General features: G+C 42.4%; 1 protein-coding gene across 2 annotated transcripts; it reads left to right on the top strand.

Annotated features, from left to right (window-relative positions):
* Window positions 1-19829: 19829 nt before the first annotated feature.
* UNC13B (unc-13 homolog B) lies at window positions 19830-240006 on the top strand. 2 transcript variants are annotated; one of them, XM_074856070.1, is made up of 42 exons: window positions 19830-19956; window positions 48490-48519; window positions 50606-50705; window positions 55121-55238; window positions 56245-56368; window positions 64671-64741; window positions 68437-68494; window positions 85945-86167; window positions 100843-101169; window positions 103340-103430; window positions 146458-146504; window positions 152037-152115; window positions 153851-153925; window positions 154423-154642; window positions 165790-166017; window positions 166328-166469; window positions 176684-176853; window positions 177768-177883; window positions 179736-179899; window positions 182107-182257; window positions 183229-183297; window positions 186109-186198; window positions 187660-187794; window positions 188616-188749; window positions 189692-189777; window positions 191882-191917; window positions 194256-194297; window positions 196949-197075; window positions 202529-202625; window positions 203432-203575; window positions 203713-203790; window positions 204779-204856; window positions 205422-205457; window positions 212012-212100; window positions 215225-215377; window positions 217302-217425; window positions 225087-225143; window positions 229615-229695; window positions 230094-230241; window positions 235472-235564; window positions 236664-236823; window positions 238039-240006. In XM_074856070.1, exons 1-42 carry the CDS (start codon window positions 19935-19937, stop codon window positions 238322-238324), a joined length of 4899 nt encoding a protein of 1632 aa, XP_074712171.1. In that variant the 5' UTR covers window positions 19830-19934; the 3' UTR covers window positions 238325-240006. The 2 variants fall into 2 exon arrangements, with proteins under 2 accessions (XP_074712171.1, XP_074712172.1); XM_074856071.1 differs by lacking the exons at window positions 191882-191917; window positions 194256-194297; window positions 205422-205457.
* Window positions 240007-260573: the final 20567 nt, after the last annotated feature.

The following is a 260573-nucleotide window of genomic DNA, read 5'->3' as shown; positions in this document are numbered from 1 at the left end:
AGGAGCCGCCGCCTTGTACTGCGCGTGTGCAGGTGCCAGTTTCAGGGAGGAAGAGCCCAGGAGGCTCAGTTCCCCCGCAGCCATGCTCATCTCTCACAGTGTAGGTTTCCTACATGCTCCCAGGGCAATATTTAGCTTTTCTGCCCTTTGGCCCTGTGTGTCAGCTCTGCCTAGGTGGTGAGAAGCAATGGTGTCCAACACAGACAGGAGCAGAGGCCGTGGAAACCAAAGATGGGCTGGAAATGGCTCAGTCCCCATCACACGGCCACTTCCACAGGCTGTGTTTTCCAGCTTAAACCGGCTGAAGTGAGTTCAGGGTTAACAAATGGTTAATGAACGGGAACTGAACTGGAACAACTTCAGTCACAGCTGAACCCGCTGTGGAGCTGAATCCAAAAGATTTGCTGGTTCAGCTCCTCGGCTGCGGGGAAATATGGGCTCCTTTGTCCTTGACAAGAATAATACATTTCTGTTTATTGTGTGGGCAGCAAAGGATTAATAATATCCCAAGTTATTTACCTCTCGCTTTTGAGTGCTGAGGGTTTGCGAGCAATGTCCCTGCTGAGCACACTGTCCCTTAGCAACCTCCCCTGATTTTTAAAACACGGCCTTGTTCCAGAAACAGGATTAAAGAGCAGGACGTAAAAGCTCCTTTTAACAGGCTGGGTGGGGTGAGGGTGCTCCTGCTCCTCCCAGGCACGGGGCAGAACCTCAACCGTGGCCGTATGATGGGGAACAGTAACACAGGCTGAAGACGGTGGTGGCTCAGAGAGTGTCTGGAAAACCTCCAGAGGCTCAGAGAGGATGAAGATGAGGGGAAAAGTTACTGCATGAGCCGTACTGCTGCCTCGCAGAGGGACAGCCCACCCAGGACTTGCCAGGAGTGGGCTTCATCCACTCCCTGCAAACCCTGGGGACCTGCAAAGGACTTCACAAGGGTCAGTGAAGACCAACAGGGAGGTTTAAACACATTAGGTAGGGCTCTGCACCATGGCTGGCCACCTTCCAGAGGCTCGCCTGCCAGGAGAGCTGGAAGGAGGGTGTTTCCCCAGGAAGATGAGGTGTCCTGGGCAGCACAGGGTGGAACGTCGTCCTTCCGTGATGAGCTCTGCTGCCTGCGGGCCTTCCCTTTGAAGGGTGCGCTGGTGAGGTGACTGGGTGCCAGTGAGTTCATCGTTGGGTTAGCTCCCTCCCAGAGCTGCCAGCGGTGCCCTGACCAGCTGGCCGCAGGCTGGGGCCGCTCAGCCTGTTTGCCAGGCTGGCTGCTCCCACTGGAGAGGCTGTCAAGTGCTGAGCTCCAGCAGGCTGAGGAGCTGACACCAGCAAGGCTTCTGCTGCAGCTTTAATTTAATTTAATAGTTTTCATCATGGAAGGGTGACGTCCACATGCACATGCTTATTTTGTTGGTGTGGGCAGGTTTCACAATCGCAAAATCACCTTCGAAAAGTAAGCACATCATCTCCCAAAGCTGATGGGGCAAGATTTGCCTCTGTAGGGGTGATGCTACCCCTGCATTGCCCACATGCTGCCCACACCGGCAGGCTGGCCCACACTACGCATGCCTGCTCCAAGTCCATGTAGGTAAAGCAATAAAGGACCCAAGTGCAGAAACGAGCCCAGAAAGATCTGGAGCCCTGCCAAGGAGAGATTGTAGGGAATTTTAAAAGGCCCTTGGAGGAAGCTGGTGGGACTCAGCTGTCACGTTGCTCGGGGGCCCCTGGTGAGCTGGGCCAGGCTGACGGGGTGTGGAGCGGCATTGGGGCTGGACTGGGTGCCCCGTGGTGACTCATGGCCTCATCCCAGCTGGCAGAGGAGATGGAGAAAGCCCAAGGGGCAGGCGTGTGAGAGGAGCATTGGGTGTCACTTCCCCTCTTAACAGCGTGCCACGCAGGCATCTCTTTGTCAGGCTGCTGCAAAAGGGCTCTGGCTTTTCTCTCTCTTACAGTCTCGGCCCTCTGCATGCTGCAAAGACATCTTGGCTCCTGCAGTGTTTTCTTCTAGGGTTTTCATAGTTAACATCCTCCCCATGGTTGGCAATGGAGGAGAGCGAGGACAAACCCTGCCTCTCTTTCCCCACAGCTGTCTCAAGGAGGGGATGAACCCTGGTACCCCACAGTGCCATGCTGGTGCTAGGAAACATCCCTGGGGGAGCATGAGCTGGTGCTGCAGGACCTTTCCCCTGCTGGAACCTGTTCCCAGCAATGAGCTTGGTTTACCTGTTCTACCGAAACGGCTGTAAAAGTGGAGATATGAATCAGGCTCAGAGAGTTTCCTGCCAGAGGAGCCCTCTGTCTCTTGGGGGTAGGGGTAGTGTTCCCTCCAGGCACTGTGGGAATGGCATGGCTCAGATGGGGGCTCACAGTCACAATTCAGCTGAAGTCACTGCAGTGCCCTGACTGAGCCCTGGTGCCCACCAATGCCTCACCCTGGCCTGGGGCTGTCTGCGGGGATTCAGGTGTCTGATGGGAAAGGTGGGGGATGACAGCACTACTGAGAAAAGATGGATCTGATACTGCTTTAACAATCAACGGGGGTAGGGTCAGGCTGGGCTGCTGTCTTCCTCCCAAACCCCACACAATCCTCACAGCTCCATTGTTGCTTCTCTCCCATGAGCTGTCCCCCAGCACCTTTCAAAGGAGGGCAGCATTGTGACCCCCACCATGGGGGCACCTAGGCACTGAGGAGCAAAGGGACCTTCCAGGTTATGCAGCTGGGTGCAGGTCATCAACTGCGTGCTTTAGGCACCATACTTCACTGCTGCTTTGTGTCTGAGATGCACATGGGGCTTCCCAGAGAAAAACAGGGGTCCTGGCTGCGGGCAACACTCAAGAGGTCCATTCTGGAGCTGCTGGCAGATGGTATAAAAAGGGGTGAGGGCTGCAGGCTGCAGCTTGGCAGGCTGAGGATGTCTGGCAAGAAGAGTTTCTGCGAGGGAGATGTGCAGCCCCAGGGAGGTACCCAGACGAGGGATCTCCAGGCCTGGGCATTTGCAGTATAAAGCCACAGCAGATCTGATGTCGTGCTGGTTACATCCTGCTCTGAGCAGGAGCTCAGGCTAGGGATGTCATTGCTTGTCCCTGTTAACGGTACTCAGGGGGTGCCCAACTGCCACCCTATACCAGGTGCTGGAACACCTGGGGATGGTATGTGCCTGCTCAGCACCAGGGAAATAATCCCCACTCCCCCTTGCCATTGGGCACGCAAACTTCCTCCTGCTGCCACTTCACCCCTTGGGGTCACCCATCACCCTGGACAATTTGATGTCAGGTAATGGCCCTCTGCCCTGACCTGCAGCAAGGGAGTTGGGGGATGGGCTGCAGGTCTAGGATGCCAGCAGAGATGGGCTCCAAAGCGGGTGCTGGTGGTCGGGGCTGCCCCAGGGGAGAGATAAGCTGTGCCCCAGTGTTGGATGCAGGAAGGGATCTCTCCCTTGTTCTCCCATGCATAAACTTCTCCCGTTTCAGCTTCCCTGCAGAAATGTTTCCTTTCCTTTCCTGCCTTGAAAAAAAAAAAAAAAAGAAAAAAAGGGAGGAACTGATAAACTTCATTTACCGACCCAGATAGCGTTGGCCTGAAGCAGCTGGCCAGTGTGGGCTGTGCCGGGGCTGGTGCATGCCAGGGCCGCCCAGAGACGTGCAGTGACGTCTCGGCCTTGCTGCTGCCCCCCGGGCTGTGCCGGCAGCCTTTGCCGACGTCAAGTATGTGAGCCAGAGCTGACAGCAGAAGGCGAAGGTCACCTTGGCATCACCTTGGCAGGGTGGCTGAGGCTGGGGCCACCCAGAAATGCCTTCCACGGCTGCAGGCGGCCCCAGGGCCCAAGGCTGCCCGCTCACTGCGAGTAACTGCCTGCACCTAATTTTTGGCATTTGTCCCTGGCCATGCTTGGTGTTTGGGGCTGAGCCCTTCCTCACTGAGCTCTGCAACTCAGAGCACTCACAGGGATCCTGCACCCCATGCAGCACCAGCACCCTGGGGCGCTGAACCTGGCTGCACCCCCTCTTCCAGCATCCAGGCATTTCCCCAAGGACACGGCTGCTGAACAACAGGAGTGAGCTTGGCACAGATATGGGATTTTTGAACCCCGGGTTATGGGTGAAGATGGCTCCAGAGCTGTGCTGCATGGAGGGACAGCAAAGTCCCTTCCCTGCTTCCGGGTGGGTGCTGAGCTCTGTGGGGTTCACCTGGAAGCTGAGGTCCAGGGGCTATATCCCCATTTCAGTCACTGAAAATCTGGGCTGATGGAAGATCCCTTCCCATGCCTGGCTGGGTCAGTGGATGCTGCCTGTTGGCACAAGGTGGCAGCCCAGCCCAGCTTATTTTCAGCAGAGCCATGACCGGCACGTTTCAAAGTGGAGCTGGGCCCTGCCATGACCTGCCAGGGTGGCCCCGGTCCCCGCAGACTTGGGGTGCATGACCTCTGCAGTGTGCTGCCCTTGCCCTGCCCTGGGTCAGCCTTATGGGAGGGACAAGCCCTGCCGCAGGGGACAGCCCCATCGGGCACAGGGAGCAGCAGGGGTGGCACCACCTTGGATCAGCTGGCCAAACTGGCCATGGTGGCACAAATCAGAGCCTGTCCCCTGCCGGGAGGCACCGGGAAGCCTTGCACAGTATGAGCCCTGCAAGCATGCACTCAGGAGGTTGGTGCGGGACCCAGGCAAGTGCCTGTCTGTACCAGATCTGACATGTCCCCAGAGGAGGTTTGCAAGGGCAGCCAGGTTGCACCTGTATCACCCATCCTCTGGAGGGAAGAGGGCCCCTGGGCACTGAGCTCTTTCTGCTGAGATGTGTGGCAGTGAGGCACCCCCTAAGGCATGGGGCAGCCCTGCCTGTGGGCACCCATAAATTGCACCTTGGTTGTCCTGGTTCTGCTGCACCTTCCCTCTGCGAGGGGATCTGGGAAAAAGGGGCATGATGGTGGAGTCCGGTCCAGCAGCTCCTGCGCTAGAGAGGTCTCAGGGTGAGGTACATGGTTGCTATCATCACCTTCCTTCAGGGCCTTTCTGAGCAAGAAGGAGCAACATAGGAATGAGGGAAATGAGCCAGCATAGCAATGATGGGGTCTTCTCTTCCCTTACAGAGAGCAGGGACACCCTGGGGTCTGCAATAACCAGTCCAAGGTGGGGTTGTTAGGATGCATTAGAGGTGTTTACAGGCTTCTCACCCTGATGTGGCCATGCACCTCCAGCAAAGGGATGGAGAGCGCTGTTTTTACAAAGTTGTGATGCAGTGGGGACTCTGGTTCTTTGGCAACAGGTCTCAATTCTTGAGGTTCACTGTATTCCTGTGTCCTGTTGTTTCCTCTGGGTGTTGCAGGTTGGAGTCTGGTTTGTGCCTGGGATTCTCTGCAGATATGTTCAATGAGACAGCCAGGACGAGGTGTGGCAGGCTCCCATTTCTTCCCTCCATCCATCCATCCATGCTCTGAAGTGCATTGCTCTAACAAGAAGAGCTGCAAAACTCCTGCCATGGGATAAATTCAGTGAATCTTCCTGATGGTGCCTGGCTCAGGCTTGGGGTTTACCTGTGTCTCCTGAGCAGCCAAAGCTGCTGTGTGTGCCTGTGTTGCTGGACCAGCTCCGTCTTGATCTGCTTCCTTTCCCGTCTTCTGTTTGCTTATCTGTAACAGGGACACATGAGAACGCTGCTGATGCAATAGACCTTGTTAGAGGTCTGCACCAGCCAGCATTTCATTTGGTGTTCTAGCTGAATCTCATGTCAGAACTGTTTATCCCCTTGTTGTCATCATAACCTGAACCTTGACCACCTAAGTCTGGGAGTCGGGCACCTCCAACCTTTCCTGTGATTGCAGGACCCCACTTTCCAGGCACTGCACCTTTGACTTAAAACCATTTTTTTTTTTTGGCTGGGACTGCTACAAGCTTCTGCAGAAAAATAAGCACATCTGCATCTGTAGAAGAAACCAGGTCAGAAGGAGCCCATGGAGCAGGTGGGCAGATCTGAAGTGGGGACAGTGATAGCTTCCAGCATTATCAGGCAGGGCTGGGCAGCACGAGCAAGATGCTGCACTGCCACCATGTCTGCCAACATCCAGAAAGACCCTGTCTGAGCATCCACCTGCATACAACTGCTCTCCATGCTCAGATGTGCAAACACACCCAGGACCACAGCATGAGCATCTCTGCACTCGGGGGGCAGCAGGTAGCAGAGAGGACAAACTGAATCACAGCTGCTCACAGCCTGCCACCTCTGCTTGCACTGCACTGGGACCCTCCCTAAGGTGTCAGCATGCTGCTTGCAGGCAGGGTGGGAGCTGCCAGCTCTGGCTGCACCACTGGTTTGCTGGCCAGAGAAATGCCCACTCTGGCTGTTATTTCTGTCTTAGCTTCTCCCTTTCAAAGCGACGTTTGGGAACAAACCGCTCTTGCTGGACCCCTTCAGCTCCCGGTGTCCGGCTCTGCATCCCATGCCTGCCCTTCATTTCAGTGAATGCACTCAATCCCTCACCAGGCTCTTGGGAGGATTGAGAATTAAATGATGCAAAAATCCCTGCCAGCTGCCCGCGTGGGGCTCCCTGGATGAGTCTCGCCAGCTCAGCGCAGGCGGGTGTGCAAGCAAACGAGGTCACAGCCATGGGGGATGCAGAAGCCTTGGCCCCCAGCTCCGAGCACCGCAGCTGCCCTTATCCCAGGGAAGCATCTGCCGGGCTGCAGATCCCTGGAACCATGCTGGAGAGGCATGGGGGTGGCTGGGGGCTGAGCAAAGCCCTCTCGCCTGTGGGCTTTGCACTACACTGGTGGAGGATGCTGCAGCAACACTGGCAGTGAAAGCAATGGATGAGAAGTGTTTTCGGGCTCTCTGCAGCAATTTCCAGCCCAGAGGACCTGCCTCTGTGTCTTTCACACTTAGATCTGAAAAAAAAAAAAAAAAAGCCCCACTTGCAAAAAAGCCCCACTCGCAAAGCTGGTTTTAGTTTAGTTCAGAGAGGAAAAAAATACAACCCAAATGTGACCTAGTGCTGATAAATGTCACCTGCTGATGCACCTTATGCCATTAAGTGAGTCTGATGGCCACCATATTCATGCTGTGGAGGTGAAAGGGCACAAGCAGGAGAGCTTTCATCAGCGAAGCTCTCCCATGTGAAAGCCCAAGGGCCAGGGTCAGGCAGAGATCGCAGCTATTTCATTCCAGGTTCAGGTGGCCACACTGTGGTGGGACACACTTGGCCACTTTTGGGGTACCTGTCCCCAGGCTGTGCTGTATGAACATGGTCCACAGGGACAAGCTATTTCCAGAAGCTGGCTTCTGGCTCTGGCAGGGTTGGCTCTGGAATTTTGTCTCCACTGGCTGCAGCTGAAATAAATACACAGGGGAGCACAGGGCTGCATGTATGTCTCATAAAAGTGCTGCTCTGCAGGCACACACATACTTTGCTGCCAAATGGGTGAGGGAAGGAAAGAGGATAATATTCATGAATTAAAGTTGCAGCCCTTTCCTCCTCCATTACTAATCCCCATTTGGATTTAATCAGGTGAAGAGTGTATTTCAGTCCTTGAGGTCTGAGTTACTGCAGCAACAATCCACTCCAGAGGGGCTGTACTTCAGTGGCTGTGGTGCAAGCTCACAATAAACAGAAAAACCTGTCTCTGAGAGGTTGTGAACTGAAACACAGCAGCAGGTAGAGACAATACCAAGGGGCACCAGGGAAAACCAAAGTCAGCCAACACCGCACAGATCTGAGCACACAAGTTGAGCTAACCATTCAGTTCACCTTTTGGGACCGTTGCAAGATGAGTGTGGAGAGATGAGGACAAGCAGACAGTGGTGAACTGGGAGAGCTGGATGACAAGTGCAGGAGGTTTGTGTGATTTCTCTTTAGGACTGTGGACTGGGAAAAGATCCTTTGCCAGGCAGTTCAGAATAGCTCTGAAGGGAGCTTTGATAGGACTCCTTCCTGCGAGGGAGTGGGGAAAGATCAGAGGTATACGGCTGAAAGGCTCTGCAAGACCTTGGTGTGGAGAGGGACCTGGTTTGAAGATGACATATTGGTTATGGCCTGAAAAACTGGCAGGATAATTATTTTGTACCCCATGACGGAAGGACTTGATGAATGTGAAGAGCTTTATTCTGGCCAAGTTGAACTTGAGGCCATGGGATGCATCTGTGAGGAGAAAACAGTGGCAGATTGATGTTCATTTTGGACAGAGAAAGCTGGGTCTGGATCTGTGAGCCCCCAGCATGGAGCTGTATGAACTGGTGCCCACATTCAGAGCTAAAACATTAGATTAATCTCATCTGACGTTTTCCTTCCTCTGAGCTAAGGTCCCCAGGTTCCCTTTACAGTCAGTGGAGCAAAATAGGTACTTTCAAGGCATCTAACCTACTTTGGATATGTATTTGAGGGTCAAGGGAACTGTTCCTAAGAAGTGTTTCCATGAATTATAAAGAGGGCACAGTGGGAAGAACTGAGACAGACACCCACACTGCAGACAGCTGCATTTGCCCATCTAAGTCCTGACCCAGAGGGAATCTCATACAGAGGGATGCCTGCTCCAAAGGACATTCCAAGGGAATGACCAGTGAGGATACAGGACAGCGAATCTGAAGGAAAGTGGGATGTCTGGGAGAAAAACATGGTCAATGACCCAGTGGTGACAAATCAGGGAGAACAAAGCACCTGCTCACCCTCTCACCTGCATCAGGACAGCAGCAGGACTAAGAAGGGGCTAGAAAATGTCCTCATGAGCTTTGCAGGGGAGCAGAACAGTTGTACAGGCTTGCACAAACTCACTGTCAGGAGAAAGTGACCCCTCCTGCTTGAGCTTCATGGTCAAAGCACTTGGCACATCCCACCTCCATGAAACAGTTAAAGCTGCCTGGGTGGCTGTATGAACACACAAAAATGTGGAAATGATGAGTCTGAGAACATTCAGTACCAATGGCCTTGGAGGAAGGTGCAAGGATGAATTTTGAGAAACCCCTGCATGCAAAGGGAAAGTTTCTTTGTCTCAGCCTGCTTCTGCAAGAGAGCTGCCAGCTCCCAGCTGTGCTGTCTGCTTGGCTTTTGGCCGGAGACTGGGGTGCACCGCAACCTCCCTTTCCCGGTTGTTGGAAATGGCTCGTGGTTTGGCAGATGGTCCAACACACACCTAAATCAGTAGAAAAGCTCTGCTTTTCCTTCCTGAAAGCTGAGACAGAGTACAGATGCCAGGTCCTCCATCCCCACATGCAGATGTAATAAGTACTAAAACTTAGTACCTAAGGGACATTCATGTTGCCTTCAAAGCATCTTGCAGTTAGAGATTTGGGTCTGTAGAAACTCATTCTGTCAGCACTAAATTGGTGAGGACACAGAGAGAAACTTTTCCTAAGTAACACCAAAACTGTGCAGTTTTCTGGTAAATCCTCAGGTTACAAGCAACCCAGAAGAAACAGATTAGGTTCAACCTACAAGGCTCCTCTGTACTTCCACCCTCTGCACTAAAACCTCTAGATCCTGCAGGGAAACATGCACCTTACTGATGATGGATGCTATCTTAGCAGATCTTTGCACACAAAAGCAGGACTTGGTCTGCTTGATAGTCTCATAGGAGACCTCTAGAGAAACTTGACTGTCTTATGGGAAGGTGGATTCAGATAGGGATGCTTTTCTCCTACATCTGTGTTGTCTCTGTAGGGGGTCCTGGTGCCAGAATATCTGGCTTTTTGCAGTCAAGGTTGCCATGGATGCTGCAGGCTGTAATCAGCCTGAGGAACTGGGCTTTTCCCTGTGGATGCGTTAGCCAAGGCTTGGCTTTAAGGAGCTTCTGAATTGCAGAAGACAGCACTGGTGTCACCAGATGGGAACAGGAGGTGACAGTTGGCTGGATGAGAGCTGCAGACTAGAGGGGAATTGCTAGGTAGGGGAAGAAGCAGATGATGGATAAAAGATCCTGTGATAGAAGCAAAAATCTCTTTACCCAGTATCTTTATGAGCCATCAGCATTTTTGTATGTACACAAATATCCCACGAAAGATGAATGGCTAGCAATTATGGATCAAAAACAAGGGCAAAATTATGATATCTGCCTAAAATTTCCTGCATTTTGAATGATGACTTTTTCTAGATTTATGCAGTTGCCAGTATTCAACATTTTTCCAAGCAGAATTTTCTATGTTAATGTGTGTAGCTCTGAACATGAAAGCAAACAGCATCTGGAAGCAAACTACTTGTAAGGAGTGCCATTAAGAATTTCAATCTGCAAACCACAAAATGATCCCTAGCACATGTAAATGACTCTGCCAATCTGTTTCTTTCCTACCCACTAAGCATAACAATGACACTGGGTTCATTTTCCCAGTTGGGGGTCTTACTGCTCACACCTCAGCTCTATGAGCAGCATCATCAGCATCTCCCCAAATGACAGGAGGCAATATCCAAGTCACCAGGCAATATCCATCCTACAAGCAGGCTATGTACAGTGGAGCCATTCCCTAAGCTCTGCCAGCATTTAGTCTCCCACTAGCAAGGGGAACAGCCTTGCTAATGACTAGAAATCCTGAAAGCATCAAATAATTTAGAGCCAGACTCCCTAGGGAAGAGGAATGGCATATGCAAGCAGTTACCTAATCATGGTCTAATTACCCAACTGGAATTTGGCCAGGATGCTGGGACTGAGAGCAGTAACCTAAGGAAAGTCTTTCAGGGTCTCTGGTGAGTGCATGCACTTTGGATCTTGGCTTTATCCACTTAGCGGAAAGTGTAAAGGGGCAGAAAGCATGCCTGGTATTGCCCCAGAACGCTCTGGGTTAAGCAAATGACATTGCAGGTAGGTTGCTTCTTCATGGCTTCTTATTTCCAGACATTAGACAGCCACCTCTGCCTCCTGGTAGGGCAGATTCTGGTCCGGGTTGTAGGCCCCAACTTAAGCTTCTGCTGGGCATTCCTGTCGTGATCCTATCGGCTCGTATTGGTGGATGTCGTTACAAGCTGTGTGGTTTCAGTGCTCAGATGTGAAAAACTACACAAATGGGAACACGGAATAGCATCTAAGCAGAACAGGAAAGTTCATTTCCCATCGGTGATAGAAGGCTAGACCTGAGCTGCTCTCCAGACCCTCCTACACCACCCTGCTTTCCACTACCACACCTGACCTGATCTCAGTGGCATTACGCTGTTGCTGCCTTTTTCTCCAGGATTGTGTTGTTTTTGTGTCCTTTTTCTCAGTGAGAAATACTAGCTACTTGCTTAATACAAGACATGGCAAACTTGTGCCAGCATCAGTCACGAGTTAAAGGCATTGCCTGCAGCCATGCTCTGGATGTAGGCTCTGAGAGATGCTTCAGCTAAGCCCATCTCAGGCAGATGAGAAAGAAGAGAAGCAAGCGAGGAAAACAACAGCTTCGGGGTAATGCAGGCACTGCTCAGGCTGGAGATGGGGGCTGGAGGTGTTGGTGGCCGTTGCTCCTTGCCTTTGGGTGGGTTTGGACAAGTCTCCCAGGTGAGGTGAGGGATGGCTGTCATATCATGGTAAAGGTTATCATGCATTATGGCAAGGCTCAGAGCTGCCTGTCCCAGTGCCCCACAGAAGAAATCCCCATGGGGCTGGCAGCTATAATCTAGTAACCATGGACTTTTCACTCAGCTTTTGCAGCTTGCTGCCAAGGCAAACCTCGACCATGGCAGGATCCTTGCAGACCCCTTATCAGAGCCCCAGTGTTTAAACAACTGTATCTGTGCCAGGCTATTTCTCTCCAACCTTTGCTGATTTTCCTAAGCAATTTTATGTAACCAGCTGGGTTAGATTTACATTAGTATAGACCAAAGGCTTATCGTCTTTTTTGTTGTTTTATGATATAAAAGAAAGTTGGAAGAGCAGTATTTTCCTCCCCCCACCCCCTATTTTTTTTCATGGGGAAGATTTCAAGAGGATCCTCTATTTTTGTTACTCTTTCAAAACTCAGCGTCTCAGACCTACCACCGGGGATAGAAGGTGAAGTTCAGCAACACACACATATCGGTAATAAAGAGTTATGGTCCATAAAAACAACAGCTTTCAGGCTGTAATGCTACATCTTTTGTGACTTAACTTCACCTGCAGCTTGCTCTGTTCTTAAAGAAACCGTGCACCACAGCTGCCAGCCAGGCTGTATTGCAGACACAAGTAAGTAAAATATACAGAGTCCTTAATTTTTATTTTTGTTGTTTAAAAAAGGGGAATTTGAGGGAGAAATGAGAAAAATTACAGTCTGGACAGTGAGATGCTTCCTAATCATTAATTATTGCTTGTGTTAAACTGCAACAATTAGCAGGAGAGTGTTAGACATTGCATGGACATTTAATGACATGGATAAGCTTCTCTTATCTTTCCATTTTAAATTCTTTGGAAAAGGACTTTTCCAAAACCTTTGGAAAAAGGGACAAAAAGGGGAGTCAAAATATAAACTAGAGAGACTCCTAGGTGAACCAGGGAGGACAGAGTTGCAAAATGGTTGCTTTCTGCACACCTCTCTGAGGAGGCTGGTGGCAGAAAGTGTTCACAACAGGGCTTTTATTCTGCTATCGCAGCTCTGAATGCTTGATGTGTGTGCCCGGGGGAGGGTGAGCCTGCCTGCCTGCCTCTTTCCCCCTGTTCTTCACGTAGCAGGAAGGCACGGTACACACGCACGCCGCTTGGACTCCGGCACCTATGGAACAACTTAGCTGGAAGGTTAAACAGCCTGTTTGCATAGGAAATGTCAGTCACATTCTAGAGGCTTGGTGGCTCTGCTGAACTGTGGGAGGTTGGCCTTTCCCTGCAATGTACTTTATTCCTCTAGAAAGTAATTTTGCAAGAGCACTATAAAAATCGTCTGACAAAAAACATGCTGCTCATAAATAGAGTTAAATACCATCCCATATTCTTAATGGGTCTTACCAAGGCATTTTTTGTTTTCATGTAGAAGCCCCCCTTCTCTCCCTGCTGCTCTCAGATAACAGATGCACTATGCTAGGAAATCACACCAGAGGGGAGGAACCCTGGCCAGCTGCTCCACAGCAAAGCAAGAGGGATCCAGTATTCCCAAGGGGTAACATGGTTTCCCTTACGCCTGTGATGGTCTTTGCTAGAAGGTGACTGACTCTGACTTTTTACTGTGGTCTTGGGATGGTGAAGCAGGTCAAGCAGACAGAAGAGTCCTTTACGGATTCACAGTGCTTCTTCCTCAGAGCCCATCACTTCAGCTATATTCACCAACAACTTTAACTTTGACAAATAGCTCCTCTTTTATCTCTGACAAATGTTCCTCTTCAATGAATAAAAACTACAAAAGCAAGAGAAAAGCTACCCCCCTAGGCTTCTCTATTGAAGAATAACCTTCTGCACTCCTCAGATGTCTCTTAATGTGAATACAACAAAAACTGAAGACACAGTTGTAAGGCAGGAAACAAGCCTGGATGGGGTGAGGGGTTTTACACCTTGTCAAGTTAAAAGTAACTTTTTTGGAAAGGCAAAATACCTGGTTTCTTTAAAATAAAATAGTTATTCTCTCCCTTTGTAATAGAGAAGCCATGGCTCAATTTAAATATGAATCTGAGCAAAGTGGTATATGGAATAGCAGAATGGGTGTCACCTGACCATCTCACGGGACTGCATAGATCCGTGTAGTTAATCTGAGGCATCAATGTCAGGAAATAGTGGCCTGATCCTGATGTGACCTGCTGTGCACAATACGTGCCATCCATACTTGAGAAGTGTTAACTCAAACAGAAAGAGCTACAAAACATAAATCATACAGTCAGAGCTGGTGATCTCTGGACTACTTGGTAAAGATCCCTTTTTTAACCCTGGCAAAGCAAAATTAGAGAGGGGATGAGGTTACTGTCTTATGGCTAAGTATTAGGAAGACAGAAACATTTTAGCTGACGGGTGAAGCTAGCAGAAGGATGAAGAATAATGAATATGTTGGAGATAGTGGCTGCTGGGGGGTTCCTGGAAAGTACCAGAGCAAATCCCCAAGCTGTTTGTGAAAGAGACAGGGCTGGGGAAAAGGGGCAGTGTGACTGTAGGGACAGGGCTTCTGACCCCAGAGGTCTCCTCAGTCCCGTGTCCCCATGTCCGTAGCTCCTGACTGTCAGACAGCAGGTATATGTTGAGTAGGGGATAGTTAAGGATAAAACATAGCCAAGAATAAATATTGCCCAAAGGATAGTATGTCTCCTGATCAGAAAGATCACTTCAGCATAAGGCAGAGGCTTTCAGAGCACCTGAACATCCTTCACCTCACGGATCTGTTACAGCACCTGCTTTTGGGGGAGTAGCAACAGTGGGAGTGTCCATGCTGGCCAAGTGAGGGATCACTAGCAGACAGCATCAGTCTTAGCATGCATGATCATGATCCCAGGGGAATACCCCTGTGGGGGTCTATACTTCACACAGACCCTGTGTTACTGGCTTTGCTGCTCACTGCTTGGACAGAGAGAGACCCCACGCTGCATGTGTGTAGCCCTGGAAGTAGCCTGCAGTGCGATTCCACTGTGTTGCTCAAGGACAAAGCACTCCAATATGAACAAGAAATTCTGCATTTGGGATGCTTGGGATAACTGCATGAGAAATGGGTCCAGTTCTATGGACTCCAGCATGAGCGGTTGAAAGACTTTTCTGCAGAGCAGCTGTAATTGAAAGGTCAGTTCCCATGGAAGCTGCCCTCTTATGCAGAGGGTTTTTTCCCTGAGATGAAAGGGTGCTTCTCGCCTCTCCAGCCTTTTGAACATGGATTTGTAATCTAAAAGCTGGCAGATCTCTTTGTGCTATCTGTCTTAAATGGTTATGTGGTGACAGTGTCCAAGCATCTCATCATTGCTAATGTATTTATCTTTAATACCTCCTTCCTTAAAGAATTATCACAACCTCCATTTTGTGGGTGGAAAATTAAGGCACAAAGACTAAACCCTACCAAAATGCCCATGCTATGCAGGGAGGAAAGCTAAATGGCTGCAGAGAGTTCCTGAGCATGCCGAAAGGAAAGACTCAGTAAAGGGATTTCAGTGGCATGGTGGCAGGTTGAACAGGACAGTTGGAGAGTCTTTGATTCAAGAGGCAATTAAAATTAAGCCACTGGTTAATGCCTTAAATTGCCAGACCACTGTCATTTCCAGATGTCATAAATCTTTAGCAAAAGCCAAGATTGGGAAGACTGGAAAGAAGATGCAGCCTAAAGTCTGGCAGGTTGTTTGGTGGGGACTGCTGCCCCTTGGTGCCCTGTTTGCCTCGCTGCCCTGCAGGTGCAGAATTCCTATCCGTTCCCAGACCTTTAAAATTTCAAGGGTATCATCCTGTTTGAGAATTTTTGAGTGTTAAAACCAACATTCTGGTTTACGTATAACTGAGAGGATTGCAGGCTGCTTCCCTGCAAGTTTCAGCGCATGTATATGGTGTTCTTCAGCTACTGCACTGATTATTGGCTGCAATCTGCTTCAGAGAAGGCTGCATTTCAGGATGCTATTGAAATGGTTCCTGCACACAGGTAAGACACACACAGTGTTGTGAAAAAGGTCCTGTGATCCCCTAGCTGTTCTGCAAATGTTACATTTTATTAGTAAACAAATAGAGCAGAAATACCAGTGAAAGCCATTTCAGTAGCATGTTACCTTTACAGTCAAATCTGAGGGCTGCTCCCCAATACCAGAATATCAATCAACTACTTAATCTATATTCAGCCCTCAGTTCCTGCCAAATGTCATAGGATAAATTAAAAGCTTTTTTTCCTTATCTTTAGAGCTTAGCCCCAAAAACCAGGTCTGAGATGATTTCTTTCTGTCAGTTGCATAACAGAAAAATGGTTTAACAGATCTAAACTCTTTGATTTAAAATAAAGCCCATGTGGGTTTGCTACATGCCAAGTTTCAGCTTGAGCCATTCTCCAGCGGCAGAAATACAAAACTCAAAAAAGGCAGAGGAGCAAGAAGAGAGAAGAAAACACAGTTTACTTAGGCTATAAATATAGCTACAGTACTGCTCTCTGAACAGGCAAACTATAGCAAGCAGGCAGGTATAAAACAGCTGGCACGCTGCAGTGAGTGGAGGATCACCCATTTATTACTTTCCTATTCAACAGCAGGTGAGCTGAGACCAGTATCTGGGGTCTGAGTAGCCAGAGAAAATTAACTCTTGCTCTGCAGGGAGTGAAAACTGGGTATCACTTTGGAGTTGGCAGTAACGCCTCCTTTCTGGGTTTGCAGAGTACCTCATTCTTTGTTCAGAAAGGCGTATAGTTTCAGTGTGTACGAAGGTTACTGTAGTGTGCTCCCTGCACTGTATTCTTCCTCTTTACTTCCATAGAATTCTCCATTAAAAAAAATACACTGCTGATGGAGTGTGCTGCCTGTGCTACCAGAGCACGCTGTCAGCTGCAGAATTTAGACCCAGTCTGCTACAACAGGCTTTGGGGCTTTCCTTGTAGTTTGTGAACCTGGTATTCCCTTTGGTGGATTTATAGAAACAGACCTGAAAAGATCATTCATGTTTAAGAGGCTGAGGATGGCACAGGAAGTGGTGGGGCTTTTTTTCTCTTTCTATTGAAGTGTTTTTATCACTAAATTATTTTTGTGTTTATGACAACAATGTCCAGAGGGAGATGCATTTGCAGAGTGTCACTTCAGCTGGGAAAACATAAGGAAGTTGATTTCAAGGAGCAAGCATAATTTAGAAGAGGTAATTCTACCTCGCAGAAGTTTCGCAGTAGTGATGTGGTCCTTCTTCCAGCCTATCTGAGGTGGAAAGAAGTGGAGGGATGGACAGATGCACAAGTGACCACTATATTTGGGAATCGGGAGTTATATAAATGATATCTTCTGATTAGACAAAGGCTGGTAAAACACTTGCATCTAATTAGACCTCAGAACTGCAGGGAGTTCGTAATATCTATGATAATCCCAGCCTTCACAGTTACTGTTGGTAGTAAGATATCTCATCCTAGCTACAAGACGCTTACTTGATTGCCATGCCTGCTAATAACACATTGTTATGATTTTAAAATGTGTATGACATCATCTGCCCTCAGTGAGATAATTTCTGTATTATGGTAGCATTTACAAGCTGTGGGCAACATAGGAACTTGCTGTACCAGGTGCTGCATGACACAGTAGGTGACAATCATGGCCTCAAAGGCTTTAATTTTGAAATTAGAATAGGCAGAGCATCGTGGCCCAGAAAAGGGAGGAGAGCAGTCATGACAGGATTGTGTGGTTATGGCAGAGATTAGCTCATGCACAGTTTAAGAGTTTTCATTTGCAAGGGGTCTGCAAAGGGAGATGGGAAAGGAAAGGCATCAGAACAGCCCAGGGACCCCTGAGCAGATCTTTTGCTGATGAAAAGCTCTGAGGCTCTGAGGAATGCAGAAGAGCGGTGGAGATCTGCAAAGGCTGGGGATCTGGTGTCCTACCCTAAGACACACAGGAGAGAAATAATAAAGGACTTTTTAAAGCAAAACACTAACATCCCCTCAAGTTAACTGAAAAGCCAGTGTGCCCAGCTCACAGGTGGGGAAGGCTTTGATGATGTACAGCCAAAATGCAGAGGTTGCTGTGCTGGAGCCCTTACAGTCTACCACTGCTATACTTGAGCAACACATAAAGAAGTAAACCAGAGCTTTTGAAGAGTTTAGCAGCATTTCAGCAGCACTGAAGACAGTTCTGGCAGAAGAAGAGGAGATTCCTTCCCTGCCTGCCTCAGTGCTGGCACTTGCAGCTCCCCGCACTGACAGTTCCCATTCACACTGCTAAGTGGAAGTGTTCCCAGTCCCTTGAGACTGCCTCTGGTAACACCTTTAGCATACAGTCTGCTTGTTTGTTTGCAGGAACATCATGGTTTCTCCTTTCAAGTGGTTCCTCTTGGTTATCTCAGAGAAGCTTTAAGTATACTGTTGACACATTTCCTTGACTGATACACTTTTGCACGGCAAACGTAAAGGCAGTAAAACACACTGTGCTGGTCGGGGCAGAAATCAAATCTCTCCTGTCTAGGTCTGAATTTTGGGAAGGCTGGTTGTGTCTTTGAAACACCCAGCTAGGAGTCTTGTCCTCTACCGCCTGTGTAGACTTTTGAGTTATTCTAAACATTTAATGCAACAGCAATCACATTATATGATGCTTTGCTGTTGAGTTTCAATATCAGAAAGTATTTGTTTCACCTTGGATTCTCTGTTTGGAATTAGCAGCACATTCTGCAGTGTGATAGTTATTTATAGGTTGGGATGAACCAGCACTAAAAGCATTAGAGGCCATCAGAGAAAACTACTAGAAGAGGCTCAAGGGGGACCAAAGAGTGGTTCTAGAAGAGGCTCAAGGGGGACCAAAGAGTGGTTTTTCCTGCAACAGGCAGCAGACCTGTGAATCGTCTTATCAGAAGATGGAGTTGCAAGGACTTTGCAGGGGTCTGAGAAAGACTAGACAAACAGAGAGATGGATTGGGGGTTACTAACCACGTAAACACATCAGGGTCTGGAAACCCTCAGAGCTGGTTGCGTTTTGGAGCTGGAAGGGTACTGAGGGAGAATTTAAGACACAGTAATCCCACCCGCTCGTTCTGCTCCTGCTCTTCCCAAAGTGTTTGCTTATGGCTTTTGCTACATGGGGGAAGCTTCAACAAGGCCAAGTGCCAGGTCCTGCGCTTGGGCCACAACAACCCCCTGCATGGCTACAGGCTTGGGGAGGTGTGGCTGGAGCTGTCTGGAAGAGAAGGATTTGGGGGTTCTAATTGACAAGCAGCTGAACATGAGCCAGCAGTGTGCCCAGGTGGCCAAGAAAGCCAACGGCATCCTGGCTTATATTAGAAATAGTGTGACCAGCAGAAGTAGGGAGGTGATAGTCCCCTTGTGCTCTGCACTGGTGAGGCCACACCTGGAGTATTGTGTCCAGTTTTGGGCACCTCAATATGAGGAGAGATCTCGAGGTGCTGGAGCGAGTGCAGAGGAGGGCAACGAAGCTGGGGAAGGGCCTGGAGAAAAAAAATCCTGTGAGGAGCGATTGAAGGAGTTGGGACTGTTTAGTTTAAGGAGGAGAAGGCTGAGGGGAGACCTCATCACTCTCTACAGCTACCTGAAAGGACATTGTAGAGAGGTTGGTGCTGGTCTCTTCTCACAGGTAATTGGTGATAGAACAAGAGGGAATGGCTTTAAACTGCAACAGGAGAGGTTCAGACTGGACACTAGGAAAAAAATTTTCACAGAAAGAGTGGTCAGACAGTGGAATAGGCTGCCCAGGGAGGTGGTAGAGTCACCATCCCTGGATGTGTTTAAGGGTCGTTTGGATGAGATGTTGGGGGATATGGTGTAGGGGAGAACTTTGTAGAGTAGGGCTGATGGTTGGACTCGATGATCCCAAGGGTCTTTTCCAACCTGAATGATTCTGTGATTCTGTGAATATGAGTGTCAGTTGCTGTGCGTCAGTCGAGGTTCTTATGGTGATAAACCCAAGGCCATCCCAGCATGGGTGGTGTTTAAACGGTGGGAATAGCTCCTGCAAAGACACAGGCAGGACGTTACTTACCCAGTAAGTTCTCTTCCCTCGCAGGGGTGAAACGAAAGTGAGAAAAGCAGGAAAAAAAGAGCCAAAGTACCCCAAAAACCCCACCCAACCACGTGCAGCCCTCCCTTTCCTCAGGCGGACTCAGGAAGCGGGAAGGCACCGGCGGCGGGAGGCTCCTTCCCGCCGCGTTAATGGCGGGGGGCACTCCGCACCCCGCGCTGCCCGAGGCCCGAGCGGTTGCCGTGGCGATGGGGGGGGGGGCAGTGGCGCCCCCTATCGGCCGCCGCGGGGTAGCGGTGGCGGCGTGACGGGAGGGGTGCCCCGCCCCGCCCCGCCCCGGCCGGTGTCGCCCCGCCCCCCCCACCGGGACGGCTCCGCCCCCGCTCACGGCGCCGCCGCCTCGCCAGCCCGCCCGAGCCGTGGCAGCGGGGCGGCATGAGGAGCGCCGGGGGCGGCTGGCGGGGCCGCAGCTGAGGCGCGGCGGCCGCCGCCATGTCGCTGTTGTGTGTGCGAGGTGAGTGACGGCGGCGGCGGCCGGGCGGGGTCCAGCGGGAGCGGCGGGGGGCGACGGCCCGGCTGGAAAGGGCAGAGGGTGGCCGGTGCCGGCAGCGCCCCCAGCCGGACCGGGCGCTGGGGGGGGCCGCAGATGTCCCGCCCCGGGAGTCTGCTGCCTCTCGCGTGGGGCGAAGCCACCGCGCCCCCAGAGGGAAGGCCGAGCCCGCCCGCCCCGCGCACCTGCCGCCGAAGTTAGCTGTCACCCGGGCGCCCCGCTTCTGAGCGGGAGCACGGCTGGGAGGCTTCACGCGTGCGTGGGGCTTGGGCTTGCCGTGCTTTAAAGGAACGACCCGTGTCTCTCGGAAGCGGGGACGGGCATCCCGGTGGCCTCGCTCCCTCCCGGCGGAGCCCGGTGCTCCGTCGAGGGCGGGCAAGCCGTGCCGGCCTCGGGCGGGAGCGCCCACCTGCACCCCGAGTCCCGGGCGTGAGGCGTCCGCCCCGGGGCGAGGGCGGGCTTCGGAGCGGGGAGAGGCGAGGGAGCGGGTGCGATGTCGAGGGGCAGCAGTCCCGGCCGGTGCCAAAACCCCGGGAGCGAGGAGGAGCCCGTGTTTGACTTTCGTAGTTCGTTTGGAGTTGAAACGCTGCCGCTCAGGGAAACTGTCCTCGCAGGCAGCAGGTTGCCGTCGCTGGCTTTAACGTTGCGGTTGTTACTCTCCGCAGACCCGCCTGTGGCATGCATTATTATTTCAGATACGTTACTAATTATCTTCTCGTCCTGCTATCAAGCCTCGTTCCCTTGCTGAACAGGTTACTGAAAGGCGGCACTTTCTCATGCAGGCTGGGTTACAGTGCTGGCAGCTTGCTCTCTATCTCCAGTTTAAATTTCTTGCCCTCTTGTGCCAAAAAAACCCCCAAATCCCCGGAGAAAACCATCTGCCAGGACTCACACTACTGGGACGTGCCTCCCATCAGCGTTTTGCACCGAACGCTGTGGTCACAGGGGGTCCCGGGATGCCAGCCGTGCCCTGCAGCATGAAAGTGTAGTTTTAATGTTCTCAACTCCTTTGCCAGGTTTGATAGAAAAAATGGCACTGGTGTGCTGCTGACAGTTTAGCTCTTCTTCCACTCACATTGGTTGAATTGGTAACAGCTCTTCATCCAGCTGTCCATCACTTTTTTTTGAATCAAAATCCTTGTTTTGATGATGGTGTTAATAAAAAGATGCCAACAGAGTATCTTGAGTGTGCTTTATTTTGGGGATAGCGCTGTTCTTGTAGAAGAGTGTTTTTAAAATAAGTTTCAGCCCTTTTATTAAACATCTGTTGTGTTTAAAAAGTTAGGAGAGGTGTACAAGTGTGAAGTTCATCTTAAAAATGTTTTTGATGTAGTTCTTTGTGAACTGTGCAGCACACATAGCATCTCTGGTAGACTTGTCTAGTCCGTTTTGAAGGCTCTGCCAAAATGTCTTCATTGAAGCTGATTCTTATAAGCTCAGGGGTGTTTACACATCACAGGTCTTTCTTCATTCTTTTGGGTGCTTCATCCTCAAAATGTTCTCAGGCTGTCCTTTAAAGAAATGTGGTTTTGATGCCACCTGGAGCTGACTGTGTTAAAGATGTATTTATACCCTATCTACAAAGAGTAGTGAAAGAATATGAACGGGATGTTTGAGTTACTGACCATGTCTTGCCTTTTCAGGGTGTTAATTCTTGGTCTGTAGAGTCTTTGGAACAAAAGCATTTCAGCAGCCTGGACTCATGCGCTCTTGTGTTTGACTGCTTCTTTGGTTATGTGTAAAGAGCTAAAGAAGAAACTTGAGGTGGCTGGTGACTGTATGTGATGGAGAATTATTCTCAAAGTTGTATCTTTCCATCTGCTGTGCTAAGACAGTAGAAAATACCAGCAGTAATTTAGATAGATGATACTGAGCAACTTTATTATAAGAATGCAGAATGTAGTCAATTTACTTAACTTGAAGAAACGTGTTTTCTGAAATAGCTATGACTGAAAGAGTGAGCTGGTGAGATCTCACAAGTATGAACAATTAAACATAAAATGGAAGAAGTATGCTGAGGTAGAGCAGTCTGAAAAACAAAACAGATAGCCATGAGCTGATACAAAAGAGTAAGTTTTGGGGCAAGGAGAAGAAAACTCTATTAACTGTCACTTCTTGTTTTTTAAAAAAGGTGACAATTTTCTTGCATTTCCCTTTTCCACTGAAATGAACTAATCTTGCTGAGAAAACAGTGCAGCTGTTAATAAGAAAGTTGGAAAAGCTACTTTTTTTCCATTAAAAATGGTGCACATGTAAGACTGCATAGTAATGTGGGATTGGATGCTGTAGATCTGTGATTAAAAAAGAAAGACAATTTAAAAAAATGTGAAATAAATATAGGTGCGATTGGGACACTGTTAATAGCCCCTGAATTACAGTTTAACAGATAAAGGGAAATGTGGAAAAACCCCTAAGTGGCTGTGTAACAAGATGCCTGACAGCCAGGAAGGTAGTGTTGTAATTCATTGATTTATTTTTTTTCCCCCTTCAGTTACGCACATTAATAGTATTTTAATGAATGGCTAATCTAAAACAGTGCACACCAAACATGTCTGAGTGTTGCCTTTGTTCCTGAAAGAACAGCTAACATGTATGATCTCATGTTTAGTGGTACATTTCTTTTACGTTTTCTTCTTAGAGAACCAATCAGGTTGGGGTTTTTTTTGCCTTTTTTTTTGTTGTTGTTTGGTTGGTTGGTTTTGGGTTTTTTCAGAATTATTGAGCTGTTTCTGCCATAGGAGTACCTGACAGAAAATCTAAGCTCAGAGGAATTGTGAGTCTGGGCTCACCTGCAAGTGTTCGGAGGATGTGTGGAGTGAGCCAGTGGTAACAGGCTGTTGTAGGAGCAAATTAAGGGATTCCTTTGAAGCAGGAAAATAGGCAGAGGGTGTCAGTGAAGTGAAGGAGAAAACAGTTCCTGAATATTACATGATTGAGGCATTCAGAGGATACTTCTTCGTATTTTGATTCTACTGCTTAAGTGCAAAAGAGATTGCATACACTCCTGTTTGGAGCAGCTGTGTCTGGATTATGTCTGATAATCTTCTCTTGGCATAGTTTGCTTTATTAGTTTGCATTTAGTGTTGTATTTGTGAAAATAGCACATATTAAATAAAACTAATCCCAGTGAAGCAGTCTAGTTTTTCACATCTATCTTGCATCATTAACTTTCTTGGCCTTTTCTTGGAAGTCTGGATTTTACCTCAGATCTCAACTTAATTATACTTCTTGTTCTGATCTTTGCTGTCTTCTGATTTACCGATAGAAATAACTGCCATCTCAGCACAGCTTCCAAGCGTCATAGCAAAGGAGGACCCTGCTGAGGTTGGATCACCCGGTTACGGGTACTCTGTCATCAGTTCCTTTGCTCTGTTTGCATCGTTGTCCTGAAACACGTTTCAGACCCTTTCACTTGCCCACTTTTATTATGTCTTACTTCGTCACCAGCTCTTGCTGTCTCAAGACAGTGATGGTTCTCTTCTAGTTTTCCTTCTCTCTGCTTTATAACAGCTTATGCTGTGTTTTCAGTGCCATTGTATTCCTAACCTCTTGACCTACCTTACCCATCTGATAATTACAGTAAAAACTGTGTCTCTTTGTCTCATACCTGTCTGTCCTGTTCACTGTATCAATGTCTGAAATGCTTTGCTGTTGCAAGGATATTGGCAATGGGGATCTTCCCTCAGCCCTGTGCGTGGTACCTGGCTTAGTTCCATGAGGCCATAGTGCTGTTGTCTAATGTGCTTTTGTCTTGGGGCCTGATCCGCAGTATCTGTGTGGGATTTGGTGCCTGAGATACGTAGGAGATTGAGTGAGGTGATCTCTTCTGGTCTGGCACTCTAAAGTTTTGACAGGTGTGTGAAATGACTGTCTGGAGTTTAGGGATGTTAATTTTTTTGCCTACTGTTCATCTTGCTGCTGTTCTGAAGACTCAGAAAAGCTTGCTTATCTGGTGACGTTTTTGTTGGTATAGCTGGAGTGTTGGAATACTACTCAGTGAATTTAACTGTGCATCCCTGTATTGCCAGCAAAATTTGAGTTCTAGTCCCTGTCCACTGAATTGAACTCTGTTGACATCCATGTGAAAGAAGCAAACAGGGAAAACGGAAATGGATGTTAACGATAACAAAGGTGTTTTCATTTCTGTCTTGTGGAGTACTCAGAAATATTGATAACTAGAAGCCTGGTAATCAAATGTGAGGGCTTTTTTTTTTTTTGTGTTTAAAGGTTTTTTTCTCCCACTGATGCAATAGCCTCAACTTACCTCTGTGCTCTCTGTAGTGCTGAATGCAGTGCCTCCAGCTCTTTCTGTCTCAAGGGTGAAGATCTCTAGCTGGAGCTCCCTACGTTGCACACTTGTAAATGGTACTCTTAGTAATAGGGTAATTGGATTGCTGTGTTGTCACAGTATTCTGAAATGGTTGCAGAATTGAAAAAAACCCTGCCTGTCTGTGTAGATCAAAATGGAAAAGAACAGAATTGGACATTAAAAGTAGCAGCAGAAGTACAGGTTGTAAAGGTAGAGTATTAATAAAAATATAATGCTTCATGAAGAATTTGCTATGTAAGTATCATGAACTCCTTTTCTCTAGCTGTAATTAGTCAGGAAGCTACCAGTGTATGCAGTGTTGGAACAAAATTAAGTACATTAGAAATGTGGATAACACTAAGATAAAATAGTCTTTGCTACTAAAGGAGCTTCTTTGCATTGAGACTTAAGTTTGGGGTTTGTAAAGCTGTAATTGGTAGCTTAATTGGAAAGAAAACTTTTCAAGCTTCTGTTGTTAAATAATAGGAATGTTTAAAACCTAGAGACCACATTTGACTTGTGATGCACGGGCGGTCATTTATTTTCCTGTTTCAAACCCTCTCTCCTTCAGCTTTGGACGCTTACTGCAGAAGTTTCAACAAACAGTATAGAGTCTTTGTTTTAAGTATTTAGGAACGAAGAGCTCCTTGAAAACCCTGTGTAATTTTCAGTGGGATGAAGGAAGTGTATAGAGGTGCTTCCTGAATTTGAATAGTGTCTGTTTTCTTCTTGCTCACCTGGTGTCCTCTCAGCTGACTCCTTCAGTTTGGGATCTGCCAGGTCAAACTTATAAAGGTTGTTGTTAACATCCAGTTTTAATATACAACAAAGTGCTGTTTTTAATCCAAACGCTGAAAGATCCTAATTTTCAACTGTAACAGAACTAGCTCTGAGAGCTAGTTGCAATTTACACAATGGCATATAAAGTCCAAGCAAATGAAACTGCTTTTTTAAATCCAGGACCTTATTTCAAATATTTGACTTGGAGGCATGTGAAATGCATATGTCTGATGGCAAATGATCCTTTTATAAATTTCCTTTTGAATTTCCTCCTGCATTTTTTTTTTTTATGCCTTGTGATCAAATTTTACTTGATGTTTTGGAAAATACTTTAATCACTCAGTGAAAGCTGTTCTCAGTGCTGTTCCAAGAGAGCTTAAACCAGAGTGATGTGCCTAATAACTCTTGCTCTCTGGCTTTTTCATTCAGATAATTCATTGTGTCATCTTGCAAACAGGTTGGGAGCTGCTGTGAGGGTGTGCAGGGTCTTCCCCTACTCTGCCTCTTTGGTAGGTTAAAGCTGGCATTTTCTTCGTGGGGAGTGTGTGAAAGCAACTTGTTATTCTCGTCTCTTGTTAGATGGAAAGACATCTGGGGCCTGTAGTTTGAAAGGTTTCTCTTGAGCATTTGAATTTGCTCGTCTTCACAATCTTTATTTTCTGACCATACTTCTGAAGTTTCTATAGAATTGAAAATTGCATTTAATATTCCTGTGTTGATCTCATCATCATTAAATGGAGAACGGAAATCTGCTTTATTCATATTGCCAGCTTGTGTTTATCTGTGCATCCATTAGCCGTCTTTGCCAAGGAATTTGGTGAAATAATGTTTTGCTTGTCTACTGTGACCTGTAAAATTTGGCAGATGCTTTCTGTGATACGGATTCCTATTCTACAAGATATATCCTGGGTGTTTGGATCAGATCCCTCTTCATTTAGCAGGATTTTCTTTTCTCTTAGGCCTTCCCTATACCTGACTAGGCTGCTGTGCATAATGCTGGTTTCATTATTTGCCTGTTGTCTGGCTTCTGTGTCCTGCATGGTTTTGTATAAACTGCAAATGCCCAATCTAGGAACGAAAATGTTAAAACATGGCAGGCATTTGCTATGGGTAACCCCACTAATGACTGTTCTCTCCAGTTGCTAACTGTTACTCTGTTACACTGTCTTTCCACCATATTACATCATTTTAAACTTCAATGAGACTATCCTGCAGTAGTAAGTCATATGTCTCAAAAAGGTCTGCGTGTTAAATCTCTGTAGTTTAAATCAGTCTTTCCAAACTGGTGTTGAATAGTAGACGTAATCTTTTTGAAACTGTAACTCCTTAGACATTTCAGACATGTCTGGTGTGCTCAGTGACCTGTAGGTACCTGTCCTCCTACAAGTGTGCACTGAGTGTCGCCTCAAGCGTCATACTCTGCTCTCCTTGGAGCCTGTTATCTAATCTCTCAGGACGCATTTAAAGCAAATGTCACCAGAGTACAGACTTTCTCACTGACATCTGAGTGGTGGTTATCTAGACTTTCTGATTTTTATTATTTGCATCTTGGATGGTTAACATCATCTTCACTGGGTCTCACAGGTACTTGCCTCACCCCCATCACGGGGAAAATGTTTATTGGGTGCCTGTTACTTCTTCACCATTAGCAGGTAAGTCAATTAATGGGCTGGGCTTTCCCCTGCATCTAACTTCCTACACCTAGAGCTACCCAACCTGTATTGATACTGTTTATTCCTTGTATATTTACCATGGCTTATAGCTCTCTGGAATGGAGTGGACTTCAGCCGTCCTTCTTGCTTGAGGAGTAGTGACTTTTTGGCCCCATAGAAAACTCTTAATAAATGATTCCTGCATCTGATATCACAATTTTTGTTCAATTTTATTATTCTCAGTCAATTTTCTAATAATTATCCTCAGCTTTATGAAATTAACGCACTCTGAAATGTCCCTTGTGTATTGCTACAAATCAGTTGTATTTGATTTGATCATAACTACTTCAGGTAGCTCTTAAATAATTGTTTTGTAAGAGTAAATCATAGGGGGGATCCAAAATAGTTATTTTCCTGTTTAACAGTTTTTGAGTTGGAGCACTATTTACAAGTTTTAAAAGACCTGAAGTAGTACTGTAGGCATATGAACTCTTCAGCATTTCTCTGTTTAACTCCCTTTATATGACTAATACTGTCTTCTGTGATGAGTTCATAGATTTCAGTTAAATACATTATGAAATACACTATGACCATCTGTATTTCTAGTTCAGCTGGGAAGAAAGCTTCAAGTTTAATCCAGATTTAAAAAAAAAAAAAAAAGTTAAACCAAGAAACCTCTGGTTGATAGTTTAATGGAAAGATGCAAGTGAGGTTTACTTGGCGTATCGCAAAAAGCTGAGATGCCCACATCCTTCACCAGGCTTTCAGAATAGATTCCTTAATGTCCTTTTAGGTTATTTTCCCCATTATTAACTTTGAATACTTGAATAATTACACTTCTAACTAACAAATAACACCCTGAGTACCTGCAGGTATTAGTGACTTTTTCCTTCTTGTCCAGCATGGAATGCAAGAGACCAGCTGTGGCTATGGGATCAAGTTAGGGGATGAGAAGTCCTCAGCTGAGGAATTCTTTTGCCTGATGTTGGTTGAACTTCATAAGCACTGAGTTATGACATGCATTCATGTCCTGCTGTCATGGAAAATGGCAACGAATAGGAGCGTAGTACTGGCAGGTACGCTGTCTCTCTGACAGCTAGCTGAGGACATCTTAAAAATGAGAGGAAACGCTGCCAGCTAATGGTTGTGACTCAGTTTATGTTCCCTCTAGCTCACTGCTCTGGAGTGTCGATATGTTCATCTTTTTGTCAGGTGAGTTGGGGTGGGATTTGGAAAGAACTGTAAGGAAGTTGGGTACCTGCATTCAACATGGAAGCATATGTTCAGAGACCATCAGTTTATGGAAATACTATGCTGAGAGAAAATTAAATTGAGGTGTTTTCAGGTATATATAAACCTCACCTGCTTTGTTTGCACATTTTCCTTTTGCTGGCCAGGCTTGAATTTGTAAAGGTCTTAACATTGCTGGGCAGGATGCATAGGTTAGAAACTGTTTTAAAGGGATTAAAAAACTGATTTTGTTCCCTTTTTGCTTGCCTGTATATGGGGAGTTTGGGCATCTAGGAACATAAAGAAGGTATGGTCTTTCAACAACTTCATGCTGAACTCAGACTCCTGATGCTCTTCCTTGCATTGAACATCCCGTATGAATGGAAAGTGAATTGGGCTGGAATGGCATATCTGAGGAGGTGACTTGTTTGAGATGATCTCGAGCCTAAAACTGTTGGCGAGTTTTAAAAGAAGTTTGGCTTCCAGACTTGGCTGTGTCCCTTTAAGGAATACTGGTTTTAACCGTATTACTTAAAGCTCCTGTGACTTAACTCTCTTAATTCTTTACAGCTAAATGCTTGGCTAAACAGACTCCAGCACTTCCACCATGGAGACATAATTTTTAAGTATAAAATAACTGCAGAATTATGCTTTTGAATATTGGCATACTCAATGCTTATTTTCTCAGCTCAGGCCAATGTAGTAACACTCAGTTTAAGAAACATCATTAAAAAAAAAATAAATTACATGCTAAAAGACTTCTGGCATCACCCCTCTGTCCAGATGAAGTCTGCAACATATAACCAACCTGCTGTCATCTTTGGCCTCTCCTGAGGAATGGTGTTTGGGTCTGGAGCTAAATGTAGTGGCCCATTAAACCCTTGATTCTTTTAAGCTTTTACGGCAGCACAGTACTGCAGGCCCTGTAGCAGGGGTGCAGGCATGCTTGAATAAGGCAAAATGAGCTGATGCAGGTACTGCATCACCTGAAACCTTTTCTGAAGGATGATATAGGGCTGTTGTCCAAGGCCTGGGAGATCGTTGGGTATTTTGGGAACAAACAAGGATTGTAACAAATCTGTCGTGTGTTGTCCTGCTGTCTTGCATTTTTGTGTCTTTGTGCCACCAGTCGTTCTTTCTGCTCAGCTGTACCAGGGCTACATTTGAGCTGGCGAGAGGCCTGGGTAGTGGTGCTGTGCACAGAGAGCAAACCCCCAGGGTCGGGCACTGATTTGGAGCCTCATGTGTTGGTGAAGGTGCACCATGCTTCTGAACCTTCACGGGACTTTTCTGTTGCCACCTCTCTTGGCTTGCCATGTTTTTTGGAGTTGTCATAGATTTATCTTATTTTTTGTGCCACTGGATACCTGAATGAGGCCAGACAGCTTTATAAACTTCAAGCATGGGGAGCTGTGTGATTTATTCTGCTCTGTACTGATTGTTAGCATCCTGAGTATCACAAGATATTTACTGTAAGACATTTTTTTTCAGCAAATCCTTGACCAGATTATTCAAAAACTGCTGTGTAAACTGAGTTCTTTCGGAGTTTTGTGTTCTGGTTTTTTTTTTTTTTTTTTTAATTTTTCGATGTCTTAAGGATATTTCAAACCAGTTTCATATAGTCAGGTAGTGATGGAAAGACTAAGCATGAAGAAACTCTGGGTGAAATTTCACTTAACCTACGTTGTAAACTGAACATTTCTGCTTAGCAAGTATAGCAGTTTTCAAGGAATAAATATATATATGTGAATACGTAGATATTTAGATTTCTAGAGAGAAACCCTTTAGAGAGATTTTGCTTTCCTGAGGGCTTGTATAAACCTCAGAACATGTTTCCGGGAAATGTCAAGGGACTTCAGATTTTCAGTACCTGTGGTGATTCACATTTAGTTGTCACAGTCTTCTGTTGCAACAACCACAGTCCTTTGCAAATGAAGTCTCTGTGGAGTGTTATGTCTAAAATTATACTCTGAAGATGTAAAAACTGTTATTCTGGAAATCCTTAATAACTGTTTTTTCCTATAGGGCCAGGAGTACCAGACACTAATTGAAATGATGTCACGGTAGCTTTGGGTGAGGAAGGAATTTGACTGCCGCGTGATCTACTACACGTTTTTAGAAAATTGTTATTCTTGTTTTGTTCACCCTCCCAATTTCATGACTTATTCTTCATTCTGAGACTTCTTCAAAGGCAAGCGGGTGGTGTTCTTCAGAAGATCGTTTGTCCTCTGTGAAAAGCACATTTCATGTGGCTCTTCTTTGAGAGTCTGAGGTGCCATAAATTACTAGAAAGCTGGGATTGTCTTGATTCTTGGATTTGGGAGTTCTAACTCTACCAAAATCATAATGCCATTTCATAGATTAATAAAGTCTTGGTTTTTAACAAAATTAATTCTTGTTAAAATGTTCTTCTGGTTCAAACATCCCCCGACCTTGAACTCCCAGTCTGAATCTAAACTTGTAGTATGTGATTTGAATTTGGCATGCAACATGGATATGGATTGGTGGGAAGGGAAAAATAGATGTGAAACGGTAATTTTATTTCAGCCTTTCCTACCTGGTATAACTTGCTGCGTGTGCAAAATTTTATTAGATTTTGACATATCAAATTAAGTAAGTGGAGTCTGTGTATGCTCCATTTTAGTAGGAGATTTTTTTAGGAGATTAGCTGATTAGAAACTCTACAGTTACAAGGCCAGAATGAATTGTTGTAATCATCTAATATGACCCTCTGTAGGACATAGTATTTTTTAGTGTAACAATATAGAGTCTTCTAGAAAAAGATCAGATTCTGAATTAAAATTGATGAAGGAATTTCTGTAGTTCTCGGCAGCTTTATGTTGTTTATCATCTGTGTGACAAATTTATGCTTTTTAGAGTGAACTGTTTTTTTTAACTTGAGCATCACAACAACAGAGGTTGGTGTGCCTTTCCTTAGATTGGAGAAGCTATTATGAAGTATGTACTCCTCACTCTTTCGGTACTGAAGGATTGGGAAGAATGGAGTTTGGTAATGTCTGTTACTTGAGTAGAGGTACGTGGCTGTTGTATTGACTAATCTGACTACAATGAGAAGTGTTTACATATTTTTCCATGGTTAAAAAGAGATCATGACATGCCACGACCTATTGGATTGCAGTGTTAAATCACTATTTTGTTACACTTTGACTAGGTGGGAGGAGTGTGGTTTAACAGAGCTCTACCAACAAACCTTTTACTTTTATTGTAAACTTGAGTTTGAAGTTGCTGTTCTGTATGTGTCTGACACTTTAGTCAATATAGAAATGTGTTCAGGCTTTACTGGAGCAGAGCAGCAGAGGACAGAAGTCTGAATACGTATGAGTTAACCCTGTGCACGTTTGCTGAGGGCCTGCGTTGTGTTTTTTTTCTTACAGAACATCAGGAAAGAGCAGGTGTTGGAGATGAAATAGGGATTACATGATCCTGAAATGACAACTGATACAGTTATATAAAGTGAAAAACATTTTAATTAGTAGTTTTGAGTTTGTTTCCAAGGGGCTGCAAACACATTAGTGTTGTAAAGCAAAGTGGGGAGCTTGTGACTGAAGCGGTGGGAAGGAGGCTATTGGTGTAGGACTTGGAACTAGCCCTCATAAGATTAGCAGGAGCCACGAGGAGTGTGAGTTATGAGGGAAACAGAGATGTTGGAGGGGATGTGCTGCTCTGGAAAGAGAGGAATAAAGGTGACTGGGAAAATTCCACTGTGTGTTAGTGATGCAAAATTGTAAAGCGGCATTAGTGTGGATAAAGAGAAACCAGCTGGGCTGAAATTGCTTTGGGAAGAGCTGATAAGAGATTTTGTTGTGATAGCGCAAGAGAACTACTGCACGTAGTCCAGGATTTAAATGTGGGTAGAAATCTAGTAATATGGTTAGAGAGAAGTATTTCTGGGTATTGTCACTGTCAGAGACTAACTCCCCACACCAGAGAGTGAATGGCTGGGTACAGAGAGCTGTGTTATCTGGCCGTTTCATCATCAGATAGCAACTGAAGCCATAAAATTGATGGAGTTAACTGTAGGTGTGGCTTTAAGAAGCACAGAAGATGCTTCAGGGAAGCTGAATGTAGAAGTGAACTTGGTTTGGATGATCACAACTTAAACTAGGTTAAGTTAAACAGATAAACATGTAGATCAGTAACTGTTAAACCTCTAGAGAAACTGAAGAAGCTTTTTGGTGAAGCGTGGAGCTTGGATACAGAGGAGGGCATGAAATTCAGTGAAGCTCCGGGGGTAAATATTAGCATCTCAAATAACAGAAAAGGCTCCACCTAGGAAATGACCCCAGAGCTGATGATTCACCTGATCATTATTGCGTCAGGACTTTGTGAGCAAACACAGAACCTCTGAGAGGTGTGGGCAACAAAGCAGTTTGTAAAAGGAAGGTGTATCTTGAGGATCAGGAAGTCCAGGGCTAAGGCAGGGTCTTCCACCTCAGCAGACAAGGTGCTGTCTTGCAAAAGGTATTAAAATAGATAACAGAAGGTGCTTTGGTCACGTGAAAAGGAGAAACAGCCAGTCTCACAAAGGAAGGAGTCGAGCTGCTGTGCCTAGGGACAGGGAGTTGAACAAAGATGATCCGGGTATGACCTGAATTGTAGGAATTGTTTCTTATGAGAATGACACTGAAAATAATGCGCAGATATACGGGGTGGGAGCAAAACTGTTAAAACCTTGAATTTCTGTCTGCTAATCTGTAGCCCAGAGTGCTAAAACATGCAGTGCTTGAAATCGGAGCTATGTTAGCAGAAGTTTAACTACTGCTGTAGGTAAGCAGTGACATCACCTAACTGGAGAATGAGAAAGGTGGTTTCTGTGGCTTGACAGGAAGATAAGGAGATGGGTGATAAACATGTGTAAGTATGAGTCTTGACTTCAAAAGCAGGCAAGACTGTGATAATATGCAATGTTTAAAATAAATTTTAAAGAGAGAATGATAAAAACTTTATAGACGGGTGGAAGCAGTTTGGAAGGTCATCAGGTATAAAATGTGGTGTGGGTTTGCGAGAGGAATATTGTGCTGGGCTAACCTGTTGTTTCTAGATGAAAGCACGCATCTGTTTGGACTTTTATAATATCTCACAAATTAACATAGCAGACATTTCTTTTTTAAGAAAATTGGAATTGGCAGAAAACATGTAAAATATATAAGGAACTGGCTGTAGCAGAAGCTAGTAATGTTGCAAAGACTGGTGGGAGAAGCAGATAGATGTCTTCTGCTTGTGGTGTGGCAAGAAAAGTAGGAATGTGTGTGTCAAAGTTGTTTTTAAGACAAGTCCTAATGACATAATAAATTTGGAAGTAGATAAATATAATGTAATGACCCTGAGGACAGCAGTAATGAAAATGAGTTGATACTATGTAGAAGAGCTATGCACTTAAAGGCAAGTGACAACAATTTCTGAAAAATGCAAAGCTTGGTGAAAGGAAAAGCATTGGGGTGCCCTTGTGACTTAGCCCCATGGTGCTGATAAACAGAAACTGGTGGGATCTATGACTCCTGTCCATTAAAAACATCAGGAAATTAAACACAGGGTGAGGAAAAACATTAAGGTGGAGGATAGTGTTGACATAAGATGTAGAAGGTATGAGTGTGCCATTAATTAAAGTGTACACTGGATGTCAGGAATGATTTTTGAATGGCTTAAGTGGTACAGGTGATGGGAGAACCAACATTAGAGTTAGTGACCCCAAAGGGCTCTTCTAGTCTTACGAACCTCACAGCACTAACTTCATTATGGTGTGAATTACTGCTCTGACAACTACTTGCTATAGACAAACTATATTAAGATAATACTTTGTTGTAGCATCTTGCTTATTTATAAATTTTAATAATAGAAAAACAAACTACATGTGAGGGAACTTGCTCATACTTAATTGTTACCTAAGAATGTTTATTTTAGTTAATGATTTTGATTTTATTGTCATTTAGACTGATGGAATGTCACTTGGATTTTTATGGAGGCCTAAATGCAAGCAAACAGCATGGGTTTCAGGAGAACAGTCTTGGGCATAATCCTTGTCATTGGTAAGACCTGGTTGTGGTTCAGTTCTTTGTGTACATGCTGTGTCAAAACAAAAGTATTGGCAGGAGAATGCTAATTGTGTTTGGGAGATGCAGCTCCTTCAGATACTGTAAAAATGCCATGGGGAGCAGCCATTTGGCTGCTTCTCTCAGATGGAGTTAAAATCATGTGCTTGCCCGGGTATCAGTCTCTAGGCTGAATTTATAAAACACATTCTGTCTATACAAAATTCACTTGAAAAAACCCAAACACCCTCAAACCATCCTTTTCAGCTTCCTTCTGGGGAATATTGTAAGTGACCAATGTCCCAAGACCTTAAACAAAAAAAAAAAAAAGGGCAAAAATGTTAGTGCCAATCTGACTGCCCTGTTTCTGCAATTTGTGTGTGTCTTCCATGGACCAGAATTGTCTGAGCGGTTTGTGAATTCTAAGAGTAAAGTCAGGCTGCCAAAGAATTAGTCTGCAGTGTTGTGCTACATCTCCCATTCCTGCCTGGGAGTCTCATTAATTTACACCATAACTCATATCCTAAACAGTTCCTTTACCCTTTCTTAATGCTCACAGTCAGCTTATTTTTATCTTCTAGATATTAATCTTTTCTCTGGTTTGTGAACTCAAGCAAGTAAATATTTAAGTAACACAATATTAATATTTTCATTAAAAGTATTTTTCAAATTCCTTCTTCATTATTTGGTGCAGGAAAACACAGGTGCTGTTTTTCCTGGGAGTTTATAATTTGCTGTAGTATGGTGGGATGTTTTTGCTTTAAAAGGAAAAAAAAAAAGTTACTGAATCCACCACAACTTTCCTGTTGCTTTATTTTTGAGTTTTGGTGAATATGCTAGACTTCTGAAGCTGAACAATGATATTTGTTACTATCAGTTTTTAGCTCAGTGCTTTTCAGGGCAAGCTTGTGCTCAGTCCTGCTTGACAAGTAGCTGTGTTCCAGTTGGTTGATTGCTTGCAATCCTGTAAGTTAAATCGAAACTACCAGAAAATATACCAAGGCTGTGATTAGGTGGCGATCACTTCTGGTGTGGTTAGTCAGCAACTCTTGTTCCAGGGTGCATCTCGTTTAAACTAAATCTGAACAGGGAGTGTGGAAATCTGAGTCATTCGGGAGACTATACAGATGATTTCAGTGTTTTTGTTGACTGAGGAGAGAAGCTCACGCCAGCCAAACGAAAAGCACACAAGTTGTTTTATTCTATCTGTAATTACTGCTTTTTCTTTGTTTGGTATGAGAGTACTTGTGTCTTATAGCAGCTATTACCTTGCCATGACCAGGCTGTGTGATTTGAACTAATAACTCTGGCAAGAATGTAGCCATTTAAGTGGCTTTTACCTGTGGGTACAGAGTCTGAGCAGCAGCTGCATATGCTCTGTGTCTTGGAAGAAATTATTCTGTAGCGAGGTGTATACTATTCTCAAAACAAACCGATTTATCCATTCATTTGGTTTCTGAACTGGAATTTTTGTTTAAATTTTGTTTTTTTTTTTTTTTTAATTTTTAAATGGTGGTGTTGTTTTAAAATTTTATTTTATTTTTGCTCTTTGCCTTTTTTTTTTTTTTTTTTTTTTTTCTTCACTGAAGCTTTTCTTATAAACTAGTTGAACTATTGGTTTGTCAGCAAAGTCAGTTTACTGACTCAGACTGGCTCCTAGCAGACTTAATATGTTATCAGTCTGTCTTTCTTCCTGCCTTCTGGTGCAAGGATATGGCTTTCATTATGCACATTTCCTTAATCTTTGGCAGCTGGGGGCATATATGAGTTGAAGTCTGTTTTGTGTGAAATTAAATAGCATGGGTTTTGTTCCCTTATTCAATTAAGGCATTTTCACTAACTTAAAATAATATATTTCTGAACCTTGCAGAACTTGAGAGAAGGATAATTTATGCCACTGAAAATTTGAAGCCTCCTTTATTCTCTGCCCAATAGTCTTTATCTCCTGTATCTAAAAATTCTGGAAGACTTGATGGATTTTTTTTTTTTTTTTTTTCTTCCTAATCAGGCACAGATTCAGGAGTAGGGATGCTGTCTCTTCTGATCATAAAACAGTTAAAAGTTCAGGAGAAATCTCTTACATGCAGGGAACTCCTTAAAGCAAAGTGACTGGAAGCACAATCTAACAGAATACGCCTTCTGAGAGAGTCATGAACGCAGTAACTCACTCCAGTATGTTGCACCCAAGCTGCTTTTTATTAATGAAATAAAATAAAGGCTGCAATGGAATATTGAAGAGAAGAGGCAGCTTGGATTACTGCTTAGTTCACCTCTTGGCTGGGGAACCAGGTCGTCTGACAGAGTTGTCTGTGTTGCCAGCGTCACGAGGATTAACCTCTCATAATCTCTATGATTTGAATAAGATCCTGTCCTCACTGCTCAGTTCAAAACAGCTGCTGAGCAGAAACTTCAGTGAATCCGTGTCTGTGTTGGTCAGCCCAAAAAGTAAGAAATATATGTTAGAGGATTTCTCCTAGCTGTGCTTTTTAGCAACTGGTTTTAGTGTTTGGGTAGTAGGTATGTATAGGTGGAGCTGTTCTGTGGAATCAGGGAAGTTGGCTACATCCTCAAGTTTCCTTTTTGCTTAAAACTTGTTCTGTTACACAAATAGTATCAAATCCATTTCTCCATCACCACACTCTGCTTCCCCACCCCCCTTGGAAAGCAAACCTTGCGCAAAGGCATCATCTCTTGGTTTGTAAGTACAACATAACAAAACTTCAGTGTGTGTTTGTTTTCCCAGTTCTCAAGAAAAATGCAACTAATCCAGACCAATCAGTCAGGGGTGATGATTGCCTGTCTGTACTAGGTCAGGCCAAAGTTAGGAGGCATTACTCAGTCAGCTAACGTATGTGTATCTACCCTCGAGGAATAGTGGTGATAATAAGGGACTTAGCTCTTCTTATAGCACCACAAAATTTGAAGAAGGATTTTCTTTTGTGTATTGTGGTTGTGAGGAGGCTATTTAGTTTAGTTTAAAAAAAACCCAACAGACTGTATTTGCTGTGTCAAACAGGTAGCAATGTATCTGTGAGACAACTTGTAACTCCCCAAAACAGGGCCTGAGAGAAACAAGCCTGTGAGAAACAAAGACTGAGAAAAACAGCCTGAGAAGAGAGAAGGAATGTGGGGGGAAGTGGAGGCCCTTCGAGCCGAGGAATGTCTCAAACACTCACAAGTAACAAAACTAAAGTCACAGGGTAATTCATGTGGAGTTTGGAGCTGATAAGGCTGCCTGGACAGCACAGGATGGGCTGGAGGAGGGAGCCCTGAGGAGACAGGATGGTTCTGCTCTGGTGCATCTGGTGCAAGGGTTGTCTGTCCAGTGAATGACCTTTGCTTCATTATCCATGAAATACATATTAAAGTTGACAGCCCTGCATATGCTAATGAAGTTAACGAGATCATGCTAATTACATCATCCCATGAAGCACCTTACCCCTCCCCATACAGGTGATACAGATGGGTCGACCTGGGGGACAGACCCAATAAAAGTGTGTATAAATTGGGGGGGTGAGGAATGAAATATAGAAAGGAAAAAGAAGACATGAAGATGGATGCCTCCGTGATGAACTCAGACATGACCAACGCAGGAACCTGGACCAGTTTTCTCTATTCTCTCTCTCGGTCCTTTTTCACCTTTTCCCTTATTACTATTAAGTAACACAAGGCATACTGTATTGCTTGCCGTAACTCGTTATATACTTAGTCAATTATCCTGTATCCAATGAGTACATTGTGGGAAATTAATAAATATCTGTACATGGACTTTGAGACTTGTCTCACCGTTGTCCACTCTGTTGGGGTTTATGAATCTAAGTCACTTGTCTCCCTCATCTGAGTGGGATGTGGCATTAAAATTGCCTCTTGAGTGATAGTCCCTTTCTTCTCAGTGGAGAGTGATACGGGTTTGCTTGTGTTGTCTGCCTACTTTAAAACATCTGATACTGCTGTCAAGTGACAGCAAAGATGTATAGCAAAGAGGCTAAATTGTGAAGCAGGGTCTCTGAAGCATGTGTTCCCCTTGCTATTGAAGAAATATCGAGGTGAATTTCACCTGAAATTGCCTGTTGGCACCTTTAAGCCTTGGTTATATTGGGGATGGATTAGATTGGGTGGCAGAACCGACGGTATGAACCACTGGTTCCCAAAATGTCACCTCTGGGTCCTAAGCCTAGAAGTGGGGGGCATACTCATATATAGAATAGGTGCTGCTGTTTCATCATCTCTCCTAGGCATCATCTAGGTGTTTGAATGGACAAGATATGAAGCTAAAAGGGCTTGTTCTGCAGCCCTTCCTGTTGTAATATGAATTCTCTTAGCACAGACTCCTGCTGAAGGTGGCAAAGAGCCACTTGGTCTGCAGGGCAGAAGACAGCTGGTTTGGGACCCAAGTGCAAGGTGTCATTCATCTCAGAGTGGCTCTTGGGGAATTCCAGCGTCTAGTTTGAACAGTGGGACTGTTGGACTTACTCAAACAACTGACGTTTTGGGAACCGTAAATTACAAATCTGATTGGTGCTTTCATGGTGCTGGTGGGCAGAGGGGCAGTAACCACATGGCAAACATCTGTGATATGGCAGAAAGGTCTCTGTGAAGTATCGTTTGTGAATACTCTTGTGTGACTTGGTTGCAGTTCTCAGTGGAGAAATAGGGTGGGAGAACTGACGCTTCAGAAACTTTCCTTGGTGAAGAAAACCATCTGAAGATAGCTTGAGTGCTCCACTAACTGTGTCTTAGAGCCTGGACCTTTGGTTTTCAGTAGGAAACAGATGCTGAGGTGACAGCTAGGAGTGAAGTTAAATTTCAGGTAGATGCTAACATGTCTGTGGGAAGGTTATGAAGAAGCAAAACACAATTCTAAATAAGCATCTGAGTATGCTGGCTCTTGCCTCGCTAGAATTAACTTGTCAGTTTGCATTGACGTCGTGATTATTGTCAGATAAGTTGAAAAGGTGAGTAATGAGGTAAAGGGCTCTCTGGAGAGCAGCATGCAAGCTTGGCCTATCTTTGAGGCACCTTGTATTCCAGCACAGGCTGTGGGGCTCTTGAGAGTTGGAGCTAATACTTTCTGTGCAGTCTTTAAGGATGATAACAAGATGCATTGCTAGAAGGAATATTTGAGTCTCGGCACTGGGAGGCTTTCATTTCAGCAAGCCCCAAAGCGGGCAGAAGATGGCTTATGATTCTCAACTTTTTTTAGTTACCTGAAAGGTGACTTGAGCTCAATGAGTTGATCTGCTTTGTGTCGGCTGGGGAAGTCTCCTGAGACTGGCTGCCTGCCAACTGAACTGTGGGACCATGCAGGCAGGAGAAATGGGGGTAGATAGACCCATAGCCTGGAGGAGCGTCTGCAGTGATGGGAATTCCTGGAAGAGTGTCCCGGTGTTGGGAATTCCAGCATGACATGTTCCACTCCTCAAACTGCCACCTGCTTTTCTCTCCTGTGCAGTGTTTAGCCACACAAGCTGCCTGGAAGTATAAGTTTCTGCACTTCTTCTGTTTCCAAGTATATTTCATGTAAAAACTAGAAAATATTTTATGGTCTGTTGGCACTCTGGATTCACTGTTAGTGCTAATCTGTTCCAGAAGGTTGTAAAGTTCAAGTCTTGCATGTTCCTACTTTCGATACTGCTTCCCAGCATCTGTTTCCAGCTTTTTTGGCTGTATCGTTCATGAATATGCTTGCTTTTTTTTTTTTTTCCCCAGACAACAATATTGTCAAGCTTATTTCAGCTGCTGCTTATCTGAAATAAATTGAATGCTTCCTACTGCCTTTCAGGAAGTTTTTCTGGGATCAGCTGTAAGTAAACCTCTTGCAGTTTCCTTACTGCAAAGCAGAAGTTTCACTAAATGCGAATGCTTAACGTAGTAATGATTTGAGCTGTGGTTTACAAAATAACTTGTCAATGTTATAAGCACTTTATTGGTAAGATCTCCTGAGGCTTTTTGGATAAAATGATCTGCATGTTCTAAAGTGCTGGAATCCCTTTGCAGTACCTAGTGGTCATGGTATATTGATTATATCTTGCCAGTGTAGATCCTGTTCTGTGCTGGCTTTTTAATAAAATCACGGTATCCACTTACAAGCTCAGAGGTGAGGGGAGTTCTGGGTTTTGTGACCTGCTGTTTTCTGAGTCTCCTCCCTCCCTTTCTCTTTGTGAAACTATCCTGTCCTAGTTACTCTATTTCCAATTTTGTTTTCAAACCAACAAATAACAGCATGACCTTGCTGCCTGATACTGTTTTTCAGAGAAGTGTGGGTGTAAGGATCTTGGAAAAGCAATTCGATGTCTGCTCTAACTTCAAGGAAGGAACCAGTTGCAGAGCTCTCTAGTTTTCCTCTTGCATTTTGTGCCCTGTCACTGCTGCTTTCTGCAAGTTGCATACATAGTATCAGTTCCATTTTTCCTGATCTATATTCTCCTGGTAAGATGTTTTGTTTTCAGTTTGTGTTTCTTTGAGATACAGGTTGAATGTTTCTGTCCAAAACTGTGCTCACAACTGCAATTCCCATGGCATGTCTTCTGGAGCATTATTTAGAAATTTTTAAATTGTTGTAGCATTTTCTTCACCTATGAATTTCTGTTGCTGAAATAGTTCAGGGAGTATTTCACATAGGTGTGTTCTTGAGCTAAGAAACAAACAAGAAGGCATATGAAACTCTTCAGTCCAGGAGGCTAAAAAACTGTGTGATGTTAAGTCGGTGTCTCACATCAAATCTGGTAACAGATTAACCTGTAAACAAGACCCAGGTGTCTCTCTAACTATCTGAATCTATTTTGTCATTGGAAGTGTTTAGAAGCCTACTTATATTAACTGCCTACCACATTAAACCATCATAGAAAGTAAATTGAATTGTCACCCCTTCTGTTGCATGAAGTACCTTTTAGAGAAGTAGGGTCTTTTAAGAGAAGGCTTCTTTTGCTGATGAGGACTGAGTTGTATTTTAAAAAGCAATTAAACAACCCTTGCCAAAGAGTCTGCAAAGTTGGGCCTCTGCTCAGGTATACTGTGAGAATGTGGTTTTGATTGGAGTGTTTGCAAAAGCCAGAAAGGGTTTCCTACCAAGTTTTTTTAAGTTGTTCTGTTTAAGTTATCTAGTAACTTTGGTAAGGATGGAAGAAGCAGAACACTATGAAGGCCTGTTGCAAGCTGTGCTGTGTACACTTACCGAGTTTTATGCAAAAGCTGAGATGAAAAGTGGCAGTATCTGCAGGAGGTCTGAAATGCTTAGTTCACTAAGGTGGTCAGACTGGATGATTGAACAAAATAGTCAGATATATCTTGCATTTGATAACTGGTTTGGCAGAGTGTATTAACTGTGGATTTGCTCAGTTTTGTGTAGGTTGGCCAGCGTGTTGTCCTGCTGGCTCTCCCAGGTTCATGTGAATGAAACAGTAGGGAATACTCCAGATATCCTGCCACTGTTGTGGGCTGTGGCGGTAATAGAGATTTAGACAAGACATAGAGCTTTAGACAAGGCTGTTGAGGTGCTGTTGAGTACTGGTGGGTCCCTGGGGTCTCCTGTGCAATTATCCTTCCTCTGAGCTAGTTCAGGAAATCCTTTTCTTTCTGAACATGATATAGCTCTGAATATATGAGAATGCAGTGGAGCCTTTCTTTTTAGACCTTTCTCAGGCTTTTTCTGTGTAGATTTCAGTACTTTGCTCACTGAAGTTTAGCCCATACAGGTGGTGGGACACTGAGCCTGGGGCTCTGAAAATTCTGGCAAGAAACAAATGTTGGGGTGAAGCTTAGTAAGTAGAACCAGGCAGCAGCTGCAGTGTCCCATCAGGACTGGAAACGTCTGTCAGATGCAAGGTATGGGGTATCTGGGCTGTGGAGGGAAACTAGGGGGGTGCTGTCTACCTGCGGTTGTGACACTTGTGTGTGTGCAAGCCCTGGATCTTAACTGACCAGAGAATTTACAGATGAACAGGGGAGCATCTAGTGTGGTTTAGCAATGTGGAAGGTTACTGGGATGTGTACTTTATGTTGTGTTTTCCTGGATTTCCTGTATGAAGTGGTGCTGAAGTTAAATGGGGTTAGTATTGAGTGTGTCTGCTCTTGGCACAGGAATTTGGAAAATCATTCCAAGCAGTCGCACTTGTCCCAGCTGCTGTCAGTCACTCTCTGGTGGGCAAAAAGGGTGGAATGACTGGTAGAAAGCTGTTCACTGGAAATTGTGTTGTAAATCAAATAAACTTAGTAGCTTTGTGTGTCTCTGGACAGGATAATGAATTTGCAGATCATCTGAGCAGGAAGATGCTAATTCATGTGAATTAGGAGGGATTATAATTCATTCTCAAGACATCTGGCAGAATGGAAATCCCTTGGGTAGATCAATTTGCTACCACAGGCAACAGAATAGAACCTCTTCCTGCTCCCAACCCTCCTTCTTGAGAAGAATCCAAGAATGATAGCAGTTACTTTTTAAATGTGGTTGGTTGCTGAAGGGAGCATACCTTCCCCTTGTTGTCATTTGCAAGGCCTTGAGAAAGGTGAGTCAAGTTGTCCTGTGGGTGTTTAGAGTGGTCGAATTGAAGAGAGCTCTTTGCTACATGAACAGGAACTGCAATGTATAAGTGGGTTGTTTTTTTCATTTTGATGAACTATTAAAAATTAATGAACTCTTATTGTGTCCATTCCATTTATTCTGGACTACTTATTAAAGCAGATTGATCTCTTAGTTGAGTTGAGATAAGTTTAGTGGTACTGATGGCTTGCTGTTGAGGCTATCTGGATTCCTCAGTTGTCTCAGTCAAACAGGTGATGGATTTTTGAAGGACTATTTTGGGTACTAAGTCAGAAAATTTCTGCCCTTAGATGCAACCTTAGTTCCTCGGGTACTGATGGAAATCTGTGCTATGTTCCGGCTCTCTGCCAGTTACCAAGCAAAGTGATGTTTTGCAGTGGCTCGTCTTCCTTCTGGCAACAGAGCAGTTCTCTGGTCAGTGCAGCCCTCCATTCACATCAAGCAACAACAACATTATCCTCCGTTTACTGTGAATGCGGTGTCAGCTTTTATATCTGTTGGTACACAAAAGTACCCACTTTCTGTCACGTTATTCTCGAAGGGAATACACTGGGGCATAAAGTGCTCGCTTGCCTGCTTGAGTGGAACAGTGTTTATATGTAAACCAGCAGTTTGTTTTCCCTGGCAGAAAAACAAAGTATGAAGTAATAAATGTGACTTGTATCTCAATGGCCCCTGAGGCTGAAGGAATCTCTCAGCTGCAATAACCACGCCAGCTCAGCAGGGCTCTGCTGTGAGGAGATGGAGCCCACACGGACCCTGCCTTGGGCTCTCTGCAGTTACAGCAGAGGATGTTGAGGTGCTGCTGAGTGCTGGCAAGTCCCTGGGGCCTCCTCCTCTGAGCTAGTTCAGGAAAACCTCTTCCTTCTGAACATAATTTAGCTCTGAATATATGAGGATGCTGTGGAGCCTTTCTTTTTCATCCCATCTCAGGCTGGGAATACTAAGGTGGCTGTGACATGTCAAATCTTTGTAACAGGCTTGGAAAACCATTAAACTGCTGCTTTATCCAGCTCTTTCTTTCTTAGAGTTATGAAGGGATGAGAAGAGTTTCATGGCACAGTTCTGCTTAGGCACGTGCAATTGCATTTAATAGCATACCTCTGATGCTGCTGGGCTTTTATAAGGATCATGTGAAACAAAACAGTGACTGAGTTAAAATCAGGGGTGAGGTCACTGGGTTCCTCATCCTCAGGTGGGAGGTGAGGATGTACAGGAGCTGTGCATATAAAATGTTTTGATTTCCAGGGGAGGAAGAGGTCCCTTTGTGTCAGGGTGAGATCGCCAGGGAGAGAACAGTCCTTGTTAGATAAGCCAGTCTTGCACCACTTGCCAGCCTCTCATGGATTTTTATAAATCTCTTTCAAGGAGTGAGTGGGAGGTGTTGAGTTTCTGACTCTGCAACGAGGGCATGTGCTATACCTGTTGGTGCAGGGTTCAGACAACAAGATTATTACCAAAGGCTCAGTTATAGCAAGTGTAACAGACCCGAAGGGCTAGAGCACTGCTTAGCCAGCACTTCCCTCCCAGAAGGATTCCCTCCCTTCTTCGTCCATGCTGCATGGCGCACAGGCTGTGAATTTGGTGTGTTGACTTAGTCTTGGGTAGTACGCATGTTTTGCTGTGGTCTCGTTTCTGTTGCTTAAGCAACTTTTGCACCTAGCGCTGCATATCACTGTGCACTGAAGTCTGACCACCTGGAAAAGATGAGAAAAGCACAGAGTGAAATGGAAATACATATCAATTCTGCTGTTCAGCTGGAGACAGTTACTATAGCAGTTAGAGTGCTCTGGAAAACACTTTAACAATGCATTTGTGTTTCACAGGGAAGAGGAAGTTATTTGTCAAATTGCTGATCATGAAAATACATTTTTGAATGCTCAACTTTCAGTCTTGCATTTCTTTTTAAAAGCGTTAATTAAACTGCATCCATTCTTCTAATTTCTCCCACAGCCCCTGCATGGCACTTTGTTGGCCTCTGTGTAAGGCTGTAGATTTTGTTGTATTGTGGTGAGTGACCAGCTCATAAGTCATGTGCTGGATTTAGTTAAGGTGTAATCTTTTGGCCATCTGCTCAGGCACTCCCTGTGTCTGCATCCTTCTGATCTGCAAGCAAATGTTACAGGTGATTTTGAATCCGTAGATGTTCACAACACCTAGGTTCCCTTTAACTGAATATGAGCGTTTTCATGCTTAGGACGTTTGAGCAATGTGTTGTCTGAACCTTGCAGTAATTTGGCATGCTCTGTGTTAATTCTCTGGCTGGTGTATGGGGCACCTAGTCCAGAAAAAAATTTATCCTTCAGACTGAATGAAAACTGAGTGGATAGCAAGAATTTCTATGTAGAACTGAGTTTAAGAATACTCTGATATACATTCTGCTGTTGTTTTCCCACCCTCCCACAATGATTCTGGACCTTTTTTGCAATCTCTGTCTTGTATTTTCCTTTCCTAGTCTTTAGAAGTCTGTCTGACTCTCCAGACTTTTGTAACTGACAGCTGTAGAGCATCTGGAATCCTGTTCTGGCTTTTTTTTTTTTTTTAACTTGCAGGCGAGAGTTCAACATCATTTTTTTCTTGTTTCTTTATTTAGAGTAACACCAAAATGGTGAGAGATTCTTAGAGAAAAAAAAAATCTCTGGATGAATTGAATGTTTGCATCAATTTTCTTTGCTTTTGTATTTGTCTAATTTGCATCTGGTTGTTTTAGTTCAACCCATCTGCTTCCTAATAGCTCCTTGAACTGTGGTGCAGTAGCTGTGTCTCTGATACGCATACGTCCTATTTAGTGATTAAATGAATCTTTGCCTGCACAGTGAGAGCAGGTGCATCTCTGCATCTGTATCATGCAGTGCTCTCACATGGCAGTGCAAAGCACTGGGTCTTGCTTTCCTTTCTAATTTTCTATTGTTTTCATTCCCTCCCCGGTGTCCTTCCCATACAGTGTTGCAGTGGCATAGGAGGATTACGGTTCACCATAGTCCAATGCTTGCCTCTGAATGGCTGGACTTTCTGTGCTGACCAGTTTCCTGAGAGAAGCCATTTGAAACGGAATGGAATTTAACATTTCCAGATAGTTGAAAAACGTGACTTCCTCAGAGCCCAGAAGTGCCTGTGGGATAAACAGGAGTGAGTCAGAAAATCTCTGACCTAGACCTTTGGTTTACTTTGTCTTCAGGTTTTTACTTTGTGGCAATGCAGAAGCAACTGTATCTGTAAAACTTTATGTTGCTGAGTGCTCTAGAGAATGGGTTCCTTTTGTGATACAGATTTTATAAAACAAAATGTACTGTTTCACATGGCTTGATATCAGCCTGCTGTCATCCTGCCCCTGGAGTAGCAACGAATTTTCAGCCTTTGTTGCAACACTGTGAGTAATTAACTGTTAATGTGTCAGACTTCTTCACGACTTTGTTACTCCTTTGTGTCCTTTCTTGAGCACTTGGCACAGAGGAGCTCTAACCAGACAGAATGAGCAGGTGTGGGTATAAAAGTTTCCCTAGTGAAGCTAACTTTATTGTGCCTTTCCAAAGTGGTGGTCCTTCAGCAGTGGCTAGGCGCACACTGTTCTGCGCATTGGACCTGACCCTGACAAATAGGCTGGGCCTTGTCAGGGTCTAACAGCTCCTTTCAGCTGCTTCCTCCTCACCCTGTTGTATGGGTAACCCAGTGGTCTCATGGCCAGTCCTAATCCTGAGATGCTGCGGGAGCTGCACCTTTGCAATGATTTTTTACATGCCCCTAGGAAGTGCTTTCTAGTAGGCTAACAAAATAAAACCATGTTCAAGTCACTTTTCATTGGAACTTTTTGGACATAGTGTGTAAACTTGCAGATAGAGCAAGAGTTACTGGTGAGATGAGATTCCCAGGTTTGTGATCCAGCTCTTGTTTATAAGCCCTGCTGTAGCTACAGGTGTAATTTATTACATGCAGTTTGTCTAGAGGTAAGGGGTTCGTTCCTGGTAGTTACTAAAGGTACAAGACTCCATTTTTGTCATGTGTGTCTGTAGCAGGCTTATGACCTTTGTTTAGCCTTGCTGTTCCCCCGGTATGTCCCTGCTGCTGCGAGCCCTGAGACAGCTGTTGCTGAAGCCCCACACAGGCATCCTTTTCAGCATGCCAAGGCAGTGCAGGGTTTGCTGCCTTTCATCAAATGAACCTCTTAATATGTAGAGGTTGAGACCACAATGTACAGACAGCATCTGTCTCTTAGTTTGCATATCTCTTGCTGCAGAGACAGTGTCTTGTCTCTGTTTAGGAGCCAGTGGCTCACTCTGGTTTTTGGACAAATAATACCAAATTTCCACACTGGGGTTGCCTCCACTTCCCTGCTAACAGCAGTGGAGCTTGTTACCAACAGGGAGAGAGACCAGCTGAAGCTTACTGTGCATCCCCTGCCCTCTTCCTCCTTTTTCCTTCCCTCAAGCAGTTGCACTTATTACTTTGTCTCCTGGGTCTTGCAAAGGAGGGGAGAGGGGAGGATCAGAGATAAAACTGCTGCCTGCCCACTCCAGGGCAGTATTTCATGAAATGCCTGCTTTTGTGTGGTATCCAAAGGCACCCAGAAAGTGGGTAGGTTGACCTGCCTGTTTCTCAGTGGTTAAACAGACTGACTGATTTGGAGATTAAAGAGGAATCTGCGTCTTCAGTCAGCAGGAACACTGGCCCCCACCATTGTATGTTTTGCTTGCACCATTAGGTTTGTCATCAGCAATGCTTCAGGCCCTGAACCTGGGAGAAAATGAACCTGTTTATTATTTCAGACCTAAAGGCTCGTGGGCCTTGGCAGTTTAGGTAAAAGCTATAGATGTTTTAACTTCTGTTTGAGATGCCTCTGGCTCATACTGTATTTCTTTCATGCAAACATCTACCTGAACTGTAAATGCTTGCAAAGGAGAATTTCTCAAACAACAAGGGTGTTCTCCAGCATCATACTCCATTCCAGCTCTGAACATGTAACTGTGTAAGGGCCATCATTTTATTTTATTTTAGTTTTTAATGTTTCTTTCTAGCACATTTATCTTGGAAGTTAGACTCTGTGAGCCATTGGTGAGTGGTGGGTGCTCTGTTTTCTGGAGGAAACTTCACTACACCAGTTTTTAAATCTTTCTGCTCTCTGGTGTGTCTTGCTTCCTAACTTGTTAAATATGTTTTCTTCTTAGTGTTGGTTTTCCACTGGGAAAACTAGCTGGAGCTTAGAGATGTCTTCTAGTACTTACACTTTGCAATACCAGTGAGGAATATGAGCTTGCAAAAGAGAAATGTAAACAAAATCTCCCCTAGGTGTAGACATGGATCTTCTTCATCTGGTGAGATAACAGCCAGTGCTGTTTTATGTTTTAGCCATTGTTTTTGATAAATACTGTCCTGGAATTAAATTAACAGAGCTTGGAGAAATGACATTTGAGTTTAGACTGCAGCTTGTTTGGCATAGGGCATTAATTTGATTTACAGATATCATACTATAGAGCTATTCAGGCTTGATTATTTTCAAGTTGTGGTTAAAAGTCTTCTCTGCACTGTTAGGAGAGATTCTTTATTTATAAAGAAATGTTTATTTCTTCTGGAGTGTAACTTTGCAAGTGTGGTAGTATGAAATGACATCATGCCTTAGCATGCAGCAGTGACTTCTGGTTGCAAAGGACTGGTTTTGAAATTGCTTTGCATTAGCCATACCACATTGCTTTCCAAACATTAATCCTGTGATTATTTTTTAAATGCATTGATTTAGAGGGGTGACATGGGGTACGGAAGAGGTTTTGTCTCCAGATCTGTTAAATTGTTAAAATGAGTGCAGATTTCCAGCTCCCAGGTCTCTACTGGGGATGTTGTCTAATAAGTGTGATGCCCTGTACACTCTGGCTCAAATGAAACTGTAGCAGGACAAAATCACTAACAGCCTCTTATTTTTTTTTCTTTTCCTTTTTCTCTTTACAGTAAAAAAAGCTAAACTCCAAGGACCACCAGGTAAGCCATGCTCTACTGCTTGTTTGCAGCAATGGTGACACCTGTGTTCTCACTCCGTCTCATGCTGCTCCTTCCAGTTTTAATTTATCTCCTCAGCTCCTCCATGTTCTCCTTAGGCGTGACAAAAGCTACCCTGAGAATCCAAGTAGCCTGAGTTAGAAGAAAGCTTGAGGTTGTGACCCAGTGTCACAGTGCTAGGAAACCTCTATGTGCTCACCTGACCTTAACAGGTGATAGGTGAGGAAAGATGTTCCTTTATGGTCACCAGTTCCCACCCCACCCTGCCCTTTCCTCTCATCCTTCCTCTGTCCCTGTTAAAAACAGGATCTGAAAATATCCACCAAGCAGAACTGGTGTGAGCCTGTCTGGATTCAGTGTCTTCTTGATCCTGATTGGGATTGCTGGATGGTACCACAGAAGTGATTATTCTCTTATGTGGCAGTCCATAATGGCTGTGTTTGGGATTGAAATCCCATCCATCAGGTTTTGTGTCTGCATAATGAAATAAAAACAAACAGCTGGTGACACCCAGAATTTACAGTCTAGGCAACTATTTCACTGTGGTTCAGTAGCTAGCAAGGAATCCCTTAGCAAGCTACACTATAAATATGTTTATTGAATGAAATGTGATGTACAGTTTACAAAAGAATAGGCAGATTGCTTCTGGAATAACACCTATTCAGGTGTTTAGAGCTGAAGCAGTTGCACAGCTGTATTCATGATTTATTTGTTCAGCTTTATTCTCTTGATGTAGCCGTCCTCAGGTTATAGTGGAAAGCTTCCCAGGTCTCCTTGTCCATGCTCCATGTCAGGTCAAGATCTGTGTGTGCACCAACCTTGAATTTCCAGACAAGGAAAGCTGAATACCCAGACCGAAAGGGAGATAGTGTGTACCTTACCCTTTCTCTAATCAAGAAGCCTGCTCACAGCTGCAAAATATTTGTCCTGTAGTCTAGGTTTACCTCAACTGAAGTGTGTGGTTTCATGGACAAGCCCAGTGTCCCAGGAGGATGCAAGTGATGTAGCTACATGTGAGGGAATCTGCCTTTCAGTGATTCCCACTTCTTCCTGAGTTACCAGATCATGTAGTTTCCCTTTCCTCCCTTTCTGTTAGGATATTTGAATCTAGATGCTGGGACATGCTATAGCAGCCCACAGCAGTGGTGCATGAGAACTTTGACAGTATTAAAATGAACTGTGATCTAACTTATGCTGGGAATAGATGCAGCAGAACATTGAAGTATTAGAATATGTATACTGCTTTCCAGCTACTTAGCATACGTCTTGTTCCAGGCTTGATGAAACTGATAGATAGGTCTGAGGTGGTAACTCTCCTTAAAAGGGAGTTTGTTTGTTCTCAGATGCTGATATTCAAACTTTGCATGTGTCTGTGCTTGGCTGCTTTTGGTTATATTAGCACAGAGATAGCAGCAGCTAGGGAGAAAGTTGTTCCAGGCTTTTTCTTCAGGTTTTGCTTTTTATTTTAAATATCTAAAGCCTGTCTCAAAATGTGAGTGTAAGGTGCTTCTTCTAGGTCAGCTGGTTTAAGCAATACAGATCAGTTTTAGCACATTTAGCATAAATCACTGTATTTTCCTTCTGCCCCTGACTTGTCTGTAAAGTTCTTTGTGGATTCATGGGTGGAAAACCAGATTGGAACTCAGAGAGTAGTTGGGTCCGAAGGGAAGAGATGATATGATCAGCCCAGCAGCTTCTTGTTTGTATGTTTTGCAGGTTTGTTTTTTGCTCTGTCTTCTTTGTCTGCATTTCAGTAACAGCATCTTACACACAAAGTGTCTGTGTTCTTCAGGATTTTACACTCATTCTTTGCCCCTGACTTACTGCAAGTGATTAGTTGCCTGTTTTTGTTTGTTTGTGCATGAATTTCTAAAAAACTGTGATTGAAAGTTTGATGGCAGGTGAAAAGCATCTTGAACATTTGGCTCCTTAACTCAGTGACATCTTCCCATATTGGCTTTTTGTTTTGGCCTGGGATGCAATATATGGACTGAAAACCTTGAAATGTTGTGCTTACGTGATGAAAGGGTAAACTGAAGGAGATGACTTTTTGCCTCTCATTCCCCAGATAAATTCAATACGTATGTGACCCTGAAAGTGCAAAATGTGAAGAGCACAACGGTAGCCGTGAGAGGTGACCAACCCTGCTGGGAACAGGACTTCATGTTGTAAGTATGGTGTTGTGCAGCAATGAGGTGCTTGTGGTTGAGTCCTTCCACAGCACTGCTATTTGTATGGAACTGCTATTGTGCTGTAGAAATTACAGTACTTAAGTAGGAAAAATGCACAAGCCTGGTGAAAACCAAAGTCATTTGCTTTTCTGTTGTACACACTGACCTGTGTTGAAGATGTGTGTCTCTGCCGGTGCCACGGACGGGCTGAAGTAGCCTGTGTCCTTTAATAGTACCAGGTTACCTGGATTCCTGTTTTTAGACCTGTGTGTCAGCGTGCAGTGAGGGCTGGCAGCTCCTGCAGGGACAGGGAGCCAGAAGCAGAGTGTGACAGGATGGCTGGTAGGGCAGGGTCCTCACCAGCCAGGGCCCAGTCCCTCAGTACGTGAACAGCGCAGGCAGGGCAGACCTAAGGATCAGCCCAGTGTCTGCTGAGAGGTCAGGTCATCAGACAAGGTTGTAGTAATGAGGCAGGTCAAAGGTCAAGCTGAGAGTGCAAGTTAGCAAGTCCAGTTCAGGGTTGTGTCTGGTAACGATAATCAGGTCAGACATAGTCCAGCAATTGCCAGTCAGGTCCACAGAGAAAAAGGAAGTCTGAGACTGAGCTGGGAAGTCAGTCTGTGGGTTGGGTCTGGATTGACGTGGTCCATGGCCAGACGTGGGCACAGCTGCAGCTAAGCTGGAGACAAGACAACTACAACATAGCTTAGGCAAAGACTGAAGGCCCATAGCTAAACTTAAATGGAGCTACTGGGCCATAGGAAGAGGGTGTGGGTGGAGGCCTCTGGTGAGGTTGGTCAGGGCAATTAAGGGCTGTTGTTAGTGCACTCAGGGCCTTGAGGTGGTGGTCCTGGTTACCTCGGTGTGGGAGCTGCTCTTGTGTGTTAATGTTTTCTGCCATTGGCCTGGTACCCATTAATATGTTTTCCAGCTTCCCTGCTGCACCTTGAGGGGCTGCCAATCCCTGCCATGAGCAGCAGAAACAGTTCCAGCTCTCCCGGCATTTCTGGTGCTGTTGGCACTTCTGGTTTGCTCTGTCCTCATAGTCCTGACACTAACCAGGGATTTCCCAGTGTCTTTTAGAACGGCGTGGGTTTTTTGATGGTGGATGAATAACTCATTGATGTATTGCATCTGCTTCCGTTTTACAGCTTTCTAAGACAAAGTGAACTAAATTTACTAAATCCTGGACTCCACATGCTTTTCTCTGAACTTGGCATGAACACTGCTGTTGCAGGGGAACTGATATTTTCATCTTCTAGAGTTAAACCTAGTGCTGCTGGTTTTGGGTGGGTCTGAGGTACTTACATAGTATGCATAGCAAGAGACCCACATGGGATTCTGTAAGTATGGTTCCCAATCCCGCAAGCAGTTGGTTCTGTGCTGAAGGTGGGAAGCTTTTGCCTCTGGTTGAGGAGTTCACCTGGGTTAGTACAGTGTTGCCATAATAGGTGTGCTCTCATCTCCCTTGTTTGGTGGCACTCTGCGTTTGGAGCAGCCCATGAGGTGTGTGCTTCTGCACAGAGAGCCTGGAGCCTCTCCTTTGGCATCTGGTGAAACACGTGTGCTCCTGAACACCACCATCTTCTCGGCTCTGTAGTTTCCTGGTCAGACAGAGGCTGTGACTATCAGTGATGTAAACTGTGCAGGACCAGGGTAAGGTTGGGGCAGGGAATTGCTAAATCACATGCACATGCCCAAACTGCTAACTCATTTTTCCTGTGATTTGTGCTAGACAGGAACTACCTTTAAACATGGCTAGCTACAGAGAAGGCTGCTCATCCGTGATTTAAGAATAGCACTTGTTTGTGTTGGATGATGACTGTCACGGTTGCTGCTCTCCTTCCCCTCAAACAGATCCTGGAACTGCTCTCCGATATCAGCTGTGAGCTTAGTTAGCATGCTGTAAGGTCGCTGTGCTGCTCCATAATTAGTTGCTAGGGGATATAAAAGTAGAATATTAGCTGAACTACCTCGCCATTATTGTCCCTGCTTTAGCCAGGCAACAGCACATTTGTTCCGATGTTTCTTTATAACAAAAATATTACGCATGGCGGGAAGTGTTTTGCATGATCCTGTGTACATTAAGTTGTCCCAGGAGAAATACTACTGATATTCCAATACTACTATTCATTGGTTTGCTCTTTTTCTTTCTGGAATTGGAAAAGGCTTTTGAACACAGTGGTTTTTCCCTGGGGGAAGAATGCTTTTACTGTCTGTGTTTGTGTTTACCTTTTTTATGAGGCATAGTAGAAGAACAGAAACTAAGAAAATGCTTTCTATCTGTGTTTGTTGTTTTTACTTCCAAACTCCTTGTGGGATGTAACAGCTTAGAATTTGGGGCTCAGGAGTTGTTTGAGATTTGCTTATTTAGCAGACCAGTAAAGCACTTTAATGTATTCTTTGGGGACATTTTCTAATTTTGAAGCAGCTTTAAAAGGACTACATATTTGCAGCAATGACCTCTTTAATGAAAATGTGAACTGATGTTTCGAACATGATGATTAAATCGGTGTTGAAGTTGTTAGAAATGTCTTTCATTTAAATTCTATTAAATGCGTGTGGAAAGGGAGGGACACCAAATTCCAGTCTCAGCTCTTTTGTTCTTTGAAGCTATTCTTCATCTAACCAGAAGGTGGAGAAAGGGAGACACAAAGGCAATCAAAGCCACTGTGCTGAAAATCTTTTTATTTTTTTTATTCTTATCTGGTGACCTGTCCTGTGGAGTTCTGTACAGAAGCCCGTCAGGAGTCTTATGATCAATGTCTTTCTCTGTCAATGTATGTTGAAGCAAAGAATGTGGTTTTACAGTGTGCCTGAAAATACAGTATTTCTTCCTTCCCTTCCCTTTCTGGCCTCAGGCTAGTCCAGTCAGCAGAAAATCATTTGTTTCTGTTGTTATTGTAAGTTTGTACAATCAGATAAATATCATCTTCCAAGAGGCAAGCAGTGGGAGAGCAGAGCCGTGATGGTGCAGGTGGCTAGTTGTTAGTTTGGCCATATTGAGTAGCCATATCCAAACAGAGGGAGCTGGAGACTCAATTTCAAGATGCTGACAGTAAACTCGTGATAAGCCTGTGTAATAGCTTGAGTTTGAACTGTGTAGACTGAGTCACCGAAGTACGGGACACTCCTGACCTCAATTCCTGTGTCTTAAACAAGAACAGAAGCACTTGTGTTTAAAATAGGTGTTGATGTGCTTTGCTGTAGCTTAGGGTTTGTCTTGAACCTTGCAGATACAGTATTGTCTTCTAAAGTTGTAAGAAGTCTCTGGGGCAAAGCTCAAATAGATGCAGGGATTTACAGCAGTTCTTTGCTTTGGCCATGATGGCAGTCTATAGAAATTAGCGATTAATGTGCTTTTAAATACCCTTGGTAAACTTAATATGGATACATTTGGACAGAAGTACAGCAGGCAGCAGCACTGTGTGTCCAAGTTGCCTACTTTTTGGGATTACCTGTTGCACTAAAGGAAGTCCAGAGCACAAAGGAATAGGAACAATAGCCTTTCTTCATGATAAGTATGAGACAGTTGCGTATCAGCAACTGTCCAAAGACAGCTCAGGATTCTTCTCTGTTGTTTTTACCAGCATTCAGGCTGTGTGGGTGTTAATGCTGTTCTTAAGTAAGTCATGTTATAAACCAGCATGGAAGAGAGAGGCATAAATGCTGTGAAGCATTGGGAAGAAGCAAATTTGAGATACATCCTTCCTTACTGAGAGGTAAGCTGTTCAAGAAAACCTTCAGACAAGTATTTCCAATAACTTGGCACTCAGTGTTCAAGTGACTGTGTTGCTGCTTGTTGCCAGAGATTCTCATGGCTCAAAGCCTTGCAGTGTCACGCAGAGGAAGAAGCTAGTGCTAGAGCAGAAATGGTGCAATGCAGCCCTGAGCAATAGGTAGTGCTGCTGATGCATCTGTGCAGGGTTTGGGACTGTTACTTTTGGCATGTAGCAGCTCCATTCACACATAACTATTGTTCTGTTTGGACCTGCCACAGTACACTTGTGTTGCTGTGCTGCCAAGGGAAAGAAGACACCCACTTTCTTAGAAACGGGGTGCCTGATGACAAAGAACAGCTCACCTCTAGGTTTTGGCCCAAGATACACAATTCCTCCTCCTGTGTACATAGCAAGTTCCCAACTGGCAGTCCATGCATGATATAGATCAGGGGTTTAGTTTGCAGTCTTTGTGTAGTTAGTGTTAAACTGTGAGAAATCAGTCATTAGAAACTAGTGTTCCCTGTGACTCTGAGCTGCCTCAGCCACACGCTTCCAGAAGCTCTCTGTAGCTGGACACGGCTGTGTGGAAGGAGTTCACTGGTATAATCATGGTGGTAATACAGAACCTAAAGCAGAATTAGATTGTGTTCTGCTTTTTTCTCACCTGTGCTGCCTTTTCTTTTCTTGCAGTGAGATCAGTCGACTGGACCTTGGCCTAATTGTTGAATTATGGAACAAAGGACTAATCTGGGACACCCTGGTTGGGACCGTATGGATTGCTCTGAAGGCCATTCACCAATCTGATGAGGTTAAGCTGACACAGAAGCTTTTTTCTGACAGCTCCAATGTTGTTAGTTAACGTGTTACAAATCTGGCCTGGTGCAACCCAGGACTGTGCTCCTCAGCCAAACTTCCACTTGTGAAGTTAGGAAGGCTGGGTCAGGGGAGAGGGCTGGTGGCATCACATTGTTGTTTTTGTTTTCGAAGGAGGCTGCCAATAATGGGACCAAAACTGAGCTTAAGTAGAAGTCTTTCACATTTCAGTCATGTGAACTCAATAAACAGGGCTTAATCTGTTAAGGAACACATATAATTGGCAAGTATCTGAAGTCTTAAGGACTGATTGCTTAGTCTGATGCTCAAATTTCTATGAGTTCCTGATAAAGACAGAGGGTACCCTGAAAATAGACAAGCCAGCCTTTGAGGTAGGCCCAGAGCATGTCTATATCATCATCTTAAAGCTTTCGATTGAAGTGTTAGAGGGTGTCTAGTGGTGTTAATATGAATTGAAAGAAATAGGAAATTGAATGTGCCAATGTCTGTAACTGCCCTAACTACTGAATTTGGTGGTTCTTCCAGCTAACCAAGACATGTTTGGGTTTTTACCTCAAATTTCAGGACATTTATTTGAAAGATTACTGAATTTCAGCAGGGAGAGAGAGCTTATTTTTTCCATAAAAGGAAAAGAGTGGAGATGCCCAGCAGTGTGGTCGTAAGGTCTAGTTGGTGCGCAGTTCCTCCGGCTGCCCAGGCACTCCTTGGTGCCTGTGTTCGAGGACTCACCTTTGCAGTTCCACTGAGAAGGCAGCAGTTCTGCTAGAAGGTGTTGGCTGCTTGTCTTGGTAAAGGTCTTTGAGAGTTGGAGGAAAAGCTGCCAGCATGTGCTGAATGGATGTCATTTGATGTTAAAATTGCGTACCAGGCCTTGATAATACCGTAACGCTCTTTCTGGAGTCTTTTTTGTTAGCAAATGTGCGAGACTTGCTGCATAAGGACCTGCTGGACTTGAAACTTTTGTGGCTTGTGTTTCACAGGAAGGTCCTGGGGAGTGGTCTACGCTGGAGGCAGAAGTTGTAATGAAACATGATGAAATCTGTGGAACTAAAAACCCAACTCCTCATAAAATTTTGCTGGACACAAGATTTGAATTACCTTTTGGTGAGTGCATTTCAATAACTTAGCCAGAGTGCTGAAAGTGTTTGGGAGCAACTTGAGTTTTCAGTGCAGATCAAATTGCTGGTGTTCATTTCTTGTTTGGCTTCTTTCTGACAAGATCAGAATAAATAGGGAAGATTTGAAGGTCTCAATGCTGGAATGTTTAGACTAGCAGCATTTTAAGAAACTATTAATACTATTTCAGGATTGTGCAGTCAAACATTTTGTTCCTGAGCAGGGAACATTCAGTTCTTTGTTTCTAGACAAATTTGGCTCAACAGGAGATCAAGTATGTTGTTAGAGATGTTCTGTGGTAGGTGCACTTAAACCCTGTTAGAAGTGTGCAGTTCTGTTAGTGAAACATTAATGCTCAGTGCTCCTGAACATTATCATTAGCAGAGTGTATAAATAACTTGGTGTTATAAGAACTGCTTTTCTGGCAATTACTTGTGGTTGAAAAGTACGGAATGGGGAAAAGTAGATAATTGGAGCAAACCCATCTCAAGTAAAACTGTGTGTGTTTTTTTTTTTTTTTTAAATTTTATTTTACTTAAACCCCAAACAAAAAGCAACCCAAACCAAATAAAGAAACCCCAAAAGTAAGGCAGAATGCATCCAAGGCTTACACAGGTTCTCTTTCCAGCTCTTAGCTGACTCTTGGGACCAAGAACAGAGATGGTGTTTTTGGGACTTGTGGTAATTTTTTTCTACACTGGAGTGTCTGTCATTGTCAAGTTGTCTGTCATTGCAAGGCTCATCTCTCCCCCTCTGCCTGTTCTTGTTTTCTCCTGCCAAGCCCCTGGCAGTGCAAGCAATTTGTATCATGCTCTAAGCACTGGTGGAGCATTTGTGCACTCACTGGCATTTGGCCAGCAACTGTCAGGATTGGCCATCTGTTGTGGAAAAAAGTTAGGTCATCTATTAGTCTCATACCCCACTTCCGGGCACAAGGGAGGATGCAGGCTTTGGCCCTGCAGCACTACAATCAATACAAATTTTATCTTGTGCTCTGAGTGTGCTATTTTGAGTGCACAGTCCACTGGATGGTGCAATTCTGGGTGAGTGCAGTGTTTTATAGATGTAATAGGTATGGCTCTTTAACTACAGTCCAGTGTGTAAAGGGGAAGAGGTATCTGGCATCTCAGCTGTCTTGACAACTAAACTGTCTAAATGTTGGTATGGAGCCATCCCTCTTCCTCATGAAAATGTCCTGGTGATTCACTGCTGCTGTCACCCTGTCAGTGGGAAGTTTATTACTAAAATTGCTTGTTACGTAAGGAGAACAACTCACTTGATTTTCTTGTGAGGTGAAACAATGGTTCTTTGGGGCAAGTGTTTGGTCTTCTGGGAGGGAGAGCACATGTAGCTGAAGGTAAGGCTTGTAGCCGCTACCTTCTCTTCTAAATTCATTCTGACATAGTTGCTTGTAAACCATCTCTGCTTTAAGAGAAAATGAAGTTGTGATCTCCCCCAATGTATTCAGAGACTATCCAAAAGAGAATTTGCTTTCTTCGGTGATTCATGTTTTGGACTGCATTATGTGATTTATTTTTTTTTTTAATTTTTTTTTTTTAAGTATAGGAAAACACACCGCCTGTAAACCATTATGTGCTAGAGCATCTGGATTTAAAAAATAAAAAAATATTTCAGGTAATAGTGTGTTTTCTCCTTGCTGCTATACTTAAAACACAGGACTGTTTCTTTGTTTGTTTTGGGGTTTTTTAACTACTGCTTTAAAATGTATGATGTTCTATAGAACATAGAATTCTGAGAAGTAGAATTTCATGCAGAGAACTGAAAACATTGTGTAAATAACAAGCTTTTTGTGACTTTTCTGTTTTTAACACAATCGATCATTTAAAGTATATCTGTTACTTATTCCTTTGTTTACTATGCCACATACTGAAATAACAGGAACTCCACAGTGCTATATTGAAGGGTTTCTATTTTAGAGTGTGAAAAGTTGTCCGCCTGTCCAGTGTTTCATAATGTCCAGGAAAAAATGGGTGCATCACTTAGCTCTTTCAAGGCTTCTGCTGCTCTTTACTTGAAGAGTGCAGCAGTTTTTCTTGGATCTTCTCCATTTTCAGTCTGTCCTGCCATAGCAAGGTCAGAAGCAGATTGAAAAGCTGTAGGCACCAAGAGTGTGGGATATTCCTCTAGAAGATAGCATCTACTCATATTACCTTCTCCAGTGGTGCTTCCCTTTACACCATGACTTGAACATCTCCTGCCATCACCTCTAGGATAGAGAAGGACCCTGCAAGATGGATTAGGCTCTGCTGCCCTGCTCTTGCAGCACAGTGAGACTTGGATAGATGCATGGGTAGCTCAGCTCGCAGCACTGCCTCTGCATCATTCCCAATGAATTTGCAGGTCAGTTTCCCTTTAAGTGGAGGACAGCAGTATGGACTCTTAGTGTCCCACATGTTAAGACTGTGTTGTCATATAAGCTGTAAACTGCTGTGTTAAACCTACACAGAGAACTAAATGGATCACTGATCTGCTGTGGAAGTTCCTAAGTCAGCAGCTCCATTGCTGTAGAGGTAATGTTTTAATAACAGCATGTTTGGAGTGACACTTAGGAACATTGTGTATCATGTTTTGTTTCCCAGGTGAAGATTTCCTGGCTATTGTAGATGCACGAGAACCGGAGCAGTATGTGTGCACATGTACAGCTTGTGCTGCTTTCCAAGCCTGGTAAAATACAGCTGTCTGGGATAGCAGCTTTAAAAAAAAGAGTGTGTTCTGTTTGGTTTTGCTTCTGTGCTTTTTCTATCACTTCTGGCTGCTCTATTTCATTTAGGTTAGATGGAACACACGGATGCAGTACCCCAGGTTATTCAGTCTGTGTATTTATAATGTTTCACTGTATTTAGGTGGAGCTTGAGAAGTTTTCAAGGGATTGTAAAAGAGAATAAATGAATTTGAAAACCAGAAAAGCTGAAGTCCATGGTGCAAAACATGATTGTGTATGCAAAGAGGTTTAGAAACTGGTTTGTTGTTTGCACTATTATTTATCCCGGATTAGTTTGCTGCTTCTGCTTCCACCTGATGTGTTCATGGTGGTTCTTCCCTGGTATGTTCTTCTGGTACTCTGGAGACTGGCAACAGCTACAGCTGAAGTAAATGCAGAACATGCTGATGCTGCTAGTGGCAGTTACCTGATGAAGGCAATTTAGAGATTTTTTTTTTTTTTTTTTTTTTCATATGAAGTTGGTTTTAAGTGTTTACCAGGCTTGGAGTTGAGAAGCAAGCATTTCCTAACAGAGGCTGGTGAGAGTTGTAGTCTCTGCTCCTGGTGATATAAAATAACCTTTCATGAGGTCATCCAGGAGTTAAACTTTGTTTAATGGCCAGATTTCTAATGGGACAAAGAACATCTATGGTGGCCTTGATGTATCCTCCATCTGTCCCATTTTGTGTTCCAGATGCAGCTCTTGCATTGTGTTCAGTAGTGTTGTTAGTGTGACATTAGCTTGTGGTATATAGGAGAGAGAGCAGATCTGTGGGCCCTTCTGTGGTGAGCAGCTGTGTGTGATGGACTGCCGTGCTGGGGACCAGACTGTCCTCTAATGTTCTCTGCCAGCCCTATGTTCTTAAATGTTCAATCTCGCAGAAACGGAATGACTGAAAATCTTCTTCTATGAAAGTGCAGCAAAGCATGAGCATTTAAAATGTGAAGGTTAGTGAGAGTTGATATTAACCCCTAGGGTGCAAAGCATTTTTATGCTTGGTAGTCTTTTAAAAATGGCAATAAACTGCCTTCTTGATGGGAGGAAGTGATTGTTACCAAAGACAGGCTGGAGCAGATTTCTGTGCTGATCATATCTGTTTCTTCTGAGGAACAAGACAGACATATCAAGGAAGGGAGACAGCTTTTCTTCTTGGTTGGTTTACAACATTTGGTGGTAGGGAGAAGACAGTCTTGCTATTATTGTCTTGATGTAGTCAATGTGTGCTGGCACAGACCTTCCAAGATGCTGCTTTTCAAGTGTAAAGTTGTACTGTTTAAAAGCAATTTTACTCTGTCCCCCTTTTTTAGAAGTGCAGTGGCTATGTGCAAGTCCCTCACAGGATAGAGTACTCAAAAATGCTTTTGGCTCACAAACTATAGTGGTTTGGGTCTGTGCCAGACTGTTTCTAGTAGATAATTAGAGTGAAAATGCTTTTAGTGTTCTCATCACTCCCAGGCTGGGAGCATGCTGATCTACATCCAACCATCAGGTGGAGTGAATGTGCTTTGTTGTTTTATTGTCTTGGGAACTGTACAGAAAGAGAAATGCTCAGCTCTGCAAAGTTTTTTCAGTGAGAACTTGTGAAGATTCATGTACCTCTGGAAAGGGAAGAAATTGGGGCTGGGAAAAGAGGAAGCCAGGTGAAGGCTTGTAGGAAAGTGGGGAGAGAGGGGATATCACTTTTTACTTCCAACACTACTTCTCACTCATGCTGACCTGGGGTATGCCCCAGCCCAGGACTTGCTACCTGGGGAAAACTCAGGTGGCACAAGGTGATGTACAAGGAGAAGAGAAGAGCAAGGACCATGAAGCCTGAGGTGAAGAAAAGCTTTAGGGTTGAAACTCCTGGTTATTGTCAAACTAGAGATCTCTAAGTGGAAATACTGTCATGTTTAGGTACCTGAGGGGGTCTAGCTGAGTGACGTAGTCTGTACAGGTGCAGCAAATCTCTAATTCCTTCCTCAGTCTGGTAAGTGTCTGTAGTTCTGTGTCCCCATTTCTGTGGTGGTGCAGTGTATCCAGGTGTCAGGGCCCTGGGTGCACTGATAAGTCTTAATTGCTCTGAGCAGCCTTACCTGGCAGTCCCCTTACTCATAGGCCCAGGAGTCCCACTTCAGCTCAGCTCTGAACCTTCGCTCTTCAGTGATGCTGTGGAAGTTACTGATCCCCCACCTCAGCCATAGCCATGTCTGTGCCTGCTTGTGGACCTTGTAGATCCAGGCCCAGACATGAACTGACTTCCTGGCTTGACCTCAGACCAGCCTTGTCACTGTGGACCTGCCTGCCAATCTGGGCTCCTGGTTGAAGCTGGCCATGATCTCTGGGCTTGCCCTGTTCACCTTGCTCTGGTGCTGCAGGGTGAGGCACTGGCTGGCAAGTCGTCTGCCCTGCCAGGCATGGGATCTCCCTTGCTTCCCTTCCCTTAGGGAGCAATCGGACCCCACTGCTCCCTGACATCAGGAGCCCAGGGAAGATGGCATTAGGAGCAAGGACAGCAAAGCTTGCAACCTTTCTATGTTGGTATCCAATAAAAAAGCCCCAAAAGCTAGTGAACATATCTGCCCATCTCCTCTCTGTTCTTGTTCAGCAGCTTTGTTTCACTGTCACAGGGCCTTCCTCTTGTTTACCAGGCATGTGAGCAGAGTCCTGAGCTGGCATCAGATGGCCTCTGTTTGGAGTAGTTCAGCTTTTTTATCTTGTAAGCAAAAGTTAATATAGCAGAGGTGAGACACAAATGGATGGTGAAACTGAAAACCAGTTACAAACTGCTTCCTCAAAAACTTGAGAATTCTGTCTCATTGGACATGTATTCTTCTGAGCAGGTAACTTGACTGAAGTTCATAGGCCGTTGCTGCATGTTTAAGGTTTGCTGTGCATTAAGTCTACTGCCATTAGTGTTGACGACAAGAGTTTCTCTAAGATCAAGAAGATGTCCTTAAAGCAGCCAATATCTAGACAATAGCAGATTTTTATCTCTGACTTGTGTAAGAAGCTGTTTCAATAGAATGGCAGCAGTGCTGCACTTAAAATCTGATATATCCGTTTATGAAATGGGCACCTTGGATACAAGATAGGAACAAATCCAAGAGACACATGGTTCTCCTTGATGCCTGGGCATGCTGCTAAACCTTGGTCTATGGGAAAGCATTGAAGCCTACCTGAGACAACTGCAGTTTCTGCAGTGTTGATGGTAATTTATTGCTTCATCCTTCCTAGATCTCTTTGGTCTTGATTTTAGTCTCCAGAGTTGAGTTGTTTTGACTCTGACCTTTACTCCTCAGTTCATGAGGTTTTCTTCATCTTTTAGAGAAGTGACGGCTTTCAAAGACAAAATTCCATAGGCTTTGCTTTAATGTTTGGATTGCTTCAGGTCATTGTTGGTGTTTGTCATCCTAAATCTCATCAGGTCATATGCTGAGAGCCCTTCAGTTAATTGATGTCTTCTTTCTAGATAAATTCTGTTCAGATTTCCTTTGTGTGCCATCCCTAATTTGTGCACAGCTCATCTAATAAATCTGTGCAGCTGTGATCCACAGCCCTGATGATCAAAAGCACGTATGTTTTTTTTTCTACAAATCCTCTAATTGTCAAGACTCTCTCATGTTTCTCTTGCCTTGTTTTCTAATAGCATGTCTCAACAAAGCAGTGTACATCAGGAGCAACTAGCCATGTGTGTTATGATTAAAATAAATTACTTCTGTCTCCCTTCAAGCAAGGAGAAAAAGGTTGTCTTTTTGCTACTTAATGCTCATTTTCTGGAGCCAGTTACTAAGTTTCCAGTTCTGTAAAACTTTCTTAAGAGGGCCTGTTTTATCCCCCCTTTTCTGGATGTGACTGGTTGCATAAAATACAGTGGTGTTTCTGTTACAAAGGTGTAGATGTTAATTCGTAGTCCAAGAAAATACCTACTTCTGAAACTTCAAATTCCACTAAATCTGTCACGTTCCTTGTTCTTGTTGAAAGCGGCTTGTGTTCGAGTACACTGACTGCTATTATCTCCAGATGTTTTGGGGTCACTGGCTTCATAAGGTGATGGTTTGTGTGGCTGAGAGGACACATGTAGCACAGATACCCCTTTAAGTATAAGAAGCAAGCAATACTCGGTCCTTTCTAAAAGCATTGTAGGTCCCAATGGAATGCTCACCTGCCAATAAATCTTGTTCCTGTTTCTCTCAGGAGTAAGAGTGGGTGTAACTTTCAGAAATACCTTTACATCAGGAGACCATCCAAGCCTAATTCTCCCCTTCTTGCCAACACATATCTTAGCATATCATTGCAGTGGTGTTCACGGGGTACAGTTCATTGCAGGAAAACAAGCTTGTTAGATGTAAACTTCTTGGGTCCTATTGAGGCACCTGAGAGTGTAGAGAGTTAAAAGAGATGGGAAAGCTAGCAGAACTGGTATTATCCTCATTTGTTAGCTTGCAGGGTTGGTGGTGTCTAGCTGGAGCAGTCCCTCCACTTCCTTCCTGTGTGAGCTCTGAAGTTTGTGTTGATCCAGTTTTGGCCCATGAATAACCAAATTTCAGAAGTCATTGCAGTCAGGGGGATGTTGAGTGGTTAAAAAAAAAGCAAAACCCCAAACTTTTTTTCCGTCTTTCCAATGATTTTATACCTCCCCATCCCTAATTAATTTACCTAATTCTCCTGGATTGAGAGCCTGACTGATGCTTTTTCTGTCAGTGGGTTATTCCCCTGTGCACCTCTTGCTCTATTCCTTAAGTACAGTTTGTACCTAACTTGCCTTGTCTTAAGCTTTCCACAGCAGTTCATCCACACCTTCGAGAGTGCACTTTAGGAGAAGAAATTTTGAGTGGCAGAAGTCTGTGTTCCTTTCAAACCATTAGGACACTGTATTGCTTCAAAGTGTGAAATAGAAAATAGTTACCAAAATAAAGGTGATAATGCTTGCTACTTGCTGTCAGTCATCAACTTGATAAATCTTCTAGAAGGTAGAAGGATTGTTGTGATTCATTTCACAACGAAGTTGCAATGTGGTGTAAAAATAGGAATGTGCTTTCATGTGAATATGACTGCCTATAACACTGCTCATTACCTCAAAAGTTTTGGCTTATTGCCTGCAAAGGAAAACAAGAGACTATTTCTTTTTGGTATTTAATTTGTGTTATACCAGGTATGTAAGAGAGATGTGGGATTCGAAAGAAGCCCACGTTCTACAGAGGTTATAAATGCCTCCTGAAGAGGCTCTTGATCTTGCTATGTGTAACATGCATATAGCGAATGTATTAATATAATTGTGAAATGGCTGTTCATAAAACTAATACTTGAATTAAATCTGAACCAGTCTGGCTTACTCTTTCCTACCTGCAGCGTGCATTTGGTTAATCAGCTTTAAACAAGAAAGCAATGTAAGCCCTTGAACTGTGTTACTATTTACAATATTTATTTTCCATCTGAGTGCTAACATAAGACACTGCTATTACTTAAAAACTACGTGTGGTTTTTTTGTGGTGTGATCTTGAAATACCCTCTCTGTTTTAATGCTATTGGTGATAAATGCAAATTTGCCTCGTTAATGAGATATTGTGACTTTTTTTTTGGTGTAGATATCCCTGAAGAAGAGGCAAGATACTGGACCAGAAAATTAGAACAAATAAATTCACTGGGAGATGATGAGGTAAGTATCTAAATTGAAAGATGAATGTAGCCCTGAAAGTCTTATAACTTGCTTTTATTCTTTGTATTGGATCCCTGTGATTAAGGTAACTACTAAATGTTCATCGTTACAAGTCTTCCACGAACTGTTTACAGAACTGTGTCTTAATTGTGCTGTTAGTGTTTCCACACGCTGGAAGTGTTTGAATAGTAAGAACTGTTTTGTTGATGCGCATACACTCAAAGGAGAGGTAATACCATGCTTTACCTCAGAGAGTGAAACCACTTTTGACAAGCTGTGGTAGGTTCTCTTCATTTGTGAAATCAAGTCAAAAAGGACATTTTTGCAGCTGGCTGTTTGTGGGAAGAAGACAAAGCAAGATACTGAATCTTTCTTGGAACTGAGGACTGCTAGAGCTGTTAGCTTTGTCTTAATCCAGTTGTTAATGGCTCAGTTTATTTGAATTTTGTATTATAATACCTGCTAGCTATGGCTTTGGTTTCCTGTTTTTTCTGGTGTATACTTGGCTAAACAGCTATAAACTAAAAGTAACATTTTTTTTTGAGAGAGAGACTGTTACAGGATTAAAACTTTTCTTTATAGTTCATACTGTTTGCAATATAAGATTTGACATATTAATGCCTGTACCAGAAGTTTGGCATTTAAAAAAAAAAACCCAAAACACATTGATATCTCTAGGAAGTTTTCTACTCTGCTCATTCTGAACTTGTAAATAGAACAATGACAGGGTCAGTTACTGATTTAAGATTGTTGCAGTCAGAAGAAGGAACCAGGAGATAAGGGAGTGAGTTACTCCAACTTTGCATAAACGATCCAGGCCTTGCTAATAACTATACCTTTGAAGAGAAGCTAAAAGATCAGTAAGAGGAGAACGCCCTGCCCCAGAAGGCACCAAAGGTTGGATGATTGCCCAAGAAGCATGAAGTCAGCAAAAATTGGTGGTAACTAGGGGAAAGGTGAAGGTGGCAGGGGGAGATCATGACCATCTACTCAAGTCAAGACCATAAAGACTTGCACCCCTATGCCTGTAAGGAGCATGTGTGCTAATTTACATAGCAAGTGAGGTTAATTTAAATATAACTGACCAATGAGGGACAAAGTGTTAAGAAACTAACCAATGGGCACTACAGTAAATGTGCATTTGTGTAGTTTGAAGTGTATAAATACCTTGAAGTTCTTCTGTGTGGCATGCTAGCTTTGTGGAATTATCATCTAGCACCCATCTTTGCACAAATATGGAATAAACTGCTATCTCAGTTCTGTGTGTAAGCTTGGCTTTTGCACACCAAGTAATGGATCCGGTTTGAGGGACAACATGTTGATGCCAACGTCATTGAGTTGGAACATGGCGCTTGCTTAAACTCTTGATAAGTCTCTTTCAGTAGCAAGATAACTTGCAAAATGTTCTGCCAGTGACTTCAGGAGGTTTTTGTTCTGGGATCCTTCATCTGTTCTTTTCTGCTTCTTATGTGAGTCATTCAGTTTACTGTGCAGATGAAGAAAAATAAGGTGGGTTTTCTTTTTGACTGAGGACAGACCAATGTTTGGGTGGATAAAAACATAACTACTTGAGAGCAACCTCTCCTGCCTTCCTACAAGCTTGAGAACCTCTTGGAGTTGATGGAAAGCTCAGTCTGTGATTTGGCCTGTCAGTGATGCTGCTGTGGTGCCTCCCTGCTTCTGTGGACTGTAGCAGAAGTCTGTGCCAGGTACTGCAGTGAGGCATAGGTGCCCTCTAGTGCTTGCTGAAAGATATCCTGAGCTTTGTGAGACTCCCCCTGGAGTGCCACCCATCTGCATGCCGAGTGCATGCTTTCATCAAATACTAGTAACAAAATCATGCCTCTGTATTTGTGACCTAATGATCTCAAAGTTGTTATGATGTTCCCTGTCACCAGTGAGAAAATGAAAAAATGTAAGAACACCTGTGCAGGGCCTGACCTCAGGTTCATCGTGTCCCATGTCTGACAGTGACCAAGAGTGGGGATGATATCTTCCTTGCATACTCCCCTGATTTGCTTCAACTTGTAGCTCGGGAACTTCCAGAGCCAGTATTTTTGTGTTTAACAACAGTCGATGGATTTTTCTTCTGTGGATGTCTGTTGCCTTTTGAATGCACCCAGGTCAGTTATGTTGTGGCAAAGGAATTCAGCACCTTAATTGTGCATTGCCTGAAGAAATACCATATTTGCTCTGAGCAAACAAAACCTGTGTTGTGAAACCATCTGGAGGCAGGTTTATTTGGAGAAATTGAATGACTGGTCCTCATTCATCCACTCAATACGACTCAGCTTTACAGACCTCACCTTCATAGTTGTATTTAGCCAGGACAACTTTGTGCCTTTATCTTCTTTTCTGCATCAAGTTCAGCTATCTCCGTTTGACACAATGGATGAACAAACTAAAGTTGCACAGTGGTATTCAAGAAGCAGGTTCATTTGGAGTTTATATGGTGTCATAAGACACTAGTTTCTGTTCCTACAAACACTTCATATTCAGTTTTCTTTCTGGGACTGCTGATAGCTGTTGGGCTGATGCCTTAAAAAGAACAAACTATCACCATTTTTGGATCTCTGAGTGTAATTCAGAACCCATTGCTGTTCTGTGCTGCTGAAACTGCTCATCAACAGACTTTCTTTCACCACTTTGTCAACCAGTCAGTGCTGTGAGATCCAGCAGTTCTTGTTTGCACAATCCTGATTAACTCAGTGAGTTGGCAGTTTGCTGATGATAAGACTAACCACCTTTCAGGATCACTTGTGCATTTTAAATAGCACAGATTGGAAGATAGCCACAGGGGAAGTCTGCAGGTTGTCACCTTCCATGTAATGAACTGGTCATTAATCCTTACCAAATCCAAGGAGAGGCAGGCTGGTGGCCATGTTTTGCACAGATTGCAGCACCAGGTTGCTAAGGTTGCCATTTTCTTTGCCATTTGCTTTTTTTCCTAGCAAAGACTGTTCTCATTTTTTCACTCAATTGTCCTAATTTTCTCATATCTCTGTGTAATACAAGACAGAGAATAACAAAATAAAACCACTGGCATTCCCCTAGGGAATGCTTTGATGCTGTAACAAACAGCTTTGTAAAAAGTCAGAGCTGGCTAATTGAAATATCTCTATGTTCTCTGCTTTGGTATTAAATGAGATGAAAAATTCTTCACTTTGAATGCACAGTGGGTCACGGGAGAGTTTGTGAGTGTTGACTGGGCAAACATTGCGTTACTGCCCTGCCGGGCACGCTAATTATCTAACCGCTTCAATCTCTACTGCAGTGTTGCTGTGAGCCCACATAAGTTTTGAACTGTTGAAGCTGTGCTTGAGTGTCTAAATGTAAACGGGCTTATACTCAGTTCTGAGCTCCCTGTCACAATGACGTTCTGGTGTGGGGAGTGGGATCTTTTAGATGTCTAATTTGAGGTCTCACAATTGAGAATAGGGCCTGTGCTTGTAGTAAAGCAGACTTCACCTTAACCAGATGTGCACTTTTTAAGACCTAGTTTTGGCATGAAAAGAGGAGACTTCTGGGACTGTGTTTGAATATGGATATTAAGGAGAATATTTAATGCTTTGATACTACCAGGAATGTTTTATCTTATGTGTGGCATGTTGTACTCTGAAAGCTGTTTCATAAAGTTACCATTTGCTTTCTTATTGGTCTGTGTTGCTTTTTTTTTTCCTTTTTTCCTCCTTTAGTATTCCTTTCAGGAGGAAGTCCAGAAGAAACCATTGCCCAGTGCTGCCTCCCAGTGTTGTAAGTTAGACTTTATTTCTTCTCAGTATTTTTTCTTCTTTCAGTGTACTTTATTTCCTTCTCTGGTTAGTTATCAAATGATGGTACATCTGAGCAATATTTTCTTGTTAGAAGTACTTAAATCTCTGTGAAGCCGATAACTTTTACCAGTTATGAAAAACTTCACCCCTCAAAAGGTTGGTCTAAAAGTTTCTGATGCTAGAGAGTGAAATCAGGCATTGAATCTTTAACCTGTTTGTGTCCTCATGTGCGATAGGAACACAAAATGTGTTCAAAGTCACTTAGATTGTAAGACCCTTATAATATTGATGCAATATGTTCTCTTTAAACATCATGTGTTGCATATTTTTTTATGACTTTAAAGAGGAGAATAGATGGAGACAAGTACTGCTGGTAGCCTTTTAAAATGCACCAGAGGTTTGTGTACTTGATGCCTAATTTCTTTGATACTATTTTTCAGTGCTGTATTGATGGATGAAAAATATTTTTACTAATTTCTGCTTATCTCGTCTTGCATTTTTGTATGCTTCTGAAAACATGGATGGAAAAATAACCTAGGACATACTGTATCTGATGGTCTGCAAAATTAGATTTCTGAAACACTGCTTTTAATGTACAATAGATGAAAGATCAATGATGTCACTTATGAATGTCTTATCTGCTTTTGGCAACAACATTAATAAAATTGAAGTCTCATAATTTAAACAAATCTTCTATCCTCTATTTCAAATCCTATAAGATGTGCATATTACACTTGGCAGGCTGCTTATCCATTAGGCTGACTATAGGATCTGTACAAAACTGTTAACATTAGGAAATCTTAATTAGTGTTTACCTTTTTTGAGTAGAATTAAATTATCTGTATACTGTTACTATGTTTTCTTAAAACTGTCTTCAACAAAACATGGACATTAACCAATTTCCTAGGAAATCTGAATGTGTTGTGTAGCTGGAACATGTACAAATCTATATGAAAGTATTCCAGCAGTGGTACACTAGGTAACACTGAGTGGGTCCTCCCTTTTGAAAAAAAAAGAGTGTATGTAAAGAATAAAACCTCTTCTGTTTGTTTGTTTTTAAATAGTCAAAGGGGTACAATTGATTTGTAAAGCCTTCAAGTGAGAAATGTTGTTGGACAAACTAATATTCGACTAAATCATACTAGCATAGTATGCACAACCCTTAATGTCAGAAGATCAAAGAAAAACAGTTTGATACAAAGTGTCCAAGAAATGAATGTTCTGGCTTGGTGCCCTGGACTTCACCTTTGTTCAGTAGAGGCTGGTTTGATGGGACTCTTCTAAGTATTGGGACATAGGGGTAAATTAGGAGGAATGCTTCTGTGTAGGGAAAGTAGCTGCACCTGTTCCCACAGCATGGTGCTTTTACATTCTCAAGCGCTTGTAGCCCATTTCTTCCCTGGAGGACCAACTCAGCTCTTACAAGTAGACATAGTAAAGAGTAGAACTGTAGCTGCCGTTTTTTGTGTTGCCTGTTAACAGCCTGCATCTTGCTGGAAAGTGACCTTTATGGTAATTAATTGAAAGCCCCTGGTTTGAACAATTAATATCACATAAGAATTAATTTACTCATTCATGGGATTAAAACACTCGTTAGAATTGATGTTAAATATTTCATAGCAGTACGTGGTTAATGTATTTAAGAATTTTCTAGTAATTCAATAAAGTTTGTGGCACTGCATGTACTTTTGCTTGTCTGCTGCCTTCAAGTGTCCAACATCTATGAATATCTATAATTATTTACATGGACAAATATGAAACAGACATTTAATGTAGAAGTACTTTTGAAAAATGAGCTCTGCCTGCATCAGTCTGTGCATAAGAATTGTAAGCTTGCCTGAATGCAGCACAGTCCTTTGTAACTCAAGAATTCAACCCAGAAGATGCATTGATTCTGTCTCTATTGAAAGCTGACCTGACCTTTGCATATGACGCAGGAGCTCAATCCCCTTTTACATAGGAGCAGGATGGGTGTCCTTACCTAGCCTAAACCACATTGAGTACAGAGTGTTCTTACTTACCTTGTGGGTAAATAATTGATATATTTTTAGATATAATAAAAATATCCTCAAGAACATTTGTAAGACTCATCCAATTTTCCATTACAATGTGCTAGAAGAGATGTGATCACTGCTGGGAGCAGGACACAATCAGCTGGATAACAAACTAAGTATCTAGAAGGAGCAAAAAACCTCCTCAGTTTGAGTAGTTTTTGCCCCATGAGAATATCTTCCCAAATCCTCAAAAAGAGGTGGTTATCTTAACCATTGAGCAAAAGTGCAGCAAAAGACTTCATATAGCCTGCATTTCAAGAAATAACGGTATAACTGCACATGCCACTGGTGTCCTGCTTAGCCCTCTTGCAACTCTCAGAACACTCTTCTGGCTTCTTTGTTCTAGCTGGAGAAAATCCTGCTCCAGCAGGTAGGGTCAGGTTCATTAAATAGGGAAACACATGTCCTTATATGTTAAAATTCGATTACACTTCTGCCCTGTTCTGCTTCTGTATTTTCCGCATGTCTGTTCCCTTTCCCAGACCACATATTCTCATGCTCGTTTCCCCATCTCCTGCATGGATTCAACTTGTTCTGTTATCTCCCCTGAGCAGAGGAGGGGAGAAGGATGGAGCAGGATGCGAGAGAAGAGAGCTGGGCCGTGTTTGAAAGCCGACATCTGATCTGTGAGGGTGGGTTTTCATCTCTGGTCATGCGTGGGCTGCTACCTTGGCATGGTGACATGGGAAATCTCAGCCCAGACTAGGTGCTCTAAATTTTTCAGAGATTATGGAGCTTTCAGGCCCACTTTCACAGTCTCAAATGCTGCTTTGTTCTTGGAAGTGTCTGACCCATGATTTCTGAGGTAATGTGCAATTCGGGCTTCCTACCTATTCTTAAATGAAGCAGGTGGGTCTGTTCTTGTACATGCAGTCTCTTCTAAGCCCTGCTGATTTTGGCACTTCCTGCCTCTTCCTTCATCATACTTAGCCATTTCATTTTTACCTCCTAACTTCTGTGCTTCTCTATATATTTCTCCTGCCCCAGAAAGATCACATGCTTCCAGTTGATTTAACTTTCAGTGATCCCGGCAATAAGCAAAGCACTATAGTGCCCGTGGATCTGGTTTTGTTTGCATTTCTATTAAATGTAATTGTAATTCTTAATTTTCTGATACTTCGTTGTTGGATAACTGCAGCATCCTCATATTGGCTTTTACCCTCAAGCTGAAATGGAATGTAAATTAAAAAAGAAAGCAAGCTTCTACTTTCTGGAAATTCACTCTAAATGAAACATTGAAAAAATGTTATTTGATTACTTTGGCATTCATTGAGTCAATAAGCTCTAAGCTATTTATTGTGGTAGGTATAGGTTTATTTTCCTTGTATGCTCAAAATCATTTCTGGCAACATAAAAGTTCATTATAATCTGTAAGTGAGTCACTCTGTCAGTATTTTAAATGCAACTCTGACTTGGAGCAGACACCATGCAAACTGGGATGAGAAAGGTATTCTGCGTCTTTGCAGAAAAGATTTGGCAGTCTTAGTTAACATCAGCTACTGTAAATACTGTCCTATACCTTTTGCCAGAGAGTTTACAAATCTGGAAGAGAGCAGGTTTGTTCAGTATGATTCTCAGAAAAGATAACCTAAGTGCCACTGAATCAACCAGTTTTGTTTGTCCTCTTATCTTTGACTGATAATCTTTCTGAGAATGCTTTATCCTCCCTTCTCTGCATATATTTTTTTCCTTCCACTTCCTTGAGTCTGTGGTGTTGCTCTTTTCACAGTAAGGCCCTGATAGACAACAGCACACCATAGTTCTGTCTTGCATGTCTTTTGCTCTGTAAAATCCCTGTCTACCAGGATTGTGTTTTTGTTGTTGGTTTGTTTTTTTTTCTTTCTATTTCAGATTTTGTTGGGTTTCTCTTCTTTCAAAACAAGGTAAATTTGTTGCTTGGCTAGGCATAGTGAATTTGTGCAACAAGGAAAGAAATTACTTTCCTGATACACTGTTATACCAGCAAAAAGAACCAAATCTAGCCTCTGCTTGGTCTGCCAGCAGATCAGAGAGAGAGGAGCAAGACAACATCTCCTCCAGGAGAATAAGAAGGAACCCTAAATGCTACCTGGAATGTGTGTGTGTGCACATGCATGCAGGAAAAAAGTCCTACAGCTTTGTTGTACCTGTTTAAGTGGCCTTTTAACTACCTAAAAGATAGCAGAAAATTTTATACACATTATAGAAACAGGTGTCATTTGATGCCAGACTGGTTTGTTGTGTTCACCCTTCTTTCCCACTAATATTTGAAGAAATCTGTTTCTGCAAAATGTGTAAGGCAAAATTCTGTTAATGTCTACACATTCACTACTATTTCAAAAGTACCAGAGTCTGACTTTGAGAGGTTTCATTCCTGCTGCCCATTAGTTCTCTTTTTAGGAGCTCAAATTCCACTGATGCATCAGAAAGACTTATACGTTCCTCTTCATAGACTGACTCTAATGCTGAGATTACATGCTTTCCATGGCACTGATGAGGGGCTTTGTCTGCTAAAAAGCCAGATGACTGCCTTCCCTGCCCCTGACTCTCCAGCAAGCCCTGGTAACGTCTGCACTGATTTTCTGTTTAGAGTGCTGGACTGTGAATACTAGCGTCTTTATGCTGCCATTAATGTGCCGTTGGGTTGGGGCTATTAAACCCTGCTGCTAGGATTTCCACAGCACAGGTGGTACAGTTCCAGCAGAAGTGGTGGCACCAGCTGCACAGATCTGGTCAGGCTGTGGGTCCAAGGTGGCTGGGTAAAGCTCGTGCTTAAAGAACTTGGTTAGCAGGATATGGATTGCAGCCTATTTTCATGGAATGAAGTCATCGCCGTCCAAGGCTACATGTGCATTCATTTGAGCATGCCATCTTGTGTTGCTATTGAATCCTGTGGTTTATTCTAGTCAAGGAAAATGCTGGCTGCCATCCGCCAGTGTTCAACTGGGTGAACTGACCTTGTGGCTGCAAATGGGCTGAAATGACATCCTATTAAGAGATTTTTTTTCTTTTCCTCTTTCCTAACAATATATAAAAAAATGATCTGCTATACCAGGCTCCCAACACTAGGCAGCATCAAAATTCTTTTAAGCAGGCCACAACTTGACCATCTTAATTGTTCATAGAGATGTATGACCTGTAGTAGTGCAGTGGCAGGTAGCATTGTCAGCTGCGGTTGCAGGGGGGTGATGCTGCCCTCCTCATTGAGAACCTGTGCTATACCTCTAGGTTCTTGCTGGTTTTTTTCTGGGTAACAGCCTGCTTCTGCATTTAGAAACAACAGAGGTCAGCAGCTACCTATGGCATCTTTAGACCAGGCCAGTTTGGGAAGAGTAGGGAAGAGGGTCAGTGATTGTTTCCCTTCTCAAGGGTAGGTGGCACTAAAGATGCTGCTGCAGTCATTGAAAAGCTGTGCTCTAGTAAGAGTAAAACTCAAAAAATGTTCAGTGGAAGTGTAATTCAAAACAGGACACATGAATGACCTTTTTTTTTTTTTTTTTAATCAAGCTAGGCAGAGGAAAAACTACTCTTGTCAGTACAAGTGAAACCATTGTATGAGCTGTTTTGTTGTAGTTTGCTGACGAGCTGGGAAACTGAGTTCCTTGGCCTCTCTACTTCTGGGTGACTGGCAGCTCCTGTTCCTCTTTGTTTCAGATAAATCCCGTCTGGAAGACTTGGTTTTTTGTGGCTTTGCAGTACTCACTGCCTGGGCTGGCTGAAGGCATGATAGGTCTGCTCGAAGGAACACAGATTCAAGGTCTTACTCCAAAATGTCTTCCTGCATTTTTAGAATAAAGCTGCTACTTCAAGACTGCATATGTCTAAGGGAAAGGACTCAGCAAATGGAAGTTAAAAATAAAAATACTGGCTATATTAGAAGATTATGCAATAACAGAGCTTGACTTACGGCTGAACTCCAGAGGAGAACAGATCTGTGGCTTTCCTGCTGATCCTCTAAATGTACTTTGTTAGTTGTTGTTTTCCTAGAGTAGGTGCTGTATTCTGAAATGTGTTGACAAGGAAATAAAGCTTTGACTTTTAAATAAGCCCCAAACCTAAAGCTCTTCCTGAAGTGCTGAACACTGCTAATACTGACATGTTTCTTTATAAGCAGTGATCAAAAGTAAATGCTCGGTTAATCACTTTAGGTTTCATAATTTGTTTTTAGTGCTCTTTATGAATACTGCTTTTTTTTTTCTGCTGGGGATTTTTTTAAGGCCTCTGAAACTTAATTAGTCATCCTTTAATGTCATAGCAATAATAGAAAATTAATTTGAATTTGTTTCCACAGTGGAACATAACCTTTTAAAAAATTAGATTAAAGATTTAAAACTGATAGACAAATTCTTGTTCAACTTTATACACAAGCCATAAATGTCTGTCCTTGAGCAGTGAGGCTTGTACTGAAAGTCCAAGATTGAAAATCAGAAGAAAAAAAGGCATCAAATCTTTAATCTCAGATGCTGTACAAGATTGTATTTCTCTATGCTATTATGCATATTGGCCATGTAGGAACTGTAGTTCAAAACTGTATCTTATGAGTAATATATAAAACTGCTTGGTTCTTGTATTTACATCTCTTAGCCGAATAGTCTGACTCATTAGCCCAAAAATTTCTAAGATAGAGACAGCTGTGTTAGGTGTGAATACAGTGATAGAAATGTTACAGTTTTTCCATTGTACATAAATTAAGTGTCACACTAACTGATTCATTTCACTATAGTTAATGAGTTGCACAAGCTTGTAATAACTTAGTGGAAACTCAGTGATTTGATGGTGATCCAAGCCCTGCTTAAATTCTCTGTCTGGTTTTGTTTAGCCATAGTAAAGGTGGCAGAAGGGTCATTTCATTTAGTGAAATAAAATACTCCAAAATTTCAGCATAAGCTGAATGCCAAACTAGAGTAAAATGTGGTGTAAAAGAGGGAGTAGTGAGCAAGGAGAGTACTCTAGCATCGTACTTTAGTGCCTGTCCTTGTCTCTGTCAACTCCTTCCAGCTCGTTTTCCTCCTCCTCCCTTGCTTCCCTCCCTGGAAGAATGTACATTTTTATGGAATCTGAGATCTATGTGCACTGTGAGGGTCTCAGCCAGGCGAAAAGGGGATTTATTAAACCTAGAAGAAAGAACTGACCAAGACCTTCCCAGCTCTGTTTGTGTTCTATAAACCGTACTTTACCAGCACCAAATATAGTGTAATTTCCTGAGCTCAGTTTGCTTTTATAAACTGTTTTAGATGCTCTCTGTCTTTGCTCAGCGTGGGATGTAACAGGATTAAATAATTTATCAGCATGACTGTAAGCAGTGGACAGTAGTAAATGATAATGTTCTGGTGGGGATAGTACAGCCCAGCCACTCTCAGAGACTTGTAAACAGAAATGAAACAAAATGGCATGCAGGCAATCAAATTAGACTGCATTAAAAACTTGGAATATTCTGCTTTTCTACAGTGTCCCTGCTGATCCAGGCTTGACAGTGTGAAGTGGGGAGGAGGAGTTCCTCTTTGAATAGTTGCATAATTGAGACACAGAGCGAGCATATGTTATGTTCAGCTAACTATGGGAACTTAAATGTGTTAACGACAAGAATGTTGTAGCTTCCAAGGCACCAGGCTCCTGGCATCACTTAGTCCTTAATTGGAGGTTTGTATGAAACCTCATTTTTTGAGTACTGAAACTTATGAATACAAAATAATGTGATAATCGAGACACACACTGTTGGTATTTAAGAGCACACAGGGTAACTAGTCTGACTTGTCTGTATCATCTATTCCAGTGTTACTGTATGTTTTTGTTGTATGTTTTTAGAATTACAACTTTCCATTTTCTATCTCTGTGGACTTCTTGGTGTTTTTAATTCAAGTTTATACAGGTTTAAATTTGTTCCTGAAGGTGATCTGGCAGGGATTTTTTCTTAACAAATTGAGGTTATGCATATTATTTTCATGAAGTGGAAAAACAACTTTAAAAGGCTAAAAAGAAATTCTGTTTTCATTAACCTTCAAAATATCAAGACTGTCAGCCTAGGTCTTCTGTGATTATGCTGAAGGACCGAGATATATACTGTTAGCTCCTGAATCTTAAATGAAGCAGCATATGTGTTGAATCTTTAATAAATTCATCTTTTATCTGAAATGTTAGATGCTGAAGTGAAGTGGGTGTTAGTAAAAACAAACAAAAGCAGAGTTTTGAGATTCTGGCTGAAAATTCCTTACTCTCTGTTATTGCATCTCTTTCTGTTTGCTCCTGCAGCATTGCCTTCCCAGTTAGTCTCTAGTTGTAATGTGCTCTGGTTAGCCAAGAGCCAACTTCTCAACGCGAGAAAACTTGCAGGGTAAGGAGCTGGTGTCTAAAGGCAGCTGCTCTTCTCTCCACCCTGCCCTGCTTGGCATTGACTGCTATTTGTCTTAGGCATGGAAATAATAGTCTCTAATCTGCTTTTGAAAGTTTGTGGGGTTTTCATGCTCTTCATACTGAACTTGGTAGCAGTAAGGTAGACAGGTAAGTAGCTGGCTCAGGGATATCACTGTCAGTTTGAGGACTGTTGTCTGTGGGAGGTGGTAATATTTGTCCTATAAGGACAGACCTTGTGTGTGCAAGGGTTGTTTTTAGCACTTGGTGTTTTTCTCCTTGTTGCAGTTTGAAACTGTGAGTAGTGTTGGGCCATCATACTGCACACTGGTTTTGGGTAGTATCTTCTGATACTTCTTCCCCAGTTGCTTCTGGACGTTATATGTGCATTAGTTTGTGAATAATGACATGGATTTAACTAGTAGGTAGTCTGGGTGCAATAATATTGGGCTGGTGCCGAGTTTTCCTGGATCTTGCATAGTAATCCAGGCTGCAGATGCCTGAATGTTGGCTTCTTTTTGCCTCATATTGATTACCTGAGATAGGAACCTTTTGATGGAAGGAAGTGCTGAGGTTGCTGTCCTGTGTGTTAGTGGCTTCAGATTTTCAGGAATGAGATACACATAAACTATTGTTTAACTTTTAAATTAATAGGAAATTGTCTTCTCTTTAACACGAACTATTTATTACAGCAAATGAAAGCTCTGTGCAGAGTTCTGTCAACTTCTTGTTCTTTTTCCTCAGCCTTCTCCCCATGCCCTTCTCTGATGCTCCGGCTCTCCCTGCCTCTTGTTTCTCTACCCTTTCTTCTGGTTATTTCCCCTTCTCATCTCTCTGCCACATGTTTTACTTCTGTTTACTTTGCCAGTTTGGTTGCGTGTTCCTCTTTCTCCTCTCCTTTTCCCCTGAAAAACACTCAGGCCTCTGTCAAAGCTGATCATTAGGCAATCTGTGGATTTTTGTTGTCATAAAAAACAATCCTGAAATGATAGTCCTGTGGTCAGGGTCGTGTAAATACTGGCTCGTGGATCCTAGCAGACTTCTGATATATCTGGGTCCATACTCGTCAGCATGGCTGGCTCAGATGCATTGTCCAAGTTGTGGCTTGTCACACTTCTGCTGTGGACCAGAGAAGCAGCATTTGTCATGTCTCACACTGTAGTCTGTTGGTGCTCAACTCTATGGACTTCAGTTTTTCTCACTTAAGTTCTCTAAACAATGAAAGTTGTTAATTGTTACTCCTGTAGAGAGCAGAGGAATAACCCTTTTGTACTCCATGGAAACTGCATGTATTCAGCATTGTACCAGTTTAATATGTGGTTCTTTCTAAATCAACATGGTAAAAAATATCACTGAATTTGTTCCATGCACATACTCGTCAGAGCTGCTTTGTTTAATGGTCAAAGTGGACATATATATGTTACTTTGTTTTCTATAACTGCTCCTGTAGGAGTCAGAAGGGAATGACCTACCTTTGAAGCTCTACTCGATAATGGAACCACCACTTAAACTTCAGCTATGGCTGTGCCCGTGCAAAGCATTACATGTGTGTGTGAGAGCCTAGAGTCCAGGGACCCTGAAGAGGTGTATCTGAGGAACAGCATTGCTTTGTCAGCCTTTTATGTCTGAGAAGAAAGGAGCAACCTGGTTGTAGCTCTGATGCATCATTATTTCCGAGAATGGGGAGAGAAGGTTAAACCCTGATTTACATTTTTTTCCTTGGGTAGTCCACATCTGTGCATATTTTTCTTTTTCCTGCCCATCTTTTCTTCCCCCTATTGAATTGAAATGGCAACAGAGACCCTCTGTAATACTTGTGCGTAGGAACTAAACCCTTGGGAAGCCAAGTTACTCACCAGGACCAGTTATTGCTCATTTAAGTACTAGTCTGGTGGTGATTTTTTAGGCCAAAGATTGTTTTTGCAGAATTTTTTTTTCAATTTTAGCTAAAAGCAAGAACTAGCCTATTCTAACTGTGAGTCTTGTTAATGAGGGCAGGGGGAGTGATTTGTTGAATCCTCTGAACTATCTCCCTCCTGGAAATATGTGCCTGGCTGGTAGCTAGAGATGAGGCTGGTAGCCAGAATAGAAAGCTCTCACTTGTTCTCTGCCTGCATATGAAGAATTTGTTTACTGCCTGCTGCACTTAAGCATCAACTCTCCTGTAAACTTCACTTTTTAAAGCATTTTTTACATGCCATCTTCTAGAAATGCTGGTTCTGAAGCTTTTCTTGGAGTTAAAAGTTGTGTGCGTGCTTCCAAGGTGCTTTAAGGGTTGTATGCAGTTTGTTGCCGCCATCATACTGAGTATGACCTTGGGGTGACAACATGGATATTGATAAGTAATAACTTGCCTGTCTTACCAACTTGCAGTTTAACTTTGACATGAACTGGATTCTGATTTCTGGGACATTCTGTCTAGGATGTGTTAACAGTGTTTAACTGCTCTTGCTAAGTAGTGTGTTGACAAGTGTTTTGTCTACTTGTGCTAATAAATGCGTGATTGCTTAATAATTCCTAGAGTTTACAGTGATCTTAATCTTCAGAATGTCTTATAAACAAACTGGACAATGAAGAGTAAGCCCCAAAATAAATCCAACGTTGTCTTTATAAAGAAAATATTATCTTACATTTGTAAGCTTACAATCTATAAGGCATTTTAAATACATGAAAAGTATTCTCATGGTTTGTTTTTCTAAGCTTTCTTTTTCAATTCCTGTTCTTTGCTGCCATTTGTGTTACATGCAGGCAACTGGAGTTATTTCGGATGGGGAGAGCAGCTGAGTATGTAACAGTTTGATTTCTTGCAAGTTTTCTGATCCTATAGTGATACAGCATGCTCCAGTATGAGGAAAGTGGAAATATTCATGCATATAGAAAATCTGTTTCATTGTATTTTCTTTTACTTACACTGAATCTTCATATTTGCATGGACGGATGGCCATTCATTTTTTTCACTGTTTAGCTTTGTTTTGACCATGTTTTAAATGAGTTGCTTGTGCCTTCTACTGGAATTCGAGGATGCGATGGCAGAATTGGACTATTATTCTTTTTCTGTGTAGGTGATTTCTGTTTTTTCACTTGTTAAATGTCTTTTGTATTGGTCTTCATACCCACGTAAGCCCAAATCAATGTAACTGAAAGCCACAAGGGAATCTATAGTGATTGTTTTTCTAAGATACAAAGATACACTGGAAGTGGTCACAGACATTCCAAATGCTACAAATAGGAGCAAATCTGAAGGCAGAAATGGCTGGTGCACACCAATGTGACAGAAGGGTTGTAGGTATTGTAGCATATTCAAGCTTGCTGAGACAGTATCATGGCAAAAGTGGTAGAGCTTTGCTTTAAGTAGTGCTTACCAGCCTTGGAAAGATAAAAGTCAGATACCGCAGCTGTCTCTGATCTGTAGAGCTAATACCTGCACCTGAAGACTGGTGTGATAACTTTTGCAAAGGCTGCAAGGTTTTTGTTTATTTTTCCAGAAAATATGCATAAAGCATCTTCACTTTATGGAAGTCCTACAGGTTTCGGCAGGCAAGGCTTCTGCTCAAGATACAGTGCATGGCTTCTACTGCCCATGGGACCTGCAAAGATTAATCCATCAGTCTTAACATGAAGGTGTCTGTTCCCTGTGTCAAAACCAGCAGCGAGGGTGTTACTGAGGGGAGCATGCAAAGAAGGATCACTGTGACTGCTGCCAGCAGGGAGGAGATTCTGCCTGATGCTTTTCCATTTTTGAGATAATGGAATTTGGAGACGACACTTACTGCAGCCAAGTAACTTAAGTCCAGTGTCCAGCTAATGTTACAGTTCATTTCACACATGGACCTGTTCTGCATTTTAGAAGTCTTTCACCCATGACTTTCCTGTTTCTCCTCCCATGACATGTTTTGTCCTTGTTCTCCTGTCTTTGATCAAACCATAAGTTCTTTGGTCATTAACAGTGTCGATAACTTCCTCACGCTATCAGTGTTGAATGTCTCATTTATTTGGGGTTATTCTGAGCTGTAATAGGATAACTGAGAATTAACTAAACTTTTGTATACCACTAAAATAAAGAGTAGAGTCCTAAATAGCTTTCTTTTATTCCCTGATTTTGTGCATTTGGGAAGGAAGTGGGGTGCTTAGGGGTTGGTCTGGGAGAGATTTACGAGGGTTGTGCAGAGGATATTTCTTCTGTTTATCTGGAGTGTTGGTGTGTGGTGTTTTAAAAGGTACTTGTATTCATGGAGCTCCCTCCCTCTACTTCATCCTTCCTGTGCTGTCCTCTTTGAAATCATGTTAGCATCCTTATAGGCAGGCTTGGGCCAGTGTTGATGATGTTTCCAAATGAACTCCATTAGCTTGACAAGGTAATGAAAAATATAGTTCTAATTGTAAACTTACAACAGCAGCTGAGAAAGAAGCAGCAGAACCAGCATGTTGGTAGCCAGAAGAGTTTTTCTTGGTGAGAGCTTCTTGCAAGGGGAATGCTGTAGCCCAGAGCCTTGCTAGTTGGGCAGAGGGCATTTTAGAAAATAGACATATTGTTCCCTGGACTTGATTTCATTTTTAGGAAAGGGAGAGACTGAAAGAAGTAGGGTAGATGTTCAAGGCAGTCTTTGCACTTCAGACTGTCAGTCCAGTTCTTGACTGTTGAGTGTTTCAGCAGCAGCAAGTATTTTCAAGTGGGAAAAACAAGGTTATGAAAGCTCTTAAACTGAAGACTGAATATTGCTAACTTGCTATCTTAAAATTATGCAAATTGCTAATGTATTTTTAAGTGGTGAGGGCAATAGGATGAACTAATGACCTGCAAAGCTGCACTTTATTTAAACCTATGAGTTTTTAGCATGGAGAGCTATAGAAGAGCCTCAGAAAAATATCCTTGTGTCCTTTTTGAGATTTTTTTTTCCTCCTTGTTACGTCAGTAGTCCTCTTTAAACTAGTTTGCATTTTGATTATAAGATGATTTCAGAATTTTGATGATTTCAGAAAGAGTACTTGATTGTCAGAGGTGTCAATGGTTCAGTAGACAATGAAGTATTGGGGTCTGAGACTTAAGGAAAGAAGTTGTTGGCAGCTATTGTGAAAAGCCATTTATATGGATAAAGGGTGGGAAAGGTGAGTTGTAAAGGACCTGATGTGGAGCTGGCAGAGATCTCTTCTGGACTTGGACTGGAAGTCATTCCTTCGGTTAGTACACTTTCTTCTCTTCTACCATTAAAAATAGACAAAAGCTGTGAAAAGCTCGGTGGCTTACTTTGGAGAAGTAGTGGGGTTTTGGGATGCAGAACCTTACATGAACCTCCTTCCTGAATGTGCTGCATTTACTGCTTTTGCCCAAGTTTTCACTCAAGTTTGTGGAGGATAACTAAATTTAGGGACTGAACCCCAGCTCCCAGTGGTTGTTGACACATCACTGCTAGAAAAGCAGGAGGCAATTTCAACCTTTTGAGAAGAAATCCTGATGTGCATGGGGACCTTAAAACAACAAAAACATTTCTGAAAGTGCATTCATCCAGCCACCTGTAATAATTTTTCCTGTTAGCTTTCCTTCCTGTCCCGAAGGTTAATGTAAAGGAAGTTGCCAGAGGTTAAATGTGACTAGTAGAGCTGGCGTGACAGGACTGTGCAAAGTGGTTTTGAGGTCAGCATATTAAAAGTTGTATGTGTTCTGCCCTGTAACAGTGGTGTAATAACTTCTGGAGGCAGGAGTGGGAAGGAGTAACAAGGTTTCTAGAAGGCAGTTTGTTTCAGAGAAGCTATCTCCTTTCTTGATTTTCCCCACTCTTTGTAAAAATCCTACTGTGTGATTGTGATTGTCCAGTGGGTTTTCTTCTTATGCTGCCTATATGCATGAATATTCAATTATTAAACATGAATAGCATGCTTCTGCCTGGCCCCTTCGGCCTTACCCCCCACTCTACACAGTGGGTCCAGCGACAAAGAAACAGTTTTCAACCCTTGAGAGCTCTTTGGTATATGTGAAATTTCTCAAATTGGGATAAAACAATTACTTTTTGTATTTATTGTTATGTATCTTGTTATTAATTAACTGATCTTCAGAGACTGAGGCTAAGCTGTAACTTTCCTTATGGAAGACTTGTTGTATCACCTGTTTGAAGAAGACAGTGGTTGAATTCATCACACCATGTGTGTTGTGAAGGCTGTTTTGCTAAAACATGGGCTGTAATGCCTGACCTCACCTTTTGAAGGGATGCTGCATCCCCAAAGCTGCTTCTGCAAGTTCTTGTCAGTCTCTTGCTTAAATAAAATTTGTCAAGTCTGTTAATGAATGGGATCATCACCATGTGCAGGCATTTCACAGTATACTTTCTTGCAAAGGTAATATGTGCTATAAGCCACATACAGGCCAGGTTTTGGTGCTTTTAATCAGTCTGAGCAATGTCCTCATTTGTGAACACTTCTGTTAAATAAAGTGAGATCACTTACAGGGTAGATGCAATTCAGCATGTGTAAGAGTTTCTGGAGTTGGCCCTTATTTATGAGTCAATTGAGTATTTCTGCCTGGCATTAACCTCTAATGAGAAACAATGTGTTCCTACCTCATGGATGTTTGTGGTAGCTGGAGCCTGGCATCCTTTAAACTTGTCATCGAGGAGGCATTTTGTGTCATGACCTCTAAGAGAGTCCCTCATGTTGAACACCAGTAAGAACTGGGAGAAATTCTGGTGCCACCTTTTGTAAACATATATGCTGTAAATGTTTGACAAACATTTAAGCTAATCAGCTATTTTTAGATGTTGCTTAGACATACTGCCGTTCATATGGGAAATCTTCATTTGACAGTGCAGAGATGAGATGTGATGACTGGTTAACAAATCCAACTTGTGCTTCTGCAACAGTCTGATCAGGGAATTTGGAAATCTCTGAGCCCGCCAGCTGGGTAGAATTGGTGACCTGGAGAAGCTGTGTCCTGATTCTGGATAACCATAATTGTGTTAAGTTTCTTCACACGCTGATATTAAGTTTAGCCCTGTATTAGTGAGTTACTGGATTCACTATTTTTTTGACCCAGATTATTGTACTACTGATTTGTATTTGTTGTTATACTGTTGTTGTGAATTAAATTGTTTATCCCTAAAGCTGTTGGTCTGTCTTTTGCCAGATCCCAAACCTGTAACTCAGTTGGGCTGCCTTAAGCCCCTACAAGTGTTCATGATTATGCAGCCACAGCTGGAAGAACTTTGCATCATACCAGTGTTACTTAGGCTTTATCTTAAATGAGAGTTACGTTTGATGGGAAGAAGAAATTACTTGAGCAGTGAAGTGAGGCATTAGAAAGCTCTTTGAAACAGTGTTTCTGTCCCAATAAAAGTAATTCTTGTGCATTAGTTGGTAATGGTTCTAGTGTTCAGCAATGACATTGCTCTGCTGAGTAAGAGCTCATTATCTTTCTGAGGATGGCATGTACCTTGTGATCTACAAATAGATCAGCCCTTGTTCCACAGACTGGAAGTTTGGCCCTCCTCAGAGGGGTTTGGCACTTTGGCATATAAAATAATTTTTGTGTAGCACATCTTGAGTGTTTCTCCTAAGCACTGAACTGCAATAAAGTTGATGGAAACGGTGCTTTTAATAAAGCTGAACAAAGCAGTATATGATTGCTATTAATTTCTATTCAATTGACTAGAGACTGACAAGAACTCTGCAGCATTTAAACTACTAAGAAGTAGGAGGCTTAACTCCACTTTCATTGTGGACAATCAAATTGAATTGATTGTACTTAAGAGAGTAGAGCCAGGCTTTTTGAAGTGGTTTGTATTTTGCAGACATGTTTTCTGCTGGGGTTGTTTTCCACTCTTCCATCCACTTTAGAGCACTGATATAATCTTACTCAGTTGGGAAGAAACTGAAAAGATCACTAAGAACAAACCCTACCTTGGATTAAAAAAATGGAAATTGAATTGGAGGTGTGGGAAGTGCCCGTGGAACTCAAAGGTGTTCCTTGATGCTGCATTCCATCTGCTTGGAATTTCAGCAGTTAAATTCAGGTTTTTTTAATGATCTGACATGAAAACAGCACTTTCATGTAATTGGTCAGCCTCATGGTGAATGGCTGTGTAGGACACATACCGTTGAATAACTTACCAGAGGGGGCTTTAATTTGATTGTCCTTTTTAGACAGGCTTTTGGTGTCAGAGAGTGTGAATAATGGCTGATCCTTATTTTCCTTTGTTTCAAGCATGTTAATGGTGCCTTATGGTGTGTGTATTTCAGTTTAAGCTTGCAAAGATAACCTTGCATCCTGCACAGCCAAACACAGCCATCCATCATTACTGTATTTTTGATACCTTTCCTCACTATAACTCTGTGTTCTCTTTTTCTGAAGGGTTAGCAAGCAGAAGTGTTTCTGCAGGGAGAGGGACTCACTGGAAAGGAGTTTCTACCCTTTTGAAGCTTATCATTACTGTTGACTACTAAAATTAAGCTAATGTGCAATTTTTCCCCTATAAGAAGTAGTATAATTGATTGTAAGCAGAGCTGCTCTCCTAGTTCTTCTGATTTTTCCTACTGAGTGCTTTTCATTAGTTTCTCTTAACTTAATACTTTTACCAAAATAAAAGGCATTTAAAAAAAAAAAATCTAGAATCCTACTTAAGGATACTGAGAAGAGAAGAGATAGTATTACAGCTTAGAGGCTGAAAAGTTTCCAGGACAGAGCTTTCCATAAAGGAATGTTTTGGGTTTTTTTTCCAACAGCTAAATGTTCACTTTGGCAACAGCAAAGAAAATGAAATTTTGGGTGTTGGGATGGGGTTTTTTGTTTGTTTCAAATAAAAACATTTTAATTTGCTTATTAGGAATGACTAAAGAAAAATAAACTCCTATGATAGGAAGTGGGAAACTAGGGTATGGAGGTGATCACTGGAATTCTTTGGTACATAATTGAGAGAACTGGAGGTTATAACTATCTACCAGATGAAGATCATCCATAGCAGAAATAGCATTTTATTGTCATTCTTTTAAAAACTAAATAGGCTTCACTGTCCCATCAGGGCAACTTGAGAGAGCTGTGCCCTTAACTGCTTTTATTTCTTAGCCTTTGAAGATGCTGACAGTGCTGTGGATGATCGAGATAGTGACTATCGCAGTGAGACAAGTAACAGCATTCCTCCTCCATACCACACAACTGCGCAGCCCAATGCCTCCGTGCACCAGTTCACCGTACCATCGCGCCTGCAGCAGCAAGGTGTCTTGCGGGAATCCTGTGCTGACTCCCTACAGAATTGCGATCTGGATTATCGGGAGCATGTGGCCATCAGGTGGGTGCTGTCTTCTGGGTAGCTCTTCTTTTCTCATTGACTTTTCATAGCAGACCCTGAAGGTGCCATACTAGCAGAGGAGGGCAGCTCAAGGGCTCTGAAAGGCTTCTGATAGGAAGATGTTACATGTTTTGTTAATGCTGAGACTCTACTGTGAACCAGGAAAAACCCATAAAGCTATGTGTTACACCAGATCCGGCAGCTTAGTGAATTACGTTTTAAAGATATGCTCAAGATCAAGGTAATTTATTCTTGGTTGTACCTTATCTTTTGAAGGCCAGAGCACTGAGTAATTACTTGTTTGGTACCATTGCATGGGTGTGCTTCCCAAGCCAGTGAAACATGGTCTAGCAGAGTTATCCTATTAGGAGTTTCTTTCTTGGAGCAGATTTATTTTCTGTTCTGGATTAGCTCCTGTTCTTCTGTTAGCTCTGCCAAAACAGCATATTCAAGAAGACAGGCTATAGCAGATTAGGTTTGGGTTTTTTTCTGTTACCATGTAGCACTGTTGAAGAGTGTGTTTTCCCTTTTGGTTTCCTTTGAGTTGTATGAAAGATAGTTTACTTGCTCTAAATTACCTTTTTGACCATAAATCAGTAGTTTCACAAGTGCTTTTATCTTCTTTAAGTATTAAGCATTACAACATTAACTTACCAGGATAATGCCTGTGAACTAGAGCTGATTGTGCTGGGAACTGTAGAAACTTTATAAAACCGCTGTTCCAAATAAAGGATGAGTTAAGCGTAAGGGGAAAGCAGAAGAACCTGGACAGTGCTGGTCAGCTTGGTAAGAGTGGGTGTGTGGAAGAGGCCATGCTGCTGCTTCTGCCGTTGGTGTGGGAGGAAGAAGCAGATGCTTAAACACTGTCACAGTTAGAGGTGCACGGTTTTATATGTGGTATAACTGATTTGTTCTACTTTATCCCTCTTGGTAAGAGTGTTCTTGTTTCCTGAAGTCTGAACCTGAATTCAGTTGTCCTCATGGGTGTATGACTGAGGCTAAATTTTACTCTTTTTACCTTATAGTCTTTAACGGTAAAAACTGAAGTTTAATGGCAACACTTAGTGTTGTTACTGTTACTGAGATTTCAAGCATCAGAGGCAAATGTTCCAACAAAAATGCATTTACTGCAGTGTGACATGTCATTCTTAGTGCTCTTTTCCTAGTCCATTAAGTATCTTATATAAGCACGTTATTCCCTTTACCATGCTATTCTGTACTACTGGTTTGCAGTGTTAAAATTGCTGAAGATCTTACTGAGAGCCTGGGAAGATGAGGTGAACCTTTTCCTTTATGGAAGAGCCAAGCTGAACAGTGGTATTGGGCCCCCAGACTGGGGAAGACAGTGGTGGCTGGGTGTTTTCACAGTTATGTGACTTCTTGGGGTGGTGTTGAGAATACAAGTAATCTTTCATGACTTGCCTTGCTTGGAGCCAGGAAGTGTGTGAACTTTTAACTGTATCTAATGGATGTGTTTGTAAGACCATCCAAAGAAGCACTTTTGGTTTGAATTGTTAAAGAATATGGAGATGGAACATATATTGTTTTCTGATTTCCTGAAGGTATTGATATGAAAACATCTGGACTGATAACATTTATTTAAAAATTACGAGCTTTGTAGTGTGCTTTGGTCTAAAATTACTTTCCCTTCAGGAAGGCAAGTCCTAGATGATGATTGATTCCCTCTGAGCATTCCCGTTCCCATGTGCATTTTACGCATGGCATGTTGCTACATATTTAATCTTAAAACTTAGAAAATGCAAATAAGCTTTTCAAAGAAGCTATGTTGGATTCTCTTTCTTATCAGAAAGGTATGTCTCACAAGAACTGGCTGAAGAGAAGCACATGGGTAGATCTTAAATATTTTGAAAATGCAGTTGTAGCTGAGTATTGCTGTTTGACTTTTGCTCCTAGCAGCTCTAAGTGCTGTGGACCAGGCAGCCATCTGATGAAATCAGTGTTCCTAGCAGACTACAGTTGGTGATTGCTGTCTTGAATTGGGCAAAAAGTTGTCTATGCCAAAATGCTTCAACTGAAACTGGCTGTATTAACACCTCAGCTTTTTTCTTACAGCATTTGAATTTGACTGGAAAAGTCATGGTCCTCTTTATCAGGTGTTACACATAATTATGTTCCTTTGATAGAAGTACATGTGTTTTTATTCCCCACTCTCCTAAGGATAACAAGCACTATTCTTATTTATCCTTGGAGTCTGTTTTGTTGCCAACAGCCGGGTTGGTTTCAGAATAGCAGACATCTTCCCCTCAGATTTATTTTTAAGCACTAACTTCTCTTTGCAATGTTAACTTTGTGTAACCATGTGTCCTCCATGTCTCCCTGCTCTTGCTCTATTTACTTCCAAGGCGATATGATAGCATAGATTCCACTGTGAGTGGCCGAACTGACCTAGAGTCCACATCTGAGTCTAGCCAAATGACAAGCCGCCAGTGCTCGCTAGAGAGCAGGCGCTCTCTAGAACTGTCTGATAGGTGGGTTAACCTCTTTGCAGCCTGTGTGCTTGTCTCCTTATTGTTGCTGCTGTGAAGTGGTCTTGTGATACATTTCAGCTGATACTCGCTGTTTGCCTTGGCTCTGTCTCAGATCTGTGGTAGTTTAATGCTGGGCTGATGTTGTAATCTTTTTCGCCTCTCAGGTGTTGGACTTGTTGCCATTGCTTTATTTCTAGTAAAAGGAATGCTTTGTAGAATAGCAGGGGAAACACTTATGGAGGGGAGGAATTCAGAAAGAAAAGTAATTCCCTTTATGCCTAAATTAGTCAATTGTTGGTTCAGCATTTACACCTAATGGCTCTTCAGGCATTCATGTAGCTTCCATTGCTTTCAGCTGAGATTTGGAAGGGCTTGATCCAGTAACTATGGTGGCCCTGGGAGTCTTAAATTTCATTAACTTTAAGAAAATTATTTCAATTACCAGCTTAAAATTGCAAGTAAGAAGTGTAGCACGTGTTCTAAACTGTGTACAGGAGGGCTCATTTAAAGTAATTAGTATCTTTCCAATTAATGTAAGTTAGCTAATACTGGTGGAAATGAAGCACTAATCCAGCAGCAGTGAAAATGCAGTGACCTATTTCTTTCTCAGGCCTATCCCATCAGTACCCTATACTGGGGTGCCCCAGACAGCTCTCAAGGTGAAGACTCTTGTATTAGCAGTATCCATACAATGCTCATGTGTCCTTTGCCCTTTCCCTTCTCTTGCCCTGCTTTCATGGGGTCAGGGCATGTGTGCCCTCATGATCCTTAGTTCTCAACAATGAATGAAGTGAGACAAAGCTGCTGTGCATCTTTCCAATGAGCATTTTGATTTTTTTTACATCCATTTTCTACCTGTTTATTTTTATGTAGGCTGGCAAGAACTCTTCTTGTGAGATTTAGATAAAGAGGAAGCTTTCTTGCTACTGGCCTTCAGGCTGAACAGTTGAGATAGTCCTTCTGATCAAGGGCTAAGAATTAATCCCAAAATCCCAAGTGTCATTTACTTGGGTTTCTAGGAAGCTTCAGGTTGTTTGATAGCAAAACACTATCTGCTTTAATCCACTCTCTGACAATGGACAAGCATAGATTGTTGGATCTGTTTAGATGCATTATAAATGGGAAGTACAGATCCTGAAAAGCATCTGTGGCTTACGATGGGCTAATATCCATTGTGAATATTTTGTTTTGCCCTCTGATGCAGTAACAGCTCTGCGGATCTTCATTTTGTGTTGGTAGGAGCCCCCTGAGGGCACTAGCTGCAGAGAGAGAGCCTTTGCAGAAAAGAGGAGTGATGGAGTAGCTGGAGCTCGTTCTGTTGCTTATGTGCACAGTTTGCATTTTGTCCCCTGTACCCACTTCCCTGGACTCCAGTGACTCCAGAGTCTTTGCATGCACTCTCTCTGTAGCCACACTTGGGAGAAAAAAAGTGCCTGTGTGCTTTATGAGTACTGCTAAAACAAAGTCTGCAGCCTAGAGTGACCAAAATGCATGCATAGCATAGTGGAATGGTGTGCGTGGGCACTGTATCTCAAAGTAGTCCCGTTACTGTAATAAGTGACTTTTTTCAGCATGCCTAAAAAAGTAACAGCAGAGTACTGGTGCAGCCAAGGCTGTGTGCCCTCACTTGATCACAAAAAGCTGTTCTCCTTCAAACAAGCATTTCTAAATTTTGTGAAACAGTAACTGGTGGAATATCATAACCCATGCTGCTTTTTTTGACTACTTGATTGAAATGTAATGGTGGTAAATTGGCAGGTTTTCAGTTTTGTTATCTCTGAATGTTTCTCATTTTAATTTTCCTTTATTTAATGCATGTTTTTTCATTACTATTTTTCTATGTCCTTTCTAGAGCTTTTTTAAAAAACTGTTATTTTTCCTTTCCTATTTTTTTTTTGCTGCCTCTCTTCCTTTCCCTCCCACCCTCTTTATTTCTCATCTTAGACAAGGATCTCTAGATAGAAATGAAAGAGTCAGGATCATTCTATTTAACTGTGAAGATGGAGATGAAGAACAGGAGAGTAACTATGAAGAGCTAGGAAAACTACTAATAGAGGAGTTCCTAGAAAAGAGTCATAAAAATAGAAGTTGGCAGGAAACAAATGTAAAAAAGACACAAACTCGCTCAAAACCAGACAATTTCGATCACTGTGAAAGATCAAGGTGCTGCCAAAATGTGTGTGTGGAGTCAGGGTCTGTAGATGTCCCTAGGTATCCTCAGGAATATGACACAATAGATAGGAGAAGGAAAAAGAAGCTGCGATACAATTTTGAAGAGAGTGAACAAGTAAGCCTGCCAAGTAATGAAGGTCTGCAGTTTCCTGGAGAGAAAACAGTTCATTTCAATGGTGTGGCAACTAGTTCTGAACCTAATAATGATTTCCCAGTATGTGATAGAACTGGAAAATATACCAGCAGCTCTGAAAGTAAGGAACAGTTGCCTGATTATCCCATCCTGCGTCCGTACAAAAATGGCTTAATGGTTAAAAGTGGCAAGTTGCCCAACAAGCAGGGAGTCAACCATGAAGGCTCACTCCACCTCAGTAACAGTGAAGACATGAAACTCACAGGGATTCCAGATAACACTTTTGTGCCTGTGGATATCCTTGAGGAATTTGACAGCAGTGCTTCTGATGAGTTCCAGTACTCGCCTGTTTCGGATGATGAAATGGAGGAACTGGCTGCGCTTTCACAAACATGGTGTGATTCTGACATCAGCCGTTTGAGAAACTTCACTGTTATTTACCCCGCAAATCTGGGCTCCCAGTTAAAGGCTAGCTGTGATAAAAACCACAAGACTAAAGGGAGCAAGCATGGTCATCCTGTGCAAGACTTAACACTGTCTCCTGTTGAAGAACCCAGTGAGGAGTACATCGACACCATGGATGAACTTCAGTGTCTGGTAGAATCAGTTTCAGAATACTTGGCTGAAAAGGAGGAAGAAATCAGCAAATTTGGTACGTTGCCAGAGACCAGAAAAAATGTTGAGAGCATGTCACCGAAGCAGGATGATGTTGATAATTCAGTAGAAGGCCCGAAGTCTGAACAGACCAAACATCCTGCTGCAGAGGAGAGTACCAAGGGCAAATGTGAATCCCTCCCAGACTTGTCAGGTGTGAAGAATACAGTGAATTCTCTGTTCAGCTCTTTCACCGAAAAGGTGGGGTCAAGCACAAAGCAGCTCACAGCCTCTGTTGAAAAGCTTGTTTCTTCCACTCCAGAGAAGACAGAAACCAGAAACTCATCAGAAAGTGGAATCTCAAATGTATTTTCTAGTTCATCTTCTGGAATGACAGCAGATGGTAAAGCTGACACAAAGTCCTCCATTCAGTCTTTGCTACCATCCCAGGTGAATGGTGATAAAAGAGCTCAGAATGTAAACTCCAACAAGCCAGAAACCACTGAGATTGACAGTCAGGCTTCTGCACTGCATCATCTCCAGCAATCACAAGAAACTACCGCCAGCAGCCAGCAGAGCCAACATTCGGTTATGAATTCTGTTCTAGGCATGTTGAATCCTTTAAAGATCTTCTCTGAGAAGGAAGTGCCAAAACAAGAAGTCATAAAAGAGAAGCACACTGAAGAGGACAGCCACGTGAAAGTTGATGAGGCAAACAGAAGCGAGAGACCATCTGGACAGACAGCAGCCAGGACCAGCAGTGTTATTCCAGAGATACGGCTGAGTGAGACTAGAAGTGAGACAGAGGTGAACACAAATAGCACTTCTGTGTCTTCAGTCTTTGGCAGGCTCACAAACTCAGTCAGTTCCTTCAGTCTGAAAGCCAGTTTTGATGGACTCTTGGCTCCCAAGCAGCAGGATGTGCCACAGAAGCAGTCAGATTTGCATCATGTTACAAATCAGCCAGATACCACTGTGCAAGAGGGTACACCCACTGCCAGGGAGCAGCCTCCTTCAAATCGCTTAGAGGATCAGCATGCTACAGGTCATGGACTGGGAAACAAGCAAAACAGAGGTAATGTGGATTCACAGCCTCAAGATCAGGGTACAGCATCTGAAAGCTTTTTCAGTCCGCTCAAGAAGTCTTTCAGTCAATTGTTGCTTCCTTCGGCTGAACAAGGGCAGAAAGAAAGTACATCCGGGCTTTTTAAAAGCCATAAGTCTGAGGAGGATATAAGACAAAATAGTTCATCAAATGAAGAACACTCGTTTCCTTTCACTGGGAAACTTCCTTTTTTGAGTGGGTTGGTTTTTTCAGAAAAGCAGGAACATATGAATGAGAAGGGAGGCTTTATTCCTTCTTTATTTAAATTTTCTTCTGCAGAAAATCTAGCGCCTTCACAGGACCAAAGAAGTAATCTGAGTTCTAGTGACATTTCTTTGCTTGAAGACAAAAACAGTAATTCAAAAAATGCCTTTTCATTAAAATCTAGCTCTGTTCCAAATTTATCAGACCATAAAGAGGAACTTGAACAAACAAAAAACATGAATAAAGAAAACCTATCTAGTGCCCAAGTAAGTAGAAAAAAACACCAGGAGAGTGCCTCTGCTATGTTTAAGGCTACAGGAGAGCAGCAGAGAACTAAGACTACTCAGAAAGAACCTAGAAATGTAAAAGGAGGATTGACAAGAGAAGGACTAAATGTGCCAGACTTAAATGACAGCTCAGTTGAATCGATCTCTTCAGCCAGAGGGCCAGAAGCTGCAAGTGCAGATGATATGCGGAAGAAGCACGCACCAGGTTTTCTTTCTGGGTTTCTTCGCATTTCTTCCAATGAAAACACAGCCACTAATCAAGACTTGACTCTTAAAAGCAAGACTGATGGCCAGGAAAGCACTTCTCCTGGATTATTTTCTGGTTTATTTAAATTAGCTTCAAGTGAAAATTTATCTGAATGTAAGCAAGAGAAGATGAAAACAAACTCTCTAGGCTTCGTGAAGCTTTTTGATAGAGGTGAGGATTCTAGCTCAGAGACAAAACCCAGCAACTCAGGAATGGCTTCTGACACTCAAGGAAGCACTGTAGAAAAGCAAGAAGCTTCCAGCTTTTTAAAAAATCTCCTTCCCAGACCAAAGGATAAACTAGATAATGTGAAAACGATGGAATCTCCCAAAACTACTGACCACCTGTCCGGTGCAAGAGTAAATAAAACAGCTGAGCCCCATGTTCCCCACTGTGGGCATCCTGTGTTCCCTGATGCTCTAAATCCTCAAGACAACGTACAGGACTTATCTGGAAAGTCTGTAAATAGTAGGCATATCCCTTATCAGGATGCAGAATCTGGAGTTTTTCCAACTCTCTTAAACAAAGGATCAACTGAATTTCTCAATTTGACTAATAAAAGCTATAACTTTACAGAGCAGTACTCAGTTTATCAGGAAACAAGAAGCCATTCTAGCTTTGAATGGGAATACGAAGTTGGGGAACTTGCTGACACTCATGAGATAGCAGTACCAGTTTACTACGTGTTAAACCAGAACTGTGCTCTGCTCCCTCAGTTCTTGGACTGGCCTGAAAATGATGTGATAGTGAATCTCTGTAAAAAGGATGGAAATGCAAATGTGATGGATTGGCAGACTAATGCCAATTTTGATGGACAGAGTTTAGATTTAAGTGTAATGTCATATGAGTCATTTGACCAGTTAATGTTTCAAGATGTTTGTACAGAAGAAAATGACATATGGACTGCTAATTCTCTCAATGAAAGTTACAGCAACTTTCCACCATTTGAAAGAGATGGCAGTTACTCATTGGAAGAATTGCCCATGGATTTAAGCTACTCCTCTGGCTGTGATGGGACTATGTGGACTCTAATTGACCAAGAGACTTTAAGTATGGATGAGAGCTTTATGTACTCATCCTATAGCCAGGAGTATCAGAAGTGGCTAATGATGCTTGAACAGGGTGTATGGTGGCCATCAGAAGATGGTGATTGTGGATACTACATGTACAGTGATAGCCAGTATGTGTATTCGCTTCTCACTGATCCCACTGGACAGTATGTCTATGTGTGTGCTCCCGAAACGTATTCCTACCTGGACTGCTGGGATTATCATTTTCAGGTGGATTCCATTCCAAGAGCTGTGCTAGAAGACAGCACAATTGCTGTTTGTGGTTTTAAAGTCCCTCTTGGCAGTGAAGATGAGCTATTTTGGTTTGCTGAAGAAGAGTCTTTAGATGATTATGCAACAAATAAACCTCTGGATTTGTCAGTAGCTTTGCAGAGGAGCAATGAGCTAATGAACATGAATTTGGAGACTTTTTCACAAATGTTTGAAGAGTCTATTTACTATCAGAGAGAACAGCCGTTAGACTTCTCAGGTTATAAACTTCAAAAACTCAAAGTAGATTTTAGACCTGAGAAGGAAGCCCTGAATTATTCAGAGGAGTCTCCGCTAACCCTTGATCTCAGAATACATTCCAGAGTGGCTTTTGATAAATTGCTGAGTAAGGAAGGCCACACCAAGGAAGTGGATAAGTCTGTCCCTGTGACAACTACTGGGAGTGGGTCATCAGGATTCTTTGGTTTCCATCTGTTTCAGTCTGCTCCTAAAGCTGAAGAAACTGTGTCATCTACTGAAATAGTACTAGAAGCAAAAAAGACTGAGGAAGATAAGAAAACACCACTGAACAAAGTTAGCTCTTTATTTTCTGCTTTGGGTGGACTAATTGGAAAGCCTTCAGGTCCTGACCCTGAGACATCAGAAGATTCTGCCTTGAAGAGAAAAGACACACAGTTAAAATCATCTGAAAATAAAGCTGATGTTTTATCCCTTTCACCAAATAATAAATTAGATGAGGCACAAGCAGGGCAAAAGTTTCCTGCTACATCAGAACAGAGGAGAAATACTTCATCAGAACTTAATTGGGAGGCTGCTAGAAATGAAAAACCAGAATTAAATTGGAATGAAAACATCCATGTTAAAAAACCAGGATTAACAAAATCTCCTCAACTGAGCCAAACTGCTCCAGATGGCAGGCCCATGCAAGAAGAGAGAACTGTTAAAGCAACACCAACTTCCAGGCATCTTGAAGGGCATGCAAGTATTAATGAACCTAGTCAGTCACAGCCAAATCAGAGCCACCCAGCTACTGAGCCTGAGGAGACATTATTTAAAAGTGCTCTGAAATTGTTTAGTCTTGGAGAAGATTCTCCTGCAAGGTCAACTGCCAACAAAACCCAAGCTTCTGGATTTTTTGATTTCTTTAAAACGCAAGTAAGTAAAGCACCACAGCCATCACCAGATTTGGAAAAAAGTCAAAGTGGTAAACCAGAAAAGGTGATACAGCCAGAACAGAAGGAAACTTCCAGCATCTCATCATTATTTGGATCTCTTGGAGATCTCTTCAAAGTGGAGGCTGTGTCTTCTCAACCAACCTCAAGTACTACGACTCTGCCAAAAACCAATAGCAGAACTGTGGCTGAGTCAAGACAACAAACTGAAAAGTTTGAGGGTCTTCAAAGTGGCAGTACACCATATCTATCCTCCACCCCCAAGGAAGGGGTGAGAACAGAAGGCATGGACAGGCAGGCCTCTCCTAGCCCTGGGGTGCAAATGGAACAACGAAGCAGAAAAGCTGAGGAGGAGTCTCCTGAGAATAAAAAAGTGCCTCTTGGAATCACTTCACAGATGCCAATGGGTGTAGGTCCCAAAATAAGCCAACTGAGTCAGTCAGCTCTGCAGCAAAGCAGCATATCTGCAGTTACACCAAAGCAACAAGGTGGAAATCACTCAGAAGGCACCGTTAATCAGGCAAAACCAAAGACAGATCAGACACCTAAAGAGTCAGGTTTCAGTTTCCCGTTCAGCTTTTCTGATATCACTGCTTCGAAATCACAGCCAGCACAGTCAGCCAGTAGGAGCATATTCTCCTTCTTCACTGGATCAGACGAGCCAAAGCCTTCAGCACCTACTACTGCTCCTGCTAGTGGGAAGCAGCAAGAAACAGAGGGGCTGTTTCATCTGCCCTCCTTCTTCTCCAGCAGTCCAACTGCTGAGAAGAGCATTCCTCAAAGAAGTACTAGCTTTAGCTTCTTCAATTTGACATCCTTTTTGGATGAAAAGCCACAAACTGCTCCAGAACAGGGGAATAATACAAAATCAACTAAACTAGTGAACTCTAAGCCAGATGTGAAGCAAAATATTTCCACTGGCCCTGGTGTCAAAATTAACAGTTCTGCCAGGCAACAAGATGCAGACAATAAAGAAGTTGATGATATTATTGCAGCAGTGACTGGCATACAAATGTCTAATAATCTCACAATCCCAGAAAGTAAAACAGAAATGCTGATAGTGGAAAATGTAGGAAGTGTTGCTCAGGTAGCTGAAGAGCGAGACCTAGAGAAGCTTCCACAGACCAATGACACTGCAGTAACCAATTCGGCTGCTTCTGGCCCTTGCCTTCAGACTATTTCTATAGGGGCAGAAGACTATGCTTTGGGTAGCACAGGGAAAATGGACAGTTTTGCACTATCTATTGATAAAGAGCAGCCTTATTCTTCAAAAGAACAAGCTTCTGAAAAGAAAGATTATAGCATGGCCTTAAGTGTTAAAATGGATGCCCAGAGTCTAAATGACATAAATATTATAAGTGACATAAAAAATGAAGTGGTCTCTGAAGAAGTATGTGTACAGCATGAGTTGCCAGAACATAAATTACCCAAACAAACTCTTGGTGACAGGTTAGAACAAGCACAAGAGCTACACTCTTCTCCTAAAATGCCAGAGGCATCTGATTTGCAAAACAAACCTAAGGAACCTGAGGGTGATAAATCTGTACTGGATTCTTCAGTTGAAATGTTTTCAAGTTTCATGACAAAAATGAAACCACCTAAAACATTTTCTAGTTTCTTTTCCCAGCCTCAAGCTACTGCACCTCCTACTGCACAGAAGAAAAGCTCCTCTTTCTTTGGTTTCTCATCCCTCCCAAGTGGCCCAGCACCAACTTTCACAAATGATCTCTTTGGCATCTTTAGAGGTCCAAAAGAATCTCCGAAAGAGATGCCTCAAAAATCTACCCCTAAACCTCAAAGCAATAGTGTGAAAGATGTCACTGGGTCTGTTCCAGCAAAAGCCTCTAGTGAGACAGAAAATACAGCTGCAGCCAAAGAGTCTAAAAGAGATGTTATGAGCTCTCTGAAGGAGGATGTATTATTACCTGTTTCAACAGAAGAGAACGCCACAAAAGAGTCTCCTGTGAAAGTAGAAGCTGAGGAAGAGAGGAACTTGGCAACCTGTAAAGAGGAAGCTTTGAGGATCACTCCAGAAACAGCAGTGTCTAGTGAAAATCAAGCCCTCGAGATTCTGCAGTTGGGTAATTATGCACAACCCTCTGAGATGGTGGATATTAAGCCATGCCAGTCTGATTTCAGTAATGCAGTTGATACAGTGCAGACTGAGACTGCTGACCAGACTGATGTAAATACATGCCAACTAGATGTGGGGTCTTCACATGTAACAGAGGAACAAGCTGCTCCTACAGAGAAGGCAGCCTCTGACATCCTTCAGACTGGCTCTTCTGATGGGCTTGAACTGGAAATGGAAGCCCCAACTAATGGGGCAGAAACAGACCTTTCCCAGTTGGCTGAGAGTGCTACAGTTGATTCGGAGCCTGCTATTACAGAGGATCAGGGCAATGCTGGTATCAATCAGCAGGACATGATCAGTAGTAATGGGAGAGAACCCACAGCTCCAGCTGATGAGCCTACTGTTCATCTGCTCCAGCTGAATGAAGAGAAGACAAGTGAGGTAGAACAGCAAACTGCTGAACAGGCAAAACATCTAGCATTTGATGAGGTGCCTGCAGAAGGGGTTGCTTCCAAATGTGACTTGAAGAAACAGGGTAAACCTAATAACGTTCCTTCAGATGCAAACAGTAGTAAAATGATCTTTGAAATACCAAACATGCCCAGTTTGCCAAAATTCAGCTTTATGTCATCTGCTGATAGTGGAAAGCCATTTGGGTCATTCTTCTCTCAGCAGCAACCTTTGGTTAATAAAGCAGGGGCAGATCAGGGCCTCATGTCCAGCTTTAAGAAACTTTCTTCGACTCTGTTTGAAGGTGGTAGTGAAGAAAAGGTGAGTAAGCCAGAGAGTGCCCAAGGAGCAGTACTTGGGAAAAAGCTAGATTTCTCCTTTCCCTGGCAAAAAGACAACAGGGAGACCTCTGCCAAAACGGAACCACATGTACCACCACAGGCTTTGTCAAAACCAGATGACAAGGTGTTAGGAACAGTTAGTTCAGATGAAAACTCAAAATCTGCAGTCCCAGATCAACTGACTGATGCAAATATAGAAGTAAACTTGTCTTCAAAGCAGCCTGACACTGTAGACAATGAACTTTCTGAAGAACCATCTGGTGCAAGCGCTGTGGATGATATATCCAAGAAAGAGCTAGGAGAGAAGTTTGGTAAAGAGTCAGAAGATCAGCAGAACGTGATTTCAGGTGAACTGCAGAAAGAAGATCAGGCAGAAGAGCATGAACCAGACAAGCCTGAACTGAAAGAAACTGAGCTCGATTCTGCTCCTAATGGAGCGATGCTTCATCCTAGCACACAGGCTGCAGATCTGAATAGCGTGGAACAACTGAAAGAGAAAAGGCTAGTTACAAATGAGGCATAATAAATGGTTTCAAGTTTCTGACCATTTATAATGCAATACTGCAGCAGTAGATACTGGCTTTGGTGTCTGGTGTTTGTAGCTCAGACCCGTCCCCCTATTTGTTGTCAAGTGTTTGTAGTATTATTACTGATAGCTGTCACAGAGGATGTGACAAACTGCAGTCACTAGTTATGTACGAGCCCTGAGACCATTTTCTCACCTTTTCCCACTGCTTTTTCTGTAAGTGTAATTGGATTTTCCATGTTCTTATACTGTGTCCCCCTGAATGAGATGCTTTTAGTGCTAATTTCATTAGCCTTGCAGAAGTTGTATTATTTGTGTGTTAATTCTGATGCATACAATTCACTTTGCTTTCTTGTTTTGTGATAATTATGTTGTATTTGCTAAGAAAAAAGTAACAGTAGGTAGAATGTATTGGAAGGAATGAGCATTTTGTTTTCAAAATGTGAGGTACAGGTTTTTAATTTTAGAGAGTAATTTAACTTACTGCTGGTGTCTTATAGAACTAGTTAGGTTCATTTCATGTTATTGAAGATTTTAAAACATTTTCAGATATATCAGTGAAGGCATTCTAATGCTTGCTGTTCCCAAAATCTGTGCAAAGGTTATTTTCTGCAGTTAGGAAAACCACCAAAGGAAGTTATCAGTATTTAATGAGTCTGTATTCAGTCTTGTGCATATGTTAAGTTACAGTTGCCCTCAAAAATCAAAACAGAGACTTGCTAAATGTATATCTCTGTGTGATGTAAGTGAAACTTGTGCTCCTGATCACGTAATTTCAACACTGCACTCCCAAGGCTTCCTATCTGGCTTCAAACTCTCCTACGTGTGCAAGTGAGAGAAACATTAGCGCTGCTTAATTCTTGGCCGTAGTTTTCCTGACTGCATGAGAAACTTCCATCCACTGTATTTTCTGTGAGGATTCTAGGAATTCAGTCCTGGGAGTGGTGTCCTGAATCACAGAGAACAAGCCCCTTTGACGTTGGTCTTCTATATAAATTAAATTCTTGAAAAAGCTCTATTGGAGTGAGATGTGTAGCTCCCCTTTGAACAATTGCTCTACTTTTGCAAAAGGTTTTAAGTTGATAGTCTTGACAGCCTTAATCTTGACTGCAGTGTATTTTATCATAAATATATAATATATATAAAAATAAAGTTAACTTTAAGCTAACTGTACTTTTGAACAATGGTCAGCTTAAATGGTCATGGTGAAGACCTTAGCAGCAGTGAAACTGCAGAAGACAGAAACGCTTCCACTCTGAATTGCTATGTTTCCATTCTTATTCCTGTCTGGTTATTAGAATATCTTCACTGGCAGTTTCTAGCTAATATAAAGTGAAGAAATAGGCAGTTGGTGCAAGAAAGACTATTGGCACAAATGGTCTATACACTGGTAGGCTGTGTATGAAGTATTTCTACTGCCTACCAAAGTTTTGAGGTTTGGAAATCTAGATCTAGTTTAGGGAGTGTAATAGTTAATTATGACTTTATAACGTGTCTTTTCAGTAATATTTAATGTCACACTCAGTTTGTTAGATGTGCAGATTGCTTTGTGTTTCTCCAGACCACTGTTTTTTCTGATGAACTTTCTTACTCTCTCATAGTCCTGCTGGCAGTAGTAGATATGACTCCTCTTGTAATGTCAGCCAGGGAAGCTCTCACCTAAGTGAGCTGGACCATTCCCATGAAAGTGCCCATGGCTCCGAGCAAGAAGATGATCACCAGGAAAGAGAGTCAAATAATTCCTACCACAGTTTGGGCAGCTACCAGAAGAATGGTCAGGCATGGCTCAGGGAACAAGAGGAGCCTCATGGCAAAGGAGAGGAGGAGAAGGTCTGCGAGACAGAGGAGAAACGTGCAGACCATTCTGCAGCTGAGTTACCTCTGGAACTTGAGAAGCCCAAGGATGTTGGTGCAGGAACCCAAGTGAGGTAGGTGAAACTATTACTGAGTTCTTTTCCACTAATTTAAAGAGGATTCCTCTGTTTGCTATTTCCTGGAGCAAATTATGTACATTGTTCTTGCAGCCTTCTCTAATAACTAACTTGATGTTGCTGATCTGTGAAACATCTTTATGTGCAGGACCAGTTATTTATGAGACATTGGCTAAGCTTAAACTATGGTTGGTATGTATGTAAAGAGGAATGCCTGCTAATTCCTTGAAGCTCATTTGCTGTATCTTCAGTTTCTGGTTTGATGAATGTAGTCTGACCCAAAGATAGCTGCTTCCATTGCTCCTGTGTGATCAAGCTTACATGTGAGCAACAAAGAACTAGAGGTAGTCATGGTTAGAGCTGCACTAGTTCCTTTCTTCTGTAGTAGGCTACCACAATTAGAGTTAGTGTTTATGTAGTTGTAGGTTGTAGAATTACAGTATGAATAGACGTGTTGCTCTGACTCACTGTGGCAGCTCTTCTTGTCCTTGCACTTGGGCTTTCCAAGCTGTCAACAGTATTGAAAACAGTCTTCAAAAGTATTTCAGCTCAGTTTGGGGGAGTAATAGGTTCTACAGGAATTTCAAATTTCACTTCTTAACTTTGGGAGTGACTTTTTTCCCTTGAGGTAATCAAGTCATTGCAGCCCTAGCATGGATATGGTTTTACTTTCATAAGTATGAGGAATTGTTTTCATTTGGTTCAGTTAAATCCATGGAAAGATGTCTGCCTGCCTGTACACTTTGGATGGTACAGCTGGTGTCACTGTGCTTATATGAAAGAATTAACCGCAGCAGTTCATGTGTAGGCAACCCTTACACTAAAGATGAAAAAAGGAAAACAAGACTAGAAAAAGTGTTAAACTGTTTTTAAACTCTGACTCACTTTCCTCTTCTCCTTACAGAGCCGCAGGAATCTTGTCCCAGAATGGCTGGCCTATATTTGTTCACAGGGAAGGTTATTCACATAGTCTGTTTCAGGCTAATTTAGGCATCTAACTTGGATACTCCCGCATCACTGGCTCCCTTTCTCTCCACTCTCTGGCAATGCTTTCCTGTCTCCATGGAGTATGCATGGAACTGAGCTCTGAACATTGATCCTTAGAGTTGCACCTGAGCTAGATGTGTAGCATGGATGCATGTTGCTCTCAGCTATGTTGTTGTTTTTTTTTTTTTTTACTGTCAGCAGTGCAGGGTGCTTTGCAGACAGTGAAAGATGTTTGTTTTGGTGATTTACACCTCAGCAACATACAAAAGAAGGAATGCAACCAAGGCCCAATGTATCATGAGGTTAGGGAATGTAAAATATGCTGGGGACACTGAGATGAAGCATTGCTGCCAGATGCACATGCCCTCTTGAAAAGCTGTAGGAAAGGGTAGAGTGAGAAAGGTGCAAAAACACAGCTGAGCCCTGTTGCCAGTGTTTCCACTACAGAGGGACTGTAAATTTGTAGCAGTAGGGGTGACTAGGCAGGGCAGTGGTTAGAAGGGACCTGCAACAGGCAAGGGGATGGAAGATCTTCCATCTGCCTCTTTGAGTGTGCAGTTATCATAGAATCACAGAATGGTTTGGGTTGGAAGGGACCTTAAAGATCATCCAGTTCCAACCCCCCTGCTGCAGGCAGGGACACCTTCCACTAGCCCAGGTTGCTCAAAGCCCCGTCCAACCTGGCCTTGAACACTGCCAGGGAGGGGGCAGCCACAGCTTCTCTGGGCAACCTGTGCCAGTGTCTCACCACCCTCACAGGGAAGAATTTCTTCCTTACATCTAATCTAAATCTACCCTCTTTCAGTTTAAAGCCATTACCCCTTGTCCTATCACTACATGCCCTTGTAAAGTGTTATGATACCAATATGTTGAACTGGCTTGATTAGGTATCTTGGACTGCTTTCCTGATGTTCTGACCAACAACATCTTACTCCCGGGGCTGGATTGTATCCTAGCTTATATCTTTCAGCTCATGAGTTTCCAAGACTGTTCCTGTTTATAAGGAAACCTCTGCTTTACCCTCTCACTTTCTAGAGCATGTGCAGAGCTATGTTGACTGGAGCCTGTTGGTTACTTCAGCTTCCAGAGCTGAAGCTGTGATTACACTGTGTAACGTTGAATCTTTAATGCTACAGATAAGTGTTTTTCATATAGTGATTTTCTGTTTCTTGCCTTTAAGCTACCATGGGGACAACGAGCCACCACCGTTTGCTCCAGCAAGAGCCCATTGGATTAAAGCCATTAGCAAAGTTCGACTGCAGCTTCAGGAGGTAGGATGGAGTACTGCTTTGCTCCTTCTCTGTGCTACCTGGCTTTTAGATCTGTGGTGGAAGGTTGCACTTTTTCTTCCTTGTAAGACACCTCTTATAGTTTTGATGTTTTTCAGACAAAAATTTAATCAAATGTATTGTATAGGAACTGTAACATGTTATGATGGTCTTAAAGCTATCTAATTCTATCAAACGTTCTGAACATCATTGTGTGGAACTAGAGATGAATATCAGAAAAGACACAGAAGCAGAGAAATTAGCTCTGAATTTGTAAATAGTTATAATAATGTCTGGGACTAAAAGGTTTGTGTTAAACTGTTTGAAATGAAGACTTTTTCTCAAGGCAACTTGTGAATAGCTTTTTAGCTTAGTAGGAGTTATCTGTATTATTTGTCATGTGAAAATGTTCCTCGGGAAACTTTACATCAAATATTTTTATATATACTAATTGAAAGTGGGTGTATAATAAGTCTTGGTATTTCCATCTCATGAAAGTAAGATTTAAAAATAAATAATCTTGACTTGGAAAGTCAAAAGGAAAAGGTTGTGACATTTTCTTCAACAGTATAAACACTCTTGTTTTAGGAAACAGCGATTAAGACCCAAAAAGTTGTTGTGTGTTTTTTTTTTAAAAAGTCTTATGCTTTCATCCATCTGTGTGCCTACAGAAAGATAACATATGGTGTTCATATTCTATAGATGATAAACTATTGCTTACTACCCAAAGTGCAGAGTTAATATATTTCGTTTAGAAATACTACTTTCTTCTAGACCACTCTCGTTTTTATAAGAAATTATTTTACATTATCTGTCTATCTATCTACCAGTAGCAGGACCTTTCTTTCTCTTCTGGATTTGTTGTAAATTTTTAGGAAAACAATTTTTATTTTATTTTTTTTTTTTTGCATCTGGGGAGGCATCTGAAGTGCCATTGCAGGAATAGTTTTCCCCTTGGCTTATCTGGATTGTAAATTCTTTCCCATCTAACAATTACTGTGTTATTTCACTTCTGAGCAGAAGGAAATTGGGTCAAAACTGTCAGTATGACATGGAAAGTGTAATTTAAGAACACTGTTAGTATCTAAGAAGAAAAGAAACTTCTGTTGTGGTTTTGTAGAGCATGCAAGAAAACCGGTTTAGTTCTGTGCCTTATGGAAAACAAGTGCAGAAACATAATGGAAGGGAGAAGAGATTCAGTGATGCCTCTCCCTGGAGATATATCTCTTTTTTTTTGTTTTTTTCTGGGGTTTTTTTGGTTTTTCTGAGACAGTACAAAGCCCATGAGGTGGTTCAGCGTCAATCTTTGTGTTTCTGCTGAATTGGAAGGAAGACATGCTTTGAGATGACTGTTACAGAAACACTAGTTATGATAGCAAAATGTCATCATTTGCTTTTCCTTGACCACTCCTAACAACTATTGATACAAAATTCCCTTAAAACAAAAAACGTAGAAAATGGAGCTTTCCATCAGCCTGCTCTAGGGCTTAGCTGTCTTTACTCTCCAGAGGCTTTTCCTGACCTCTGCTCTAGATCTCTCTTGTGCCATATAAATCCATTTCTTGTGACTAGGACAAGTAGTAAAGGAACAGAACAGTTCGCTTCCTCTGTTATAGTGGAGGGCAGCTGCAAAGAGAGGATGAAGCCCCACACGCTCTTCTCATGTTCAATAAATGACACTTTTAGCCTTTTCTTGTCAGGTGTTTGTTTTTTTTTTTTTTTTAGGCACTCTTTAATCAGCTCCTCTTTCCCTGCCCTTCCCCCTTCTCCTTTCTTTGTTTTTCCTGAAGTGCAGTGTCCAAAGCTGAATGTAGAAAGCTGGCTGAGAGCCTGCTCGAGTGCACTACAGAGCAATGTGTGTTCTCCAGGCTGTGATCCTGATATCCCAAGATATCAGGTATCCTGCTGTGATGGTGCCTTTTTATTGCAGACTAACACTGATGCATAGTTAGTCTCTTACCCTTCCCAGAGCTGAGGTTCCTTCTGAAGAAAGGCTTTGTCAGTTGTTCCTTAGCCTAGATTTGTGTTGGAATACAGCTGAATATGGCTTTGCACTTGTTCTTACGGAATTGTTTTTTTTCACTCCTTAAGCTGTCTGTCTTTTCCTGCTCTGTTTTGCCTACAAATCCTTAACTTGTATGTGAAAAAGTTGTGTAGTACCCGAGCTGCCAGGCTGTGTGCTACCAGAGCTGCCTGAGGGACCCTGCTTGATACATTCTTTGAGTTTGGCTACCCTGAATATAATTTTTTCCAGTGTGTTTGCATCTATTTTAGCAATTTCATCCAGACCTCAGGATATAAAACTTCTACTGTTCTTCTCCTACCCCTAAGACTAATTTACCTTGTTACAGAAGGAAGTGAAATGCATTTGACACAGTTCTACTCTTGATGAAACTACGCTCGCTGTTATTTCTCTCCTTTTTATGTTCTGGAAGATTTGAAAATAATTTGATTTTTTGTTCCAGTCTTCAATTCCCAGGATGGGGAGGAGAAAGTCAAGTTAGTGCTTTCATAATTATCCAAGCCCTCCTCTTCCTAATTTTTAAGCATAAATGCTTGCTTTGCCCTTTTCATATCTCCAAGTGCATTGCCTGTTTTTCAAGTTCTTAGTGCTTTGTGATTGTCGGTCTTGCAACCTAATACCCAGGGATGAAGATTTATCAGGGCCAGCTGACTTAGAAATAACTACCTTATCTCTTTGCTTTCAAATTTGTTTTCCTTTATGGCAGCTTGTTTTTTATAACTTGCTAAGCTTTTTTTTTTCCTTTTTTTTACAAAACAGTATTAATTCTGTCAGCTGCCTGACTGCCGTTGTCCCTGTCAGTGAAGATAAAAAGGAATTAAGGCATCAAATGTTCCAGCCTTCTTCGTGTCACCTGATGAGAGCTTTGTCTTCCTATGAGTAGCAGCCATGGTTCTTTTGTCATATTGTGTGTTCACTGCTAGATGTTTAATTTTGTGCGTTAGCCTTTTGATTTCTTTCCGTGCAATCATGCTTGGCCTTAAAACCTTCCTCAAGAAGAGGGTTCAAGCCCTCTGGAGAGGGGGACAGGTCTCATTATATGTCCTTTCCTTCCTGTTCACTGGGATAGCTTGTTATTTTTGTGTGTTAATGCTGTTTCATTAGCTTCCTGAACTCCCTGGTCCTTTAAGACTGTTTCTTGTGAGCTCTTGCTACTGATTCTAAGTTTTTATTAGTGTTTGTTCTTGGATTACATAGTGTTTTTCTAGCTTGTCTGATTCCTTTCCTTCTAAGGTATCAGGAAGACTGTCACAGTTTTCAGATGCATTTGCATTCTCATTTCTGTCTGTACTTTTGCTCAAATCCAGAAGAGCATCTCATTAGTTGCTTTCTGCACCTTGTGTGTCATCAGCTCATTCCTGGTCTTGTTTGAGAGTCAGTGATACGAATACAGACTATCCAGATAAGTATCAGGATTTCAAAGGTCCCTGTGATGATAGTCTAACCAGGTGATTCTTTTGGTGGTTAGAAAAGGTCATGTCTTGTTTCTCTGATCGCCCTGTTAACATCTTCCTATTTTCTGTCATAACCAAGAAGCTTTCCAGAGGACTATCCTTCTCTTTTGTTCCAGTGCTTAGAGCAGCTGTTTATGTCCTTAATGTTCAAAGCAATGCCTCCAGCTCTTTTCCATGTACCCCTTCCTCAGTGTGTTAATTTCATTAACACATGTGGAGCTCCAGCTCACAGATCTGAACTGCTGGATTCCTCTCACATAGACTACTGAAATGGTTCTTATGACTCTTAATTGTTAATGATCTGGATGAAATTTGAAAAAAAGAAAAGGAAAAAAAAAGACACCCAAGAAGTTTCATGTGTGATGTGATTGTAAATCCCCAGAGCGATTCAGCCTCCTACCTGGGGAGAGATTAATATTCATGTGAATAATATATATGCATCCTACAGCACCATGAGTCAGAAATGTAGTATTTTAATTAAGACTTGACAGTTATAAAATGGCACAAAAATTTGTAACTGTGCATGTTAAAAAAGCTTTGTGGTAGCGTGCATGTTTTTTTCTTCACTTCTGCTGTTTTGCTTGTTCTCTTTCTGTATTTGTGAAGAGGAAACTTAATTATGCCAGAATCAAACTAGGGTTTTTAGCCCTGAGAGGAATGACTCAATAATTCTCACCTTCACACTCAGAACTTTGTCTACAAAGAGGGATTAATTGATAGCTCGTCTGCTGCAGTCCCTCTGTGGGAGCTTCTTTTCCAGAAGAACAACAAACACATAGCTATTGCATCTTCAACTTGCAGCCCTCTTTAACTGAAATAGCCTTCAGCTAGGGACATGGGTGTGTGAGTTTTAAAATTACACGAATTTGAATCTGAGTTTTGTATAACATGGAAGAATTGGCAGACTGGAGAAGAGCAAAAATTCAGTCAAATCATCAAATTGCCTCTCTTACCAATTATTTCAAGCATATTTAAGTATTACAGGAGGGTTTGGGGTCTGGGATTTTATCCACTCATGTTGAATTTGTTTATGGGGGAAAAAGTCTTATGCATAATTTTCCTCTTTTTATTTCAGGAGATTAAATACATCAATTTGCTTGTTTTCATTTCAAAACAAAGTCATTGGAGCAGTGTTTCCTCTTTGTTTCTTCTTCTTCTAGATGCCATTTTATACCAATTATTTTTATTTTAATCTTTGTATTTCCCCATTAAATGTCAATAGTCTGTTCTTTTTCACTGCCATGTAACTAGATCACATACTGAGATGGCAGATGTAGTTCATGACATTGTTTTTCTGGAGTATGATAAACACTTGCAGGGAGGGGACTAAATGACAGGTATCCTCTAGTCTTACAGGTACCCAGTTGTATCCTCAGTCTTATTTTGCCATGCCCCATAGCTTCACAGGCAGCACTTCTGATCAAGCACCTGCAAATATTTAAGAACCACCAGGATCTCACTTTTAAAAGCCTGGCCCAGGGAGGGCGTTGTATTGGTGTTTTTGGAGTGTGAAGCCCTATTTTTATTTTGAGAAAGAAAGCTGCTGGTGCAAACCACCACTATTCCTTTCTTATGTAGCTGTGTAGTGCCCTGAAGAGTCCTTTCTGGACTTCCACTGTTAGTGAGGAGGTCAGCAAGGCACTAACTGGTGCCAGCTTTGATTCCTAATTTGACTGCAAGTTATCTGCCTGCCTCCACTCCCCACATATGAATCCAGACCCTCTGATCAGTAAAACCACATACTGTACACCAGTCCAGATAGTGGAGGACATGTCTGCTCTGAGCCAGTCACCAAAGATTAGAAACTGTCCCTTTACACCTCTAATGAACCGTGCAGTCCATGCAATAGTTTACTTTCAGCATTTTATTTCCCTCAAGCTTTGTTGCCTAGGTGTCTTTTTATCAGTCCCGTGAAGATGAGTAAGCTCTGCATTTTCAAAGCCTCCTACACAGTGGCAAAGAAGCAAACTGAAGCACCGTGACTCTAACAGAGAGTTACTAGAAACTTCTCTTCATACAGAAAAACTACATCTCCAGTTAAATGTCTTCCTTCTTTTCTACCTGTTGTATTTATGAAGGTTATCTTTAACCTCCACCAAAATACCAGCATTGCTGATCAAATGTCCTAGGAATCAGGGTTGGTGGGGATCTCTAGAACACCCCTGTGCTCATGAAATTACTGTTCCTACACCAGAGAGGAGTTCAGGTCTGTGTAGGTAAGGTGCAATCTGAGGGTCACTGCCAGCTGTAGCACAGATTGTCTGCTGTCAGGTGGCTGTACCCACAATGGCAGTCAAGTGCTTTCTGCATACCTTATCTATAAAATCTGTATGTGGCTTTCAGATCCCTTAGGGATTACACAACAATATTTATTTAAAAAGCATTTAAATACAAAAGTAGTGGAGATATTCTACTATCTCCCCATGCCATAATCTTACTTCACTGTGTTGCATCGGAGTTTGCAGACTGGCAAGTCTTGTGGGACTCCGCAAAGCCCTTCACAGCTTTTCCAGAGCAGCTTTTAGTGCAGAGTGATTCCCCCGTGCTTGAACAACAACCTCTGTCTGTTGTCTCTTCTGGGTGCCTCTCTGTGAGGGAAGGTTCAGCTGACATGCTGTATGTACTCAGAGGAGGAAAAGCTTCTTTAATCTCCAAGTAGCTTAAATAGGAACCTGCATATTTGCATTTGTTTGAAATAAAATGCATGTTTATTCATCGTTACTGAGATTCTATCATTTTACTATCATTTTTTAACCTGCTTTACAATGAATGTTAACAGAAATGTTACAGCAGAGAGATAATTATTTGTATGTACACACAAGAAGGCAGTGTTTTGCCTTCATTAGCTGCTGTCGTGATTTTTGAGTAGCTTTTTGATAACCTTATCTCCAGTGGGAAATATCAGCAGGCTTGCTCTTTTTAGAGTAGTTACGCTAAAATTAAGAGAAATGCTCTCCTGTGGAGCAACATGCTGGCCAGAAATGCTTTTCATAATGACCACAGCAACTAGAAGCCTGTTCAATTGCTAACAGGTTTTTTTGCAAAGCTGCTCTCAACATATCAATGTACTGACACTCAAGTTCTATTCCTCTCTGCTAAAAACCAATTTTGGTGTTGATGGTCTGTGTTCCCGGGCACACAGGGCATCTGTCCCTTTCGGTGACAACAGAGTTCCTCCATACTTTCTTGTTGCTGGTTAGAAAAAACCCAAACTAACTTGGGAAGTTTTCTTAGTTGTTACAGGAGTTTGCAGAGGGAATAGCTAACTTTCCTGTAATACTATTTTAATTTTTTTCTCTACAAGCCTCCTATGGGGCTTGCAAGACCAGGGGTGGACTCCAGGAGAAGGCAAAGAATCCTGACATGTTGTTTCTTTTACTGATCTATAGTAGTATTCAGGACTATAGCTTTATTTCTCTGGTTTTGTATTGTAAACTCTACATACCTATAAGTCAAAATTATTATGAAGCCTTTGGATGGGAGTCCAAGTGTAAGTTACTTTTCTTCCAGGATTTATTCCACTGATTTTCTTAAAAAGAAAAGGAAGGTGTAACATCTGGGATGTTTACAAACATCTGGGATGTTTACAAACACAGGATGTGCCACAATCGGGTGTATCTCTTACTTTGTGCCACCACTGCACATTTTAAGTTCAAGTAGTCCAATCTGGCTGGACTGTATACTTCTCTTCTGCCTTATAAGGTCATAATGACAGTACTGGGATGAATGTGAATAGTCTGCCATTATCTCTTTTTTTTAACTCGAAACACTTCATGTGTGAGTGCTTGACTTCTGGAATGAAGCTGGGTGGAAAGTATCTGCTGCTTTTGCAAAGTGAGGGGGTTTTGGTGGGTGGATGGGGGTTTAGACTTTCTGGTTTTGACTTTTTGAGATTGACTGGTATATGAGAGATTGGAGACCCCTCTGTGGAAGAGCCAGCACTTTAAGATAGAACATGTCTAGATTAAGCAGGGAATAGGACTCTAGTTCCTGAACTAAACTGGGCAATACTGAGATTTTAACCTAGGTTTCCCATGGTTTAGATAAGTGCATTGACTGCTAAGCTATAACATTCTTCTAGGGAATGACTCTTGCTCCATCCCCTGTTTGGACATCTTAGACCAGAGAAATATTCCCATTCAAATTCATCATGATCCTGTAAAGCAGATTTTGATTCTGACAAGTTGGTGTTTTTTGAAGGAAAAGGTGTCTTGGTCACCTTCTTCCTCTCTATGGAAGTTGTACCTCTGCTGATCAGAGAGCAAGATGTGGGTGGCAGCAGTGGGCTGGCAATGTGGATAGATGACTGATGTCTTGTACAGCTTCGAGTTTCCCAATGAGACACGTACCCAGAATTGCTGCCATTTTGTCTCTGGGCATCACTTCTCTTAGGCAATCTGGTCACAGTGGTTTCTGTGTTTGTTATCTCCAGAAGTGACTTGGGTGTTGCAGGCTGAAGGAACTATCCATGTGCCTACGCAGAGCACCGCTGAACCAGGATGAACTACAGTAAGCTTTTTTCCCCTGTCTGGTGCTACACAGAAATACATTCACATTTGTACCAAGACTTTTCCAAATACTTTGTCGAGCAACTGCTTGTCTTTTCCCACAACTGCTGCAGCAGTTGTCTGAAGCTTTCAGGAAAGATGGAACACAGATACATTTGGAGAGTGGACCAAGTCCTCTAAATATTATCTACCAAAGTCTGTAAAAGAATACTAAAAATGTTGGATCTGAGGCAACCATTTCTACCTTATGCAAAACTCCCCTCTTTGCGCCTTGTTTTGGGGATGTAACGGCAGAAAGAATGAGAGCAGTGTACTCTGTTGATAGAGCCTTGTATCTGATGTGCAGTGGGGCACAGAAACCTGTGATGTCCTGACCACGTCGACATGGCACTCGTGCATGGTGCTCATCAGTAGAAATTGAGAAAGCTTCATCCAGCATTGGAGTAAGTCAATTCCTCCTGCTCAGAATAGGGGTGCAATGGGAGGAGTGGGAGGGGGGACTCCTACCTGCCACATACGCAGGCCTTAAAAATAGCATTGGCTGTTGGGAGAGCCAGACTTCACACTCTTATTTTTAAGGCTCTGTGTGGGAGGAGGGGATATTTCCCAGTGTTGTGTATTACTGAAGCAATCTGTACAAGAAATGCTGCACCGGAGAGATAGCAGTGGGCTTTGGCTTACAAAGCACAAGACTTGGGGAAAAGATGAGCTAACCAGCACTGACTGAGAGTATCATAAATAAAGCATTAACTATTCATGCAGTGTTAGCAAACGCTTTGAATAACATCATAACTTCATAGAAAAAGGCACTAGGTCAGAAAAAGGGGTTTGGTACATGACAATTTTGTCTTTTAGTGTTGTTCTTCTTTCACTTGTTTTCCAAGCTGCATGGTTACACAACTTGTTTAGATGTAGGGCATGGCTGCCCTTCGTGCTCTTGAACTAATTTCTGGAGTTGTGTAAGGGTTGTTGTAGCTGGAATCTTCTAGTACTGTGCATCTGGGTTTAAGTAAGATGATTGCTTTTTTACCTCCCATTGTAAAAGTGGCATTCGGAAGTCAAATGCTGTTAATAATGCTTAATGTAATGCCTGAAGACAGCGGGACTCCAGTTCTGTCTGGTGCTACATAGTATGTAGAGTAGCATTTTTATTTTCTACACATTTTAATGTCAATGTTTTATTGAATTCAAGCCACTTGAAGGTTTTGTGGTACAGCAAATGAATGCTGCCCATTAGGATCTAGTTCTTGACAGGTGGTACAAGAACTTTTTTTGCATCCAGACTCCTTTATTGGCATCCAAATAGGAGTTTTAAGCCATGCCATGGCCACCAATATGTTGTCTACTGTCAGCTCATATTTAGAGTCTGAACAATTTTGTGACTTTGTGGAGGACTGATCAGATGAGCCTGGTCTGGGTCAAGCTGTGGGTTCATTTCCACTGCTGTGATGGTTAATCACTGGCACTTTCAAAAGAGCTTTTTGGTGGTTCCCCATTGGTTTCATTTGAAACCTGTATGTGGTTAAAGGTGGGACTAGTTCTTCGTCTCCTTGGCTTTTGAATCTGTAAGGAAATGCCTGCAGCCTTTCCTGGCAGTCTGTGAGTGAAATTTGTAACATGCATCCTCTGCTGAAAGGTGCTTGAGAACATCAAGGTATTGGATATCAGTCCTGTAGGGAGAATTTCCTGAGCGCATTGACAGCTTTAGCCTTTGTGTGCCTTAAAAATAAAGATAATTTAGGCATAAAGCTGGGGTGAAATCCCAAATGTAACTTGAGATTTTCATCTGTTGCTCAAGCATGCAGGTACCAGATGCTGGAAGGGCTGCGATAAGTCTGTGTGCTGATTTTCTGGAGAGCCGTAGACAGCGAGACTTGCTGTACAGGGTGGCTTGTGCCTTTGGGCTTGCAGGTTGATGAGATACCAGGTGAGCAGTGGTGCTGCTCTCTGGCCTGTGGTAGTATCCTGTTAAAAACATGAGGATCCTGTTTAAACCACTGTTTAAGCATTGGATTGGGAAGAGAGAAGGAAGGGCTGGTCTGGGTAACTACAGGCTCATTTAGTCTGCCCTCACTAGTGTGTGAGGCTGTAGAAATAATTGGGAAGGAAAGTGTAACTGCCTGGGAAATTAGTAAAAGCACTAATTGTATGCTGCTTTATACTCTGTGTTACACTGTGACAGACCAGGTGGGCAGTAGGTCTCATCTGCCTGTATTTTCAATGTATTTCAAATATGCCATGTAGGAAACCAGCAAACGGTTTGGAGAAGATGAGGGCTATTGCAAAATCAGAGAATAGGCTAACAGAAGTGGGAGAAGGGACACTGGGACAGTCCTGGGAGGGGAGGTGCTGATGATGTGTGAGATGAGACCAAACAAGTATGGCTCAGCTTAGCAGACTGGAAGCTGAGAGCGGATGTTGCTGCCATTTACTAATAGAGCATGGGAGTAAATATTGGCAAGTTTACAGCTATTTAAGCTAAAGGTTAATGTTAGCGCAAGAACAGAGGGGTATAAGCTTGTTATGAACAAACCCAGGCTAGAAATCAGAAAGCGATTTTTCTAATTGTTAGTGAACAGCTTCCAAATGGGTTTCTTTGCCCTTTCTGTTTCTAATTAATCTAAAAATGAGTCTGTTTATGAAAGCCATTATATGACAGTCGCCTGTGGGAGCAAAGAATAAGACTTCATCATGCAGGAAGCCTCTAAGTAGGCTGTGAGAAATGTCCGTGGAACCACAGCCTCCATAACTATTTTTCGTAGTGTGGCCTCCCCGTGTTCACACTGCCCACCTGCCTGCCTTTGCTGCCAAGCTGTACCACGTCGCAGGACCCTGTGGGTTTCGGAGCACAACCAGAGGTGTGTAGGAGAGGTATTTGCTACTGAGATGCTGTCACTGAAGTAAAATTGTGAAAATCGTATTGCAGCCCCTCTTGGACGGTGGTTTTTCTGTGCACTTGTGCAGTAGATATTAAGGATGCTAGACTGTGAGTGGTTTCTTGAAGAACAGTAGTTATTAGTGGCTCATGCCTGCTAATGAACCTGTCATAGATATAATTTTGTTTTCTGACAAATGTTCAAGCGGTAACAGTTTCAGAAAATATGGTAGTTTGTAAACAGGTTTGTTCTTAAATGAGATTTTTTTTAAAATTCCCCATGGGATTTCTGTTGCTTATTTAAACAGTAAATTGCAATTGAACCTATAGTCATTAAAAGTTTTTAAAAGCTAACACTGGAAAATTATTTTCTAGGAGAGCTTGAAAAGCAACAGAGAATACCAAGATAAAATTGGTTATGTGTACTAAAAGGGAGGTAATAGATCTATCCAGCTAGAAGGGAATTTAGATTTAGCCCTGATTTACTTATTTAGCCTCATTTTTGTCAATACTTTGTTACATACAAGAATATGAAATACAAATAGAGATTGCTTTATGTAAAAGATCAGTTTATTTTAACCATGTTTCCATCTGGTTTTTATTTTTGTTAATGAGTCAGTATTCACCTTGTATTTTAAGATAACACACACATTTTTGAGAAACTGTTATTGAGAAACTGAGAGTGCTAAATTTTATTGCAATTTATTTAAATTTTTCTATTTTTATTCAGTGTATCATGTTAGTGCAGCAGATTGAAATGCATGCAAGTGTTTTTGTGATATCTCATGTAACGGGTACTTGAAGGATCCAGTTTTGTCTACACAAATACCTGTAGATTGGCTGGTGTATTCACTCTGAATTTTGTTATGCCTAATTTAAGGAACTTAATTTAAAGCAAGTACAACTCTCCTTCATATTTTGTGACATGGATGCATGTTACTCATCCTAATTAAGTCACTCTATTTTTATCTTGCAGTAGTAATAGCTAGTTAATATACAACTGTGTACAGCTGCTAGAATCACCCCTTTTTCATCCTGTCTTTACATCCCCTTCTCTCCAGTGTCAGTGAAGAAATGGCTTCTATGACCTGAGAGCACAGAGCAGAGGGAGCAGCTACTGGAGTGACCCCCTGCCATCCCTGCTCAGTGTTTGGGTGTGTTTTCATCAAACTGCATTTGTCCCTCCTGTCATAGACTTGCCAAAGGGGCTAATTGGCCTCTCAGTCACTTGACTTAGGTCAGCTATGTAATCAAAGCCTGGTTTGTAGTGCAATTTTCATCCCCTTGCAGAGGCTTTCTAAATCCAGTCATTTTCATTTTTTGCATTAAATTTCCTCCCCTGTCCCTCTCAATTCGGAGCAGACTGACTGGGTTTCTAGACCCAGTTAATTCAGGCCCATTTTGTAGAGCCTGTCAAGTGCCTTTACTGGAGGTGTGAAAGCTGTGTCTGGGCTTATTAATATGGGTGTGATTGCTGGAGTTGGCTTTGTCAGAGCTACAGGGTTGCAGTGCCCCTTTTTTCTTGTTCAGTGCCTACACTAACAGTGTCTTCAGAGACTGACAGACGTGTATATGGAGTTCATAACAAGTATTTATGAGGTATTTTGGTTCATTAATCAACTGCTGCCTTCTGCAGGGAATATAAATACACAAAATTATTCCTACTTATTTAATCCAGCAGTCATAAAGACGAAGGTAGGGTAGTAAAAAAGACTCTTTCCCTGCTTTTTGAAACTTGGTGCATCTGTGGCAAATGAGGAAGAAAGTGCTGGCAGACTGATCTGTCAGGAGTGGTAGCTGGGCATTGCTTCATAAGCTTGTTAATTGTTACTTCTCTGCCACGCTGTTGCATGATGCTGGACAAGCTGTGGTGGCTTTTGAAAAGGGTTTTTTCTGTTGCATCTCACTCTGATCCATTAATTGATTTCTAGTTATTTAATTTAAGATTCCGGAAGTAAGCCATCAGAGCAGTAAGTAAAGTAGCTGGAAGACAGACTTCATAGTGTTTGATATGCTCCAAATCTAAGTACTCTGAAAAGTCAGGCTTCTGTTATCCTGAAATGGCTGTCCAGACAGAGGAGGTCTTGACGTGACTCTGTCCTCATTCTTCACTTGTAATGGGGACTTTTCTTTACTTAACAGGTATGCTATGAAAACACCAATTAATGCTTGAATTACTAGAGTAATATGGTGATGAGTGCTAAGAACTCTCCTTAACTCACTGCATGTAACGGTGATGTAACTGCATGTGACGGTAGGGCCTGGCTGTGGTACAATAAATAATGCATGTGGTTGTGCTTCAAACACCATAAAGGAAAAGGTATATTAAATAGTTTCTTGTTTAATGAGCAGTAGGATACCGTCTCCGATCTCTGAGAAAGGGGTTTACCACCAACTGGAGAAGGAATCATCTTTAAGTTCATACTGGGTGCTATCCTATTGAATCAAGGCACTGAATCCATGTAGCCAAATCCTTACATGTTGGACCTACCTTTTGCAGAATGCACGAACACTCATGAACAGGGACCATTTCCCTGTTCTCACTGTTGAGTTGAGGTAGGAAAACATGCGCTATTTAGTGTTTGAACACTTGTGTTTGGGCATTTGTGTTGTGGACAGCTGGGCTGTCATGCAGACCATCCGTAGGGAGTAATGTACCTTCTGCTAGCATATAGTTTCCTATCTGAGACATGTCCTGGAGTGATACAGGTAAGGAGCAAAAAAACCTGAGACCTGGGCAGTATGTGAAGAGATTAACTAGACCATCCATCTTCCTCAAAAGCATGTCTGAAAAATGCATGTACTCCCTCTTGTTAAAACCTTCTGGGATAGAGATTTTGTAGCTTCCCTACACAATCCATGCTCACTTGTGATTAAAAACTTTTCCAGATGTCTAACCTAGCTTTCCACTGATGCAAGTTAAGCATGTTATTTCTTTATCTGTTTACAGTAGAAATGCTGAATAGTTTACTTCACTTGTGCTTGCCTCAACTGGTTCATGTTTGAAGGCTGCTATGTCTACCCAAGGTCTACATTTTGTAGCATCTGCAACTTTTCCTTCCCAGGTTTCTTGATCAAAAAAGCAATTACATCTCTAACTGAGAGTATAATTTCAGGTTTTTCCACTCCCAGCACATGCCTGTGCTCAGATGCCTTTGCAATTTACTGATGCTGATTATTTAATTAGATGTGCAATTAAGACATTGATTTTAATTTTCCAGTTTCATGAAATATCAGGCCCTTATGTTTTGGATGCCATTAGGAGGGAGAGAGATGTAATTTAAAGGAGGAAGCAGCAGAGGGAGAGTTTTCTCTGCTATAAATGCTTCGTCACTGTTGACCTAAGGTATTCAAGCTGACTGTAGTTTAAAACCCTGTGTAATAATTGTTTCTGGAATAGGGGGACCCAGCTGGTAAAATTTTCGAGTCAGCTGAGTTGCAGGGGTCAACATAGATTTGCTAAGAGTCCATCTTCTCCTTGTGCTTCTTGATTAAAAATGGAGAATGGCAATTCAGCTAGAGAAGGGCTTCCGTGCTTTCGGATGGGCAGCCAAAACCCCAAGAGCTCTGGGGGCATTCAGTTGTTTTCAGGAGCACATTTAGAAGGTTTTGTGTCTGTCATTGCTGGGGCACAGGAAGACAACATGCTATCCCAGAGCCTGTCACCTGAGACAGCTTTGCTTTTAAAGTCTCACTCTAATTTTGAAGCCTGGTGTGGGCTGTGACGAGTGGGGTTGGCACTGTCTCAGCAGCAGCTTCTGAAAGTAGCATGGTGTCTGGGAGGTAAGGCTTGTTTGTGCCCTAAAGTGGATGGAACTTACTGGATGAGGAATAAAATAGCCTTTCCTGTGAAGCGCTGGGTTGCAGAGCTGGTAGTATTTGATTTTGTATCCCAAAAGTCAAGAGCGTGAACATCCACATGGAGATAGGAAAGAGGCAAGCAGGTTTAGCCTGTGCATTTAAAGGGATGCCTCACATTTCTTAGGAAAGGCTTTGTCATTGTGAGTGACGCTGTTGGCTATAAACAAAGCAAATGGAGGATGATTTTAATGTGAATTTTTCTAACTTTATGGCCAACACTCCCTTAAGGATTTTGCACCTTAAAAATTTTCATGTCAGACTAGATCTGTTCTAGCCCCAGAAGGAGTTTTTGACTGGTGTGGCAGCAGCAGCCTCAGAGGGAAGGAGGTGGGAGGACTCCTTGCAGGCAGCTCTAAGGTCTCTGGTCAATATCTGCCTGATAAAGGTTGGCCTAAACTGTGAAGTTTAAAGATCCATAGCTCTGCAAAAATATTAGTGTTATATTAACTCATTTTTCATTAACCTTATAAAAATCCCACTCCTTGAACCTTACTACATTCTTGGCCTTGGAAATATCCTTTATTCCCAGGCTCTGCGAAAGTCCTTCCTTATATTACTTCAGAAATGTTCATGCCTCAGGGTTCAGCAGACATCCTTACAGTCAAATAATGTTAACATGTGGAGTATAAACATCTTTCCCATAAAGCTGGTTTGGTCTCACCTATTCACAGCAAATGGACTTACATTGCCTGAAGGTAAACAGTCCCAATACCTTTGATCTTTAGCAGTTTTTTCAACATGGCAGTGCTATTCTTGTTGTCTTTATATAAAGCAAATAATTCAACTTTTTCTTTTATGGGAGGAAAAAACCCTTTTTAAGGAGGGAGAACTTTTGGGGCTGTGTGGAAGATTGTCTCCTTCCTTTTCATCAAGTGTTTCCAGGCTAATGTCTGGCCATTATCAGTTTCCAAGGTGCTGCAGAAGGTATCTGTGCCTTTGTTCCCTTCCAAGCTTGTAGGTTGCCCTTGCACCTCGCCTTACCCTTTCCTAAGGGGAAAACAAAAAAGTCAGTGCTCTGAGTGACACCTTCCTAAAGAAACTTGTTCTTTCATCTGAAAGTAACATCTTAAGCATCTGTTTCCTAAGTGTGTTCTGGAGCTATTGTAATGACAGAAATAGCATTGACAGGGTAGTTTTAAATGCCTTGGAATATACAGTCTCCTCTCTTCTTCTGTCTTGGCAGCACTGCTTAGGTGGTTATGATGCGCAGCTCCTCAAAGCCTGATATTCATTGAGGACAGCTGTCAAACAGCAGGAGGTCACTGCTTTTCCATTAACACTTTGTTTTTAGACTGTTGATTGATTTGATCTTCTTGTGGCTTTGAGGAAGATTATAAATAGCATATTTTCACGGCTGAATCAATTGATAAACTCTACACTGTGTATTTGAACTTCTAAGGTCTAATGTAGCACTGAACTCAAACTACCTTACTGCAAATTCTGTTTTTAGGGACATGCAGCAGGCAGTTTCATTTGGGACAGCTGGTTCTTATTTTTGTTCCATTGAAACAAATAAAAAATTTGTTTTAGAGAGCTCTTGGGTCAGAGATGTCTGAGGCCATTTGTGAGATGAATTAAGGCTAAGTGTGAGTTGGACAGAATTTATACCTGCTGTTCAGACAAGATCTCTCCATTGACTTTTCCCTCTTCTCTCTTGAATTTTTCCTCTCCTGTCTCTTTGTTTCATCTCTCTATGTAACATTTTTATTCTCTAATTTACTTAGCCACAGTTTTGTACTTCCCCAAGAGCCAGGACACTAGAAGTGTTCTTACTTGTCTTCCTGCAGGGAGAAGGAATGTGACTGTGGGAGAGGGAGGAGCAGGACCTGTGCTCGAAGTGTGCGTTGGTTAATCCACTCGTGCTTGTGAAGGAATTGCTTACTTTTATAACTTTATCGGTGATTCACTACTTTACAGGAAGTTGGAATGAAATAGATAATGAGGTTTAAAAAAAAAGAAAGGATAATGTGTACCTCACAGACATCAAAGCATTTGGCCTATATAGCTGAGCCTGGCTTTATCAGTTTTAGTAATTCCCTGTTGGCTCAACCTAAAATTAAAATCTGTTGGTGAATTAAAAAATTGTAGTAAGAAGTATTTAAATTTTTAAGTGGAAGTGTATTTCTCTAGTAGAAGGCAAATAACTCAGTGTTCTGAGCCTTAAGGTAGAGCACACTCTTTCTCGTAGGCTTTTTTTGGATGCAAGTCATGCCTATTTTTCCCAATTCTGAATGATCTTAATTACTTCAGTAAACAAAACATCCCTGAAAAACAGAGCCTGTCTCAATCTCCTGTGCATTAGGTAAGGGTTTTTAAATGTTTGAAAGGTGCTATCTTCCTTGCTTCTGAAAAGACCTGTGTTTGTCTTTTCATAACCACATTTTCCTCTCCAGCTCCTTGTGAGCTATGGTGAGGGCTGTGACATTTTCCAGCACTTCACTGCTCATGACCTCCATTAGTAATGTCTCCTCTCTCTTTGTCTAATGAGACTTGCTTGCTTCTTCAGTATTTTTTTTCAGTTCCTATTCTTATGACAGCCATGGGAGTATTGGTATTTTATGTGGCAGTGCTTGGAAATCTGCACAGGGTCTTTGGGTCTCAAGAGCTGCAGCTGGAGGATTGTGTTTGGCCCCAGTGCATTTTTGACTTGGATGTGTTGATGGCTGGTGTTGATGGCTGCAGGGATGGAAGCAAAAGGGATGGAAGTGGCTGCACCAAGGAAGGGAGAGATGTGAAGAACACAGGCAGCTGTGGCAAGATGACATTGGCTCCGCTTGTAGTAGGATCTTTGAAAGAAGTAAGACATCTAAAAGGCTGGGAGGCTGTCTAATGGATGCTTCAGGTGCTTGGAGAGTTAATGTTTTGTCTGAGGGATGCTTAATATTTTTTTAAACGATGGCTGTGAAAGAGAACCCTGGCAAGATCTTTTTGTCTTATTTGTATGCAGAACTTTGAAAATACTAAGTGCTGCTCAAATCCTGGCTTGCAGTTTTATTTTTTCAGTTGGGCAGTCTTCATCTCTGTGTGGATGAATTTGATATGGAGCTTCAGCTCTGAGCTCAAGCACTGTAATTGGTATGTTAGTAGCAATGATTTCTATTGCAGTGAAACTCTGTGCCCTCAGTTGGGTAGGAGCCCTGTTCTCCTGGTGGGGTGCAAACTTATAATAGAAACTTGGGGTCAGACTCTTAAAATCATTTAAAGCTAAAGCACTTAGGAAAATCTGACCTATGGTCCCTGCCCCTGCAGCAAGGGAAAGAGCAAAAAGAGGTAGGGTTTTCAGGGGGATGGAGAATATGAGTGACCACAGAGGAACACCAGCCTTACAGGGGGTCTCAAAGGAGGTCGGTGGTCTGATTTCTGTGCGTGGCTGCAAGGGGCAATGCTGTGACTGCACATGGAAAGAGCAGGGGGTACTGTTTACCAGTGGTGCTGCTGAGACAAAGTATTGTGAATCATGGCATTAGGCTACCTGTATGCAAAACTTGTGCTTACATCCATCAAACAAATGAGCTGATGGGGACACCAGCCTGGCTTTTGTCAGCTGATGCTTCAGTGAGGTGCTGAGATGGAGCTGTGGGACCAGAGGGTAGGAAGTGCCAGGAGAATATCCATGCAGTGAGGGCAGGGCTGGGAGCACAGTGATGCTTGTGGAGGAAGTGGTGAATCAAACTTGGTACTGGTGTAGGTAAGAGATTGGAGGGGAATTATCATTCACAGCAAGGCTGGCTCACAAGGAGGTAGGAGGTATTTGAGCAGATGGGAGGATAGTGGCATTTCCACAGCTAAGTCATATAGGCCTCTTCAAAATCCCACCCCACACTGTGAAAAGACTTTGTTTTGAAAGATGCAGTGAGTTGTCCTTGAGCAAAACCAGGAAATGTGTCTTACAGTGCCTTTGGCACTAAAGGCAGAGAAACAGCATTTGGGAAGGAGGTGGGTGCTTGTGTTGGGTACATGAAGAAGTGGGACAGGATGAAGGGAGCATTTGTGAAAAGGAGAATGTGAATGTGCATCAACTGGCCAGGAAGATTTTTCTTGACAGCAGTGTGTTGGATGCCCCTGAAGCAGCTTGTGGGGCAAATAAATGGTGCCTTTAATTCAGGCACTTCTTGCAGGATGAGTGCCTGCTGCTGCTCACTCCCAGGAGAGAAGTGTTGGTACAACGTGAGTGGATCCGATTCTGTGCACAACACTTCTGCAGTCATTCTTTTATGTAACAATGTGACTTTTATTTTTGGGAAACGTGAGATCAACGAGTGTTCAATCCCCCACACTCATAGCAGAACTGGTACTAGTCTTCCTTGGAAACTGGATACAATTCATTTCAGTGAGGGCATTGATGAATCTTGCGGGTTAGTCTGGGGGTAAACAGCAGATATAAACATAAACATCAATAACAGAATTGGGCGAAGAATCTTCTTGGAGCTGGTTAATTATGTTGAGTCCTGGGCTTTTTTCCCCAGCCCCCCTGCTCCGCAGTCCTGCAGGATGCCAGGAGTCAGGCAGAGTGCTTTTCCAGCACAGATTGGTTCGCTGCACTGTACTGCCTGCTCTCGTAATGCTGAAGGAGTGCATTTTGTCTTTAGTCAGATTGGCTCCATCAGTTCGTATTTCCTTCTGAATGGATAATAAAGTGGAGAATCATTTTGAGGCGAGGAGTGTTGGTGCGCGAGTGAAGCGGGGAGGCTGCGTGTGTGAGGAGCTAGGCAGTAAGCAGCTGACGAGGAGGAGTAAAGTAGCAATAGCTGCACAGCTTTCTCTCTGCCTCTGAAGTACAATATTTTCTGTTGAGTCACAACTGAAGAGAAGGATGAAGTTTTAACTGTACTTGGTACTGCCTGAGAAAGGGAAAAGATGCACTGTGGCAGTGAACTAAAGAATTTCTGTTGAAGGATACTCCTGGAAGCCGACAGGATTTCTGCATTTTTGGCTTTTACATTCATTGGCTTTTGCTGCTTTTTGCTTTTTGGATTTTTAGTAGCTGTTTGCATTTTTTTCCCCCTTCAAAACATGCCTTCAACTTTACGTGGCTTCTTATCCTAGCGCTGCCATGGAACAGGATACTCTCAGTGCCTTTAACATTGCTTTCCCTGATACCTGAAATGGGACACCAACAATATGTTGATAATCTCCATAGTGAAAGTTCATTATCTGGTGAACCTTTAACAAGATTAGGAATCGTTCAGGACTTTTCTTTTCTATGAGAAAAAGCTATTGTATTCTGTAGTTTTCTATTAGTTCTATATGTTTCCTTTACATTTTAACCTTTAATTTTATTTTGAAGCAGCAAGGTAAGTGAATGATTGGAAAAAATCAAGTGGCTGGGTATAAACTGCAAGTAGGCAGCAACCAAGGAGAATTGTTCTTTATTTTTAGAGTGGGCTCTGTGTGTCTGTGTGTGTGTGTGTGTGTGTGTGTGTGTGTACTTTAGCAATACAATAGCTCCACTGGAAGCTGACTGGATTTAAACACGTGCTTTGTAAAAACAATTTACTCTTAGCATGTTCATTTGTATGCTCTATTTCTTAGTTTTTGTGTTCACCCGTTAGGCACCAATTGTGGATGTCTTATTGCTGGTATAATTGAGGTTGTATCTGTTTACTTCTCATACTTTTCTGTTAGGAGGGTTTGTATCTCAGCTGGAATGTGACATCAAAATCACTGTGTGAAGAAGAATTAAGGGGAAAGGGATTTGGAGATAATTTAAATTTGATCACTTGAAAAGCAAATAGCTTGAGAGTAATTAAATTACTGGTTTGATTCTTCCTTAAATGTCACTTAAAACAGGCTTGCTTTTAACCCAGTGTATTTGTCATTGGCCTGATTTCCTGTGCTGAGGAGCTGGTGAGTTGATGAGATGAAATGACTGGCATGCAGAAGCGATGAGGATGCTGTACAAGCTCGTGAATCAGAACAGATGGTGTGACTGTTTCAGATATCTTTTCAGTTTTCATTCCTTTTATACAGGCAGCTTTCTTTTGCTAATGGAACGAGCCTTTGGGGGATAAACATCAAGACTTAATAGAGAATGCTAAGGTCTTCTGTCCTCAAGATAAAAAGGAGAAAGCTTATAGAAGTAAAGCTGCAGCTTTAGCCTAGGAGAATTTTAGTTGCCAAGTGCTGCAGTTTAACAGCATGAGCTGGAAAACCCTAATTATTCCATCAGCTGCCTACGTTACTTTCACCCAGCCTGGCTGAATGCTGCCGAGCGTCTGTTCTAGAGGAGTGCAGGACAGGTCAGAAACAGTGAGAAAGATCACGTAGCACCAGTTTGTACTGCAGCTGTGCTAGCACCACCCTGACAACAGAAGTTGGATCTCCTAATTTGTCTCCCTGGGTTGGTGAGTGCTGCCTGTCCCTCCCCTACCTGAGTGTCCCTGTGAGCTGAGGCACCCTTTCCTGGAAAACCAGTTCCAGACCTCCTTAGTGAGTAATCAGTTTTGAGAACATACTTAGGGATGAGTGTTTCCTGGTGGTTCTTGTCAGAAATGCAGCACTTGGACAGTTCACACTATTGCTTCAGCACTGGGTTGTAAATTGGATCACAAGTAGAGGAAAGGTACAGCATGTTCTGTTTCTGTTAGTCTAGGCAGAGCTCTTAGCATCCTTCAGCGTTTTCATAATGGTGCACACAAACCTTATTTAAACTAGAAGTACTGGGTTTATACTGGTAGTGCTGTCTGTGTGCTCTCTGGTTAAGAGGTAGCTGAATAATCGGAAACCTTTCCCCAAAGCCTAGCAGACATTTCTACAGTTCTGATCCCAAGGCCAGTCAACTAGTCAGCATACGCCAGTACTTGTGTTTCAGTTCTTGGTGCTGTTTCCTTTAAACAAAAAGTTGGTTCTTGCTCCTAGCTCATCTGTTCAATGTAATACTTGGTCCTTAGGATCCTGATTTGGGAAAAAAATCTGTTTTAAGGAACAACTAGTGCTCCAGGTTGTCATGGGTAAACCATTTATTGATTGATTCAGCTATGTACAAAATCCCCGTGCTCTGGAAACAAGGGGGCTGCTGAAATTAATTGTTTCTCAGTTTGCTCTTAAACTGCTGATAGCTGCTGCTCAGGTTTTGTATTTGCTGCTAAGGAGTGAAGTAACTTTACATAAGAATGACAGAAGCAGCTGTGATTTTTTTTTTTTAGTACTCAGTTATTCTTTTTTGCCTTTTTTCTCAGCATAGGATCGTCTCAGAACTAGGTAGGTGCCTTAGACTGAGTTTGCTGCCGTCTAGGCAAGAGCCTTGCTCTTCTGTACTCGGCAGCTTCTAGCCTGTGCCTCCCTCTGCACTCAGGGACAACCCCTATTTCTGTCTCTGGATGATGCCTTTTCTTGGCTGCCAGGTAATGACAGACCTCATTTGTTAACGCAACTGGTGCATCGCTGTGCCAGCCACTGCTGCTTTTAGCTCTCAGAATAAGCTGTGATAAAAGGATGTGACTGCAGAGGGAATGAGCACGTCTTGAAGAATGGCAAGGCTGCCTGGTGCCAAGGCACTCTCTGGGGGCTCCCAAGACAGCTGGACTTAAAAGGCCTGAACATCTCAATCCCTCTCCATCTGTGCTCACAGAAGTGATGTCAGGTGAATAGCCAACATTAGTCCCCTTTTACAGAAAGCTGAAACACACTTAGCAACTTTTGTGGTGTCCCCTACGTTTGTAGCGGGTATTAAGGAGTTAAGGCAGGGTGTGCCGACTCCTTGCTCTACTATATAGTGATAACTCTCTAATTACATTAGTTTAACTTTATGCTGTTTCACAACACAATTTTTTACACCGGCGAATGCACTTGCAACACTTCAGTGGGTGTTTTAGCCTCATACTTAGTGACTTTTACTGTTCCTTCACTTTGGAGCTACAGATAACTTGCTGGTACAGCAAAATATTATTCAGAGGTGTTTTTTGCCTCAGTTGAATGGCCTTGTGTAAAAGGTAAGAAATAAATGTGATGTGGGAGGTGCAAACCATGTAATTCATTCAGCCAATATGCAGTTTTCCCCAGATCTGGTTTCCACCATGAGGGTGACTGACTGGCCAAACCTGACCTTTTGTCACATCTATCAAACTGCTCTGGAAAGATTTCAAGAGTGTTTTTTCTAAAATGTGACAGATGGGAAGGCCGACTGTCAGCACTGAAGTGTTCTGATACAGTTTTTGCTCATCTTTATTGAAACAAACCTGTAGGTACAGCTGAAACCTGGAAAACATCATTGGAAGTTCTTAGACATTTCAGAAAGTTCTACAAGCGGGGTTGTGATGTGGTTTCGCAGTTTGTGAGATAATTCCTGAACAAGAACCTAGGTTGAGGCTTGGCTGCAAAGGGACTATAAAAGGGTTACCGAGGGACTGTGTGATAGTTTCATTGCTCACATTGTTCTCTTTCTAAAATCATTTTCATCCTTTTGTAACTACTGTCTTTTCAATGGTATGGATGTATTTCCTCTTTAATCCACTATGAAGTGCCATGTGTCTCTTCTGCACTTCACTTTTAGCCAAAATGTCCTGAGGTGAACTCAGTTTTCAAGAGTCTGTTTTGTTCTCCAGTCCTGCTGCTCTTCGCCCAGAATCACTCAGATCAGTACCTTCTTGTTCTGATCATTCATGCCAGGACTCAAAAGTTAGTGTTTTTGTTAATTATCGAGAGAAGGTTTGAAAAGAGACACATTCTCAGAAGCAAGCAATAATGCCATGTTTAGGTATGATCCAACCCAAAATTACATCTAATTATGTTAATTAGAAAATTACATGCTCACCTCCTGAAGTCATACATCAGCAAAGCTGGCAGTAACCCTTCATGTCTCTGTCAAGCCTTGTTGTTAGGATTCTTTCAGCAATTAATGTGTTTAAAAATGCTATAATATTCCCAGGAAGAGTGGATGTTTCAGCATGCAGAGTGCTGGGGCGATGTTGCTATGGCAGCCTTAGCCATGATTTCTTTCTCTTGTTAATGCCAAAACCTTTTTTCCAAGAACGTCCTGCATTTTAGTTATTTGTATTCTTCATGTTTAAATAGTTCTTTATAAAGTAGCAAGACCATTTATCAGTCATTTTATTGCTTTTCCTAATGTAATTGCTTGTACATGTAATTCAATACCACTTTGTGTGGAAGATACTGTAAATATAATTTGATCTAAAAGACTTCATTCAGTGCCATGGTGGCATGAGTCGATAGCTAGAGAGGCTGCTGTGAAATGCTTTTTTGATCATAGTTAATTGGTTTTATACTGCTTTGGTGACTCTGAACATCGCATCTACCCTGGGGTACCAGCACCTTCTAACATGATGGTGTGGGATAAAGGTGTCTCAGTATTTCCCTTACTGTGATAAAACCCAGATGGCCAGTGAAAAGATAAACCTACCTCATTTTAGCAGAGGTTTAATGGATGTAAGGGTTGTGCTCTCACCCCCTAGTCTTCCACTGCTCTCTGGGGCATTGCTGAAGGCACTGCAATACTGCCTTAGTTTTGAACCACTTCTGTCCTGTGGCTCACAGAAGTGAAGGTGCTGCCCAGAGGGGGTTTGCAGCCAACTCTCCTCTTTCTGGTGAGAGCCTGACCTTCCCCAGGGTGCTGTAAGTGCAAAGTATGACTGATCCCCAGCTGATGAGCAGAGATCTCATAATTGCTTTTTATTCCTTCATGGAATTTCTCATGTTCTTTTTTCTCACTCATTGTCATCACAAATCCGTATGTCTGGAGGAAAAGTAACTTATTCATGTGTTACAAGGATATTTCAGAAGTGTCCCTGGTGACAAGGTAATAAGCTGTGCAGCGTTTGTGGTAGTTCACCTGTTTCCCCTGCTTAAAATCTTAGTATGTCAGTTTTGTGCTCATGGGAATAGCAAAACAACCCAAACATCCCCAAGTAAAGCCAGTGATGTCTTCCTCCTGCTTAGCTTGAGCCTGGCTTCCTTTTGGGAAGTTGGGAACGTAGAAGTGGTAGTACCCGTGCATGATGCTCTTCAGTCTACACACCCAGAGACAGCTGTGCTGAACTGAGCGTGGAGTTCTCCTGGAGAGAAATGCCTGCTAAAAAGGCAGTCAGAACAAAGCTTTTGTGGTTGGTGAGAGCTTACAGTATCTGGCAGGATACCAGGATGCAAATACTCTTTCTTTCAAGACCTGATTTCTTATTATGTGTTAATGTGACTCCTGGTGTGATTCTGGAAGAGAAAAAGACTTCAGCAAGGATTTGCAACCAGATTAGATTTTTTTTTCTTCCCATCTTGAACCTGCATTAACTTTCATTGTCACTTTGTCTGTCAGTGCTACAAAGAAGCATGACCCTAACACAGTGATGAGAGGAATAAGGGATCTTTATAGGGGACAAGTGGTTGCAGAGCACCTAGATTGGAGCAGTGGAAGGGAACAGGAGTGCACACACAACCCTGGGTGGAGAGGAGGAGCGAAGGCCCCTGGCAGGAGGTGCAGAGGCCCTGTGGTCCAGCCCACAGGATAAAGTGGGTGAATACCCACAGCTCCAGGTCTAAGCCTGGGTCCGGAGTGGCAGAAAGTGGGGAATGGAGAGAGGAGGCCTGTGGGAGAGGTGCAAACAGGGCAATTCTCTTAACCTGCTTCTTGGCATGTGTGTAAGTGGGCAGTGATTGGCTCTTTGGTGGAAACGGAGATTTCCATTCACTTCCACCCACTGTAAGAGAGGTAGAGAGGGTTCCCTCTGAGCCAGAGCTGCTGTCCTCATGTTCTGCTCTGGCCTTGTTCCCAGCCTGGGAGGAAGCAGTTTCTGTCCCTTTTTGGGCAAGCTGGAACGGTATTGCTGGTATTTGAAATCAAAGATGTTTTTTTCAAAATCTCTAATGAGATAAGTATTTCTGTATATCTACATATACACATTCCACAAACACTATATATAAAAATAAAAATGACAGCATTGTAGTGTTTGCACTGAGCTGCCTGCTTTGGAGCAGCTGCTGTCCTGCAGGTAAGTGTTCAGCAGAAAAAAGCCTTCTCTGTAACAAACTGCTACTGTCGAGTGTTGCAGCAGACAAAGGAAATGCGAGCAAACTCTGGCTTGAATTGATTTATTTTTTTAAACTAAAATAATCATTAAGCCCCTCTGGTGCCTTGAAAGTTACATGCAGAAGGAAGCATGATGGACATTGAGCTTTCTGAGGGAATCCTTGCACAAGCCATGTGTAGGCTTTTCTCCTAGCGCTTGTGTTCAATATGCTGCAAAATTTTTGAAATGAGCATCTCTGTGCGCTACCCTCAAGTAATACGTGTAGGGAGCCATAACTGTAGAGCTGCTCTTCTTGGCTGCCACTGAATTCAGGTGCTTGCTCTCTGAGGGATCACTTCTTAATACTGATACAAAAGTGTTTTTCTGGTGTTAAACACCAGTTAGCCATTCAAGTGAAAGGTAAGTTGTGGAAGAAGAGAGTCTGAGCAAATATTTTTTAGGTCAACCCTGTTCCATGAAGGAGTAGATAGATAAGAAAGACACTAAAAAGAAAATCTGATTTTTATGGATCAATGGCCTGAAAAGTCTATAAAATTAAAACTTGTTTCCTTTAAGAAGCTGACAATCAATCTAACAAGGAATTTGTTTAGCCTACACAAGGGCAGATACTGCCTTTGGTATGGAGGTTCAACAGAGATGCTGGATGATGGGCCTTAAATCTGAAGCCCAGATGCAGCCTCTGTTTATAGCATAATAATTAGCTCTGATTATTGAGATTGGTATTTGCAAATGCTGCTTCCTCCAGATCAAAAACCACTCTCTCCTTCCCCGTCTCCAAAGTGAAACAACAAAAATTAAACCAAGATATTCACCAGGGTGAAAATGCTTGCTAACAGAAAAATGCTGGCGGTAGTGTAAATGGCTGTCAGATGGACCTGGAGGATGTGTTAGCGAGGGTTTCTGCACTGCAGCAGCTTGGGATCAGTGCAAGTGTAGAAACTTTGAGTTACAACTTTGTAAAAACGAGCATACTTGTATGATGTCTGAAGGAGGCACCAGGTGAAAGCTGCCGTGAGCTCTGGAGCTGGCCCTTGGGCAGTGAAGTTTTCCAAGCCTTAGATCAAGTCCTCAATCCAGTGCAGACAGACCTATTGTAGTGTTCAGTCCTTTGCTTAGCATAAGAGCATGAAATATTTGGGCTCAGCACCTGGTCTGGCAATCTCCGGTGGGTGCTGCTGGGAAAACATGTGACCTTCCTTGCAGAGGACTTCAGGTTTACAAAGATCACATTAGGAGAGCCGAGGTTACCAGCCCTCAAAGAAGGTGAGAATGGAGCAGCAAAAAACATCCTGATGTGAACTGTAACACATTAGGCGTAGAACAGCTAACAGGTAGAAACCCTGTTCCTATTCCTTTCAATATGACAGAAAACCTTCCTGTGCAAAGCTGGATGCACTTGGCAAAATTTAAATTAGGCTGAAAGTTGCATGTGGTGATTATGTTTGTGCATTGTGGAACTTAAAAAAAAAATTTTATAGAACTAGGCAATCATAAAAGTGAAACACAGTTACTATAGGTCTTAAACAAGAATGTGAGAAGAATATGTGCTTTAGCAGCAAGTCCAAACTGAATCGTCAAAGACATTGGCATTGTCCAGTCACTTTGGCTCCATGAGGACCTCTTTATGGGTCTCTGTCTGCCATACTCTCTGGAGGAAAAAGGAGATTGTGTGTTGCTTAGTAGGTACAGCAGTGAAGACACATGAAAGTTTTGAAGTAGTTAATATAGGTTTTTTTTATTATGCTCTTTACAGAGGGGATTTAAATTGGGAAAAAGATCCACTGCAAAATCTTGAGGGTTGGAGTAGAAATGACGTGCAGAATCTTCATGCTGTCAGCTCAGCCTGTTCGTACATATGCTGAGTGTGGCATATTTAACTGCAGGTTAGCTTCGGAGCTGGAAAGCTTTGAGGTTTTGGAGTTTTTTTAGTGTTTGGTAGCAAAATATTAAAATAGCAGAAAGGTTTTACACTTAAAATCTGTCGTCCAGTCTTCCTGACACTTTACATCACTTCATGCAATTCTTGTGGGATAGCTGGTACTGTGCCAAGTTGAACTTGATTTCTGCTTTGCTTTGAAGCAAGAAAGGATGAAGATTGTGTACTCGAAAGGAAAGGAAATGTGCAAGGTTAGAATCTCTAATAACTGTTAGAATTATGTTTTCAGGGGGGTAATTAAATCGCACAGTGCACCACTGCCAGGAGCTCAGCTTACAGTAATTTGCAAAATGGCCACAGAATTGATTTTTTATTCTTTTTTTTTTTTTTTTTTTACTTTCTTGGATAGAAGAGGGAGCAAGGAACACTTATTTTGACAAAGAAGGACCTGATCTGGGGAGGTGGCCAAAACCAAGACAATGTTTGTATACTTTAAATAGGACATCCTCTTTCTGTCTGCTTTTACATGGATGCTGTTTTTTTAATTCTGATACTTAAGTTACTTTGGCTATTTCTATCTGAACCAAACTGTAATGTTTTTTCCCCTCTTTTGGTAGCTGCTTCGTGACAGAATAAAAACTGGATGAGAGTTGTGCGTTGGGAAGTGATTGATGTGTGCTTGTGCAGCTTGTAGCACTATGAGAAACACAGGTGCAGCTGCTGATGATGTTTGCTAGAAGTAGATTGAAAAAGCAAGAAAATGAAATTGCACTTCTGCACAGAAAACCTGTTGTAAAACTGTGGGGCAGGAAGAAATTCCGGAAGCAAAAACTCCATTTGTTTCTACGGGACAAAATGAAGAGGCTTCTTCAAGGCCAGGTAGATGAGAATCCAAACCACGCTCATCACTGCCAGCTCTCCCCGGTGGAGATTGAAACAGACATGTTTGTTTGTGGAATAAAGAGGAGCTCTGCCAGCACTGAATTTTCCACTGCTGGAGGGGACTTTCATCAGGACGGAGCATGTGATTCCAAGGGAGTGAGCGAAGTGTGTGTTGGTGAGGTGGAACTAAACTGGGATGGCTATGTAAAAATACCATGCTCGGTTCAACAGAACAAGAAGGACTTGCAGGGAAGTTCTTCTGATGGTACGATGCAGACCTCTTCTGAAAGAAAGGGCAGAGCATCTGAGGGGCAGGACCTTTCCTCCCTGAGCGTTACTATGAACTGGAGGGAGGTAGCTGAAAGGCAAGGGTGCTTTCCCCAGGAAAAGACCACTGCATACAAGAGTCGTAGACGGCAATCAAGAGATCGCTCGGCTGATGTGGTCGATTACATTGTTAAAGAGCTCCAGGGAATAAGTCGCATCCAGACAGAGATTGCAGAACTCCGGCAGCACCTCACCTTGATAAAAGGCTCTGTGGATGAAGTCTCGAGCTGCGTGGATACAGTCTTGAGTGAGATAGAAGGCTTGCAAGGTGGTTCCACTGGCAAAAGCCAGGGTACACATGCTCGAGAGCCAAGTAGGGAGGTACACAAAGAAGAACCAGTATTATATTTTTATGGTATCCCAGAAAAAGATGGTGAAAACACAGTAGAGCTTATCTGCAGCTTCTTGTCTGAGTATCACTGTTTTAATGGTATCCAGTGCAGTAAGTATATAAAAGATGCTTATAGATCAGATATTGGTACAGGCAAGCCACTAATGCCAAGACCAGCAGTTGTGAAACTTGTCAGCTGTGAACAGAGAGACTTTATTTTACAGAAGTCTATCCTTCTGCAAAGCTCAGGGATCCGGATTGTTACCAGTGAAGAGCAAAAGCGGCAGAATGGCCAGAGGGGCCGCAAAACAGATTCAGTTTCTTCACACTCTGGCTTCAAGAAAAATCATCGCAACTCAATGAATCCTGATGCAGCTCAGAGAACTGATGCAGTTGGGCACCTTCGAACGGACTCATGCCAAGTTAAATATAAAAGCACGAGCAGAAAATCACAGTGTGTAGGGGAGAGACTTGATTCTGTGCAGAAGTCAACCTTGTCTAAGAAAAGCAACTCAATACCTGAAACTGGGAAGGAAGCACAAACAATAAGCTGCAGTGGCCAGCCTTCAGGTGACAGTGACATTCCCCAGGCCCTTTCTGAACCTCTACAAAATCCACAAGTGATCAGTTTGGCCAAAGTGGGTGATGGAAATTACTGCTGCTCATCTGATTCTCTGGGTCAAGCAAGCCAGATGTGTGCTTCAAGCAATGATAGTGAGCACAGGCTTGACACTGAAAACGTCACTGAGAATTGTTCTTCCCTTCTAGATAAAGATGAGGGGATAACCACAGAAGAAATTGAAACAGACTGTGATACCCCATGCAAATTTACCAATGTGGAGAAAGTTGATACTCAAAGAGAAGATGTTTCTAGTGGGGTGACAACCATTAGCTATGATCATACAACAGATGAAATGGCTGATAGCAGTGACAGCTTGAAAGATATGATCCAAATGGACCTGAATGATCAAGATCCAACTGATCAGGTCTTTAGGGATGTCCTGGAAAATTCCCAGTATTTCCTTGACCATTCCCGGGATAACATTGATCTTGTAGATATGAAGTTTTACACTAATAAGCTTGGGAAAGCTATTAATCACTTCAGGTCTGCTCTGCAGGTGGTGTTTCACAAACTGGAGACAAGCGATTCGGAAATCCTTTTGGAAAATGATAGTGGCTTACAGATGGATGATGACAATACCCTCATGCTGACCAGTTCAGGTATGTGTGGCAGCTCTGACAACTTTGCAGAAACCCCTCCCAGTCAGTCCTCTGAGAGCCAGGCAAACACAACTGTCAACAGCGAAGCATCTGCTCAGATGCAGTTTGTTCCTTCCAGTCTTTCCTCTGTTCCACATGAGCCTCCTGTTTCCAGTCTGATGCCATCATCTGACTGTGAAATGCCCGCTGGGCAGCGCTCAGCTCCTGAGGAGCTTGGAAGAGATGTGAACTCTCTACCTGAGCCAGCAAAGGAGTGCAGACCCATGAGCCTTGACAAGGTGTGCGCGGAGACCATCTACCTGAACAAATGCATCAACAATTTCAAAAATGTGCTGAGAGAAAAGAGACAAATGCGTAGGAGACTCTTAAAAGAATTAGCGCAGGAAGGAAACTGGATTTCTGCTGACGAGACAAATTCAGGTAAACTGAAAAAATGGTTTTAAGGAGATGTCAAAATCTGGTATTTGTGCAGCCAGTAGCCAACACCTCATTCTGTGGGAGAATAGTTTATTAGAAGTTGTGAGCAAATAGTTATAAAGACAAGTACACATACTCTGTATAACAGTACTGACCAAAAAACCCTAAAATTTATTGTGTAACACACTGAAATGCAAGTTAGCAAGCTTTACCTCTTTTCTTTTTTTTTCTTTTTTTGAGAGATTTGCAGTGCATCTTCAAAATAGCAGGTGTTAGGGGTTTTTGTCATAATTCGTGACTTGGTTTCTTGTTAAATAGTTAAGATGTGATAACAAAGTGTGCATTTGAGCTATAAGTAGCCAGATTTGCAGTTTTGGGAGTTGAGTGGATCCAGACTTCAAGTGGCTCCATCACGAAGTGGGAGTTCTCAGTGTTTAATCACTGCTAGTTGTTATCCTAGTAGAGACCTTTAAAAATAAAAATAAAAAAGTTGAGACCTGTGTTTTGGTATTGTTTCTATAACTTGTCCATGAGATGAGAAATTTTCCATTTCTGTGGAGCTACATCCGTTATTGCCAGCACAGATAATGAAGTGTTTGACCACAGCAGATGTGAGCTGATGAAGTGGTAGAGCAGTGCTGGTTAACCCTTTCCTGAGGATGTGGGAGATAGAAAAGACTGAAGTGTTTTGATGGGACGTGTTTTAATAGGCCTTGATTTGGTAAAATGAAACCTAACCTTGAAGTGTAGGTCCATTTGCCCCCTCCCTCTCCAGGCAGGGAGAAAACTTTCTCAGTGTCATCTCTGTCCAAATTACTGTACAGTTAAGGGAAGAGGCTTTGTTTCATGAGTGGAAGATACTGGAACTAGAGGTTGAAATCTTCACATCCTTATTGTGAACCTTCTTGTATCAAATATTTTGTTCACTTTTCTCCTTGCAATCATGAAAGCTAGTCAGAATAATCAGAGTGCTCTTTTTACCATTGGAAGAGTTGTTTCGCTCCAAGTGTCTTTTCCAGTGACTGTGCTTTTGCTGTGAAGAAAAAATCTGTCAGTTGGTATTTGTCTTCTGTACCAGTGACCTTCTCAGTTATGCAGACCACAAAGCTTGTAATCAGCTATTTGCTTTCTTATTTTATATTAGGTCCTTAGTGTAGAGTTGATCCAAAACAATAGGTTTTTAATGAGGGAAACACTAGGGTTTGTTAGCAAGCTTGGCACAGATACATATGCTTTTTTGTGTTTTGAGGGAATGTTTAGATTACTAAAATATAGATAGTACAGATGAAACTGATTTTTTTTTTTTCAAATTCAGAAAGCTGTTTTTATTTTCTCTTAATTCACGACTTTTTTTTATTGTTGTTGTTAGTGTTTGTGTATGCTCAAGTCCTGGACATGTGTCCTAATTTTAGGACCTGAGGGAACAGACAGTGGTTTGCATTAGCATTTGCCAAAGCGCAACAAAAGTATTGAAATAACCTATTTCTGAATGTGAGAGGAGGCTGCTCACTCAGCAGAATTTGAGCAGTACAGGCATGTTCACAAGGCAAGAAGCAGACAGAATAGTTAAGGAGGAGGATGATCACAGCTGGACTTTGGTATTTTAGATCTGTCTCCAGAGCGGATTGGCAGTCCTGAGCCTCCTTCGTTCAGTTCTCCTGAACACCATCTAGTGATGTGACAAAGAGTTGCTGCTTGTGTGACACTCATATAAAGGCATACCTATATGGTAGATATGACAACTGAAGTTGTAAGTATGGGATGAAATCATAATGTAGGAAATGTGCTTTGAGAGACATGAGGAGTCTAAAGGAGTCGAGTGTAGTGGAAAACACTGGTTGAGGGATGAGAAAAGGGAGGGAACTTGGAGAAAAACCCTGGAGGAAATGTGAGGAAGCAAAGCAGGCCAGACCATCAGAACAAGTCAGGGAAAGTGGGAAGGGAAGAGCACGCCTGCCTGACATGGAGGTTGACGGACATAATCAAAGCAGCAGTGCTCATGCAGGACGGAGGAAGCGAGCAAGGAAGCAGGGGTGGAAAACCGCTTGGCAGTAGCCAGAGTGAGAGATGGGGATGACAGTATTGCCAAGGGCTGTAGAGCAGGGCAAAATTAATCATATAGTAGTTCAGTTTGACATAGGGTTGTTTTGGCATGGATTTTCTGAGAAAGTGAAGCAACAGTTCTATGTGTTTCTTTGCTGTACGTGGAATAAGTTTGAGCCAGGCCCTAATTTTCTTCCTTTGGAAAAAGCATCACACTCAGAATGCACTGAAAGGTTGTTGGTTTGCTTTTTTTCCCAGCTGCAGATGAGTCTTTATGTCTTACTTTAAAAATATAATTTGTTCTTAATAGGCTATTAAGTTCCTGGGTCAGGTCCGCTGAAAACCCAGTGCTGCCTGCTGGCTTTTTGATGCTGAGCCTGAACCACTGTATTACTCATGCCCACTTGAAAGTTCAGTTCAAGGTATTTTATTAAATGTGTTTGGCAGCAGTCTGCAGCAAAGGAATGGATGATAACTTTGAAGGTGTTGGTAAATCTGTGTGTTTTGGTGAATCAGAGATGATGCACTGGCATAAAGGTTTAAATTATTTATAGTTGCACGCAGATGCAAATTACCAGAATAATTTAGAACTTGGCAGATGCGTGTAAATAATTGTTGTGTTTAATTCAAAGTCAAAAGAGAAAAAATAAAATATCCTCTGAAAATCTGAGCAAGCTTTTTAAAGTTTGAATTGGAAAAAAAGCAAAAAAAAAAAAAGCATAAATGAAGACGAAGATAGTTTGATTTCATGCATGTTTAAAAATAGCCCTGGAATGGTAGAGATTTTTGTTAGATGTAAGTTGACTGCTGTAAAGTGGAATGGTGAAAGAATTCTGTGATGGGGATTTAACCAAGTTAGACACTGTTGATGATGCTGTGACCACACCTGTTGTAATGAAACATAATCAGAAGATTTTTCAATCTTTGTCTGCAATTGCTCAGAGCTTTGACAAACTTTATATTTGGCCTGAAACTGTCCCTAATGGCTTTAAACTAAAGGGGCTCAGAAATCAAATATACGTATGGAATTTGAGTCAAAATAATAATAATTTTTTTCAAAAATGAGTCTAATGCAAGATTTATTGCTTTGTGTTTGTAGAAAAGTAAGTTTGACCTATATTAGAGAAGCTCTAGTGCCCTCAGGCCTTAAAATTTGGCAGTGCTAGTCTGTGTCAAGGATTTTTCAGTGGAAAATCAGCCCCAAATGAGCGAAGTGAATAAGCTTTTGAAAAATGTGTAGTTTGCATATGCTCACTGGTAGCTTGCTGCATTGAGCTCTTGCACTGCCAGAGACTCCATCTGTCCTCAGTGTTTTCCAGCCAGGGCCTAAAGCAGGGCTTTCCCTGCTCAGCGTGACTGAGAGCTGTGGCAGACCTGAGAGGGGACACCGAGTATGGGTCTTCCGCATCTTCTGCAGTCAGAGACTTCACAGGAGACATCAGGAAGGAATCTGGTTCAAATACAAAGCAGTTAAAACCCCAGGAATAAGGGAAGTCTGGATCTGTCAGGGGCACGCTGAAACAACCCCAGGGACCAAGTCAGGAGAGATTGGCCTTGGGTTTGAAGGGTTTGGAGTGACTGTGCAAAAAGGACAAAACCAGAGGACTTGGAGTGGAATTGGGTCTGCCTAGATGAGAAGATTTTGCTTAAAAGATGGGGACAGGCAGGAGGATAGTATAGACAGTCAGTGTAGAGGGGAACAGTCAGAAGTGTCTGTGTCCAAAAATGCTTGTTCCTGTTTGAGTCTAGGATGGACCCCAAATTTCCTCAGCTTCTCCAGGTTGGCAGGTCTGTGCAGAGCTGACTGCAAAACATGGCACTGCTGCAGCCCCGGCTGTTACGCTGAAGACAGCAGCATCCTGACGCTTGCATTTTTCTCCTCCATTAGCTGAGGACCTGCAGGGTGGTCCGGTGGCTTTCCTCCCTGATGAGGATCCATGCAGACATGTCTTAAGGTGGAAAGTAGAGGTTTTATTTTAGCTACAATCCAGCACTTCATTTGCGAAAGTAATTTGACTTCTCCTTAGTGATTGAGTTAAAATAGCTTCTCTATTTTCCTGTCTTAGTGATTGCATGTGTGTAATTACACCCATATAGACAGTAACTTTAAAAACTATTTTAGCTTTTAAACTAATTTGAGTGGCCCTTGTTGCCATGAAGATATTCCTTCCCTTCCACCTTTCATATGCAAATGAGTAATATGATTCTTCTATGCAGATACAGAATTATCTGATTGGAAGACTTAAAAAATACCATGTCTGTACCGGAAGTTTTGAGTATGACTCTCATATAACTTTACTAGCCTTAAAATTGCCTATCCATAAACATGAGATTTAGTGTAGGAGGCTTCTGGATTTTTTTTTTTTTTCTCGGATGAGAATTGCCTAGATTTATAAAACCAGAAAATATCTCTCTGCATTATGGTATTTGCAAAAGCAAAATGTGTTCCGTGGGAGCTACCAGTTTCCTCGTAATGGGCAAAATGTACAGGGGGCGAGGAGGGAAGGAGGGGGGATGCTTCAGATCCAGGCAGTGGATGCAGTCTGGGGGAAAAGGAGAAAAAAATCTGTTCCTCTCTGTAATAAATACAGGTTCTCTTTCCAGTATGGTAAATAGCAGCTTCAATTCTGTACTAAGATTACATAAAATTCTTGAGTTAATAAAACAGGAACTGTAACTCTGAAAATCAGGTCTCAAAAGTGTATGTTCTAATACATGTGCAGTTATGGATGAAATTTGATTAGTTTAACTCGAGATTAATTGGTAGAGATTAATTAACCGGTGTACGTCCCAGGAAGCACGTGGGAAAACTCTCTGCTGCACAAATGTTTTGTCAACTTACGGCAAATGTTTACCCCACTTTCTGAAACCATTTTACAGAGCTCATGGTAGAAAGCTGGTCTATTAACTTTTGTTCCTCTCCTTCTTCTCTCTTTTTCTTCACAGAAGGAGGTAGAGGAGAGCTCCAGGTTGTACATGTAGTCCCTTGTAACCAGCATCTCTTTATGAAACTCCTGTGTGTGCATGCCTTGTCTTCATGTAGCCAATTTGCTCCCACTGAGGCACCGAGATTCAGTTTAGCATGTTATGGTTGTCAGAGGAATTGTTAACACTGTGTATGAGTTAAGAGTCTGTTCAGTGTGTATTACCTTGTTCAAAGAGCAAAACATGAATACTTGGAGTGATCTCCCCCCTTCAGTGCTCTGTGGGGTGTGTATAATGTGCACAGGCACCACATTAGCAGAGTACAAATTGTTTATCTTGTCTTTTCCAGTCTTCCTCTTTATGAATCTTGTTTAAACAAAGTACTTCCTCATTTTTCCTCAGTTGTATTATTTCATTCCATCTTTCTCTGGTTCGTACACTTACAGTAATTACAGTCAAAAGTACTACTATGGGTTATAATACTGAAATTAAGCAAGACTATGAATGCTGGGAGGTGTCTGCTGCAGATCCCGTGCCTTTATATCTAGCTATAGGCTGCTCTTTGCTTTGAGCAGGGCTGTGTGCCCCATGGGAAGGGCAGGACTTTTCCCTTAATACCTACAGCTATTGCCTCTCCACTCATGAACCAGTTGCCTCTCAGCTTATCACCCTGTGGGCAACAGGTAACTCCTTCCCCATAAGAGGATCCACAGAATGTTTTTGACAACCACTGTGTAACATCTTAGTTTGTGTTTACAACTGTACCTCATATAGAGAAATTTCTGGCTCTTGGATTCTCAACTGTTTTATTTTCTTTAACCTATGCTGTGTGGATTCAGTGCCTGACATGCTTCTGCCTCTCCCCTAGTTGTATGAGTCAGGTTAGATCAGCTTCCTGGAGTAGGCTGAACGTTGCATGGCTTTTGGGCCTCCATGCAGATCTCATCATTTGAGTTTGATAAATTTGCGTTTTTAAGCTTTCTTGGCTCATGTGTCAGCAGTTTGCTTTTTCAGGAATGCAGAGATAACTGGTGTGAAAGAGTGGGGTCAAATTCTGTCCTCTTCTGGCTTCAGTGCAAAAACACTGCAGCCTCCTTTAAACTGCTTATCCGGCAGCTGGAAAACTGGTACTGAAAGATACATCAGGTGGAAGGAGCTTCCTTTGGGGCCCTTCAGTTATTATTTAAATGGATGCTGTTGCAGAATACAGTGAATTTAAAATAATCCCTTGTCTTGTTGCAGTTTTGGAATCCATGTAAAATGTAGCATACTTGAGTCAATGAAGATATTGAACCCCAAGACCAAGTCGTTTAATTGGGTTGGTTTAGTCCAGTCTGATTCTGCTAATACCCCTGAAGAAATGATCTAATTAGGCATGACCAGAAGTTTAATTTAGGCAGTGAAACAGTTGCTCCTTGTTTTAGCTTGATTCAGATTAATCTATAGCTAAATTGAGGTTTTTGAGGTTTAATAATGAAGCATGGTATTTGAAAACAAGTTAGGATGATTTTCAAAACAAAAAGTCATTATTGATTTTTTTCTTATTTGTTTAAATAAAGCCGCTTTCCATGCTTTACATCAGTTTTTTGTCTAAGAAGATAATGTGCTAGACACAATACTTAAATGAGGTGGAAAGTTACATTGTTAGGAAAGCCTTTTATGTGGAGAGATGGATTTATATGGCAAGTGCTAACAGATCTGGGGATGTTCTTCCTTTTCCTTATGCTGCTTCAGACTTGGTGATTTTTATATATTTTTTAATGTGTCTTGGTCCATTTTATGGACTTTCTCTTCTACAGAAGTACATAATTGTTTGTACTGTCCATTAAAACATCTTCTTGTGTATGAGATAAATTGTGAAATTTACAAACTGCAGTTCAGTTAAATGACTTCTTAAATTACTTATAAGCCTAGTTGCTGCTTTTCCTGAGTAAGCAAAACTTCTATTAGTTTCCTTTTTAGGCTTCACTAAACATTGCCATCTATATGACTGAATACTGTGCCATAAATGATCATGTCTGTTGACTTGTTTAATCCAGGGTATTAAATTTATGCTACTCTGTCACTGGTATTATTAAGCTAACTGGTTCTTGGTTGATAAGAAACTTTAATTACTTGGAGAAGACCTTTCAGCAACTGGTTGCAGCATGTGTTACTGTGAGTGAATATACCGCATTACTAGGGGTGACAAGCACTTTCCCAGCTGAAGGTATTTGTTGGACAGTAGGTGTAGAACTGTCATCCATCAGCATCAGAAATAAAAAAAAATGAATAGAGTTGTGATGAGCTGTTTTGATTACATGTTTGCTTGTCCATCTTTTTTGCTGCTTTATGTGCGTACAGGATACTTTAAAAAAAATGAATAATTTCAGATTCAGACTGGTCTGGCTGCTTTGAAGAAGAGAACAAGTGACAGAGCTGTGCAGAGAAATGAAGCATAATCCAGCAAAACACTTTGTGACATAAAACATGTGGATGTCTAGGTGTTAATCAGGTCTACTTTCCCTTTGCCCTCCCATTTTTGGGGGGAAGGACTAAAACTTTCACCGTTGTTACAGTTTTCTCATCTGCCTGTCATTTCCTCTGCTTGCCCAGGCTCTAAGCAAACCAGACTGTTGTCATGGGCTGAACTCGAGCAGATCCATGGCTGGTGACAAGACCCAGAGCAGCTGAGCCCTCCTATGTCCTGGTGGGAGTGGTGCCTTCAGAGGGTGGGAAACTCCCCAGCTGCAGCAAATCCATATAAACAGCATTGCTATTTGCCTTCTTTACATGAAGAGGAATATATGAAGTGTTCCTACCCACAACAGTGGTGTAAACTATGGATTACTTTGTTTAACTGTCGCTCCCTTCTTCGGCCACAACAACCCCCAGCAGCGCTACAGGCTTGGGGAGGAGTGGCTGGAGAGCTGCCAGTCAGAGAGGGACCTGGGGGTGTTGATTGACAGCCGGCTGAACATGAGCCAGCAGTGTGCCCAGGTGGCCAAGAAGGCCAATGCCATCCTGGCTTGTATCAGCAATAGCGTGGCCAGCAGGGACAGGGAAGTGATCTTACCCCTGTACTCGGCCCTGATGAGGCCGCACCTCGATTCCTGTGTTCAGTTTTGGGCCCCTCACTACAAAAAGGACATTGAATTACTCGAGCGTGTCCAGAGAAGGACAATGAAGCTGGTGAAGGGTCTGGAGCACAGGTTGTATGAGGAACGGCTGAGGGAACTGGGGGTGTTTAGTCTGGAGAAGAGGAGGCTGAGGGGAGACCTCATCGCCCTCTACAACTACCTGAAAGGAGGCTGCAGAGAGCTGGGGATGAGTCTCTTGAACCAAGTAACAAGTGATAGGACAAGAGGTAATGGCCTCAAGTTGCATCAGGGAAGGTTTAGACTGGGTATTAGGAAGTATTTCTTTACAGAACGGGTAGTTAGGCGTTGGAATGGGCTGTCCAGGGCGGTGGTGGAGTCCCCATCCCTGGAGGTGTTTAAGAGTTGGACTGACATAGCGCTGAGGGATCTGGTGTAGTTGGGAACTGTCAGTGTTAGGTTAATGGTTGGACTAGATGATATTCAAGGTCCTTTCCAACCTAGATGATTCTGTTCTGTTCTGTTCCCTGAGGTGTCTGGACCCTGTTAACCCTCATGCCAACACTTGTAGGTAATGCAGCCTCTGGTTCTTTGACTGCGTATGTCAGTGCAACAAGGGACTGCAGAGGACTTCTTGGTGACTGCAAGCCTTCTGCTGCTGTGTGATATTGTGCCATTGCCTCATATATAAACTGCCCAATTTCCTCCTTTAAAACTAGTTAGGTTTGGTGTTTGCTTCTCCTTTTGAAAGGCTACTGCAGAACTGTCATGGTTAGACACCTTTGAATTTTCATCTGTTTATATTTCGCCACAGTTCTTCTTCCATGCAGTATGTTCTCCTGTCTACTGAATAAGCACAGAAAAAGGTTCTTCTTGCTAGAGTAAGCAAGCTGTCCTGTTCTCCCCCTATAGTATTGTGTTCACATCTTCATGCTGCTTTTGCCATTTTCCTTTGTGAATTCTTTTTACTTTGGTATAGAATAAAAAAATTGTATATGCCTTTCTGAAGGAGTCTTGCCAGCACAGTACAGAGGTATTTATGCTTTTATTTCTATGGAGACATTTCACTGGACATATTTGTGGATGATGTTCTCTCCCTACATGGCTGTATCGTAGTGACTCATGGCCAGTGTGATGACTAGTCCGTTGTCACGTGTTTTTCTCTGCCAAGGAATGCCTTGTATGCAGTCAAATTCACAGCAGGCTTTGAGGCTCTGACCTTGCCATTTGTACCACATTTAGTCCTCCGTTGTTGCAGTCTTCACTGCCATCAGTTCTCGACTTTGGGCATCTGAGTTCTGTGTCAATAATTCTCCTAATTCTCCTGTGTTTGTCATTGGCAGATTTGCTCAGCAGATCCTACGTACTCCCACTAGCTTCCTTATTGCGTTGTCCATGGTTGGCTCAGTTACAGTTACTTATTTACCCACCTTAAAACTCCCCACTCCCTCTCAGCTTATCCAGCCTTATTAACATCACATAGCATTGCATCAAAAGTTTTTTTGTTAAAATGAAAATTCAGTTGATAATTCATTTTACGGTCTAAAGAAAAATGGTTGCTTTGTCAAACAAAGAAAGTACATTTTCAAAACTGGTGTGCCCTGTATTATATTTTTTTCCTGTTTTCTGATTGTGTCTATGTTAATTCTTTCCTTCATGTTTGCTTTGCTCTGAAGCCTTTCAAGCTACTGAAGCCAATAATGAGCCTACACTAGTCTAGATCACATTGCCCTCATTCCCCACACACTTTAACTGTGGGTACTGCACTGGCTCTTCTATGATCTCAAGGCATCAGCCCATTGATGATGGATGTCAGGTGCTGGTTCTCTCAGCATTTTCTCAGGGAGAACGTTGCCTGAAGCAAATTATCGCTTTGCTTTCAGCAGGTGATAGCTTCTGTTTCCACACAGCCATCACTGCCTTGCCCCTGCATCAATATTGTCACTTAGTGAAAGCTTTCTTTTCTTTTGTGCTGTTGTACCCAGATATTTTTAATCTTGACCCTAGAGAAGCTCTCTTTCTCTTCTTTTTTTATTTTTTATTTATATGTCTAAAAGTCTTGGCAGAAGTCATTAAAATAAATGAGCAGAAGTACAGTTTATCTGGACTCTTGGCAGTTTTTACTTGTCATGTCTCAATCTGGTTGATGATGGAGGTTTGTTTCCTGATCATGGTTTCTGCCCATCCCTGCATCCACACTCCTGGCCATTCTCTGTTGACTCATGGTTGCCTGTAGGAAATGGTTATTGCTCAGTTAGGTAACAGCTTTCCCCGAATTTTTTTCTGCTGAACAGAGTTCTTGATGGTTTTGTGGTGTCCAGACTGCAGTATTGCCCATGCTATTTCTAGTCTGTTGATGTCTCAAATATTGGCTGCTTACATTTAGAGTTTCTCAGATAAACTGATTGAAAACCCTGTTGGAATAATTTCTTTTGCCAGTAAATGTTGCCATGTTTGTGTTTGTTATTCTCTGTCGTTCAGTACAGCTGAATCGACTGGTGTCAAGCTCAGTTCAGTACAAAGCATTGTTCCATTTTAGGATTGCTTTCTAGCCACAGCTCTTTCAAGTGTTCTAAGGCAAAGGTAGAGAGAGTGTCCTCCCTTGTGTGCTCTGAAGGATCTGATTGCACTTGCTTCATGAAATCATCTCTTTTGACCAGCAGTTGATTCAGATCCCTCCAGAGGAAATGTAGGTTTCAGGCTGAGGTGTTTCGGAAGCCCAGCTTGGAGCAGAAATGCGTAGAGCACGATTCCTGCAGGAGCCTGGTGTGCTGCCTTGGCTGTGGGGGAGATGTGCACCTGCGCTGGACCATGGGTCTGGACTCTTGCCTGCTCTTCAGGCCTGTGTGGTCACGTAGAAAAACTGGAGCGTCCATTCAGTTATGGATAATGTCATGTTGTTCATGCCCATTTAAAAATAAAATAATAAAATTTATGTAGTCTTCAGATCTGCCTAGCCCTGGAGTTGTAGGACTAACAAATAAAAAGTTTGGACTTTTGCTGCCATACAAGTTGAGACCTCAAATAGAAACTTGTTTTCCTTTGTTATTTCTGCTCTTCTTGGGAGACCTTGTCTGTCATCTGTGAACAACCTGAGGTTGCACAGCTCACCCAAAGCACAGGACAAAAAAAGAATCTTTCTTTCACCCTGTGTTCTTTTATCTTGCATAAAACTGGAACTTATTTACTGACAGATACTTTACTTTGTTGTTATTCTCAGGTTATGAGTCCCATGGTTGGGAAATACTTTGTTTTCCACCGTGTGCAAGTTGCAGCCTCTTTATACCCTTGCTAGACATGATTATCTGAGATTGCAGTGTTAGCTATTAACAGTGTGTCTTGCTTAGTCCTGTTTGAAACCAGCTTTTCTTTCAGGGACTGCAGGAGAATATGTGAACTGTAAACTGGAACAAAGAGGTTTCCAGTTATAGGTAAACCATTTTCCCCTTATCCTATAACTTTTTTTTCCTCCAGGTACGTTGCAAGTGTTTAAGCACTTCTCAGCTTTAATCAGTCCACTGATGATTTTCAAAGAAACGAAACATCACTCCATAAATACACTTCTAATATGAATATAAGAACATGGTTTGAATTAAAGAATATGAATTCTTATATTTGCAGTCTGGTGTTTTCCATCATACTGTGAGATCCCAGTTCACCTACAATCATCGTGCAAGTGATGGCCCTTGTTTGACACCTGTTGGAAGTTAAATACTTGCATATGAATGGGTGGAGCTGCAATGGGACCTCCCCGCTTAGGAGGCTAAAGAGTCTTTGCAGTTGAGCATGAACAAAGCTCACAAGTGTTTGTACAAAGTTCTTCATGTTGATCAGTCATTTGTGCATTTCATACAGGTGCTTTTAGTTTATAACATCTTCATTATGACCATGCTCAGTAAGTGGTGACCTGTAGTAACAGGAGCTCTCCAATAACTCATGTTTTTGTTGGGTTGAAAAAAAAATAAAAATTGGTCTTTGAGATTGCCTCTTCAAAGAGCAGGTACACTGAACAGGCTCTTCAGGTTCCAGTGCTAGGTGTTCAATGAAATCACATAGCCTGGCTGTGTCTGTTTGACTTGTCCTGACATGTTGGTCATCGGAGGTGCTTGGATGAGTTTCTGTATGCATTTGCCTGCATGCAGTGTGGTCTGTTATCATTCCTCAGAATATAATCTGAATACTTTTCTGGTGTTTTCAGAAACTAATTTCATATTGTTCCTTTCCCCCATTTAAGGGTCAAGATGAGGCTGATCCATCAAAACCACCCTGGCTCAAAGGAGGGTAAGTGGTATTCTGAGACCTTGTTTTCATGTGTTTGCAATGACAGTGTACTTTGAGGTCTGCCATTCAACCTAAGTAAAAACAGCACTTCTGATATTTTTAATGTCTGTTGTCAGGAATAATCAAGTGTCCATGCCTCACTTAGAGCGAGGCTGCTTCTGTATTTCAGTCTCCCCTTAAACAGCTGGAGACAGGCTGTGCAACTCTTCAGGAGATCTGTGGTTAAGAACAAGGTTGTAGTTGCAATGTATAATCTGTAACATGATGGCGGCAAGTGCTTATGGCAGCAGTGTTAAAAAATCCTTGCTGAGCAGCACAGCAAGGTGGATGAGATCCTTTTTCCTGAATCAGTCCCTGATGGCACCAGGGAAGGGAGAGAGTAGCTCAGAAAGATTGCTGTGTCTTTTTCTCTTAGAAGAAAAAAATAGCTTTGGGAAAGTCTTCTGTCTTTGCAGTGATTCCTATGGACATTGTAGTAGTCAAAACTGCAGTAACTCTGAAAATCATTGCAGTTTGTTATTTTTTTTAAGCAGTGATCATCATGCCTCTTCTGCGCAGGGGAGAGCGAGAGGTCATGCGTTCTCTCCACAACATGCTACTTGCAGCAAATGAAGCAGACAAATTCTGGTTGTGTGTAATTTCAGCATGATACTCTGCATAATAGGTGCCAGCGTGGTAGCTTCCCTCAAATCCTCTCTGGAAAAAAAAAGACAATTACACATTTTAAAAGCTGCTAGGTTATGTGCCTTGTACATGATTAGGGTGATACCGTTTGGTTTGGTACTCATTAGGAGCTGCCACAGCAGCAGATTTGCACTAAAATCTCAGCAAGAGGTTGGCTTGTTACATGTATAAGTTAATTCTCATACTACTGAAGGAAGCTTCCCTAATAAAACAGAAAGTTAAATTGAAGGCTTTATTATATGGCTTTCTGCTTTTGGAGTCCATTGTTCCATGATGTCGGTATTCCCACAAAGCGTCCTCCACACCTGTGCAGATGCCTGGAGCTGCCTAGCAACCCTGTGCTTTCCTAAGGAGCCCGGGACTTCACTGAGCAGGCTGCTGGAGAATTGACAGTTAGCAGGAGCAGAAGACAGCGATTTATTCTAACTATAAACAGCACCTTTTCCTGCTTTAACAAGAAGACAATGCACTGAGTTTATTGGTTCACGCACACGAAGTGATTTCCCAGCCTGCAAGATGAATACACATACAGTCCTGAAATCCTTACACATGTGTTTTGTCAATTGAAGGCAATGTTTGCTCTAGTCTGTAATTTTTTTCCCTTTCTGTGCAACATATAACAAAACAGTCTGGCTAATGTAAATTTGACAAAGTTTGACTTATTCACTGTATCCCCACATGCAAGGGTTTTCCAGAAAAGGTGGTTATGGGAGGTGAACCTTTAATTCCACTGTTAAACACATTATGGCTTATTAGCCACAAAGTGTATTAAAGCATTTATGTTCAGAGTTCTTCTCTCATATGAGGTTAGAGTAGTGGTGTCCTTTGAAGGAAGTAATCATCCTCTGTCATTGCAAACCATCTTTGCTTGCTTAAATTTTCAAGATTTAATGGAAGCATCTGTGTGATAAAACTTGTATTAAAAGATGAATACATGCTCCAAGCTATTTTCACTTTCAGCATAATGCAACAGTAGCTCCCTGTCTGTAATCTCTGGTTTTGGAGAGATAGCTTCAAAAAAAAGTACAATTGGTATTATGGATCAGTCTCTGGGTGTAATATCTTATATCTGTATATTTTATTTATTAGTGTAAATCATCTTCTCACACAGAAATGCTATTCACTCCTCAATACAGCGCTCCATAATAATGCTATAAATATTGCATGGATTGCAGAGGAGAGTTACCCTGTTACATATAAAGCTACAGTGGCATATTTGAGGCACTGTCAGTACTTCTGTCTGTGCAAACACTGTAATTTTGTTAAGTGAAGTAGAAATTGTACTTGAATAAAGAGGCTGAGGTAGCTGAAAGCAGAAGCTGAATAATTTTTAAAATTAAGAATTGTTGCTGAAAATTCTTTTTTTTTCTTAATATTAACAAACTAAAAGCAGGTCATCTGAGTGTATAACTGTCTAGGTACTAGCATACCTCTCTTCAGTGGCAAATACAAACATCTTTCAAATATGCTGCTTCTCTTGTCATTCTGGCTTACAACTGGTTCTGTCATAAACCTCTGTCTATCATAAATATTTTGCAACAAACCAGGTTGCAACTAGACATGTTTCTCAAGTACAACAACTTGTTTAGGCTCATCTGGAATTTATAAAACGTGCAATTTTAATGTTTTTCTTTCCTGGGAAATGTCAAAGTATCACAGTTTCCTTTCAACTGGATTAGGAGAAAAATAATCATTGGAAATTGTGCAGAAAAGATGCATAAATTCCCAGCTGTACCATTGACTTTTAGCAGGAGCGTTGACTCTGGATTTTTGCTTGTGACCATTTTGTTGCATCTTTTCAGCTTACGGACTCTCCCTTTCTATTTTGCATATGCTTTCGTAATTCAAGTGATTTGACGCAAATCTTTGACTCAATACTTACCAATAAGCTGTGTTGTGGTTCAAATAATGCTGGAATTCTTGTCATCATCTGGGTAGTCTTCTATGACACCTATTTTACCCCAAAACAGTATATTACTAGTATGGGAAAGGGTTTGTAACATTAGAGCAGCAGACAAAATTCCATGTTTGATCGCAGTAAGACTGTTCTTATTTCTGACAATATAAACACTTTATGCAGATATTTCTTGGTGTGTGTCAGATTTTTCTATAATAAGCCAGAAGGGATTATTGCAGTGTAGCTTGGGCAAATTTTTTTTACGGAATTCTCTATTGGAAGTGAGGGTAGCCTCTAGTAAAAACAACGTGTAACCTCACTATAAGGATTTATAGCATTGGAAAACTGTTCTCATTCTTGGCCAAAGATTCCAATAGTTTTAATTAACTGCTGTAAATCTCCACCTTTCTCATGTCCGAGTTCCATTCCCAGCTGTGAGGTCTAGCTGTCACAGCTGACTGCGGGTGGTTTGCGTTCGCTGTGTAGGAGCACAGAGAGCCGTGAACGGTGATGCGGTGCAAATGTGACTCACGCTGCATGCAGAGCCGACGCAGTTCGCGCAGCTACACGTGACTGCTCACCTTCCCACCAGCCTTGTTCAGCCAGCAGCAGCTGTCAACTCAGCCGTGGCTCGGACATGTCACCCTCCTACGCACTGTCAAAAGAGTCAATTTTACCATTACAGTGCTGTAGTGTGTTTCGGTGTGTAATAGACTGTTTCCCTCTTACTCACAGCTTTGTGCTAGGCTGTGCCGTTACATCTTTGTCCATCCTAGAGCATGGTTTGCTATAACGTAGGTTTGGTCACCCTGCGTGTTGTTTTGACTTTTGGCTGTATTCAAAGGGGGTTGGAGTATGTCCTGCTTGCTGAAGGGTGCAGATTGCCTCTTGTCACTTACCAGCCTCCCAAATTTCATGGCATGTACAATTTTGTAGTGGCAATTTGGTTTCCTAGATTCTTTTAAAGGGTAGCTCCATGTGTGTCTTTTATTGCGGTAAGAACAGTTTGACCCATACTCCCTTTCCTGTACTTACAGTGTCCTAAAGCATTTCAGCTGGGTGTGGTGTAACAAATCAGCAAAATACTCAGGTTAAAAGTGCCAGCCAGTTTATGATGTAACTGCAAAAACGTGTAAGCCAGCATGGTATGGGGTGAAAAAAAAAATGGCTAAGGACAAAGTGGTAGAGGTTTCCTTTACAGTCTCTATAGCCAAGAAAGAGACCTCAGAAAACATATTCTTAGTGTTAACAAGGCATAAGAGCAACATGGAGATGGGGAAGTTGAGTGAGACACAGAGGAGCTGGGTGATTATTGCAGGGAGGGAGTCACATTGCAGGCCTGCTCTTGAGTTCTTACGAGGAGCGGCTGAGGGAACTGGGGTTGTTTAGTCTGGAGAAGAGGAGGCTGAGGGGAGACCTCATCGCCCTCTACAATTACCTGAAAGGAGGTTGCAGAGAGCTGGGGATGAGCCTCTTTAACCAAGCAACAAGCGATAGGACAAGAGGGAATGGCCTCAAGTTGTGCCAGGGAAGGTTTAGACTGGGTATTAGGAAGCATTTCTTTACAGAACGGGTTGTTAGGCGTTGGAATGGGCTGCCCAGGGAGGTGGTGGAGTCCCCATCCCTGGAGGTGTTTAAGAGTTGGACTGACATAGCGCTGAGGGATCTGGTGTAGTTGGGAACTGTCAGTGCTAGGTTAATAGTTGATCTTCAAGGTCTTTTCCAACCTTGATGATTCTGTGATTCTGTGAGTTCGAGATGAATATGATTGGTGCAGCATAGAGAAATGTGTGCTCAATTTCCAACCTTAGCAAAAGCATTATCTCAAGGCCTTACAGGTGGATGTAGTTGATTTAATGGGGGCCTTTAAGCTGAATTAACAGACCTTCTTCAAGCATAGGCTTACCTCCATGTGGTGTTACCAGTGAACAGCAGGATCCAGATACAATTATTTGAGCAATGGCCCTTTTGCTCCATCACCACTTATACCAGCAAATGGCAGCTCTTGTGTGTAGATGTCTGCATGGGTTGAAACGTGGAGCACTGTGAATGGTCCCTTTTATAGAAATAAAAATAATCTCCTTTCTCCTCAGATGTGAGGTTTTTCCTGATAATTATATGGACCTCGAGGGTCAGGATAAAGTATGTTCTAGCCTCAAATCAGATGATGGGTAGCAGCATCCTGCCTCTGGGCTGATCCGCTTTGACATGCTCCCTCCCAAACATGGACACCAGGCAGGAACATCCGGATCGTTGTGTGTGAAGAAGATAAACATTTAATCGTTTTTAGCGTTAACTTTACACTTTCTTAAGTATAATCTTCTGGCTGATTTTGCTTCCTCCAGTAAAGCATCTCCCTCTCCACTCCCCCAACTCTAAATTAATTAAATAAAAAGAAAGGGGATGGAAAAAGACTAGAGACAGGATGTTTTCAAGTTTCCAAAGTCTTTCCTGCGATGATGCTCTATGCGAATAGTAAACTAAAAAAACGAGCTCTCCCTAATGAACAGAAGGTACTTTTGAAGGCAGAGGCGTGGGGCTCAGTTACCACAGATCAAGCTATGTGTGAGTTACTGCCGTGGAGCACTGGTTCTGCTGGTGGGTATCACTGCCAAATCTGTGCCCCACAGAAGCAGTGGGGATAAGGCTGCCTTCACCCACCATGCTGGCAGCAGTGACTCTGAAGCACTGGGTGCTGTGCAAGCATGTGACCATCCTACTTTGAGCTAGCTCAGACCTCAGAACTGAGAATAGGAAAATGAACTTTTTCCAGTGCGTTAGCAACTTTGGTTTATTATTAAGTTTCATATGCAGTGAACTGATTCTTTCTGTTCTCATTGACTATGATATTAGCAAGGAGATTGATGTTTTAAGAAAGTTTTTTTGATCTCTTTAATGTCTCTCACTGCTGGTGAGATTTTTAATTTTTTTTTTTCCTCCTGAATTTCCAGGCCTGCAGGTGGTCTCTATGGCATTGATAGCATGCCTGATCTACGCAAAAAAAAGCCAATTCCACTTGTCAGTGATCTGGTAAGAGATTTGGTTTTCTTCTGCCACACAGCCATTAGTGCAAGTGGCTTTACTTTTTGACATATGGTAACGTTCATTGTCACTTCAAGAAGGTGGAGGATTCCCGTTTTGTTAAATTAATTCTTATAGTAAAGGGTTAGGAGTTGTCCTTGGAAAAATCTCAGTGAGAATGAGTTACGGTTTTGTAGACAGTTTCATTCATTTGGCAGAATTAAGATGTTTTTCATGTTCTTTTTCCTTTTTACTCTGCACAGAATATTTGATTATTTTTGGGTCTGCATTATTTTTAAATGTTTTCCTAAAAATCACATACTTTAGGGAAAGTTACAATGTCCATGTGAGGTTTGGCAACTTACCAGAAGATTGGAATTTCAGAGGATAGATAAATGAGCATATGTGCTTGGATTTTTAAAGCAATTTGCAATATTGTCAGTAGGCTTCTGCACTGAGGAAGCACAAGAACCAAGCGAGTAATGAAGACAAGTTTCATATGCTTGTGTGATACGGTGAAATAAGGCTTCTGTGGGACAAATGGTTTTTTGTTGGCTGTGTTCAGTACATGTAGCGATTTCATACTTGGGAGAGATGCTGTAACAGCTGAAAGACCATAGTTTCCATATCCTGTAATTCATGTGAAAAGATGCATGCAATTCTCTCTGTCAGTTTATGCATTGGAAGCTTAATATGTGTCTTACTAACTGCTTCTATCTTAAATCTTTGCAATAGTGGCATTAACTTGTGTTACTTCCTTTGTACGCTTTCATTCTCTCTCCACAGGCCATGGTAAGTGGAGCTGAAGACTATCCACCAAGTCTTCACCAGAAACAAAAATTATTTTACCTTATTTTCCCTCCACTTTTTCGCTTTTTATTTTGAACCTGCAGTATTGCAGTGCATGCATATCCAGCACTCCATCCTTCTCCATCACTGATGGAATGAACTTTTTCAGTCTGTCTTCAAACAGCATAAAGCAGAGCATAAGTGGAAATTTCTCATAGGGTTTCATGATTTCAAAGCAGGTGTTACTGGCTTTTAATTTCCTTCTCTGCCTTCATCTAGCTGGAGTGGCTTACTGAAGAGATCCTTTCTATGCCAGTGTGAGGTGCTGCAAAGGCACTGTCCTGTGCTGTCCAAGGCTGCAGAACTTAATGTTGGCGTGATGCAAAAGAGGCAGTTTTGAGGGGAAAATGCTGTTCATTGTGTTCAGTGATGGCCAATGAATGTGATATACCAGCACATTCAAACCTGTGCTCCCAACCCACTCTGTTCTTCTTTTTATCCTGTTTATTTGTAACCCTTTCACTGTCATGTTTGGGGGTGCTGTGTGTGTTGTAAAACCGATGAAATAATCTCCTTTTGGATATGAATGAAGTTAGATGTAGATGAGTGGAGTCCCATGTAGTGACCTTAGTCAACAGCAGAGTTACCATTGCTACCAGAACATAGAAGTGGAGATGTGAACCCAGGTTTCATCAACAGCTCTTACCAGATGAACAAATAAAATTTTACAGGAGTGAAACTGGATGTGGGCAGATGGAAAAAAGTTGGAGACCTTTCAGAATATGCATTTGACTCCTCTGAGATGTGAGCTATCATTTAAGAAACCAACTTGAATGTAATAGACTGCTGGTTTGATGTCTGGCGTGACAGATTCCCCTTGGTCACATCTCTGGGCATGTAGTGCCAGTGCATTTCTGAATATTGGTGGTGAATAACAAACTTTCTTCCTTCTTAGTCACTGGTTCAATCCCGGAAAGCCGGAATTACCTCAGCAATGGCCACTAGAACATCTCTCAAAGATGAAGAGCTGGTAAGTGGGAGGGTTGCTTGGCTTCTGTTAACTTTTAGTAAGCAAATTAAGGGAATCTGGCTCTCTGGGATGCAGAGCCAGCTTCACAGATGTCTAAAAATATAGATGCAAAGCTTCTTGTATCATTTGTTTAAAGAAACCAAACATGTAAAAAATAACATATAATGTGTCAATATGATCCTGAAAAATGTAATCTTACCATTTCTTTCTGTGCTATCTACCATGGGGAACAGTGTGTGAAACTTGCTTTATGCAAGATATTCCTCATCCGCAATTCTTTTCTTCCATCTCCTCCACTTTTTTAAATGTCTGGAGAAACATTTTTGGAAGGGTGTCCTCTGCTGCTGCTTGTAAAAGTTTGATAAATTTGGCTACCTCAAATGTGTAAATTTATTGCACTGCTCATGCCTTTTCCCTTAAAACTCATGTGTTAACCAGCAAAAATAGGTTCAGTCACCTTCTTTGAATGTTGGTTTATGTGTGCTCTTGCCTTTCAGAAATCTCATGTCTATAAGAAGACCTTGCAAGCCTTAATTTACCCCATCTCTTGTACAACCCCGCACAACTTTGAAGTGTGGACAGCCACAACTCCTACCTACTGCTACGAATGTGAGGGGCTGCTGTGGGGTATTGCACGGCAGGGAATGCGCTGCGGTGAATGTGGAGTCAAGTGCCATGAGAAGTGCCAAGACTTACTCAATGCTGACTGCTTACAGAGTGAGTAGTGGCCAGTGGAGTGCAGCTGCTCTAAAAGTGTTACCAGACCTTTCCTAAATGCATAGGTGATAGCTCAATGACCAGTGAAACTGCGTTTATTAAAATGACTGTGTATTTTCTGAAAAGGTGCCATTGGGCTAAAGCTACCCCCATTGCCCTGTGGATGCAGACAGCTCCACTGGTGCAGAACTTCTTTGTAACACTGTGTTTGATGTGCTTTAAAAGAAAGTTTAATTCTTGACTCTTTCATGTCTATTTGTTTTTTTGTTTTAACCCATCCGGCATAGAAGAGAGGCAGTGGACTGTGTGGATAGGGTACTAGGCTGGATATTCTGACTTCTGTTCTGTCCCTCCTGCCCTGGTACCCCAGTCAGGTTGCTCGTTTCAACCATCAGCCTGTTAGTTTAAGCTCTTCAGAGCAGAACGGGATTCCTGCTTAGGGGATAGAGTCCCCAGACTTAGCTCAGATCCTCTGTATCAAGTGCAGGTTGGCAAGACACTGTCTTTTTAACAGTTGGGTCTCGTGGCTGAATCACTCTAGAGACCTGGGGCTGAGTCAGCAGAGATGATGGGTTGGATAGGAAGGTGTTGAGAGCATGGACAGTATTTCATCTTCCTGCTAGCATTTCTGTTTATTTTGTTGTTTTTTCTCTACTGTGTTCAAAAACTAAGCCCTCTCTTCAAAGAAGAGCTCTTCAAAGAGCTGTGACCGCAGAATAAATGAGACCTTACAAAACCAATGGAGAAGTTTAAAAGGAATTTGATTAAAGAAAAAGAGAGACAAAAAGTATTGGTTTTAGGCATCTGGCCTGGTCCACTTATTTTTATTTGCTTGTAAAACAGTTTCATAATTTGGTCTCAAATTTATGTTCCTGCTTGAGAGCAAAATATCTTAGTCTAAATGGAAGAGAAATTTCTGCCATATGTGTTAAATCTTGAGTAGGAAGGTGGGGCTGTTTCTGTTCACTCTTGATTTTCTTGGCGTTGCAGCTTGATGGACTAAGTCTAAGGAATCAGAAAAGTTTGTGAAATATAAGCAGACTTATTTGCAAATCCATGTCAGCGATTATAGGAATGTAAATAGTCAAATCTTGTATCTGCCTCAGCCTCTAGTTGTTTGGGAACGCCAGGCTGGATGATCCAGCAAGTGATACCAGTGAAACATAGGTCATTTGTTTTTTCTTATAGCTTATCTTAACACCCCAAATGGACATTGTTTATGCTTGTATTTTTGATGTGTGCAGAGTTTTAAACCAGTCATAGGACTGGGGCTATTTGCAGTGGCTCATCTGTCAGACACAGCTGCTACTGGTGAAACATCTCTGTTCCTCTGTAGCTTAGCATTTCCAGATTTGTCTTTGGGGGCTGCAAGGTGATCTTTACTGTTTATAGCATTCAAGCAACTGTGTCATTGACACCTTGGCTTTGTTGCAACCTTTTTGTGACCAAGCAAGGAGCTGCTGTGTTGCATTTGATTCAGGAGAATGTAGTTATAACTCAGTTTTCTGACACAACCTGTAGTAGAAGATCGCTTAGACTAAGGATAACTTTATTTGTTTCTGGAGTTCACCAGAACCCTCTGAGAAGTGGTGATTTTCAGTATTTGAGATGAAAAGCTGCTGTGCATCCAGGCTTGATTCGGATACGTGTCCACAATGTTGCAATGGAGCTGTGATATCTCAGTATGAGGAAAATGCTATAGAGAGCAGAGGAAAATTAGGTTCATACCAGCAGCAGCGAGGAAACAGGCACAAAGCTGTTGTACAAAGCAGAGTTCATGAACTTGAAAACAATAGAATAAAACTAAATTTAAGAAATAACTAATGACTAAGAGGACATATATTCCTGCAGATGATAGCTGTGTCTGTCCATGTTCAAGAAGGGAGACTTCACACTGGGATGGGTACTGGAGAGAGTTCAATGCTAATGGGGAAAATATGAGACTGTCATGAGAGAGGATGGTGTGTGTTTGTTAATCTTTCAAAAAAGAGGCTTCGCAGTGTCAGACAGGAGAAGAACAGGAAGAATGCTGTTTGAAAAAAGTAAAAATAGCCACACTAAGTCTGTCCTAGTAGAATGTTTTTAAAGGGATGTTGTGGATCAAAGGTGTAAGATGTGTGTGTAGAGCTCCTATGACTCTGGCTTACACTTACAGTTATCCATGTTTTAAAGCCTTTCTGAGCAGTAGATGGTGTGTTTAATAGCTGGCAGTGTTGGCTCTGTGAATTGGTTTAATCCTTGTTTGAACCTGTTTATACCTGAACTATGTTGGGGAAGAGGGAGATAAGCAACAGGGAGGAAGATGGTCTGTTTAAGCTTACTGTTTGCAAAAGAAAAAACGGAATAAACTTGCTGTAAGAAAATTAAAGGTGGAAGTAGAAGACAACTTCAATGATGAGAACAGGGAGTCTCTGGAACAGCCTCTGAAGAATAACCATGGGGGCAGGTTTTCTAATCTCTGGTTGGAATTAAATAATCTTATGCAATGGACTGTGGGATGTGATGATGGCAATACTCTGTGCTTTTCTATGGAATAGAAGTAAAAACTGGAAATGACTTTATTTTTCATATATGACAAAGCATTAGATAAGCACTTGTTACTTTATTCATGGGACTGCAGATGTTTGCTTTGCACATTTCCTTTCAAAATGTAAACACAAGATACTTCAGCATGCAGAGTTAAAGAAACAGAGAAGAAACAACTGAGAGTACACTGGGTTCAAAACTTGCAAAAACATGTAGAAAGGTAAAACCCAACCAAATGAAAACTTTACCGAGTTATTTGAAAGCTGCCAAGCATCAGAACAGGGAAGATACAGAGACTGTGAGCTGGGGTTCTGTGGGGTACCCAGTGCGAGTGTGGTGGGTATCTTTATCTGAGTTAGAGATGTGAAGGAAACTGAAGGTGGCAATTGTGTAATTAAACGACAGAGAAGGCAGAGGAAAGGTAGTGCTGGGAGATTAAGAAGATGGTGCAGCAAATGTGTGGATGTGCTTGCTGCTGGGTTGGGAAAACAAATGTTATTGATACCAGAAATCTGTTAAAAGGCTTTTCAGGCAACTGTGGTTTTTGCTTTGGCATGTTCATGCTAAAATCCTTCTAACTGGAACCCACCAGATCAGAAGAAAATGGGAAAATAAAATTTATTTTTATATCTGTTTGAAAAACATAGGGCTGTGCTTGAAGAATGGGCAATGGGGTTTATGGGGGACAAGCAACAGTTTTAGACATCCAATAAATTCAAGACTGAACTTTCTTGTATACTGAACTCAGGAGGGATATTTTCCTCACAGAAGCTTTATTGTTGCTGTCAGTAAAAAGCCCAACATTCTCAGGACACATCTTCACTTAGGTCTATTTAAGGCTTCCAGAAAATGTTACATTGGAGTAAAATGTATTTTCAGGCTGGTAACAAGTACAATTCTATTGATTATACTTTGGTGCCTCAGGATATATCTTCACTTCAGTCTGTGTAAGTCTTCCAGAAAATGTTGCTTTGGAGTAAAATGAATCTTCAGGCTGGTCGCAAATACAGTTCCATTGTCTATGCCTTGAAATTTTGGGTAGACACCTGGGGTCTTATTCCTTAGAATCAGAATGTGCTCTTTATCCATCTTCTATCCTTCAGTGTCTTTCTGGGGGAAATAAAAGGATCTCTTTACCCAAGTCTGTTAGAATGAAGTTTGGTTATTTCTTCTGAGGGTGTTTTTCTTACCCTCTATATTTTTAAGAAAGTGAGTATCTGATACAGTAAACAAATGTCTGGGACTGTAGTGATGAAATACTCAAAATCAGCTATGCTTTGTTGCAATTTGAGTCAAAATCCATTTGCAGACCGGTTCAGCAGGGCTGCTCCATGAATTGGCAATGTCTGAAGTGCAGTAAACTGGAATCAATTGTGGTATGTGTACTGCAGCCATCTGGTTTATGGTTCTGTTGGCTCCAGGTTGTTTCTCTGAGGATGTTTCTCTGTTGTATGTACTCAGAAGATATTATTCTGATAGTGGGGTGCTTACCTTTTTATCATAAGGTCATAAATACTTGCTCAAGGGAAGATGCTCTCTTTTTAGCCTTCTGCTGTTCTTGGAAATACTTGAAATCTCTGCTGCACAGGTACACTTCTTTTCTTATTTGGCTGAAAATGGAGGGATGTTCTTTAAAATCCCTGTTGCATGCAAAACTTGGAAAAAGAGAGCTTTTATCTCTTGCCCTGAGCAATGGTGTAGTACTAACTAAAATACAATGGGTCGGGCAGTGTTAATGTCAAAGGAGGAGTAAAGATGAGGATGGATGTATAGGATAACAAGGAACAGATGCAGAGAAGTAAGCAGAATTATGAAGAGAGTGGAAGGGAAGGACATGCTAGCAGGATCTAGTAAAAGCGGCCTGTACAGTTCAGGGCTAGCATTTGAAAAGCCACAGTAATCTGCTTCTGCAAGCATGTCTTGGGGTTTTTTGTAGTGATGCTAATCTAGTCCTCAGTAGATTACAGTTAAACCTGAGAAAAGAAATTGCCATGGGGTATCACAATCTGGTCCTCTGGAGATCTTGAAAATGAGGAAATGTGATCTCAAGCTTCAAACTACTGTTGAACATGAAATCTGTGTTGTGAGTGTGATTAGCTGTATGTCTCTATTAGTGCTTCTTTATGAAGCAACAAACCTTGGAGAACTTCACGCAAGCTGTCAGGGCTGCATTACTGAATTACTCCTTTTGGTACTCTTTTGGCTCCTGGGGTCTTGGTTCACCTCTGGAGTTGTTCAATGTTTTTTGACTCAGGACTGGAAAACAGGTGTGTCTGCTACTTTTTGGATGAGAAACTTGTGTGTGTTGCACTGTGAATTCAGAGACTTCAGTCCAGAGACCGTCTCAGTGAGTGCACCCTTAGTGAGACTGATGAAGTCACTTGTGATAATCGTCTTGGCTCCTGGGTTGAATGATGATTAGACACCATGGTGATGAACACTTGTTTGCTCCCAGAATCCTATGTAGGAAAATATTTGCACAGAAGGAGGAAGGATACCTTTATTTGAAACTTGAATATCTATTTTAAGTTTCAGGAATATATAATTTCTAAGCATTATCCGCCTACTGAACAGCTGTCTTCTCTCCTGCCAGTGTTGCTTTCTTGACTTTTTCCTGTTAAAGCATAAGATAACAGCACTGGCAGTTTACTAATAGGTGTATCAATACAATTCCCAATATAGACATATTTGCTTTCTGTTTCCAGTCATAAATTGACACATAATTCAGTCCTAGAGAGGAAGAGGGAAGGAAAGCCCAGTCACATTTGTATGATTACGGTACACAGTACTTGTATATTCCTGTGCCTTTCTGTTGCCATTTACAGAACTACTCGAAAAGCTGATCCACTGGCCACAACCCTCTTTTTGCAGCCAAATAAATGCAGTTCAAGTCCAACAGCAGAAAAAACACCCTCTGCCATCCAGTATAGTGACATGCTTGGTGTTTATATCACATACATCACAGGTCATTAGTGCCCCAGTGGTGATTTTGGAAACTGGTGGTTTTGTACCAACAAGCAGGTGGTAAAATTGAGAAAGAGTGTGTTGCTGAGGCAGAGGGTTTATCTGTTCTTTATTAGTCTGTATTGTTAAATAAGGTGTCTGTCTGATTATGACTTTTGCATTGCAGTTCAGGTGCATCCTCTGCAGGGAGAGAGAGACCTTTCCCAGGGAAGGAATAATGGAGCCTTCTTACCTGGGCAAATTATCTGTCAGAGTGGGGGAGAGTATGGATGGAGGTGGGGGATTTCCTCTGAGAGTCAGGAAGCAGAGCCAGGCCTTAGAAGTGACTAAAGAGGGGGCTCTCTAGGGGTCTGTATGACATGGCTCACACAACCTGCAGCCCAGGATGCCCTGGACTGCTGCTAGCGTTGCAGAGGGATAAATGCACTATGCAAGGTCTCTGGAGGTGCTGGGGATGCTAGACGTGTTTTTAACTAGAATTCCTTCATTTGTCTTAAGTTTGCATTCTGAAGCATTGTTTGATGCTCCTAGGGTACTTGCATTAAGGCAATGATGCAGACCATGCCACCCCAGAACTGATAAATAACTCTTGTCCTATCTCACTGTGATGAACAGTGAAACATTTATATTTGCAAGCTGCCTGGCTAGTAATTTATTTAGAAAATGCTTCTGAAATAGAGCACAACATAAACCTTAATGTTTGAATTTGGGTCTTAATTTTCTTGAAGTCAGAAAGGTCAGGGCAGGATTGGTTTCTTTTGATCACAATCGATTTCAGAATTTCAGCTAGGAAAAGCAAATTGTTCGGTTTGGCCTTTCCCAATTTCCTGATTGTTTTCTGTAGCTCTGCATATACTGCATAGAGTCCACCTCCATCCTCAGAAGACCTAGTTTTGTTAAAGCTGAATAGCACCTCTTGCCTGAAGTTCAAAGTATAGCCCCTGGTATCATTTTGGTTTCATATTCCTTTAATAAATGTTGGGTGATTGCCTGATACAAGACATCACTTTGGGTGGTGCTAGTTCTTCATCACCGATGAGGAGAGACAGCAGGGACTGCTTAATTAATTCCAGTATTTTCATTTCATTTCATCTTAAGCCAACAATAGGAAACTCGGGGGCAGATACATTTAATTGTACTAAATGAAATACTGAACATCAAGCCTCTAGCAACTAAAATAAAAAAAAAAAATAATCAGGTAATGTGAAGTTATGGCTTGTTTTATACCCAGGTCTTTAATAGTATGCCTTGGTATGCAGTGTCCTTAATGAACTTCTGAAACTTCAGTGGTCACACTCTGTTCCAAACTGTGTTTTTATTCTTTTTGGTTTGGATGGTGGAAGTTATAATTGAGTTTTGTTTCTTTATTGAAGTGAATTTAGTAACGGTGAAAGGTGTTAGATTGAAGGCCCTAGAAATGGATGTCTTCAGGCAGTGTTAGTCACTGGGCAGCCCACTGAGCATGCTAACAAGGTTGTCTGTTATGTTGTACTGCTGGGGGTCCTTTATGTATATGAGTTCATAGAATTTTATTCATATTTGGTCACTACCTGCTGAAACCGTTTCATATGCAAAACTGTAATACCCTACATTAAAGGTGCTCCATATATAATATTTGACCATTTCTTCCAGAAGAAAAGAGTTTTATGTATCTGTGTGATTGATTGGCTTCCTTTGCACGCACTTGCACCTGCTTTAATACATGTTTTTAAGGTAATTTAATATTTAGTGAACACCTGGATGAAGATCATTTTTCTAGGACAAAGCTCACTTTAACTATCCCAGAGAAGAAAAACAAGCAAAAGCTTATTCAACTAAACAGAAATATTATGACTGAATGTGTTCACAGGGCTTTTGTACAGGTTTAATTTATCTGACTTGAGATCATAACTTGAAATTGCTGCAGACTGCATGTAGAGAGACTGTGTACAATCTTGGATTCCTGCTTTTCATTTCATACCCAGGTTTGTCTGCCCTGTTATCTCCTGTCAGTGCTTTCATTAACACATGCCTCACATCTGACACAATAGTCAGTGGCTGAATTTTGACAGCAAACATGACTGTCAAAATTGAGTAGGGAACAGTTGGTTGTGGGAGCATTCTTATCTCATAATTATATTAACTTTTCAATTTTGTAAGAGGTATGCAAGTGACCAGAGGCCTCTGTTTTTTCCGATACATTTGAATACCTATATAGTACAGACCCTATGCCTGGCTCTTGTGTCTCCAGCTGCTGGATACTGTACTAGTGCCCCATGCTTATGATGACCTAAGTTTTTAACTATTGAATTTGCTACCTTACAGGTATTTGTTATAGTTACTATGCCTATCCGATTCTAAGAATGGATTATTTGAGTGGACTCCTTACAAATTGATAAAATAAAGGGGGATCTAGCGAGGCACTTCAGATGCCTCCAGCTCAATGCCTGATCCAAACAGGGTGGTTCCAGGCAGAATGGGACACAGACTGTGCAGTGGCTCTGTGCTGAATGGGGACTTGTGGCACACATCAGTAGGAAATGCTGACTGTGTCAGCCCATCTGAACTTCTGCTCTTCTGTGGTGCTGAGGTGCAGCATTGAAACAAGCTCATAGATACTATTTGTAATGGAGGTCCTATGTCCTCTTCTTAGCACTCGCCCAAGCAGGGATTTATTTCACAGAATCATAGAATGGTTTGGGTTGGAAGGGACCTTAAAGATCATCTAGTCCCAAACCCCCTGCTGCAGGAAGGGACACCTTCCACTAGACCAGGTTGCTCAAAGCCCCATCCAACCTGGCCTTGAACCCTTCCAGGGAGGGGGCAGCCACAGCTTCTCTGGGCAACCTGTGCCAGTGTCTCACCACCCTCACAGTAAAGGATTTCCTCCTTATATCTAATCTAAATCTACCCTCTTTCAGTTTAAAGCCATTACCCCTTATCCTATCACTACACTCCCTGATAAAGAGTCCCTCCACATCTTTTCTGTACCCCCTTTAATACTGGAAGGCTGCTAGAAGGTCTCCCTGGAGCATCCTCTTCTCCAGGTTGAACAACCCCAACTATCTCTGCCTGTCTTCATAAGGGAGGTGCTCCAGCCCCCTGATCATCTTCGTGGCCTCTTCTGGACCCACTTGCACAGGTCTGTGTCCTTACTGGGAACCCCAGATCTGGACACTGCACTGCAGGTGGGGTCTCACAAGAGTGGAGTAGAGGGGGAGAATCACCTCCCTCAACCTGCTGGCCACACTTCTCTTGATGCAGCCCAGGATGCAGTTGGCTTTCTGGGCTGTGAGCATGCATTGCTGTCTCATAGTCAGTTTTCCATCCACCAATACCCCCAGGTCCTTCTCCTGCTCTCAGTTCACTCATCACCCAGCCTGTATTTGTGCTTGGGATTGCCCCAACCCTTGTGCAGGTCCTTGCACTTGGCATTGACTTCATGAGGTTTGCACAGGCCCACCTTTCTACCCTGTCCAGGTCCCTCTGGATGGCACATCCCTTCCCTCCAGCATGTCGACCGCACCACACAGCTTGGTGTCGTCAGTGGACTTGTTGAGCGTGCACTTCATCCCACTGTCCATGTCTCCGACAAAGATGTTAAATACTGCTGATCCCAACACCGACCCCTGAGGAACGCCACTTGTCACCCCCTCCACTTGGTCAAGCCATTGACCGCAACTCTTTGAGTGCAACTATCCAGCCAATGTCTTATCCACTGAGTGGTCCATCTGTCAAATCCAGGCCTTGGCAAGGACGTTGTGCAGGACAGTGTCAAATGCTTTGCACAAGTCCAGGTAAATGACATCAGTTGCTTTTCCCTTATCAACCAATGCTGTAACCCTGTTGTAGAAGGCCGCCAGATTTGTCAGGCACAATTTGCCCTTAGTGAAGCCATGTTGGCTGTCACCAATCACTTCCTTATTTTCCGTGTGCCCTAGCATATTTTTCAGGAGGATCTGATCCATAACCTTGCTAGGCACAGAGGTAAGACTGACTGATCTGTAGTTCCCTGGGTCTTCCTTTTCTCCCTTTTTAAAAATAGGATTATGTTTCCCCTTTTTCAGTCAGTGGGAACTTCACCAGACTGCCACGACTTCTCAAATATGAAGGATACTGGCTCAGCCACTTCATTCGCCAGTTCCCTCATGATGCATGGATGCATCTCATCAGGTCCCATGGACTTGTGCACCTTCAGGTCCCTTAGATGGTCTTGAATCTGAACTTCTCCTACAGTGGGCGGTTCTTCATTCTTCCAGTCCCCACCTTTGCCTTCTGTGTCTTGCGCAGTGTGGCTGGAGCCCTCCCTGGTGAAGACCGAGACAAAAAAGGTAGTTGAGCACCTCAGCCTTCTCCATATCCCAGGTAACCAGGTCTCCCATTTCCTTCCAGAGAGGGCCCACATTTTCCCTAGTCTTCCTTTTATCACCAATGTACCTATAGAAGCTTTTCTTGTTGCCCTTGATATCCCTGGCCAGATCTAATTCTATCAGGGCTTTGGCCTTCCTAACCTGATCCCTGGATACTCAGACACTTTCTCTGTATTCCTCCCAGGTTACCTGCCCTTGCTTCCATGTTCTCTAGGCTTCCTTTTTGTGTCTGAGCTTGTCCAGGAGCTCCTTGGTCATCCATGCAGGCCTCCTGGCATTCTTACTTGGCTTCCTCTTTGTCAGGATGCATCTCTTCTGAGCTTGGAGGAGGTGATCCTTGAATATTAACCAGCTTTCTTGGGCCCCTCTTCCCTCCAGGGCTTTATCCCATGGTACTCTGTCAAGCAGATCCCTGAAGATGCCAAAGTCTGCTTTCCTATAGTCCAGGGCAGTGAGCTTGCTGTGCACCCTCCTCGCTGCCCTGAGGATCTTGCACTCCACCATTTCATGGTCACTGCACCCAAGGCTGCCCTTGAGCTTCACACTCCCCACCAGCCCCTACCTGTTGGTGAGAACAAGGTCCAGCATAGCACCTCTCCTCATTGACTCCTCTATCATGTGGAGAAAGAAGTTATCACCTACATACTCCAGGAACCTCCTGGATTGCTGGTGCACTGCACTGTTGCCCCTCCAACAGATACTGGGGTGGTTGAAGTCCCCCATGAGGACCAGGGCCTGTGAACATGAGGCTGCTCCTATCTGTCTATAGAGGCCCTCGTCTGCTCGGTCTTCCTGGTCGGGTGCCCTGTAGCAGACCCCCACTATAACATCTGTCCCTGCCTTCTCTTTAATCCTGACCCATCAGCTCTCGGTTGGCTCCTCACCCATCTCCAGGCAGAGCTCCCTGCAGTCGAGCTGGTCGCTGACATAGAGGTTGATGACATTTATTCAAATCAAGGTGATGAGAGGGAGGGGGCATGCTGATGTCTGCTGTTAAAGAAAGATCCTCATTTCTGGGTCTTGCTCAGCTGCGAGAGTATTAAACTTAGGCCTGTTGACAGGAAAGCAAGTTGGTCCCAGGTTATAGAGGAATCTGAGCACTCCTCTGCCATTATCTCCTCCCAGCTCTGAGTTGTCCAGATTCTCTTGTGTGTATATTGAAATGGGGGGATCTGACTGTAAAAGTCAATAGCAAGAGCCATCATGTGGAGGGTAACTCATGGCTTTGATCCTGCTGTCCAGATTCAGTGAAACATGACTTTGTGTTTGTCTATTTCTGATGAGCATTGTGTACTTTCTGGTGCACAGGAGCAGCGGAGAAGAGCTCAAAGCATGGGGCTGAAGACCGAACCCAGAATTTCATCATGGCAATGAAGGATCGCATGAAAATCCGGGAGCGGAACAAGCCAGAGATCTTTGACTTGATCAGAGATGTGTTCTGTGAAAGCAAATTGACACATGCTCAGCAGATGAAGACAGTGAAGCAGAGCGTGCTTGATGGCACCTCAAAATGGTCAGCAAAGATCACGATCACAGGTGAGTGAGGGAGACATGGGTTCTCTTGACCTCACCTAGGAGCCTAAGGTAAGAGAGTCTTGGTGTGGAGCTGGAGAGAATGGGAGGGAAAGGCTTCTATGACCTGTACCTCTTTCTGTTCAGTGTACAGGTAGCAGGTGGAGATACTCCTACTCCAGGCACTGTAGTGTATCATGAGCTAAGGCTCATCAGAGAAGCTCTTATGAGTGATATTCCTGTTTCTCTGGCCATTCTGAGCTGCTGCTTCATGTGGTGTGCGGACATACCGTTTTATTGCATGGTGGTGGTAACTCTTCTCTTTTCCTTCCAGTGGTGTGTGCTCAGGGTCTGCAGGCCAAAGACAAGACTGGGTCCAGTGATCCGTATGTAACTGTTCAAGTGGGTAAAACAAAGAAGAGGACAAAAACGATTTTTGGGAATCTGAACCCTGTGTGGGAAGAGAAGTTTTACTTGTAAGTGCTCTTAGAAGGACTCTCAGCCCCATTTTGCCTGTTTGTACAATCTGTGCTTCGACAGCTGTGTCTTCTCTGTCAGTATTCATTTCCACATCACCTGTAATGTGTGATGGTTTTGTTTCCACACAGCGTTGTGTGTGTGTGTGTCTGGAGGGTTGATGTCTTTAATAATTTATGTAGTGCACACCTGTTCATCTCATCTATCTGTCTTGTGTGTATGTAAATTGTCTGCTCTGTGAACACTTCTATATTGATGTTTCTAGAGAAGGCTAAATAGAAAGGAAAAACTTTAACTCAGTGACTTTTGTTCCTGGCTAACAGACGTATTTTCAAAATTCTTTGTGACATAAAAGAGTAAAGTTTGTATAAAAGCAAACTTCCTATGACCTATTGCTGTGACCTGCTACTGGTATTTGACCAACAGAAGTTAAAGGCAGTTAGTTGTCTGTCACTTGTCTGTGACACTACCAGTCTCCCCTTTTAGTTTTGAAAAATCAATGTAACAATAACTTGAGGGATTATCTGCTTTCAAGATGAGCGATGTATCCATGTCTGAATTGAAAGCAAAGGCTGCAGGCACAATTCTTTAGATATCAACCACTCTCAGAAGGCTGAAGAATGCATTTTTCCATTCTGCTTTTATTGAATAAATAAACAGTACCCTCAATTTATCATTGAACATGTTATAAAACAAAATGGAGACAATGAAATACAACAAGCATTTTTTGAAGATTCTGGATGATCTCATTCAACCTCAAACATCTTTATTTCCTTTAATATGCAAGCTCTTCCCTTGTACCTTTTCTCTCTTTCCTTTTTTTTTTCTCCCCTGTTTTTTCCTAAACTGCTTGGGGGAGCTCTCTCTGCAAACTGAAATTTGTGTTTTAAGATCAGGCTTATATGAGCCTCGCTTTGTCTTTACAAAGTACAGTACAAACAAAATTATTTTTAAAGTAGTTTTGGGCTACTCATTAACGTCAGAAAAATCTTGGTGCTATTTTGAGCGTGTAAACCCTTGGCTTTATTCTTAGTTTAATCCAAGGTAACATTACTGCTTGGTAAGTAGTAAGTATGCTTAGGTGCCATTTGGATAACTCTAGTCACAATAGCAGTAAGTCTGTGTGGGAGCCTTAAGGACCTTGATTTACCATGCCAAGTAGTTACCATGGTATTTGCAGTGTGTTCCCTTCTAATTTTAGGAGCTTCAACAAATACTGTGTTTAAAGATAGATAGCGCAACGTGATAAATGTCACAGTTTTAACAGTGCCACTGTTTAGATTTTATCGCCATGTCTGTGATTCAGCAGATAATATGCTGTTGGGCATTAGAGTTGGTGCTACTTTCTATCTTGCCTATATCTAGGTGGTTGTTTTAATTGCCTTGGAATAGCAGGAGGAGATGAAGGAAATGAGCAGAGTGTCTAGATCAATGGCAGGAGAGCATTCAGTAGTGGAATCAATGTGGTGTTTCATTAGTAGATGTCAAAGCTCACCTTATGTTGGTTGAGGAGAGTCACTTAGAAGTGTATGCAGCACTGGTCTTTTACACACCCATCTTTGTTTTTTGCGTTTATGGATCATTTTTCAGCTTGCAACTCTTAAAATTTCTGAAATTTTCTACCCCATAATCAAATGGAAATTTAAATCAACATATGCAGGCCAAAAATACCAATTACATACCAAGCTTTTTTGGAAGAGATTGTCAGCACAATCAAGAGATTGTCAGATTTAAAGGCTTGGAGGATGTGTGTGTGTGTTTCTTAGAATTAAGTTAATTTGTTATAGTGAGAGAAAGGTGTGTTGGTAGTTTTTGAAAGCCTACTTTGCAGCAGACATATGAAAAGTTTGGTGTTCAAAACATTTAAACAGGTGGAAGATATGTGAGTAGAGGGAGGTCAGATCAGTAACTAATGTGTATGTTGGCAGTTGCCATTCCTTTTCTGTTTGTCTTGGTGGACAGACTTGTTTGTAGCTGGTGTTTATTAGGTGCCCAGTATCTTCTATATGATCACAATTGCAGTGTCTTTTCAAAGGTTGGATATAGAGCCAGAAATCTGTGTGCATCAGTCATTATAATTATAGCATCGTTATTGTAATCCATGGCATGAACTGAGGCAGACTATGTACAGCTCAGTGATATAATTCTTTCTAGAGACTCAGTAAAGTTTATTAAAAGCAGCTTGAACAAGTTTTAAAATTTTTAAGGCTGCAGTAGCCTATTTCAAATAGTTTTTCTGTGCTTATTTATAGTGATGGATGGAAAAGTATATTAACTTAGATACCTCTCCTTAAATATGACTTTGTTCCTTTTCTGTTTTCAGAAAAAATGTGGTAGGCTTGACCCAGTTTGGAAGTCCAGATTTAGAACCATATTTTAGAAAAGACAAGGTTGAAAACACTTTGGGTTCCCATTATAAGTGCTATTTAGGTCATGACTAGCCTATGTCGCTGTAGGCATCTGCTTAGATTAATGTCCAGTTCTTGGAGCATATTTATGTTGTCCGAGCAAGTGATTTGCAGTTCCTGCTTCTTTCTGAAAATTATCTCTTTGTATAGTTACATCTTTAACTTTAGGAAATGTGAGAGATTTTTGTATCTTTCATTGGAGTTCAAAGACCTATGAAAAATAAGGGGTTGATCTTTCTGCTCAGTTCAAAGTTTTGCAGTCTTGATGCAGAGAGACTGTATATGTGGTGCTCAGCAGGATGAAGCTTGATGAGGGACTCTTGCCATTGCTGTGATACAGAAATGTTGTTCTGTTAACATTCGCTAAGGAAGCCCTGCTTCCCTTGTCTTTACATCACATTCCCCTTCTGCAGTAATCCCTGATACCTTTCCTATAGTTATGATGAGCAGGCTTATAGGTAGCCTCCCTCATTTGCCATGTACGTTTCTCCTCTGTGCCCTCAGCTCTCTTCCCTTGCCCTTAACTCTGGCTGGACAGAAAGCAGCACATGTCCTGCCTGCAGTTGGTTCTGAGTTGTCTGGATCAATTGGTATATGAGAGCCAGGTGGCTGCAGACTTTCCAGGGATGGCAGCTGGTATGGGTTTCTCTTCTCCATCTAGCTGCAATTTTTTCACAAAACTTGTTGGCACGTAGAAGCTTTCATAACAAGTCTGCATAACTCTCCTTAGGAAACAGCCCAATAATATTAGAGGGAAGATATTTTTGCACCATTCAGTGCAATTAGAACAAGATATTACTTCCCCATTTAGACATGTTTTAGACTGTCAGTGGAAAATACAGGATTCCTAGAATCTTTTTTTGTAAAGGCTGAAGCTGAACATCCATTTGAATGGGTTACAATAGCAGACTGTTTAGGAGAATAAACTTGACCGCAGGACAGATTCCATTTTAAAGGGAGAGCTCTGGGCTTGTTTGGAGGCTGCTAGTCTGTAACCTTTATTCAAGAAGTGTCCCAGTCTTTAATGACTGTGAGAACTAAAAGTTACTGGATTCAAACAGGACATTGCTCTTTTTCTTGGCCTGGGCACAAAATGACTTGTTCATTTTACAGTAATATCCCCTTGAAGTTATATGGTCTGAGTACAGCTGTGTCTGAAGCTTTGAATGGTGGGTGTGAAATCGTTGCCTGGAACAGATTACATTGTCACTGAACGGTGTGTAAGAGGCATGTTTATTCTCTCTCACTGCAGAAGGGTAACTGAGTTAAAATAAATGCAGTGCCTCCTGCTAGCAGATAATATTTTACTAGGACATGCAGAGCCCCACATGATATACATTCCTGTTAATCCTTTGGGAATGGTACAATTGCATAGCTAACCACTGGGTTGTCACCCAGAAGTTTCTATTTGATTCTGCAATTTTTCATTTAGCTGCTGAGCCTGTTATCAAGCTCAGCATCTTTCAGTTATCACTGTGGTTATATGTGACTGTTCCAGAGCTGTGTTTTAGACTTCCTCTTCTGAGACCACTGTGTTTATAAATGTCACTGTAACTATCCACCCTCAGTCTCCCTTCACTGTGTGTTAGGGGCCATTTGGTTTGTCTTGCTTTCTTTATGCTCCAGGTACTGCAGATACTGAAGCTGGCACTGATAAAATCATGCTTGTTTCCCTGCTCAGTTACCAATGTGAAACTTAAATTTGAATGCAGAGTTGATGCCTTGTGGCAAATGCCTGTTGGGAAGCTGAGTTAATGTAGCTAAGAATGTAATGCTCAGAATCACTTTATCTGCTCTTTGTCATTAGGAGAGCCGCACCATGAATTTGTCAGTCAGTGTTGTAGCATTGGGTAACAGCAAAATTATTATACTTGTTCCCCTAAGAAAAGAGCTTCATGCTGGTAAGAACAGAAAACTCATTTCTTTGTTCTTAGACAGCAACAGCTGCATCTCAGGGCATATTATTGTGCTATTGTGCTTAACTTCTACACTAGTAAGGATTTGAGCTTTGTTCTCTTATCACTCTGATTTTGCCTTCAGTGTTTTTTCCACTGTCCTTTTTTTCTCCCTAATAGAGGAGACAGCATTGTTTAAAAATGAACCTATACTGAGAAGTGTTCTGCCTTCCATTCCCATTGAGGTTGGCCACAACAGAGCTGCCAGTTGAACTCTGCTGTGTCAAAACACTTCACTTGAGCCACATCCAAATCTTCCTGCTTTTTCAGCCAGACTGTTTTCCATAGACAACTCTTCTTCTGCTCCCTCTCTGTACGTTGTTATAACTCCTTACTGGGCTTTCCCATACTGGTTGTTACAACTATTCCTTCCTTTCTCATTTTCCAGAAAATCGCTTTGCTTTTTTTTGGAACTCTGCTCCTCAGAAGCAAACCTTTCCCCCTGAAATGATCACAGGTCCTTAAGTCTTGCTGATCTGTTCTCTCCTGTTCATTTTCCCACATCCTGCACTCTCATCCATTATTTCTACAAGCAACTCTGCACTTTCTTTCTTTCTCTACCATTTCATGAAACGTTCGCTGCACTAGGCTGTGAAATTTTACAGGCCCTTCTTGAGAGTTGCTTCTGCATGGTGCAGAAAGGAAACTATTCACAGAACATGGCCATATAGATATTCACTAGACTGTTTGAACCATAAATATTTTTTTAACATCAAAACACAACAGAACTGCTTAATTCTGGGCTTCACTGGCCTACTTTTCAATCTGCAAAATATTGTTGCTTTCTCTACTCCCTCACTTCCATTGTTTGTTCATGCTACATCTACTTGTTGCTTTTTGGTTTTATTAGCCTGTCAGCTCTACAAGGCAGGTGCTGTTTTGTGCTCTGGGAGCTGCCAAGCACAGTGGAGTCCTGTCTGAATCTGGGGTCTCTGGGCTATCCTGTCCTTCAGGCAGAAAATACAAGAAAACAGCATAATTTAGGGAAACATCTTTATGTAAAACGGATGTGGAGCAACGGGGTCATGTTGGCATCCCACCTTTCTAGTCTGCACAGTGCATTTTATAGAGATGCACAGTCTGGGTCTCACTGCAGCATTAGTGGAGTGACACTGAGGGCTTGGTGAGTCCTGCAGAGTTAATGTGTTGATAACACCTTTCTTAAGATGAAAAATTGATTGGGAAGAAATGTCCATGCGGATACATGTGATACAAATGGATCTTTACCCTTATGGTTAGTCTGTCTTTGTCTTCATGAGTGTAGGTTCACCACCATGAGCTAATGGTGTCAGAAGGTTATAGGTTTTCAATTAGCACTCTCCATATTTTAAACTTATGATCCTTACTGTGGGTAAAGATCATTTTGTGAACTGCTGGACACATAGTTTTACAGGTATCCCTTTGTATCTCTTATGGTTGAACTTTTGCAAACTGTTAGTGTTACGACAACTTAACAAAGCTTATGAGTTTGGCTTTAGCATTCTAGCATTCTGGAATGCTAAAGTAACAGTCCTGAAAATGTTGTTAGCACAAGCAGCAAATGATTAGCAAATTTAGCACAAATGCCATTGAGTTTTTTCTTTCAAAGTATGAATCATTGGCTCAAAAATGGTGTTCTGATGATTTTTATACAATTCTCCTTTTTCTTTCCACTTGTTGGAGGAGATGAGGCACATGCAATACTCAGTCCCAGACCCCTGACATCATCTGAGCCAGTTTGGGCCAACCTTTACAGATAAGCAGAGGTCTTGGAACTAAGGATCACTTCTACAGGGTTTTTCTGCAGAAGTTGAAGCTACATTAGAAGGCTACAAATTACTAACTTCATTGTGGGAGGCACTACAGTGTAAATTCAGCAGTTGCTTGTTCTGTTTAGCCACCAATATACCAATTAGCGTGTGTGTGGGCCTGCCACTGTGTGTACAGACCAGAATTAACTACAGCTTCGTGTGCTCACGTGCTTCCCCTCAGCCCAGTTGCTAGCTGGGCATGGGAGGAGGCCTGAGTATTCAAAGTGCAGGGAATGGGTGTGGGGAACTGGTGGTTTGGGGTTGGGTAAGGCCAAAGGGGAACATGGCAGAAGAAATGGACGTAGAGAGTGGGATAGAGAGCAAGTCAGCAGAACCACGCTCAGCTGCTTCCACTGCTCCTGCAACCACTGGTTTCAGGCAGAAAAACTTCATGGCAAAAAAATCACAATTCACTTGATTTGAGCCCCTCACTACAAGAAAGACATTGAGGTGCTGGAGCGTGTCCAGAGAAGAGAAAGAAAGCTGATGAAGGGTCTAGAGCACAAGTCTTATGAGGAGTGGCTGAGGGAACTGGGGTTTAGTCTAGAGAAGAGGAGGCTGAGGGGAGACCTCATCGCCCTCTACAGCTACCTGAAAGGAGGTTGTAGTGAAGTGGGTGTTGGTCTCTTCTCCCAAGTAACAAGCGATAGGACAAGAGAAAATGGCTTCAAGTTGAACCAGGGGAGATTTAGATTGGATATTAGGAAAAATTTATTCTCTGCAAGGGTTGTCAAGCATTGGAACAGGCTGCCCAGGGAAGGAGTTGAGTCGCCATCCCTGGAGGTATTTAAAAGACAGGTAGATGTGGCACTTAGGGACATGGTTTAGTGGCAGACTTGGCAGTGCTAGGTTAACAGTTGGACTCAATGATCTTAAAGGTTTTTTCCAATCTAAATGATTCTGTGATTGTATTATTTTAATTTTTCTTAAAGATTTGGTGTGCTGTTTCTTGAAAATGTTACTTTATTTGGTAGCTTGAAGTATAAAAGTAAGTTCTTTATAAAAATGGTACCACTGCAAACGTCAGAACAATATGAATATAGAAGAAAGACAATTTGAGCCATGTACAAAGGGAACCTGGTTTCCAGTCTCTCGCACTGGAAATGGGCGTGAAACCATTCCGTAGTTTCGTCCTTGCAATGGGGTCACAGAGTTTCTTCTCTTTGAGCCCTATTGGGAAAGCTGAGGGAGCTTGGCTGTGGTAGACTGGATGGATGAATGTGTGTACACAGTGAAATCAAGCTTCACAAAAATGTAGCAAGAAGTGGGGCAGGCATGTTTAGAAATGTGCGAGCTCCTGTATTATTGAAAGGGAAGGTTTCTAGCAGCAGAGCATGTTACCCAGAGTCTTACAGAGTCTTGAAGCTGTCACAAATTGGAAGTTATTTCTCATTAGTTAGAAAGCCTGTTATCAATCAACAAGCCCAAGTCCCGCAGTATTCGTGGTTATGTTTTGGGGTGCTTTCTGGAAGGTGAACCGGTGTTGACACAAAATGTCTTGCTTTACTGAAAGCAAGGACTGTGGTTTGTACAGACTTAAATGGTGATGTTTTATGGGTAAGTCACCAGCCCAAGGCTTTCAGCTGCTGTGAGTGATAAGGCTCACTCTCTGTCATGGGAGCAGCATAAGGAATATGAATCGAGCAGTCTCTTAAAGAGAAAGGTGTGGTAAAACAGAAGCTTCAGCAGCTCAGTAAATGCTACTGGAAAGTTTCCTGTAGCACTTATCAGTGAATTGTGCTTCTGTAGCCAAGTGAAGGATGATAGCCAGCTACTCTAGGAGCATGGGATGGTGCATGTAGGACCACCTAAGGTAGATTTTGATCTGAACAGTGAATGTTTTCCTAAAGGAAAGAGCAAGTTTCTGAGCTTTGGTAGAAAAGAAACGAGATCAAAGCAGTCCTAACAAAGAACTGGTGTGCCAGAAGTTGAAGTCTGAGGACATCAGGAGCTAACTTGCAGGTGCTTTGTAAATGGCACTGTGTGCCAGTCTGTGTGTTTAGGCACCCATGCACTTCTGAACACTGAGCCTCTACAGTACTGCCAGGATGTACACTAGTGCACCGTGTCAGGAACAGAAGATTTCTTTTACACGCTTGTGCTGTGTTGCTGGTAGATATGGCAATGCACTCAGATAAATCTGAGAGCTACAAAGAGCAGCAGTCCAAACATTCCCTGCTTGTGAATGCTTACTGCATGGCTTTGTTAAAGGAAGAGACCCTTGAAGTAGATGAGAAGGAAGGGGAGAATAAAAGCAGGAGAGAAACACTGAACCTTCTTTCTTCTGAACTTTAAATACAGCTTTGGTTGCACAGCAAAGGCAGGGAGCAGTGATGCTCTCTGCCTGTGATCAGAACTGCATGGAATTGCTTCTAACTTTCTCCATATAATTCCCAGCTATTCCTCTGTACTGGAAAAGTCAGTAGGAGCTGAATGTATGTCTGTTAAGCAGTCCTGAATCACAGTGGTGGCAGTTGGAGCCCAAATGATTTCTTGGTAGGGAGCATGCAAATAGCAGTCACTGCCACATCTTACTGACCGGGCTTAGCAGATCTCTTCTGACCCATTTCTTCATTTTCCCTGTTGCTTAGCAACAGATGCAGCATGTTAAAAGGCTGGAATACAGGCCTTCAGCAGAAGTTGCCTGTTTTCATAGGTTTGATTTCCTTGAGGGCAGACATTTGTAGTGGTTATGGTGAGTAATCACCCTTGTCATGGTCTCATATGAACATTCAAATTGCTTTATTGTATCGCATGCCCTGTAAATGAACAGCGCTCTTATAATAAGGTTCTTCTACCCACTTCTGACATCCAGGAGCCTGTTTGTATCTACAAAAGGTATCTGAACACCTAAAAAGAGCAGCAGGCTGCAAATTCTGCCTGGGCATTAAGCTGGAGGGTGCCTATTCAGCAAACAGTAAACTACTTTTTTAAATGGAAATGTCTTTACTGATCTGCCCAGAGCACAAAGTATCAGTCTAAGCTGGGGATATTAAGCAGAATCAATTCTAGTAATTAAATACCAGCTTTGTAACTACTGTATCCTACCCTTTCCTCCCGGGCACAGGCAATGTTTATATCATCTGATTGTAATCACAGAATCACAGAATCATTCAGGTTGGAAAAGACCCTTGGGATCATCGAGTCCAACCATCAGCCCTACTCTACAAAGTTCTCCCCTACACCATACTCCCCAACATCTCATCCAAACGACCCTTAAACACATCCAGGGATGGTGACTCCACCCCCTCCCTGGGCAGCCTATTCCACTGTCTGACCACTCTTTCTGTGAAAATTTTTTTCCTAGTGTCCAGTCTGAGCCTCTCCTGTTGCAGTTTAAAGCCATTCCCTCTTGTTCTATCACCAGTTACCCGTGAGAAGAGACCAGCACCAACCTCTCTACAACGTCCTTTCAGGTAGCTGTAGAGAGTGATGAGGTCTCCCCTCAGCCTTCTCCTCCTCAAACTAAACAGTCCCAGCTCCCTCAATCTCTCCTCATAGGATTTATTCTCCAGGCCCTTCCCCAGCTTCATTGCCCTCCTCTGCACTCGCTCCAGCACCTCGAGATCTCTCCTCATATTGAGGTGCCCAAAACTGGACACAACACTCCAGGTGTGGCCTCACCAGTGCAGAGCACAAGGGGACTATCACCTCCCTACTTCTGCTGGTCACACTATTTCTGATACAAGCCAGGATGCCGTTGGCTTTCTTGGCCACCTGGGCACACTGCTGGCTTATGTTCAGCTGCTTGTCAATTAGAACCCCCAGATCCTTTTCTTCCAGACAGCTCTCCAGCCACACCTCCCCAAGCCTGTAGCGATGCACCACTACTTTGTGAGGATCTTTAAGTAAGAGAGTGTGTCACAGGAGCATTTAGAGTGCACCAAAAAGTCATATTTCCTATCAGATACTCCACTTTTAAATAAATAGTCATTTGTTTATATTTTGTTTATGCATCCCTCTACTAATGGACAAGCGGGTCAAGAGGAAGGTGAAGCATGTAGCATATAAACGTGGGTGCATTTTGTGCTCTTCAACATTATGTTTGTCTTGTTTGCAGTGAGTGCCATAATTCGTCTGACCGGATTAAGGTGCGAGTATGGGATGAAGATGACGACATCAAGTCTCGTGTCAAGCAGAGACTGAAACGCGAGTCGGATGATTTCCTGGGGCAGACAATCATTGAAGTCCGTACTCTGAGTGGAGAAATGGATGTGTGGTACAACCTTGGTGAGCAGGACTTTGGGATTCAAAACATGTCACGTGTTAGTTGGGGAATGTTTGAGAGTGCTTGGGTACATCTGAACAGTTTGCATGAAAGAGGAAAAAAAAAAAAAGGCTCACATGATTTCAAGGGACATATGATGGTGCTGGGGAGCAGCTTCAAGACTTTGATCCCAGTTAAAATGAAGAGGAGTGTAACATGTCAGAAAGGTGATGGGTTTTTCTTGCCAGGCATTGAAAAGTACAGTGGGTGAAATGCTTGGAGCAGGATTGGATTTCACCTGTGCTGGAGACACATTTCCTGTCCTGTGCCCTTTTTTTGTGTCAACACAAGCATTTTACCAGTCTATAAGACCTGCAATTGCACTGCACTGGGCTGGGAGGTTGTTGAGACCTTTCCTAGTGACCAGAATAGAATGTTGTAGAAGACACCGGCAAGTAACAAATGGTGCTGAATTGACAGGCACAGTAATAGATTCAGGAGGTTCAAAACCTTCTTGATAGGGGCAACCAGCAGTTCCCAGAAGCTCAGGACTATGGTGAAGTCAGGAGCAAATTCCACATCAGTCAGCCCTGTTCTCAGAAGAGGGATCTGTCCTTGGTGGTTGTAGTTCAGCTGACTGAATCCAAGGCCCTATGGTACATTTGCAGTCAGAAAGGCTGTCTTACATCTAACAATGTAGATAGTTCTAGCTAAATGTGTCAGATTGAGGGTGTATCATGGCAGTTGTTTTTGGTTTTGTTGATGTCTATTTAGTATTCAATATTTTGGAAGAAAAAGGAAAGTTTTCTCCATGGTGACTCTGATCGCAAGCTCAGCCTGAGTTTCCAGCAGTTTCTTTTCCAGTGTTGTCACCCCAAGATGGCTCTGTTCTGAACACGAACAATATATGTAATTGCTGATGGTTTTTTCCTTCTAGAGAAGCGAACAGATAAGTCTGCAGTGTCTGGGGCTATTCGCCTGCAAATAAGCGTGGAAATCAAAGGCGAGGAGAAGGTGGCTCCATATCATATTCAGTACACTTGCCTTCATGAGGTAAGAAGCAGCTTCAGCTCCGTCATCACCATGTTCCTTCTGTCTATTGAAGAAGCAATTTTCTGACCTTTATTTCCTGGAAATGTTCCTCCTTGCCTTAGGGGAGCTTTCTTTTCCCTGCTATGCAGTCCTGGAAACATGCTGAATCATCAGACCCGCATTTGTCAGGGAGGCAGAGAAGGCTTTAGGCTGTCTCCCCCACACTGGGGGCTGGCTGGCTCAGTCTGTCCCACTGCCACAGCTGTGCTGCTGTCAGGCAGAGATCAGGCATTGGTCCAAATCAGAGCCCCCCACGAGTTTAACGTGGCGAAACTTCTGAATTTCCTTGTGATGTTTTCAGCATGTACTGTACCTACGTCTGTCTTTAGAGAAGACATACTAAAATGCTTTATGAGTAAATGCTGATCCGGGGAGGGCTTTTACTCTGGTTTTTGACTGATGCAGATATTAGTGGTATAAATTCTTCTGTGCTACTGCACTGGTGTGTAGCTATGAAAAATTCTTGTGGAACAGAAGATAAGCTGCAGTTACTGGGTACTGACCTGTCTCAGGGTGGACTGACCTGGGCAGGCAGTGCTGCAGAAGTTGGGAGAAATCCAAAGACTACTTGTGAGAAGAACTGAAGGGAAAGCCCTGTCTCAGAGAGTTGCATGATGTCTAGTCTATCTATCAAGGAGAAGGCTGGTGGCAGGTTCAGTCCCTAAGTGCCTGAATAAGGAGGAGTAGTCAGAGCCCCTTTCACCTGACATACAAGAATATCATGAGGTCCAGTGAGGTTTAAGCAAATTTAGATTAAAAAGGACAGATGTATCACAGAGAGGAATGTTAAGCAAGGGGGACAACATTTATCCAGATGCTGTGCTAGATGAGCCCTGTGGTGTCTTCTGGCCTTACCAGGGAACAGACAGATACAAAGCTTAGAAAAACATCGGTAGTCGTCTTTTAATAGGCTGTGTTTTGTCCTTCAATACGTATTTATTGGTTTTTTTAATTCAGTGATGGCTTCTGTTTGGCAGGCTGTTTCATTTTTTTCCCTCTGAACATGCATGATCACTTGCCCTTCTTTTTTGTGAATATGTCTCTTTTTAAATATCACCTTCTTTGATTTGTGCATCATAGAATGAAGATGATTTACAGCTAGAATAATTTAATCAGGAAAAACAGTGGTTTAAAGCAGAGTCCTCTAGCTCCTAATGAGATCATTAGACTTTTGCATCCCTTACTACAGGGAGCCAGCTGTCTGAAAGGCTGATGAATCTGTAAGTGACGCAAATTTGAGGATTACTGAGAAACCCACTGAACTGAATGTGCAATTTATGCACAGCAATGATAGCTGAAAGCCTTTGCAGCGTTAGATAAAGTGAAAGGTTATGCTGAATAATAATGCAAGTGTATAGTTGTTAGCGGTGATCTTAAGCATGTCTTTTTCAGAAAAAAAATAATCTGTTTGGACTGTTCTGCTGTATAATAATTACAAAGCTGATACAGAGCTGTTACGTCACCTAGTTTAAATAGCTTGTCCATGGTAAGGTATTTCATTCTGAGGACAAAAATGTGTAGGTTTCACGAAACTAATTAGTCTGTGGTTTCACTGCATTGAAGCACTCCTCTGCATCATTCACTATGTCTGATGGGTAAAGTTGTAGGTATGCATGCAAAAAATTCAGCTACGAGCACTCAGGAAGAAAAGAAGGTAAAAGCAGAAAAATACATAGTGGCCAGGGGAAAGAAAGAGGGAGGAGAGCAAAGAAATTTGTGTTACTGCCTTCTCAGCAGGTCCAAGCTCTTCATGAAACTCACTTGGAGGCTTCAGCAGCCTCACATATAATTTCATTCCTGTTTTGTATTTCAGAACCTCTTTCACCATCTCACAGATGTGCAAGGGAATGGAGTGGTGAAGATCCCTGATGCCAAAGGAGATGATGCCTGGAAGGTGTATTTTGATGAGACAGCTCAAGAGATTGTGGATGAATTTGCAATGCGTTACGGCATTGAATCAATATACCAGGCCATGACGTAAGATGCATTTTGTGTAGTCTTTAGTGCAGATAATCTGTGTAACTAATTGATGTGACTGTTAATATTTAGAAGATGAAATGTGTTGATAATGGAAGGCCTGGCAATGGCAGTTGCTCCTTATGGGGCTTACTGTGAGCAGGAAGAGACTGCCTGTCTCTGAATCACTGGTTTTCTCACTGGTCTGACAAAGTGCTGGAATTAAGCATCTATCTGAACAGTTTGTGTGAGCATCTTTGAAACTAATTGTAAGGAATTACACCAACTTTGGTAGTGTAAATGACCATATTTTATCATTGATAGCTGAGCCATTCCTGTATTATGACTCTAAAGTCTCTATATGAGCACTCTTTTGTTAAAAAGATATTGCCCAAGGATCCCACTGAAGATTTCTGATGATGTGAGAAGGGATGAGGTTTTGCAAAAATGTTTGTTCTATGTGTCTGTTGTGGCAATTGATACAGTCCTTTGAAGTCACTAATTTCCCAGGTGCTGCTGAAGTAATGATGGGCTGATTTGTCCTCTTTGGAGCTAGGCTAATGCAGTTCTTGATCTTCAAAGAGCGTTTTCCTTGTTGCTATACCTTTACTTGGATTTGGGATTAGTCATTCTTCCTCTTAAAGACTAGTAGTGCTATGTTTACCTCATTTCTTATTTCAAACATAACATTAAAAATAACAGACAAGAGCGAACTTTTTCACATTAGAAGCTGAAAGTTTTGGGGTCTGGGTCCTTGGATGAGTTATAATCTGTACTTATGTCACCTTGCAAGCACCTTTTCTGCCTATTGATTTAAGCCAAAGTGGAAAAGAATTGGAAGGTACCTCCAGAGGTCTACTCCCTGCTTATAGCAGGATTATCCTGGAAGTTGGACCAGACTGCTCAGGACCTCTTTCAGTTTGTTGAGAATTTCCAAGGATGGAGATCCACCACCTCTCTGGGCTCCTCTCCTCAGGCTGTATTACTCTGGGGAAGAAATTCCTGGTTAAAATCCAAATTGGAAAATCCTACCTTGGATTTCCTATGCTGTAAACTGCCATATATTGCTGCTTATCTTTTAGTCTTCCTTCCAAAAGGATTGTGACCTGACTTAATCTTCTCACTAGCCCTCCCCTCTCTGCAGAGTAGTCAAGACATTGATTAGATCCCCACCCCTCATGCCTTCTCTTCTTCAAGCTAAACAATCCCATTTTATGTGTCTCTTTATTTACCAAGTACCTAAATGACCAACTGATGCATAGGTATCATGTAGCAAGCAAGTTAACTTTCAGGCATCAGTATCATGTTTGTCTGAAGTACTGACTTGTGAATTCCTGTAAAATTCTCTCACCAGAGCTTTTCTGGTTATAATAATTTGTAGGTTAACTAGCACAGAAGCTAATGTCTGTGATGAGTCCCTCAGCAAGAAAGCCGCATTTTGAAAATAGTTCCCAAATTTAGTTTGGGAGCTCAGTGAGGATTCCTGCTTAAAAAGGGCTGCTTAAAAATGACCCAACTCTCCTGTCTGTTGGAATGAACTTTACTTGCCATGTTCCATAATGTCAGCCCTCTTAAGCACTGATTTTTTTTCCCCCCTTACATCTAACAGATTTTTCTTTGATTGTTTAATCATTTCACAAGCCTGGATGCTTCTGGCATAAATTTGAGATTTCCTGCAGGAGGGTTCCTTGCACTTTAATGAGAGCAGTTAAATGGAAAAATGCAAATGAGTGTGCACGCTTCCTGCAGGCTGGAAGGGTTAGCCCTAAGGAATCACATATCAGTGCAGCACAGAAATACTAGTCTGCGATCTCTGTGCTTGAATGCTTTCCAATTGCTGCCGCCTCATGTCACCTCAGAACCTGTGGCTGCCTCAAGTGGCAGCAAATTATATAGATTTCCTTGCGTCAGGCTTGGTTCTAGGAACTGGCATCAGGACCCAGGGTATCACCTAAGTCAAAAGCTGTTGGCAACAAATAGTTTAGAAGCTATTTTATGATCTGGAAGGGGCTGTATCGAAGGGATTTTGTTTGTTTTGAGCATATCTGTTGTATAGATGGCGTCTTTCTGAAAAAGCTCTGAGATACTGGAGATTTACAGAAAGGGAGAAAAATATAACTTGCATCTCTACATGGTGCCAGCCAGAGTAATGGGGCTATTAAAGGGATAGAGTCAAGTTGTGCTACACAAAATAGATCAGAATGACTTACAGAACTGTTCTTCTGCAGGCATTTTGCATGTCTCTCCTCTAAATACATGTGCCCAGGCGTGCCAGCTGTGATGAGCACCTTACTTGCCAATATCAATGCTTATTATGCGCACACCACTGCCTCTACAAATGTGTCTGCTTCGGACCGCTTTGCAGCCTCCAATTTTGGGGTATGTTTGCATGTTTGGTGATGTTACAATTGGACTTTTGTAACTTGCTTACAGTGGTTCTGCCTTTCAATAAACAACTTGTTCTCTTTAAGGAACAGTAAATCTGTGAGGAGTTGGAAGCTGTGGAGCTCTTTTAGACTAGGCGAAGCACACAGTTTTATTGTTATCATCACACATTCTAGATGTTAATCAGTGTAATGCATTGTGGTGTTTATTCTTTGTGTTCAAATTACACTGGAGCACAGATGGTATGGAATGAGCAAATAATATTGAACTCTGCGTGGTGATGGTGTTGATAAAATATAGCGTGCGATCTGGTCATTTCAGAACTTTGTTTTTAAAAGCAACAACTGCTCTAAGGGAAAAAAAAGGTCTATCCCCTTAATGGTTAGGATGTTTTTTGTATAACATGGTGGAGTTGAGTGTGCTGGAAAAGCAGTTGGAAGGGCTCATGCTTCCCATCAGACTGAGAATTTATACATGGAATGAGGAGGTGTTCATGATGCCAAATCAGAACCCAGTGGAGAGACCTGACCTTGAGAAGATGATCACGAGAAGCCTGTAATACTTGTCACTGAACTACTAGATAAGATCTTGTCATTGTCATTGCTCTGAATTAGACCCTTTTCTGCCTGTTTCTTTATTCATCTGTGAATAAATATTTTCTCTTAAATATGTTTGGTGCAAACTGCAGACTAGAAATCAGAGGGGGTTTTGTTCTGCCTCTACTTCAGAGTGATAATGGAGTATTTTTCTGGCAATTCTAATGTACACAGACTTGAGAAATAATTACAGTATAAGTAAATCCAAGAATCGAAAGAAAATACCGTTTGCACAGTACCATGCATCTATATTCCTTCCTCCCACTCTCCTGAGATCTGATGCTAATTCCCTGATATTCTGCTGCTTACTCTGAACATCGATTGGACAGTGATGTTATTTAATGTTTATTGGTGTTTTCTGCTTGACAGAAAGAACGATTTGTGAAGCTTCTGGACCAGCTTCATAATTCACTTCGGATTGATCTCTCAATGTACAGGGTGAGTGGGAATAAACAGAACCCTTTCAGGCATTCTGGTGGGCAGAGGGGAAACACCATTTGGATTTCTGTTATGTTTCTAACCTTTTGAGTAGTTTGTGTCTTCTGGAATTGCCATGACAAGCTTGATGCTCGAATACACAGTTTTGTTTTCCTTGTGGATAAAACTTAAACCATGTATTTTTCTTCCATATAACCTCCTCAAGACTTCTGAAATAATTTAAGGATTGTGAACTATGCTGATGTCTGATACTCTCCCAGAAATGCAGTTGGATAGGATTCATTAATTAAATTATTCTTATCAGCTACTTCAGGTATCATCTATAAAGGGAAAACAGACTTGTTCTCCCCTGGTAACACAGAAATCTTTTAGAGGAGCTCCAGCCATGTTGTTACTTATTTTAGGTTTGGCAAACTCGAATTACTGTCCCTGACTGGATTTACAAGATGTGCTCTCAGGTTGAGATCCCCCTCACTTCAGCATATTGGGAAGAGATGAATTTCAAATGTTGACATCAGCCCATCAGGCTTCTTAAACCCTCTAGTTTTTTTCTTTGCTACTCCAGAGTCAACATAGTCTTATCATGTGACTTGGACTTTTTTTTTTTTTAATTCCTTGCTATATTATTTTAATTAGTGACTAATTATTTGAAAAAAATAAAAATGATGGCAAAATGTGAGCTTTGGATTTACTTATTTATTTAAAAGTAGATCCTCATCTGGCTAGTGCATTTATCTGAAACACAGTAAAACATACAGAGGAGGGAAACATAAGCCAATTAGGAGAAGTGCATTAGGAAGACAAACAAAAAAGACAAGGGGCAAGGTGCAAAAGAAGATAAAAGGAATGTTGTGTAAAGAGCTATTCTAAAACTACATTACCAGTAAGAGAAGGTCTACATAGAGCATTCATCCACTGAGTAGCAGAAGGAAAATTATCAACACATGGCAATAGGAATCTGTAGTGGTGATGCCTTTTTTGTTTGCTTGGTCTTCAATAAAAGCTGCTTTCCGGTGGCTAATGCTGTTAAACCTTGGAAAAACAAGTAAGATCTGAAGTAAAGGACCAGGAAAGATTTGTGTAGTTTAAATAGTGTAGATGTTATCTAATTGGCAGTATATTTAGAGAAATGACTGAAGCAGTTTGGGAGCTCTTAGTAATTATTTTAAGACCCCTGAAGGGCAGGTTAAGTTCTGGAAGAGAAGGGTGTTATTTTCCAGCTTTCAAGACAGGAGGTGGCAATTTACAACTTAAATTACCCAGATTAAGCCTCCCCCTTCTCCTAATTTAATGAAGCTATTTGTAAGCACTTGCAACAATAAATAACCAGCAGTGTGGATCTGTGAAAAAGAAAGTGTCAAACCAGTGCAGGGTGGCAGGTAAGGAGGAGAGAGGTGGAGCCCTCTCAAGAGTATCTCCAAGTCACCCTCTGAATAATTATTTTGGAAAGTGTTTTGTGAGCAAGTGCAGATATTCTATATGCATGTCAGTTTTCTTTTTGTTGGTTGGTCACTAGCTGACATAAGCACAGAGGAGGTCGAATTACAGTATAGATAATGCTATCTTTTCCTGATTATTATTCCTAATCAAGAACATGCATTCAGTCCCCAACATTTATCCAATGGTTTGTGTTTAAATCTTGACCCACAGAAATCTTTGATTTTGGTAAATACTCTGAGTACCAGAGAGTCCTTGTGTGGACAACTTAACTTTAAAAGGAGAGTTGTCTAGGAATGAGCATCTACAAATGACTGTAAAGAGCATTAAATTGCTTGCAGTGGTTAGCTGAACTGCAGCAGTTCTCAATTGCTGTCAATTCTGCAAGTCTTCAGTAATAAATGAAAGCTTGTTCCCCTCCTTTTTACCTTTGTCTCTTAAGAATTTTGAGTGTACAAATATGAAGAGACTATTCAAGTGAAGGTTGCCTTTGCTATTTTACTTGCAGCAAAACAAATCACATCAGCTTGAATGTACGAACATGCTGAGGAGCATGAACGCTTTTAAAGGACAGAGGAAGGAAAGAGTGGGAATGTAGGAAAGAGTACAGTGCCTGAGGTCAGAAAGGGAACAGTCTCTTGCAAGAAGCAAAGCTTGCTGCATTCAGCATATACATTTACATGCATATGTACACATACATTCACACAGACACATATGTATCATATATGGAAGGCACAATGAAACTTCTAATTTCAGTGGAACACAGGGAGTGGAAGAGGAAGCTATGGCTACAGACAGCAGGGTGGTGGGCACAGTATGTAAAATAAATGCATGAGAATAAAGGAGAGACTGAGGGTACATGCTTGGCAGATTGGATCTTACAGGGGACTGAGTGGTTACAATGACTTCTTACTTGGAACAGTGCTCATTTTCCCTTCTCAGTCCAGTTAATTTCTCTGGAGAGGCTGTTAATATATCACAGCTCTTGGTGTCTCAGAGGAGAAGCCAAAAACCAAGCAGTGAGTGAAAGGAAAGGGCCTGCAGAGGCAACCTCAAGCAAGAGGCCAGGGCTGCTGGTGGTGAGGCTGTTGCTCCCTGCCTGCTCCTTCTACAGCCAAGGAGAGATCTCCTGCCACTGAGGGTTGTCAGTCTCCTGGCATCCACAAACTTTACATTCATATGAGAAGCTATTTAATTAAGCAAACAGATAAGCTTCTGCAGCAAAAAGGCCTTATTTATTGAGTATTGTTTTGACTGGTACAAGCTTCTTGAACAGGAAATGTTTCCAAGACACTTTCCTTATTTAGCACATGCTTGAAGCCTTGCATGGATCTGACTGTGCTTTCCAACAGGATTTCCCTTTTTTGTCAACAGAATAACTTCCCAGCCAGCAGCCGTGAACGGCTGCAGGACCTGAAGTCTACAGTGGATTTGCTGACCAGCATCACTTTTTTCAGGATGAAGGTAGTGTTATGGGTGGGGATGGGAATGGGGCCTCTGCAGTTTTCACCATGGGAGTTGGTTTCCCATTTTCAAACCATTGTTTTATGTCATCGTGCTTTAGACACTTAAGGAAAGTGGAGATCATCTGCTGACCATGTAATATACATCCACATTTCTGCTGACCATGTAATATACATCCACATTTTATCTTTACTTCACTGTATTTTGCATCATGAAGATGAAAGTTGTTGTTTTCCCTGGAGCTTTTCAGTCATAAATATGGCACAAAATAATTTTAAAAGGAGGAAAAAAGAAAATTGTCTGGTTTTAGGAAGATAATTTGCTTTTGTTAATAGCATTAGGAAGCTTTTCCTATAAAACTGTCTACAACATTTATCAGATACTACCATCTCTTCAGCATCTTTTATCTAGTAAATATTTTTAAATTTATTTCTTGGAGGGTAAGATCTCAGTAGAGATCCAAGAGAGTTGTTATGAATGCTAATGTGCTGGTTCTGTAGTTAAATTTATTGTTGAAACAATGTGTAATGAGATTATTTTTAATTCCTGATTTTTGTTTCTAAACTTTAAAAAAAATATTGTTGTAGGTTAGCACATGTCATTTAGTAATTTCTATCTTACCAAAACCAAAGCAAGTCTTTAATTTGAGCTATTTCAGGAAGTGCTTAAAATTTTGCTCTTAAGCGCTAGGGTAAATGATGGTTTAGAACTTTATTTTGAAAATGTTCATCCAGACAATATGTCTGTATTTGAGGTTTGTTTTATAGAAATACTCTGAAAAGTTTAGAGGTGGTGACAATATCAAAATTGTCTCAGGCTATAGTTTTATTCACAGAGCAGTGCCTGCATATCTGTTTAGTTTAAAGTAACCCTGCAGTGTTTTTCTAAAGCAACATAACAATGAAATAATGAAAAGAGCTGTTGTTGCAAGAGGAGAAGGCATATCCATTGGCATGTTCCCAAGGATTCTGGTGTGCTTTAAAATTCAATAAAGCTTGTGATGAAAGATGTCCTTAAAGAAAGTTTTTTTGTATTTGGTCTTCAGCTAGACTCTCCAGATGAGATGTAATGTGCTCCACTAGCCTGTTGCATCTTCTTCCAGTGTTGGAAAAGGTTGCTCACTGGCTTCATAACAAAAGCTTGCAAGTTTAGCAGAAATTGTGTGTGCTTGGCTCAGATTATACACATATCAAGCCACATGATTTACTTATTCTGAAGAATCTTCCTTGGCACTTCAAAATCTCTTTTATGCTCCAAAAGATCCTGCAGGGACATAAGTGTTATCACTGCTGGTTTATGCCTGGGGAGAGTGACCCGTTTGTGGTTTCAGGTCACTGATAGCACAAGTCACTGAAAGCAGATCCACCAAGTCCTGGGTATTTCCCAAGCCAGTGACTTTTCTTTCCCTGTTTGATTTATGGACAGTGCTTTGACTAACTCTCTTTGTTGTCTCTTTGCCAGGTCCAAGAGCTGCAGAGTCCACCCCGAGCTAGCCAGGTAGTAAAGGACTGTGTAAAAGCTTGCCTCAACTCCACCTATGAGTACATTTTCAACAATTGTCATGAGCTGTACAGTCGCGAGTACCAAACAGATCCTGTGAGTAGCTGATAAGCGGGAAGAAATCCCAATTTCTGATTTTCTTAAGATAATAACAAGAATATTAATTGATATAAAAAGCCAACACAAACAAAATTATGTGACTTGTTATCTTCTGAATGCACAAAACTTGTAATCAATTAATGAGCACTAATTACTAAGTGGAAGATGATAATTGTTTTACACTAATTAGGATTTGTTTTGCCAGCCTCAGCTATTTTATTTCATGAGCAGTTATTTGTGAAGGGAAGGTTTGATGCAGTGTTGAGTGAGCAAAAGCCAATTAGAGCAAATGTACGCTTATCAAGAAAACTGTCTTAGGCATAGATAAACCTCAAGCAGTGAAATTTTATCTTGTTTTCTAGCACCCAGTGTCCTGCACTGGGCTTAGAAGGTACCTCTAGGCACAAACTAGATTCAAATCCATGAGAGCTCTACTGGCCAGTCTGCAATAGTGCACATGCAATATGTCAACGTGGATGTACTCATCAACCCAGGTGTCTAAAAAGCAAGTATTTGGAACAAGCTTAGAGCCAATGATGTCTCGGCAGGTCTCCAGGAACCTGACATGTTCTTGCCGTGGTAAATGGCAGAACAGGGATTATTTGGGTTTGAGTCCACCAGAAAGCAACATGGTTTAGCATGTTACTGTGTTTTGCATTAGATCATGCAAGTTGCCAGCAGACATTAATAACTTTAAACTCTTCAGAAGAAAGGGTCCACAGGTAATTTGTGTTTGGAGTTTGTGTGGTGATCTACATTTGCTAGCTTCTTCTTTCCCCTTTAAATTTACACTGGTTTTCCAATGGCTTCCTCCCCAGAACAAAAATCAGGACCTTCCTCCTGAGGAACAGGGCCCCAGCATCAGGAACCTGGATTTCTGGCCCAAACTCATCACTTTGATAGTTTCCATCATAGAAGAGGACAAGAATTCTTATACCCCAGTCCTGAATCAGTAAGAATCTTCCATGTCCTGTATGGCTAATGCTAGTCTCTGTGTGCTCTGTTTTATTTGTTAAACTGCTTTCTATCTCTTCTGTCACTTGTGTATTTATAGAAGTACTTATCTTGTCTGTCTGTCTTTCTGTCTTATCTGTCTCTGTCTATATAAATAACTCTTTTTGATTGGGATGGAAGAGTTTCAAAAGGTTCAGTTACGATGGCGTTCGAGCACAAACACCCTGATTATTACAATCCTGAACTCAGGGAGGCACCTGAAAATGGGGTGAGAGTTCTTTTGGTTTTTTCTGATGTTGAGCAGTTCTGGGATGCACATTAATGCACACAGTGGTGCCGTGGTGACAACACCTTATGCTGTGATTTAGGAACATGGTGTTCAGTGCAACACTGGGAGATTGCATTGGGTGGGGTTGGCACAGCATTGGAAAGGAAGCTGAAACCAATCTGTTTAACTAGTGAATACTCCTCCAACAGTCCCACAGGGCAGGACAGAGGGAGATATCTGACAAGGTATTATACACAAAGAGCTGGGTTATGCCCTAACATGGCGGGGACACCAGATTAGTGTTCACCTGTCAGCTAGTAAAACTAGAAAAAAAGAAAAAACAAAGAAAAAATATCGACAAGAAAGGGGAAAAAGGTGCAAGGACATTGAAATCACATTCCCAGAATTATTGTATGCATCTCTTCTAGGAGAGACATCCAGGGCCTGGATTTTTGAGTTAAAACCAGTCTCAACAGCAGTGTTGTTTTCAGGTTATTTAATCTATGCCACAGAGTCCAGTCCATGATCTCCAATTTCCACCTGGTCATTTATCTAGGATGAAGGAAGCATCTGTAATGTTGAGCTTTTCAGCTTGTAGTTTAGCTCAGAGCTGAATAAAGAAGAGCCCTTTGCTCTGATACATGCCAAAGCCTTTCCCAAATGTCCCCTCAGGTTTCCTCAGGAGCTTACTGTTGGGAAGATCAGCGCAGAGGTGATGTGGAGTCTTTTTGCCCAGGACATGAAATATGCCATGGAAGGTAAGAGAATTTCTCACTGCTGCCAGCTGACTTGTTGCTGATCTCTTGTTCTCCATCCATTTGGTGTAACTGAGGCTTAAGCCCATTAGTAGCACCACCATTTGGAGCAGGGATTTCTAGTGGTTCCACTAGACAGCTGTGGACAGCTGCTTTATGGGTGAGAGGCTGAGATCTGCATGAGCTCTAGACCTGTGTGTCAGTCTGTGTTGCAAGCTGTTTATTGTCATCCCAGCTGTTTTCCCAATATTTTGCAGGTCAGGCTTTATGATCATCTGTAAGGTGATATAGTGATAGAACAGAAGTGCCAGTGCTGCCTATGGTGTGCTAGCTGTGTTCATATTCCAAAACCAAGTCGAGTTACTGCTTTTGGTCATTCACAAAATTATGCTCAATCCATTTGTCCCCAGTTTGATCTAAGCTCATTTATAGGAGTGACAGCCTAATAGACTCTTACTTCAGACTTCTAGAAAAAAAAAACCCTACATGCTGCCTGTAAGAGAGTTTCCTGCATTTTGTTCAGGAACAGTCTGTGGGGTTGCTCTGTAAGCGAAGAAAGTTGACTCCATCTATTTCTTAGTCTCTGTCAACTCATCAGGGGTAGAGACTGTGCTGTGGGGGGACACTGTTTGCCACTCTAGGCTTGAATTCAGCAGGCTGCAGGTCTGGGTAAAATGTTCTCACTTCTTTGTTAAGAACTTTTTATGTACACTTGTACCCCACAGTGCCTTTGTCTTGTGAGGTCGTGTTGATGTAAGAACAGACACTGGGAGGAAGGGCTAAGACCTACTAACTATGTTGAAAAGTCTCTTTTATAGTGACTGTCACTGCTTGCTCATGCGTTAGAGATAAGGCAACTGTGATAACTTCATGTTCACTTTCCCTAGAAACTGTTTGCTCCTGCAAACATTTTGTCTTCCCTTTCCATTTTGTCCTTATTTACCCTCAGGAATTTATAATGCAGTTTGCTCTTCTACGTGTTGAAAGTGCTATATCTTCCTCCTTTATCAGTAGTCATGAGATCAGCAGCTCTCCACATCTAGTTCCTGACTTTCCTAAGATTCCCTTTCCCCGTTGCATCCAAAATGCAGCTGCAAAAACGTTACTGATTGTGTGTGTGAATTTGACTGTCCAAGGGGACATGACTCTGACCAATTTTTTTCCTCGTTTAAATGGCTTTATTTGATTGCCAGTGCCCAGGTTAACTCTACCTTCCAGGTTTTCTCTGTGCACATTTCATACCATGTCCCCTATGACTCTGTCCCCCTTCATGAATCTGGGCTTATTTTAGCTTTTCCTGATATCCTTCTTGACTTGTGAGCTTCTTAAGACAAGGATTGGCATAACGTTTCCATCCTGAGTTCGTCACTGCATAGCAAATACTTGCTGAAAGAGCATCCCTCTTCAAAGTATTTCTTGGTGAGAAAAGTTGACACAAAGGCAGTTGATGGACAGGGAAGGGTTTGCATTTTGAATGAAAGCTGAAAAGCTGCATGGTACATGTATTTGTACTCTAGCTGTGCAAGTCCTGCAAGAGGATTGAACAATGATAGAGTCTGGGTTGGTGTGTGTCTCTTCCAAATAGATATTCAAGAAATCCTCAGGGTACAGAATTCTATTTGAGGCAAACATGATTCCTCACTGCTTTGCTCTCCAGAAACTTATGAAGATAACCTTTAGAAAAAGCTCTACAATAATTCAATTACAGGCCTTACTACATGTATTTTAAATACAGTTGATTGGATTAGCTCACTGCAATTTTTTTTTTTTTTAATGAGGGAAGGAAAGGATTGAAGGAAACAGATTAAGTGATGTGAAGGATGGTGATTAGATTTGCTGTCCTCAGCTCCTGGCTCTGTCATTTCTCAGTTTGAGTTGCTAATTTCTCTACCAGTTTAACTACACCGAGAGTTCCATATTCCTGTGTTTGCCAGTTTGTGGAGTAATCCCTGGGTACATTTCTGGTGTGCTCCAAGATATGTGTGCATCAGGAGCTCTTTGCAACAAAAGCTAATCTGTTTTATGGAGATACATGCACATGAACCCAGAGTATAACACTTGCTTCAAACTTTCTTCATGGTGTTTTCCCTTATGTTCTGTTCCTAAGTTCTGGATAACATGAGCTCATTCACCTCACCAAGTGGTAAGTTCATGCTCCTTGTTAGAGTTTATAGTTGTGAGTAGGCAAAGATTTTAATCTGTTACCTGTAGTTGCTAATATTAGCTTTAGTGTCCTGTAGTTTTATGCTAGTGATGAGCAGATCTGCAAAGAAGACTTGGAAGACCGTACTGCTGCTGCAGAAATGGAGGGTATGTGCTATAAGGAGACTCCTGTTCTGACATTCCAGTAGTTTTTTAATGGTACCCGATACACTGAGCAGTTCTGGGCAATAGTCCCATTGCTGCGTCCAGGCATTAAGGTGTAGATAATGTCTGATGAAGAATAACTGCTGAGGTCAGAGGTCCAGTTCATGTGTGGCTCTATTCCTTCCCTCCTAGCTGGGATGATCTCTGGCCCTTTCACTCTGCAGTGGCAGTAAATTTTCTTCTAGCTTAAAGGCCATGCAGTGGCTTTGGTGTAGAAAGAGTGCAGGCCTGGCTGTGGGAAACTGCCCCCCTCCCTCCTTCCAGCCTGATCTTCCACATTGCTCTCTAGTATGCAGTGTGGAAGAGAGTTGGGAGGCTCAGGGTGGGGACATGACTTCTCTGAGCTGGAGAGCAGTGCCTGGCTGCATGAGTTGTTTTCCTTTTTCCTCATGAGTGGCAGCTAACCACGCTTTTCACGGCTGGAGCTTACTCTCCATGTGCATTGTGCAGCCTGTGAAGGGCAATGTATAAAATTCCTACTTTATACCTAGAACACAGTGCTTAGGGCCTTCAGAACCAGTAATCTTGCTAGCCTGTGGATGCTGCACACTCCTTTGAGCACATTCTGAAGACTTAGATTGCTAATGTGTAAAATGTTCAAATAAAAATGAAACACCGATATTCTCTTTAAAATATGTTCAGCGACTGGTAGTAATAGTCATGGCAGCAGTGCGTTTGACTGCAGGAAAGCAGGTGCACTGCAGACCTATCTTATGCCTTCATCTCCCCTAGGGAGACTCAACTGAGACACAACAGAAGCTCTAGGATCTACCCGGCTTGTTTTGTTTTCTCTCTCCCCAAAGCAGTGATGGCTCAGGGCACCATGAACAGCAGACCTGGCCCTTCCTTCCTTGCTGGAGAAGGCAGCACAGGATGAGGCACTGACAAGTGTCCCTTGTTCCCCATCAGCCCAAGAGTAGAACAGATGGGGTAGACATGTCATGTGTCCCAGACTTGGCTGGCAAGATCATGCTACCCTGGAGTCACTGTAGCGCAAAGGGTGATTTTTCCAAGTCTTACAGTTAGCACTGCCTCTGGGATGTTGACCAGTGCTCAGCAGCTGGATGGCCTCCCTGTGAGCCCACTGGTAACTGGAGTTTTCTCACTGTCCTCTGTGAAACCTCTGTGACCCAGAAAGCTCAAACACCCCGAGCAAAGAGGGCTTCTGCTCTTCCTTTACTAGGAAGACATTAAAAGACAGTAATAGAAAATCCACGTCATCCTTGACAGCAATGTTTCATCTTATTTTGGACACATCAGCTTTAGGAGAGCTGCAAATTGGAAGCATCTCTGATAGGAAGAGAGACTGAATAGACTTGGCAGGCAGGATTGAAATAAATCATTCTGCCACATTCTCACTTCTAATAAGGGGAGGGGGATCAGATGCACACACAGATGCCAGCTGTCTGAAGTGTTAATGCTTCAACAGCCTCAGTACCTGTTAGAGTTTCTTTGCAGAAATTTGGCATTATTTGCTAGAAATTAACCCATGGAAAGTAGGCTGACTATCAAGAAAAATATCCACAGATTAAGGATGTGGTGGAAGTCCTGTTCTCTGCCTGAAAAACAGAACTGGACATGACACTAAAAAGTGTGCTGCTAGGAAGCCGTTCCCTAATAATACCTTAATAATATGGCCTCAGTGACCCTAAAAGCTCTTCTTCAGAGGAGGCTGTTTGCAGATGAAATCTGCTGAGGAAATGTGAGAGACTTACAGAACTCTGCAGTCTTCTCAGGATAAAACACAGCAGTTGCTGCAAAATGTCTGTGCACTCTTCTGCTGTTGCTGCTGCTAAGCTCTTTAAAAGGTAGCAGGTTATAAAGCAGACAGAAATGTGCTAAGACTGATGGCTTCCATGCTCTTTACTTTTTCTAAAATGGGTTTTCAAAGTATACCTCTGGCTGATATGTTTCCATATCACCTTCAAGTGCTCTTAAACATTTCCCTTTACAAAGAAAGCAGCTGATCAAAACTGTGCAGGGTCCACCGAAGGGGGGAAGGCAGATGGTACAAGCTGTTGGGGATGAGGGGGTTTTGGGGCTTTGTTGGGTTTCTTTGTCCTCCAGCATGTTTGAGCTGTTATAGTTCACTTTTGTCTTTTCTCTGTCACAAGCCCCACCTTTCTTTCGCATACGTAAAGTTCTCTTTTACGGTGGTAAGCCCTCTCCTTCTTTCTTTTACTTTCCCGTAGTTTTATCCCCTTGGTATCAAGCCTCTCCTTTACTGCTTAGATGGCTAGGTAGTCCCATAGCAGTCCTTGGGCTTATGCTTCTGTGGCTGTTTTGCATCTTCCTCTTCTCCAACTTAGTAGTGTTTTAAATGTCAAAAAAAAAAACCAAACCAAACCAAAACAGGAAAAAGCTTGAATGACTTGCTTTAGTGCACTGCTTAATTTTGAGGCAATAAATCTGATTCGAGCCCTTTTTATCTCCAAGTTAGACCTTCCCTGTGCAGGAACAGCTCTTTCCCTGTGTGGGAACAGCACCTGGGTGGCAGCACATATCAAAGTTAATGAAGTTATAATTGTCCATTGATTTCCTCACTCTCACAGGGAGCTAAGTGGGCATGGTTATGGCTGTGTTTGTTTCCAGTTTTAGATTTGCAGAGAGATTTGCATTTTCTTCTGCGGTTGTTCTTGAGGGAGGTCAGCAGTTTAGACCCTGAGTATACTCATACTATCTTAATGCTCAAAAGCTACTAGATTTATTAATGTAAAACATGAATGGACTTTTCTTGGCTCCAATACAAGCAAATTCACTGTGGAGAGTAATGGATCATAGTACATGTGAAATAGTAGCACATGTAAAGTAATTTGTCCATTGAACTATCACCCCTGGGGACAACATCTCTCAGATATTGGGCATTCTAATTTCTTTAAAACAGAGGTCGGGTTTCTTTTTTGTGATTGTATCTATGTGGATCTGCTACATGTGAATTAGAAGGAAATGTGTATTACACTGTTACAGAGGTTTGCAAACAACTCACTGGAGTGTTCCACTGCTTGGGAGTTGACAAGGCTTATGGAATAATTATGCATGAAATGTTCTTTGGTTTTTGTGTTTCAGTTGCATAATTCATAATTTATTTGGCCCTTTTTTCTTGTGCATATTGTTGAAACTTCAAGAGAGATGGGAAAGTTCTTAATGTTGTGAAATAGTTACAAGAATTCACATTTACGTGGAAATAGATGATACCATAAGATAAGCTTGTCTGTCAGGTAACTGATTAGAAAGCTGGGGCCATTTTATGTCATTAAGACGTATCTTCTGATGATGAGTATCTGTAGCATGTATTGCTTGCGTGTGCATATATCTACCCAGTTGCTGGACACTTGTACCGAAGTCCTAGATTAAAGACATCCAAAATTAAGAGAAGGACTTTCTGTCCACATGTCAGCAGTGATGCCCTTGGAAAATTACATCAGTAATGAGGTAACCACATAAAAGGTAGGAAGACAAATCAAAAGTCAAATTTGGGGGAAGAAAACCTGAGTGTAAGCCAAAATCATGTATGTTTTAGTCTCATCTCTCACACTGTAGTCATGGACTAGCAGCTTGCTGTGGTGCTAGACTGAACAAAGAAGCCTGGCACAAAGTGTATTTGTGCTGCTGACGCTTGGCAGAAGAAAGAGATGGATATGGACTGGCAGCACGAGGGAGTGGCAGTCAGAATTGGTCAGCTGATAATTCAGGATCCTGGTGCAGGCAAAAGCCAGCTGCTGAATCCTCTTGGCGTCATGAAAAAGGAATTAATTTTATTCTTTTCAAGGAGGATTTTGAAGAAAAGTAGTGCAGTAGAAGGAACTGCCTGTGCAAGCACATGAGGGGTGGCTTGGGAGAAAGCATTGAGATGGTTTTGGAAGAACTTAACAAGTAGTTTAAATACAGGGGTTGTGGGCTGATCAGAGGGGGAAGTCAACTGCTGAGACATAGTCATGTGGACGTAGGCTGTGAAGGGCCTTGAGAACAAAGACACGGAGCATACATTTCTCATGAGGAAGGGGAGCAGTGGTCTAGGGAGATGATCGCTGCAGAAACGTAGGTCTGAGTATGGCAAGTGCTTTAGCAGCAGAGGTGTGTGGGAAGGGTCGTGTTGTGAAGGTATGTGCATTATACAGGGAGGAACTGCATTGTCACTACATAGCCCGGGTACAAAAACATAACCAAACCTGACAGGAGGAAGACACTCAGCAGCATGTAGATCCCCATGGGTTGCTTCAGTGGATTGTGCTCAGGAAGGCAATACAAATAAGAAAACAGTTGCCTTCCAGAAGAGAAGTGTCATGAATTCCTCCAAACTGGGAACCAGAGAAGACTCCAGCTCTTGCGCAGTGGTTTGAACTTGCTTGTGACTCACACCATCAAACTCTAAAAGACTTAATGCTTTCTACTGTTGTCTCTTAGGGGATGTAGTGTAACATATTGGTACTGCCTTTGTTTATATCCAAGAATGAACAGATTCGCTTTCCTTGATTTGTTTCCTGCAAAGATAAAATCTGTACTGTCATATGTTAAATGGAAAGACCATAAGAGATTGCTCTATTTTTATCACTTTGACAACCACAAAATCTTTAACAAATGGAAGTATTAATTGGAGCTACAGAAATAAACTCCAGAGCCCCCACAGTCAACCACCAAGAACCCTTGCCTGCTGCCAGAATCCTCTGTCATGAAGATTTTGTGGCTTCATAGGTGCTTCATCCTCAAAACCATTGCATACTGCAGACGTGCTTTATAAGACCCTCTTGTGCTTGGTGCAGTGATAGTGGTAAATTCATACCTAACTGCTTTTTTTTCTTCTTTACAGAGCATGAGAAACACAGACTGTGTAAAAGTGCAGACTATATGAATTTACACTTCAAAGTGAAGTGGCTGTACAATGAATATGTTCGTGATCTGCCAACCTTCAAGGGAAAAGTGCCTGAATATCCAGCGTGAGTGTGTTATGTGTCCTGTAGTATATCCCCCCTATCTGTCTCCTTACCTTACCTTGGGAGCAATCATTTGGTTCCCCTGTGGCTGCCTTCATAATACGCCATTTCTTCACTCCCGACTTTCTGTGTTTATGTGCATGTTTGTCCCCTCTGGTGTTCTGTGCCACTGTCCCTGACACAATTCAATCCCTTATTGTACTTTACTTGTATCTCCCAAGATCTCAAAAGCTTTAGCAATGGCATGGACAGTCTTCAAGCCGCTTTGTGCCTGCCGTGTGGGCTTTGGTCAGTGCTTGAACAGCAGACTTCAGGATGTATGGTTACATTCTTGTGTTAATAGATTCAGCTGTGTCTATATGTACTGTATGTATGTCTGTCTGTGTGTGTATGAATGTCGTATGTATACAAACACGAGTTTTGTAAAGATAATGTTTCCTTTCTTTTAGCAAGACCAGGTGGTTTAGTTGGAAACATCAGATAAGATGTTGCTCTTAAGCTCTAAGCAATTGCTCACAAGTTTTATTTAAGTTTAAAAGAGCCACAGTAGATATCAGACCTGAAGAAGGTTTATGAGCCCAAAAAGTTGTCTGAGCAACCTGGGGAGAATACAGTAGCTAGAGTCCCACACTTGGCCTAAGGCAGGAGCGGGTGTGTTGTTTCTGACCAGTGTTTAACTGGCTTTCAGAGACTTTCAGTGATGGTTGCTCCATATCTCCTTCAAGCAGCTTTTCTCCCTGTGCTTCAGTGTTAGACCCTCCATTGGGTTTTGGGGTTTTAACACACTACCCTTTTCCCCCCTCCAAATTCTGCTTCAGTTTGAGCTTGTTATATATCCTGTCATACCAGCCTGGGCATGGAGAACAAATTGTTCCTGTTTTACAAGAGGACAATGCTTTTCTCATGTCCCTCCCCAGTCTTCTGCTGGTTCATGTCTGTTCCCAGCTTTCCTTGTAAGTGGAGTTTACTTGCCTCTCTCCAGTGGTTCTGTGTCTGCACGTATAACACCCAGCCTTAAATACTGATGTTTCATCTGGACCTTGCCTTGCATTGCCTTGCAGGCAGTGCTGCTGCTCTCACCTCCTGGGTTGATAGCAGCCTTTTTTTTTTTTTTTTTCTTCAGTGGTATTGTTGACTAGTGATGCTTCCAGTGGGCCACAGGCCAGCTCCCAGGCACCCTCAACAGAGTGTCCTACCTAGCTGTTCTTGTCATCCTGTATATTGACTGTTCACTGCTGTCTAAATGCAGCACTTTGCACTTGCCCCTCTTGAAAAAAAACATCTTCCTTGGACTATGTTTCCTGTTTGGCATGTTGAATTCTCTTCCCATCCTGTGGTGCGTGCAGTCCCTCAAGCCTGGTGCTAGCTGCATACTAATAAGACTTGAGGCATTTGGTGTGATTGCTCAGCTTGGGCTATGAGCCTTGCTTAACAAATCAGGTCAGCAAGTGACATTAACTCAGTGAATAGGGTGCTGGAGTGACAGTCTCAGCAGTCCCATTCTCTTTGCTGTGCCTCTGACTCAGTGCAGTCTCAGGCAAGCCGTCAGATATTCTTAATCTCTCTTTTTCTCCTGTGTAATCTGGATAATGATGCTCAGTTTCGTTCTGCAGTCTTTCACAGACTGTTCTGCTCTGCTGGCCTTTGTGGTAGAGCTTCAGTGCTCATGTACATTTGCAGGCACTGGCTTTGTTATGTCACTCTTGTATTTTAGTACAATAGCCACATTGTCAGACACAGGTGATGTTTATTTCAACCATAACCTTCACCTGTCACAAAATATCCCCTTGGTATCAATTACAACAATGTGTTCTTGTCCTTTGATTTGTTTCATCACAAGTATTTTTAGTCTTGAAGCTTCCTTAAACAAAGGAGTCCATCAGTAAATTCTTTAGATGAAACTAAACTGCCGCTGTCCAGAGAACAGCCAAGTTGTCTGTCTACTTGACAGACAAGAGGCTATCCACAAACTCACTTTTTGTGTTGAAACTATGAGAAACCATGTTTGTGATAGCCTTGAGGTACAACTGAATAAAGTGAAGGCACGAAAGTACTGAAGCTGAAGTTTTTATACTCTCCTTATTTTCTGCAATTCAGCAGCTGTTTCTGAAACTGAAGTAGCAACATAGCTGGGAGTGGATCTTCAAAACTTCCTCTCTTCACTTTTTACCTGCCAGCTAAAAGCTGTGAAGTGTCAGTTTCCGAAAAACCCTAGCTTTTTAGATGTGTAAAGAAGTGTTCCATGTTTTGTTTTAATACTGATGTTAGCATGCAGCTAGTATTGTAGCTGTACTGGAGACTACCTCCTCTCTGGTAGGGGAAGGCATTCCTTCCTTTGAAATCCTGTCTTATTGTTCTGGCTCACTTCATCAAACACAGTATTTATTCTTTTACTCTTTGAAACTCTGCTTGCCTTCCTGCCTCTGTGCTTGCCAAGGCCCACAGGATGTTCACTGGGTACCCACATGCATTAACACAGAAAATGAGCAAGATTAATTCACCTGTACAGTCTCAGACCACAGGAGCCAGGCTCATGGCCAGGCTGAAATTGCAGCCTTTTGTGTTACGTTACTATTGTGCAACCAGCAGAGGTAAACTTTCATTTAGTCACAAAACACCGCTCCCTTTCCCGGCAGTCAGAACTAAGGCGTATTCTGTGCAATACTCATTTGGAGAGGTTGGCTATGCCGTCTGGAGTCTGGCTGTGCTGACCCCTGCAAGCACAAAATGTCTCTGAAGCAGCACCGTGAGCCTCTGCCTTGTGTCTCTGGTACGTGAGTCATTACGCTGTTTGCTTCTAGATCAATAATTGAAGCAGACGAGGAGAAGATATTTGCCATATAACAACATTTTGAAGCTATTTCTGCATGAAATCAGATTATTTTTATTAGTTTCCATGCTCGATAATTTTGAATATTGTTTTGGAAATGTTGCTTTCGTAGTCCTTGTTTTGGATATGTTGCTTTCGCACTCACTGAGCAGCCCAAGACCTGATAATAAAACATTCTAAGGGGTGTTTGGCCTAAGATAACTCTAGGTATGTGTCACAGCTCAAAGCACATTTTGGTCCTGAATGTGCCCAGGGACTGGAAGTATTTATAGATGATTTATATCTCTTGTGTTTTCCTGCCAGCCTATAAAGGACAAAGTTGAGGCAAGCTTTGCAAATGTCATTACGTAATTTCCTGACCTGACCTAAGTGTTTTGCTTTGCCCTTAAATATTCATATTAAACCTCTTTCTGGGGGTAATGCTTGTTTTAATGGGTGGGGGAGCAAACGGACCACCACCAGCAGCCACTCAGCAGTACCTTTTTCCTTGCCACCTTTGTTCAGATGATTTGGTAGGACAGTAAGTACCTACGCACTTGATTTTGTACATCGACATATGGTAGCCATAAAAATAGGCAATGACTGTTCTCAATAGTGAGTGGCCCTTTCCTATGAATGTGGTGCAATAACCAAGGGTGAATGATAATCAGGAAGTTGCTCTACTTCTCAGAGTGAAAATTGTGGCTTCTGGCACAAACAAGTAATCCTCCCTATGCGTGGACCTATGACATGTGAAAGCAGTCAGCAACGTGCAACCTGGGAACTATGAAACAGACACAAGATGTGTAGTTGCTTCCTTGTAAACCACCTGAGTTCCCTTCTAAAGATTTGAGTCGTTGCTTTAAAATATGCTATTTAGTTTAAATCAAAATGTTGAAAGCTCAAGAAACTTGCAGCAGACGCCAAAATGTGCTGACTTTTAGGAGCCTGAAGTGCTATTCAAAAGGAGTTTTTCCAGAATACAGGAAGTCCGTATGTCTGTGACAGTGTTCCACTGTTGCTGTCCGTATTAAATACGGCTGCATAGACAGGTTGCTGTTGGCTTTTAACACTGTGTCAGTTACAATTTCCAATATTAGCATTGATGTGCTTTATATTTCGAAGTGTAGAGAGTATTTAAGGCTATCTAGTACACTCTGTCTGTGAATTTGCTCTTGATCTCCCTCTCATGTCTGGCACATGCTTTCATGTTCTTTGCAAACTCAGCCCATAATTAACACAATCTCTATGAACACAGCTGCATGTTTAGAGGAGGCTGTACTCTGTGAAGCTCATATAACAATCTTTTGTATGGACTGAAATCACACATAGGCACTTTTTTCCTTTATTTGTGAATGCTGTTTAGTAATATTTGAAATTAAGATTTGCTTCAGCTGCGGTATGTTGGCACTTGCACACAACAAATCCTAGACAGACATTTAAATAAAGCTGTAAGTGGTATGTTGTTGCTTAAACACAGGCACACACACCCACACACACACCCCCTTTTGTACTGTGTGAATATGTCCCACAGAACAGAGAACAGAGGGATGACCAGCTGTAAGATCCCATTACTGAAACCGCTTTTCACCTTGCCTATTTGGCCAAGGTGGGGTTGTGTAGAAGCATTTTGTTCAGTGCAGAGGGTAGCTCCAGACACCACCTCATATAAGGCATCTCCTTGAGATACAGCAGTGGTTGTTTTAGCAGTTTCTTGGATTCTGCTCTACCATTTAGCCTATCCTCCTAAGTGAGGAAAAGGAACAGAGACAAACTTTGCTGTCCTGCTTCTAGGACCTGCCTGTTTTGGGGACTTGACCATGCTCCAAGGCTGTTGATCCAGCACTTAACATGAACTAAGTTTGTGCTTCTTTAAAAGAAACCGATGAAGAGCTGCTTACAATGCTGGCCAGCTTCCTACAAGCCCTAGCAGATGCTACCACCAGAAGCATCTTCACAGTGAGATCAGCAACCCATAGAAATGGGTGTTCTAGAGAAGGCTTGGGGCAAGGGAGTGCAGGTTTAAAGTGAAGAAAACTTCTATCCTTGATTCTCTTTCCTGGCACTCCAGAAGTATGTCTGTATCTGTAGATAAAGTGACTGAAGGGCCCTAGAAAACCGGTGCTGCTTTTCCTCTCTTATTACTCATTTGCAGTGCTCACGTGAAAGATGGTACACCCAAATGGGCAGCAGGATAGTGTGCTGTCTCTCTTGGCATGCAGAGATAGTGGGTTTGGAGGTCTCCCTTGTCCTGTCTGGCACATGGGTGAAAGGGGAAGAAAAGACAAAGTGCTCAGAGATGATTCAAAGTTAAAGGTGGTGCTCAAGGGAAAAAAAGGAGAAGGTACCAAGGAAGAGGAAAGACAGGGGAGTGGACAAAACCAGCTCAGGACCGAGTCTTCAGAGGCTGGACTAGGCTGTGTTCTGCTGGTCCAGCCCAAGTGATGGTACAGGCCCTGCTCACTGGTAGCTTGCGTACAGGGAGGAGTATTTCTGGAAACTTTGGCTGCACACACAGATAACAGCGTTCAGACATCCAACAGTGGCAAGCTTTCACAAGGCTTGCTGGAACAGCAGCGCTGTCTGAGTCTGGTTGGGGTGCTCTGTTTCTTCCTGTAACTTGCTGTCTTTCCTGTCCCTCCTGCAGGTGGTTTGAGCAGTTTGTGATGCAGTGGCTGGATGAAAATGAAGATGTTTCCTTAGAATTCCTGCATGGTGCTCTGGAGAGAGATAAAAAAGATGGGGTATGTAGGTTGCTCTGAGTGGAGGACTTGGTGCTACATCCTTCAGTGCCCAGAACCAAACAATAACACTTCGTAAATTCAGCTGTCATACAAATGGAGGATGCAGCCCTTTTTGCTTACTAAACAACTGGGAAACTCATTTATTTTAGGACTTTTCTCTACAGGTCACAAAGAGCTGTTTAATAGCAAGATGTACATCATTCATTTTATGTCTGTTCTGCTGCTGTTAATCTGTCAGCCAGGGGCTTGGTTCTCACTCATCTCTCTGTGTTTGTGAGAGGTAGTTGAAATATAAGGGACTTTGCAGGTACTTAGTCATGTAGTGAAAATGTGACCTTAATCCACTGACAGAGTAATCGTGTTCTTAATTCGCTGAGTATTCCCAATAGAGAGCAAGAGCCTTTCCATTCATTTGGTGTCTGATGGCACTGTAGTCTGTGATGCTAATGTAAGCATTCTCTTTAATATCTAAATTTTAAGAAAAATCTAAAAAAAGCTCTTCACACTCTCCTCCTTTCCTCATTAACTGAGGGGCAAGCTGTGAATTTCATTAAGGGTCTCAGCATCATGGTATATCTCCTTGGTGCTTATCATGTCATAGTTGGTGAAGGACAGTAAACTCATAACCCAACAGAACTGGCTGTTTAGCTCCTCTGGAGCAACTTTGAAGAGCTTTTGACTAATTCTGAGGAAGATGAAGGTTTTGGTTGTCCTGCCTCCAATAGGGCAGATGATGGAGACATCCATGAAATGGGTGTATTTCTGGTTTTTCCATTTGAGAATGACTCTTTGTACTTCTGTTTTAGTTCCAGCAAACATCCGAGCATGCTCTGTTCTCTTGCTCAGTGGTGGACGTCTTCACCCAGCTCAATCAGAGCTTTGAGATCATTAAGAAGCTGGAGTGCCCAGACCCTGTAATTGTTGCTCATTATAACAGGAGGTTTGCTAAGGTAATACCCTCAACATCCAGCTGTTTATCTTACCTTAGTGGGATGCAAAACAGTATGCTGTTTTTTTTGTTTTATTTCCTGGAGTTCTCCTGCAGTGATAGAGGACAAGTAACAGTGCTGACATCTTGTCTTTGCAGACTATTGGGAAAGTGCTGATGCAGTATGCTGACATCCTGTCCAAGGGCTTCCAGTCTTACTGTTCCAAGGAGAAACTGGTGAGTTGCACTGAGCTTCTCTTCTGCCCCAAGGAATCACATAATTGTCCTGATGAAACAAGTTTCTCGCATTGCACCTAACCATATTGGTGTAAATATTTTCAGTATTGTTTTTATTATCATTTGTATGCTTTTGCAGATTGAATTCGTCCTTGGCCATAAAATAAAACTAGGTCTGGAAGATGATCTGCAGGGCTTGGAGTCTGTCAGGTCCCCTTGAAATTAACTTCCACTCTGCCTGGCTGTGTTATGTGTCACAGCGGTGATTAAAAAGAAATAAAAAATGGGCACAGATTGCTCTGTAGATCTGGTACTCAGCAGCACTCTTGGTTTACTGTTGTCTCCATCTAACTATCTTGCTGTTTAATCTGAATTCAGTAAAATTCTATGTATTAATTAAAACAGAGTCTTAAATTTTTGTACCCTGAGTCTGTCCCATGAGGTTTTTCTATCTCCCACACCTGTACTGGGAATATAACTGCAGAGGGAAGAGTCTATTGCTCAGGCTGCCCTTGACTGTTGCTCTCAGGCTTGGCCTGGCAGAACCCAGATGTGTCTCTGAATGCAGCTTTGGCTAGCAGTTCCCCGTCTGATCTGGGATGCACACCATTCACAATAGGACACTGCAGCATTAAGAGGCTGAAGGTGATGCCGCTTGGACTCTTGCAGGGCATGGCAGGAGCTGCAGAGAGTTGGGCCTTGTCCTGACACTGATTTCTTGTCAGCTTATTCTCTGTGATAAAGCTGAGGAGGAAAATACAACAGCAGAGATCTGATCTGGGGTTTCTGGAATTGGCCATCCCATTTCAAGCTGGAGAAAAAATGACTGGTCTTTACGTTTGAGTGCTGAAATCTTGCATGCCCTACTTCCTATTTGACTCTCAGATCTGGTGGTACTTGGGGAAAAGTGTCGAGGCACAGACTGTACCACTGGTGAAAATGTGTTGGCATCCTGAGCAGTAACAGGTACCTGCTTCTGTCCCTTCAGCCCTGCATCCTGATGAATAACATCCAACAACTGAGGGTGCAGCTAGAGAAGATGTTTGAAGCCATGGGTGGTAAAGAGGTAAGAGCGCTAAGAGACTGAGTGTTACTCATTCCTACTGCACTGTTACTAGGTTATTTGCATCATACTGGTTCTTGAAGACTGCAGTCGTAAGGAGAGCCCCATGACACCTGGCACTATAATAAGTGTGAGGGGACAGTCGTGCCTGAAGGCTTTTCAACTAAATTTATCATAAGATGCAGGAGTGAATGTTTTGAAGCACAGAATAGCATGGAGAGGAAAGAAAAGGTTACATACTGTGCTCACGTGGGCTGGGTGTGGGTATGGCTGGTGGTTTCACAACTCTGAGGGCAGATAGATAGGTCTGAGAACTGTTGACATCAAATGATTTTACGTGGCATATAAATGTGGGACAGTACCTTTGGCACTAAATGTCCCATATCTAATATATTGCAGACATGCAAATAAGAGCTCTGTATTCATGCTTTGGATACTCAGGTGTATCCATGTGTTCTGAGGTGGCCATTTTTACAGAAATAAGGTTTTCCACCCCTAGATCGCCATTTCTGTTCTGATATAATCCATGTATCTTTTCTTTTCTCTTCTTTTTTCATTGCTTTTCAAGATTCGGGAAGATGAAGAAAAGGCTGCTGATGCTGATGTTAGGAGAACATTATTTTTAAAGCCTAAGTGCACTTCCTTTGGTTGTGTTGTGGTAGAGCCTGTGCTATGACCTGTATGCCAAGAAGAGTCAGCTTTGCTGATGGGCAGCTCAGTTTTTGCCTGTACTGCTGTTTCAAATCTTTCTTGTGCTCAGTGGCAGAATTCTATGAAGTGGCAAAAATCTCAACAAATACATTTACCCCATGAGGAAAAGAAAACAGCTGTCATTCTTTTGCATGTGATCTCAGCAATCTTAATTTCTGAACCCTGCATCAAGAACTAGCATTATATGCTCCCGGCTGTAATAGCAGTGGTACCTCAATGCTCATTTTTCAGGAAAAAATAAACTTTTAATGAAATGTTTGTGAATTGGTTTATAAAGTTTTCATCCCTGTGCACTTAATTTCCCTTAAGGAATCAGTTTGCTACTGTTTTCCATAGTGCTGACCATTAAGTAGGGTGTCTCTGTATTTCGAATTGAAAATACCACCTGATACTGTGTTAAATAGGGAGAGAAAAAAAATATTTAAAACTTCCTAGTCCTCTTCTCTGCATTCAGCCCTTTAAAACCTTCCTCCGGAGGTATGGGTAAGGTAGAACAGAGGTTATGAATCCACTATTTCCCCTGTATTGTGGAATCAAAAGAAAAAAAAAGGGGAGAGAGACTCAGACTGCGAGGAATAAAACACACAGGAAGAAATGTGGCAAACATGCTAGGAAGCTGTTTTTTGAAAGTGATTTTTTTCTTTTCAAATGCTGCGTGTCCACTTCATTAGGCTGCTGCTGATCACCAGAAATAAATCATGCTGTGTTAGGTGCCTGCATTATTTACTATCCCCAGAGGTTTCCCTCTTGGTGATTGTGTAGTACTTTGCTTCTTGACTTGAAACCTGCCAGGTCTTCTGTCTTGCTAGAGTAAACAAGGTCTTGTCCTAGCTTGAATAGTCCTTTTTCTGATGCAGATTGAACCTGACTAGTGAGTAACAATTGGTGAGACAATGGCATTGAAAATAGAACATGTAGACAAACATGCTGCTGGAAATGCATCTATGGGTTTTATCCTCTCCTTCAGGAAGGGCAGTTCTTACTTGCTGTGACAGATTTGATTTATAGTCATCTATATGTCACACAGTAGCTTGCACAAAAGTGAGCATTATTCTGACTGCTCTACCCAAAAAGAAACTGCTTCTTTGGAGGAGTGAGAAAGTAGCATGGCGGTTTGTCCTGGTTGCCTTGAACTGTTCACCTTTTTATGTTCTCAAAGGTGTTGTTGGGAGCTAGGTACTAAATATTCCATTGTTCCTGTGGCAGGTACGTTAGATGTACCATGTGTGAAGCCAGATCTTGGAGGTCGGTTTCAGTTAATGTGTGCTTGTGTCTTCAGCTGCCTCTGGTTCACAGATCCTTCTACAGCTGTAGCACTGCACAACTCTGGAAAGCTTTGAAGTGCTGCTGCTACCTAGTGCTCTTTGCCAGTGGGTCCAAAACACACTCCTACAGAAATCCTATCACTTATTCCTTTTTGTAGCAAGGGAAATGAAGGGACAGGGCTCACCCATAGTCACCCTGCAGTATAATGGCAAAACATGGAACAGAAGCACTTGCCCAGTACTATTTCTTGAGATGGGACTCCTTGATATAGTGTCTTCCTTTACTTTTTTTCCTCAAATGAGGAATGGTATCTTTGCCCCGACTTCTCTTATTCTTTTTCCAACTGTTAGTACTCTGAAGGCACAAAACAGGGCAAAAATTGCCCAGCATCTCTGAATTTAATGTGTTTACATCATGTGGTGGGTCAACATTACTAGTCAGAAACAGTAAATTCAGCAGCAGAGCTTTAGAGAGTTCTGTGTGGAGGGATTCTCTTGGGTCTGTTCTTGAGATCTCAAGGCATATATATATAATTATACACATGCACACACAGAAAGAAGTATCTGGAATGATTTTTAGAATTTATAATTAATACTTTAATTTATAATTAATACTTCTATTTCCCTTCTGAACTGTGTTGATCTCACGGGATCAAAACAGCTTCGCTGTAGCGTAGTAGCATTCTCAGACATTCCTGAAGCATGTTTTGAAAAGGCAGCATACATGCAGTGGCGGGTAGCATTAAAAGCATAATGAACAGTGGAATTGGGGGGTGAGTCCTGGGCAGAAATTGGGTACGTGAATACCTTTTGAAACCTCTGATTCCTCTGAATCATCTCCAGTAGACCCAGAGAATGGAGATGGTAATTTAGCTCTGTGCTAAAGCGGTCTATATAGATTCATTGCTAGTATGTGCCTGAACTTGGTTTCATTTATTTAACTATTACATTATCTAATAAAACCTAATGTGACCTGCATTTTCTACCCACCTCTGCAGTTTTCTTGCAGACTTCAGCCTGCTCTGTGTGCTGTCCCTGGCACCAGAATAAGCATTTCTCATTCATTTTGCTTGAGAGAGGTGGCTTTCAGCAGTCTGATATTTTCCTTAGCTTTTCATGAGTTATGAACTCATGGCACTGAAATTAAAAGGTGCTGTACTGCATTGCCCACTGCTGGAGTCTAGATGTGCTGTGGAAACCTAGTTTAAAACATTTCTGCACTTTTTTTTTTTCCCAAAGTCAAGCATGTGAGGTGAGTATCAGAGACAAGCACTGCCTAGGGAACCCAAAGAATTAGCTGCTTAGTAGCAGGAGATTGTCATCATACAATTTTCATGTCTTTGCTTTCAAGCTAATCTGTACAATTAATGCTTCAGGAAACTCTCTTAATGCTCAGCCAGGGTTAGCCCACATTTTAAATCCTAAGTTAGCCACCTGAATAACAAATAGTGAGACAGTTTAGAAACAGCGAAGACTTGATAGGAATGTTCTCAAAGGATTTGCAGTATCTTACTGATTGCTCCTCTTTAGCATCCCACATGCTATAGCTAAGGTCACCCTAGTATTTGAGAAGCTGGCAGCTGTTGTCAGGTTCCTTACTCTTGTATCCTACAGGGAAGTGGGGAGATGCATGAAAATCCCGTGCAAGCGAGTCCCTAAAGGGAGGTTGGATCTGTTGAGCTCCCAGCCTCACAGTCACCTCTGCAGAGGGGAACTCCCAGGGGCTAGTGGAGGGAGGGGCAGCAAAAGTCAGCAATTTCAAGCTGGAGCCAGACGAATTTGCATAAAGTTACAATAGGGTAGAAGAGCAAAATTGTCTAGCTGCTGATACGTCAGATCAGACCTGATGAAGTCACAGGTTCTCTGGCTTTAAGATGTGAATTGATTAACATCTTCAACCTTCTAGAAGGCAAGAGTTATGTTTCTCCTGCTGCAGAGAAGCCTTCCAGTTCTGGTTGCTCATGCTTCTCCAGTGTGTGTAGAAACCAAAGAAGAACTAGTAATATCACTTGGAAGCCCATCACATCAAATCCTTAGATTCATGGGTTCCATTTCATCCACGAGAGAAGCAGGAGAAGATCGACCTAAATTGAAGTTCATAGCACTGTGCTCTAAATGCCACCATTCAGATTAGCAGAGAACTTGAGGTTCCAGCCCTGAATGTGCTTGGATGAGACATTGAGGCCCGGATTCTCTGAAGTGCCAAGTCCCAAATCTTTGCAGGAAATTAACAGGACCCTCCTTTCTTCCCTGAAATGTAAATATAGGGTTACCTCTTCCCTCTTTGCATGCGCCTCAGTTTTCTGTATCACACATTTAGTCTCAAACACAGAACTATGTCCACACAAGCCATTATTTCCACTGAAATTGGAGCACTTGTTCATAGATCAGAAGCCACCTTGCTGGGGGTACTGTCCCATGTTTTGTACAGAGAATTTCTCATTAGCTTTCTTCCTCTGAATCATCTTAGATACACTCACAGAATGGAGATCATAAGCCTGCTGAGCTCCAGCTTCTGATAGAAATGGTCTGGACGTGACATATGGCAGTGACCCAACTGCCTAGCACTGCTTTCTGCTTTATTCTAGCAAGCAGATTTATCATCCATTCCAAGTAGCATTTCCTGCTATCAGTGATAGCCGATGTGCTTAGAATTCATTGGCTGAGAAGCAATAACAAAACGTGCACTGTTTCATTTGCGTGCTGTTATCAGTGCTTCACCATATTGGCAAAGAATAGTTTGCAGTTATACCACATGATGTGTAATTTATATATGCATAAAACAGTAGTACACACGTACTGGCACCTTCCTAATGGACTTAAATCACACTCAGGTAATTCCCTGAAATTTGCTTTCAAGCCGAAGCATGGCAATACCTAAGCATTAACCATCAGTAATGTATTCTGTGGACTCCTCCTTCCATAGTAGCAGTTGCTCAGAAGACAGCAGCCTTTCTAGGATGACAGAGGACTTCGTGAATACTGAACCAGAGTGCTTACCACCAGGGTTTGGCTTCCTGAGGGTGAGGCTGGGCACCTCAAAGTTAAATCTGAGCAGCTGTCTTGCCAGTTGCACACAGAGAGCTGTGAGCTGGTGTTCTGAAGGAGAGTGAGATAATGAAGCTCATCACCTGGGCAAAGCATTGCTCCAGCTGTTCCTTCTTTCAGTATAGGGCTGGCAATCAGCCTTTCTTCGTCTCCCAGATCAGTTTGCAGTCAACAAGTACAATAGCAAGGAGAAGCGTAGATGGTGAGCTCTCCAGTCACCTCACAGTAAAACAAGGCATTAATTGCATGGTTCATGAACCAGGGCAATGAGTTGTTGATGCTGACCTCAAACATCCTCTTGACATGTATCACATGCATCTGGTAGCTTATAAAGAAGTAGAAGTCAATAGTGAGGAATAGGTGTCTTGTGCCAAATTCTTATGGCGCTTTTTTTTTCAGCTGGAAAAGCATTACTTGAAATGTTTTGATGAATCATGAACTAACTGGTCCTACCTCACATCTACCAGAAATGGCCAAAATCAGAGGACTGTTCAGTGCCATTAATTGTAGATAGCAAACCAGACAGCTTGTGACTCCTTGCTCCTTTACACAGTAGGAGAAGGGAAGGATTAATGTAGGGGCAAGAGAAACCACCACCAACAGATGCTGGTTTTGTTTTGTTACCTACAAGCTTGGCCAGAATGACTGCTGATTGGCATGCTGTTATCTTCCTTCTGCCTTCATATAGCAAGGGAGTTATAAAGGTAATAGGAATACAAATTCACTTTAATAAAGGAAAAATAATCAGAACTAACAATGCCTAAAGTTATAAGGCTTAAGTAATCATCATTTGCTTGGGGTTTTTTAAATTATTTTTAAAATTCTGATCCAGGAGTTTCATTAGCATAGGTTCAAATGCCTAATAGAGTCAGTTTTCCATGCCAGCTTACAGCAGGAAAATGAACGGATCAGATTCCAAATCCCCTAAGGCTTGGATTTCTCTGACAGGTGCTGAGGAATATGAAAAGGGCTTCAGCACTGAATATAGAAGTGGGAACTCCTGTCAAGTTCAAATCCTGTATAGCTGCATGTGTGGATATACCGTAAAAATCTAAACTGATTTTTAACCAGTGTACTGGTATCTGGCTCATTACATTTGTAAATAGATACTCTGCCTTAGAGCAGAAGCTTAGAAGCTCTGAATGCCAAATGCAAACATTTCTGGAAGGTTTTTGTTTTACAAGCAGCTTGCCTGCCTGCATACAAAGGCAAATCTGTTTTACAAGTTACTTTTTCAGAGCAAATGATCCCAAAGCATTCAACATGTATTGTTATGTATACACACGGGTAGGTTACTCAGAAGGGGCTGTTTAGAGGCTGGAGGGATGACTACAGCTGGAATACAGGTCACTGTTGAATGTAAAAACAGGTGTCTTTGGGTTGATAATAATGGAGCAAGCACTTTTTTGCAGAATGTGCCAAGATGTCAGCAGCATCCATGTAGTGCACTTCTTTTTCTTTGTTTTGTGAAGTCTCCTCTGAACAGTTGTATAGAAAAAGCTGTCTGGCTCCATGTGAGAGTAGAGCTACTTGTGCTAAATACCCATAGCTGAGATTATGCTTTCCAGAAGTGATCTATGCACACCAGTTCCTGCCGTGATATTGTGGCCCGATTTTCAAAATAGCTGGGGAGCAGTCTTCTGGGAGCAGTGGCTGGGTCAATCTTCAGTTTGAATACTTGATAGCAGGGTGGAAGGTGAAATAGCATCTTTCAAGACCATGCATGAAGAAGTGCACAAGTAAATAACATCCAGTCTGAAAAGCCCTTAGAGGGGTGAAACGACCCATGAGCCCAAGGTAATGCACAGTGCTTGATAGTTTCTCAGCCTGCTTACTCTGTTTACCACAGGGAGTTCATATTTACTTTCTTTCTCAACTTTAAAAATATCAGAAGGGTATCAAAGGGTACTGGAGCCTGGGGAAACCACTTGCTGCTGTTTAGGCAAATATATGTTGGTGATTTCACAGCTTCTGTAACAGCAGCAGGCAGTGGAGGAGAGCATCTTAGCTGGCAGAGTCCAGTGGTGATAGTTCACCTGCTTATCACGAGTAGCCTCAGCAGTGTAGAGCAGCACTGTGAAGGACAGCAGACTGCCCTCTGGGTTCAAGCTAAATGCTCTTCTTTCATCCACAGTTGGATGCAGAAGCAAGTGACCATCTCAAAGAGCTCCAGGTGAAGCTGAACAATGTTTTGGATGAGCTGAGTGCTGTTTTTGGTAACAGGTGAGTCTAACAAGGTCCCTGTCCTTGAAGCATTCCTTTCTTTTGTCTAATCTCATTCAGTCAGGTTAAGAAGAGAAAAGAAATTCATGTCAACTACATTATAAATTCATGGTCTTTCAAATACTGAGACCTTCTAAAGAAATGAGAAATGTTTTTAAAGTCTCTCTTTTCTATATTGCTCTGCTTAGAAATGTAACATGGAGATCTCTCAACTGTGAAATGTATTTGAATTACATAGAGAGATTTTTTTCACTAAGTAGTGCTTGTCAGTAACGGAATTGCCTGCTCCTTTATTGCTCGGAAAGCAGTTTCCAGCTTAGCGTTTATGAAGCAACACTCTTGTTTAAACGTTCTGCTCTAATGTATGAAACAGCTGACTGATTTCTGATTGTTAAATGAATATTGGAATAAGAAGGAAACAGGTTTAGAATTTGAGATTGACTCGCAGTGAATGGTGTTTTCTAATGTTTCAAGGGGAGGAGCTCTTTAAAGTATTGCCAGAGTAATTGATGGCAATTAAATTTTACTGCAAATCATGTTACCATTTACCTGAGGATAAAAATGCGCTCGACTTTATAATAATTTTGTAGTGAACCATAAAAGATGTCAACTAAGCAAAATCTAGAAATACAGGGCTCCTAACTGATCTTCAAAAGCATCCACTTCTCATGATAAACCCCATTCATTTCATGTTGTGCTATATAACAAGATTAATGCAGGTGTGAACTGTAGTATAGCTGAAACACGGGCAAGGGGAATAAAGCAAATTGTACCAACTTGGCCTCCTACAGTCTACAGATTTGCAGTACTTAGGACCAAAAAATCATGGTGAGATTTGTCAGCGACTCTTTGGATTTCAGCACACAGAGCTAAGTGGGGAGATAAGCGAGGAGTTCCCATTGCGAGTAATGGATGCTATAGCAAGAAATTGAGAGATTCAAACTGTAACTGAATTGAATTGATAAGGTTCATAATTAGATGGAGGATGAGTGAAAAATTATAATTAGGGGGTGAATTTTGTTATCTGAAACATGGTGTCGCTGCTACATGACAATTAGGGTACAATCAACATTTGCAAATATGATTTAAAGAGATTATTCCGTATCAGCATATATACCAGGCAGTGTTTCAGGGAGATGTGCCAGCAAGAGATTTAGCCAGTCAGATGGCTCAGATGCTTCGCTCATTCCTAAACAGTAATAGGCAATGAAAAACAGAGCTGCAGTTACTGTATAAGCAGGGTCTTCTAAAGGATCTAAGTGTGGGAGGTAAGACAGATATCTGCAATATTCTCTGCAAAGTCTGTAAAGAGTTGCTCCTACAACACTGTGCACACCTGGTGCTGCAGATCTTAACTTTTCTTCATCTGTATAAGATAATTGTGCCTGCTGGGAAAGCAGCACACTTCCATAGAGCCTCACCACCTTTGTGCTGGGAGAGAATTATGTCTGGACACAGAAGAATTTTCTGCTTTAAAGGTTATCATAGAGAAAAGGAGCCTTGAAACGGTTTGTACTTCATGCAAGGCTAGCTGCTAGAGGCTGTAGGAGTGAAGGAAGGAATTCCTGCGGAAATTAGGGAGCAGAAGACCCTATCTGACAGCGTAGGTGAGGTTCTTTTAACTTGCTGCTCTCCAGGGCTCCTTTTAAGCTGTACATCTACACAAGCTTCACTTTCAGGTGAACCTGTTGCCACAGTAACTGATTTATCATTTTTCATAATTGGTGATGTTTTTACCTCATACTAAGTTTATCTTTTAAGGGATTCTGGTTTTTTTCATCCCCTGGGTGGGGGTTTACAGCATCTTGAAGCAGGGTCCTGCAGCTGATGCAGTATTTGGGAGAACTGTGGGGTGAGATTAGCCTGTTACAGAACAGGGACTGTCAGCAGTACAGGAAATTCTTGGTACTATTTTATTTGATGTGATTTGTGTCTCTGGTTAAGCCGTCATTGTAGCCACAACTGACTGCCTCAAGCCACTCTCTGCTAGAAATGGGGAAAGTGGAGGCTATATGGATAGACAACTCTGGAATTGCTCTCTGGAATTGCTCCAGTGAGAGGCAGGCTAGAAGTGAGCAAGGAGGTGGCAGTGCAGGAGAGGAAAGAGGTGATGGGGTAGAGAAGGAAGGTGAAAGCCACAGGGCAGAGGGGTTGTATGCTAGCACCCAACCCACACATGTCCTAGGTGGCTCACACAGCAGAAGTTCAGGCCACCGATGCAGATATAAAGCTGACTTCCAAAACTGTGTAACTGATCTTAAATCTTTACCCCAGCTCCTAGCACTGACTCCTCTTCCTGGTTTCAAACCTCTGTGCCATTAGTGGATAGCTAAATGTCACTTGTAATGCCTGTTGTTAGTAACTGTTCTTTTAAATGTCAAAGCATTTTCCTTTATTTGCTGAATTGATATGTTGACAGCTCTGCTGATCTATTCATCATTTTTAACCATTGTGTTATTTCATTTTGAACCTCCTCTGAGCAGTAAGAGATGGAAAAGTAACTGTGCTTTAATGCCTTGCATGTCACTTCATCACAGTGACATTGCTCATTGCACAGCTGAGCCCCACATCCCATTTTGACACTTTGATATAGCACAGACTGTATGGCAGTGAACTGTTTTCAGTCAGTGCCTGCCTTCGGGCTGACTCTATTATTTTAAAGACTTAGCCTATGATGGGTCATAACCCACCATCATACTGCTGATACACTCCTGGGTGCTCAGAGATGTGCATGCGTTGTGCCATTGCTCTGTACAATATCCTAATCTCTGTGGTGTAACACCCTGTGTAGAAAGCAAAGATACAGCAGGGTGCTTTGAGCTAAGGGTAACAGTGTTTCTTGAAATCAGGAATGGATCATTTCTTTTTGCAAGTTGAATGAACAAAATCCTCTCAAATGTGATTGTCTTTCATGTTCAGATGTGGTAGGCTGTCTGTGGATGATGGGCATAAGGAACTGGATAGCATGCCTCTTGGTAATAAATACAGTAAGCAGCAAATCTCAGGAAGGAAGAGTGTATAATTGAGTGCATGGTTTATGGACTTGCAATATTTTACCTTATGTACTGGAGCTGAAATCTCTGCCACTGATAATCTTGTTTTTGCCTCTCTCCTGTCTGTTCAGCTTTCAGACTCGCATCGATGAGTGTGTCAAGCAAATGTCTGATATCCTCTGTCAAGTGAAAGGGACAGGAAATGTTACTGCTAATGCCAGAAACACAGTTGCACAAGATGCAGATAATGTCCTGAGGCCATTGATGGATTTCCTGGACGGAAAGTAAGGCAACGTTCAAATACGTGTTACACATACAGTGCATTGGATTGGGAACAGGATGGGGGAAGAAAAAATAGCTCCATGTTCTTGGATTGCTCTTGAGCTGTCCAGCCTCTGAATTTTCAGGAAGAATGAATGGCTTTTGTTCCCATGTCTGCCTCTCTCTCAAGCCCTGGATCACCTCTTCAGCCTTCATTCAGTGCCAGAGGACACACTCAGTTCTCCTTCTCCCTCTGGCAATTATAGCAATCAGCAAAACAAACTGCTGATCAGGTAGTGGGAAAGACTGAAATTCTAAATTTACTAGCTATGGCTCTTTTCCTGTACAAATTGTACTGTAGACAATTAGCAAATGTATTGCAAACCATACTTACATACTTGATACATACAATACTCACTATCCCAGTCATTTTAAGCATGTGTGTTCTAGTCATACCTGGTGCTGCTCTGACTAGAAAATAAGCTTCTGAACTATGTGATGTACATAAGCTTGATCCATTGCTTTAATTAGCTGTTGCCATTAACACCATGCAGCATGATTCAGCTGTACAGGGACTTTTTGTGGCTAACTGCACGTAATTCTCATCAGCTAAGCCTTGAACTATAAAGAGAAATAGTTTTTAATCACTGTAGAAGTTAAACTTCTTGCTGATGCACAGCAGCTCTTTATTTTGAAAGCAATTTCCATCAATTTTCATAATAAATGCTGCAAGAGATGTGAAGCTTTACAAGTTTAATATATAGTTTCTTTTGTTGCTCTTTGCATTGATTGCCTCATCTTTCTTTTGGGTCACCATGTAGTAAAGTGACTCTCTGCAGCAGTCATTACATCTAGGAGCCTTCTCGTCTGAGCATTTTCCATGCATGCCTTCACGAATCCTGCGAAGCCACCTTCCTCTGTATCACTGGGAACTTGCTATGCTACGGGATTTTTGTTCAGCTGTGGAGCAAGTGATTTTGATTATGATCATCCAAGCCTGGATTATTTTCTTTCCTCCTTTACAGAAGGAGAGTCTTTTTTGATGCTTCCTACATCTTATCCACATCAGTCTTGTCCCTGTTCAATTTGTTCATTTACTGTTTAACCAGCTATGGGAAGAAGGGAAATCTGGAAGATGTTACACAATGTAGAAGAGTCAGCTATCGCCTGTGCACTGCTACTGGCTGCAGAGTTCCTGTTTTGTAGTTCTCCCTGTGTGATCAGTAAATGCCAAAGTCCAACAATCATTTTGAAGAAGAATCTAACATTTCTTGGCCTTTTTGATAGCCCATACAATAACAAAGGAGGAATAAGGGGGCGATAAAGCAGAACTTCTTTCTGTAAAAGCAGATAAGCATATGGCAGGTGATTGGTGGTCAATGCAATTGCAACAAAATACAGAGAAATCCAAGAAGTGCTTTGAGGTAGTTATAGAAGTGGAAGATCTAGAGACTTGAGCAGCTATCAGAAGCTGTGCAGGAATTTCTGCATAACAGTTTGGGAAGTATTAATTTAGGTATTCAACAAAAATCATTATAATAACCCCTCGAAGTTTAAAACCTATTATTCTATATTTCTTTGTATTTTTTTCCTATATACTCTGTAAGTCCAATATATCAGGAAGTATCTTCTTAAAGAGAACCAGTTCAATGGTGCCTGTTCTTATTTGGACTATATTCAAACACCATAATTCAGTGAAACCTTCTGTAATCCCGAGGTCAATAAGTAGAAGTGATTGGGATCAGAAATGTCTATAATCTACTTTGGCCAAATGTCTTCAGTGATAGAGCTCCAAGTCCACAGTGAAGACAGGCTGTACTTTATGAAAAGGGAAGATTTCTACCCTTAAAGCAATTGTTATGACAAACTGCTTCTCCCATACACATGTCCTTTTTCCTTGCAAATTGCATTCTTTGAACTTACTCAGTTCTTGCTCTCTCCCTGCAGCCTGACACTGTTTGCGACTGTGTGTGAAAAGACGGTGTTGAAACGGGTGCTGAAAGAGCTCTGGAGGGTGGTAATGAATACCATGGAAAAGCTGATTGTTCTGCCTCCTCTTACAGACCATACGGTAAAGCATTTTCTCCTTCCTGACTCATAGCAGAAAGTGTTGCCATTGCCTGTGTAACTTGTCTCCTTGACCTAATGAGTCATATGTCCAGGTAAATTTGTCTGCATGTAGCCTGCTTGAGGATGGAAAAATGTGACTGTAACCTAGTAAGGTAAGACAGCAGCTCTTTTTATAGTAGGGTTGCAAGATACAGAGCACACTCTAGAAAAAAAAGCAACTAAAAATCCATGATCCAGAAGGAGTTGCCATCAAGTATATCAATTGAATTGACTAGGGATTTGCATGTGGGATTTGCATGTGGGATTGTTGGGCAGTTAGTGTTGTCTTCCTGGCATTAGAACACCACCTGTAAACACTTTTGCCTGATTATTGTCATCTATTAGTCAGGTGTCTCTCTGTATAGATGTGGTTGATTTGTGCTTGCTTTATAATGACACCACCCCCCTTTTTACCCCCCAGAAGGCTTTAACATCAGTATGGGCTGGCATGATTTCTCTGTCTCTGATGTTGGGGAGTTGGAAGCATGTCCAGATAGTTTGCCTTCAAAGGCAGTCTTTTATGAAATTGTTCAGCTGTGTGGACGTGCTGGATGAATGTGTGTCATGAATGTAGTGATTTTTTTAACAATGGAAGATTAACTCTTCCCCAATTTTGAGAAACTACAGAAACTGATTAAATGTCAGTCACACATGCCCAGCTGCTCAGGGGGATGACGCTCAGTTGGAGGCAGTGTGAAGTTTGGGCTATAACCTCATTATTTGGAGATGATCCAGAACTTCTTTTCATCTCTGTGTTGGAGTAAACTTGCAGTCTGTGGATAATTGATGCTGGGGGTTTTTTTGTTCCAGTAGTGGATAGAACAATAGTGGTTTTCACTATTCAGCAGTTGTCTATGTATTTGGAATGGACTTCTTGGGTTGCAATGTGTAGAGAAGTGATGCTAACCTGCATCTTGCACTAGGTGTTTCTTGCTCTGAGGGAAGGCCTTTGTCTCTGGCCTTGATGACGACAACCTTTAAACAAAACTGCTGAGATGCAGTGTGCTGTCATACCTAGTAAGCATGAATTATCATGAGGCATAATTTGCTAAAGACTGCTTGCTTTGAGCTCAGATTTGGAGTAATCATTTCTGCTTGCCCTTTTAATTTATAAAGGAGAAAAAAAAAAGTCTAAATTTAAGAGGATGAAATTTCTTTCTCTCAGTTGCTGTAAAAAGGAGTTTTTGGGGACAGGTGCTAAAATCATCACGTAAGAAAAACGTTAACATGACCCCTTCAGAATGGAAGCAGTGAGATCAAGGGCCTTGGAGAGAACCAGGGAGGAGCTGATGGAGCTTTATACTTGCTAGTTTTTAATTTTAAAGGTGGAGTAGGAGAGGGATTCAGTGCTTGTACCATGAAGAAGGCAATAGCTGTGATCACCCAGTTCTTCCAACCTGTAGGATGTTGCTATAAGCCGCTTCCAGTTTTTTTTTACTGTTGTGGTTTGAACCCAGCCAGCAGCCAAATACCACGCAGCTGCTTGCTCACCATCCCCCCAGCCCAGGGAATGGAGAAGGGAATTGGAGGGGTGAAGGAAGACTCGTAAGTTGAGATAAAAAACAATTCAGTAATTGTAATAAAATAAAACAATAACAATAATAGAAAGTACAAATGGGTAATGCACAATGCGACTGCTCACCACCTGCCAGCTGATACCCAGCCCGTTCCCTGCTAACGATCCTGAAACACCAAGATCCTGCAATCATAATCCCAGAAGCGAGAGAGAACACCCTTCTTCCCAGCCAACCCTCCTTTATATACTGAGCATGACATGACATGATACGGAATATTTCACTGGCCAGTTTGGGTCCGGTGCTCTGGCTGTGCTCCCTCCCAGTTTCTTGTCTACCTGTGCACGGGCAGGACATGGGGAGTTGGAGAATCCTTGAACAACTGTAAACATCAGTGTATTATCAGCATTCTCCTCATACCAAATCCCATACTGAATCCAAAGCACAGCACTTGTTCTAGCTGCTAAGAAGAAAAATTAACTGTATCCCAGATAAAACCAGGACACGTACAAAGAGTTTCTTGTTGCTGTCACTTTAGTTTCAAATAGAGAAGCTCTTTTTGTGTCATGAAGTGCATCCTTGGTTGTCTGAGATAATGCAAAATGCTCACAGCTGGATTTTAGCTGTCTAATCAGCTGTATCATAGTGAGGAGGCTGAACTCATCCAAACTGGAAAAGAGTTGCTGTTTCAGAAAGGCAGTTGTGAACAATGCAATGATTAAAATGGTCTTGTTTGCAGTCCTTGAGCAGGGAACCTGTGGCAAGGCTAGATGGGCTATAAGGGCAAAGAGCTGCTTCCACTATCCCCTGGGACATAGTGATTTATTCTGTCACCACCAGCTTTTCATCATCCCTAGTAGTGATGGCTGGCAGGGCAAGGCAATGCAAACCTCGGGCTTGGCAGTGTGGGCAGAAGCAGTACTTTCTCTTTGCTGTTCTACTTCTTTGCCATGCACCTCTTACCTAATTTTGCTTTCTTTTTTTCTTCTTTTGAATTCACATCAGACACAGAAAGAGCCCCAGCCACTGTAACTCACTTTCCTCCCAGCCCTCAGCAATAGAAAGCCATAGTGCTGCCTCTCCATGTTTGAAGGACCACTGGGTGAGGATGTCCCTCCTAAAACTCCTCTGCAGCCCTTAAGAAGTAGGGGATATTCACGGTAGAAGAGTCCCTTTTATGGAATATTTTCTCTCCTTTCTGTAAAACTGCCAGAAGTGCAAAAGTGTTTTTGATGGTGGTCATGGAAAACATACTTGGGTAGAAGGTTCCTGACACACTGCAGTGTGTCTCGCTTGACACTTGCATGACCCTGCCACTGCACAGAGCTTTAATGCCTGTTACTCCCCAGACCCATCTATTCCACTTAAATTAGCTCAGCCTGTATTACACAGGAAAGAAAATCTGAGCTCCTTCCATTCTCTGCTGCTTCTGGAAGATTTTGTGTAGGGTGGGTCTCAGGTGAGAAAGCAGTCAGCTACTGCCAGACAACCTGCGGGTGCCTTAATAACTTTCAGATGAGTGTCTTCTACCTCTCTGAGCATTGACTGCCTGTGGGTTGTGAGATTAGTAGCAACGCATCTCCAGTAAACTCACCAAGTAGTTCACACCTCACTAGTTTTAAGTAAAGATCCACATTTAATTAAGCACTCTCTGTCTTAGATGAGTGGCTATGCAAACACAGATCGCTGGGAATCTTTATTTTGGGGTTCAGTGCACAATGCTTAGGGATATTAACGGATTAGTTATACATTTCATTCTCCCTTGCTGCTTAGGACGAAACTATAGCATGCCATCAGTGACTAGTCAGGTCAGTGAATAGTTGCTTAATTTACACACAGATGATGCCTCTGGAGCCTGTCCTTTATTTCGCACGGTATGCTGCAGACATTCATGTGAGGCTCCATTTGTGCTCACTGTGCTTTTTCTACTTGTCAGACTTCTCTTCACTAGATGAGAACGTGGTCCAGGATAAGAATAAAATTTTCGTTGAGCTGCAGACAGATTTTAAACATGACTTCCAAACTGTCTGTTCTTCAGGCTTGTCTGCAAGCAACACTACTCCAGAGCTATTCTGTGGTGGAGGAGAGTGTGGCTTTAAGAAGTTTTCTGAAACCTTTCTTAACTTGTGTTGGTTTAAATGAATCCTCTCCCTTGTGCTAGCTAGGAGAAAAAAAAGTCCAAGGCTGCCTCTGTGCTGAGGAGAAAAAGCTTTCTTAGCCTTGAATGAAATGATGGTCTGTGAACTGCACATGTGCCCAGATCTCTGTACCAACAGGCAATTATTTTCCCTTTTTCGTTCCTACTTTTAAGCCTATTTTCTCAGTGTTTCATACACCACAACAGCTAAAAAATAGTCTTTAATTTTTAATGGGTGGTAGAAAACATTGCCTGATGATGAAGTTTTTTTAAATGAACTTAAATGCTGCTAATAAAAGATCAGATCTCACTGTTGTTGAATGTAGGAATTTAAAAAGTCTGGGAAAGGAACGTACAATACCAGATGAAACTTTCTTGCACTGGTATGTCACAGAAAAATAAGCCTGAGTAATAATATGTTTTCAAAAAAAGGACTGAAATTCAAAAGACTTGCAGTAGGCTTTTGTTTCCTAACTTTGTCAACGGAGCAGTAGGACAGTTAAGCTGTGAGAGTTTGAGCCTCTTGGAATATAAATCAGTGCAGTGCTGTTGGCTTCTAGCAGTTAGACTTGAGTCAGCTGATGATCCTTTTCTAAATGCTCTCACTGAGTGGAATAAAACAGTCAGACCATTAACAAGGAATGTAAAATCTTTGTGTCATGGACTGTAGATGTTTCCAAAAAGTTTAGGAAGAACCAGGAAAACCAGCACTAAGGTCTGTCCTCTTTCCAGCTACATTTGCCACATAGCTAGGCAGAAACAATTCATAATAAAGACTTAATTTTTCCTCATCTTCTATCCTTGGCATTTTAATCAATTCCATTGTGGGCAGCTTTTCTCAAAACTACCTGATATTTAAGTTTAGTTGTTTTCATTCCCTAGAGGCGCACCTGGAATAAGTGATGTCTGTAGAGTTTTGTTATGTTTTCCATGAATAAATAACTTTTTTGAGGAGGTGTAGCATCTTGTTTACAAGAACGCCATTTGGCAGAGGTAGGACCTGTCCAGATTTTGATTAGATGTTACCAGCATTGATGACAAACTCAATGTAACAGTAAAATAGCTTCTCTTTGCAGACACATTGACAGAGATTGGCACTGACTGATGAGGATTTTCTTAGCGGGCAAGAACTGAGGAGTAGTTATCTGAGCAGCTTTGTTCCTTGAAGCGTATCAAGTCACTGGGTACTGTTCAGCGTTACCAACCTGCCCTCCTTAGAAGCCTGCGGCAGGGAGACTATATGCCTAGGCTAGTTAATGTTGTTGTTTAAATGTATATTAAAAACAAAAGTGTCCAATGAAAGTTGAAAATACTGGATCAAGGAATGACAATGTTAGTGTGTTTTGAGACTCCTGACTTAACTTTTTCAAAATTCAGGTTATACAAAATTTTTTTTCTTTTCTGTTTGGTCAACAGTCATGAAAACCTTAAGTTTTATGACCCATAAGTCAAACAAACTTCATGACCAATTGTACAGAAGAGCAGGTGCTTTTGGGTACCAGAGCGCTGGCTGAAGCCATGTCCCCTGGTGGGTTATTTGGTGTGGCCCACAGTGAAATGTCTGTGTTGCTCCTGGTGTGCAGTCATGTTCAACCTCGCTCACTGGAAATACAGAGAATTTTGTACTCTTTCAGTTTAGAGAGCTGTACTCCTTAACACTACCCATTGGATACTGGCAGTAAGTGAAGCCCCAGTCTCATTTCAGAAGCTTTCCTTTATGGATGCATTATCCTTGCCTGCACTTTTCCCCCCTTAAGAGTTGTGAATTTAATCAATTATCAAGAGCGTCTGTTTAGCTACAAAGTCAATAATGTTCATTTTGTATTGAACTGTATTCAGCAAACATAAAAGGCTGAGGAACAGTGAGGGTTAGGTGATCATTACGGATAGAGCAAATAAAGAGATTGTCTGTGATTTGAGGTCACAGAGTCTTTCAGCTTGAAGAAATTTCTGAAGCTGACAAAACTAAAGAAAAAGTATGTCATCTAAAAATTCACTTGTGGACTGCTGCTGAGCAGAGGGTGCCCATTGTCCCTAAAGCAGGTCTCAGTCTTTCCAGTGTTACAGCTGTAAACTGTTTGCCTGCTTTTCTTCTGTAAAAGGGTACCTGCTACCTCTAGCGACCAGTATAAAGACACTTTTTGGCTGAGGGGAACCCATCTGTGGGGCTGATGTTAACTTTAATCCTAGAAAAAAAAAGAATTATTTTAGCAATGATCTTTGCAGTAGCACACAGTTCCCAGTGTCTCCTCTGCAAGTGACTGTATGGGATAGTTCCTGCACCACAGACTGCTGACTTAAAAGGCAACAAATACTGAAGAAGGCAGCAAAGAAAACAACTGAGTGGCATAGGCAGGGGCAAAGGGAAATATAATATTTCTGGGTTTACATCTTGCTTTGTTACAGTTTGAGGGATTTAGGAGTGAGGAGTGTTCATGGCAGTTGTGGTTAAGTGGGAGAGTGAAAGACTGTTGAGAAAGGGTAGTAAAGAAGGAGGAAGGAGGGCTGTGGAAAGGAGAACTGGATTTACTGGAGACCTTTGGGGAAATGTGGTCCTCATGGAGCCAGCAGTCCTCAAATAAAATGGGCTTCATCTTATCCCAAGTATTTCCCTGAGCAAAAAGACCCTACTGGGAAGTGACACCCACCAGTGTCTGTCCCTGAAAGCTTATTTCAGGCATTCAGCTGGGACATTGCCCAGATACTTCTCAACTGATACCTGTGGTGACATTTACACATACTGCTAGCTCCTAATGACCAATTACAAGTGAGGAGAGCCAAAGATCATCTTTGAGAGGGCAGTGCTCCTCACATACCCAAGGCTTTCCTGAGAGAGATAATGGGGGGGAGGTTTAATTAGGGAAGATGGGTCACCTGTAGCTTTGTCTTGGTCCTAAAGCCCAAATCTAAGTAGCCTGAAAGGGATGAAATGGAGGGCAAAGTTTCGTGGTATGAAAGATGTGCAATTCATAGCCAGAATTACAGTAGGCTGAGGTTTTATTCTGAGCAGGGTAATAGGCAGTTGTGACTTTTTTTAAAGAAAAAGGCAAAATCAGATGAATGAAAAAGAGCGAAGTGGAAGAAAATAAATTCCAGCACATCCCAGAAAGCACCTCTGGGAGAAGAGACTGGAGAATTGTCTTGGTTGCTTTTGGCTTTCTCATTAAGTTTTGGACTTCACTCCCCAGGCAAAAACAATAATACACAACAGAGAAATGCTGTGTTGGAGAAAAGGAAAAATTTCTTTGTTGTAACCATTGCAGAGAAAGTATGTAAAAATCCATTATGCTAGAGTGTAAGTGACTTGAAGCAAGATTTCCCATCACTGGGATTTATCTTCCTTTTTTGTTTCTTCACTGGTCATACAGCATCAGTAAGCCACAGTGGAGGAAGAAGAGCCATTGGCCAAGCTTTTGACATGTAAAGGCGATGCTGTAGTATTCACTGGACTTTGTTTGCTGCTCTCTCACCCAGAAACTGCTCAGATCCAGTTTTGTTTCTAATCTGATGTGTGCTTACCCCCACCCCACTGATTGAGCTCTACTTCTATAGAGAGGTTGTCATCAATTGTGTGATCTTTTTCTTTGGCCAGTCTTATGCTGTCTTCATGTGTATTTAGACTTCAAATCTAAAGGAGCACTTGGAGATGAAGCGAATGCACTGCCTTCACTCCCAGCCCGTGCAATCCACTTGAAGGCGCATCCTGTTTAAATGGGTGGCAGCTGTAAGCAAGGGTGAACCAGTTAGCAGAATATTGTGCTCCGAAATAGCTCTTGATGTAGTATCCACGGAAATGCCAGGTTTTATTCTAGGTAATAAACTGGCAAGGAGTCAACTTTTTGTGACTGGCCTTGGAGTGGTTATGTAAAGTTCTAGCTGTGAACTGACTTGCTCAAAGGAAGAACATGCTAAGCTTGTTTATAATCTTTTTTTTCCCCCCTTCCTTTCTTTTCTAACTTCTTGCAATCATAGGGCACACAGTTGATTTTCAGTGCTGCTAAGGAACTGGGACACTTGTCAAAGTTGAAGGTATTGTTCTGCATGGCTTGTGTTAATGTCCATTGTGTAAGCATGGGAAGTGTAGTAGCACATAGCATGTCTTGTGCTTCCAGTGGTTTTTTTTGTTCAATGCAATTGTAGAGAAATGCTTTTAAATGCATTAAATGTGCTTTTAAATGCATTCTGCTAGCAGTAGTATTCTGTTTAACTGTTAAATTTTATTGTGGGTTTAATCATCAAAGTAGTTTCTTCTGTAAATACAGTGACCAGTTTGGTATATCAATTTAAAATGAAAAAAAGTACAGTTCTCAATATCTGGCCAGTTCCTCTGTATCCCCATGTATAAAAGGGAGGCTCCTACGTAAGGCATAATGGAGATATAATAATGATGAGAGTATCAGTCAGAAAGATGATTGTGCTAGCTATTGATTAATTAGACGAACTGTTGCAAAAATAACTGTTGCTTATGGAAGAGAGCCTGTGTCTGTAAATTCCTTCTGCGTGGGCTCTCTTTACAGGCAAGCTGGCATTTAGCATGAAGGCTATGTTGATGTGTTTTGACAGTGCATGACATGAGCATTACTAAGTGCACACCACCTCATCATAAGCCAATCAAGCATTAATTCACTGGTCACGACAGGAATGGTATGAAAATAGTGATGCCTTACAACATTCAGATTGCACTACGTTGTGGTTTGACTTGTGCTACAAAACAGGTGTTGTGCAAGCGGTCTAAATCTGAAGCATCACAGGGCACAAACTGTGCTGCAAGGAAGACGGAGCTGGATGTGAACTCTGTCTCAGAGCGTGATCAGGGAAATTTTCCCGCAGCAAAGGGCATTCTCCTAAGTGATTAGTGCAATTTCAAAATGCATTTGTCTTTTCCCATGATCTTTTTTTTTGTCTTGCGCACTTGTTACAGCTGTCCTTATACGACTGTTTCCCTTGCCCAGCAGACACATTTTACATACACATGTTTATGAGTCAGGACAGTACACAATTCATTTAAGGTAGTGCTTATTAACAATCCTAATAAGTGATCTGGACGTGCAGGTAGGTCATGAGATGCACACGCTTTTCTCTGGCTGCATTTTGAGGCTGTTACATAGCAGTTAACAATGACATAACATAAACTTTCAAGTGTGGTTCCCCAAGGGAATATCTGTCACATGTGCTGGGGGACAGTTCCGTGCACTCCCACAGCCAGGCTGTCGTCCCCGGTGAAGTGGTGACTCCCGAGGACTGCACTGCCTCCGCTGCTTCCTGCTGCTTCCTGCGTTTACAATGCTCTGTGTTGCTTCCATGGGAGAAATGGGGAGAGAGGAGCTTTGTAGCCAACCTGGGAGAATGGGAGCTGGACCACAGCCTCCAAATGTGACTCCCTGTTCCTGTGAGTATCCTCTTCCCCTTTAAAAAACATCAGCAAGAATGCAGCATTTTGAGAAAGAGAAGCCATCCCTGCCTTCTACACGCACTCCTGGTGTCAAAGGGGGAGAGCTCTGAATTTGCTCCATTTCTCCTCCCAGGTCACAAGGAGAAGTTTGTGCACAGACGACTGTGAGTTCCTGTGGTTTGATTGCATTCTCAGGCATAGCCAGTGACATTCACTGTTGTCTTTGACTTCTTCCGTATTTTCTCATTACTGGAATTTGTTAGTATATACAAGGTGCCGTTTGCCAAGAACGAGTTGGAAGCTTTGCTGTTTTCCATTCACACTGGTCAGAGGAAGGGCATTCCTCAGCAGCAGCCTGTCTTCGGTTACTGTAAAGCTTAACTTCGGTAACTCTGGACTGCATTTTTAGAAATGCACATAATCATGCAAATCAGGCAAGCCCCAGCATGTGTTCAAGCCTTTATTTGCGGATCACATACAGGACTAGAGCAGTACAGGTACACAGGATTTTATATGTGGCAAGAGAGCAAGTATAAAAGCACTCTACCACCTGAATTCTGGAGACCTTTAGTTCAGACAGATGTTGAATCCAAAAATTTCCAGAAGAGTAAAGGTGTTACAAGAGTGTAAATTGTTTGTGTCTGTGTAAGCATTGTGGATTTTTTTTTTTTGTCCTTTTGTTTTTGCAAGCACATACAAGCTAATAGGGAAGGCCTGAGTAAATGGCTCTTCAGAGCCCCTCTCTTCTGTGTATTTTGCAGTTCCACTAAAAGCCTGGGAAAACTGCGGGATGGATTTTAAGCTTTATTTGTCTTAAATAGAACAGGGGGAACAAAGCCCTAGTTAATCAGATAACTCAGCTGAAAACTGAGACTGACAGGCTCTTGTCCTGATGACAAATCGATTTCACAGTGTATTTTAAAATGCTCAGAAAACCAACCATAAACCTGGCACCTTGGTGCCACATATCTGCTTTCCTTTTATTATCAAACTCTGCTCGGTTTGCTTAATAGCCAGCAGTGGAAGCAGGGAGCAGCAGCCTTCTCTCCCTTGTGCTGCCCTCAGGATAATCAGCTGAGCTCTGACCACAGAGTTCTGAGAGTACCTGTGGAGAATACAAGGATGAGTCAGAGACCAGGAATTTTTAAAATTTTTTTAAATTCTTCTGCTTGGAGTTGCATAATTATTTGATGTAAATATTTGTGGCTTGCTCTGGCTGGCAATCTGGAAAGTGCAGTCCTTTACAGGAACAGTGTGGGATTTGCAGAGGGCAGGTATGCAGGGAAATGACAGTCATGGGCTCCTCTGTGTGTAGGTGCAAGCATTACCAGTCCAGTTACTGAGTTATATTTACATAATGCGTTGGACAAAGTGGCATAGGGAAACTCCTAGAAAGCAGTGATGTGTTGCTGTGCATTGACATCATGGGCACTGTGGGGTGACTGCTCAGAGCAGGGCTGAATGAGCTCTTTAGGTGTTTAATAGAAAAACACTGACCACCTGGTTTCTGTCACTGTGTGAGGAATCTGGCAGGCAGACCTAGAAAGTCATTTCAACAGACACGAAAGTCACTCTGCCTTGGGCACACAGCTACCCTGACTAAATTGGCCTCTCCCATGAATGTGGGCTCTGGCTGATTGTGCACTTAATCTGACTGTCAGACAGAGAAAAGAATGTTTTGCCCTCTGTGTACTGAAGTGTGAAGCCACATCATCTTCAATTGAATTACTCCCAGTTCATGAAGAAGAGGGAGGAGAGCTATTGCTCCCCTAAGGACAGCTTGTCGCAACAGAAGATATGTTGCAGCTTACAGAGCACTGTGCCACCGCACAAAGGTCCCCAGACCAAGAGCATCCTGTGTGGGGGAAAGAGGCAAGTTGAGGCACATCTCTAGTACTCAAGAAAGCACAGTGCAAAGTTGTCTGAGATACTGCTGACCTGAGAGGCATCTTCCGTACAGTTTAATGCAGCAACTGTGCAAAGTGCTAGCTAGATGTCTGTGAGAAGCGTGGCAAATGCCTAGCACTGTGCCTAGACTGTGTGAGCCCCGTCTCCATCAGGCAGGAGATGGATCGTGGTGGATAATGAATCAGAAGAATAGCAGCCATGTGAAGAATCACCAGGCTGCAAGATAGCCAGCAGATTTATCAGCATGAAATGCACACATGATGCCACACACTAGGCATGCTTTACTCAAAGGCAATTTAGTAGACATGTTTCCTGGAAAGTGTCTTGTATCAGAGGCTATGACATCTTTAAAGTAGGGATAAGTAGCCTTTGCCTGATTTGCCCTCACCTTTTTCATGAATGCTTCAGCACCCAGGCTGCAGTCAGCTGGCCTGACCCTCCAGCAGCTCAGTTAGAATTTGGATTTGTGCAAAGCTTTGACTTCCTAAAATGTGCCATTTTTCCCTGAGACCTAGCCTAAGCATCAGAGAGAAAGAGCTTAGTGAAATACCAAAGGATGGCACATCCTTGTAGTCAGGTAGGAGTCTAACAGGGATACGCTCCCACCACGGGGAAGGAAATCTCTTCCCAAGCGATTCCCAGCTCCTTGTTATTAGAGATGGTGGGTCTTAATAAGAACAACTTCTTTTAGCAAAGGTATTTTCTAGAACATGTTGCTTGTTTGTTTGTTTTTCTTCCTCTACACCAACAATATGATGAATTAGTGACTTTTGTAGATAGAAGAATGACAAAAATTCACAAACAACATATAACAACTTTGCCCAATATCTGAATTCCTTGATTTAGGTGGTATTTTGAGAGTTTTGTTGTGGCTGCTCTAGAATGACAGGAGTAGCAAGCAGACTGCTGTTTGGGTTTTCTGAGAAACAAACTGATTTTAAATTGTCACCTATTTCTGTCCAGTTCCTTTCCTTATTTCTCTCTTCTGTGCCTGCAAGAGACAGAGAAAGTGGGTTTATGTTCAAGTTAAGCTGTAATAAACAATTCTGGGAGACTCCATTAAGCGTTCCTTAAACAGCTGAATTAATACTGTGGCCATGTAGCCACATCATGAATCCAAAGAAAGTGATGATACTGGGAACTCCTTTTCCTTTAGTTTCTTGACAGCATATTCATGTCAAATACAATGGTTGTTTGCAGGATCATATGGTGAGAGAAGAAACTAGGAGTCTCACTCCAAAGCAGTGTGCTGTTTTAGATCTGGCACTGGATACAATCAAAGTAAGTGATTCTATTTCTGTCTCTGTCAATCCCTTGCTGCATTCCCAAATAGTATTTGGGAGGGTAGTGCCTGTCCCAGTTCAGGAGATGGCAGGAGTCTGTCACTACTGTTACAGCAATAAAGGCACTAAGTGAGTGATACCGCCACGTTTATGTAAACCTAAACAGGCTCAGGTGACTGGCATGTGCTGGGAGCCAGCATGTTTATACTTAAGTGCTTTGGAAGAGGAAAGCCATGAGCAGTTGGTATCACTTAGTCTAAGAGCTAGATTTCCAGTACAGAAGCTGTTTTGTGAATTTTTCCAGCTCTTTGCCATCCGCACGCGCAATAGCATGTAAGTGTTGGTTGCTGGTTGCAGTTCTTCCTCAGTATTTTTCCTGTTTCTTTTTACTCGTAGCAATATTTCCATGCTGGTGGGAATGGTTTGAAGAAAACCTTCTTGGAGAAGAGTCCAGACCTGCAATCACTTCGATATGCTCTCTCTCTCTACACTCAGACCACAGACACTCTCATCAAAACCTTTGTCCAGACTCAGACAGCTCAGGGTAAGGCTCTTTTGTGTTACTGGCAAAGTTGAATGGAGCTATCTGCTCTCTTCTTAATTGCACTGTCTTGTACTGCCAGTTTGTGCTTTTGGCAGTAACGTTTCTGGAAACGTGACAGTTCAGAGCTTTTGAAACTGGGAAGTAGGGAAAGAGGGTTATTTCCCACTCAACAACTACGTTTTGAGAGAGCAGAAACATGTGAAACATAAGGCCTGGGGTGTTTGTGATCTTTTTTTCTGCAATCCTCACTTACCAGTCACGTTTCATGAATTAATGTGGGTGGGTGACTTAATTGAAATTTCAAGTTACTGTACTGAGACTTACACAGTGGTGTGAGAGACTATTTCAGCAAGATACCGCTACATAAACTAGTCAGTGCCTGTGTCACAGGCCAGCTGCCAGCAGCCTGTGTAGTCCTGACTAAGGCTGATTGACAGCAACGTGATGAGTCAAGGAGCTATATGCTTCCTGTAAAGGGAAAAGTCTCTTAGGAGAGCAACAAAAACACTGTTTTGTCTGCAGCCAGTATAGGATATGTGCTTGCTAGATGATTACAAATCACCACAACACATTAGTGAGCTGCTGGGATGGATCACTGGAGTTCTTTGGTAGGTCTCTGGGAAGGCACGATAGTGGTTTCATTGATTTGGAAGGGGTAAACACTTAATTGTCTCTATCTTTCATTGCTTTTCATGTAAGCATCTCCAGATTGTTGTACAGAATAATTTGGTCTCTAGTTGGGGACCTTCACTGGCCGACTATAAATCTCACTAATCTCAGGAAGGAACAGATGCTATTATAGGTTAGTTCAAAACTGAAACAGATGTTTTAAGTTTTCCGGCTGTTTAAATACAATCCTTGGCACTGGGCTTCTACATGTCAGCAGCAAAAGTCATGTAAGTCCATGGGGGTGTCTTTCTGCCATCTTTTCGCTTGGGGGCCTTTTTCCTTTAATCCTGACATGCTTATGAGAGCTGGAAGCCCCCACAGACTGTACTAACTCTGTCAGCATACTGTCACACCAACAGCTGAAATCAAGGGGAAAAGCAGTCCCTAGGCAACACACTTTTCCCTTGTGTGCAAATGAGACTGCTTGATACTGGCATTCCCCAACCTGTGGAGAAAGTACTGAGAATTCCTGACCAAAACAGGTCTTGTTTTTAAAGTGAAAAGTTGAGTGTAGTTTTGGGGGACTGAATCATCCCTGCCTTTAGCAGCATGACATATTCTTGCTTAGGTTGAAACAGACTGCATTAAAACAGTGAAGTTGTCAGTGCTTGCATTTGAGGGAATGGTCCTGTAGCTGTGTCCCAGAAGAGCAACGATGACATCCAGTGGCCAGACAGGTCAAAGACTGCTGCATCCACGAGGGACTCCAGGAACTTGGCTCTTGCCATTAGAGTTACACAAAACACATTTTTGCAGGGAATTTGTGTGCACAGTGTGTTTTCAATCTTTGCTGTTCTGTGACAAATGTTTCCCATTATATATCCAGACCATGAATTGAAGCTAGTTTTTTATGTGGATCCTCTTATGTTGTCATGATGAGCCAAGGTATAAGGATGTTTGCAGCCCTGCTGTTCTACAGTCAGAAGTGTTTAAAATTAGAGGAAGATGCTCTGTTGAAGTTGCAAAGTGGCAAATTCAAAGCTGATATGAGGAAGCAGCTTCATGCAGTGCACGATTTGACTGGAAAACTCCACTGAGGGCAAATGTTTACCAGATACACAGAGATAATTGAACATAATCTAAGAGCAGCAGGAATATAGAGGGTTGCCACAGAAGTGAGTGGTTTGTTTTTTTTTTTTTTTAAGAAGCTTAGAAAGAATGAAGCTTTAGCTTTAGGACATAAGGTGCTCTCGTTACAAGGTCATCAATTATATCTCATAGCTGACTGATGACATTTCTTTGTGGCTTGTCTGAGCCACTTTAGGAGACAGGTACTGGGAATGGTAGGCCACTGAGCTGGTCCAAATCATCATCTTCTACGTTAGTAGGCTTGAGAGTTTTGGACCTTGTTTGGGGAACAAAAGCCTTGAGGTGTGCCACCTAATATTTGTAGGATCAGTGATGGAATATCTCTGAGAAAGGCATGACTGGCTCCTAGGATTGGGGATAGAAAAGGATATTGCTTGCATACACTTCTCAGTAACCCCAGCTGGCAGATTGGTTTGGAGATCTGCACGTGTTGGAGGGACAGAAGGGGCAGGACTAGTATTTACAGCTGACATCTGCTTAGCAGAGCTCTCTGGCTGATGTTTCCCTTTGCATAAGTCAAGCTTCCCACAAGCCTATGGGTGGAAATGGCAGAACTATTTAAAATCTGATTCTTTGCCTCTCTTTACCTCACTGCTCAATGGTTGCATCTTCCAGTTTGTGAGGTACCTATTGCCCTCATTTTCTTACAGAGTACACTTCTGTAGCACTGTGCTGTTAAATGTTTGCTCTGCAAAGTTGGATCAGGGCTTGCAGTTTAGTTATGCCAGCACAAATTCTGTTTTTATTTTAACCCGGACAATCACTTACTCACAGACAGCCTTGCTCTCCAAAGCCCATGTTGGTGCAGAAGATCTACAAGGATATTTTGTCTATCAAGAACTAGAATATTTGTCTTTGTATTTGTTTAAGTGACACCACTAATTGGATTGTAATTCATACTCTTCTCTCTTTATCCTTCTTACTCTTGCCTTTTGAATTCATGTCTCAGTGCATGATGGGAAAGGTATTAGGTTTACCGCTAATGAGGACGTTCTTCCTGATAAGGGTATGTTCAAGACTAATGTTGTTACCATAACAACATTAGTCCACTGCCTTGCATTTGAAGCCATCTTGCCCGTGCTCAGAAATCTTTTCCAGAGACCTGTTCCCCGTAGCTCCCTGTAGAAGTGAACTTTCACCGAATGCTTGCATCCTATAGACAGAGCCACAGGTTGTGCGGTTTAGAAGTCTGTACCTTGCCTGAGAGCCTGTCCCCAGGCTTGAGATTTATTCATGGGTTATGAAAGCTGTCTCAAAAATGGACTGGTTTTTGATAGATGCTATGGACTTGTTTCCTTACCCTAAACCATGGGCTGTGTATTGCTGTTTCAAGTCCTAGACTTGCATGCATGTGGTCTGCTGAGATGGGCTACTGTAACACATGGTAATGTCTGTTATGCACTCAAGGTTATGGCTGAGCTTGAACCATCTGGCTTGAAGGGGTATAGCTAAAAGTCTGGGTGCTCAGGAGAGCCCTAAAGTTGTGTTCCATCTCTCAATTTATTTCTTGCTCTCCAGAGTCTCTTTGTAACCCATTGCATGAGCTCAGTTCTGCAGTTTCACCTTCCAGTATTGCAACACCAATGAGACTTTATGTCGATTTAAATCTGCTCATCACTAAATGTGCAAGCATGTGTGTGCACGCAGTTACACATGCTCAGAATATTTTTCACTGGACATGTACAAAGTGGTTTTTTTGTCTCCGAACATTTCAGTTAAAAGAACAAGATTTTTGTATGAAAAGACAAGAATGAAGGTAACAAAAAAAAAAAAAAAAGTCTTAATTATGTCTCCCTCAAAGGTAATGGGATGATTCTGCTGTCAGTGTCTCCTTTGTAACCTATTAATTACACTAAAGATCACTAAAATGGAGACCTGGGTGTTTGGCAGCTGATGTTTCTGCAGATGTTGCCTGATAAAGTTGTTATATACTCTTGGCAATCTTGTCTGTTCCCATGGAAAATGCCAACAGTATGAGTGACAGACCCAGAACATCAGATGGGTCAGGTCAGTAATTAAGCCTACCAATTTTAAAGGTCTGTGCTTGTATACAGAAAGAAGGAACACTGCCCTTCTAAGCGGAGAGAAAACAGTACATTTGAGATCATGTACAAATGTTACAGCCTAGAGGCTGTTTATTGTACTCGGGTCAAGAATAAGAACCTACCCTAAGATAATAACTTGAAGTTCTGTTTTGTTTGCTCAGATACTTGTATATTAATGTGACTTTCACTGCCTACAGTTCTGTGCCATATAATTCTCTTCAGAGAATTGCACAGATTAGCTCTCAACCTCTTAGTTTTTAAATGAGTGGTTTTGCTGCCTGCAGCCTGTTCTTCTGAGAGTTGACTTGCTAAATCTATCTAATCAAAATGTTTGTTTAATGATATCCTTCAAGCTCCTTATCTTGAATTTCAATTCTTTCATTTAGTAATGTGTCTTAGCCTCAAAACTGACAAAATAACACTGCTGTTTATAGGTACTCAATTACCCCATAGGTACCCCAATTACAACAGCATTGCTAATTGTCAACCTGAGGTCAGACAGTTATTAAAGGGAAAGTAAAATCAATCTCACTATCCTATCAAAGACTTCATTTTCATTTTGCAAAGCAGTCTTCTTCTGTAATGTACATGACATCTTGACTTTCTTACGCAGAAAAATGTCATTTCTACATATTGCATGATAATTATGATTAAAAGTTAAGAAGTTGAAAACATCATAATACATGAATTGTAAGGTTCATGAGATCTTCTCCCTCTGTTACAACATACTTTCCTTTCCTCTGTCAAGCTCCATCTTGTTTTCTCTCTGGCTGACTGATGAAATGTGCAAGTTGTGAGTGCTTCTCTCTCACCATTTTTTGTACACAACAGTGAAGGGATTCTCATTATCCTCTGAAGGGAAGCAGATAGGCAGTCAGGATGACAACTTTTATCTGATGTACAACATGGAAAAAGGTTCTTGGAGGGTGAGACTGCACTATGGCTCTGTCCAAATCACTAGCGTCTTTGTCTGTTTTTTTCCTAAACTTCCTTTCTGGTGTGGTTTTTTGTTTGGTTGGGGTTTTTTGTCCTCCCTTCTTCCCTGAGTGGACAGGAATGCTGATGCCCGCCACTGGAATGCCTGCATGTACACACAATAGCTTGGCAGGAACCTCTGGAAAACCCTTGCTCTTTGTGAGGGTCCATTGCCGAGCTTTAGGTCTTTTAGATTTTTTTTAGAATTCTTACTAGTATTCTCAACAGGATGCAATCTTCGTAGTGGAGTGCAAAAAATGTTAGTGTTTATGTGTATTGGGCATGCAAGCCTTATGTTACCTTGCCTTAACGTTATCGGTGTTGACTGAAAAGCTGGCTGTGGAAGGTCTACTGTGGAAATACTATATTGTCTTGCTGAGGCCATAAACCAAAGACAGGTGCCAATAAACTAATTCATGTGTGCATGGGGGGTCTCAATTTTCTTCCAACAGGCTCTGGTGTGGATGATCCTGTGGGTGAAGTGTCCATACAGATTGACCTGTATACCCACCCAGGAACTGGTGAACACAAGGTCACAGTGAAAGGTATGGTGAAACGTCTTAATGCTCAGGCTCTGTGACTGTATCAAGGCAAATCTCCCGTTGGCAGTCATTATATTTCTGTGTTAGCTCATGGGATGTGAATCCAGAATTGTTTTCTCTGTTTCCTGTCAGGAACATGTAGAGAAACAGCAAATGAACTTGTCCAGTCGGTGACATGGCAATGTACAGTCCTGTTGTTTATTGGCAACAATATATGAAGTAAACAAAAATCAGATGATGGCTTTCACCAGGCACCACAGTTTAGCCTGTGCTGCAGAGAACAGGGCAGCATGACAGGGTGATGTTGCAAAATTGCTCAATGTAAACAGAGAGATTGCAGAGCCAATAAGAGTTGAGAGGCTCCTCTCCCCTGTCCTGAAGGCCATGTTGATCCCTGAAGAGCTGATCTGAAAATAACCAAAGCAGTGATTCATCCCATCCATCTCTTCCTCCTTCGTCTCCTTTGCTTGAAAACAGCATATTTAACTACTTTAATTTCCTCTAAAGATTTATATAACCAGCTCTTCAGGCCTCTCTTCTGGCTAAATCTACACTGCAATGCAAAAACTGATTTTCAGAGCTATTTCCTGTGCTTCAGTTTGTTCCCCACAGTGACCTGAGAGGGAATGAGAATTAAAGAGCTAATAATTCTGGGTTCTGGAACCACCCACAGCTTGTAGGCTATGTTTGTCTTACCTGCAGTCTCATTTTCCTTTTCAACAAAGACCTTAATATCAACACCCAGAATGCCCCTTTTTTTTCTCATCCTACACGTAAGGTAGACGTAAGCTCTGAACTGGCAGGGCAGCCTGCCCGGAGCTGCAGGAATGCCTGTTTTTTTGGACTAATTTCTTGACTATGCATGCAATGAAAGCTGAGTGCTGTCCCAAGCATTAAATTCCCTTCACAGAACTTAAACTAGAGCAAAAAAGCATATCTTTATATTACAAAACATCCTTCCCATGTGTGTTGGGACACTGGTGTATTTTGGGTTGGGCTTTATCCTCTGAAACAAGAAACTAAAAGCAGAGCAGAATGGTGTCCAGAGCAATCAGAACAAATGAGTATTTACTGTAAATCAGGTTGTGACTGTCTTTTCCAGTTGTGGCAGCCAATGAACTGAAGTGGCAAACGTCTGGCATGTTCCGTCCATTTGTTGAAATCACCATGATTGGGCCCCATCAGAGTGACAAGAAGAGGAAGTTCACAACTAAGTCAAAGAGCAACAACTGGGCTCCCAAATACAATGAAACCTTTCACTTGTAAGTGTGAAAAATAGCCTGTGGATCTGACAAGTGCAGATGCAGAGGACAGATAGGGTTTTCCAGGGTCCACGAACAGCCTGCTCAGGGCCCAAAAGAGTACGTGAACTGGTAGCTTGGCCCAGTCTTTGGTGTCTTGCAGGAGAAGCTACATTATGGGAGTGTTTGTTGTGGGTGGGATCCTGAGGTCTTGTTCTATACCAGCAGTGTCCTTTGACTACATTCTGATACACGTTCTGTGTCCTGTGAACATATTTCACTGTGCTCCATCATTCTAATAAACTTTGTATCTTTTATTGGTAGAGTTGAGGCTAGAAGTTTGTTACATATTTTTAGTTCTTTTAATCTTAATGTTTGTTTTTATCCAAACTTGACCTGTGGGACATGCTTTCTGAACTTGTTTCCAAGGATACAGCCCTTGGAACTGGTTAAGTTGCACTGCTAAAATTGCAGTCTTTCTCAACACTGAGTATTGATCTTTTCTTATTTGGCTTTTATTATTACAAAGGCATCTACCTTCTTGAAAGGCTCAACAAAGGGAGCTGCAGACTAGTGCTCACCCAGTTGCACAGTAAGAATGAGAGAAGAGATGACCAGCAAACCAGATGTAAACATCTTAGGGGAGAGGCACTGTCCATATAATTTTTCTTTGATGTGAGGAAAAGCAGGCTTCCTCTAAATGAAGAAATTTTGTCCCACTTTTTTTTTATTCTTTTAATTTTAGAAACATCAGAAAGGCTGGGGATGTATTTTTATTAGCTTTTGCTTTAATGGAAGGTTCTGAATCTTTAACAAAGACTTCATCTAATTAAAATATTAATTATTGAAATGAAGCAACCCTTAACAGAAGCAGAAATGTTTAAAGTCATCTGAGTTGAAAACCTATTAGCATGGCTTTAATGTTCCCAGCTCCTCTCATTTCGCAGGTTAACAAACACACACACACACACACACACACACACACACAGATGCAAAGGCAACTTGATAAGGGTTGTTAGTTTTTTCTTTTCAGTAGCCAGCTTGTCTTTATCAGCTGCAAATCAGCGAAGTGCCCATATGCCATAGGTTTAACTTCTCCCTCTCTGACCAGGCTTTTCTGTAGAAATGATTTTTCTGTGGCTCACCAAAGCACTCTAGTCAGCTGCTGACACCTTTATTTTGCAGAGATTTTATACGTTCTGAGGAACTGTAAGTAAACTTGTGTGTGTTTTTCAGCATACTGGGGAATGAAGATGGCCCTGATGCCTACGAGCTCCAAGTCTGTGTGAAGGATTACTGCTTTGCTCGGGAGGACCGGGTACTGGGGATAGCAGTGATGCAGCTCAGGGACATAGCAGACAAAGGAAGCTGTGCTTGCTGGTGCCCCCTCGGGCGCAGGATTCACATGGATGAGACTGGACTTACAGTCCTGAGGATTCTCTCTCAGAGAGCCAATGATGAAGTTGCCAGAGAATTTGTAAAGTTGAAATCTGAGTCCCGCTCCACGGAGGAAGGCACCTGAGCTCAGCTGTGTAATGTTCCCTTTTCTCTTCTGCCTTGTGCCAATATGTGGAAGTGTTCAACAATTCTCTTTTATTAATTACAAAAGCTTTTTTCCTGTTGTCTTTGTCAGCTCCAGTAGCGCACGTGTGCTGTACAGGAAACAAATCCATCAATCTGATGTGAATTATTTATTTTTTAGTAGCTGGGTAAGACACCATAGAGAATGAGACAATCTCTTCTTATTTAAGATGCAAATTCTGCTTTGTGTATATAAATTATGCTGGGTTTTGTTGATATGCAGCACTGTGATTTTATCCTCTCAAGTTGGCAGATGTTAAAAAGGTTCTACATAATCACACTATGATACAAACACACAACTGTGTAGAAATTGGGAGAAGAAGAATGATTTGGGGGTTTGGCAAAGCACAGTTATTTCTCATTGAATTCATGTACTGTGGAGTACCAGGGGATGTTCTGACACAGATTATACCAATGTCCCGATGTGATATGCAGACTCCTCAATGTCTGCTTAAAAAAGAAGTTGCAAATTGCTCTGAAGAGGCACACCAAATGAATGTACGACCATGGATGTGCTGCTCTGAGCATGGGTGAGACCAGTGGGACAAGTGCAGAGAGGCCTAAGATTTCATAGCCAAAAGCTGCAAAGGCAACACACCGGGAGCAGACTGCAACTGCCCTGCCGTTATAATTAGGTGGTGTGCCTCGGAGAATATAAATCCCCACGTGCTGCTGGGAATCCTGCATCACCATGGGGGTGCTGTAAGCTGCTGAACTCCGCAAGTCACACTTTGGCTACCGTGACTGACACGGTAAAGAAGGGAACAATGTTAGAGCCATGACAAATAGCATGGCTGCTATATATATTCTTTTGTTAGTTTCTTGACATAGGGTTGGATAATTTAATACTTGCAGGCTTTCTGTAGCATTTTGTTACCCTGGAGTAGCTGAGACCATTCCTCACTATGAACCCAGAAATGATGGCTTGCTTGGGAGAGAGCACCACATCTCCCCTCTGCAAGCATTCAGTCTGGAGTGCTGGTCAGGGGGCAGCAGGTCCATTTGGTTCTGCTCTTGAAGTCACTGTTGGCCGTGCGGCAGTTGATCCACGCTGATTGTCATTAATCTGTGATTTAACGATACCATTGAAAATATTTTTGCACTGTCTTAAAGAAGCATCCTGGTTTTGTTTTCTTGTGAAACAAAACACTGTCCTGAGCAAAGTGATTGCAGGGAGGTCAGAATTTCTGACTGAAAATTCTTAAGCTGGAAGGTCTGGAGTAGTGACTGCACCTGAGCTATGTTTGTTGGAGGGTATTTATTGTTTTGGGGATTTTTTCGCTCTTTCCTGATGCCCTTGTGCTCTGGAAAGTGCAGCTGGAACAAGCCAGTCCTTGCCCATAAAGTACTGTAATACTGTCAATAAATTCAAGGACTGCATATTGAATTACTCTTTCTTTTTTCTATTTTCTCTGTCACTTGTACAGCTGTGTGATACAACTCCTGTATTTCATGGGCCTGCTCTTAGGGTTCTGAGACGGCACATCTGCTTTGTTCTTGTCCATGGTGTATTATAATAATGCTCTTCAAAACTCCACGCTATTTGTCATGATTTTGAATCATTGTACGTGCCATTGTTATGAGAACTGTTAGTACAGTCTTTAATAAACCCTTTTAGCAGCATTTGGAGTCGTCTGTTGAAGTGTAACTAATTGGGTTTGCTAAATCACGTAAGGCAGAATAGCTACTGCATCTTTGCAAATCACTCTTGTTTAGTACATAGATATTTCTTTGGTGCTGTAGATGCCCAGCAAGGGGTATGAGTCAGACAATTCCCCCCTCCTCCATGGTGCCTCCATCTTTGACATCTTTGCCTGAACTTCTTGGCTTCTGATAACACACTGAGACATCACAGAAGAGCGTAGAGAATAACTTCATTTTTTTTTCTCCTATCTGGCCTTTAAGTCAAGTTTCCTTTGTACTCAGGCAGCCTCCTGAAGGTGCTGAATGGAAAGACTCAGGAAGGCAGTAAGATACTTTACAGATAATGTGAAGAAAAACAATTATATACCAAACTTGATTCATAGTTTTCAGTCTGATATGAGCATCAATACTCTGTAGATGGTATTGACAAGAGATGAGAGAATAAATCTTTTTGATGTCAAGTAAACTACTCCCCCCTCCTCATTTTTGGGGGATGCTGCCAATTTCCAGCAGACAAACTCAAATAACTCAGACACTCATATTTCATGATAATGCAGGTCTCTGAAATTTTGTGATCTGAGTTGCCGTGTTTTCCTTAGGTAACATATGCTCATTGATGCGAGTAACTGGGCTAACTCACAGTCCAGCTTGTAGCTGTAGTTCTGTTTCTGGCTTCCTCGTGGGGAAGCCACTGAGTTTGATGGCATATCCCATGTGATGTGTTGTTTAAAGCACGACTTTAAAGCCCCACCTCAGTACCAAGTTAGATGGTACACAGGTTTTCCACTCAACAGTATGCTCGCTTGTCATTGCTTCAGCAAGGGCTGCAGTGGAGAGAAACCAATGAATCAAAGTTCAAAGAAAAAGCACTGTCTAACCTTGGGGAAGAGGCGTGTGCAGGACCAAAGGTCTGGCTGTTATTAACAGAGCCAGGCAAGGCTCCTGAATATATTGTTCATCCACCAGTCAAGTGCTTCTCCTGAAAACCAAGTTCATGAACTTTTTAATCACAGAATCAATTTCCATAAATGTTGCTTTGTAACTTGTTTGTCTAAAACCATCTGCCCATCTTGCCTCATTTCTTGGGTTTACACTCATTGTAACACTTTCAAATTTTCTTTCCTGCCTAAAAAATCTTGCAGACTCAAGCTACAAACACTCGGACTTTTTCTTGCACCTGTGGCAACAATATTGTGCTGTGCATATGGCTTTCTTCACTCTGTCTGAACACTCCTCAAAATGACAGCTGGATATAGGATATACACTGTGTATGTCAAACATATATACCTATATAATAACAAATATGTTAAATGAATAAATAGAATACATATTTTATAAATATATATATATGCTGGTGTACCTGGCGTGAAAATGGCTATCCTGAGTTGGAAAAGGTTGTTCCAAAAGCATCATGGCAAAGATGACAAGCAGCAGGGAGTGGTGAGTTGCCTGCTGTCCCACCAGGAGGAGTGGAGCAACACTCACTTAAGGTGGGACAGGAGAGAGGTGAGAGATGAGCTGGATGCTGGAGGCAGGCAGGTGAATTCTGCTGATGGTCTGACTGTTCTTGCCCAGGGGCTTTCTGTGCGGTCTGTGGAATGTCGTGGTTTGAGCTCAGAGGGCAACTGAGCACCACGCAGCTGTTCACTCATCCCTTCCCCCTCAGCGCTGGTAAGGAGAAAAGGAATCAAAAGGCTCAGGAATTGACATAAGGACAGGGAGGGGTGTCTCACCCATTATGGTCATGAGCAAAAGACAGACTCTGTAGGGGAAGAAAAAAAGAGCATCACTAATTCAAACACTAACAACAGCAACACTTAACAGACAGAGTGGGACAGTGAGAAGCATTACCACATCTTAAAAACACCTCCCCTCACCCTTCCCTTCTTCCCAGGCTCAGCTTTGCTCCTGATCTCTCTACCTCCTTCCCACAGTGCCACAGGAGGGTAGGGGATGGGGGGTGCAGTCAGTTCACCATTTCTTCTTCCTCTGGAGGACGGGGGGACAAGACACTCCTCACACTCCTCCCCTGCTCCACGTGTCTCCCCTCTCATGGCAGACAGTCCTCCACGAGTTTTCTCTGTCATGAGTCCTCCCCACAGGATGCTGCCTTTCCTGTGCTGCTCTGGTGTGAGTCACCCCCCCGTATTGCCGTCCTCCCAGTGCTGAACTGCAGCAGCGGGGGCTGCTTCTCCCCGCAGAGTCCTGGCCTCCTCTAAGCGCAGCCACCTGCTCCGGTGTGGGTTCCTCCACAGGCCACAGGTCGGCCTCTGCTCTACCCTGGACAGGGTGGCCCTGTCATCTCACCGTGGGATACAGGAGGGGTCTCTGCTCCAGCATACCTCCCCCCCTTTCTTCCAATGACCTCGGTGTTCACAAAGGTGTCCTTCTCCTAACGCTTCCTCACAAGTCCCAATCCCCTCTCAGGTTTCGCTGATTAAATACATTATTGCAGAGGTGCAACTAGTATCGCTAATTGGCTCTGCCTTGGCCAGAGTTAGGTCCAGCTTGGAGCTGGGGGAGCTTTGAGAAGCTTCTCACAGGGGCCATCGCTGTAGCCTACTCCCCCGCTATCAAAAACCCCACCACACAAACCCAGCACAAGGAAGAGCAAAGTGGTTTAGACCAAGAGTCCATCTCATGCAAATCTTGCCTCCAAGAATGGTTACAAGCAGCTGTCCGGAGAAGAGTAAGAACAAGTTAAACCAATGATGCTTCCTTCTGATGCACTTTATGGTGCTGGTAATTTTTAACACAGGGGATGTTCCTGACTCCATTTCTCTTTAGTAACCTTCTAAGCCTCCTTGAGCCCCTGAAAAGGAGTTCCGTGGATTTATAAGTTGTTGCATGAAGACCTATCTTTTTTTGTTTTGAACCTGGTTCCAACTAATTTCATTTTCTGCCCTCCATTCTTTTGTTCGGAAAGAAGCTAAAGTGCTGGTCCTATCCACCCCTTCCTGGACAATGGAGATGCTGTAGACCTCTGTCATATCCCACTCTATCCATTGCTCTTTGAGGCTGCGGTGTCCCAATTTATTAATTTACCCAAAACCTTTGATAATCTTTGCTCTTCTTTGAACCTTTTCCATTTATATGGATCATTTCTGAGCTGTGAGGATCAGGAATATAAGGATCAGAACAGCATCCAGCATTCAAAATGTGGACAAGCTTCCAGGAGGAAGCCTTTTCAAGGTAACAGTTTGCTCCTAATCTTAAGAGCAATAGTGAAGAGTTCAAAAAATACTTCCCAGCTGCCAGCAGAAGATACGGGCAGGCTGCTGGGAGGAGCAGGGAGCAGAGCACTGCCAGATCCCCCAGGTGACAGGGAAACCTTTTGTAGGAAACCAAAAAGGGAAGTTAAAGAGGTTGCTGCAACTTGGGAAGTCAGCGTTACTCAGCGCAAACCTGAGAAAGAAGCCACCCTGCTGAGATTTGGTGGATGGTAGAGAGCTGTTAACAATCCTTTTATTTCTAGCCTTTATTTGAAAATAAGAGAGAATTTTCTAAGAACAGAGAGAAAGACAGCCTAGCTTTTGGACTTAACAGACCTTTTGATCTTTGGGAAATTCCCTTCTAAAGCTGTGGCCATCTCTGGGCTGTGACACCATGAGAAAAATAAGTTGGGGGAGTGAGTTAGCAGGACTCGAAGCGATGGCATGTGCTTATGAGCACGTGATGGGGATAAAAGGGCCTTACGGGAGAGGACATTGTGTTTCCGAGTATGTGATGAGAGAGAGAGCAGAGACACAAGGGCAGATGTGGGGAGGGAATTTATCAGTCTTCCTGGAAGAGATTAGCAAATTGATGGATGGAGACAAGAAGACAAGCTGGAGAATGGGAGGGTTTGGGAAGTGATTAGGACAGACTGAGAAAGCAGCTGCCACTTCAGGCATGGGATTCAGTTTCCCTGCTTCTGGGCAGCAAGCAGGGAGGGAGGAGGCAGCACAGTGGCAACAGAGGAGGTCAGGCTGCTCGTGGGATTTCCTCCAGACATGTCATCTTCCTCCTTTTCTGCTCTTATGCTCTCATTTCCTCCCTTCTAGAGAAAACTCTGGACATAGGCCTGTGAACATGTGCAGTACAGCTAATGAGGCTGGTGGTATTACCTAGGGCTTGGGGGAACACACACTGTGGGTCTGAGCTCTCCCTGAGGTTTGCAGGATAATTCCCCAAACTACTCTTTAAACCAGGAGTGTGGACACCTGAGGATTTTTTTCAGGACCTCAGTTCTCTGATACTTAAAACTGTCTTCTCAGTTGCTGCCTGTGATTTATGGCCAATCTAGAAATACTTGTTCTTGCACCACAGTGTTGTTTAACATGGTGAGGTCTCTTTAGTAGCTCCTGATGCTTGGGTAACATTGCCAGCTCCTCTAAGCTTTGTTCTGCTAAACTGGGCAAGAGCTAGGTTTCATCTTGTAAGCAGAGCTCTCCATTTCCAGTCATATGTGCCTAATTCCTTTGCATCTGCCCTAAAGTACAGCCTTTCTAGCATCACATTTCTCTAGCTTTAAGAATAATTTCTCATTATCAGTCCCTGCCTTTCTGGGCTTTTCATATTTCTCAGCCCATTTCCATTATGTCACCTCATAGTCCTTTCACTAACCCCAGTCTCCTCTGATTTCACCAAGAGTTCCCATCTGATGTTGTGTTCAACTTTTTTCTGAGTCCAACTAGATTTGAGCTGCCAGATTTGTCCCTAGAATTAGGTTTGCCCAGCTGCGCCCTGTGGTAAGATTCAGCTAGTTTGTGAATGACACTGAATGCCTCTCACTGTCATGCGTTTAGCCCTGCAAGCGACCACGGCTCCCAAGTCATCTCAGAAGCAATGGAGCCAGCTTACAGAAATACACGCCTTTGACAGGTTAGAGCTAGGAAATCATTTATCAGAGCCAGGGTCAAGTCGGTCCTGCACATTCTAACTTTGACAAACCCACATTGCCTTTTGTCTCAATTTCCATCCTTTCTTTTGTTATTCTTTCCTTCAAGACTTCTTCTAAAGCCTTGCGTGCTGTTCCAGTCAGCCTAAGAAGGTGGAAGTCACTTGGATATGTTACATATTTTGCATGTTATTCTCCAGTCATATAACCTTCACACATCATTGCTGCCAAGCCTTCAGTTCCACATTTTGGTGTTATCAGAAGGGTAGTGTGGAAGTGATCCTTCCCTGGGGATCAGAGGAGTTTGAGCCCTCTGAACTTTTAGTGACTCTAGTGCAGCATTTTCTGATTCCTCGTTTTCTGTTTCAGACCGTTTCTTTCTCTATGGGCAGTCCCTCTGAGGTCAAGTTCTTCTTTTGTGGGATTTTTTCTGTCTGCCTGTCCTTGACCACCTTCCTCCTGAAAGAGAGCATATGACAGAAAGGACCCCAGCATCCCTCTGAAGCCTGTCCCTCAGTCACTCATGACCACGAAACAGGCTTTAGACACAGCAGAGTCCTCAGGAACATACCTTCTGCCCCCCTTAGACCAGAATGCCAAGGAAATCCTCAGGTGTCACAACAGCAACCACAAAATCTCAAGAAACATGATGAGCTACAAGGAGAGAGCAAGCCAGAACCACAGCACTGCAACCACCTGAGCAAATTCCTTACTCCCAAATGTGTCCCAAGTCAAATATAGTCAGAAGAGCAGGAACGTGAAGGTGCCCCTCTAATCCCAGACCCTGGTGACGTCTGTCAGTTTGACCTGGAGACCTCCATACCCACAATCCTGCTTAACACAGCAAAAGCAAGATTGTGAGATGCTTGCATTGATTTCTTAGCACATTTTGTGCGTGGCAAAATACACTGAAAATTAAAGCAGTTGTGCATTAGGAAAGAGCAATGATAATTTCTGGCAGTCTGCAGGTGACAAGCAGAAGTCTGGAAGTATAACGTTAGTTATTTCAGTACAATATAAAGCTATGTGATAAATAATGTAAACATATTGAAAGTTCAAGGAGTATCAGATAAGATTCAGAGTGCTTGGAGACTAAAGTTTTTATTTGGAGATACTCATCTCGCCCTCAAGCACTCAGGATGACAGCAGGCCTGCAGCACTCACCACAAACCATGTCAGAGGCTTCTTCCAGCCCAGTAATGATTTCACTTTGAGACCAAAACACTAGCTTCAAGATCTGCCATGACAAAGTACATAGTGCTCTATGCTCTCTATGTGCCTCAGAGAACCTTTATATTTTCTCTGTTCCCTTGGCAAGATTAACTCAGATGAACTTTGACCAGTTCTTATTTATCTTTACTTGATTTTCAATACCCATGGGGATTTTTGTTGTTGTTTCAGTAATTAGAAACCCTTTACTTAACCTTGCATTTAAACTGCAGATAACTATTCACTGGACAATAGTGCTTTTACGAGTTGGTCTTTTTAGTATTTTACTGCTTATTGGAACCAAACTCAGAATAACACCTCCTTTTATCATCTTTGTGACTATGTGGTGACAAAACCTGTCAGTTGTCACATCTGGTAGTGCCATTATTAATAGCAGCTATTCACCAACTGCTGAGATGCTAATTTCCTGAAATGACAACTGTCAGCCAAAAGGTTTTCCATCTATTGGCTATAATTCGATAATGTGAGAATATCAACCCTGTGAACAAACCTGTGGGGAGGTACATTTGAGTTATGTGAATTTTGAAAAAGAAGCAGTACTCACAGTGCCTGCTGTGCATCTTTCTCTCCCCTCACCTGGTCCCTGAGATCATCTTGCCCAAGACTCCCTCTTATTACCCACTGGTGTTTGGCAAACTGAGGAAGATAAACCCTGTCTGTCAGCATCTTCAGAAGCAGCAAATACAATTTGTTGTGGTTTACCTCCTTCTGAATCACAGCTAGAGGTACAGAGATGGCAGTCTGCAGGTCAGTCACTTTGGCAGCTGCAAGAGGTGATGAAGTCAAAAAGCCTCCTTTAATTTAAGTTGCTGCTAAACATGGTTGGTTTATCCTTCTCTTGAGCACAGCAGTTTGTCAGGCTGTAGATCCTTATTTGGAATTATTTTCATGTGGCTGGAGTGAAGCCTAGGTCAAGTCATCTGTTTCATTAAAGGAGGAAGTTTCTGAGGATGACCATCGCGGATGCAATAAACCCACACAATAGCGACCAAGGTTTTCTCTCAAAGCTTGGCAGCAGCAACAGCTTATTCCCTTGTGGGGGGTGGAGTTTGAAGACACAAATACCCTCCGTGTTTCAGGAAAGTTTCTCATTCAACTTTGAAACATTTTTCAACAAAACCACCCACCCTCTCACAGACACCCTCATCTTCCACATGCTGCATACGTGAAGTCTTTGTGCATTTTCTTCCTTGCCCCTCTTCACCCCATTGGAAGTAGCAAACCAGACATCAGTAAAAGTTGGAGACCACAGTCAGTGCTGGATGTGAAGCTATTGTATTACAGCTGATTTCTCCAAACCACTCTTATTTAATCTGATAATGCTGCATGAGCAATCCCTCCATGTTTTTCTGCAGGGGGAGCTTATAGTCCAGTCTCTTCATTGGAACCACAAAAAAAACGACTGAAGAACATCTGGTTCTTTCAGCTGGAGTCCAAATTAACTAAACTCCTTCCATTATTCCCCAAATGGAGGAGATGCAAAAGCTTCAGTCACCCAACAAGTGCTGCATGCTATCAATTCCGTTCTCTGAAAGTGACAAGTTATGAAGGAAATGAAAGCAAAACCTCTGCCAGAGGAAGTTTTGCTTCACAGATTTGTAGGGCAGTGCCATTTCTTTTCTTTGGGACCACTCTTGAAAAAAGGAGAAACATCAGGGTGACAACTCCAGGGTGACAAGCCAAGCCTCTTCCACTGGGCGACTCACAAGCTCACACATTAAATCCGGTTTCTACGTTTCTGTGCCAGCAGAAGCAAGGATTTCTATGGTTGTGAGCCAGTGGGTACAAGACATGGCTCCCAACAGTCACCTGATAATTGGCGTCATGGTATTCGGTGATCACCACCTCCCCCTCAGTCTGTTTTGGGCACTTTCACAATAAAAAGACACCTCTGTAAGCAATATACAACCCTTAAACTTCACAGATGTAGTGATGCCAGCAAATGCTTTTCTCCACTAAAAATAACAGCCAACAAAATGGAGGCTGATACATTTTGCATGGGAAGTCTTTTTCTTCTCTGTCCTTGACAAGGCATTTACTGGCTTGACTGGGGTTGTCTAGCTGCAGGTTTACCAGAAAAACATTAGTTGCTGAAATGAACCCACATGGACCCAATCAGCTTGGAATTAGGTCCAGAACAAAGAAATGCCAGATAACAAATCATTATCAGGTCGTATGTTTCAGTACTTCAGAAGTCTCCTAGAAGGATCAGACAGCATTGCCCCCTCTCCATCCCACTGAACAGCTGGTTAGAAATAAGCTAAAACTAAATATATCTATTTATAGGCTCCCACCTCTCCCATGAAGCACCAGAGAATGATCTAGTCCCTCCTCCATGGGTTATGGGTAGCACAAAGCTTCCCTTTTCTTACATGTCTGGTTGGTACATATTGTTCAGATGTTCAATATCATACTGGTTAATGGATTTGGGATGAAGCAGAAGTATTCTTTCAGATCATGTTGACTTGTGCTGCAGACAGTTTCCACCCAGCTCTTCACAGTTTCAGATAACTTTCCAAGCTCCTTTGGCATCTCTGTCCCAAGTAATTGTATGAAAGGGCCTTGCTTGATGGAGGCCTCTCAATTAATCCTGTTACCTGCTTGTTGTAAATAGGAGGTCAGCTCTCTGAGGACTGAGATATTTTTGTCTATTAGTGGTTTCAGTTCTTAAGACCTTCTGTTCTCCACCTAGTCAGTTCCTCAGAGCATCTGATCTGACTATATAGCTCTGTAGAATAGGAATCTTAGGCAGAAATATTTTTTTTCCTATTAAAAACAAGTCCTCTGTATCTTCAGGAATTTCTTTCCATATGACTAACATTGCAAATAACGAAGAAAATGCAACACCTAGTTCTAGCACAATCAAAAAAAGAACATAGTTAGTTTATCTCTGTAGCAGAAACAATGCTGGAGGACTTGTGTTGCTTTTGGTTAGATTTGCTAGCCAGACTACACAGGTCTCTGTGGCCATTATGGCTCTAAAGCCCCCCACGTTTGTCATTTGCATTGGAGCAGGCATTTTGCAACTATGTAATGGACCATTTCGCAGTACTATAAACACTGCAAAACACTTATATAGGGTATTCAGTGAAGATAAACTAATTTCTTGTCAACGGTGTGAAAGCAAACCTCCTTTTCTCTACAGCACAGCAGCACAAGCAGATTTCCCAGATACCTGCCACACCAGTGTCCCTGAGTCCTGGTCTGCACGTGAGGCTTCAGCCAGAAGTAACACGTCCTTCACCACTCGTTTAAGGTCCTACTTTCATTAGGATCCTACCTTGGGTAGGGAGGGTGATGTGTAGAAATAGAGGGATGAGATTCTGCAAGTGCTGTGGTTTTGCTGGCCCAGTGCCACTACAACCAACCATGGGCTTCTTCCTGACAGGTTTATCATACTGTTTTCCTTTGGAGATAGGTCTGACAGGGTTATTGCTCCAATACAGCACAATGAGTTCATTAATAGAGAACTTGGAACAAAGGCTCATGAGGCATGACAAAAATAATGAGAAATCACGACTCTTTGGGAAAAATATTTTAAATGGGATGGTAGAGCCTTATTACATATATAAGGTCATTGTTAAAACAGCATTAAGTTTGAAGAATGACTCAGACTTTGGTTAATTTTCATACTGTCGGGCAAGCTGACTTTTCTGCCTCTTCATGAAGACATGCAATGGTGGCATGGGCTGTGCAATCACAGCACGTATCCCTGCGTTGACTGCTTGGCATTAAATCAATGACCCAAACTGAAGGCATAACTGAAAGGGCACAGCACAGCAGAGTCCCAGCTGTCCCCTGCGTGTGCACGGTGGCATGTGTGGAAGACTCCATCTTCCTCCCGTTGTCCAGATCAATGACTTGGCTCAAGTGTGCCACACAGACATCTGGATTGTCCCCAAGGAGAAACATTATTTACTCAAGTTTCCTCCCAGTAGAAAGCAGGGCATGACATCAGCGGTGCAAGATTACATATAAGGGAAGACCCAGCAGTGTAGGAACTGGTACGCAGCCATGGTTTATGCTTGGAGATTTGGAAAGGCTCCCGGGTGACCAGTCTAGGCATAATCTTTGTGAACTGGTCACTGCAATTAAATTAGGGAGGAAGAATCCAAAGCCTCAAAATACTGTCCATGCTTTGGCAAAGTCTAAGCAGCCTGTCCATGGGGTTGCAGGAAAGTGCTGGCTTAGTCATGGACTTGCCTACTGGTTCAGGTAGCTGAACTGCATATATGTGTGTGCATGTGTCTGAAGCAAAGGCAAATATATCTGATGGGTTGTATTTCACACTCCAACTTCTGCAAGGAAAACAAAAGCCTCTTACAAGTGTGTTTCTCTTTGGATATGGTTTATTAAAGCTCAGTGTAGACCCTGTCCCAAGAAACATCACATCTTCAAGGGGTGACAGTGTCCAGAGGCAGTGGAGAGGGAAACTGGAGCAGTAAATAGAAAACAACTTTCCTCTCTCCTTTGAAGTATCACAGGTGTGGTGCTGAAGCCAGCTCTCTTGGAAAGCACAGTGGCTCACTGGGTTGTAAATTCACATACGCTGGGGCTCCTTCAGAAATCATTTCCAACTTCTGTGAGCATAGGGTTGTGAGAGATCAAAGTCTTAGGTAAGTAGGGCACCTATTATACCGAGCCTTTATCTTTTCTTGAGAGGAGATGGGAGAGAGAAGGAAGTTTGATGATTCTGCAAAGCTAAACCAAAAGTTTACTTCAGTAGCTGGGGGCTATCACAGGCATTTTCACAGCAGTTTTGAATTTGCATCTCTCAACATCTGATGTCTCCAGTGTGAAAGGAACATACTCTGGCACTCCAGAAACATGTAGAAAAAATGGGAAATGAGGCTAACAAGAGAACATCCTTGTTTAACTTATTCTCCTGTGAATTTAAACTGTATTTGGGGGTGTAATTGTTGAAATTATTTCTCTTGTTCTTATTTGTCAGATGCCTCTTTTCAAAAGCCTAAATATTATTGCTGGGGAAAACAGAAGTTTTTAGGTATGTCTGTGATGTTGTTTTAACTCATACTGTCCCCAGAGTAGAGGGGAAACTATTCATGTGCTTAGAAGAACATGGGAATGTGTGAAAAGTCCTAGAAAAATATAATTCCTGTCTAATGTTTCCTCCCCAAACGGATTCCCACCTTGGCAGCCTCAGGCACCTCTTGGGACACCAAATAATGAAGAGCCAAAATCTGTGTAAGGTTTGCAGTAATGCAAATCTGGGTAACATCCCACTGCTCCTGGGGCAAAAAGGTGAATTTCAGCAGGCAAGGAAATCCGTGTGTGACCTGGGTACCCATGATGCTGTTTCCTTGCTAAAGGCACAAGACAATTAATTAATGGTTTCTTTGTAAATTAACTCTCAGTGAAAGTTGTGCTGTGAGAAGGGGATGTGCCTTGAGGGGTCCTTCAGGGGAGCAGCTTCTGAGGATGGAAACTGAATCATCCAAAGCTGCTGAGATGAGCACCGGATGGGAATTTGAGCAGTGGGATGTATTCTCACCTGCTGGGCACTGCAGGTCAGTTTTTCTAAGGGCCCTTGGCACTGACTGCCTAATGCTGCAGGTTGGAAATGTCCACCTCGCCTGGAAAATTCAAAAACTCAGGCCAATCCTTGACTAGAACATAGTATTTTAGCTTTATTTCTGACTTATGCTGGGCCAGAAAATGGCCCTTAATATCTTGTTCCCCAGGGGAAAACGGGGTCTCATGTCCTCTGCCCTACCTGTCATGCGGAGGGAGTATTTTAATGTTAATCCTTTATTATAAACATGTCAACCATTATGTTTCTGGCAGTCCTTCACCAGAATTTCTCCTCTTCTAGAATGGGTATTGGCATGTCTGAGTCTGCTTTTGTGGGGGATTTGAGCTCCTTTATGCAGCATGTTGCTCTTAATGAACCCTATTGTAATTGTATATGCAATATGTTCAATAAAAATATTTTGTAATGTTTTAGAGCTCACTGACTAATTCAGGATGGGTGATGCTGTATAGAGGTGTGTCTCACTTGTTTTAAATGCCTTCAGTTGTAGGAGTTCATGTTAAGCAACTACAAGTTTAATACACGTTTTGTAATCTTTTACATGTTTGCCCACATGTAGGTGCGTGGGGTCAAATTTTACTTTATGATCCTGTTGGAAGTTCAAAGTCCTGTAACGTTAATGTTGTTAACTATGGATCATGTTAATGATGTTAATTTCAATCACAGAAAAAGTGAGCTGCACCTGAGCAGAAAGCTTGCATGAGCCTTGACATACCTCTAACAGTATGAGCTCTGAATGCGCCGTTCACGCCTATCTGAGGATGAGTTTCACCTTCATTGGGACCAGATTTTATTCTGTTACTGTTCTTTAGCTGATATTTTATAAAGATGTCTCTCCTGACTTCTAATGTTATTTTCTTGTAGTGTTCTCTATATTTAACTGCTAATAAGATAGTTCAGAGAGCTGAAAGGTTTCTCTCTGGGTATTCAGCCACCAATTAAAAGTCTCCATTTCTCCAGAAGCCTCAGAAATTGTCTCTTTAAAGGTTATGTCACTGGTATTCTAACAAACTGCTGGGAAACTGAGACTTTTCACAGCAGCCAAAGGGAAGTAGGCGCATGAATCTTCCTGAAATTCACTGGAAGGTGACAACTACATTATTGCAAAAGTTAAAATGGAAACTTCGGTCACGAGTTCTCATGACAGCAGTGGGCTGTAATGATTACATGACCATGTGTGCTTTTAGACTCAGATTGTGACACCCTTTCTTTACTTACACCTCTATTTTTTATTTTCCGTCATGATACAAGCATAAGGGAGTCTGTTTGTGCAACAAATGTCTGACATGCCTTAGAACAAATCAAACCAGAACTAACAACGCCAGGGAGGGCTGTCTGAATCCTAATGAGGAACAACAACCCCATTTCTACAAAGCTGTCCCTCCCTGGGGTCTTGTGCTATTCCTTCATATGTTTTGAAGTGAAAGGCTGTTTATAGCCTCATTACAGGGTGTTTAGCATTAAATGTCAGGAAGCATCTGCTGGCACATTTCTCAGTAGGAGACTTCTAAATTCTGCAAGTGAGTTTGGGTAGCTGTTGTGAATATACATGGGAGTTCCCTCCAGAGATTTGAATCATTTCTTTGAAGGCAAGTTAACGCTGCCTTGTTGCAAATACACTTCATAAAATAAGGTTCTCAGTAAATGGTCAAGCATTCAATAGTAGGCATCCTCATCTTCCCTCAGTTCAGTAACATCCACTCTCTGGCCCATATTGTAGGCACCACTGGGAGACTTCTTTTGCTGGTATTACTGCCATGTGAGACACTGTTTTCAGCCATAACGCTGGCTTAAGAAGTTAACCTCTGCTGGACCCTAGCATCACAGTTCATTGTGCTGTGGGTTGTGACAGCACAAGTCTTTGTGAGGCCCTGTTTTGAACTCAGCTGCTGAAAAGGTGTATTAAAAAAAAAAAAAAAAGAAAGAAAGAAAAAGATAAAAAAAGCCTGTGAGTCTGGTTTGTGTGGCAATGACTCCAACTGGACATAACCAGACCCCCAGCAGCTTGTTGTCACTGTATTGTGCAGACTTTTATGCCAGTGAGTCAGATAAGGGAACCAATCCAATAAAAATGCAAACAAATATGCTTTTGTTTTGCCAAAGCAGCTCCCACTCTGAGGATGGGGGCAAAAAGGAGCTTCTGGGTGGTTTTTTTGTGTGGAAACAAATGTCCCATGAAACTGCACTCATGGTTTGTGGCATAACGACTCTGTTCACAGGAAGATTTGTACCAAACCAGTCTCAGCTGGGGTGTCCTTAACTCAAAGTGCCCACATCTCTTCACACCTAACCAGTACATGTTCTCAGACGTTCAGTTATGTATGGCTGATAACCTGTATGGCCTTTGTAGCCTGCATGGCAGGTCCTAGAGAATAAAGTAGGGCTGGTCCTTGTCCAAAATGTTGAGTGAAGTCATGTGGCTGATGGACAAATCTGTGTTTTAGGACCAGTCTTCAGTTAGACTGTTTTTGTCCTTCTGTTTGGATATGTAGGAGAGCCAAACCCCAGTATCTTCTTCTTCAGTGCCATGCTAAACTTTCTTATCCCAGGACAGTTGGGGTGCTTGTTGGTGACGGGGTGAGTGTCCACAAGAAATCATGAGATATCTGTCTGTTGCCATGCCTCTTTCCCAGCACATTACAGCTATAGGAGGAAGCTACAACATAGCAGGATATTTCTAAAGCAGAAACTGAGGATGAAGAAACATGCTCTGAGGCTCTGTACAAACAGACTCTGAATTCACAAGACAAGAAAAATAGGTTATTGGTCCCACCTGTAGTCTAGAAGATGGGAGAGAGGGGAAACGCTCTCCAGTATGTTGTATTTTGTAAAGGGGACAACGACTTTCGAAAGAACTCCTCTGGAAGAAATCTTCTGGGAAAGAGCTGAGGGTTGTTAAGGGAAGAGCAGATCATGTAAGCAGTTCTTGCAAAATGACTTTCCATTAGGCAGCAGCATGCCTTTCTTTTCCCCGTAAAAATTGCATCATTCTTAAACAGTAGCTTTTTAACTCCAGACAAAGGGAGTTCTCATGCTACAAAAGCTTTAATGTCAAGCTGTACTTTTAGTTCCAGATTGTTAACCATTGTTAATTTGAAGTTATTTTTACTTTAGTGACCAACACAGCAAAGACAGGAAACAATTGTAATTTTGCGTATCCTCCAAGACCAATTCCGAATGCTGTGTAAAAGTCTTCCTACCAGCTCACTGACTCATAGCTGTAGTGCTTGGAGGCAAAATGCTGGCAGGAGAGGCTGTCATATTACTATTGATATTAAACCTGAAATCTGCACTCTGATGTGGCACCTTTTTCCTTAAGAAGATAGTCTTCTGTTTCAATAATGGTATCATGAACTAACACAGGAACTGGAAAGTGGGCAGGAAAAAGCTTATTCATTTTTACCCCCCGAAACATAAGAATTCCCATTTTTAAAAAAACTTTGGGATAGTCTGTGCCTCTGTTACATGAGAGACACTTAGCAATTCTCATGTACCGAGATGTCACTGGTGTGTTTCTAAACATCTTGTAGTCCCTGATGCCTCCTATTAGGTCTCTTCAGACAGTGAAGAATTATTATTTCCTTTTATGAAAAATAAAATAGAAGTACAGCAGCATTAACTGACTCACCCGGAATTTGTCACAGGTGTGAGAGGGGATTTGAATGTCATTTCAGTGTTGCTCAGTCTGCTATCCTTCCTTCTTTAGATGTCCACATGACCTTAGTCATAACCATGGCCCATTATCCACTGGGAGACCTTTAAATAAAATGGTAAGCTTTCACTGCTGTGTTTGCAATCCTATCTGCTGCACCAAAAAACAAAGAATAGACTTAATTTGAAAAAAGCTGCAGAGAACGGGAGTACTGATGAGTCTCTTTTCATTAGCCAAGAGCAAACAGCACAAAAAAACCCCCCAAACATACAAGATGGTTAAGGAGATGTTAATTACCTTTTAAAAAGCCTTCCACTTCAATAATTTAGCATATTGCAAGGAATGCAAAAAAAATAATCTAGTTATGTATTTAAATCTGACACTAATTCTGAATTTTTCAGGCAGAAGAGGTCATCAGACCTAAAAGTAAGTGGCAAAATTGCCTACAGGAGCAAATCAAAGCTTGTGAATTAGCACTGGAAGTTTGCACTACCAAATTGTAGGAAAATGTGTAATGCTGGTGTGGCTTGATAAATGACATTGTTTAGGTAATTTTTTTGTTCTTAAATTTTTATATTATAACCTATCATGGTTGTACTTAGGTGATTTTTTTAAGATTAGCTGTGTCTCTATCTGAGAATTATCTCTGTAAACTTTTTTTTTAGGCTGAAGAGGGCTTTGAAAAAAATAACTTTGGGTCAAAATCTGAACGTACATGTTTCAGTCGCATCCAGAAGCCTGAATATGGATCCTGTTGTAGTTGGCACCATAAACCCCCCAAATAATCAATTATCCCACAGAAATTACATACATTTTATATGTCCTCATAGGAGGTAGTGAAATGTCTGACCTTTGAGAAAGAATATATTTTGTTATTTAAATTCTCCATCTGAGTGCTGCCCAAGAAAATGAATCTGTTGAGTGCCAAAAGTTGAGCACTATGTCTCGTTTGCATCTCTCGCTGCTGCTTTAGCTGCAGCAGTGTGCATCAGCTGGTTTTTAAGGGTGCATTTCTTCTTAGATGAAATACAGAGTCCTGACTCTGGTATATAAACCTTTGTAATACCTGATGTCATACCCGAGTCCAACGATCAATTGCTTTTTATTTACTCAGTGCTACACAGTTCCACCCACACCTTCAGGAACTTTGCCTTTTCTCTTGCAGTGCTTATCGAGTACACGAAGCACACCAAGACATCCTGTAACTTCTGGATCACATTCAGTGTGCCCCTGCACAGATTTACCTCCAGATCCTGGAAAGCGTGGTGTTCCCTAGCGAGCTTCACAGCCAAGCTGGGAAGAAGCCTGGCATGATCTGAAGAGAAACCATCTAGGGATTTTAAAAGAAGCTGCAGCTGTATGTATGGTGCTGAAAACAATCCCTTCTGCTGGTCGTGACAAACAGCTTCAGGTAGAAAAGAAGACACAGAACAGCCAGGTAGGACAATTTCCTTGTTTATTCTTCTAGAAGAAAAGTGCAAAATCTTGCATAGGAGCCCAGATTTCAGTTATTTTTTCCTGTGCATTTTTTTCCTTTTGCATACTGGATTATTCTGCATCTGTAAATGCTAGTTCTTGATAATGGGTCTTGTGTCTAAGTTTTCTTTATGTAGTGCCAGCTTTAGTGTGTCAGTGACACCCAAAGCTAGAGTGAGTTGGGACCACTGCCATGAAGCGTTAGCAAAGCTCTCCAAAGTCAGTGGGAAAGCACAAGTCCATTTTACTGACTTTGGATCTAGGCCCCTCTTCTCTCTCTCTTCAAAATTTCTGAAGGGAGAGGCAGGCTTCTCCTTCTCTGTGTGCTTAAATCTAAAGGTGCTCTGAGCTCTCCCTATCCTTGTGATCAGCAATTGCATTTTAATTTAACAGTAAAGGCATGAAACACAGGAATGTCTTACCTCCATCATAAAGGGTTTTGCATCATAACTTACTGTCTCTGGAGGAAATTGTGCTCTAGCTCAAACTGGTAGATGAGCCAATTAATGAGTGTTGTTTTCTGACCTGTTATGTACTAAGTGATAAACAGTCTCACTGCCTTTAAAACTGGAGGGTGTGAGACTGGACTGGAGCATTTGCACTACTTGCTTAGGACCCTTATATAGAAATCACACCTGGATATGCTTTTCTTAGTGTAGTTATTTTTGTTTCATTAAACTAGTTATGTGACACATTGCAAAGAGGTGATGACAACTCATGGATGGGCAAAGACTTTATGAAGGTGGAGAACTGACTAGATGAAACACATCCAAAGTACTTTCTGTACTACAGAGAAAAATAACTCCTTCCCCCCCTAATCCTGGCTGCTCTGACATACAAAATCTTCCCGTATCTGACACTAGTGTGACTCTCAATGCAGGTGCAAGACACTCTAACATGATAGAAGGAGGATTTTCACCACAAAGCATTGCTCTTCTTTGCCCATGAAAACATGATTATTCAAGAACCCTGAAACAGGCAAAAGTCCCACAGAAGCCATCAGGAGATTTGCTAAGTGAGACCATGGAGGGGAAGAAACCTTTTGGTTTTAGCTGAAGTGAACTTGCTGCACTAACCTTAATGTATACCTCTGCAAATGATAAATTAGTTCAAAAACAATATTGAAAGGAAAGATTAAGGCCATACCACTGGTGATAGATGCACTCTCTTTATCTCTCAGTGTTAACTTGGTTGCAAACCTACAGAGGAAAGTAGCACAGCAGTTCAGAAGTAACAGTTCACTTCTTTTCAAGCAAATGGCTTATTTTTCTTAGTGATAAAAACTCCCTGTGGAGGTCTGTTTAGTCAAATGTGTGACTTACTGCACTTTAGCTTTGACTTCAGGTGTTAGCTTATTCATGACCTACACATAGTTTAGCATTATTAAAGTCACTATTCCAGGCTTAAGCAAAAAAATAACTGAAAGAAAGAGAACAGTGAAATGGGCTACTTTGCTGACATATCATACTGTTTGGTGGAAGTACGACTCTCTTCAACTCAGCCTGGGAACCTGCTTCCAGGTTCACTGGGAATAGTTCATCACCATCGGACAAGACAGATCCCCAGGGTAAGACCAGCCAGCTGGTTGTCTGCATTAGAGAGACTACTCTGTGCTCGCCAGTGACCCACCTTCCACGCACTTGGCGTGGCAGTATTTGGACTGGATAGCCGTCCAGTCCCTTACATTCATGGTCCATTCTAGGACCCATAAATGTTTGCATGTGCTCAGCATTAACTCCAAGAGGAGCAGGATTAGGTTCTTGCATGTGTGTAAACCAATAAGAGGTAATGATGAAAAGCCACCTGAGTCCCCAAGACTCATACAGCAGGAAAGCTCGAAGAGGTGAGTTCTGCTCTACTGTCTGTAGCTGTGTGTATGTTTAAATATATTTATATACATTTAAAACTTGTTTTCACATCTCAAAGATTGAATTATGTGGTTTTGCCAGTGCTTCCAATGCCATACTCCAAGCAGCAGCATTGAAAGGAGGAATGCAGGTAGATCACAGTCCGTTAAAGACTTTGCTTTTCTCTGTCTGCTCGTGACAAACAGCAGTGAGATGCTTAAACTGCGGGTTGGGCAACACTATGGTAGATCCAAGGTCAAAGCTGGGTGCATGCCCTGTAGGCAGGGCTGATAACTATGATCCATAGACAAACAGGACTCCTTTTCCCTTTCCCTGACTCACTCCAGGGGCTCCTGCAGCTCCCCGCCCGTCTCCACAGGTTATTCAGTGTTATTCTTTCATCCATTGCTTCCTCCTAGTCCATTGTTCATGTGATCCTGAGTTTACCGGGATTTGCAGCTGCTGTGGATTGCAATTTCAGTGGCAATCCGGATTACCCACTAGTTTACCATTAAGACCTTCACTTTCTTTCCCCTGCCCTTTGATAAGAGCTGTTGCATGCAATTTGTACTCTTGTTGTCATTGGGAATGTTGCCAATGCTTTCCCACCTGCCATTTCTCTTCTTGGACAAACAAGCTTTAGTTTACTTTTCCATCTTAAATCTACAGCTTTGGTTTTACAACAGTAGAAAAGGTATTGATACAGGTGTGAGGGGAGTGAGAACAATGGTTTTGCTTAATTCATGCTTGGTTGCAACATTTAAATTTCATGCCTCGTACCACGAACATTTTTGAGAGTCTCAAGGTATAGAGATGTTTCCCACAACTTTACCACATGCTAGAGGTTTCCCAGCTACAGCTGGTCACCAGACACTACCTTTGATTCTGGCTGTTTGTCAGAAATCATAATCCTCTGGATTGTCACCACAGTTTCCCTTCTAGTCAACCCTTGCTGCAAAGCTGTGCTGCAGGTGGGCTGGCCAGGTTAACGTGCTTTTCTTTATTTGGTTTACAAACAAAACTTCTCCTCAGCAATTTTCCTGGAGTAGTGTAAACATCTCTTCCCAAATACAATCCACAAACTCACTCAGGACACTGCCTTTGCTGAACCTCTTTATGTTTCCTGATACTTTTCCTCCTGTGGCCAAAATAGTAATCTGACTGTAGGAAAAAATTAATGTCAATGCCTTTCTGGGCAGACACAGCCTGTTCAGCAGATGCCATCCAAAGAAACACTCAGAACTCTGTCTGAGCTGTTTACATCTCTGTACCATGCTCGCCCCCAAAGCTAATCCAATCCTGCTTTTTCTAAGAGAAATTGTGACTTTCATTTATTGACACAAGGCGTTTATTCTGTTCTGATTACACCATCGTTGCAAAGGTCTTTACATGTGTTTTCTAGTGCTTTGCTTCATTCCAGGGAACTTGACCAGATACTAATGGTCCTTAGAAGACATTTCTTCTTCACCCAAGCCCTGCCAACACTAGCTGTCAAACTAGCCTAAGCAGTTCCATGGGTAGCTGTACACTTGGGGTGCCAGTAGGCTAATGTGGAGCTGGGTGATAGGCAGAGCATTGCAGAGCTCTGCTTCTGAGATGTGCCACATCTTGAATGAGGAATGCTTTGTCGCTTGCCAAGATTCAAGGCTATAAGAAAGGTAAAAATGTAGATTTTGAAATAATGGAACACGGCACAAAAAAAGAAGCTAAAATAACAAAACACACCCTGAAGATCATGCTTAAAAATACAGTTTCTCGTTGACTTCTCTAAGCCTCATGCAGCTTCCACCTCTCTTTCTATTATTTTTAAGTTGGGATTATCTATATCCTTGGGGGGGAGGAAGCACCAAAAAAAGGTGGAGTTTTTCTTTCTGTGCCACGTGAAACTAGAGGGGCATGGGTTTTTACTTC

Source organism: Strix uralensis, chromosome Z (assembly GCF_047716275.1).
Source record: "Strix uralensis isolate ZFMK-TIS-50842 chromosome Z, bStrUra1, whole genome shotgun sequence".
Taxonomy (NCBI): domain Eukaryota; kingdom Metazoa; phylum Chordata; class Aves; order Strigiformes; family Strigidae; genus Strix; species Strix uralensis.
The sequence above is the reverse complement of the archived record's forward strand: the minus strand, read 5'-3'. Positions and strand labels throughout refer to the sequence as shown.

What these genes read in the sequence shown, in the direction of transcription:
- UNC13B (XM_074856070.1), top strand. Translation starts at nt 19,935, where the DNA reads ATGTCGCTGTTGTGTGTGCGAG. An exon ending in ATTCACTGGGAGATGATGAG is followed by an intron (nt 64,742 to 68,436) that starts GTAAGTATCTAA and finishes TTCCTCCTTTAG; the next exon opens with TATTCCTTTCAGGAGGAAGT. An exon ending in AGAGAGATAAAAAAGATGGG is followed by an intron (nt 202,626 to 203,431) that starts GTATGTAGGTTG and finishes CTTCTGTTTTAG; the next exon opens with TTCCAGCAAACATCCGAGCA.